We start from the raw sequence: 243,221 nt of genomic DNA on the forward strand, positions 1-243,221 counted from the left end.
TATCACTACTACAGTGTTCTAATAAAAAATCTTGTATCTATATATTTGTGCACCTGTTGAACTATTTTTATAATGTTAATACCTAGAAGTGAAATGACTGAGTTAAAAAGTATGCATATTTAAATTATCGATAGCTACTACCAAATTAGCCTTCAAAAAGTTGTACCAATTTATACACTCTGGAAAACTCTGAGAGTGCCTGTTGCCTCAAAACCTTGCTAGTGTTGGGTTTTAATGATCTTTGAAAGCTTTGCCTATGTGATGGTTGAAAATGATGTTATATTATTGCTTTAATTCATGACACTGATTGATCGTGGGGTTATGCATCTTTTCAACCTCTTGACTATTTGGTTTCGGTGAACTCCCTGTCCTTACCTTGTACTTCATGTGCTTTTGCCCACTTGTCTGTTATTTATCTTTTTCCATATTAATTTGTAGGTACTCTTTGTATTATGGATGTTAGTCCTTTGTCTGGAATATTTGCTGAAAATACCTATTCACAGGTCTATGGACTGATTTTTTAATTTGTATATGGTGACTTTTGTCCTACAAAAGGTTAATATTTTATAGTAATCAAATCTTCGAGTCTTTGCCTTCATAGATTCTGGGTTTCATGTCTTTCTATCCCACTGAACAATAATCAAGATAGTTTCTTTTTCACAGAATTTTTTTAATTCACAATTTTGTATTTATAAACAGCAAAATTCTGTTTGTGGTATAACACTCTGAGTTATAACAAAGTCATATAGCCATGTAACCACCACCTCAAACAAGATACAGAACAGTTCTATAATCCCCCAAATTCCCTCCTGCCCTTCCTCCCACACCCAGCCTGCAGCAACCACTGATCTGTTTTTAAGGGATAAAGTATGCAGCCTTTCATCTGACTTCTTTCACTTAGCATAATGCACATGAGATGCATCCGTGTTGTTGTGTGTGTGTAGTTTGCCCCTTTTGTTGCTGATTAGCATTCCATTGTATGGAAGTACCACAGTTTATTGATCTACTCACCAGCTGAGGGACATTTGGATTATTTCTGATTTGGGGTTATTGTAAATAAAAGCATCATGAACATTCACAGAAATGTTTTTGGGTGAATATACATTTTGATCTCTCTTGGCTAACTATCTAGGAGAGGGATTACTGGATCATATGATAAGTGTGTGTTTAACTTTATAAGCTGTCAAGCTGGCTTCCAAAGTAGCTATGCTATTTTATGTTCCCCCCCTGCAATGTTTGAGAGCTCCAGTTGCTCTTACTTAGTATTGTCAGGTTAAAAAAAAAACATTCTAATAGGTGCATAGTAATACCTCATTGTGGTTTTAATTTGCATTTTCCTAACTATTAATACTAACATTGACCATCTTTTTGTATACTTATGTGCCAGCTCCATATGTCTTCCTGAGTAAAATGTCTGATCAAATCTTTTGTCCATTTTAAAAATTGGGTTATTTATTTTTTAGTATTGAATTTTGAAAGTTCTTTATATATTTTCAATACAAGTCCTTGGTCAGATATGTAATTTGCAAATACTTTGTGGCTTGTCTTCTCAGTCTTCTAATATTGTCTTTTGCAGAGAAAATCTTTAATTTTGATAAAATCCAATTTGTTTTGTTTTCTGTTTTAGCTTATGTATTTGGCATCATATTTAAAAAATCTTTGCCTAACTCAAGAACACAAGTATTATTTCATTTTTTGCTGGAAGTTTTGTGGTTTTGGATTCTACATTTAGGTCTATGATCCATTTTGATCATGTTTTGTATAAGGTGCAAGGTATGAATTGAGATTCAGTTTTTTGCATGTGGACATCTAATTGTTTGAGAACCATTTATTGAAAAGACTACCCTTTTCCTGTTGAATTGTGTTTGCCCCTTTGTCAAAAATCAATTGGCCAGTTTTATCTATTTCTGGAATCTCTCTTTTCCATTAATGTGTCTACCTTTTGACCAGTACCATACTGACCCAACCACTGTACTTTTATAATAGCTCTTGAAATCAAATAGTCTAAGTCCTCTAACTCATACCATTTCCAATCCATACTATTTTCAAAAGTTCTTTCCCAAAATTATTTTGGTTATTATAGTTTCTTTGTCTTTCCATATCAATTTTAGATATGACATCTACAAAAGTCACAATCCTACTGGGATTTTGGTTAGGATTGCGTTGACTCTATATACCAATTTGGTGAGAATTGACATCCACACAGTATTGAGTCTTCCACATTGAAAACTCTCCATTTAGTTAGGTATATGCTGTCTTTCATCAATGTTTTATAGTTTCAAGTACACAGATAATGCAAATTTCATTAAATATATACTAAATATTTCTCTTTTGGTGCAAAGTGATACTAGTTTGGGTGGTAAATAATACTTTTTTAAATATTGATTTTTATTTGTTTATTGTTAGTATATAGAAATACTGTTGAATTGTTTATAGTGACCTTGTATTTTGAAACCTTACTAAGATTACTTCTTAGTTCTAGGATCTTTTTGGTACATTCCTTGGGATTTTCTAAATAGAATCATGTCTCAGAATACAACCAGTTTTATTTCTTCCTTTCCAATCTCTTGGTCTTTTCCTTAGTTTTCTTGCATTATTGCCCTGGCTAAACCCGCCTGGACAATGCTGAGTGGAAGTTGGAGGGTGCTCATCCTTGCCTTATTTCCAACCTTAAGGGAAAATCATTCAGTTTTTCACCAGTAAGTACAATGCAGGTTTTTTCATAGATGCCATTTGTAAAATTAATGATATTCCTTTCTACTCCTAGTTTTCTAAGAGTTTTTAATCATGAAAGGATCTCAAATATTGTCAAATACTTATTTTACATCTATTGAGATTATTATGCCAGTGCTTTAAATTTTATTTTTATGCTTAGATCTCAATCCACCTAGAATTTATTTTTTTATATTCGATGCAGAAATGATTGAAATTTATTTTTCCCCAAAATGATTAACTAACTGTTGAACACTCTTTAATAAGTTGTCTATCATTTTCCCAGTTATTTGAAATGTCACTTTTATCACATACTGAACTTTCACATATCAGAGGCTCTGTTTCTGGTCCCTCTCTTCCATTCCAGCAATTTATTGGTCTATTCCCATGCCAATTCCACACTTAATCAACTAGAAAAATGTTATTCCTGCCATTTTTCTCTTCCAGATGAACTTGAATCAGCTTGCCAAGTTACAAACAGAAACCTGCTGTTATATTGAATGGGATAGCATTAAAGTTATAATTTTTTGGAATATTTGTTATTTCATAGCACAGAATTTTTCTGCTAAGAAACACTTTGTATTTCTCCATTTATTCAGGCCTTTATTTGTGAACTTCAATTCAGTTTTGTATGCATTTCTTCATGAAGACCTTTATATAGTCGCCCTACCAATATCCTACTACTTCTCAAGTTTATCAGACATTATTCTTGATTTTTCTAGGTAGATGGAAATATCATCTGCAAAAAGTAACAGTTTTGTATCTTTCTTTTCAATAACTGTATATCTTATTTCTTTCCTTTCCCCCCCATTATAGTATTGCATGGGACACCTAGTTTTAATGCTAGATGGTAATAATACAGGCTGCCCCTGTATTCCTCCTAATTTTAATGGAAATGCTTCAAATATTTCAAGATTAGGTATTACGTTTGTTGTGGAATTTTGGTAGAAACCCCTTTTCAAATATAAGACATTTTCTTCTATGTCTTATTTACTAAGATTTTTTTTTAAACCAGGAATGTGTGTTGTTATTTTATCAATTCCTTTTTTGGGCACCTATTGAGATATTATATTTTTTCTCCTCAGAGAATACCATGAATTCTATTAATGTATTTTCATTGTCCAACTATCATTCTTCTCCTGGGAAAAACTCAACTTGGGCATGACACAGTATTCTTTTAATGCACGTCTAGGTTTAGGAATTTTGTATTTATGTTCATAAGTGAGTTTAATCTCTTTTTTTTTTGTCCTGTCTTTATCTTATTTCAGAACGAGGGTAACAGCTACTTCCTATGAATTGAAAAGTGTTCAATCTGTTTTATGCATGATGACCATTTGTATAACACGGGAAATATCTGTTCCTTAGTATTGGTAGCTCTAGTTTGCAAAACTACTTGGGTCTGGTGATTTTTTCTTTTCTTTTTTTAAAAGTAGATCTTTGATCACTTTTCCATTTATATTTAGGTAATGATCCATGGAGGTTTTTCTCCTTACTGAATCCAACTTTGCTGATTTGTGCTTTTACACATCAAATATTTTATCTTAATTTTAATTGAATTTATTTAAGGTTGTACATAGTAATCATTCAGCTTTTTCCACATTTCTTGTTCTTTATATTTATGTCTTCCTTTTTTCCTTAATCTGATTCACCAAGCATTCATCTATTTTATTGATCTTACCAAAAAAGTAGTAATTGGTTTTATTAATGAAGCCCAATTTTTTTGTTTTTATTTCATTAATTTCTACTTTTATTCTTATTCTCTTCTTCCTATTATTTCTGTGGGTTTGTTTTTACTGTTCATTTTCTAGCTCTTAAGTCAAATGCTTACTAGTTTGTTTAGTTTTACAATTTCTGTTTCCTACAGCACAGCTGTAAATCTTAACCATTTGTACCACTTTGGCAGCACTCACAGATCTTGAAATGTAGTAAGCTCATTTGTTCATTTCTAAGTGGTTTGTAATTTCAATTTTAATTCCCCTGTAATCCAAGTTAATTAGAAGTATGCTTTCTCGTTTTCAAGAGGATAGTGAGTTTTGTCTGTTTGGTATTTTTTTACTATCTTTTTGTTGTTAAATAGTAATTTTATGCATATGTGATCAGTGAATGTAATTATATAATTTATACTTTATAGAATCTATTGAAATTTTCTGTGTAAATATTTCACATAAGTTTAAACAGAATATTAATCCATGCTTTCTTGAGCATAAAGCTTCTTAATAATGTTATTAGACTCTTCCATAGCCTTATTTTTTCTACTTAAAATGTTATAATAATTTCACTTGCTTTGTTGACATTTTCAGAAGTATATTTGCTTTCATTACTTAATTTTAAATTCCTGAGTCATTTTGTTTCATTGTTTTAGGTAGACAGCATATAGCTTTTTAGGGCTTTTGGATTTCCTACCATCTTCCCCCACCTTCCCTTTTCTTAAAACTCCATATGAGGGGCTCTGTCTCGTCCTAGGGTTAGTAAATCCATTCACATTGTGATTATTGGCACTGCAGACTGATTCTTGCATCTTATTTTGTGTTTTCTGTTTGTCATACTCTGTAATTGTTTCTCCTTTCCTCTTCCTCTTTTTGTCAAACTGATGACTGCCTCATTACATTCTTTTTTCTTTTATTGTTTAGGAAGCTATATATCCTTTTCAATTTTTCCAGTGGTTACTATTTAGTTTTTAAGCACATACTTAAACGTATTGTATAAAATCAACATCTTCAATTATTCATTATAACTAGCTTCTCTCTGAACAAATCAAGAATCTTTCATGCCTCTACTATTTTGCTGTGCCCTCTGCTACCTCTCACGTAAAGATCATTAGGGAATTTCATTCCAGATTGTCCAATTGTTGTCACTGAGCTCTCTTTCCTTCCCTCCCTCCCGCGCTCCCTCTCCCCTCTCGCCTCCTCAGTAATTATTTTAAACTTCACTGTTTTGTCACCAGATTCCATGTCCCTCATGCCTTCCTCTTTGATTCATTTTTCATTTCCCCGGAATGTATTGTCTAGTTTTTCTTCCACTGAGGGTGCTTGAATGGTATATTTTCTGAACCCGTACATTTCTGAAAGTGTTTTTATTTTGCTCCCACACTAGAAGGATGAGTTCACCTGGGTATAGAATTCTAGGTTCAATATAATTTCCCCTCACAACCTTGAAAGCCTTGCTCCTTTGTCTCCCCGCATCCCTCCTAATAGCCCAGGTGCCCACTGCTGTCCCCAGCCACTGGAGAGCAGACTGAACGGGGAGTCCAGCCAGACGCTCCAGGGGCTGGGTCCCCAGTCCACGCCGCATCTGAATCACTCAATCATTTAGCAGATATGGTTTCTGCATCTAATGTTCTGGCTCTGTTCTGGGATTTTAAAAAATAAAACATTTCATGAACACAGAAAACTACAGAGAATAATATGGCAAACAGCATTGTACCTGCCATCCATATTGATGAATCTTATTTTGCCTAATTTGTTTCCAGTTTTTTAAAAAAATAAGTAAAACACTAAAGAAACAGTTGAAACTCCATTTCCTTTCCTCCCATACTGACAACTACTGCTCTAAATTTCGTGCTCATCACACCTATTAATGTCTTGTACTCTTACTATATGGATATATTATGGAAATTTATGGATGGATAATATATGGATAAACAACATATAATAAATAATATAGTGCTTACTACATGCCTATGCATGGTCTAATCAATCACATTACATTTATTAACTAATTAATACAACCCAAACGAAGTGCTTTCTCTCTACAACCCAAATGAAGTAAGTAGTGTTATTATCTCCTTTTTATGACTGAGGGAAAGTAACCAAGGTCACAAAGTTTGTAAGTGATGGGACCAGAGCTGGCAGTCTGGCTGCAGAGTCTGTATTATTAACAACTATAACGTGCTAATATAATTACCAAATATTTAAACTTTGTGTAAATGGTATCATACTAGATACATTCTTCTAAAATCATGTGATTTTCTTATTCTGCTCTATTTACTGAGCAGAAAACATTATCCATGATCTAGCCAGTTCTGGTTTATCACTTATTTTTACTGCTGTGTGGTATTGCCTTGCATTTTCATACATATTTAGGTTGTTTCAAAAATTTACAACAAATGGTGCATGGAACATATTTGTAGATGTCTCATAAGGCTGAATACAAGAGTTTCTCTAAGGCATATAACTAAGGCATGAAATTTCTAAGTCATAGGGAATACACAGCGTCATCTTGACAGATTATTGTCAAATTGCTGCACCAACTTATATTCCCTCCATGGGAAAGAGGAGGGTCCTACATCTCATGCTGAGATTTGAATCTGGCTTGTTAGACTCCAAAGTCACCACACACACTGCTGGACTATTGGGCTACTATACCGTAAAATCACATCACCCAATTTTTTTTTCTGTCTTAATATAGAGACCTCAGCTGGGTCTTTGCTCTCAGTCTCATTATTTAAAAATATTAACTAATTATTTACTATGTTCTCTCTCTGTCTATGGTTATTTTTTAAATCCCACAACACTACAGGCACTGAATAGTTTTTAAAATTACTCAAAGGCTCATCTGTTTTTCATAAGGTCACATATAGTTCAGTTAGACTTGTAAATTAACATGAGCCTGAATGTAACAGGAAAGTTCAGCTGGATCTAAAAGAAACCTGACAGCTAAGAACACAGCAGTTTTATCAAGAATGGAAACTGAACCTAAAACATTAGATTTAAAATGATCAGATCTTATAAAATAGAAAATTTTGATTGTTATAGTTTAACACTAAACTATTAGTTTTAATAATAGATAATTCTTATGATCATTATACTAAAAAATTATTAAACAAACAATTATACATGGCATTTTGAAAAACTCTACTAAGAGTTAGCATTTCTATTCTCCAGAAACACACATATAAAAATACATAGCTTTAAAAAAAATAAAAAATCCTTTCATCCTGTTGCTCAGCCAGGGATGCAGCTGGACTTCAAACTGCAAAAACATCAGACTCACAGATCCAACAGCCTCTCAGCATCTCCACTTAGATGTTCAAAAGCATCTCCAAGCCTCCAAAACCAAACTCCCAATTTCCACCTCCTATATCCTGCTTCTTCTAAAGTCCTCCCTATCTCAATAGAAAGTCTATTCTTCCAGTCACTGGGCCGAAATCCTTGCAGTCATTCCCAAGTCCTCTCGTTCTCTTTCAGGGGTGGGGAACCTATGGCTTTGGGGCCACATGTGGCCTTCTGGATCCTTGAGTGCAGCCTTTTGACTAAATCCAAATTTTACAGAACAAATCCTTTTAATAAAGGGCCATCAACACATCTGCAGACATCCTGAATCTGACCACATTTTACCACTTTCACTGCTGTCACTCTGGTCTAAGCCACTGTCACCTTTTGCTTGGATTTCTGCAGTGGCTTCCTAACTGGTCTCCTGCCTCCATTCTTGCCTGCATGTGAGTCTACTGGCCACAGGGCAACCAGGGTGAGCCAGTCCTCCTTAAGACTTCTCGTCTCACTCTCTACATTGGTTTACCAGGCCTTATGTGACCTGCTCCCCAACCAGTCCAAATCCTTGAACTCATTCATCTCTTACCACACTTCCCTCTGCTTAGTCTGCTTCATCCTTGTACTGGGCAGAACAATGGCTCCGCAAAATGTCCACATCCAAATACCCAGAACTCACGAAGATGTTACACATGTTCCATTACACAGCAATGTAGACCTAAGACAGCAGATGGAATGAAGGTTACTAATCAACTGATTTTGAGATAGGGAGATTTCTGGATTATTCATGTGGGCCCAATGCAATCAGAAGGATTTGGTCAGTTATACAAATCAGGCAAAAACTCGACCCATCATTACTGGCTTTATAGAGGGAGGAAGGGGTGCAAGAGAAGCTGCCTCTAGAAGCTAGAAAAAAGGGCAAGGAAAGGGATTCTCACCAAGGTCTGCAGAAAGGAATGCAGTCCTGCTGACACCCTGATTTTAGCCTGTGAGGCCCATTTGGGACTTCTGAACTACAGAACTGTGAGAAAGGAAATTTTTGTGTTTTAGGCTTCTATGTTTATGATAATTTGTTACTGTAGCCATAGAAAACCAGTGCAAGCCTCTAAGGGAGGCTTATGAAGCCTCAACATGCTCCTGCTTCAAAACTTCTGCACTTTATTTTCCTCTCTTAAATTTCTCCAAGATTTACTCCTTCCAGTTCACCTCATCAGGATGGCCTTGCCTGATCACCCCACAAAAAATACTCGCTTTCATAACTATCTTGCTTACCCTATTTCATTGTTCTCTGTGATAACTAATACATTATGAATTTGCTTACTTATTTTCTTGCTGACAGTCTCTCCCACTAGGATGTTAGCTACACGAGGGCAGAGACTGTTTTGTTCACTGCTCTCTAGCCAGTGCCTCAGACTATAGCAGGTGGAGAACAGGCACCCAATAAATACTTGTTAAATCAGTGAATGCCTGTATAACTAACTGAAGGGGCACGATTTAGACTGGGGGTGTCAGGCTTCTTGAAGGACGTGAGAATGGACAAATGATGCATAGGAATTATTCAGGCAAGGAATGAAGGAAAGAGCAGTCTGGGTTGAGGGAACAGCACGTACAAAGATTTTAAAGTTGGAGCATTCCAGGAACTGGTGTTTGCAAAGGCCAACATAAGCTGCAATATAGTGAGTGAGCAGGAGATAGGTAAGCTGGAGAGGCAAACAGGAGGCAGATCATTGCCATTTTGAATTTGTCCTAACTGTCATAGGAAGGCTTTGATGCCTTCGTCATATAGCAGCTATATGGGGAAGACAGTGGAATGTGGCAAGAGGGAAGCACAGGAAGTGGTGAAGGGAGCCCAGCATAATGGCAGATTTGGATTAGAGTATTGGCAGGAAAAATGAGGAAAGTAGATGGTCAGGATATATTTTGAAGATAGAATAACCAAACTTGAAGATGAATTAAATGTGGGAAGTGATGGAGAGAGATGTGTCAAGAATGACCGCAGTTTCCTGGCTTTAGGAATGGGATGGGTGGAAGTTCTGTGTGCTGAGACAGAATACAGGACGAGTAGATCTAGGAGTAATGACCAAGAATTCAGTTTTTAAATCTATTGTCTGTGATATCAATGAGACATCCCAGGAGGGCTGGGGAGTTATCAAGTAGTCGGATGGACAGAAGACTATCTGACATCTCTGGAAAAGATATCTGGGCCAAAGATTATAATTTTGTATGTCGTTGGCATACAGGTGTACTTAAATCATTGAAATGTTAAAAATTACCTAGAGAGAATGGTTAGAATTGAGAGAAGACAGCCTCAGGTAGAGTCCTGCAGAACTTTAAATTTCAGGGATTAGGTAAAAAAAGAGAAATGAGTAAGACTTAAGCTGTTAAGGAACAGTTAGGAAGATGAAGAAAGCCTGAAAAAATGTAGTTATCATAGAAGCCAAAAAAAGAATGTTTCAAGGATTGCTCAACTGCTCTGAGAGTTCTAGTGATTGGAGAATTGAATTTAGCAACAAGAGGGTCAATGCTGATTTGTTTTTCTCCTTTTGAGAAAAAAAAAGTGTTTTTAAATTATGGTAAAATATGCAAAACATAAAACTTACCATTTTAACCATTTTTAAGCATAGCGTTTAGTGGTCCATTCACACTGTTGTGCATCAATGTTAATCTTAAAAAAGGAGTTTCTTTAGCAAAGTGAGGGCTAAATATTGGAATGATTTTAATAACGTAAGGCAGTGGTGACAGAGAATCTATTCAGCACTTGAGAAATCTGGCTTTGAAGGGCATATAGCTAGAATATGTGGCAGAAGCTAGAAGAGAACAGAGAGTCAACAGAGAGAGTTTTTTTTTTAATTGAACATTTTAGTTCATTATTGAATGTTGATTCAAATTATTCTGTAAAGATGGAGAGACGGAAGTTGAAGAGAGAGGAAATATGTTATGGATTATAAACCCTGAGAATGGACTGGCTTTTGCCAAAAGGTGGGAAGGAGACTGGCAATAAATAGGTTTGCAGTATTTCTGGGAATGGTGAATGTCTGAGATTAGCAATCACGGATGAATAGTGATACTCATCTGTCAGCTTATATGTTCCTATGCATTTATTCTATATATGTTTATAGAGTACCTATTATGTGCCTGTTCTGAACTACCTGTGACCAAAGGAACGGACAGGTTAGCCCCTCAAGGCCTTCAGGAACATCTCTTTCATGCTGCTCTTGAAACCATCTGAGTGAGCTTGGAGAGAGATCATTCTGATAACATTTACTTCAAGGCCACGGTATATGCGATGTTGAGAAATTACCCTTATGCTACTTTCCATTTTAAATAATCCTCAATTATACTTCCAGAGCCAATTCCTGAGAGGTTACACAATGAGCACTGGTTAGAAAACAGTTCAAGTGATATAATACCAGGGAAATCCAGGTAAAGCACCCTTCTGAAAATTTAGTGTTGAAAAATTACGAAGTTATTTAGCACTGAATGGCAATGAAAGCACTATTTTGAAAACCTGTGGCATACAGATAAAGCAAAGGAAATTTCTATTCAAGGGACTTTTATAGCTCTAAATTATACACTAGAAACTAAGAAATACTGAAAATTAATGTGTTAGGTATTTAACTTGAAAGGCTTTTAAAGAAAAAGGAATAACATGTTAAACTCAACAAAAGTGCAAGTGAGGGATTAATAAAAAATAAATACACAAATTAAACAAATGCATATATATTTTAAAAGAAAAATATATGATCAACAAAAGCTGCCTATTTGAAAAGACTACAGATAAACCCTTAAGACAAAAAAAGAATTCACAAATATATAATAACAGAAATGAAAAACAGGGTATAACCACAAATACTGTAAATAATTTTTAAATAAGAGAATACTATGAACCAATATTTCAAAGGTTTAAATGTAGCATCTAATTTTTTAGAAAAAATGAATTATCAAAGGTGATTGAAGAAACAGAAAACCCAAATAAACCAATAATCATTAGAGAAACTGAGTTGAATTTTCAAAATATAATAGTTTCACAGATGAGATTTACCAAATATTCAAGGGACAAATAATACTCATCTCATACAAATGGTCACAGAAATTAGAAAAAGAGGGAAATTTCCAAATGCATTTCACAAAGGTCATATAACCCTGATACCCAATGTGGACAAAGATAGTGCAAGAAAGGAAAGTTTTAAGCCAATGTCACTTATGAACGTAGATGCTAAAATAAAAAAAAAAGCATTCTCAAATTGCATGAAGCATTGTATTAAAAAATAACAGTACATTATGACAAAGCAAGGTTTATCTCAGGAATGCAAGGGTAGGTCCACATTAGAAAAGTCTATCAATGTGACCTGTTATATTAACCTATCAAAGGACAAAACCTCAATATTTTTAGAAAAAGCATTTAATAAAACTTCAACATTCATTTCATAGTTTTAAAATATTCCTACTTTAAACACAACTGGGATAGAAGGGAACTACCTTAACCTGATAAACGGTTGCTACTGAAGACTTACAACAAATATCATAAATAATAATGACACATTAGAAACATTCTCAATGAGATAGAAACAGGAAAACAATGCTTGTGCTCACCTTACTATTTGATGTTGTATTGGGGGGCGTCCCAGCCCATCCAATGAGATAAAAAAGGGGAAAAGGTATCAGGAGTGTTATTTACAGATAATATGATTATCTACATGAAAATACAAGAGAATCTACAAATAAACTACTTAACTAATAAGGAAGTTCACCATGTTTGCCAAAATAAGATTATTCCAAAATCTATAGCATTTCTCAACAGCAGCAATAATCAATTAAAAAACTTAATAGCAAAGGGATCTTACTCCTAACAGCAGCAAAAGCTGTCAGGTAGCTAGAAATAAGCCTTAACAAAGAGGCACAAGAGTGTTATAAACAAATTACAAAATGTTATTGAAGGATATTTAAAAATCAGAGTATTAATATATCAGATGACTCAATTTTATAAAGTTGTCATAGGTCCCAAAATTTAACCTATACATTTAGATAAATATTAGTTAAATTTAGTTTAGTTAGTTAAATAGGCAAAATGCCAAAAAAGTTTTTCAATGGAACTTGACAAACTAGTGCTAAAGTTAGTATAGAAGAGTAGAAGCCCCAAAATAGCCAGTATAATTTTTAAAAATGAACAAAGATGGAACAAGAGGGGACACGGCTTCTACACATCAGGACTTATTATAAAGCCACAGTAATTAAGAGTGTGTTATTGACTCAGAACTGGTTTGATTAGTGGAAAAGGACAAACTAGAAACATATCCATGAACATATGGAAATTTAATTTACAATCATGGTGACATTACACATTAATGGGGACATGAAGGACTGTTCAGTAAATCAGGTCAGGACAGAATTTCCATGTTGGGGGAGGGGAGGAGTAAAATTAAATTCCTACTATGCACCATTCAAAAAGATAAGTCCCAGATAGATCAATTTCATGTGTGGAAAGCAAAACTTTAAAACATTAAGGAAAAAGACATAGGAGGTTATCTTCATAAATCAGGTGTGGAGAGATTTCTTTAATAATATAAAAATTACACAAACTATAAAGAAAAGGATCAATGAATATGACTACATTTTAAATTTTCTATAGTACAAAAGACATCAAAAGCAGTTAAAATACAAGCCACAGACTGAGACAATATATTTAATGTTTATATGCATGAACTCCTACAAATCAAGAGGAAAAAAGATAAAACATACACAGTGCCCACTGGAAAAATGAACGAGGACTGTGAAAAAACAAATCACAGACTCAGAAACCTCAATAGCCAATGAATACATAAAGAAATGCTTAACCTCACTAGCAGTGAGGGAAATTCAAATAAAACAACAAGACACTGGGTTTTTAAAAAACCAAATTGGCATGAATAATAAAAGTCTTAAGTGTTGAAGGTTACGTGCAGGAAACAAGAACTCTCATACACTGCTGATGGGTGTGCAAATTGGAGAAGCAATTTGGCAGTCTCTAGTGAAACTGAAAATGTGTGCAGCCTAGCAATTTCCCATGTAGGTAGATGCATAGAGAAATTCTCACATATGTGCAAGGGAAACATGTACAAGTAATACCAAAATATTGGCAGCAGTTTCATATTCTCAACAGGGGAATGAATAAACACGGCACATTCATATGCATGGATCTACAATATAATAGCAATTAAAATGAATGAACTGGATCTGTGTTTGTCAACATGAAGAGAAAAAACAAAAACATACTACGAAGGAAAAAAAACAAGTCACAGAATGATGTGTACAGTCTAACACCACGTGTGTACTTTTAAAAAATCATATAAAGCAATATTCAGTATTTTATGGGTTCATATGCAGTGAAAGTGTAAAACCTAGATTGAAAAGTTACATACCAAACTCACGATAGTGTTTGCTTTGGGGAAAAGGGTAGAGAATGGTATTGGAAGCAGTACAAAGGGGACTTCAACTTTATCAGAAATGTTGAATGCTTTGATTTTTAAACACAGATCTGAGGCAGATAGGACAAAATGTTAACATTTATTAATTATATGAGACAGGTACGTGGGTGCTTGTTAATATGCTCTCTGCATTTTTAAATACCTTTACGTTTTTCTAAATAATAAAATTCAAAGAAAAACAGCTATTAAACAATTCTATCTCTGATAGAATTTTAACATGTAGATTGAGAGTTAATTGTCTAAAATTCTGAGGCAAGCAACTTTAGAAAAAACGATCTGTTTTAGAAAGGAATCTTTTAAAAGCTGACAATATTATTTTAAAACTGCTAATAAAGTAGATACTATAAGTATCAACAAGGTAACAAAATCACATTGAGGGAGAAAAGCAAGTTGCACAATGATATGTGCACTGCTGTACTACTTATAAAAACCTTTAATACATAACATAGGTGTATACATATATTTACATATATAGATAATTAGGTAATAAAGGTATAATAACAAATGCTGCAAGAATAAATACTTTATAATGCTGATTACCTAGGGAAGTAAAGAGGGAGAAAGGTGAATGGGATTTGGGAGGGAATTAAAGTGACAAATCTATCTGTAATGCTTAATATAAATAAAAAATCTGAAGCAAAGATAACAAAAACTTCACACTTGATTATTCTAGGCAGTAAATACATGACCGTATGTTATTCTGGCTGCATATGTATTTTTAATTTTCCAAAGAAAAAGTACTGAAGAATTACAAATAAAATGCACATAATTCAGTAATATAAAAGTAAAGCTTGTGTACATCAAAAACTGTGATATGACTATTTGAATGATCCTGTTTGTTTTTGTATGTTTTTAAATTTTTAAAAATAAGAGGGGGAAAAATGAATGCAATGCAGACACGTAAAAGAAATTATACATATATTTGATTATAAAAAGAAACACCTCCACAATCACAAAACACCATATGAGCATTCTACATCCTTTGCTGTATTTTCTTATTTTTAATTTTTGTCCAAAGAAAAACAGCAAACGTTGCCTAATTGGAAACGTGACTTTCTATTATAAAATTGTGGGAGTCCATTTTAATGTGTTTATCTCCCCGCTACTCTATAATTTATATTTCAGCGTGAAAATTTGTTTGTATGCCTGTGACAGGTTAATGCAGTTTAAACATGCATTTTTCTTTCGTTGGCTGAATAGTTAAATCGTTGCTCAAAGGATTTTAAGTTTCAATTTCAACCAGAAGAGGATTCTTTGCTTTTTCAAGGTTAAAAACGTTTCTGGTTCGAAATGCTTTTAATTAATGGCTACGCAGTGGATCTATTTAGGGTATTGCTACCCGCCCTGGATGCACAGTGGAACTGCTAAATGGGAAAACTTTTTTGGATGCAGACTCGGAGATATTTTCAGTTTGGTCCGAGAGCGGAGAACGGGAGCAAGACGCAACGCCAGACCGCTCCGCTGACAATCGCAATTAGGAATCGAAAGACAGGTCAGGTATTAGCATTTTTTCCCCTTAAAAAAAAACTTTCACGGACTCTGCCGGACACCCCGCTGGCGGAGGACCAGCGGGCGGGGGGGCGAAGCCAGCAGGCTGCCCAGAAGTTACGATCGGGGAGTTTTCGCGTATTAAAATTACCTGGCTCACCGGCAGCAGCAAGAACGCGAAGACAAGATAATTTCTGAGGCTGTTAGAGAGGACTTAGCCCGGTGGGCCGCGCGCTCCGAGGGGGTGTCCTGAGGGCCGGGGCGGTCCCGCCGCCCCCGCGGGCTCCGGTGCGTCAGGGGCGCGTCAGGCGGGGCGGGCTCCGCGCGGGCTGCTGCTGCGGCGGCGGCGGCGGCGGCGGCGGCGGCGGCGGCAGAAGCGGCGGCGGCGGCGGCGGCGGCAGAAGCGGCGGCAGAAGCGGCGGCGGGCGGCGCGCACCCGGCCTCCTGCTTCTCGCTCCAGGCGGCGGGACGGACGCTCCCGGGAACTCTCTCGCTCGCGGCCGGCCGCGCTCGGACAGCGCTCGCCGGCGGCGCGGCAGTCCCAGCATGTCGGCTGCCGTGGCGTGCCTGGACTACTTCGCTGCCGAGTGCCTGGTGTCCATGTCCACGGGCGCCGTGGTCCACCGCCGCCCGCCCGGCCCCGAGGGCGCGGGCGCAGACGCCGGCGTGGAGGTGGGTGCGGCGCCACTGGAGTTCGCTCTGCAGGGTCCCGGGCCAGAGGGGCCCGGGGATGGCCCCCTGCTCCCCCAGGGCCCCGCCCCCGGCCCCGAAGCGGGCGGCGCCGCGCCCCACCTGCTGGCGGCAAGCGTGTTGGCTGACTTGAGCGGCAGCTCTGGCGAGGGCTTCGAGGAAAACTTCGGGGAAGCTCCGCACGCCTCGTCCGGCCCCGCCGACCCGACCCGGCGCTCCAGCCCGACCCCGGGCTCTGAGCTGGCTCCAGCCTCCAACGCAGCTGCGGTCTTCGGACCCGCGAGCACCTCCGGAGCGCCTGCCGCCCAGGGCGTGCCTGCAGCCTCTGGGGGTGTGTCTGGCGGGGCCCCAGGGGCCGGCCCCGCCCCTGCTGCGGGTCAAGTGCCTCGGCGGAGGCCAATTGCACCTGCGATCAAGCGGCACCTATGCCCCTACCCGGGTTGCACCAAAGCCTATTACAAGTCATCGCACCTCAAGTCCCACCTGCGTACCCACACGGGTGAGCGCCCTTTCTCCTGCGACTGGCTCGACTGCGACAAGAAGTTTACGCGTTCCGACGAGCTGGCGCGCCACTACAGGACGCACACCGGCGAGAAGCGCTTCTCCTGCCCCCTCTGCCCCAAGCAGTTCTCCCGGAGCGACCACCTGACCAAGCACGCCCGCCGCCACCCAAGCTATCATCCCGACATGATCGAGTACCGGGGGCGTCGGCGCACTCCCCGTGTCGACCCGCAACCCAACATTGTGGCGGAAAGCTCCGGCTCCGGCCCCAGCCTCGCTACCTGCCTGTAAGACAGTCACTGCTGTCAGTCGTCCCCTCAAGGATGATCCCCCAGCTGTTGTCCCTGCCTTCTCTCTGCCCATCCCTCTTTCCCAGAGTCATTAGACCAAGGCACAGACTGGTTTCTCCGCTCTGAGGGTGGGTCCAGAAAGACATGTTGGACTCTGGGAAGGGACTGGGGGCCAGAAAATAGCAGACATTCTTGCAACACGTATATCATCCTAAAAGGGGGGTTGTCTCAAAACAGCCCCAGGAACTGGTGAAAAGGGATGAACTCCGGTACTCTCCAGAGTACTGAAGATTCTTCCCTCCGTGGAACCAGGGATGTGAAACTGGAATTCTCAGATGCCTGAGGAGCTCCCAGTCTCAGAGGACTCTGCTGTCTCACCTACCCACCAGGGCGGACATTGGAGAGGGTGTCAGGGGTGGCAGTCTTGCAAATGTCCAGGACTGGGATGGTGAGAGGCCTTTGGAAACAGAAATGATTTCTATTTCTGTAAACAGCAATGTTTACTAATTTATTTTTAGTATCTTTTAAACAGGGATCCTAGGTTGGTGGGAGGCTGATGTACTCCACTCCCCCCAATTGCCACAGCTACCTCTACTAGGAGAGGCCATGTAAGCGTCCATGTGGATGTATGGCTGGGAGATGCATCTTGGTGTCTGGGGAGTGGTGTGAGTCTGTTTGCAGGCCCTATGGTGTGATTCTTAACCCTGCGCTTGCGTCGTAGCCCTTCTCCCCATTTGGATTCCTACTTGGGGATGGTAACTTTCTTGTCTTCTCACCATAAGATTGGTTAAACAATTTGGAAAACAACCATAAAAGCACCAGAAAGAAAGGGGTGGTCCAGACTAGTTCTCCCTTCACCCAGAGGGAAAATCCAAGCAACTTTGGGGTGGGACAGATCCAGAACAAGACCTTTTAGATAGCATTCAGGAAAATAGGGGCATGTGGTCCCAGCTGTCCCACCCCAAGTATTCTCAGGAGTTGTAGATTCTGTTCATTTCTTAGTGGCTAACTAGGGGCTTTTTTCCCTCAGGGTCTGTGAATTTTTGATTCTGCAACAGGTGAGTTGGTGAATGGGGGAGGGGAAGGTGAGAGACTGATTTCTTCCAAAGAGCTAGTTGCCTTGGATTTGGGGGAGGAGCAGCAAGTTGATAGTTATTATGAAATAGGAGGACCCTTCTCCTCTAACTGGGGAGTTTCCCCAAGGTACATCCTCAAGGCCCCTATCTCTCATGAAGGAATCAGACATCAACGGTATTTATTTTTTCTATATGTGTCTCTGCTGCTGTGGATGAAATAATCGACTACTTTGCTTGTGTATGTATGAATGTGTATACCTGTGACCCTTTCATTAGAGATAAAGCTGAAAGACGTTTCCTGCCTAGGTGAGGTCCCCCGTGGCCCCCTCCTGAATATCTTGCTTACGCTTGTGGAGGATGCCATAATCTCATAGGACCGTAACACGCATCTGGTTAAACAAGCTGCTTTTCCCTATTTTGCAGATGAAGATACTGAAGCTAGATAAGCTCAAAGTCATATGCTGAGTTGCTGTCAAGAGCCATGACTGGAACTTAGTCTGGCCTTCTAAGTGACTCTTTTTCTCAGCTTGGTTACCCTAGCTCCCCCTCCTTTGTGGGCCCTTAGTCAAAGGACACCTCTCTACTTTCCTGTCACTAGGCTCTCCTCCCCCGCTATTTCCTATAGCTTTTATGTATCTTCAAATGTTGGGGTCCCATTGAGCCCTTTGCCTGTGTGTTTGACCCAGAAGCCCTTTTCTTAACGTGTTGAGTGTATTGCCTCCCTTCATACTATGTGGACTGAAAGTGAGAAGGACTCTGGCATCCTGGGTGAGACTTTATCTTTGGACCTGCTAAATTAATTTTCAATGTTAATTCTCTTTTTCTGGTCCTGGGCATTCCAACTTCATTGAGAGAATGAGTGGTACAAATATGGCACTGGGATTCTACTAAGTGCTCCTACACTAAGTGAGGGGGGAGTCCTTAGAAAGAACCCAAAAAGTATGGCCTGTGACCTTAAGGAGGTTTGGTGTTTCCTGATGAGGGCTAAGCAGGGCAGGTGGTCCTGTCCTTGAGTTATATGTGGGAAGAGGAGGTTCCCAATTGTAGAGGTGATTTTCGGTAGTAGAAAATGGCCTCTCTATGCTGCGTTTCCTCAGCTGAGGATGGATAGGTAGGGCACTATGGGCCGCATGGAAGGCTACAATTTCCCCTTTGTCCTTTACAGTAGAAGATCTGTCATTGGGTAAGTAGACCAAAGAATCTAACAGGAAAGGAATTCCCACTAACTATTCTGGAATTGGGCTCAAGAAAGCTTGGCTTTTCCAGCCACCCATTGATAAATAACTTTTGATTCTCAAGCTCCCAAATAGTGTCATTATTTGGGTTCTTCTACCTTGGGGATTTTTGTCTGGGGATGGCCTCTGACAACTTAATGTGACATGTCTTTCATTGACAAGACTGACTCTTTCCAGGTCTTGGGGTGGTGGGGAAGGAGACACCCAGGACGCCAGAGTAGCCAGATAATGGAGGCAAGATTTTTAGCCTGGTCTTTCTTATTCTGGTTGTTGTTGTTACCCTTTTCACTCCAGTGGTCAGTTTTTGAGAAATACTTATTAGTAAACTTCCGTGGAATGATCTTCCTGGTTTTATTGGTGTTTTTTTTGCCTCTCTTTGTTAATCGGATGGAGCTCAGTGAGTGAATTTGTCGGGGGGTTGGTTGGTGTTAGCCTGAACCTCTGGGCCCTTGCCCCACCCATGCCATCCTGAGTTCTGATGTAGAAATGACTTAGTAACAGAATCTATTAATAGAACTCTTCCTCAAATCTGGGTTGGAAGCTGGGAATGAATTTCAGGTCAGACCTTGGGTGGGAGGGACTTGAATCCCCTGCTCCTACTGGGAAGATGTAAAGAGCACAGACCTTGCCCCTGGGGGGGGAGGAGGGTTGGGGGAGGCACAGGGTGGAGGCAAGAACATGTCATTTGTCCCTATTTCCCTGTTGTCCAAGAAGGGATCCATATTGGGATATCACTCTTGGCCCCTATTTCTACCTTTTACTCACTTCTCCCGAAAGGAAAAAAGATCCTGTTCTCTGATGGAGACATAGGAGGAGGAGGGTCACTGTACATGCACACTCCAACTTCTTTTATCTTTTTTGCACCTCCCTACCTGCAATATGCATGCACTCCACTCGATCCTGTTTTCATGTGGTAAGCACACCTGTCGAGGCCCAGGCCTGTCTTCCAGAGACGGTTTGAAGAGCACCTCTCTCTGTTCCTACTTTGGGGGCAGCCCTGCTCCTTGCTGCTGTCCAGGTATTTCCATTGTGTGTTTTCCTTTGGTTAGGTCATCCCAAGACCAGGAATTAGGAAGGGTGGAGAGGCAGTGTATTAGAAAGCCCAATTTTGACCATGACATAGCTTCATCAACAAAGTACTGATACTGTGATCCTCATTAGTCTGATTCCTGTATCTATTACTCATTTGGTTAAGAAGTTAGAGGGGAAAGAGATAAGATCAATTTTCTCCCATAAATCCCACCACATTCAAATGTGCATTGGCTGTTAAATCTTGAGGCACTTCAACTGGAATTAGGGGACCAAAATGAGATGTGTGGAGATGGAATGCCTAGTGTGCCAGGGCACTGGGCTTTAATGCTTTAATGATCTTGGGCCTTTTAGTTCTCTGGACTTTTTAAGTCTTAGCAACTTGTGGTAGGTGGCTAGTGTCCACACACAAGCCACTAGTTTTTTAGAGGCACTGGACATAGACCTTCACAAAAGTGAGCTGTATGGGCCGCTGTGGCTGATTTTGATTAACATGGATATAGCTAAGACAGGCTTGCTGTAGAAAGGGAAGGCACTATTTTTTTTTCTCTTTTTTTTTTTTTTTTTAAGACAAAGTCTCACTCTGTTGCCCAGGGTAGTAGAGTGCTGTGGCGTCAGCCTAGCTCACAGCAACCTCAAACTCCTGGGCTCAAGCAATCCTCCTGCCTCAGCCTCCCGAGGAACTGGAACTACAAGCATGCACCACCATGCCTGGTTAATTTTTTCTCTATATTTTTAGTTGTCCAGCCAATTTCTTTATATTTTTAGTAGAGATGGGGTCTCGCTGTTGCTCAGACTGGTTTCGAACTCCTGAGCTCAAACGATCCACCCACCTCGGCCTCCCAGAGTGCTGGGATTACAGGCGTGAGCCACTGCACCCCGCTGGAAGGCACTATTGAATGAATCAATTTGTGCTGCCTGTATTCTCAGCCAGAATTGCAGGTGAGATGAGGACCTTAAGGTGTGATGGTATAAATTCCATGTGTACTTAAGAATACAAACAAGCCTGGGAGATTCTAGCCCCTAAATTGTGCTGGAAATTATCAGGTAGTGTTAGATGAGTTTCCCCTTTATCTTGATTTGAACTGCACCCTTTAATAGAGCCAGGGAGAGACCAATGGGAGGGTCCAAGTTCTTTAATTCATATGGGGTATCCAGAGTCACCGTCTATTTATGTCCCAAGTTGGTGTCAGATGTGTTGACTATATCAACCCTGACAATGGAATTTCAAGAACTTGGCTGAAATTGCCTGTGTGTTCAACCACAGAGGAACGGTGGATTTTATCATAAATATATAAGGAAGAATGGAAGTGTTTGTTTTATAGGGGTTTGAGGAATAGAGAAGCAATGCTATTGTAATCTGTAAGGCAGGAAAGGTATTAAAAAAGGGTTGTGGGCCGGGCGCGGTGGCTCACGCCTGTAATCCTAGCACTCTGGGAGGCCGAGGTGGGTGGATTGCTTGAGGTCAGGAGTTCGAGCCCAGCCTGAGCAAGAGTGAGACCCCATCTCTACTAAAAATAGAAAGAAATTATCTGGCCAACTAAAAATATATATAGAAAAAATTAGCCGGGTATGGTGGCACATACCTGTAGTCCCAGCTACTCGGGAGGCTGAGGCAGTAGGATTGCTTAAACCCAGGAGTTTGAGATTGCTGTGAGCTAGGCTGATGCCACGGCACTCACTCTAGCCTGGGCAACAAAGTGAGACTTTGTCTCAAAAAAAAAAAAAAAAAGGGTTGTGCCTTTTTTCTTCTCTCCCTAGGAATTGGGTCTATTCAGGAAATCAAATAGGCACCATATCTGTTTCAAATATATATTTAAATCTTGAAGTCAAAATAGAAGCAGTGGAAGGGTGAAAAATGAATAAAGGAAGACAGATTAATAAAGCTAGAGGAAGGGAAGCATTTCTTTAGATGAAAGGTTGTGTTTTTAGAAGGCAGTATTGATGATATGAAAGGAAAAATAAGCAAGACCAGGAGCCAATGAATCTTAAAGATGGGATTTTATAAAAGTGGGTGGCATTTGAATCATTACTTGGTTAGAAGAGGTGATTGGAACCTTAAGAGATCCAACAGAAGAATGGAAGCAATGTTTCGGAGAGAAAACAGGACCATCAGAGATTTCACGTCCAAGAAATATTGTAAGTACCTACCTGAGTTTGCAGAGAAAGTGATGGGAAATCATCCCTGTCACAGGAATAGCTATAGTAGATGGTTACAGAAAATGTAGACAGTACTTCCAAACATTTTTAGCTTAGTTTCAGTGATACTGCCATTGTCAGTGGGAATATATATATGGCTTGGGGAATATACAGAATTAGATCTTTAAGGGAAAGTATAGGAAGGTGAGACACATGACTATATCAAAGTAATTGATCAAATTAATAGGAATTTGGAAGAAAAAAAGCATGATCATCTCAATTGTTTCCAACATAAGTATTTGTTAAAACTCAACACCAATTTATGATTTAATATAAAACACCTTAGTAAACTAGTAACAAATAAATAATTTCTTAAATTGATAAAGAGTATCTACCAAGGCCAGGCGCGGTGGCTCATGCCTGTAATCCTAGCACTCTGGGAGGCCGAGGTGGGTGGATCGCTTGAGGTCAGGAGTTCGAGCCCAGCCTGAGCAAGAGCGAGACCCCATCTCTACTAAAAATAGAAAGAAATTATCTGGCCAACTAAAATTATATATAGAAAAAAATTAGCCGGGCATGATGGTGCATGCCTGTAGTCCCAGCTACTCGGGAGGCTGAGGCAGAAGGATTGCTCAAGCCCAGGAGTTTGAGGTTGCTGTGAGCTAGGCTGGCGCCATGGCACTCATTCTAGCCTGGGCAACAAAGCGAAACTCTGTCTCAAAAAAAAAAAAAAAAAAAAGTATCTACCAAAAACCTACTGTAAACATCAAACTTAAATGTTGAAAGATTGCAAGCATTCTTGTTGTCCATACGGTAAGATAGAAAGAAATTCTTAACAAACTTCAGGCAGATAATCACATAAAAATACAACATCCATACACAGGAAATGTAAAAGCAAATTTCTGCATAACTCAGATAAAAGGGGAAAATACAAAAAATGTAGAACTGAATGAAAACAAAAAGCACTCAATAGCAAGCAGACAGCACTAGGAGAGGAAGTGTAGTTTATAGCCTTATACTTTTTATTTGAAAAAAGAAAGATTGAAAGTGAATGAACTAAGTTTTCAACTCCAGAAGAAAAGGAAAACAAATAAACTCAAAGAAGGTAGAAAGAGACGTTACCATGGACCATGCATTCTTAATTGGGAAGATATTGGCCCCAAGGAAGCAAAAATTGGTTCTTGAGGGGTAAAAAAAACATAAACAAAAGCAAATAAAACACAAACAAACTTATATATTACAATGATTGTGGCCTCCAAAAGAGAATATTACATAAATAGATATATACTGTATGTGTGGTTTAAGATGTTATAAGGTTAAGAAGTGATTGGGAAAAAAAAATCTAAAAATAATCTAGAGGGGTGATATAGAAAAAAAGGATAAATAATATGGCCATAGATAAAAGCAGAAATTAGTAAAACAAGAAAAAATGAGTAGAGTTGAGCAAAACTCTTTAAAAAGCCTGATAAAAATAGGTTTCTTTGGCAAATATGAATTTTTTTAAAAAGAAAGCACAAAAAATTATCAGGAATGAAAAAGGACATAAAATCATTGTAATACATGAACAGATTTTTTAAATTATAAGAGAATAGTACAAACAACTTTATATTCAATGGAGTTGAAAAATATGTGGATAATTTCACAAGAAAAATATAAAATTTCAAAACGGTCTAAAAAGAGAAAAAAAATCTGAAATTGGAATGGTAGTCAAAGATCTATCCCCCTAAAAGGCACTGAGTCTAAGCAGTTGTATTAGCAAGTTCTCCCAACCTTCAAGAAACAGATAACTTCTATCTTTTATAAATTATTCCAAAACATAGGAAAAAAATAGAAAATTATCCAATATATTTTATGTAGCTAAGCTAACCCTGATACCAAAATCAGGCAAGTAAAAGACAAAGAGAAAAACCTACCAATTTTATCTAAAAAGATGGGTACAAAAATCATAAATAAAATTCATCAGTGAATGAAAAGAATAATGTATCATAATCCTGTGAAGTTTGTCTCAGGAATGCAAGATTAATTAAATAATAGAGATCTCTCAATATAATTCACTCATTAATTGAATAAAAAAGAAAATCAAACACTTTCTAATGTGCCTGCAACCATCAATCAAAATGTAATAGACTAAGTGATTCCATACATGGTAGCAACAAATAACATAAAGAACCTTTATTAAGAGGACTATAAAACTTTTACTGAATGATATAAAAGAAAATATGACTAAGTGGATAAAAATAATGTGTCTGTGGATGGTAAAATTCAATTCTAGGAAGATGTCAGTTCTTTCCTTTAATTAATCTATATAGCTAATACAATTTCAATCAAAACCCCAAAATGACTTTTCATGGAGCTTTTTCAAGAAAATATTACAGAAGAACAGGGGGAAAGGAAGGGAAAATTGCTTTACCAAGTATCAAAATATTACAAAGCTATGGTAAGTAAAGCACTGCTGTAGAGTGCAGGAATAGACGGATAAGTGGAATTGAATAGAATTCAGAAATGAACCTGTGAATGCAGAGTGTGGTGCATGAGAGAGGGCACTTCATGTAAGTAGGGAAAAGACAGGCTAATTGATAAGTGCTATTGAAACCACTGGCTCTCCATGAGGAACACAAAACAAAATAGCACAGAACATTACTTTCTATCTCAAACCTTTCATAAAAATAAATTCTAGATGGTAAGGACTTAGATGTTTTTAAACTATAAAAAATATTAGTTGAAAATACTGGAAAACCTCTCTATCATTGTTGAATAAGGAAGGTCATCTTGTTGAGAACACAAAAATCTTAGAAATAACAATTTAAAGAAGGAAAAGAGATTTGACTACATCAAAACTCAAAAATGTTTTACATCTGAAAACCTGAACAAAATTTAATATCAAGCTATACACTGAAAAAAAATAGTTATGCACAGGATTAATGTCCAGAATATAGAAAGAACAAAATATTCAAGAGATAAGGACCAAAAAAAGTGGTCACAGGACAATAACAGGCTATTTAAAGAAAGGACGAGGATTGAGGGTGATGGTTAGGGGCTTTTTAGCCTTATATATAATGTTTTCACACTTTTAAAAGGAGAATATGTTCATGTATTATTTGCATATATTAAAAAGAATAACATTTTGGCCAGGAGAAGTGGCTCACACCAGTAATCCTAGCACTTTGGGAGCCCAACGTGGGAGGATTGCTTGAGGCCAGGAGTTTGAAACCAGCCTGAGCAACATAGCAAAACCCCATCTTTATGAAAAATTTTAAAAATTTGCTGGGCATCATGGTACACCTGTAGTCCCAGCTACTCAGAAGGCTGACCCAGGAACATTGCTTGAGCAAGTGTCTCAAAAAAAAAAAAAAGCAGGTCGTGGTGGCTCACACCATAATCCTAGCACCACTTTGGGAAGCCAAGGCAGGAGCTTCGCTTGAGGCTGGGAGTTTAAGGCCAACCCAGGCAAAATAGCAATACCATGTCTCTACCAAAAAAAAAAAAAATATATATATATATGTGTGTGTGTGTGTGTGTATATATATATTTTAAAGGAGGGAAAACAAAATAAAAGCAGATGGTAGGGTTGGAAGTGATATCCTAGGCATATGTTAATAAAAGCAAGACAATGTGACAAGATTATGATCAGAGTCAAAATACAATTCCAAGTATAAAACATTAGTGGGGCAAAGGTAGATTATTTTACATGGAGAAAAAGTATAGTACATTAGTAATTCCAAACAATCAAGAATCTTTTTGCCCATATGTGAGGGATGTCAGCCGAGGACCTATTCCTATTCTAGGACTTGGGCAGGGGGGTTCTTTTGTCCCCTGACTAGGAATTCAGAGACCCATTCCCATTTTCTTAAGCTCACTGCAGGGGCAGAGCGGGGTGCCGACCCAGATTCAATCACATAGAAACTGAGCCAAGTCTGAATTCTCTCAGGAAAACCTCACCCCCTCTCCAGAACACTCTTTGCCCCTGTTACTTTTCCACAATTTGCTCTTTATGATCAAGAGCCGACCCAGAACACTGGTTCTCCTTTCAGGATATTCTGGTTTAGTAAAGTGGAAGAAAAGCAAAACACACAAACATTTACAATTCAATGTGAAAGAAAAAAATGTAGCATTTTTTATTATCTGTAGCTACTTGCATCTTATTAACGAGCTCCCACTGCTGTTAATGACAGAGGAAAAATTTAAGCTTGTCGATGAAGGTAACTTCATTCAAAGTTCAGACTCTATCTCAGAGCTGCCTCCTCCCAAGAGTCTCCCCTTTCTCACCACCGTGGTTCCCAAATGCTGGGGAGTTTGCACGTCCTTTTAACAGCAGGAAGCGAAGCAGTCTCAGGGCTGTGTGCTGTGATGTTCTCTGGACGCTCACTAAGGCTCAAGGAATGAGGGGGGCTGATGGGTCCTTCTCAGGGATCTAAGCACCAATAAGTGTAGTCTCAACCCCTCTGACCTTCCCCGCTCCTGGGCCCCTCCAGTGGGAAGAGCACTTTACTTCTTCCCTCGGTAGTGGCAACTTCCCACCATCACGCCCCAAGTTTGCTCTACCTACTGATTATTGTAAAACTTTATGTCCAAACAACATGCTTTGCTCTTGCTATTTAAGATAGTTTGGAATTCGGAGCTTCCTTTCCTTTTCCACAAAGCTTTCAAGATTGTTTGTTATTTAGTTACAGGCTTCAAAAGCTGAACTTGTGTCCTTATATACATTTGCATTCCTCCTGCAACAACCATGACGCTCTCTGAGGCAAAAAGATGCCTCTGGTTGAGAACGGAATAGTTACAAGGAAGAAAATAAGAAAAAAAAAATCACATCAATATTTTTTCAAAACAGATTATCTACTTCATGTCTGTTTATTCTGGTTAAGGATGAAGTTCTTAGTTCTGAAAGTGGAACCAAGAGCAGGTGTTTTTTTATTTTATTTCATTTTTCCCTCTAATTGGGTCCTTACAAGAGAAGACTCTTACCAAATATAAATAAAGCAAAAGGAGGCTTTAATCTGTCTTCTGCAGACCCCTCGAATTACGAAAAGCCCCAGGAGAGGCAGGATTACAGCTATTACTGCTCAAAGCAGGATGTGACACAAGGAGATGGCAGAGAGGGTATCTGCAGCAGCCTGTCACCCTGCTGGTCCCCAAGGAGTTCCGGGTCCTCTCGTCCAGTTGCAGGATGGACAGCAACTTGGTCAGTGAGTTCCAGCAGAGGTCAGCGATGGATTGGACTGATATGCATCTAGCAGCCCAGAGGCAGTGCTAGAGCCTTTCCTTCTGGGGCTGTGTGGTCTTGGGTTTTTATCTAAACAAACAAACAAAAAACAACAGGCTTTCATGGGCTGGAACATAAAATTCAACAAATATTTATTGTGTACTTACAATATGCCAAGCACTGTTACAGGCACTTGCGATATCTTAGTGAATAAAACAAAGATTCCTGCCCTTATGATTTTATATTCCAGCAGAAGGGATATAGAAAATAAACAAAAAATAAATGATATATAATATGTTAGGAAATAGAAGCTATGGAATTAATAGAAGTAGAGCAGGCTGTGTGGTATCAAGAGTGCCAGGTGGGAGTAGGGTTAAGGTAAGGTAATAAATAGTGTGATCTAAACAGGCTTCATTGTGCAAGTAAGGCATGAGCAAAGTCTCAAGGTGAGGAAGTTCACCAGCACGGAAGGAAAAGCGTTCAGAAGGCACAGCCAAAGAAACAGGCATTAGGTGATGAGATCAAGAAGCAGTGAGGAGACCAGCATGGCTGGAGCAGGTATGGTCAGTAGGGAGAGAGGATGTCAGACCACGTGGGTCTTACAGGCCATTGTACCGACTTTGGTTTTGTCTCGGGTAAAGTGGAGAGCCACTGAGGATTCTGGCAGAAACACAATATGATCCGCCTTAGGTTTCAAAGGATTATTCCAGCTGCTATGTTTGAGGGGTTTCAGCAGGGAGATCAGTTAGAAGCTCATTTCGTTAATGTAGGTAAGAGATGATGGTGGCTTGGACAAGAGTGATGGTAGAGGGGGTGGTGAGATGCTGTCACATTCTGATATATTTTAAAGGAAAAGCCAATAGACTTTCCTAAAGGATTGACCATGGGGAGTGAGAGAAAGAGAAGGGTCAGGGTGACTCAAAGTTCTCTGGCCTGAGCAGCTGGGAGGGTGGAGTTGCCATTAGCTGAGATGAGGAAGGCTAGACGTGGGGCAGATTTGCAGGGGAAGGAAAACCATTCCGTTTTAGACATTTTGAGTTCAAGATGAATATTAGACATCCCAGTGGAAAATTTGAATAGGCAATGAAATAGGTAAGCTTGGAGTTTGGTGGGAAAGAAGTCTAGGCTAGAGAGAAAAACTGGGGAGTTCACAGCGTGTAGATGTAATTTAAAACTCTAAGTCTGAATCAGATCAACAAGAGAATGACTGTAGAGGGTGAAGGGAAGAAAGGCTAAGACCTACGCCTGGGGCTCTCCAACGTGAAGAACTGAGGGAAACAGGAGGCATCAGAAACGGAGACTAGGAAGGTGTGACCATTGAAGAAGGATACAGCCAAGAATGCGGTGTCCTGGAAGCCCAGTAAAGAAAGTGCATCCAAAAAACGAGTGATCTGCTTTGTCAAACACTCATGCTAAGTCAAGTAGGATGAAGGGCAGAGAGCTGACCACTGGCTCTAGCCACAAGGCAGTCATTGGCCACCTTGACAAGAGCAATGCTGGTAGAGTGGCAGGAAGAAACCCCCAACTGCAGTGGATTTAAGAAAGTACAGGAGGAAAGAAACTGCAGAATGCGAGTGTGGGGTACTGTCCTTAGACATCTCTTGCAAACAGGAAGCAAAGAAATGGAGTGGAAGTTGTCAGGGAAAAACAGGGTCAAGAGAAGCGATTGCTTTTTCTCTTTTTTCTTTTCTTTAAGATGGGAAAGAAACCAGGCTGTTTATATGCTAATGAAAATAATCCAAGAGGGAGTAGAAAGTTGTTAATGAGAGACAGAGGGAGGGAGAATAGCAGGAGCGATATCCTTAAGGAGGGATTGATTTTAGCTAGCCGTGTGGATATTTTATCTGTGAAGCAGTTGGAAAGGCGTAATATGTGGGCAAAGACACTGGTAGGTGGGGAGAAGTGGTGGGAGTCCGTGAAAGTTCTTTCTTGATTGCTTGAAATTTCTCAGTGCAAGAGAAAGTAAGGGCACCAACTGAGCTTGTGAATGGGGCATGAACTATTCAGGATTTGAGGAGAGGAAAGGTGTGAAATAGTCATTTAGCAGAGTGGGAAAGCAAGGAGCTAGGGTATGTGTGATTGCCAGGCAGCATTCAGAATTCACTTGAGGCTAATGATCGTGAATTTAAAGTGAGATCAGTCAGTCCATGTGTGCCTGTGCTTATCAGCCTCATTCAGCTGTGTGGGTTTCGACACAGGTTGGGCAGAGAAGTTTAGTTACCCAACATTTTAGCTTCAGCAAAAAGAAGTGAGGTGAGCAAGAGAATCAAAGTTCTGTGAATGGGAGTACTTACAATGATGGGCATGGCATTTAAGCTGGGTATGGAGAGGAGTGGAACATAAATGCAGAGAAGGACGGTGAAAAATAATTGGTTGGTGCCCATGCAATGGTATGTCTGTGTTATATAGAAGCCAGTTCATTGCTTAAAGAAATAATATGTCCCTAAATGTTCTTTTTTCTTTGGCACAATCCTTGTCCTTTACATTATCTGATGGGATTTTTGGTAAACAGATATTGTATATATTAATAGTTTGATTGCAGGATGCCAGAGGTTTGTTGGGGCTAGGGAGTACACTGGAAAGATTGGAGAGAGTGGTCAGGCAGTGAGAAACATGGAATGGAGATGATGCAAGGGTACATCTGTAGGTAATAATAACGTCTAAGCTATGACCCTGGAAGTGGGTGGTTGAGGTACAGTGGACAAGATCACTAGGGGAGAAGAGGTCTAGAATTGACCCTATAAGGATATACAACTAGTATGTACCCATAATAATTAAAAAAGAAGAAGAAGAATTGAGAGGCTAGGGTCATCTGTGTGCATAGGGCATTCACCAAGGTTAAGAAGAGGGCAGCAATGGCAAGAGTGATGGTCAGCCAGGAGATAAAACTGTTAAGAAATATTGGGGAATGACCCACTGATACTCTTACGGCAAATCATTCATTGAATCTTACAATTAAAATATACCATTTATACCTCATTTTAAACAATTACACTATAACTAAACAAAATATTATTACAAGGTAATGTTTGCCTAAAGGGGTCCAAGCCCAACAAAAAGAGATTTTCCTAGGGATCTGTCAATCGTTTCCATTTCTCAAGGGTTTCTTCCTAAGAGAGGCATACTTTTGAGAGTAGGATTACTGCTTTATACCAGTAATGTCAAGAAGGGAGACATTCTTCACCTAAATGGTATTGCTTCTTTTTAGTTTTGTTTTTCCTTCCACTAACACATAATAATTCATACATCACATGTATTATTCCTATAATTACAACCACATATTATATTTATTTGCAAAAAGTCATATCGTGTAATATGGAAGACAAGGATTGTGCCAAAAACAAAAGGTAACATTGTACTATTTCTTTGAGCAATAAATTGGCTCCCACCAACACAACAAACCATTTCATTTGCTCCAATGATTTATTTATGACTTCACTTTCTTGAGGGAGATTCTGATTTCTTCCCCCGTAAAAGCCTGCTGTGCATTACAAAAGCCCCTCAGTTAATTACTGGTCTAAAATCTATGGTGGGGCATTCATCTTCCTTGAGGAATTTCCAGGTTGGACAGTAAACAGAAAACATCCACTAAGAGTTCTGAAGTTACGTTCTTACTTCCAAATTAGATATACTTTTCCCCTTAGATTGCTAATAATTTCATGGTTTCTTTTCTCAGTGCCATTTTAAATCTGAGTGGGGTATGTTGATATTTATAACTTGAGTAACTGACACAGCCTGGGTCTTCTACTCCATTTTAGTCCTTGCAACAGGTAATCTTGCCTTGTTGCCCAGGAAGCCCTGGACATGTATTCAACCCTAGTCAGAGGGTCCCTGTGGTTGTGTTCATAGCCTGGCCTATCTCTATGTAGTTTCTATAGTATAGTAGTGTTTTTCATTTAGGAATCCTAGAAAATAAACCTACCTTCCCATCTTCCCAGGTCTTCATATAGATAAAGTAAAAACACTCTTCCCAGACTATAATTACCTTAATGGACTTGGGATCATTAACACATAGTGATATTCCCAAGGGATATTTATGAGATGCCTCTTGGCCCCTCACCGTGGGTTGCATAGGCCTAGGATTAAAGGGTCGTGGCATAAGGTACAAGACGCTTATTGACTAGGGAGAAGTAGGTCAACTTTCCTGATATGGCCCAGAACACTAAATTCATAGTCCTCAGGCGTCAAGATTCCCACCTCACAACTTAATTTTGTGCAAGTCCCTTTGAGTATACTTAGGAAAATATGCTCTAGGAGAGTAGAGGAAAGGCAGGCTATAGTTCCATTTAGTACCATTGGTTAGGCAGTTTGGCACCAGGAAGCCCAGGAAACATTCTTGAAGGCTTTCTCTGGCTACCTCCGTTTTGTTAATCAAGGAAACGTAGGCTGAGGTTGCAGTTGCTATGGCCACCCAGGGCAAAAGTCCTCATCTTTCTCCTGGACCACCAAGCTACTGAGTACTTGCCCAGACTATGCTGCTGTACTGACTGCCTCTCTGAGAGGCACCACCCTAAGCACTTGTCCCTGGGCAGTGTTAGCACAGATCACAGACCAAATTTGACTAGGACTGGTTGCTTGTGAGGGAAGGGAGAACCCAGCATCCTTAGTCCCACACTGACCTTCTGTGGTCCACAGCTGAAGCTCCAGGGAAATCTAAGTTGGGTACGAAGGGTAGAGGCCAGTGTTACTCTCTCCCAGTGTGATTACATTGTATGCCAGCATTTTATACTTGTAACTGACCTTCATAGAAGAGAATGCAGTCTCCCATCTAGGTCCCATTAGTATTTAGGGTGTATCCCTTAGGGGCCATCCCATAGAGCCAAATTTAGGATTTGGATCCTTGGAAGAGGGGCTGTTAGAAGCTTCTGTCTCTCTAGTGAAAAAGACACATAAGTTGAAATTCTCAATTTTGCTAAAGCACCTGTGTTAGGTATGATTGCTTTTGGCTGCAAGAAACAGAGAACCCTACCATAACTTAACCAATAGAGGTTTATTTCTCTTATAAAACAAGAAATCTGGAGGACAGTGCTGTTGTTATTTGCCTGGTGGCTCTGTATTGGCAGGGTTATCATCTCTTGCTTCACCATGCCATGATCCCAAGACAATAGAGCCAGCTCTAGGCATCTTAGTAATGTGTAACGTGGGAAGAGAGGAAAGGTAAAAGTACTGGCATCTCTCCCTTTTCCTGGAATGCAAAAGCTTTCCAGAATTGTTCCCACCACAAATTATGAGTAACATTTTCTTTCACCTTTCAAGGGCTGCAACTGAGTCACATTACTGTCTCTAGCTGCAAGAAAGTCTGGGAGTCTTTTTGCCAAAAGGACTGCTATAATTGAGTTAAGTCAATTGTGGTCCATATCCTGGTTCCTCCCCGCAGGGAATAAAGGGAAAATATATATTTTGGGTGAAAATTGACAAAATCTTCCATGGCATCCTATTGACATTTTGGTGGCATCATGACCTGATGATATGCCATCCTGAAGTAGTCCTTTATCTTCAAATAGACTGTTGTCTACCCCTGAAGCTTTAGGTTCCCATGTACCATAGTAAACTACTGACTCATTTAAAAAATATGAATATATTATAAATAGGTGGGGAGAGATTCAACCCTTTGATTCCCTAGAATGTTCAATGATCCTATTTTTACACATTTATGATCACTCATTACCCTTACAATTTGAAGCACAGAATCTGCTAAGATTGACAGACCAAACAGATAACATGCTTTCTATCTGATTATTACAGACATTAGCATCTGGGTGCTTGTTGAAATTGCACGTACCAATCTTTGCTACGAATATCAAACAACACTATCTCTCCTCTTCCCACGCTCTCTTAAACAAACAAAGAACAGGAGGATGGGAAGGAATAGAAAATACTTCTCTTATTTTCAAGGGATCTCTAAGTCCTAAATTATAGGTGGCTGTCTCTTCCTCTGACACCCAGTCAGTGCTGCATAGACCTTTAGTTATAACCTCTTGTCTTGGGGTGGCTTTGGGGACCATAATCTAGGCTCTTTGAGCTGAGATTTATTACTTTTTAATTGCTGATTATCACAGGTTTCTTTATGAAGAGAGAGATCATATTTCTTGATCTTTGACTCATTAAAGTTTGTGAGAAATATTTCTCCTGAAGAGAAATATTTTTTAAGAGTGCAACACTTAAACACTTTTTAAGAGTGCAAAAAAAAAAAAAAAAAGCAAAATTCTTTAGTCCAATCAGTGCACAGCAAAGGTGAATGGGAAAATAGGAACAATGCCAGCATCTCAAAAACAGAGAGCCCAAGTCCCCACTTTGACCTGGATTGATGTGCAGAGCACTAGGAAAAACCAAGCCAAAAAGCAGGCGGCCAGACAGGTCTCCACTGTGCAGGCAAGATGCCACGCCCACTGGGCCAGGGAGCTGGTGGTGACTGAACAAACTCTTTTACCATTACCAGTGCCAGGTGCCAGAGTGGTCAATGGGAAGTTCACTGGATACCCTTGCCTCATGGCCAAGGCTGACTAGAGGCAGCAGGGAAATGAAATGCTGGTTACTAGAGAGGAGGTACAGATGTGGCATGGGATGAAGTGAGACTGCACAGCTCTCTTGGTAGGAAGGGCACTAGCTGTTCTGCAGGGAAAATCAGTACTGAACCAAAAGAGCCCTCCAAGACCATTATATTAGTCAGGGTTCTCCAGAGAAACAGCAACCGATAGGGCGTGTGTGTGTGTGTGTGTGTGTGTGTGTGTGTGTGTGTGTGTGTGTAGAAAGGGATTTATTATAAGGAATTGGCCCATACCTTCATGGAGACTGACAAGTCCCAAGATCTGTACTCAGCAAGCTAGAGACCCAGGGGAGCCAATGGTGTAGTTCCAGTCCGAAGGCTCGCAGTCTTGAAAACCAGAGTCCAAAAACAGGAAAAACAGTGATGTCCCAGCTTGAAAATAGTCAGGCCGGGGGACTTCCTTTTTACTTGCAGGAAGGTCAGTTTTTTCATTCTGTTCAGGCCTTCAACTGATTGGGTGAGGCCCACCCACGTTGGTGAGGGCCATCTGTTTTACCTAATCTACAGATTCAAATGTTAATCTCATCCAGAAACAGCCTCACAGGCACACCCAGAATAATGCCAGTGTGTCTTATCCTGAGAGAGGGCCCCAAAATCCAGGGAGCCATATATATAGTTCATCTGTCAATGGAACCCCAAGCAAGTAACTCAAGGGTACAGTTCCATAATGTGGACTCATGGAAGGTCCACCTCCCTGGAAAATCTTAGCCTCAGCCTTCTTGAAATACAAGAGCCTTCCTTAGCCAGGAAAGTTTCCACGTCCAGAAAAACATTGTCCATGTCCCAAAAGGAGCAGAGATAGCTGAGCCATTAGTGTACCTAGCCCGTAGATCCTCCTCTCCCCTAGGCAGCTATGGAGCAAGGAAGGGCCAAACCAGCAATGCTTGAAGGCATGTGGGCGGCTGGCCAGTATGTCATGGAAGTGGGAGAATGATAAGGCCAGGCTTGGTCCTGTCCTACTTATACCATTTCCGGTTAATTATATGGAGGCCTCTATGGCGTGACCAATGTGACTTGTGTCTAAATGAGACCAACCCAAGACAGAATGAGAATTTGAGGTACTCCGATAGACATCGTGACCGTCGCAAAGACACTCAAATTCAGCAGAAGCTAAACGTTTCTTTTCTCCAGGACTGTCACTAGGAGCTGGCAGTGGCAGTATTCACCTCCAGAGATTCAGAGGTCATTTTTTTTAGGATTCTAGGTTCTGCCAGAGTTCTAGGAGGCACATCACCTAAGAAGGAGACATCAAGGGTCAGAAGCCTGTCAGAGTGCATGAGACCTCAAGGCCAGAGAGGCAGTTCTGCCTGTGTGCTGACTTGAGTCCTTTCTGCTCCTTGGGATCCTGACTCCAGGGAAGCCCAAGGTAGAAGGCTCATGGGTAACTAGGTAGGGAAACTATTAGTAGATGCTGGTAACTGAACAAGTTAACAGGGCACTGAGTCTCCCTGGAAAGTTATCTTTTGGGAAAATCCATGTCACATCAGACAGTTTAATGCTCAGATGTCAGAAAGGGCACTGAGATTCGGGAGCGGGGACATGTGCAAGTGTCTGAATGGGCTCCAGATAAGGACGTCACCAACATGAGCCCACAAAATGATCTGAGGAGGAAGAGAACACGAAGAGAAATGTCTTGGCATACCACAAAGTGGTGCAAGTGAGCAGAAGTCAAGAACCCCCGGTTAAGTACACTGAAAGCATGGGGCTGAGCGTCACAGGTGAAGGGGGTGCTTATGGTTGGAGTGGAGAGAGATCTAAAGCGAAGCGTCAGCCCCACCGACAGCCGCACACCATGGTGCTAGATGTTCTATCTGAGCCAAGTTAGAGACCTACGCAATCATGTCTATGAGTAGTTCGTCACTAAGCTTTTTAAGAGGCCATATGGGAGGATCAAAGGGATAAGGGGTAAGAAAATGACCCCTACTAAAGGCTGTCAGGCAGAGTTGCTGAATTTTCCTGTAGAACCACAAAGCACTAGACATTGTCACGCCATTTAGGGTCCCAGCAAGAAACACAGGGCACACTCAAATTGGGGCGATAGAGGAGAGTTTAAGAAAGGCACTATCTTCACAGATGTGCACAGAGTCTAAGCAAGGGATAGTTCAGTATCCTGCAGTTAGTAACTTCAGGTGTTATTACCATGCCTAGACTTGAAGGAGAGAGCCATGCTCTTCAGCCAAGGGATAAAGCCAACGTGTAGCCAGCCTGCAAGGGGAGTCAGAAAAAAGTTACCCGGATCTCACTCTCCTCCCTCCTGTGGACTCTTGTTACTTGCTCACCACTGACCAAACCTAATGGAAGCCAGAGAACAAGAGAGCAGGTGACTGGGGCAGACTTCTGAGCAAGAAGAGCAGAGAAAGGTGGAGAATGGATATGGAGGAGTATCAGAAGCTACCCAGCAAAATATCAATAACTTCGGAGGCCTGGAAGAACGCCAGTGCTCTTTTTCTTTTACTTGTTTGATCACAGAGCAAAACATCTTCAGTTCACTCAAACAGAAGATCTAGGCCACACGTTATGGAACTCTTTGTGTATATTACATTCCCCAAAAAGACCATGTCATGTGGTTAGCTTGCCAACAAAATCAACTTTAGAAAATACTGCCTTTTACCAAGTTGTAACTGTAACACTCCTTTATCCTTTTTACAGAGAAAAAGCAATACATTTCCATTGTAGAACATTTGGAAAGGTAGATAAACCCAAAGGAGAAAATAAAACGGTCTTGTAATCCCAAATGCTAGCAATAATCACTACTAATACTATGGAGTGTGTTTTTTAAGTCTCTTAATCATACCTTACATATGTATGTATACATTTTTGAAATTTTTTATTTTGACATAATTTTAGACTGACAGATAAATTGCAATAATAGTACACAAAATTCCTGTATACCCTTCACAATGCTTCTCCAAATGTTAAGCATTTACCATATTTGCTTTATTCATCTTTCTTTCTGTATGTATGCATGTGTGTGGGGGTGTGTATACACAGATAGACATACACAAATATAATTTATATATACACACATAGCATTTTTTCCTGAATCATTTGAGAGTGATCAATTTTTAAAAATTTTAACAGAGGCAAGTTATGTCTGTAAACCATCACCAACATCTGCAATTGTAGTAGGCAATCTTCAAAATCAAAAATAAGAGAACAGGCAGGGCACGGTGGCTCATGCCTGTAATCCTAGCATTTGGGAGGCAGAGGCAGGAGGATTGCTTGAGGCCAGGAATTCAAGACCAGACTGAGCAACATAGCAAGACCCTTGTTTCTACAAAAAATTTTTAAAAATTATCTGAGTGTGGTGGTGCATGCCTATAGTCCTAGCTACGTGGGAGGCTGAGGCAGGAGGATTGCTCAAGCCTCAGGAATTGGAGGTTGCAGTGAGCTATGTTGATGCCACTGCACTCTAGCCCAGGCAACAGAACAAGACTCTATCTCAAAAAAAAAAAAAAAAAAGAAAGAAAGAACGAAAGAAAAAAGAAAAAGAATAAAAAGAAAAAAAGAAAGAATAAGAGAATAATAGTGATAATAGAAGATTTATCAAGAAATTTCCATCAGAACAGACTTAGCTAGAAACTGAGCACCTATTCGCAGACTTTTGTGAACACCCAGAGTCTTACAGCACTCCTGAGGCAGACTGTGAGGGGGGCCTGATTGACAGATGTCCAGTCCACACTCCTGCTTATGGAAAGGGAGTATCGAAACTAGGCTAGCCTGAGAGCTATCGGGTAGCCATTAGAAGGCTCAGAGAGAGCCCTGAGAAAGTCACCTGTGAGGGAATGTCTGGAGGTATAGAGTCAGATCAGGAGAAAGTGATGCCCCATTTCAAAGATATTCTTGCATGGCCTCTCATCTAATTTAGAATGTAGTAGGTCATTTTGGAGAAGTTGGTTTCAGACATAGAGTTGTAAATGCTTGGTGTAGAAGACAGAGGGAACAGGTTTGAAATTAGCTATTATGGCCAGGGCATAAACAACCTCCCCCACAGTAAAATCACTGGGGAAAGAATAGAAATTAAGGCCTTCTGTTACCTGTCAGGGGCTGATTTAAGCAGAATAATGGTTGGGACTGGGTTAAATAATTTTTTCAGGCATCACACATCACCTTGAATCTTGGCATAAAATAGACCCAGATGCTAAGGTGCATTCCTGGATTGCCTTCCGGAGTTGGGCCTTTCCCCAGAGGTGTACAGCTCAGATTATCAGGTTGTCCATGTTTCTGAAAGCCAAACAGCAAAAGGCTTAGCAACAGGGCCAAAGCACTACAGAACGACATTGAGCTGCACATCTGCAGACGGTGAGGCCAGAGATTCCAACTCAGGCTTATCAAGGAGGAGGGCATGCCTAGCTGATCCCTGACTTGGACACCTGACCCTGCTTTTAAAGAGCAAATGTATTATTTTCCTTATAAACTGAGACTTACGGGTTTCAATTAATTTAGGACCCTGTCTCTTGACCAAAAAGAGAAGGACTCATTCTAACAATAAGTCATGACAAGAGTGGTTTTCCTGAAAACACCAGGAAGGTGGCAGTTGGCACTCCAAATGAATGTCTTCTTAGTCAAAGGACCACCAAGAACCTGTGCCTGTGCTTCAAGATCAGGAGAAAAATATGGAGGAGAGTTGTTATAGTGAGCTAACAAGGAAGAGAGAAAGCCAAGATTACTCCACACCTCATTCCTGGATTCTGGGAGGAACAGTGTGTGGATCCTCCAAATGCCTGTGTACCCAAGAGTTAGCTGCAGAGGGTGAATGGGCCTGGGGGCCACAGCCCTGCTGAGACTGCCACCGTGGGGCAGAGACACACTCAGAAGAGGAGGGCAACACGAGAGCCCTAGTTGGAAGCTGGCCAAGGGGGAGAATGGCTTGAGAGTGAGTCTACTGTGGAGCCTGTTGAAACTAGCACCTTGTCCACACCATGCCGATAGACTGAGAGCCAAAGAGAGGAATCTGATTTCTTCATGGCAAGATAGATAGATCCCAGAAGATAGATTTTAGCTTTGCTCACTCCCTTCCCCACTCTGTCATCAGAGGGGAACGAACGTGCCAGGAGAAGAAGGTGAGAGCAGACTGCCTCCCTCCACTCTAAGCCCCTAGAAACGAGGGTGACTAATGGACTTACAGGGGAAGACTTTAAAATTGTATGTAAGATTTAAGTTGTCAAATGAACAGCAAGAAGTTGAAAGAACTGAAAATGACTATTCTAATAGTTCAAAGTTGTTGAAAATTATTGAATGGATAGAAAAAGGAGTTTCAGGCTGGGCGGAGTGACTCACGCCTATTCACAATGATTCTCCAAATGTTAAGCATTTACCAAATTTGCTTTATTCATCTTTCTGTGTGTATGTTTGCATGTATGTGTGTATATGCAGATAGACATACACAAATATAACTTATATATACACACATACATATCATTTTTTTCCTGAATCATTTGAGAGTAATCAACTTTAAAAAATTTTAACAGAGGCAAGTTATGTCCGTAACTTGCTATAACCTCAGCACTTTGGGAGGCAAAGGTAGGAGGATCACTTGAGGGCAGGAGTTTGAGATCAGCCTGGCCAACATAGCAAGACCCTATCTCTAAAAAAATATTTAAAAATTAGCCGGGTGTAGTGGTGCACACCTGTTGTCCCAGCTACGCAGGATGATGAAGCAAGAAGATCACTTGAACCCAGGAGTTCGCGGTTACAATGAGCTATGATCTCACCACTGAACTTCAGTCTGGTCAACAGAGTGAGACCCTATCTCTTAAAAAAAAAAGAAAGAAAAGAGAATTTCAAAAGAGAACAGACAATAGCAGTCAATGGGGAAAAATTTTCATTTTATACCCAATAGTTGAAATTCTTCTCTAAGACAATGACATTAGACATTAAGACATTTATCTCCTCTCTCTCCTAAGACCCCTGGATTGCATCCATAGCTTTCCCTCCCTTCTTGCCCTCTTAGTACAGCAGCAACCTTACCAAAGATCAGATGCACATCAGCCAACATCATGACCTCTTTTTTAGGCTATTTTCCCAGTGCAAGCAGAGTAGTGCCCAAAATGGCCAGGAGGCAGGCTCTGCCTCCAGCTCACTGAGACAATTGTAGATCTTCTGGTAGAAGCACTCCTTCCTTTGGTATTAAGAGCTTTAAACAAGCAAAGCCCAAAGCAGTGGAGAAGAGAAATAAAAATATGAAAAGTAATATGAGAATACCACTCCAGCATTTACCCTGACTCATGTATTCTTTGGAAGAAACAGCATCATATATAAGTTCTGCTCCAGGGCACATACCATACTCAGCATCACAATCTTACAAGTGCGTGTCTCAGCTGGCACCAAAACTGAGTTTTCAGGAGGCCTTTCCACCCAGCTACTTCTGGATGCTGGAACAGATGGTAAAACCAGTAGATCCCACAGGCATAATCAACCTTTTGCTCTACTTTGTTTTTTTTATGGTAGAGTGAATTTCTTGTTCCAAAACAATGTTATATGAGATACTGTGTTAGTGAATCAACACTAAATCCAAAGATGTTGCAAATGAGAGATGCAGGGCAGACAGAGATAACAAATTCATATCCAGAGTAAGTGATTATTCTAGTGCGGAAAAAATGTAATCCTTTCTGTGATTGAAAGGATTCGGTGTAATTTACCTGCCACCATTTGCCTGCCTGTGAGGGCTCAGGGGTGGCTGCTGGTCACAGGTTGACAGCTTGAAAGGGAAAAAAAATCTGTTATTGAGCCTATTTATAAACTCCATATATGCCACTATTTCACTAAGTTCATGAACCCATGAAACAAGCTTTCAGTGCTGGGAAAAATACCACTTGATAAGTGCAGAACAGGTCATTTTTTTAATATCTACCTGATAATTCAGCCTCCTCTGCATTAGGAGCCTTTTGGTAAACACTCACATAAGACCGAGATATTCTTCCACTCTGTATTTGTTCGGAGCAGTTCATTTGTTCATTCTCTATCATCAGGGTCCCAGCACTACCAAGTGGCACACACAAATTAAGATATGTCAAGGAAGTAAAGAAGATTATTTACAAAGGGTCATGTGTGGGGAAACCACAAAGGAGAGTAGATGGTAAAAGTGACAGGATCTGCTGAAGAATTGAATATGAGTGTGACAGGAACAGAGAAGGCTGACTCCAAGGTTTTTTTTGGCTGTTGGAAAAATGTAACTGCTATTCACTGAGATGGGAAGGATCGCAAGAAGTCTGGGTTTGATGTACACGTGTGCTGGATGTATATCAGAAATTCAGTTTGGGATATGTTTAATATCCAAGTGGAGATGTGGAGGTGCTGTGTGGATATTTGAGTCTGGATTTTGGGAGAGAGGGGAAAGTTTAAGTATTCAGTTGACAGTGTGCTTCCCTGGAGACCAAGGACGGGTGATGAGCTAGGACAAGTATGGCTCAGAAGTCAAATAAGATTTGAGCCTACAATTATCATTGGAGGAAGCAATGTGGGTGACATTTGTAAGACCAGTTTTCACAAAGTGTCAAGGATGTCCTCAGGCTTGAAGTGGACTGAAAAATGGGAGGAGACATATTAAAGATAGTTAAGACAAACCTTTCAGGGAATTGTGCTATAAAGGGAAGGGGAGAAAGGGGGCTGTAGCTACAGGAGGAAGTAGGGCTAAGAGAAGGTTTAGAAGACAAAAGAAAAATTTTAAAACCTCCTTCCTAAATCTCATCATCATCAATCCTCTAATCTTATTTCTTCCAAGTCCCTGACTATGTGGCCAAACCAGCAGGCTCTACCTATAAATCACCATGAATCCCCTCCCCAAGTATCTGTTCATGATCGGTGGAGATTCTTATGCCAAATCATCTCCCCTTTGACACAAAGTAGACAATGAGACAGTGAGCTGTACTGTCCTACCCAGTAGTACTATTTCCCTACTCCATTTCCTCCATGGTTACCTCTGAGCGGGGCTACAATGCCACTACATTCCGTTTCTGCTTAGTACCACTGGCAAGAGCATAGACTAGGGTCAAATTTTTCCTTCTCAGTCAACTGTTCTTAGGGAATTCGCTGTGAGAAGAAGCAGATTTGAGTTGAAGCAGGTTTATCAGTGTGGCAGAAATTTGTAGGGCACAGCTAAAGGGTTCCTAGATGGACACTTGTAGTTATAAATGCATTTGTAGGAAATAAGAAAAGTCATTAATAAATAAGGAGGACATCCAAGTGGCCAAGAAACAAAAGAAAAGGTGCTCAACTTCATTAGTCATCAAGGAAATGCCAATAAAAACCCAATCACACACACACACACAAAACCCAATCACATGCCATTGCAAACTCACCGGGTTAACTATTAAGGGATGGAAAACAAGTGTCCATGAAGTGTAGAGGAACTGGAACTTGTAAATGTTGCAACCACCATGAAAAATTGTTTGGCAGTATCCACTAAAGCCAAACATATATGTTACCAGGAATTCTACTCTTTGATATATACCTAATAGAAATGGGTACATATATTCACCAAAAACTTGAATTAGAATGTTCATAGCAGCACACTCTAATTGTTCCAAACTGGAAACTACCTAAATGCCTACCAACAGCAGAATGCATAAATAAATTGTGCTATATTCTCACAATAGAATACTGTAAAGCAGTGTGAATTGAGGACATACAACTATATGCAAAATATGAATAAGTTTCACAAACATAAGGTTGAGCAAAACAAATTGGTAAAGAATACATACTTCATGATTCTTATATAAATACAAAACCAGACAAAACTAATCTATCCCATTAGAAGTCAGGAATAGTGGTTACCCTTAGTGGTGGCTAGTAGGGAAAAAAAAATATGTGAGCTGAGCAGAAAATTCAAGAAGTTGACAAAAGGGCAATAGAGTAAACTCAAAGAATAAGAAGGGAGAAAACAGTAAAGACAAGGACAGAAATCAACGTGTTAAAGAACAAAACCAAAAGCTGTTTATTTGAAAGCCATTAATTAAATAAATCTATGTATGGCAAGACCAATGCAGATAAAAAGAAGATGCAAAAAACACAGAACAAAAACTGAGGGAAGTAGCTACAGAAATAAAAGATTTTTAAAGTATTAGAAGTGGTTTATATATTTATTAATTCCTAGAAATATATAAAATATCAATATTAGCATAAGAAGAATTAGAAACCTTGAATAGATGAATAAATATTAAACATATTTAAATGACTAAGGCTTCCCTTCCTCCTCCCTAAACCCTCAAATCCATATGTTTCTCGTGGGGCATTTCTATCAAAATTTCAAAGAACAGTTAATTTCTATCTTGTGTATGAAATTGGTCCAGAAAACAGAAATCGAGCAACAGCTGCCTCATTTTATGAGGCTATGTGAAAAAAAAAAAAAGATGAATACAGCACAACTATAGGCCCATTTTGTTTATAAATGTAAATTTAAATAAAATTAAAGATTACTCATTGGATCTAACAGAGAATTTTAAAATAACACATCATGATCAATTAAAATTTATCTCAGAAATTCAGATACAACTCTGTGCAAGAAAATCTATCAACAAAATTCACCACGTGGCTAGACTAAAGAAAAAATGCAGAAAAAGAACTTGCACTGGTAGTAAGTAGTAGTAGGCAGCAGAAAACATTTTATAGGCTTCAGCACTTATTTATGACTAAAAAAATTTTTCAGAAAACTAGGAATAGAAGGAAATTCTTCAACTTGATAAAGTTTTATGTCAAAAACCAATGGCAAACACAATCAATGGAGAAACTTTAGATCAAGAGCAAGATAAAGTAGCCTCCATCTCTGGATTGTTTATACGTAAGGTCCTGGCCAACTGTATAAGGGAAAAAAAGAGGTATAAGTGGCTGAAGGAATGAGAGGGGACGAGATAAAACTGTCCTTATCTGCAGATAATATGACCATTGAGCTAGAAAAGCCAACAGACTCAACAAACTATTAGAACTAATTTCTCTAAATCAATAACAACCAACTAGAAAATGTAACAAAACTAAAACACTATTCATATTAGCAACAAAAACTATTAAATAGCTACGAATAAATGTAATCCCAAATACACAAGTCTTCTATGAAGAAAATTTTTTACAACTCCAGTAAAGGATATAAAACATAGCTAAGGCTGGGCGCAGTGGCTCACGCCTGTAATCCTAGCACTCTGGGAGGCCGAGGCGGTTGGATTGCTTGAGCTCAGGAGTTTGAGACCAGCCTGAGCAAGAGTGAGACCCTGTCTCTACTAAAAATAGAAAGAAATTATCTGGCCAACTAAAATATATATATAGAAAAAATTAGCCAGGCATGGTGGCGCATGCCTGTACTCCCAGCTACTTGGGAGGCTGAGGCAGTAGGATCGTTTAAGCCCAGGAGTCTGAGGTTGCTGTGAGCTAGGCTGATGCCACGGCACTCACTCTAGCCCAGGCAACAAAGCGAGACTCTGTCTCAAAAAAAAAAAAAAATAGCTAAATAAATTTTGTGCTCTTGAATAGTACAATTGGAAGGCATAATAACTTATTTTTGAAGGAAAAACTCTAATAAAGAATATAAAGAAGATATAAATAGAAAAAAATCATGCTTTTGCATGGTACAACTTTATAATAATGTTTTCTCTAAATTAACTTATAATTTTAATATAATCCAACTCAAATTAATTCCAGTTGGATATTTTCAAGAAGATGGTAAACTGACTCTTAAATATGAATAAAAGTCAACTTTAAAACAATTAGACCTCTAAAAAAAAGAAGAGTAGAGTGGAATTCACCCTACCTAATATTAACAGAATTAATATGTGATATTAACAGATTTTTGGCTCAAGAACAAGTAAATAGACCAGTGGAATAGAATAATTTAGGCCGGGCGCGGTGGCTCACGCCTGTAATCCTAGCATTCTGGGAGGCCGAGGCAGGTGGATCATTTGAGTTCAGGAGTTCGAGACCAGCCTGAGCAACAGCGAGACCCTGTCTCTACTAAAAATAGAAAGAAATTATATGGACAACTAAAAATATATATAGAAAAAATTAGCTGGGCATAGTGGCACGTGCCTGTAGTCCCAGCTACCCAGGAGGCTAAGGCAGGAGGATCGCTTGAGCCCAGGAGTTTGAGGTTGCTGTGAGCTAGGCTGATGCTACGGCACTCTAGCCCAGGCAACAGAGTGAGACTCTGTCTCAAAAAAAAAAAATCTTGGTGGTGGCACTAAAAAAAAAGTTTTCTACCCATGGAGAAAATTAATAGACAATAGAATTAAAGATTATTTGTACCTTTAAATAATGAACCAGCATCATTTTTTTTTGAGATGGTTAGAGGATCAAGGTCCTTGTATCAGTCAGGGTCTAGTCATAAGTGTGTAAACCACACTAGATATTTCAAACAAGTGGTATTTAATAAAGATAGTTGGCTACATAGTTGTTAGAACACTGAACAAGCAAAAAACAGAGGTCAAGGCAACCCAGAGATTAGTATCTTTAGAAGCTACCACCCTAGAGCTGGGGGAACAAAATGGAAGAAGTAATGATACAAGAAAATAGAGAACAGGATACTTCACTGCCGCTAGTGCTAAGACTGCTGAGGGAGTGTAGGCCAGACCACGTAAGGGGCTATGGCCAAATAGTAGCAAATGATGGGATTGGCCGCTACTAATATCCTGATGGTGCAGGTGAGACTATTGTTGAGAATACTCAGAGAAGCTGAAGGCTGGCATCATAGCTGTTTGCTGTAGCTGGAGGGTGTGCAGAGTCAAACTGGAAACTGGAAGAGACTCCTGACCTCCTCTACTTTCCAATTCCTGAGAGAACCTCCACTTGGCAGAAGCTAACCAACCGGAAGCTCCCTAGCAAGAAAATCTGGAAAATAAAGTTTGCAGAGTCTAGTCACAGTATCATAGCGTAGAGTACAGAAAAATAATAGGCAAATGTCTGATACACTTGCAGCAAGTTGGTGAAGGTGTGTTGTCCCTGCCAGATGAAAGCAAACAGTTTCTAGCATGTTTTTATCCTACCCAAGATTACCCAAAACCTGCCTAGATTTACCTGGGCATCACCAAGCTGCTATTATTGGCTCTATTTTTTTTGGTGGGACACTAATGAACATCACTTATAACACAGTGATATGATGGCAAGGAGGCAAAGTAGGTAGATATGGAGGAAATTTAAAAAGAGAGGAAAGAATGAGAAAACACTCTCTTGTTGGACTATATTTCTTTTTCAGCCATTCTGTGTTATATTTTAGATGTGTCTAGGCAAACACATGGCTAGATTTAAAAAATCCAACCTGAGCACGTCTTTGCTCATAGGTGAGCTTAATTCACTTATGTTTATTGTGATTATTGATTTATCTGAGCCTATTTTTTTACCATCTTATTTTTTGTTTTTAATTTACCATGATTTTGTCTTTGCGTTTATTCTTGTTCCTTTCTTGACTTATACTCCATTAATTTTTCTTTATTCACTTCTATTTATTTGAAAATTATAAATTTATTTTCAGGCATCTCCCATTTAAGTCAATAATCCTTCTCTGATAACCAGATGTTACATATAAAAATGCTAAGCAAGAGTATATTTTCGACTTCCTGGTGGCTCATGACTATAATCCTAACTCTTTGGGAGGCTGAGGCAGTAGGGTTGTTTGAGGCCAGGAGTTTGAGACCAGCCTGAGCAACATGGTGAGACTCCGTCTCTACAAAAATGTAGAAAAAATGAGCCTGGCTTGGTGGCATGGGCCTGTAGTCCCAACTACTTGGGAGGCTGAGGCAGGAAGATTGCTTGAGCTCAGGAATTTGAAGTTGCAGTGAGTTATGATGATGCCACTGCATTCTAGCCCAGGCAACAGAGCAAGACCATGTCTCAAAAAAAAAAAAAAAAAGAAAGAAAGAAAAGAAAAGAAAAAGGAAAAAGAGAGTATATTTTCTATAATTTTATTTATTTATTTCTAGAGACAGAGTCTCACTATGTTGCCCAGGCTGGACTCGAACTCCTGGGCTCAAATCATCCCTCTACCTCATCCTCCCAAACAGCTGAGACCATAGGCATGAGCCACCACGCCTGGCTTTCCTATAATTTTAAATGGAAAATATTATAGTGGGTTATATGTCAACAAAAAGTCCCCCAGTCTAGTTCCTAAACCATAACTAAAATACCCATATATCATTAACAAACTATCATGTTAGAAAGGAAAATGCCTTGAAGTTGCTTTCTGATCTGAAACAATGAACACAATTGTTAACAAACAAGTGACTTGATGCAATAATTTGACTGCTCAATACCAGCAACATCTGAAATACATTTCCTTTTGTCTCTACTTGTGCGTTGCAAAATGACTACACGTGATTTCCACACTCTGCTAATTGTATTTGGAATGTAAATCAAATGATTATTTACACATCTTTAAAATACAAGTTTTTAAAGTTGTATTGAGTTTGGGGGACATGAATATAAATTTTTCTTAGACGAATAATGGATGAAAAATATTGCATTGAAAGATACACTTCCATAAAATTAGTATTTAAAATCAAGGAAACATTCACAATATTTTTTTTTCCTTTTTTATTTTTTCACAGAGCTCTTCAAGTGTTTAGGAGACATTCACAATATTAACACGCAGGATATTCTGTGCAATATATTTACACAATTTTTTAGAAATTACCTTAAAATGTTCAACATGTAATTTTTACAAAGTTCATTTCAGGTGAAGAAGAGACAGAACTGGGTTGGAGTTTGCCTATAATGCCCTAGACTTATTCTACTGTGTCATTGTCTGGTCTCTTTTGGTGGATCTCATTTCCTTAGAGTCCTATCGCCATACATTGCCTGGATGTGCCTCATGACGTGTGCTAGTCATGCTTCCCCACCTACAAAAACCGTGTCACCTTGAAACCCACAGAAGAATGCCTAAAGTATCCTCTGATCATTTCTCTGATCTTCTTCTCTTAAACCTGCCTAAATTTTCTGTAATCATCTTGGGTAGTTGTCTCTATCATGAAAAGAATGTCCCCCAATTGTTCTTATTAAGGACTTTCTATCTGTCACCATCAGAGGGCGACTTTCAATAATTTCCTGGATCTAGGCTTCCTCGGGGTATAATTCCAAATTGCTCCCTAATATCATTTGTTTCCTCTTTCATTAAATCTCTTTGGGACCCGGGCATTTTCCCAGTCCCACTATCATTAAAAACATTCCCCCAACCCTTTCCTAGCCTAGTCCCCAAACATAAAAGCAGTTAGGTCCAGATAAAAAATCAGAGCTACATCCATCTTTTTCTCTTAAGTGACTAAAGTTTTAACCTTTCAGATCTCAAGTCTTCCCCGAGTATCAGTCTCTCTTCATTCACCTGCTGATATATCCATAGTTTGCTTTCTGTCCTTTCTAAAGCCAATGTTCTCAAGTCATAGTTTTTTATGTTCATTTGAAACACCCGGTAGGTTGGCCTTTCCTGCTGATCACAGCTCTCCCACTGTTTCTGGATCAACCTGACTTCATAAGTAAAGGCATAGCAGGTGTGGGCTCCCTATGGTGATTTTCCTGCTGTTGGCATGCTATTGTTTTATTTATTCTTCTGTAGCAGCAGAAAAATAAGTTTATTTATTTTCTGTCATCAGCAATGCCTAGCACTGATAAATCAAAACCAAAAATCTCACATAGTGTACGTGGAACTTTTCAGTTGAGTTTGCAGTCACTCATTCAATCAACAAATATTTGCTGAGTGTCTACCGTGTGCCACTACTGCTCCAGGCACTGAGGACATAGTAATTGTCCTTGCCACATTAGAGGGTACATTCTCATGAAGGAGATGGATAATAAATAAACAAATATGTAAGGGGTCAATATAAGGGCTTTGAAAAATAAAACATAATTGAACATGATTGGGAGAGAATATCTATTTAGGATGGCTAAGGAAGGCCTTTCTTATAAGGGGACATTTGAGCAGAAAAAATGAATGAAGTGAGGGAATAAGCCATAGAAAGTTCTTGAGAATAGAATGAATGAAAGCCCTGAGGGGGAATGACCTTAGCATGTCCAAGGAATAGCAAGTTCAAGATGGCAAGATTGCTGCCATGAAGGAAAGATGAGTAGGAGAGCAAGTGAGGGATAGGGCAGGGAGAATCACATGGGGTCTTATATAATATGGCAAGGAGTTTGATTTTATTCCAAATATCGTAGGAAAGTATTAGCATATTTTGAGCAAGAAAATTCTGTGATTTTTTTTTTTTTTACATTATGAAAGATTTGGTCAGGCATGGTAGCTCATTCCTATAATCCTATACCACTCTGGGAGTCCAAGGCGGCAGAATCGCTTGAGCTCAGGAGTTTAAGACCAGCCTAAGCAAGAGCAAGACCCCGTCTCTACTAAAAATAGAAAAAATTAGCCGAGTGTGGTTGTGTGCGCCTATAGTCCCAGCTACTTGGGAAGCTGGGGCAGGAGGATGGCTTGAGCCCAGGAATTTGAGGTAGCAGTGAGCTAGAATGACGCTGCTGCACTCTAGCCGGGGGAGAGAGCGAGACTCTGTCGCAAAAGAAAAAAAAAGATTTATCTACAGAAATAAATATATTTTCTTCTTTCTCTTCCCTTCTCCTGTGTGTCTTTTCCACTGTCTGGGCTTAACTATGTGTTCATGAGCATATAAGTGAAGCAGCCCCAGCTTGCAAAGCCAGGGAACTGGCATACTTAGGCCATAGTTCATGGACTCTTCTCAAGGGCCTGAGAAAGATCATTTAAATTTCTTTGTTATAGGCCGGGCGCGGTGGCTCACGCCTGTAATCCTAGCACTCTGGGAGGCCGAGGTGGGCGGATTGTTTGAGCTCAGGAGTTCGAGACCAGCCTGAGCAAGAGCGAGACCCCGTCTCTACTAAAAATAGAAAGAAATTATAAGGACAGCTAAAAATATATATAGAAAAATTAGCCGGGCATGGTGGCGCATGCCTGTAGTCCCAGCTACTTGGGAGGCTGAGGCAGGAGGATTGCCTGAGCCCAGGAGTTTGAGGTTGCTGTGAGCTAGACTGATGCCACGGCACTCACTCTAGCCCGGGCAACAGAGTGAGACTCTGTCTTAAAAAAAAAAAAAAAATTCTTTGTTATAAAATGCCTATGATTTCTTAAGGGAAACAGAACTAATAAGAACTTCCAGCATGCAGTCTAATTTCTGCCTGATACAGTGTTCACTCCCTAGCTTGACTTCCCCTTTGCCCCCTCTCCCACAAAGGAGATTCATCTTAAAGAAAGCTACGATTGTGTTTTAGGCAGCCCAAACTGAAAGGGTGGTTGAAAAGCAGAAACGTTTGGAAGATAAAAATCAGCAGGACTTGACAATGGATAGATTGGATGTGTAGTAAGAGGGAAGGAGAAAATCAAGAATAACTACAGAGGGCTGGGTGCGGTGGCTCACGCCTGTAATCCTAGCACTCTGGGAGGCCGAGGCAGGTGGATCGCTCAAGGTCAGGAGTTCGAGACCAGCCTGAGCAAGAGCAAGACCCCCGTCTCTACTAAAAAAAATAGAAAGAAATTATCTGGCCAAATAAAAAAAAAATATATATATATATATATAGAAAAAAAAAAGAAATATTTCTAAAAAAGTCACATTGGAGAGTGTTCAGTAAGAGGATTAAGTCACAGTATATGATCCTGTACCTTTATTTCTCTGGGTGAAATAAAATCACAAACTGTCATATTTATTAAGTAAATTGTTACAAATGAACTTGATAAATCTCTATATAAATTATAAAGACAGAAGACAATTATGTAACAGAAATAAAAAGTTGTTTTGAAATAAAAAAATAAAAAATATATATAGAAAAAAACAAATTAGCCGGGCATGGTGGCACATGCCTGTAGTCCCAGCTACTCGGGAGGCTGAGGCAGTAGGATCGCTTAAGCCCAGGAGTTTGAGGTTGCTGTGAGCTAGGCTGACGCCACGGCACTCACTCTAGCCCGGGCAACAGAGCGAGACTCTTTCTCAAAAAAAAAAAAAAAAAAAAGAATAACTACAAAGTATTTGCCTAAATAATAGAACGAATGGCAATGCCACTTACTGAGATAGGAAAGACTGAGGAAGGAATGGGTTTGAAGGGGAGGGAAAAATCAAGAATATTTTGAACCTGTGTCATATCTGCAACACCTAGTAGGCATCCAAGAGCAGATATAAACTACGCTTGTATTATTATCATATATGGCCCCCAACCATATATGGCTCCAAGAGGACAGGGGCTTTTGCCCATTTTGTTTTTTGCTGTATCCTTGGCACCTATAAGAGGCCTGGCACATAGTAGGTGTTCAATAAATATTTGTTGAATGAACGAACAGATAAATGAATAAACATGAGCCTGAGGTTTTGTGGTTTGAAGTCCTGGCCTGCAGCCCTTGCTGAGCAGAATGATAAAAAGCAAACTGGCAACAAAGATCATTTATCAATACCTAAAATACTGAGAAAAACTGCAGATGGGCCAACTGCTTTTGCCAGAGAGTTGCTGACAAGAACTGGAAAACCAGGAGGACTTTCTTCTTCCTTCTAAACTCACATCTCCCGCTAGTCTGTCCTTTTGGCAGAGCCTAAAAAGAATCGCATTGGCAAGGGAAGGCGGGAAGTGCAGTTTGCATCTCAGAGCGGAGATTGGAATGAGGGGCTTGAGGCTGAGAGACAATAGGTAAACAACTGGCACAGGAGGCTACTCACAAAAGCACGGAGTCCAAGGGGCCTGTTTCCGACAACTGAACTCAGACCCGGACATCTGGAGGGGCCTGACTCATGCGGGAAAGGAGAACAAAGAGAACAGAGGGCCAGAGCCTGAACACAGGAGTAAGCCCAACCCATCTACGTGAACTTTTAATGTATAGAGACCTCCCCAAAGCACAAAAGAAGCCCAGATGGTGATGCGAATTCCCTTCTTGAGAGACAGCAAAGTGGGAAAGTGAGAAAAAAAAGCTCTCCTCACCCCTAACCCCCACCACCCTAACGCTACTAATATTGATGTTTTTAAAGTTTTTGCAAGTATTATGATTCAATATATAGCTTTGTGTGAAAATTTGATGTACGGGAAGATACATAGTTTGGTATGATCATGTATTATTCTATATTACTATTGCTGGCTACCATACCCTGCAAAGTCTGGAGTTACCTGGAAAAACTAGAAGGACAAAGAAAATGTAAGAAGTAAGAGGGTGGGAGGAAGCTTCTTGGTTTCAGCATTAGTTGCTAATTATCCAGAGTCCACCTTTTGTGCATGGACTCAGTTATGTCACTCAATTGTGACATTATATCTCCCCTGTCTGGGTAGAACTGTATCATTAATAAATCGCTTCTTTTGTTAGACAGAGGCATATGAATTGATCATATCTATTTCCTAAATTAGTCTGTCTTACAATTGAGTCCTTAATGCTTTATCTTAAAAGGTAAGAATTTGTTACTTCTCTGGTTCCATTAAGCTAGATCAGGGGAAAAGCTCTAAGCAGACAAGAGAATGAAGTATTTTAGGGGGTTAGGCAAGTCCCTTGAATGGGAACGTATGTCCTCTGCTCTGTCATAGATCATCCTGCTATATTTGGAACATTCAGAAATTTGCCATACTGGACATCTCCAGTCCCAAAGTTTTTTCCTGAGACCACCTTCTATCCATCTTGTACATTTAAAACCTCTTTCATCCATCTTACTGTCCATCTTGTACATTTAAAACCTCTTTCCCCCTCCATTACCCCTTTTTATTTCTCCTTTAGTCCTCATATCTCTGACACTCCAGTGCTAAAGTAAATGAAAGTACTGTGTGGAGAGACAGCTTCCACTCTCTCGTAAGTAGATGTCCCCTCATTTCTAGCAGACAGATCTACAAAGAAATCTCATGTTCTTGATGCCAAGTTCCCAGACTCCCAATGCCCTGCTTTTCTCTGTATTTCTCCATTTCTGACAGTTTCTCAGCTCCCTATTTATGCCAGAGTGCATATCGTGCTGCTATATTCTCCTCCTCACAAAATTCATTAGCTCTGAAAATCCTTTTCCACTCATTCATCTCTGAATAATGCTAGTTTTGTTGAGACTTGGTGGTAGTCAATGCATGGGATGAATGAATGCATACACTCCAGTCCTACTCTCGACCCAGAGATGGAGGGCAGGTTGCTAGGCAAACCTCCCTGCCCTGGCCCCAGTTTCTAGCAGCCTTTCATTTGGGCTTTGCTAAGGGGTAACATTGTGACACCCTATTTCCTGGTTCTCTGGTATCTGAACCAATGTAGAATATTAAAACTACAGTTGTAGCATTCTCTGTAGTCAGAATGTTGACATATTTGAGGTGCCAGTTGCATCTCTTCACCATACACGTTCTAAAGCAGTTAATAAACACATACAAGAATCTGGTAAGTTCAAAATATTAGTTTTTTGATAGAAGCTGGTCTGGAGACTGTGGCTGGGGCCTGAACATAAATTGGGTTGCCTAATACAACCCCCTGCCTGGAAAGGTTTATCCAGTCAGTGATGAACAACAACATGCCTCTCCCCAAGAAAGGAATAGCTTCAAGTGTTGTTGGCAGGCTGTTTAAGAAAGCAAAAGCAAAAGCAAAAAAAAAAAAAAAGGATGCGCTGCCCTTGCTCAGCATTCTGTGCCAATACCTTTTCATCGCAGAAGAAAAGAAGGGTGAATTCTTCTTTCCACCCTTACTTACTTTCCATACCAATACTTCCAAAAGCGTAGAAGTGTCTATTTTATAAACAGTTAGAAATAGGAGAATAGGATGAAATGGTTCCACAAAGAGTTCTTCCAGCCTGTGCCCTCATGTCCTGCTCTTTATTCCTAGGTTACATCTCCCTGAATGCAATGTACAACCCCTGGGACCCCAACCTCCCTGTCCAGCTGATACTTGGGGTGTGAAGTCTCCATCTGGATGTGCAAAGTTACAGAGAAGGAATGGGGAGGAACTGTTCTTAGGTCCTGTCATAGATGAACACCCAGGGAGTAGTAGGAAGCGATGACCACCCTGAGGTTTGGTTGATGCAGCCCCTATGTCTCTGAGAAAGAAGACACTCAGTGGAGATTCCTAATATCTTTTATCAGATAATTCATATTATCTTTTACCAGACAGTCTCTGTTCCTTTGAGAAAATCCTGGCATTTCCATGAACTCAGGCCTAGTAGGTTTTTTCAGTCTAGATTTCTTTGCCTTATAATTGGCAGCATTGGATTATTTATTAAGCTTTTGGTCATTTTTATGAGTTTTAATCTGTTTCTTTATCTTCAAAAGTTGCAGTTCAGATGCTGCTTTCAGCTAGAAGTTTTGTTTCCTTTTTCATGACATCCTTTCTTCCTATGAGTTCTGTGGCTACTTTCTCCTGCTTCTCCTCCAACCTCTGGCCACTCCTTTTCAGTATTCTTTACACCATCCATGTGTGACGCTCTTCCTTCGCTGTCTGCACAGTCTGGGGCTCTGTCCTATGCCTTAGTCTCTTTTCAGCCCATTGTTCCTGCTTTATCTCATCTACTTCATTGGCTTCACTTAGCATATATACTTAGGCTGACTCCGAAGTACGTAATTCCATCTCAAATGTCGTCATCTGTTGAGGCTGCTGTAACAAAATACCATAAAATGGGTGGCTTAGAAACCACAGGAATTTATTTCTCACAGTTCTGGAGCTGGGAATTCCAAAATCGATGTGCCAGCAGATTCGGTGTCGGTGAGGGTTTCCCTCCTGGTTCAGTGGTGGCTATTTGCTGCGTCCTCACCTGGCAGAAGGAGCAGAGATGCTCTCTAAAGCCTCTTTCTTAAGGGCACTAATTACCTCCCAAAGACCCTACATCCTAATACCCTCACATTGGGGATGAGGTTTCAACATCTAATTTGGGAGGGGGACATAAATATTCAATCTATAGCACCAAACCCATCTCCCCTGAGCTACAGACCCATATATTAAACCATTTAATAGCCAATGTCCCCACCTGCACCTCATACTCAACTAACTGAAACCAAAATTTATCATTTATCTTTCAAACTCACTCCATCTCCTTTATTCTCTAATTTGATAGATTGCACCTCCATTGCCTCAGGTAACCATACTGAAACCATGATTATATCCCTGGTCCCATGTGTCCAATTAGTTAGCAAGTCCTATTAATTCTACCTTCCTAACATCTTTCAGATTTCCTTCTTTTATCCCTCTTCATTGCCACTACCTTGCTTTAGAGCCAGTATCATTTTAGAGGTTTTGTGGTTGCAAACCACAGAAATGAACTCTGACTAATTTAAGCAAAAAAGGAGGATTTACTTGGAAGAATATTGGGAAAGCTCAAAGCACACAGAACTGAAGGGCAAATGGAATAACCATGCTTTAGGGAGGGCTAGATCTGAGGCAGCTGTGAGGACTTCAGCAGGTAGAGCTGAGTCTTCCTGTCTGGGACATGGCACAATGTGACTCAGGTACAGTTGTCTTTCATCTCTGTGTGTCTTTATCGAACTTCCAAATTCCTAGTATCATCTGATTGGCTACCTTTGGAGAAGCCATCCAGGACTAGGAGACAGGAGTGAATGGCACGAATTTGTGACTACTACAGACCCTTAATCATTTCCCAACCCCTCCTCTGTGCTGCTGCAGCCTTCCCTGGGGCCTCCTTGCATCTTTCCAATCTATGGTCCACACTGCCACTGTTTCCTATTTCTAAGACTGTGTCTCCAATTCCCCTAAACAGGCCACGCCTTGTTGTATTCTCACGTTCTCGTCTGTGCTTCTCTCTCTTTCTCAAAAGTCCATTTTCACTTCTCATCATTTGGTTAACTCACACTTACCTTTCTGGGCTCAGTCTAGGTATTAGTTCCAGATCTCTCCCAGTCTCTTCTCAGTCTGGGCTAAGTGTGTTTCCTCTTTGCTCCCATAGCATGCTGAACTCATCTCTAATATAAGCATCACACTCTGTTGCAATCAACCCTTTCCTTGTCTCTCTTCCTAGCTAAACTGTGAGCTCCCCTTAAGGGCAAGGATTACATCTAATTTATATTTGGTTCCCATCACCTAAGATGGTGTCTGACATGTCATAAGTGTTCAGCAAAAATATTGAAACAAACAAATACTAAGTTTGAATGCCTAACACACAAAGCACTATGGGGGCATGAATTTGTATACAATTCACATTGCCACTCTTAAGGAGTTTACTGCCCAGGAGGCAGACTAGCTCTGCACATATGCAAAGTACAAGTAGAACTATAAGATATTACATAATTACATGCACAAAAATCAATACCTATAGGCACTACAGTTTGGGGGTGGATTAATTTGGAAAGTCTTATCCTTAGGGGAAACATAAGGCTGGTAGTAACAGAAAGAAAGAAGGTTCAAATGGTTGAAAAGGTTGGGGAGAGTGTTTTATATATGGGGAATAAAAAAATGCTCATTGTGTTTCAGGAATGAAGTGAAAACATTGGCTTAGGTAGAAGTTGATTAAGAGATAATTGAAAAGTCAGAGTGTGTGTGTGTAGGGAAGTCATAGGTTAGGAAAATAAATTAGAGATTATAGCAGATTTTAAGTATGTCTTTGTCCTTTTCATTCTGTCTCCAACATAGAACCCCTCTACATTCTAGATTGCCTGTTCATCACAAATTCCCAGTGTCTCCTCCAGAATCCAGCAAAGAATCATTAAGATATTTTCAAAATGGAAAGTTTCCATGCCAAGAAATTTCACTTTTCTCTCTGAAGTATGATTTCCTGATATCCTTAAAGGTATTGTATACCAAATCTTTACATTCTTATTTTAAATGCAGTTTTAGTGTTTGTGTGATTTTTTTCTAGCCTGGGCTGCAGACTACCAACACAAGCCTTGTACTTCCCAATTCGATGGCTCATTTTTATTTTAGTTTCAGTATATATATAAACTGGACTTATGATTCCAGAAAAGCTAAAGGTGAGAAACACATGGGACACATATTAGCGTGTTCCCCTGAAATTTCCCTTTCAGGGTTTAGTTCAGTCTCGTTATAAATGCTAGTCAATCATCTTTAGGGTTTCTGTCTAGACCATCAAACTAGGCGTAAACCCTAAACAATTACCTAGTACTACTATCAACATTAACACAGACCTTTCACCTAAAACTGCGGGCTTCACAGGAACTTGGGCTGATTCAGGGTCATATCCAAGTTCTACTTAATTGTCAAGGCCCCCATAGTGTGATCCCATCTACCTAGCTACTTTTATTTCTTACTACTTAACAGTAACAACAAATGACCTTCCAGTTAGGCGACTTCACACGCCATCCTGCAAGGCCCTGCTCAAGCTCCACATTCTTTAGGAAACATCTTCCCCAAGACTCACTGACCTCTCTTTTCTATGAATGGTGGTTTCTACACCATCAGCTGGTATCTTCCATTTCTAATTGTCCACATCAAAAAGTATTGCAGTCCCTCCCCCAACATATACACACGCTTTCCCCAGCCTCTCAGACCTAATCTATCGGTAAACATGGTTGTATTGAGAGGAGAAGTAAATCAAAAGATGGCTGCTCCTCCAACTTTCTCCCACTACTGACACGTGTGAATTAATTTTATTTCAGGTCTTCATGTAGGTAAATCTCATCATTATCATGGAAATAGGATGTCATTTTAAAATCATTGGGTTAATCCTTTCTATTTTGCAAATGAGGAAATTAAGACCCCCAAGAGATGAAGTGACTTACTTAATATAAAAACATGTATTTGTCATTACTGTTTCACATTTAATAATGACTTTCTCCCTCCTCCCCTCATTTGCCAAATAAACTTAATTTCTTGAGGGCAAGTATCATCATGTCTTATGCATTTTCTACATCTACAATAGCACCTATCAGTCTTCTCTTGTTTCCCATACAGGATCAAGAATGGGGCTGGGCACACAGTGTGAGCTAAGGAAAGAATGTTTGGATTGAATTGAACCCTGTAGAACGTGGACTCTTCAGAGACACAGAATTTGGCCTTGGGTGAATACCTGCCTCGAGCTGGCAATTAGCAGTGAACAGCAATGGGCCCAAAGAGACATCCCAAGTGTGTAGTCTTGTTTGCCCACCTAAGTTATAAATATCATGTTGTACTAACTTTTGTGTAGCCCACAGCACTTTGAACAGTGCTTGTTATAGCTTAGACCCTCAGTAAATCCATTTTAATTGATTGACTGTCCCCAGATCAAAAACCAGATGTTGGTCTGCATCTCATGCAGCAAAAAGAATGGCTTTGCCAAAAAGATGGACATTGTTGGACTGAAGAAGCACTTTTCATGTAGTTCTGTGCTTTAACTTGGCCTTGAAGAAGAGTATCTGGGATTCTGTGCTGCCTTTTAGAAACTGGACAATCATTTTGAAAAGTGCTACAATAAAGATTATACTGTATTATTAATTATTGGATACCTTAAGGCAATAGGACACATCAAAAGGGCACAAACTTTAAGATGTTCAGTTAGGATGAATTTTGGTCTAACCACAATGAGTCACCAGCTCCCCTTGGGACCATTTTTAAGATCTCTGGCCTTAGTTAATGGTGCAACTGGTGGCCAGCAACAGATGGAAGCTAGCCATCCTTGGATGGGATTCGATCCTGGATTTGAGATTATTTGCACCATGTTGTAGCCAGTTGACCCACTAACTTCATAGCTTGGCTATCTCTACTTTTCTTATTTTGGTCCTTATGCTGCTATCTTCATTTTTAAAGGAGAGATGTTTAGTTAAGTTGCATAATTTTTCTTAATTTAAGTTAATTTAACCACCAAATAGAACTATCTCCAAGGAAGAAGCAGGCTGTTTATTTTAATCATTAACCCAATTTTACTGATAAGCATCTTACACTATGTTCAGGCAGTAAATGGGTTTAAAAAGAATCATTCAGAGAATCCCAGATACTTTATTATTAAATATTGTCACTTCATCTTCTTCCCCGTTTTTCCCCAAAGACAACTGGTATTGGGGAGAGGGATGGAAAAGCAAGTGAAAGAGGAGAGTACAAAAGTATTTGCCATTGATTATTATTTTTAATACCCTAGTTCTAGGGGGAAAAAACCTTTATATGTGGTTAGGAAGAAGAGAAAGTCAGTAATCCAAGCAAGGTCAATAAGAATTGGAAATTTAGATGTGAAGTTCCATTAACTATATTCTTTCTCATAGATTCAATTGGCTAATCCTTGGCCAATCACTGGCAAAGGCCACGCAGAGGAAGAGTAGGCAGGTAGGCATTCAGAATAGGAGGCGGCAGTGTTTAAAGGCAATGAGGGTCTAGCTTAAGCATTCTACTAGAGCACTTCCTTGAGTGATCTAAAATCCCTATTTTAGAAGAAACGAACTAATCAGATGTCATTATATCTCCTAGAGGTCCTGCTTGTTTAACTCTTCAAATATAAGTTTTGGTTTCCCCCAGTGTGCAGGCGGGATAATGAGTCCTAGTTTTCACTATGTATTCAATTCATGATCACCTAAATTGGGCTCTTCTAAGTTAAGCTCCCAAACTTTGTTGAGGGAGATTGAGAGCATGCAGAAGGCCAGGCCTCCAAGTCAGAAAATGCAACCGGATGTTCTGCCTTTTTCAGGTTTCAAGATGGCAAATCAAAGACTTTAGAAAATAGTCCAGTTAAATCTGAGAAAGGAATAGCTGCTGATAGTGATGAGGTAAGAAAGAGCAGCTGCAAATGTTCCTGTGTAATCTTTCTTTGGAGTTTCCAGAGTACTTTATAAGTTGGGTTTCACAAACTTGCTATTGCAAGCAAAAAAGGGTAAAGATTTATATAGAGAACAGGTTAATTTGTGTCATTTTATGAAAGAGAAACAGAGGCATAGAAAAAAGAAGAGACAAGGACACGTTAGCAACAAATTAGGGCACAAAACCCAGGAACCAGAAGCCTATCTTGAGGAGTAGGAAAGTGTTAAAGCTTGACTTACCTAGACTTCACAGCTACATCTTGTAGCAAAACTCCATTGAGTATCTTGGTTGCTTTAACATGTTTATCACATTCAAGTGAATTTTCTAGGCCAACTTTTATTTACTGGAGATAGTGCAATTCAACATGACAAAACTAAAAACATATTCCAATTTGGACAATCTTGTGGATTTAGTCTACTGTTGAAGACTAATTTGGAACAGAGATGCAATACCTTAGAAAAATTCAGGAGTAAAAAAATTTTACCCAGGGACTTTCCTCTAAGATTAATATTTTTAAAAATCTATTTTTTTTAAAAAAAGTCTTCACACCTTTCCCCCAAATAAATTTTTCCTAGACTTCTATGATTCTAAATATGTCATACATTTCATGTTGGTGAAGCAGGGGTTTTGTCTAAATTTGTTTTGAACAAATGGATTTCAGTTTTCCAAATGTAATAAAAATTAAATGATTGCTTCTTGGGATGCACCCTGTATTTCATCCCACCCTCCCTAAAGGAATGTACGGAGCGCTCCACCATTTTTCTTTCCTCTCCTTCTCTAACCCCCAAGAATTGCCAACTTCTGGCATTTTCCTCCTGGAGCATGGCAATGCCTCCTCTCATCCTACAGTTCTGTCCCATTCTTACTGTTTCTCTCCTCTCCTTTGGCTTTCTTACTGTATTCACCTTTCAGTGCATGTTCCCTTTCTTCTGCACCCCATCTTACCATACCACCTCCTTGAGGGGTACGGCAATGTTTAGAAATGCTGATCCCAACACAGGATTACGCACCCTTCCTTTTGTTCTGATTTCTGATTATGCCATGCCAAAAGAAGGTAATTCAGAGTTTTGCCTCCTCCTCCTTATGTTCTTGTCCTTTTGATTCAGACTTAGATAAGGCTATGCCAGAGGGGAGGGAAGAACACTGGGGCCAGCAGCGGGGGAATGAAAGAGGCTCAGCTCCTTTACCACCAGACATGACACCCAATCCTCTAATATCCAAGACTACCACCAGCAGAAGAATGCAAAGTGGTAGACAGGAGTGTTACCAAAATTCAATTTTTTTTTGGCAACATTTCTGGAAGAACTGTATACTGCAGAGATGTTCAAAACTGGAAAATGCACTGCCACTTCTCCCTTCCTCTGTGAGTGTGTCTGCTCCCAGCTCAGCTGGCAGACTTGTCCCTAGGGCCCCCCTTGCACCCACAATGCTCAGGTTATCACCCTTTTGTAACTTGCTTTTTTCCTTAAAGATTGTTGATTTTCACCAGTTTCACTCCTATAGATCTGGAAAAGGCAGGAGTGGGGCAATTCCTTTGAGAGATTTGTCCCAGTCTGAACTTTGATGCTGACCTTGTCTGCTTCACCCCTCAATGGCTTTCCCTGACATTCTGTAAGGCTGGTCCACATCATTTCCCATTTACAAGCTTCCCTATCAAGATGTCTCAGAACCCAGCTCTCCTTGCTGGGACCCTTGTTCCAGAAACCCAGAGTACAAAACATGAAGCACAGTGTGCTCCTCACTGAGTGTAAATTAGACACCAGTTTTTAGTGAGACTAAGGTGAGGTAAGGAATGGAATAGTGGTGAGGACAGATGCAATCTGAAACCACTAATTTTGCTTATTATCTTTAGATTTTTGTTGCAGTCGGGCAATCAAAATTTGTTCTAGAGAACCTTCAGCATTACACGGTCCGTCCAAATTTGGTAGGTGGAAAGAGCATTCCCACAAGATCTCTAAGGGGCAGGTTTCAGCAGTGGGACAGATGCCCACTGTGGAGTTTCCTGAGTGCCTCCGGTGCCCCCAGATTCTGTGAGTGTGCCAACTCCTGGGACACAGAGGCAAAGCCACTTCCAGGACACCTTGCCAGAGTCGGGCGGTGAGGTAGGAGGTGGGAACTGTGAACAAAGCAGTCCCGGCAGCTGATGTTTTTCTTTAATTTGAGAAAACATATTTATGATCAGGAAAAAATATTTATAATCCATTTTCTCCCTTTTTCTTTCTCCTTCTCTGACCCTCTGCCTTCCTCCTATTAAGAGAAAAGCAAGTTTAGTGGGACAGCCCCTTCCCATCCATACCTAAAGTGATATGCTGTCTTTTGTGACTGCTTTTCTTTTTTCAGGATGTGCTTATGAATGCGTTGATGTGTTTGTGGCTGTGGAGATTCGGTGGTGGGCGGGAAAATGTGCATGATGGAGGGCGTTGCATCGGGCTGTGCGTGCTGCTGAAGAACTCTGGGAACAAGGAGATTTGGTGTCTTGCTGTTTCCCCTCTGCCTCTGAGAGAGCTGTAGAGGGAAGGCCAGTTAGGTTTAGCCACATGGAAACTTCTGTTTGCCCCACTGCATTGGGCCTTGTGTTACCTTTTCCGGAAGAATTAAGTCATCATGCTCCTTTCCTTGGGGAAACCTTTCCATTGCATTGCCCAGCCCCTTAGTCTATTCACAGGGAAATGCTCTGAAGACAGAAAGGAACAGAGAACTTCAGCCAGTTTCTGATGAACAAATTTTGGAGCGGGTTTGTCCAGCCCCTGTCCAGCCTCTGTCCTTACCCCACAGAGGCAAAAGATCAATCAACTGATTTGTTAATCTTCTCTTGACCTAATCTCTTTGTCTCTCTGGAAACCTTTCTGTCTGCTCAGGCCCAGTACTACAAACCTTTGAAGGCCACCGCGCTGCAGAAGTTCCTGGCTCAAAAAAGGAAAACCACAAGCTTCATGTTAAAAGTAGCAGAGTATAATCAGGATAAGACTTCACTGATAATGACCAACAACCCCCTTCCCCACCCAATCAACCACGAAGAAAAGGACAGTGCACCAAAATACTTTCCCAAGGAGTTACTGCTCAAGGTAATGGGACCTGGGGAAGTTTCCTGGGACCCCAAACATGGACCCTGAAGAATTAGGAGTTAGTTTGGAGAAGGGAGCTAACTTAACATGGAGAATGGTGCTTGGGAAACTCCATCTTCCTTCTTATTCCTGGCCATATGCTTCACAAAACAGAATCTAGAGAGCCTGGGACATACTCAGAATCAGAATTCTACAAGCTCGAGTCATGAAACTTACGTGCAGGGAGAAAATGGGGTCTTCACTGGAAAGTGCTCCTCTTTGGCTGAAGATTTTTAGTTTATAATTAACAAAGGGTAAACCGGCCACTGGCTTTCTTGTTGAGAAGAAAGTAGCAAACGATGAATCAGGAAATGAGGAATAAGGAACAAAAATGAATATCTAAATGGAAAAGGAGTAAAGGGTTGTGCTTTACATACATTGCTTTTGGGTGTCAGGAGAGGGGAAGAGGGAATTTACTATCACAGTAGCCAGACATTGGAAACTCTGTTATAGACGAAACAAGTTCAAACTCCATTCACTAAACAACTGCTGAACATACAGTAAGCTAAAAGCCAGAATATAAAGATGTCCTGTATGTAAGATACAGGATAGTTTCTATCTTGAAGGAACTTAGAGTCTACTAGGAGAGACAGATTAATTAATCAGATGTATAAAAGTAATTATAATATAGCAGGATATATGAATAACAGAATACACAAGATATAGAAGTAATATAATAGAGAATAGTACCTCTGTCGGGGAAAAGGGAATGATCAGAGAGGTGACCTGTGACAAAAGAATAGTAGAATATTCCAGTCAGAGGGAAGTGCAAAGGCATGAAGACATGAGAAAGTGCGGTGCATTCAGGAAGATGTAAGAGAATAAATGGCAGGAGATAAAAGGACATAATAAAATTTACATTTCAGGAAGACCATTTTGGAAATTGAAGAAATGTGCATTAGTAGTGAAAAAGGCAAAACCCAGAAAGATTAGTTATGATATTAGTACAATAGTCAAGGTGAGAGATACTAAGACTTGAACTAAATTATCAGCAGAGAAGTGAAGAAAATTGATTTAAGGGATATTTAAGGATCAAAATCTAAAAAAGATCTTGGCAGCCTTAAGAGATGGCCTAATCTTACAAGAACAAATTAAATGAGATAAATGAAAGTGCAGACAAAAGAATCTAATAGCAATTTGATGGTGGGTGTGAGATTACCCAAGACAGACCCTTATAATAATACAATATAATGAATTTGGAATTAGTGTTTCCTTAGTTGCTAGATGGATGGCAGTAAGAGATTCCTCTCCAAGTGGAATATAAAATGCTAATATCCAGTGGTATATACTGACAAGGAATTAATGAATAACTTGCCTGTGTCTTTTGGGTGTGAAAATTTGTGCTTTTTGAAGGTGATCATTCCTCATGGTAGTGGGTCAAATATACACTGAGAAAGGGACAAATTTCAGGTCAGGACTGCCCTGATGATGGTAGAGAAGGAAATACAAGGCTATTGTGTAACTTGGGTGCAAGAAGAACTTTCTTCCAACGGCTAGCACTTTGTGAACCCTTCAGATCAGGTGCAGAATCTAATCACGTTCATGAGCAAATTGTGGTACCAGTAAATTGTATCAATGGACAGAGTTAAAGCTCTGATTTTCAAAGACTGGCACTATGGTAATTTTATGGCACTATCAGAACAAGTTCAAGAAGATTGAAATGCGTAATATCTATAATGCCTCTTTAATATTCATGCTGCATCCCCTCCTTCCGTTGCTGGACAAATGTGACAATCTTTTGTAAACACAGGATCATATATAAGAAAAGTACTCTTAGCTATGCCCAGACACATATATAAGGTGAATGTGAGTTCCAGTAGGCAAATTGTAGAACATACCAGATGTGTCTATTTCAGTGATTGTCATACTCAGGCCCCCTTCTAAGTGAAACTGACCCTAACACAGTCTCCTGAAGATGGGAATGCCCTAAGAAATCCTATTTGTATAACATGATCTTGTCTCTATGCCTAGCTGGGACTAGAGGGGGATACCACACCTGGTGAAGCAAAATTCATAGGCTAGTTAGTGACCTCTGGTGTAGACCGGTATCCCCAAACCAAAACAAACAAAAACCAAATCAAAGAAAAAAAAAAAATCCTACCACAACCAAAATACCTGAGCTAATCAGATTATTGTTTCCAGACATCTGAACTGGGAAGTGAAAAGACTGAGGCAATGGGAATGAAAGCTGAAAGGACACATAGGGTGAGGCCTTGAAAGAATCAAATCATGAGGAGGAAGGGTGACACAAGGGCCATGAAAGTGGGTTGAAGGTATAGGGAAGTAGAAATAAAGAAGCAGAAATTATAGGTAGAAAAAATATATATGTATACATAGAGAGAGAGAGAGAGAGAAAAGGCAAGGAGTGAACAAGAGAAGCAGCAAGTAGACAGTAAGAAAGTAGGAGAAACATATTAGTGATATAGTAGAGTCAAGACAGTGGTCCTTAAATAATGCTATCCTGGATTCTGAATAAGTTTTCAGTTCCTGCTTTTCTGCTATGAGGTCCAGCTCTGCTAGATTTCTGCTCTTTTTATGGCTGAATAGTTAACTATGTCTTAGTTCCTAGGCACATGTGCTCTTATCATAAAACACCTACTACTCAAGTTAACTTGAATGGATTTCTGTTCCTTAAAACTAGAAGAGCTTAAAGAGAATGAGCTCAGAATTAAAAAGGCATGGTTCAGTAGGAACAACTATTAAAGACAAAAAGGCTTTAAAATTCTGATAGAAAAATCTCAATATGTCAATTAATTAGTTTGATCATTCCTTCATTCATTCAACAAATATTTATTGAGCACCTACTTACAGGCCAGCCACTGTTAGGGCTGTTAGGGATACACCAGTTACTAAGCCAAAGTCTTTGCTCTAGTGAAGTTTAATTCTAATGAGGTAGACAGACATTAAGCAAGGAAACAATCACACAAGATAATGTATAATGTGATAGGTTCCATGACAAAGCAGGATAAGGGGATGAAACGTGATGGGTGTGAGTGGCAATTTTAGATAGTGTAGTTACAGGAAGCTCTCACAAGTGGTGATAACTTTTGAATAGACACTTTAATAGGGTCGGGGGATGTATGCATTACTACATCTGGCATATTGTTTTCATTTCAGATTGCCACACATTAGGAAGAATATGAATTGTAACTTTCTCAAATGAGATAAATCAGGAAAATAAGGGAACCCAAAACCATGTTACATGGATAAAAGTTCAAGATATTGGCAATGTTTAGCCTGGAAGAGAAAGAGCTTAGGAGGAATGTGATGGATTTCTTCAAAATTTTTAAGGACTTTGTGGAAGAAGGACTAGATTTGTTCTGTTGGGCTGTAGGGTAAAAGTTACAAGGAGATAGCTATTGACTGATCAAAGATGAAATCGATTGGATTTTTTTTTTTTTTGGTATAGAAAGATTGACCATTTGATAGATTGTGGAGAAGATGTGGGTGTCAGAAGAATAGTCATTAATAGGTTGGATGACTTTTAAGATTCTTTCCAAAAGTCTTTGATCCTATGACCTTTAGTAATAATAGTTATTATCTCACAAAACATCCCATTCCATGACCTTTTTGTTGCAGACAGAGAACGGAATATGAATGAGGCAGGCTGCTCTAACAAAGGATTGTAGAATCTCATGAATCTATTTCCCAATTTGTTGCCAAATATTTGATTTCCCAAGAAAGCCACTAACTGAATCCTTCCCCAAAGTGGGTAATTTCTTCCATTCGCTTTTAAGGGCCAGGAGGCAAATTTAATCAATTACTTAGGAAACTGACTGATCTTTGGACAAGTTATCTGGCAATAAAACAAATTAAGTATTATCCTACTCCGGGAGCTGCTTCTCCTGATTCTAGTTTCTGAGTTCTCACTTCCCTCTCTGACAAGTTTTGTTGCCTCATTTTAGGGGGACTGAAACTTTGCCCAGGAACTTAAATTCAGGCTTTAAATCCCAAGGGACTCAGCTCTCTTCCTCACTCTTTTCCCCTCTGCTACAGGAAAGTTATCATCAGCACAAACCCACCGAGAACCTCTGCCTGCCCCTGATGTCTCAGAAAAAAAAGTTAAGATCTGGGCTTAAACCAATCTTCCTTCTGACACAGTTGGACGATTCTACAACCAAGCGGAAACAGTGGTTTAGGTGAAGTCCTGGCTCTTGTTCTCATTGTCTTTCCTATCTTTTCCTTATTCATGTTACTGTCTCTTTTCAGTGCAACTTAATGACATACTCTTTGGTTGTAGGAAACATGTACAACTGTATAATGATGAGACACATCTTCCCTACATGACCCTCAACCTCATTTACACTCTAATGAAAGAGAAACCGTAATGCAAAACTAAGGTTTTCCACTGACAAGGATTTTAAGAGTGAAGGGAAATATTGAAAGGTCTATGCTTCGAGAAAACGGAACAAATGTACGATCAGTGCAAGTTAAGGACTATAGCACTGGAACAATGTGCTATGAGAACACAAAGACAAAAGAAGTTTTATTTGAAACTAGTTATAGGAGCAGCCTATATCTGGTTTAGGAAGGAGATTCTGGAGTTCCTTCAGAGCTTTACAGTGCTAAGTTCAGAAGCATCTCTTCCCACTGAACAATACTCCCACTCTGTACCCATCAATAGCCTCTTGTCATTATTCCTTCTTCTCCTTTAAAATCTCTGAGGACATATAGCCAACATTAAAGTGACTGGTTCCATTAAACCCCCTGCCCTAAGATCTACTAACTGAATTTTATTTTTAAGGTTTTCCACTGACAATGATTTCAAGAGTGAAGGGAAATATTCGAAACAATGTGCTTTGAGGAAACAGAAAAAAATGTACCCTCAGCTCAACTTTGCTCTAGTCTGTGAAAGAGATTTGAGGAAAAATGGTAAGCTTCTCTCTTCCAAAGCAATGGCTTAATGAACTAAGATGTGGGCTGGAGGTAGAATCTATGGGGATTACAGATGTGGGCAAGTTGGCGTCTCCTGTGGTAGTTCTGGGGACTACTTTTCCTTGTTGCATGGAAGCTAATAATTCCTAGAGCCTCCCGTGGTACTAAGCTTTGGACTCTGTTTAAATCCTCAGATTTCAGGAAAACTCTAGCATAGTGTTTCCCAAACTACATCACCTAACACTTTAATAGTTTTTGCCACATTGATGGATTATTTGCTCTATTATTCATTTAGCATTTTTCTTTAAAACAATTTTAGAAATTCTTGTCCTAATGAATACTGTATCACTGACACCATGATTTTGATATATCATAATTATATATTTTTTCTGACACACATCAAATCAAATTTGTAATAATTAAATTTTAAAATGTTTATCTATGTACCACCTAGAACCACCCAGTGGTATGCATATTATACTTCAGGAAAACTGCTCTAGAAGGGCCAAAGGATAAGTCTGTGAGTCTCAGAGGTCCACAAGTCTTTTTGGGTAGGGCATGGGGTGGAAGGAATTTGGAATAAGTTTGTATGGAAAAGGGTGCAGTGAAAATCCTCCTAACATATTGTTATTCATTTAGCAGCATTTATGGGGTACCTACTAAGTGTTAGACACTTATCAAGCATCAATAATAGCACTTTCAATATGTGTGAAAGAGGTAGACCAGATCATAAAGGACCTTGTATATTATATAAATACACATTTGGGTTTTATCCAGTAGGAAGCTGAGATCCACTGAAGGATTTCAGAGCACTGAATACACATTTGTGTATTAGATGTATAATTGATGGATCCTTAGACTTCACCACCTCATGGCTTCAAGATAAGGTCCATTTCTCCTGCCAGGTTTCTCTCCTCAAGCAATTTCTGAGTTTCTCTAAGGTATCCTCACCTGTTCCACAAAGCCATCCTAGTGATCACTTACCACCTTTGCCAGCCTTCCTCAGCCCAAACAGCCACGATTCCAGAGTCGTGAGGTCATATTGTGCCATCCCTTAACTGGCTTCTTCAGGACTCTGCTTCTGCTTTACCTATTTGCCATCCCACCCCACCCTACCTCTACTACTGCTCCCCTTATACTCCCTGTATACTGGACGGCTAAAACTAACCTGTGGTATTAAACAAAACTTCACAGATACAGAGGAAAGCTTAAAAGCAGGGCGTGATTTATCTTGCTTTAAAAGGGGCTACACTTCGGCTCAGCCTCAAGCCCAACTCGGGTTCCCTCATACTTCCCAGCAGGCCTCCAGCACATTACTCATTCTTGGGAATCTCTAGACTTACGAACCTTGTCGCTGCCTAGCCTCCCAATGCCCCAGAGCCAAGGAAGAGGAAGAGGGTCTCTCCTTTCCCAAAGTCTGCCTATTTTCAGCCTCAGAATAAACAAGTGCAAACATCTATTTCCTTCAAGGGAAGCTCCACCTATAAAGTCTGGTTTGAACTTTATAAGCCAGATAAGGCAAACATAATAGTTAATAGTACATTTAGTCAAGTTGGAGTTAAATCTTAAATGATACCATCTGTAGGATATCAACAGTTCATCTTGAATCCATGTTTAGGGGAAAGAATTTCTCTAGAATCTAATCTAGGTTAGAATTTCTCTAATTTTGCAAGGGCATAATTCTGTTAAGGATACATTCAATTTATTTTTCTAAACAGAACACTTAATATCTCAGTCCACAGCATCTATTAGATTCATGGTGACTTTACAGTTTCTCTCAAGTGAAATGAGTGGATACTTATGTATCTAAAGAGCCCATTATGGTACATTTCCTAAACAAAGGCAATCTGCTGGGGAGTTGTACCAATGTCTCCATGTCAAGCAAAAGAAAGAGCTAGCAACTCCCTCCTCCCCCAATAATGTTTCATGTTTACCAGGCATCCAAATAAAGATTACACAGAGAGCAGTTTGGATGGGGGCCATAAAGGCTAGTTAAGAGGCTGTCCATGAGGCAGATAATAGGACTTGAACTAAGGTGACAGCAGTAGGGCTAAGGGAATAGATTCAGGGGATATTTACAAGGCATACATAACGTATCCAAAACATGGGGAAGGATGGGAGCAAGAAGGTCCCACAATGGAAGATTCTAAAGAGCAGGCAGAGGTTGACACAGAATCTGGATAAAGTGATGTCACTGAAGCCAAAGGTAGAAAAAGTTTCTTAGTCACATTCTCAGACAAGAGAACAGAAAATCAGCATACACTTTGAAAAAAGGCTAAGAGGAACATGAATATACGAGTGAATGCACATTAAGTGTTTATATGGTTTCAGAAGGGATCATTTGAAAGGGGTGGGATTATACAAGCAAGCTCTAAACTGGCATTGTGTTTTAAACTGGGTTTTGATGAAGGGAGTCCAAAATTATAAAGAAGGTGGGGAAAGGTAGTCTGCGGTTCAGTCTGCACTCTTGCAACAGTAAAGACTAGCTTTCTGGTCTCTCCAAGTGGGTTTTCTTCATGCCTCCCATTAAGTATCGCTAGCACTTCTGAAAAGCCACATTCACCCAGGTGTCCTGTGTTTTGTCCTAGTCTCCAAGAAGTCAGAGAGTGAAATGCCGATTTCCAAAAAGGCTTGGGAACCACTAACCCTCTCGACGCTCCTGGAAGAGAAGCCCACCAGAACCGTGCCCGGGGAAAGCGCCTTCCGCAACGGAAGGGCCCCGCAGTGGATTATCAAAAATGCCACTGTCATTCAGTGACCACAATCCTTCAGGCCTCCCGCCTCGCTCTCCAGAGACCGAGGGGCCTGCAGAAGTCGCCGCCCAAATAAAACCACATTCCTGCCGCAGCACGGATGGTTGCAGGGTCGCGAGCAAGGTGGGCCTTGTGAGCCCGTGGGGACAGCACCTGGCCCCGCCCCTGCCCGGCTGGGGAGGGCGTGGCTGCGCCCCCAGGGGGCCGGGGCGGCCGTGTGGGCCGGGGAGGGCGGGCCTTGGCCTCGAGTGACGGCGCTGCGGCCCAACCGGCACGAGGGCACCGGGCCGGCCTTCCTGCAACCTCTTCCGCTCGCCGGCTGCGGCGCCTGGGACGGTTGCGCTGGGTCTGGGCTCTGGGAAGTCGTCCAAGATGATTAAAAAATTCGACAAGAAGGACGAGGAGTCTGGTACGCGCGGGGCTTCTGGGGCCCACCCTCAGCCGCCGGGGCCCTTTTTCCACGCCCGCCGCCACCTGCTTTCCGGGACGGCGGGGCTGGGGGCGTGGGCGCTGCGGTGCCGGGGGGGCCGGAGTTGCAGCCGGTCCCTGCCCTCCCCTCGGCGCCTGCCGGGGGCCCGTCCGCAGCCCCTCCTCCGGGCGTCGCAGCCTCCCCTAGGGCCGCGCGCCCCGGTCCCGGCGTCCGCGCGCAGCCTCGGGCAGTTCGGCGGCCCCGCCCCCGTCCCCCTCCCAGTCCCCGTCCCCGTCCCCGACCCTGTCCCCGTCCGCTCCCTGGCGCGTCTCGGCGGCGGGGGCTGTTGGTAGGGTCAGGCCCCGAGGGCGTCGGGGGTCGGCAGAACAGTGTGTGTGTCGTGAACTTTGAGGTGCCTTGGCTCTGTCCGGTTCCCCGGGGGCAAGTCTGTCCCGTGGGACAGCTGGTTGACTGCTCAGGCGTCCCGAAGTCACTTGCGTGTTGATACCTGTCTTTGGTCCAGAGCAAATGGGGAAGATGCCAAGCCTCCTCAAAAAGAAAAAATTCTCAGTGTTCGGTAGCTGCTCTCACACCGTGTGGTAGAGGGCTGGGTCTTCCAGCTCTCCGTCTGTGTGATTCTCTGTGAAACTCTTCGTGTCTGCCTCTCCGTAAATGTTAGAAACACGTAAAATAAAAGAGTGCTTATCTTTAGGGAAGTCAAAAGTGCCCTAATCACAATTTCATTAATCTCGGTTGTGGAAGTGACATATCTTTAACATTCATGGGGAAAGAGGACAGAGAAAGAAGACTCCTTTTGGACAGAGTTCCTGGAAAAGCGAAGTCCGAGTTCTTACAGTATGGCAATGACAAAGCTAGTACCAGAATCAAATTTTTTTTTCATTCAGTTTATATGCATGTTAGTAGTGACTGTCACTGTGGTATCCAAGTGGTCACCTCACTTAGGTGAGATTTCCTAAGCGTTCAGCACCCTCCTCTAGAAGGTATATAAGTTTGTGTAGGACAGCTATTAAAGACATTTGTTTGTATTATAATATAGGTAGTGGCTCCAGTCCTTTCCAGCATCTGGAGAAGAGTGCTGTCTTACAAGAGGTATGACTTGGAAGTATATGGTGCTCCTTCTTTTCTATTCTATTTTAGAATGGTGGGCAGAGAATCCTGGGATACTATGTTCAGGACATCCAAAACAAGGAATGTAACAAACTTCAGAGAATTTAGACTTGAGGGAAAAGGAAGAGGGGTTACTTGTCAGAGGAGAATCTAGAACTTAGAGAAATGCAAAGATATACAGGCTCTGCCACATGTTGGGAATTTTAAATATCAGAAGAGGTTTAGTGCAAGGTTATTGAAAGAAGTTATAGATATTAAGCTCATTGTATTCATGTCATATAGGTAAATATTGTGATTCTTATTTAACAGATAAAACCCATACAGTTGAAGTAGTTGACCTAAGAGAATGAGTTAGAAAATACAGAATGGAAAATCAAGGCCTCATCTAATCATTTATCATATACAATAGTAAATTGGGAACTGTAGACAACTAACATAATTTGGATATGGTGATTCAAAATGGTCTCTATTAAACTTGATTTGCTGTAATCTGTGATAGAAAAGGTAGAAAATACACTATATATAACAATGTTTTTATGTTTCTGTAGGCTCGTATATTCAATGAAACTCCTATCAATCCAAGAAGATGTTTGCATATTCTTACAAAGATTCTTTACTTACTGAACCAGGTAAATTATTTTGATTTTCCTCAGCTTTGTGTCCTGTAATAAAAATGTATAACATGCAATTATACTTTCTGGAAAGTGTAATTATTTGTTTATTTTAAATTCACTTAATTTTAACATTAGCAAAATAATATGTAAAATTTCTTGAGCACAAGGACTATGACATATACAGGTTGAGTATCCTTTATTTGAAATACTTGGGACCAGAAATGTTTCAGATTTTTTTTTTATTTTGGAATTTTTACATTATACTTAAGGTTTAGCATCCCTAATCTGAAACTCTGAAATGGTCCAATGAACGTTTCCTTTCAATGTCATGTTGGTGCTCAAAAAGTTTCTGATTTTGGATTTTTGGATTAGAGATGCCCAACCTGTACATTTTTATTCATGGTATGTACATAGTGATTCTCAATAAATTGTTTGGTTTTAATTTAATGAGTACTAGTTAGAACATATTGTTTACATGTGTTTAGAGGTCTTTATGTCCCTCTGAAAATAGAGTGCAAAATCAGATACATTCCAGATATTTTATCTTTTAATTTTTGTATAATAGTGGTATTTCAAAGCTTTGATTTTAATATTCAGATTTTATGTTTATTATCCCTTTTCCACCATTATAGCTTTATGATTCAGGGCAAGTAACTTTTCTGTGCCTTAATGGCCTTTTCTATAAATGGGGTTTAAGATAATATCTGTTATGTAAAGATGTAATGATTAAATGAGATAATAAACGTAAAGCACTGATAATCGTACTGAGCATGTAGTAAGCATTTAGGAATAATTTTCTTTCAGTCATTCAGCAAATACTTATTGCATACTTGCTGTGTCCTATGCACTGTTCTAGGCATTAGCATAGCATAACAACTATTATGCTATGTACAGACGAACCAGCAAAAATATTTGCACTCATGGAATGTAGGTTCGGCTTGCTATTATTGTTATTAATTTGATTTTTCCTTATGGTTTTTGCCTCAGACTTTTAAATCTCATGAAATGTTTAGGGCCTTAGAAAATATGATTTTGCTTTATAGATTCATATTCCCTAAGTATCTCTATGGGACTGGTTCCAGGACCTCCTGTAGATACCAAAATCCGAGGGTGCTTAAGTCCCTGATTTAAAATGGTGTAGTATTTGCATATAACCTGTGCACATTCTCCCGTATGCCTTGAATCATCTCTAGGTTACTTATAATACCTAGTACAATGTAAATGCTGTGTAAACAGTTGTTATGCTGTATTTTTTAGGGAATAATTATAAGGAAAAAGACTGTACATGTTCAGTACAAAATTTTTTTCCTCAAATATTTTCAATCTGAGATTGATTGAAACCATAGATTCATAACCCAGAGGTATGGAGAGCCAACTGTATATACGTATATATAGATACACACACTTAAATATGTACACAGACATGTATACCATACGTCTCTGGTGGTTTACATGTGGTGCTGACTGTGGTTTCCACTTTGAATTCCACGAGAACATTTTATCTTTACCATGTTTTGTGACTAAAGACCTTATCCAGAGATTTAATAAAGTTTTGCTGTTTGCAAATGAAGACTGAGTAACAAGCACATAGTTTTAGATAAAATATATCTGTTCACAAACAACATAATCCCTCTGTGGCAGCATATTAGAAACATTTAAGGCAAAGTCGGTTTGATAGCACACATATGTCCAAGTTGGCTAAATCCAATATATAAACAGAGTTTCAAGTAGTCAAAGTTGATTCAGAATAGCAAATATTTTTGTATTGGTCAATATCTCTTTGATGGGGCAACTCATGTTGAAACATTTAATTATGTTGATAAGGAGATTACTAAGCACGGCATAAACAAAATTAACTACATAAACAGCTTTGGGAACATTTGTTTTATCTCTTTCTCTAGTTCTTGGTAGAGCTTTATGGAAAAATAATTTTAAATTTCTACCAGAGTTGACATATCCATATGTTCTCTGAGTTTCAAGTAAGAAAGTAGGAACTTAATGTTTTCCAATATAACCAAAAAGCACATAGGCTTCTGGATATTCAGTAAATATTTATGAAAAAAAGAGACAGAAATCTCTTGCTTTGCTGATGAGCAAGCTGGATACTCTGAGTTAAGTAGTTGTAAACTTCTTACGCTTTGTCTTTCATACTAAACTTTCAATGTTTTCATCAAAATTTATTACACCCATGGCAAATAGATTGAAGACTAGTTATATTTTATGTGAAATTTGAAAACTGAAATCTGAAATTCTGAAAAGTGATTGAGATTGCTTTTAATGAAGAAATTAAATATTGAAATGATAATATTTTGGGTAATCTGTGATCTGAAATGTTTGGAGTATTAGTGAAATACATTACCTGACTGATACCTTGCTACTCAGAAAATGTGGTTCCCTGATCAGGATTTGCATCTCTGGGAGCTTGTTAGAAATGCAGAATCTCAGGCTTTACCCCAGAGCCACTGAATTTGAGTCTGCCTTTTGGCAAGATCCCTGGATGATTTGATATCCACATGAAGGTTTGAGATGCTCTGATCCAAAACATGTTTTTATGAGCTTGAGCCAATATTGAGATCCATAGTAGTCCCTTAAGCCTTATTTTTTATATGATGAACCTGATTCCTGCCCTTTTGATTGATCTTCTTTTTGCCATGTTTGCTGGGATTCCTAATAGATAGTTCTTTATATAATAGTGTAATATTTATTATGCTCTTGTGATATGTTAGGCGTTATGCTGGGCATTAGATTATAGAAATGTACAGTGTAAGGTATGATCTCTGCTCTTTGGTGCTATAATAATAGCAACATCCTATTCTGATTAGAAACTGATTACTCTCATTTTCTACCTCCTTTTAAATCACAATTCTTTAGGGAAATTTAAAATGTTTCTGTTAAAAGGTTAGAGACCACAATTCCAGAACTTTTAGGCATACTGTGTGATATTGACTTCTTTTAAATAAAGAGTAGGTAAATGGTCATGTGGGTTTATAAATTGAAAGTCAGAAAAATCACAGAGGCAGAACATTTTCAAAGATATTTTCCCCCAAGTTCTAAAAGATTTTTGCAGAAATAAAAGATCCTTATATATATAATTTAAGCTTAAAAATTTGTTTTTAATTGTACTTAGGGTGAATACTTTGGAACTACAGAAGCTACAGAAGCCTTCTTTGCAATGACTCGATTGTTTCAATCTAATGATGTAAGTTTTTTTTTATTCTTTTACAATGAAAAAGCTCCTTTTATTTATTTTCCTCAGAGAACTTAGAGTGTTCCAAATTAGAGGGCTTGAAATGCTTGAAATGTTTAAAATTACTTAAAAACTGTTTATCTTCATAAAATTTATAAATGCTCATTAAAGGTTATGTGAAAAAAGAATTAAAGTACGTGGTATAAAGCTGTTCCTGCACAGATCTACCTGCAGTCATAAAAACAGTTAATACCCAGCTTATGGTGTGACAGTGCAAAGTGGACTGGTATAGAAGTTAGTGCACATAGCTACCACGTCTGTTAGTTCTTAGTCAAATTTCTGGTGGGCCTGGGGCTGCTGTTGGTCTGGCTGTTGGGCAGGCAGTTGAGAAGAAGAGCTGGACATGAAGTGGGGAAGGGGACATGGAGTAGGGGAAAAGAAGAGTGAAGACAAACTAAACTTGCCAGCACCTCTGCCTCTGTCTCTCCTTACCTTAAACCACCATGACCTTCAGGCCGCTGTTTTTCTTCTAAATGTGTAACTTCTCCGTCTTCTAAATGTGACACATATTTTTCTTTTGCCTAGCTCTGACGGAGAACCATATGAGGAAGGAGATTCTGGGATATATATTTCCTAGCTTTCTGTTAACATAAAATGGCCAAATCTTGCAGTTCTTTTGGTATATATTACATATCATCAAAGGTCACATTTTGTGTCCAAGCCCCAGGACCTCCTGAGATTTAAGTCTGGTTATGGGTCTAGATAATGAGAGGCTTTAGGAGTAGATCTTCAGGAAGATTAGTAGTCCCTTGTAAGGCAACTCTTTCAGGGAAGCCGTTACACTCTCTTCAGGCAAAGGGAGTCTAATTTTCTCAGACATGAGATGAAGGACTGCTTCTACTAGCAAAGGATGCTTGACAGAATTTAGGGATTCATCAGATTCTGCCCATATGACCCCATCCTAATTTTCAGGGCCCTAATTTTAATATAAGATGTCCTTCAAGAGTTTGAATTGAATTTGCATTATAATTCAGCCACCTGCAGGATATGCTTTTCAGAAATTTCAGCCCTGTAGCCACATGACATAAGGCTTTCTATAAAGGCAATTACAGATTTCTAGTCCCTTACCCAGACCTTGAAGTTTGCATTTAAAGCTGAGCTCATCATTTTCTTTTCCCAAGAAAAGAATTCTTCAGTGTACCCAGAAGCAACTAATTAACCCATTGTGCAACTTATTTTTATAAAATCTTCTATGGCAGGAACTACTTAGTTACCCAAAGCTTTGTCTTCTGTAGGTCCTTGTCAGCAGATGATAATTTAAATATTTTGCTACTGCATGCTATGGACTACTAGTGTCCCTTTACCACTGGAAATAGGGTCATTAATGCCTTTAATCCAATCAGAGAAGCAATTTCACGTTAGTATCTTTAAGGTTTGTTTCCTTTTAACCATTTCCTGTTCCAAAAATTCAGGGTTCAATCAGGGAAACAGAACCACTACGAAGATTATGGAATTCGGTATTTATTAGAGGAATTAGACCAGAAAACTAGACATTTCAGGCTGCTGGAGTGGGGCTCAGAGGGGGGCTGTTTAAAGTCATGGAAAGCTAGGCCGGGCGCGGTGGCTCACGCCTGTAATCCTAGCACTCTGGGAGGCCGAGGCGGGTGGATTGCTCGAGGTCAGGAGTTCAAGACCAGCCTGAGCAAGAGCGAGACCCTGTCTCTACTAAAAATAGAAAGAAATTATCTGGCCAACTAAAAATCTATATAGAAAAAATTAGCCAGGCATGGTGGCGCATGCCTGTAGTCCCAGCTACTCGGGAGGCTGAGGCAGTAGGATCGCTTAAGCCGAGGAGTCTGAGGTTGCTGTGAGCTAGGCTGATGCCACGGCACTCATTCTAGCCTTGACAACAAAGTGAGACTCTGTCTCAAACAAAACAAAACAAAACAAAACAAAGTCATGGAAAGCTGTTGCCTCTTTGTGGCTCTGGTTTTGCAGCCAAGTGTCTGGTGGCAGGCTCAAGATTGCTGTTGCTCAGAGGGCTGGCAATTGGGAAGAAAAGCTGGACATGGAGGAGGGAAGTGGATGCAGAGTAGGGAAGAAACAGAATGAGGACAAGCTTGAAGCTTCTAGCATAGAGGTTTGTGTTAAGAAAAAATATGAAATAGTTTTCTAGGAAATGGATTAGGGAAAGTAGGACTGTTGGATAGGACTAATAGCCTCTTGAAGTTAGTGCTCATAAATTTGAAATATTACTAGGCAGCATGGTGAATGTGCTTCTCCAGCTATAGGCTGCAGGTTAAGGTTAAGGCATGGAGGTGTTAGAGATTGGATTTATCATGGTTGAAGTTTTGCCAGATTAGTAAACAAAGGGGAGAAGCAAAGAAGTCAAATGATTGAAATATTGAATATGGAATCAATCTGGTTAGGAGGGAAGTAAGAACAGGGGCTGACAGGGACAGCAAAATGTTGATAAGATCAATGGATTGTAGGTCATCATGGAGTGAAAGAATTGTTGGAGTCAGGAGTGATGGTTGGAGAGTGAGATACTTAGAAATGAAATTGGAAAGGGATACTGTTATTGATACAGGCTGTGCCAATGGAAGTGGGTAATTGCTGTAGGAGAGAGGACGGAATCATTGCAAAAGAGGAGGTTAAGGAATGAAGAGGTCAAAGTTTTGGAGATATCATCTGTGTGGGTATTCAAATCATCAATACTTACTACTGAGATAATATTGGTGAGAGTGACAGTGAACAAGGTACTAATATTTTTTTAAAATAAGAAGAGACCTGGGGTCTATATATGCAACCAGGAATGCTGGTGATACAGTCTCAGGGCATAAGCCAGAGATTTTTAGGGAAAGAGGTGCAGTGAAAGAAGGTGGTACAGCAATTTTGAATAAGCCAGAGAGGATCAACTTGGACAGCTTCCCTGTCCGTAGGCCTACAGATCACCGCCACCATTTGAAAGGGCTTCAGGAAAGTCCTTAGGGGAGAGTGAGGTTTCAGTTAGAGAAAAAAATGGGAACATTCAGAGAAGAGTTTGAGGATACAGGGGATTTTGCTGATGAAAGTGCCAGAGAACATGAAGGAGTTGTTTGGAATTTGTAGAAGGATGGAAAAGAGAGTCAGATAAGGTGCTATACCTAGCTGCAAGGCAGTAAGCATCCAGGTTATGAGTAATGACAAGGATATTTTAGGCTTTTTGTGGTGACTGAGGTAAGTAGCTATGTACGGCATGATATGATTAGTTTTCATGGGCCCTTAGGCAGAATATGGAATGGAGAGAGTGATTGTTTTGGAGGAAGGAGAGGTAGAGATATTGCCAGCAGCATGTGGAGCTCCTTCTTTTCCCAGCGTTACCTTATGTCTTCAAGTTGGTATTCTTCTGTCTTTGTTTATTTATGTGTATTACATGTTTGTGTCTATAATCAATACTTAGTATTTTTGTGTTTTAAAATATAGTATAAATGATATCATCTTCATATTATTTTGCAATTTTTTAAATTAATACATATTTGGGATTCACCCACTTGTTCTATGTACATCTGCTTCATTTGGTTTTGCTGCTGTATGGAATCCCAATGTGTGAATATGCAGTAGTCCTATTTATTTATCCATTCTCCCATTGGTGGATATTTAAGTTGTTCTCACATTTTAGCTATTACAAATGATATGACATATTTATGTACCCAGTGATAATTTTTCTGGGGTAGATATTACAAGATAATGCTTGTTATTTGACCTTGTCAAATTGGTCTTTACAGGGGTTGTACTTATTTACATAGATGTTGCTCCAAATCCTCACCATTTCTTATTATCAGGCTCAAATATTAGCCATTTGGAGGAATGTGAAATGGCATCTCTTTGTGGTTTTAATTTGCATTTTCATGATCACTGCTGAGGCTAAACTCTCTAAATGTTTTATAGCCATTTTGCTTCCATCCTCTGAATTGCGTGTTCATATGCTTTGCTCATTTATATTCTTCCTACTGATTTGTAGGTTAAATTTTTTTGAAGTATTAATCTTTTTAAAAATAGAATGAACTTTATTGAGTATAACTTACATACAATAAAATTCACCAATTTAAAGTGTGTAATTCTGTGAGTTTTGAACATGTATAGAGTTGCAGAACCACCACCACAGTCATGATATAGAAACTTTTTACCACCCCAGAATGTGCCTCATATCCCTTACTTATCTGTCCCCTGCCCCTATCTCTGCACCTAATCTGCTTTCTGACAACATAGTTTTTGCATTTTCTAGGATTTCATTTAAATTTAATCATGCAGTGTGCAGTCTTGTATGATTTTTATGTCTTGTTTCCTTCACTTAGCTATGCTTTTGAGATTGATCCAAGTTTTTATATATATATATTGGTAGTTAGTTCCTTTTTTATTATTGAGTAGTATTCCACTGTATGGAGGTAATCTGATTGATCCATTCACGGGTTAATCGATATTTGGGTTATTTCTGGTCTATGGATATTATGAATAAAGCTGATAAAAATATTTAAGTACATGTGTTTGCGTGGACATATGTTTTCGTTTCTCTTTGGTTAGTATCTAGAAGTGGCATTGTTGGGTTTATATTTCCCCAATAACGAACATATTTAAGCATCTTTTCATGTGCTTACTTGCCATCTGTATATCTGCTTTGGTGAAGTATCTGTTAAAATCTTTCACCAGTTTTTAAAAACCAAGTTACCTTCTTAATGAGTTATAAATTATTCTTCATATATTCTGGATATGAGTTCTTTATCAGATAGATGTTTTGTAAATATTTCCTCCCAGTGTGTGGCTTGCCTTTTCATTTACTTATCACTGATGTCTTTTTTTTTTTAAGTATAGTTTTAAGTATAGAATGTAGTCTATGAGTTTTGACAAATGCATACAATAATGTTATCACCACTGCAATCAAAATTTAGAACATTTCCATCACCCCAAAAAGTTCCCTCGGATCTCTTTGTATCATCTATTTCTCACATCTTCAGCCCCTGGCAACCAATAATTTTTTCTTTCCTTACAAATTTGCTTTTTCTAAAAAGTCATAGGAATGATTTCATACTTTATGAAGCCTTTTGAATCTTCTTTTCAGTTACTTAGCATAATGCGTTGAAATTCATCCATATTATTTTATCAAGTAGTTTATTCCTTTTTATTTCATTGTGTTTGATTATACGGATGTACCTCAGATTGTTTTATCTGTTCACCAGTTGAATGATACTTGGTTTCTTACCAGTTTTGGGGGATTGTAAATAAAATTGCTGGCCGGGCGTGGTAGCTCACGCCTGTAATACTAGCACTCTGGGAAGCCAAGGCAGGAAGATCACTTGAGGTCAGGAGTTCGAGACCAGCCTGAGCAAGAGCAAGACCCTATCTCTACTGAAAATAGAAAAAATTAGCCAGGCATGGTGGCACACACCTGTAATCCCAGCTACTCAGGAGGCTGAGGCAGGAAGATCACTTGAGCCCAAGAGTTTGAGTTTGCTGCGAGATAGGCTGACGATACGGCACTCTAGCCTGGGCGACAGAGCGAGACTCTGTCTCAAATAAATACATAGATAGATAGGTAGATAGATAGATAGATAAAATTGCTATAAGCATTCATGTTCAGATTTTTGTATGAACATAAATTTTTATTTCTTTTGGATAAATACCCAGGGGTGGGATCATTGGGCCATATGGTAGGTGTATGCATGTATAACTTAATAAGAAAATGCCAACTCATTTTCTTAAGTGTCTGTACTGTTCCTACCATTGCTGTATGAGAATTACATTTACTCTGCATCCTGTCCCAGCACTTGGTATTGTCGTTATTATTTTTGTTTTTAATTTTAGCCATTTTAATAGATGTATAATGGTATCTCTTTGTGGTTTAAATTTGCATTTTCCTAATTACTAATGATCTCAAACATCTTTTTATATGCATGGTTGCCTTCCATATATCTTCCATGGTGAAGGATCTTTTCATATCTTTTGCCCATTTAAAAAAATTGGATTATTTATTTTCTTATTATTGTATTTTAAGGGGTCTCTATGCATTATAGATACAAGTCCTTTATCAGATGTGTTTAGCAAATATTGTCTTTCAGTGTGTGGCTTATGTTTCCATTTTCTTAAAAGTTTTTCAAAGGGCAGAAGTTTTTAATTTCGATAAAGTCCAGTTTGCCAGTTTCTTTCTATTATGAATTGTGCTTTTGATGTCATATCATAGAAATATTTGCCTAACCCAAGGTCACAGCAGTTTTCACCTATGCTTTTTTCCTAGATGTTTTGTGGTTTTATGTCAATTACTTTATGATCCATTTCAAATTAATTTTTGTACATGATATAAAGATTGGATTTCTTTTTACCTCCTTCCCCTTCTTCCTTCCATTGCCTCCTCCTTTTCCTTTTTCTCTTTCTCAACAAATGGTTCTGAGTCAATTGACTATCCATATGGAAAAAGGAAGAGGAGGGGGAGTTGAGGAAGATTGAGTTACATAGGTACATTGGAACATTCTATTTGGTTTCATTCATCCATATGTATATTCATGTTTTAGTACCACACTATCTTGATTACTGTAGGTTTAGGACTTACTTTATAGTACATTTAAAATCAGGTAGCACAACTCTTCCTACTTTTATTTTTATTTTTATATTTTTATTTTTCAAAATTATTTTGGCTCTTCTGGACCCTTTACATTTCCATATAGATTTTAGAATCATCTTGTCCATTTCTATTTTTTTTTTAAAAAAAGCATGCTAAAACTTTTATGGGGATTGCATTGAATCTAAAAAGCAATTTGAGGTAAATTGCTGTTGTAACACCATTGAGTTTTCTGCACCACAAACGTGGTATATATCTCCCTTTATTCAAGTCTCTTTAATTTCTGTAGCAGTACTTTATAGTTTTCAGTGTACAAGTGTGGCACATATTTTGTGAAATTTGTCCCTAAAGTAGATAATACATTTTGATGCTCTTCTATGTGTATTGTTTGTTGATAGTCTCTAGAAATTAAATTGATTTTTATTTATTGACCTTTTTTTCCTGTGATCTTAAATTCATTTATTAGTTCTAAGGGTATTTGGGGGGATTCTCTAGGATTTTTTATGTAAATGATTTTGTCATCTTCAAAGACAGTTTTATGTTTTCCTTTCCAATCTGTGTGCCTTTTATTTGTTTATCTCATTATCATCTTCTTGCCTTGTGCAGTATTGAATAGAAGTGATGATAGGGGTGTCCTTGCTTTGTTCTTGATTTTAGGGAAAAGCCATTTAGGCTTCCACAGTTAAGTATGACATTAGCTGTAAGTTTTCCATATATGACTTTTTTTTTTTTTTTTTCTGGAGACAGAGTCTCGCTTTGTTGCCCAGGCTAGAGTGCTGTGGCATAAGCCTAGCTCACAGCAACCTTAAACTCCTGGGCTCAAGCAATCCTTCTGTCTCAGCCTCCCAAGTAACTGGGACTATAGGCATGCGCCACCATGCCCGGCTAATTTTTTCTATATATTTTTAGTTGTCCAGATAATTTCTTTCTATTTTTTAGTAGAGACGGGGGTCTGACTCTTGCTCGGGCTGGTCTCGAACTCCTGACCTCGAGCCATCCTCCCGCGTTGGCCTCCCAGAGTGGTAGAATTACAGGCATGAGCCACCATGCCCGGCCCGTATATGACTTTTATCAGGTTAAGTCCCTTTCTAGTCCTAGTTTGATGAAAGATTTTATTTGTGAAAGTGTATTGAATTTTGTCAGATACCCTTTCTATATCCATTATATTATCATATTCTTTTTTAGTATATTAATATGGTGAAATGCATTGATTCAATTTTTGTGGGGGGAAAAAAACCTGTATTGCCATATATACACACACATAGGCACCCACACTCACATAATATTCAGTTTAGAAACATATTTTTGTATAGGGTCATGAAACATGTTGATCTGTAGTCTTCTCTTCTTTAAATGTTTTTGTCTGGGTTTTATATTTGGGTAATGCTGGCCTCATAAAATGAGTTGGGAAGTGTTTCTGTTTTCTCTAAGAGTTTTTATACATTTTTAATTTTTCCTTAAATGTTTGTAAAGTTCACTATTGAAGCCATCTTCTTTATGGGAATGTTTTTTGAGGTTAAAATTAACAACATTGAAAGAATAAATATGGTGCTATTCAGGTTATTTGTCTTCTTGAATCCAGTCTGGTAATTTGTGTTTTTCAATGAATTTCATCTAAATTGTTGAACTTGGCATAAAGTTGTTCATAATATTCCCTTATTCTTTTAATGTCTGTAGACTCTCTAGCAATGACTCTTTTTTCATTCTGATACTAGTAAATTGTGTCTTCTCTCTTTTATTCCTAGGAAGTTAGTCTAGCGATCTATAAACTTTAGTGATATCTTCATAGAACTAGCTTTCTGATTTATTGATTGTTTTTCTATTAATTTTTTTTCTCTTCTAAACTAATTGTGTTAAACAAAAAAAAAAGGAATGCTACATCAAGCCACACAAAGGGAAAAGAAGAGAGGAGAAGACACATAGATCAAGCAGGACAAACATAGAATCATAGGATGGTAGATATAGACCCAAGTAAATCATTATCTACAGTAAATGTAAATGAACATTTACAAAAAGTCAACTATATACTAAACCATAAAGCAAGACACAACAAATTTCAAAGGAATGAAATCATATAGACTGTATTATTTAATTACAATGCAGTAGTGTTAGAAATTAATAATAAAAGAATAACTAGATAATTCACCATGTTTTGATATTAAGAATGTATTTCTCTTTTGTTTCCAGCCATGATAAAGTAAATGGGTTGGAATCACCCTGCTACCATAAATACCTAGGAAATCAAACAAAATATATGACACAATAGTTTTAAGACATTGGATAACAGACATCCCTGAACTGTGATCTGAAGAAGGGAAACAAACAAGGTGAACCCTGAGATTGCACTAGTTCGCTTCCCAGAGGCACATTACAGGCCTCAGTCCAGGAGGGTAGGCTGAAGAGGAGCCTAGCTATCTCTCTGAGTTAGAAAAACAGATAGAGGTTGGGGAATCCAAGAAAGCTTGAATTTCTAGGGTAGAGTACCAAAGAAGGAGCCAGAGAGAAAGGGGTGGAGGGAGAGGGAGGGATCCAGTGGTCTGCTGAGGACTATCCCTTGAGTCTTTGGATAAAAACTGATCTGTATATATATAAAAGGAAACTACTGAAGGCTAACAAAATAATCAGAAGAACACAGGATTGAGAATAGTTTATATTCCCTCCAGTGAGAATGGAAAGACCTTGTCATGCATAAGACATCTGGTGTAGTTCTCAGAAGGGTATCACCTAAGTAAGGGGACTATATTAGCCCTAGACTAAAGCTTTAAAAAAGTTAACAGTAAGCCTCAATAATAAAAAACTGAGAGCTGGGTGTAGTGGCTCATGCCTGTAATCCTAGCACTCTGGGAGGCTGAGGTGGGAGGATTGCTTGAGCTCAGGAGTTTGAGACCATCCTGAGCAAGAGCAAGACCCTGTCTCTACTAAAAATAGAAGAAATTAGCTGGGCATGGTGGCACGTGCCTGTTGTCCCAGCTATTTGGGAGGCTGAGGCAGGAAGATCGCTTGAGTCTAGGAGTTTGAGGTTGCAGTGAGCTATGATGATGCCACCACACTCTAGCATGGGCAATAGAGCGAGACTCAGTCTCAAGGGGAAAAAAAAAGGAAACTGATCCTAGTAACCTACCCTCATGACAAAATAAGGTTCAATACTATGTAGAAGAATACAACAAAATTCAGCCCTTAACAACATAAACTTCACAATGTACAGCATCTAATAAAAAATTACCAGGTGTGCAAATAAATGGGAAAATATTATCCATGACCAGGAGAAAAATGGATCAACAGATACAAACTCAGATATGATAAAGATGATGGAACAAGCAGATATTGGCAGTAAAACAAATATTGTAAACATAGTCTATATGCTTAAGACTGTATAGAAGACGCAGGTAGTATATGCCTCATTCGTGGAGAGGAATCAGAATAGTAGGTGTTTTCTCACATTTCAAACAGATCATCTAGGAGAGAATGCTGGGATTCACCAAGGAAGCCACAGTAAGGAGTGGATAATGAGAGGGTTTAGGGCAACTTGCCCGGGCAGGGGCTGGCTAACAGCCAGGAAAAACTCCTGGATGGAGTGAGAGTAAGAGAGAAGCCCTCAGGGCTCCACTCTCTGAGGCGAGCTTTTATAATCTTGACTGCAAGAGAACCCCCATGAAGGTCTTGGGCCTCACATAGGGAACTGCTTGAAGATTGCACAGAGACACTGAAGATTGCACGGAGACACTGCACAGAGACACTTGAAGATTGCACAGAGACAATCAGAAGGGGAACTCATGCGGAATCCCACAGGCATCTGATCCTAGAGCAGCTTGAGCCAGGTGCCATTCTGGGAGCCTAGATACGGGGGAACTGCGGGCATGCCTGCAGCCACTGTGTGGCTATGAGGAGGGATAGAGGAGCCCAGGTGCTCCCATGCACCCCTAGGAAGGTCTCCACTGCCCTGCTGTGGGTTGCCGACAGACTGAGACATGTGCAGACAGCATTTTCCACAGTTTCTCACCCATACTGCCTGACTGGGTGGGCCCCTAGCCTTTCTGGTCACAGGTCCAAGGTGTCATTTTGTGAATTTGACACTGGGTGATGCCCTGCCCTCAGGCTGAGTTTGGGCTTGAAATGGCTGTAGCCTCACCTCGCTAGGGAGGGACAGGGAAAACAGGCTTTCTAGCATGCATCTGGGACAGTGCCCACCATCCTGCAACCTGCTGCTGTGGGACTAAGTCTCAAGTGAACTGCACTCCCCACAGTTTCCTCTCAGAGGCCCAGAGTGCCATTGTGGGAGTTTAAAGCCAGGTAGCACTCCACCCTGGGGCTGAATTTGGGCTGACCCAGCCCTGTCCAGCTGAGGAAGGACTAGAGAGCCCAAGCTCTCCTACAAATATCTAGTACAATTCCCACCACCCTGCTATGAACTGCAGTGAGACTGAGATGCAAGTGGATGGTCCCCCTCACCCACAGCATCTTGCCACGCTGTTTGCCTGGAAGGTGCCCCACCCTCTCTCTGGTCACAGGCCCAGTGTGCCAGTTTGGGAATTTAAAGCTGGGCAGTGCCCTATCTTCAGGCTGAATTTGGGCTGATACAGCCTCACACAGCCGAGGAGGGGTAGGGGAGGCCAGGCTCTCCTACCTACTCCTGGAACAATTCCCACTACCCCACTATAAGCTACAGTGAGACTGGGTTGCGAGTGGACGGCACTCCACCCTGCATCTTGCTCTCACTGAAATAGGTCCCACCATCTCTGGTCACAGGCCCAAGGTGCTGTTTTGGGAGTTTAAAGCTGGGCAGCCTGGGATGGGATGTGGAGCTGAGAGTCCCCTCTGCCAACCACACAAAGCTGTGCCTCTGCTCCCAAGCACGAACTTTTGGTGTATGTGAGCTGTGGGACAACCAGCTCTAGGCTTACATCGAGGGATACACCCCTCTGCTTATTGCACGCCGGTTCTGCACAGAGGGTACGGCTCATTTCCCTCCCTTCATAGACAGGCAGAGTTTTTGCAGCTGTTTTGACCTGGGAATCTCAGCCCCAGGGTTTCTACATCACTGGATCCACAACCAGTGCTCCTTAGCACCCACTTGGACTGCAGCAGCCTAGGGGAACTGGTGGGTCCCAGAGGAACTGTGAGTCTCTTAGAGGTTGGGCATTCAGGGCGGGCCACTTCCAGCTAGAGGAGAGTGCAGCACGCTAGGGGGCCCATTAGGACAAAGGAGACCAGGGCACCAGCTCCCCACCATTCAAGGCCTTCTTCACCTCTCTTCCTCTGCCCACTGCTGCCAAGTCAGCCATGGCTGTTTCCACTTGGGAGTGGTGAGGGCTCAACAGGGGAAGATTAAGCCAGGATACTTGGGAGCAGGTACTCCACCTCTGACGGAACACCTATCACACCTAAGATTTCATGGAGCTTGGGGCGCCCTTCCTTCCCTCTAAAAAGCCACAGCAAGTGCTTTCATGTTCCCCGAGGATCAAAGCTACTGCTTGTGCTGAGGGAGGGTGGAGCTAGCAGTACTCTCCTCAAGCTGCCCATCTCTTCTGGGAGGAGCCCACCCTTCCTGGAGTCAAGTCCCTGCCACAACCATACTTCTCCTGCCGGAGCATTTCAGCCATAACCCACAGCCAGCCTGGTAGCCCTGTACACATCAGGTTGAGCTGCTTCTGCTGAGGTTGGGTTAGGGTAGGAGCTGGGAATCTGGGTACTTTTGTGCCCCCAAAAGACAAAGACCACTGTTACTTCTGAGAGAGGGAGGTGTGAGCATTGTGAGCATCCCACAGCTGCCTGCCTCTGCTAATCTCATTAAGAGGAGCCTACCACACTGCATCTGCTCTTCTGCCTGATCATTCTTCTGGAGCAGGAAATCACCCCACCCCTCACTATCGCAGCCAGCACCTTATCTTGGGAGGCTTAGGGCAAGTTTGCCAGCCCAGTCTTGGTCTGGTCCCCCCAGGACTCAAGCACACCATCCAGGGGCCTGAGATCTGGGGATTACCTAACCTAGTCCACCACTGCTGGCACGTGCACACTCTCCCAGGGATGTGAGGTACAAATGACCCAAATTGCCAGCAGCATGAGAGTCGGGACCTACCTGCATGAGCCAAAAGGCAGTGTACCTCTTCCTCTCTACTTGGAGCAGCAGAGTTCCTGGTGGAGAAGAACAAGTGAACTGCAAAGCTATCAGTTTTGAGCTGAGGGAAGAAGTTTCAGATGAAACCTCTTATGCCAGAGCGTAAAAACTCTGGCAGTATGAAAAAACAGGCTCTCTCAACATCCCCAAAAGATCACCCTAATTCTCCAGCAATGGACTTCAATCAAAAGGAAATTTTTGAAATGTCAGATATGAAATTCAAAATATGGATTGTAGTTAAACTCAGTGGGATCAATGAGAAACTTGAAAACCAACACAAAGAAACAAAAACAATAATTCAGGAGATGAATGAAAAATTAATTAAACAGACAGATAATTTAAAAAAAAACAGAATAGAACATTTGGAAATGAAAGAGTCATTTAGGGAATTTCAAAATACAATAGACGAAATCACGCAGAAGAATTTCAGAGGATGAAGACAAGTCTTTCAAATTAACCCAATCCAAAATAAAAAAGAACCAAGAGAAATGAACAAAATCTCTAAGGAATATGGGATTATGTAAAATGACCAAACATAAAAATCATAGGTATTCCTGGGAGAAGAAGAAAAAGCAAAAAGTATGGCAAACCTATTTGAGGGAATAATGAAGGAAGACTTCTCTGGTCTTACTAGAGATTTAGACATCCGGATACAAGATTCATTCCACATAGAACATCACCAGAGCACATAGTCATCAGTCTGGCCAAAGTCAAAGCAAAAGAGAAAAAATCCTACAAACTGTGAGATGAAAGCATCAAGTATCTTAGAAAGGAAACTGGACTAACAACAGACTTCTCAGCAGAAACCTTGCAAGCCAGAAGGGACTAGGGTCCCAGCTTAGTCTTCTTAAAGAGAATAAAAGTCAGCGAAGAATTTTGTATCCTGCAAAACTAAGTTTAACAAGTGAAGGAGAAATAAAATCTTTCCCAGACAAGCAAACACTAAGGGAATTTGTTACCACTAGACCTGCCCTACAGGAAATGCTCAAAAGTGTTCTAAATAGCAAAAAGAACAATCGATACCCCCCAGTGTTAAACACTAAAAAGTAAAAACTCACAGCTTTTATAAAATGGTAACACAAGGGAGAATATGAAGCAACTATGTAACAATTACCATGATGATTGGAACAGTATCTCACTTATCAATATTAACGTTGAATATAAGCAGTCTAAATGCCCCCGCTTGAAAGATATAGATTGATAGAATAGGTTTAAAAAAAACACAAATATCTGCTGTCTTCAAGAACCCCATTTAACTCGTAAAAAGTTGCATAGACTCAAGTTAAAGGGCTGGAAAAATATTCCATGAAAGTGGAAGCCAAAAGTGAGCAGGAGTAGCTATTCTCATATCAAACAAAACAGATTTTAAATAAACAACAGTTGAAAAAAAGACTACGATGATCATTATATAATGATAAAGGCATCAATTCAACAAAAAATACAATAATCCTAAATATATATGTACCTAACACCACAGCCCCCAGATTCATAAAACAAATACTACCAGATGTAAGAAATGAAACAAAGAGCAACATAATAATAGTGGGGGCTTTAACACTCCACTGACAGAACTAGAAAGATCATTGAGGCAGAAAGTCAATAAACACTAGACTTAAACCAGGACTGTAGAACAAATGTTCCTAATAGACATTTACAGAAGATTCTACCCTCAAAACTACAGAATATACATTCTTCTTATTGGTACATGAAACACTTTCCAAGGTAGACCATATGTTAGGCCACAAAACAAGTCTCAGAAAATTTAAAAAAACTGAAATCATACCATATATCTTCTCAGACCACAGTGGAATAAAATTAGAAATAAATTCCAAGAGGAACTCTTAAAACTGCACAAATATGTGGAAATTAAACAACCTGCTGTGAATGATCTTTGTGTCAATGACAAAATCAGATGGAAATTTAAAATTTTTTTTAATTAATTGACAGTGGTGACACAAACTACTAAAATCTCTGGGATACAGAAAAAGCAGTGCTAAGAAGGAAGTTCATAGCACTAAACGCCTGCATCAAAAAGACAGAAAGATTACAAATTAACAATCTTATGTCACACCTCAGGGAACTAGAAAAACAAGTACAAACCAAACCAAAATTAGCAAAAGACAAGAAATAACAAAAATCAGAGTAGAACTAATGAAATTGAAACCAGAAAAAAAAAGGATCAATGAAATAAAAAATTGGTTCTTTCAAAACATAATCAACACACCACTACCTAGATAAATTAAGAAAAAAGAGAGAGGATTCAAATAATCGCAATCAGAAAAGAAAAAGGCAACATTACAACTAATACTACAGAAATATAAAAGATCATCCAAGACTGCTATGAACACCTCTATGCACACAAACTAGAAAATCTAGAGGAAATGGATAAATTTTTGGAAACACACGACCTCCCAAGCTTCAATCAGGAAGAAATAGGAATCCTGAACAAACCAATAATGAGCAGCAAGATTGAATCAGTAATAAAAAAATCTCCCAGCAACAGCAGCAACAACAGAAAGCTCTGGACCAGACAAATTCACAGCCCAATTTTACCAGACCAACAAAGAACTGGTACTTACCCTACTGAAACTGTTCCATAACATCGAGAGGGAGGGAATTCTCCCTAACTCATTCTACAAAGCCACTATCACCCTGATACCAAAGTCAGGGAAGGACACGGCAACAAAGAAAAAACTCTATAGACCAATATCCTTCCCTTAACATAGATGCAAAAATTCTCAACAAAATACTAGCAAACTGAATCCAACAGCACATCAAAAAAGTAATTCACTGTGGTCAAGTGAGTTTCGTCCCAGGGATGCAAGAATGGTTCAACACATGCATATCATTAAATGTGATTCACCACATAAACAGAATTAAAGACAAAAACCATATGATCATCTCAATTGATGTAGAAAAAGCATTTGATAAAATCTAGCACAGCCCTTCATGATAAAAATCCTTAAACTAGGCAAAGAAGGAACATACCTAAAAATAATAAAAGCCATAAATGACACACCCACAGCCAACATCAGACTGAATGGGATAAAATTTTATAAAAGCATTCCCCCTAAGAACTGGAACAAGACAAGAGTGCCCATTTTCACCACTTCTGTTCAACAGAGTGTTGGAAGTCCTAGCCAGAGAATTCAGGCAAGAGACAGAAATAAATGGCATTCAAATTGGAAAAGAGGAAGTAAAACTATACCTGTTTGCCAGTGATATGATCTTATATCTAGAAAACCCTAAAGTCTCTTCCAAAGACTCCTAGAATTGATAAATGAATTCAGCAAAGTCTCGGGTTACAAAATCAACGTACACAAATCAGTGGCATTTCTATACACTAATAGCCAAGCTGAGAAATCAAGAACTCAATCCCTTTTACAATAGCTGCAAAAAATATATAAATAAATAAAATACCTAGAAAATACTTAACCAAGGAGATGAAAAACCTCTATGAGGAGAACTACAAAACAGTGATGAGAGAAATCGTAGATGACACAAGCAAGTGGAAAAGCATTCCATGCTCATGGATTGGAAGAACCAATATTGTTAAAATGTCCATACTGCCCAAAGTTATCTACAGATTGAATACAATTCCTATCAAAATACCAGTGTCATTTTTCATACAATTAGAAAAATAAATCTAAAATTCATATGGAACCAAAAATGAGCGTGAATAACTAAAGCAATTCTAAGCAAAAAGAACAAATCTGGAGGCATTACATTACTTGATTTCAAATTATACTACAAGGCAGTGGTAACCAAAACAGCATAGTACTGGTATAAAAGTTGATATATAGACTGATAGAACAGAATAGAGAACCCTGAAATAATGCCAAATATCTACAACTAACTGATCTTTGACAAAGCAGACAAAAACATACCCTAGGGAAAGGACACCCTATTCAGTAAATTTTGCTGGGAAAATGATAGCCTCACACAGAAGAATGAAACTGGATCCCTGTCTCTCACCATATATTAATACAAAAATTACCTCAATGCCAGGCGCGGTGGCTTGCGCCTGTAATCCTAGCACTCTGGGAGGCTGAGGCGGGTGGATCGTTTGAGCTCAGGAGTTCGAGACCAACCTGAGCAAGAGCGAGACCCCGTCTCTACTAAAAATAGAAAGAAATTATATGGACAACTAAAAATATATATACAAAAAATTAGCTGGGCATGGTGGTGCATGCCTGTAGTTCCAGCTACTCGGGAGGCTGAGGCAGGAGGATCGCTTGAGCCCAGGAGTTTGAGGTTGCTGTGAGCGAGGCTGATGCCACGGCACTCTAGCCTGGGCAACAGAGTGAGACTCTGTTTCAAAAAAAAAAAAAAATTACCTCAAGATGGATTAAACACTTATATGTAAGACCTGAAATTATAAAAATTAGAAGAAAACTTAGGAAAAATTATCCTCGACATTGGCCTAGGTAAAGTATTTATGACTAAGACACCAAAAGCAAACACAGCAAAAACAAAAGTAAATAAATGAGACTTAAACTAAAAATGTTCTGCACAACAAAAGATATTATCAACAGAATGAGTGGACAACCTGTGGAATGGGAGAAAATATTTGCAGGCTATACATCTGACAAGGGCCTAGTATCTGGAGTCTATAAGGAAGTCAGAAAAATCAACAAGAAAAAAAGATCCCATGAGGAGTAGGCAAAGGACATGAACAGACATTTTTAAAAGAAGAGAAACAAATGGCCAAGAAACATACCAGGTGGTACTTGACATCACTAATCATTGGAGAAATACAAATTGGAACCAGAGTGGGATATCACCTTACCCCTGTCAGAACAGCCATTATGAAAAAGTCAAAAAACAATAGATGCTGGCATGGTTGTGTGAACAGGGAGCACTTATGCACTGTTGGGGGGAATGAAGATTAGTGCAACCTCTATGGAAAACAGTATGGAGATTTCTTAAAGAAGTATAAGTAGATCTACCATTCGATCCAGCAGTCCCACTACTGAGATCTACCCAAAGGAAAATAAATCATTTTATAAAAAAGACACCTGCTCCTGTATGTTTATCACGGCACAATTCACAGTTGCAAAGATATGGGACCAACCTAGGTGCTCAGCAGCAGATGAATGGATGGAGAAAATATGGTATATGTATGCCATGGAATACTACTCAGCCATTAAAAGAATGAAATGTCTTTTGCAACAGCTTGGATGGAACTGGAGGCCATTATTCTGAATGAATTAACCCAGGAACAAAAACCAAATACCGCATGTTCTCACTTATAAATGGGAGCTAAGCCATAGGTATGTGTGGTCATACAGAGTGACTTAATGGACACTAGAGACTCAGAAGGTGGAGGGAGGAAAGGGATATGGGTTGAAAAGTTACCTATTGTGTCCATTACCTGTTCTGGTGATGGGTATATTAAAAGCCTAGACTTCTCCACTATGCAATTCAGCCATATAACGAAAAACCACTTGTACTGCCTAAATCTACTTAAATTAAAAAAAAAAAAAACAACCAGGGAATGTATATCACCAAGAGTCCACTCTAATATACACTATGGACTTTGGTTGATAATGATGTGTCAATGTAGGGTCATTGATTGTAACAGATGTACCACTCTGGTGAGGGATGTTGATAATGGGGGAGGCAGGGGAACTCTTTGTACCTTCTGCTCAATTTTCTGTGAACCTGAAACTGTTGTAAAAAATAAAGTTGATTTTAAAAACGAATGTCATATAAATGGATTAATATGGTACCTGACCTTTGGGGATTGACATTTTTTCACTCAGCATTATTCCCTTGAGATTTATCCAAGTTGTGTATATCAATAGTTGGTGCACCTGTGTTGCTGAGGGGTATTCCGTGGCACATATGGACCACAGTTTGTTTAACCATTCATCTGCAGAAGGCTGTGTGGATTGTTTCCAGTTTGGGGTTGTTATGAATAATGCTACTATCGTCATTAATGCACACACTTTATATGAACATAATTTCTCTGGGATTGATGTCCAAGAATATGATCACTTGGTCATATAGTAATTGCATATTTAGTTTTATTAGAAACTACCAAACTGTTTTCCAGAGAGACTGCACCATTCTGCATTCCTATCTGCAATGTATGAATGATCCAGCTTCTTTGCATCTTGCCCAGCATTTTGTGTTGTCACTGTTTTTTATTTTAGCCATTCTGATAGGTGTGTGGTGATATCTCCACTGGCCTTTCCCCAGTGGCTAGTGATATTGAACATCTTTTCATGCACTTATTTGTCATTCTTATGTCATCTTCAGTGAAATAGCCATTCACGTTTTCTGCCTATTTTCTAATTCAACTGTTTTTTGCTTTTTTTCCTGTAGGGTTTTGAGAGTTCTTTGTATAGTATGGATACTGATCTTTTGTCAGCCATGTCATTTGTGCATATTTTCTCTCAGTTTGCAGTTTGCTTTTTCATCTTCTTAGGGTCATTTGCAGAGCAAAAGTTTTTAATTTGGATGAAAATTTATCAATTTTCCTTTTATGGATAATGTTTTTGGTGTCAAGTCTAAGAACTTTTTGCTCAGCTTTAGATCTCAAAGATTTTCTTTTGTTTTTTTTCCTAAAAGTTTTATGCTATATATTTATGTCTGTGGTTCATTTTGTGTTAATCTTTATTATCTGACTTTTAAAACCAGGTATATGTATTACTTTGGTAAAACAAAAAATCTTGGAAAGAAACCTAAAAGGCTCAAGAAATAACACTGGCTCTTACTACTTGTAATATATTCTATGTACTTCCTATTCTGTCCTACCCCATCCCACCTTATACCAGACCTTCCCATCTCATCCCATAACTTCTCATCCCATCCTGTTTCATTTCTTTAAAAAAATGCTGGGCATACATAACCCATTCATTTGATTTCATGACGCTCTACCATAGCTTGAAAAACACAGTAGACACAGTGTCTCCTCCTTATTTTTACTTTTCAATATGTCTTTTTTTCTAACTTCATCACCAAATCTGTCTCAGATGTTTAAAAAAAAATCACCCACTTCTCTTTGACATGAAAAATAAATAACTATTTTGTCCAAAAAAAAAAAAGTGTGTAGAAAGACATAACAAGAATAATAGAAGACATACAAAGAGATACAAAGATATCTTCCAAAAATTAAGAAAAGCAATATTTAAAACAAAAAGTACATTGCATGGGGTTAATAGCAGATTAGAGATACAGGGGAAAAAATCAGTGTACTTGAAGACAGCAATAGAAACTGTCCAAAATAAAGCAAAGAGAGAAAAAAGACAGAATGGAAATGAAGAGCATCAGTGACATATGAGACAGTGGTTTGGAAGTTCTTTTAGTGGTTACCCTAAAAATTGCAACATGGATTTTTGACTTATAAAAATCTAATCTTCATCTTTGTTTTTTCCCTGCTCATGGGAAGTTTAAGCTTCTTAGGACACTCTTATTCCTTATATGTATATGAGTATATAAACATATATATGTGTATGGATACACATATACACATGCCATGCATATTTACCTACATCTATTTATATAACATCTTTTCTTGGTGCATCTTTTGTTGTTCACTGCAGTTTACTCATGTCTTTACCACTTATTTTAAAACTCTTCATTCCTTGCTGTATTTCTGAGTTATCTGGATAATTTATTTTGTGCCTAAAGAAAATACCTTTTAAAATCCCATTCTTGCCAGGCGCGGTGGCTCACGCCTGTAATCCTAGCACTCTGGGAGGCCGAGGCGGGCGGATTGTTTGAGCTCAGGAGTTCGAGACCAGCCTGAGCAAGAGCGAGACCCCGTCTCTACTAAAAATAGAAAGAAATTATATGGACAGCTAAAAATATATATAGAAAAAAAAATTAGCCAGGCATGGTGGCACATGCCTGTAGTCCCAGCTACTCAGGAGGCTGAGGCAGAAGGACCGCTTGAGTCCAGGAGTTTGAGGTTGCTGTGAGCTAGGATGATGCCACGGCACTCACTCTAGCCCGGGCAACAGAGCGAGACTCTGTGTCAAAAAAAAAAAAAAAAAAAAAATCCCATTCTTCCTAGACCTTAGAAACTGTATCCCATGCCAATAAGATCCTGGACTTGTAGTTCTGTGGTTACAAGTGTTTTTTGTTTGTTTTCATTTCTGGCACCTGTGAGTTTCCCTTTATTTTGCCCTTGGCTACATATTTAAATTTTTTGTTTATATTTCATTCAACATTTCTGTGTATTTGTTTATATAGTATGTTTTAGTGGTTAAGAGCACATCTTTGCCTACACTTTGTATTATTGTTAGTCTTTTGAATTTTCACCATTTTGGTGGATGTGAAGTGGTATCTGAAATGTGGTTTTAATTTCCATTTCCCTGATAACTAATAATGTTAAGCCCCTATTTTTTGTGCTTTTGCTTAATTTTTTGTATCTCCAGTTTTCTTCTACTTCTCATGGTGAGTTTTTTATTGAGGGATGGGAGTGGTTCTTCAGCCCTGAAGTTTTGATTCTTATTTTCTGTTTTCTTTTCAAAGCAACTTTTTATGGCTGTGATCTGCCCCATTCTGGCTTTCTCTTTGATTTTTTTCAATGTTTAATCACCATGAGAATCGTTGCTCCCCTCTTTTCTTTCCTAAATGGGCCCAATAGCCTCAAGAGTCTCTCTATAGCTTGGACTCTGGAGCTAGGTCTGATGTACTTGGGTTTCTCTTCTCATAAGATTTAGCAGGAAATAAGGCTGGACAGACTAGAGGAACCTGGTGTCTGACCACTGCCCATTTATCCTTAGTGAATAAATCAGAGATCCAGGTGAGTAGGGCAGGGTAGGTGACACTTTGTTATTGTTAGCTTAGTGCTTACTTTGGATCCAGATATTCATCTAGGAATCTTGATAATTGAAAATGGAAGTTAGTTATCCAACCACAAATCATTTAGGGTTCAGGAAAAACACTGGTATGCACTGACCTGAGAGGGCAGTGCAGAATCTGCACATCTCTTCATATATATATATATTTTTTAAGAATTTTAAAAGTATATTTTTCAGCACAAGCCTTTTAACACTTTGAAAACCTGTATCTTTGTACTCAAACTGTCAGAATCTAAGTTCAGATCTCTTTGTAGAAAGATGCATATAATTGAATTTTAAGTTTTTACCTGGATGTTTTCCAGTGTGTCAATGCATCAATTCTTTGTGTTTTGGAAATAGAAATATTCCAAATATTTTCTCACTCAGATATTTTTTAAAAGATTTTTTGGGTAGATGAGAATCTTTTTAAGAATATCTTTCTAAATATATCTATTAGGGGTCCTCACTTCAAGCAATTTTAAAAACCATTTCCTTTTGAATAATCTGTTGCCTTTTATAAATAATTTTTTCAGCAAACATTGAGGAGAATGTGCTACCTTACCATCAAAGAAATGGCTACCATCTCTGAGGATGTGATAATTGTCACAAGCAGGTATGTGAATGATCAAAGTCTAGGATGGGATACTTATATATTTAGTAGACTATTTGTTGTTCTCTGTAAGAAAGCCAATAGGAATTTAAAAGAATATAATATCTTAAAACATTCTTTTCTAAAATGCAGCTGTCACCATGTGAAAACCATCCCTATCTGATAAAGCAGAGAGAGGTCACAAAGGATAATACTAATAAATTTTATGCTATTAAAATATTCATAAAAATGTAGAAACAAAACTAAAAAGTAAATGATACACGTACACTAAAATAAAATATTCATAACAAATATATCAAAAGGCTAGCATCCGTAATGTATAAAAAACTCTTACATTAAAAAAAAGTGATAACTCATGAAATAACCAATATAGATTATCTAAATATCTTTATTCATTTTCACTAGTAGCTAAAAAAAAAGTAAATTAAAAATTCAAGAATGAGTTATAATATCTTTACTCATCAAACTGGCAAAAAAGTACAAGAAGCAGCATTTAGTACTTGTAAGGGAGACATATTCCTGTACACAGGAGATAGAGTAATAAATTGATTGAGTTTTTCTAGAAAGTGGTTTGACATCATTTGTTGAATGATTGAAAGGGTTTCTCTTTGACCTAGTAATACCACATCTATGGAACTATCCTCAGAAAATAATCGATAGAACAGAGAAAGACTTATATGTGATAATGTTTGTTGCAACACTGTTTACACTAACAAAAAGGACAAAACAACTTATATGTCTAGCATTGTTAAAATTATTTAGCCCATGTTATAATCATTATAAAGTATTTTAAATTTTTGGAAATATTATTGAAACATGTTTAATGATATGAATAAGTCCTCATTAAAATGCTAAATGGGAGTTGACTTCAGTCTATGTATTTCATATAGTCTCACATTTAAAAATATTTTATGTATGTATATAAAAAATGTAGATGGAAGTACACTGATATATTACCAGTAGGTTAACTCTGGGTGTTTGCGATGGTGGCTAATATTTATTTTCCTTAAACTTTTGATAATTTCCAAATGTCCTAGGATGAATTTGTATAATTTATAGTTCTAAAATATGTAACAAATGTTATTTTTAAAATAGTTGCCTTCTTAATTATTAGTTATAACTCATTTAAGTGAATCTGGTTATGTATTAAATTTGTGGAGGAGGGTGCTTGTGTTTAACCAGCAGTTGTGTTGCATATAGTTTCCATTAGGAAAGCTTTCAGCTGAAAATAACAGAAAAGCAGATGTAAACAGTGACTTAAACGAGATGGGAGTTTTATTTTCCTCATATAACCATAAGTCTAGAGGCATAGAGTGGTTGGTGTTGGTTCGGTAATTCAACAGTGTCAGGGCTAGTGTCTATTGAGTTCTTTTGGACATTCTCCATTATTGCAAAATAGATGCCTGTATTACTGGCAATGTAACACATTCACAGCAGGAGGGGTACTGGGAAGGGGGCCAGGGAGTACCGGCACCATCTGCCTCTTTTATCAGGAATGCAATATCTTTTCCCTAGGCAATTTTTAGATTCCATTTGGCAAAACTGTGTTCTATGACTATCCTTAGGAGGCCAGGAAAGTGAATATTTAGCTTTTATAGCCCAAGTATCAGGGGCAGACAAGGGAGAAGCGTTGAAAATGGGTGTTGGATTAGTCAGCTACCAGTGCCCGCCACAAGTAAGAAACAGAAAATCTAGTTAGGTTGCTAGATTCACTCAATATTTGAAAAATTTAAAATAAATTAGTATTGATTGAGAGTTTTTTTATTTATTTCTTTTAGCTGTTAATGTTTCCTTCTGAGTCTTGTCAGGGTACCTTTAATTGTGATTTACTTCTTGTTCATTTTAGGTGATAAATAGATGTGGTAGGCAGAATAATGGCCCCTCAAAGATGTCCACATCCCAATTCCCAGGACCTATGAATATGTTACATTACATGGCAAAGAGGAATTAAAGTTTCTAAACAGCAGATAGGGAGATCATCCCAGATTATTCAGGTGGGCCCTTTAGGGACAAGAGTTCTTAAAAATGGAAGTGGAGGCAGAAGAAGAGGGTCTGTAAAGAAATGTGATGGTGGAAGCAGGATCAGAGTGATGCAGTGTTGCTGGATTTGGAGGCAGAACAAGAGAGGGCCATGAGCCAAGGAATGTGGTAACCTCTAAAAGCTGGAAAAAGCAAGGAAACAGATCCACCCCTATAGCCTCCAGAAAGTAATGCAGCCCTGCTGATATCTTGATTTTAGCCCAGTGAGACCTGTGTTGGACTTCTAACTTCCATAACTGTAAGATAAAGAACTAAATGTTGTCTTAGCCTCTAAGTTTGTGGTATTTTGATACAGCAGCAATAGAGAAGTAGTACAGGTTTTGGTACCTGGAAGTAGGGTGCTGCTGTAACAAATACCTGAAAATGTAGAAGTAGCCTTGGAATTAGACAATGAGCACATGCTGGAAGAATTTTGAGGTATGTGTTAGAAAGAGCCTAGACTGTTGTGAACAGACCGTTAGAAATAGGGATGTTAACAATTCTGCTAGACTCGGAAAGATGTGCAGAGCAGGATAGAGAAAACATTTATCACCTTAGAGAATACTTAACATCATTGCAAACAGATGTTGGTGAAAATGTGGACATTTTCACCGGTATGACACAGTGATTTTAGCCCAGCGAGACTTATGTTGGACTTCTAATCTACAGAACTGAAAATAATAAATTGGTATTGTTTTAAGCCACTAATTGTGGTAATTTTTAAAAGCAGGAATATAAAACTATTATAATATTTTAGATGACCATTGTATATATGTAGACAATTTGTTAGCTTGGCAAGAAACCATGGAGATTAAGAAAATCTGAAGGCAGACCCTTCACAAAAGAATATATACAAATGGCCAATAAGCACAATTTTCTCAACATTATTAGTCATCAGGGAAATGCAAATTAAAACCTTAATGAGATATCATACCATACCCACTAAAATGGTTAAAGTAAGAAAGCCTGAGAATACCAAAATCACAAAGCCTACTCCAATACTGAGTATATAGAACAATTGAAACTCTCATACACTGTAAATATGAATGTAAAATGATACAACCACCTTAGAAAAGGTTTGGCAATTTCTTAATAAAGTTAAACATATACCTACCCTGTGACCAGTAGTAACACTTCTAGGTATTTTTCCAAGGAAAATGAAAACATATGGTCACAAAAAAGACCGTACAGGAATTTCATGGTAGCTTTATTTGTGATAACCCTAAACTGGAAACAACCCAAATGCCCCAAATAGGAGAATGGATAAACAAATTGTGATATATTCATGCAATTGACTATTTACTACTCAGCAATAAAAAGGGACAAATTGCTGATTCAGGCAACAACATGAATAAACTTCTAGAACATTATGTTGGGACAAAAGAAAATAGACATAAAAGAATATATGCTGGATGATTCTATTTATATAAACTCCAAGAACAGCCAAAACTCATCTCTGGTGATGAAACCAGAAGTCTGGTGAGTTGGAAATTGATCAAAATGGGCAAGAGGGAACTTTCTGAGGTGCTTGAAATGTTCAGTATTTTGTTTTGGATGGTTACAGGAGTGATCACAATTGCCAAAACTGATCTAACTGAACACTTAAGTTGTCCATTTTTTACTGTGTTTAAATTACAACTTAGTTTAAAAAAAAACATGGAGATTTAATGAGTGGCTTAAGGATAGTCAAGTATATTGACAATCTGATGATACTGTTCTACCCATTTATAGAAGGCGAACCCACTTAGTGAAACTCTACATCTGAAGATTGCTTAGAATTCTGGAATTAAGTCCTGAGGAATGATCCATCACTCACATTAGGGAGTAGTGTGGGGAATGGGTGTCAGTCTGTGGTCAGTTACATCTGTACTTTCAGAAAATCAAATGAACAGTTCATGGGACATGATTGAGGAAGAAATAAATGAGTTGTAGAAACCATTATCAGGCAGGCAGTTTTGAAATCAATTATGGGGGTAATGTGTGGATTTGGGTAGAGGGAGGAAAATACTTTGAGGTTCCTGAGGGGACTAAGTAGCTACATTCACTTACTTGGTAAGAAATATACAACCCTAAAACAGCTTTCCCATTTGTATGGTGCAGCTGTGCCTGAATGATTACTTCAGAGGGGTTACTTCCAGGACTTGGTTTAGCACAAGAAAGGAAATGAGATCCTGTTATGTATAATACTGTTATAATCTGACTTAGCCACCTCTGTTGTGAAACTCCTTTCTCAAAGATCTCCAGTAACCTCTTAATTACAAAATCCAAATTCTCAGTCTACATTTTATTTGACCTGTCTCCCAGTTTTGACATGGTTAAATACTTCCTGGAGTTCTACCATCTTTGGCTTTCAAAAACCTTAGTCCTGAATTTCTTCTCATCTCTGTTTACTCTATTTTATTCTTCTTCTGAAGTAGCTGCTTTTCTTTTGCCTGTCCTCTAAATACTGGTATTCCCTGGGGTTCATATCAATGTTATTGTTATTCCCCAAACTCATCATGCTATTTGATACCCTGTATCTTTGCACATGTAGACAGACCCTGTGCCTGGAATTATTCTATTTCCTTTTCTATATAGCTCAAATACATATCATTAAAGACACTGACTTCCCTGTTCTTGACAGATTAGTCATTGTCTCCTCTATTGTCCCTATAGCACTTTATTTTTACCTCTGTTTTAGTATTTAATACATTGTACTGTAATTATTTGTTTGTACATTTTTCTGCCCTCTGGACTATTAGCTCCTTGAGAACAAGAACCATGTCTTACATAACTTTGTATCATCAATACCTGGGGAAGTGCCTTGTGCGTATTAGTCGTGCAGTTAAAGTTTGTTGCATGAGTTAAACAAGGGATAATCCATTTTCTCTCTTAAAGAATCCCTATTCAATAAATGGTGCTGGGAAAACTGGATAGCCACATGTAGAAGACTGAAACCAGATCCACGCCTCTTACCAATCACAAAAATTAATTCATGATGGATAACAAACTTAAACCTAACACATGAAACTGTAAGAATTCTAGAAGAAAATATTGGGAAAACTCTTACGGATATCAACCTAGGCAAAGAATTTATGAAGAAGACCCCAAAAGCAATCACAGCAACAGCAAAAACAAATAAATGGGACCTGATCGAATTAAAAAGCTTCTGCACAGCCAAGGAAACCATCATGAGAGCAAACAGCCTACAAAATGTGAGAAAATATTCGCATGCTGCACATCTGATAACGGGTTAATAACTAGAATCTATATAGAACTCAAGAAAATCAGCAAGAAAAAGTCAAAAAACCCCATTAAAAAATGGGCAAAAGACATGAACAGAAACTTTTGAAAACAAGACAGACTAATGGCCAACAAACATGAAAAAATGCTCAACATCTCTAATCATCATGGAAATGTAAATCAAAACCACAATGAAATATCACTTAACTCCAGTGAGAATGGCTTTCATCAAAAAGTCCCAAAACAATAAATGTTGGCATGGATGTGGAGAGATAGGAACACTCATACACTGCTGGTGGGACTACGAACTAGTACAACCTCTGTGTAAAGTAATATGGAGGTATCTCAAAGAGCTAAAAGTAGAACTACCATTTGGTCCAGCAATCCCATTACTGGACATCTACCCAAAGGGAAAAAAGACATTCTATCAAAGGCATCTGCACTGGAACGTTTATAGCAGCACAATTCACAATTGCAAAGATGTGGAAACAATACAAGTGCCCACTAATCCATGAGTACATTAATAAAATGTGGTATATGTATACCATGGAGTACTACTCAGCCATAACAAAGTGGCAATCTAGTATCTTTTGTAACCACCTGGATGGACTGGAGACCATTCATCTAAGTGAAGTATAGTAAGAATAGAAAAACAGACACCACATGTACTCAGTGCTAAATTGGAGCTATCAGTCAACACTTATGTGCACATATGGAAGTAAAACTCAACGGAAATCAAGTAGGTAGGAGGGGGAGAAGGGGTGGATGAATTCACACCTAATGGGTACGACACACACTATCTGGGTGAAGAGCACACATGTAACTTTGACTCAAACTGTACTAAAGCAAATTATGTAACCAAAACGCGTGTACCCCTGTAATATTCTGAAATTAAAAAAAAAAAGCACAGGACACTAAGATCATCAAAATAGGTTTATTTACAAAGATATATTCTCTAGGAAAAAAATACAAATCTTCCTAAATACCAATAATTAAAATATAAGGGCAAAGAATGCACGTGTCTTAGAGACAGAAGCATAACAAGTATACAGAATACATATAATATAGATCTGTAGTCCCCAACCTCCAGGCTGCAAACTGGTACCGGTACACAGCCTGTTAGGGACCAGGCTGCAGAGATCTCCTGCCCAACTCCCGGTCCACGGAAAAGTTGAAAGTTGTCTTCCATGAACTTAGGAATGCACCTCCCCCACGCCCTGCACAGCAAGAAGTGAGTAGGGCAAGCAAGGGAAGCTTCATCTGTCTGTACAGCTGCTCCCCATTGCTCACATCACCTCCTGAGCTCTGCTCCCCCACTGCCCATGGAAAAATTGTCTTCCATGAAACTGGTTCCCTGGTGCCAAAAAAGTTGGGGACCGCTGATATAGATGATTATAGTACAGTTGAAATCAAATGTGTCAGTTATGATGGTAAATGTGAATGGGTTAAACTCATATATTATTATAAAAGAAAAAATTTCCATTTGGCTCACAAAACTCAGTAATACTTTATGCAAGAGAAACACTTATAGTGATTCGGAGAGGCAAAAAATGAAAGGATAAACAAAAATATAATAGGAAAGCAGAAAAAAAAGTAAAGCAGATGCCGCACAAAGCAGAACTCAAGGCTAAAAGCATTGAACATGACAAAGAAGGACACTTTGTAATGAATAAAGCCATAATCCAAAATAAAAATATAATACTTATAATTATGCAAGAAATAACACAACCTTTATGAAACAGAAACCATGGGAGATGCAAAGAGATACAGATACAAACACGTGAACAATAGATTATTGTTAATTAACTCACTTTATTAACTCACTTACAATACAAGAGAGATCAAGTAGACAAAAAGTAAGTAGGAGATACAGACAATCAAAACAAATGTATCAGTAGGGTAGACCTTTTGTACATATATATTAGATGCTTCACCCTGATAATCCAGAAGATACATTCTTCTGAAGTGCCCTGAGAACATTCAGAAAAATTTATTATTAGTTGACAAAACATCAATGATTTCCATAAAGTAGAAATATTGCAAACAACATTTTGGAGCACAATACAATAAAAGTGGAATTTATTAACAAAAACAAAAGGACCCTTCATCGGGAGACTTTAAAATCTCCTTTTAAATAATTCCTAAGTGAAAGAGGAAATGCAAACTAGTCTAAAATATTTAGTGCCTTTTTCAGAAAAAGTGTGTCAACCCTGTGTATTCGTTTTCTAATGCTGCTGTAATGAGTTACCACAAAGTTGGTAACTTAAACAACCAACCTGGTGGCTTAAAACAACACAAACTATTCTTTTATAGTTCTGGAGGCTAGTTCTAGAGGCTAGTTTTACTGGACTAAAGTCAGAGGTTTGGGCAGAGCTGATTCCTTCTTAGAAGCTCTGGGGGAGTATCTGTTTTCTTGCCTTTAGCTGCTGGAGACTGCCTGCATGTCTAGAATCCTAACTTCTTTCCATCATTACAGCCTCTTGCTTCATGTCACATCTCCTACTTCCTGTGTCAGATCATCCTCAGCTTTGCTCTTATAAAGACACTTGTGATTACATTTAGGGTCCACTCAAATAATCTAGTATAACCTCTCTGTCTCAGTCTTTAATTTAATCATATCTGCAAAGTACCTTTTGCCACATAAGGTAAATTTACAAGTTCCAGGGAATGGGACCTTGATGTCTTTGGGAGCTATTATTTAGCTTACTACAGTACTCCCTCTGGTCCCCAGAGGTTTACATCCATCCTATATGCAAAATACATTCATTGTATTATAATATCTTCCAAAGTCTAAACCTATTACATCTACTCAAGTCCAAAATCTCATTAAATGTCAGAGCTCAAAAGTCCCAAATCTCTTCTTCTAAATCATGATAGGTGAGTTTCTGGATATGATTCATCCTGGAGCAGAATTCCTCTTCATCTATGGACCTGTGAAATTAGAAAATGAGTTATATACTCCCAAAATACAGTGGAGATACAGGCATGGAATAACAATTATATACATTTCCATTCCAAAAGGGAGAAAAATTTGGAAAGAAAGAAAGGAATCACCAGTATCAAACAGTTTTAAAATCTAATCAGGCATACTCCTTTAGGTTTAAAGGTTTGGAAATAATCCTCAGTGACTATGAGCTCTACTCTGTGGTCCAGAGGCTTGTGCATGTATTGTGCATGGCTGCTTTTATGCTACAGCAGCAAAATTGAGTAGTTGTGAGGAGGTCATATAACCTATAAAGCCTAAAATATTTACTAGATTGTCCCCTATCAGAATATATGCTTGTTGAGGGCAAGAATCTTTGTCTCTTTTGCTTACTGAAGTATTCTAAGTGTCTGAAATAGTGCCTGACATATGATAGACTATTCATTGAAATGCAGAACAAAAAGAAAAAGATTAAAGCAATTTAATAATGGTGAGAGGGCAAACCTTTCAACATTGAAGTAGAAACCCAATTTATAGATAAATAAAACATTCAAAGGTGAAAAGAGAAGAAAATTTTTCTGACATATGAAGAAAGAAATCCACATGTTATAATAGCTTACTATATTACAACAAAAATTGTAACAGAATGACCAACACCAAGATGCATCTTGGTTAGTTTGTGTGTACTATGGAGAGAAACAAAGAATTCTTTTTTTTTTATTTCAGGATATTATGGGGGTATAAATGTTTTGGTTACATGTTATGACTTTGCCTCACCCAAGCCAGGATTAGAGGCATGCCCTTCCCCCATACAGTGCTCACTGCATCCATTAGTTGTGAGTTCACCCACCCCCATCCCCCAACCCCCAATGAATATTACTACCATGTGAGCACCTTAATGTTGATCAGTTAGTGCCAATTTGATGGTGAGTACATGTGGCATTCATTCTTCCATTCTTGTGATACCTCACTTCGGAGGATGGGCTCAAGCCCTATCTGGGATAATATAAGAGGTGCTAGATCACCATTGTTTTTTGTAATTAAGTAGTATTCCATAGTATACATATACCATATTTTAGTAATCCACTCATGCATTGAAGGGCACTTGCATTGTTTCCACATCCTTGCAATAGTGAATTGTGCTGCTATAAACATTCGAGTGCAGATGTCTTTATTATAGAATGCCTTTTGTTCCTTTGGGTAGATGCCTAGTAGTGCTATTGCTGGATCAAATGGTATTTCTATTTTTAATTCTTTGAGGTATCTCCAAATTATTTTCCACAGAGGTTGTATTAATTTGCAGTCCCACCAGCAGTGTAAGAGTGTTCCTATCTCTCTACATCCTCACCAGCAGAAAAAGCTAGTTATTTAAAAGTGAGAAAAATTGAGTCTGGCTTCAGCTATTCATGGCAATTTTCAGTGTCAGAAAAGAATGGGGGTAGTGTCTGCAAAGTTTTAAGAAAAAGAACATGAGATCCAAGAATAGTATAGCTAAGCAGGTGGTCGGTCATTCAAGTACAAGGACAATAAGCAGACTTTCAGACTTAAAAGAATTCAGGGACCATAACACCTATGAACTTTTCTTGAAAAATGAAATTAAAAATTCAAGTTATAGTAATCCAGAAGTTAATTCTGTGATAGAGAGGTTATGGGAAATGAGTTAGCAGTGAGCATTGAACTTATTTAATCATAGAAGTAAGGTTAAACCACTGTAGGAAGTATGATTAAAGATAGACTATAAATGTTATATGATAATGCAAACAGAATCATACTAATAAAAATAGAGAGAGAGATGGGGCAGATGAAAGAGGAGAAAGTTTATATGCATAAATTTTCTTAGCTTTCATAGCTCAACTATTTTATCTAAAGTTTTTATGGCAGCCACAAAAAGAACTAAATCTTCCATATTTCAGAAAGAAAATACATACACTTAGCAAAACAAAACACAGCTCCTATAGCTGTATTGTCCAATAAGATAGCTATTAGCTATATATGGCTACTTAAATTATAATGAACATTAATTAAAATTAAGTAGAATTATTAATAAAAATCAGTTCATTAGTGATGCTAGCTACAATTCAGGTGCTCAATTGCCACATGAAGCTTGTGGCTACTGGATTGAATGATGTAAAACATTTCCATCATTGCAGAAAACTTTATTGGACAGCACTGCCACATAAGAAACAAAGGAATAGAGATATAACACAAAACAAATTGACAGAATTAACACAAAACATTGCCTATTTAAAAGAAATACAGCCCGGATGTGGTGGCTCATGCCTGTGATCCTAGCACTCTTGGAGGCTGAGGCAGGAGGATTGCTTGAGGTCAGAAATTTGAGACCAGCCTGAGCAAGAGTGAGACCCCGTCTCTACAGAAAAGTACAAAAATTAGCCAAGCGTGGTGGCACATGCCTGTAATCTTAGCTAGTTGGAAGGCTGAGGCAGGAGGATCTTTTGAGCCCAGGTGTTTGAGGTTGCAGTGAACTATGATGATGCCACTGCACTCTAGCTGGGGTGACAGAACAAGACTCTATCTCAAATAAATATATAATAATAATGAAAATAAAGTATGAAATTATCCTTGTTTGCGAAGATGTGATCTTATATCTAGGGAAACCTAAAGACTCCACAAAAAAACTATTAAAGCTGATAAATTCAGTAAAGTTGCAGGATACAAAATCAACATACAAAAATCAATACCATTTCTATATGCCAACAGTAAACAATCTGAAAAAGAAATCAAGAAAGTAATCCCATTTATGAGAGCTACAAGTAAAGTGAAATACTTAGGGATAAACTTAACCAAAGAAATTCAAGATCTCTATAATTAAAACTATAAAACATTGATGAAAGAAATAGAACAGGATATAAAAAATGGAAAGATATTTCATGCCCATGGATTGGAAGAATCAATATTGTTAAAATGTCCATGCTTCAAAGCAATCTACAGATCCCCATCAAAATACCAATGGCATTCTTCACAGAAATAGAAAAAAATAATCCTAAAATTTGTATGGAACCCCGAAAGACCCAGAATAGCCAAAGCCATCCTGAGCAAACGGAGCAAAGCTGGAGGAGTCACATTATCTGACTTCAGATTATACTACAGAGCTGTAGTAACTAAAACAGCATGGTACTGGCATAAAAACAGACATATAGAGCAATGGAATAGAATAGAGAACCCAGAAATAAATCCACACATCTGTAGTGAACTTATCTTTGACAAAGGTACCAAGAACATCCAGTGGGGAAAAAACAGTCTCTTCAATAAATGGTGCTGGGAAAACTGGACATCCATATGCAGAAGAATCAAACCAGATCCTTATCTCTTGCCATATACAAAAGTCAAATCAAAATGGATTAAAGACTTAAATCTAAGACCTGAAACTGCTAAAAGAAAACGTTGGGAAAATGCTTCAAGACACTGGTGTGGGCAAGGACTTCTTGAATAATACCCCCAAAGCATAGGCAACCAAAGCAAAATTGGACAAATAGGATGGTGTCAAGCTGAAAAGCTTCTACACAACAAAGGAAACAACCGAGTGAAGAGACAACCCACAAAATGGGAGAATGTATTTGTAAACTACCCATCTGACAAGGTATTAATAACAAGAATATGTAAGGAGCTCCAACAACTCAACAGGAAAAAAAATCAAATAATCCAATTACAATATGGTCAAAGGATCTGAATAGACATGTCTCAAGAGAAGACATACAAGTGGCCAAGAGGTGTGTGAAAAAGTGCTCAGCATCATTAGTCATCAGAGAAATGCAACTACAATGAGATATCATCTCATCCCAGTTAAAGAACAAATAATACCTAGATATATCAAATATAGTTTGATTGTATTTTTAATGAAAGAATATAGTCTCTACTATTATACATAATCTTTCTGGAATTAAGGGGTTTTCAGGGGCTGAATGTTGAATACTTTGTAAGTGTTCCATGAATGCTTGTAAAGGTGACTTTTCTATTATAAAGATGTAGTTTTCTTAAGTATTAATTAATCTTTGTAAAGTATATTACTCATATCCTTTATACTCAGGTTTTTCCTTCTTTTTATAACATGGGCTGATACTATGTTGTTTCTATTTGCATTTTTTGTGATATTTGGCTTATGTACTTTGACACTATATTAATAATTCAGGACAGTTAATCTTCATTTTGCATATTTATAAAGTACTTATATATGAATTTAGTATATAAAAGATGACATTTCCATTCAGTGTAAAAATCTGGGTATATAAAAAGGTGACATTTTTCAATCAATGCAAAAATTTAAAAAGAACCATTAACTTAGGATAATGGCTACCGTCTGGGAAAAAAACAATAATATGGATTCCTGCCAAACTAGTTTCACTAAAATTAACTGAATATTTTACTGGGAGACTGTTGGGGAATATCTGTTTCCCCAACATTCTTTTATGCAGCAGTTTTAGCACTCATTAATGATGCATGTCTGAATTTATTAGTATTTTGAAATGTATTGTTACATTTGAATGAATGAATTACTTTTATAATTGGAAAAAGAAAGCAGTTGAAGGGATATCATTTATTCACAACTTTTTCCTCTTGGTTTCCTAACGGAGTGAGTCAGAGTTTCTCAGACCATTTTGGATTATATGAGAGGAGATGAGGAAGGGGAGAGATTGATAGTCAGTTTGGGGGTAATATAAATGCACGGAGAACAAGAGAAGGGAGAGCAAAAGGCTAAAAACTTCTTTAAAGTATGAAATTTTGTAGCTCAGCCCACACTCCTCTAATTGTTTTTGAAGCTTAGCACAAAGGTGTGAAGCCGTTGATGACTGTCATTTTGGAAAGCTATGCCTGAAAGAGAGATACCTCATGAGTTAATCATTTTTGTTAATTTCCTTTAAAAGTTATGTCTAGTCTGATGGGTTTTTAGGATTTGGGGGGTTGTCAGCCTAGGGCTTTCTATACCATTGTCCCTGTTTTATTTTTATTTTTATTTTTTTTCAAGTTCCCAGATGCCATTAAGACCAATTATCAGTATCTAAAATTGTGGGGTTTTAAAAATGATTATTCTCTCTCTTCCTACTAAGATGTAAGTTCCATGAAGGCAAAGGACTTTGTTTTGCTCATCACTCTCTGTATTCTTAAGATTTAGGACAGTCTTCCCCCCAATAGTTTTAGCTTGTATACGAAGAATATGCTCTGTTAGTATTTGTTGAATTAGTAGCTGCATTAAGATAATTATGAGGACAACTGGAAATTAGCTTGGGGTGAACTCCACAGGAAAGAAAGTTCTAATTGCTCTCATGTTAACTAATTTGACTTTTCTTAGTCTGACAAAGGACATGACTGGAAAGGAAGATGTGTACCGAGGCCCGGCCATCAGGGCTCTCTGCAGAATAACTGATGTAAGTTCTTTGTTTTACTGAGTTATCAAAGGGAACACTATGTTTATCTCCAGGTGGCTGCGTAGATTTAGTAGGATTTCCTAGTCTGATTTCATGAATCTTCAGCGTAAGAGAAACTTGTCCACCAGAAAGGCTTTTGTGACTCCAGGTTTTTTTTTTCTTCAGATTTTTTTCCTTTCATTTATTTATATTAGTCCATTTTGTCTCTATATTTGTCCTCATGAACTGTTATTATAGTCAGGGCACATTAATTGCAGGAAACAAAAACCCATTCAAATTTATTTTAATAATAATGTTAAAAACTTTATTATAGGACACAGAGCTCTCAGAATTTGAGGTAAAGCTTACAACCATACATCAGAGCAAGAAATAGGGCAAGTCTAAGGAACTCAGCAGCAAGATTTCTAAGATATTTACTGTGATGATCCATTATGTACTAGATTCAGGCCCCCTCTTTCAAATATCTAAGAGGGAAAATCTGATTAGCCACCAGTAAGTCATTAGCTTATATCTATCTACCTGGGTCCAAGTCAGGTGTTTAACAGTGATCCAGTCCATTATATCTGGAGGGATGAGATCATATATATATACACTATGTTAGGCTGTCTCTTTCTGGGAACTTTGAGTAGAACAGGTTAAAATGAAGAGCAAGCCAGGTATTGCTAAGCAAATTGACTAACAGGCCAGGCAGGGTGGCACATGCCTGTAGTCCCAACTACTCAGGAGCCCAGCAGTTTAACTACAGCCTGGGCAACATAGCAAGACCCTGTCTCTAAAATAATAATATTAATATTAATAATAAATGGTAATTAATAGATATATATTCATGCTTAGATATATTTTATGTGTATATTTGCAACCTTCTCAAGTTTTAAAGGTTGAGCAGGATCAAATTGTAAATCTGGTAAATCTAGGTTCTAGAAGGAGTAATAGAAATGGTTTAATATTTTTTGCTGCCTTTCTGTTTTGTTGCGGTTGTTTTTGTTTTGAGTATTGAATTGGTAGCATAATTATGACTTAACTGTGCCAGTGCTAACAGTAAAACTCTCTTTTCATCTGACTATTGATCTCAGTCTGTTTAATCATATTTATCTGCCACAACCTTGCCAATGCGCTAAGCTTTTTTCCAGTTAAAATTGAAATGAGCTTTATTTCCAGAGGACTTCATGTCAAGGGCTCACTATAGTAGTATATTACACATTTAATTTCTTATGTACCAAAGATAATCAGTGATTACATTTGATTTATAGGATGCTTCAGGATCCATGTATAATGCATGCCCTTCACATAGAGGTATATCTTCAGGACTTTGCAAGCAGCCTCCATCCCATATAGAAATCTCTTTTTATTATAACATCCCTGATAGCTTCAGCCTCTTCTTATATATTTTTTTCAAACTGGGATTCTCCACTTGAGACATTTATTTCATTGTTGAACAGTCATCCTAACATACAATCTTAAATGTTCTTTCTTGAAGCTTCCACTCAGTTTCAGTTCTGCCCTGTGGGATATTATTACTGTATTATATGGTAATCCTTTCAGTGCATTCTGAAAGTTTGCATAGAAACAAATATATGACTGGTTTTTGTGAATTAATTTGAAGTAGTAGTTTTGCAAGAAAATATTTTGCTTCAACAGCTTTTTCTTTTTGAATGTTATTAGGGAACAATGTTGCAAGCCATTGAAAGATACATGAAGCAAGCCATTGTGGATAAAGTCTCCAGTGTATCCAGTTCTGCACTGGTATCTTCCTTAGTAAGTGAGCAAGCACCTGCCTAGTTCTTATGCTGGTACGGTTTCTAGTTGCAAAAACAAAGTATCACTATGATTCTCTTACAAATGAAACAGTTAAAAATATGTATACATCTCTATTACTTTATACAAATGTGTTTTATCTAGAGAAGCATTGAGCAATTAAAATGGGCAGTTAAAAACAAAATTTTCATATGTTTAAAAGGTTTGGGGAATCCAAAAGTTATATTGTACACATAATAAAGATGGGGGTAAGGTTAAGGTAAGGACAAGGACGAAACTGAGGGTTGTTCTCTTTAATTTAAAATCTTCCTTTATGACCTGCACTTCTACCTCTTGTCTCTTTGTCCTGTGCTTTCCTTGGTGCCCTGTGTCCCTATGTATCCTTTAATCCAGAGTCTCCTGTCCCGCATCTGAATTTTGTCCCAGCAAGTGGTCTTTGTTTTAGTAATGCTTTTCTTTGTTTTTCATCAAAACAAAATTTATTCACTAAAACCTTTATTCATTGCATTTGATTGGAATCAGTTACTAGTGTGTGCATGCATTAAGGAATCTGAATCACAAGAGTTTCTGATTCTTGAATATAATTGTTTACAGCAGGGGTTATACTAGTATTCTGCCTCTTTCTTCCAGGGGAGTTTCCTGGGAGTAAAACTTAATAATGTTAACATTTGAACACCATTCTATTGAATACCCATTCCCTCCCTCTTCTTCCCCTTTCCATTACTTCCTTTTATGTACCTCTCTGAGCTCACCTTTGCAAAGAGGTATTGGAAAAAATGCTTCTGGTTTATCAGTTGCCCCAGGAGTAGAGATGTGAAATAAACTACAAAGCTACAAAGTTTTCTTTCTTTGGAGAAATATCTGTTAGTGATTTTCCAGAAAACTAACTCATGTTTCTAAACTTCCAGTGACTATGCATTGTCTACTCTCATTTTTTTTTTCTCTATTTAGCACATGATGAAGATAAGCTATGATACGGTTAAGCGCTGGATTAATGAAGCCCAAGAAGCTGCATCAAGTGATAATATTATGGTCCAGGTACTGTCATTGAAACACATTAGTTTATGTCTTGGGATCAGCTTTCTTTAAGCCAGTATTTTAGGAGCAGTATATTGATTCCCCATATAAGCACTAACTAAGGGCAAATTCTTTGGCATATTAAGCAGCCTACTAGTGCATATGCTCAAGTAGAAATCTCACTAATCACGATTACTGCCATAGGCTCTTCAAGTGTTTGGTAGAAGCTAGATGACCTCCTGAAGAATATTCAGAAAAGATTCTTATATTCAGTAGTAGATTGAGATGCTCATTCTAAAGGTCCTTCACAGTGCATTGCAGTCTTTTATCTGAAAAATAATTTGTGCAAAAAGATGTTCAATTCCAAGTTTCACAAGCCTTGGTTCTAGATGTTATAAAAATAATAAGGAACAGTTTTTATTTGTGAAACTTTGAAACCATTTTGTCAAAAAAGCTTTCCTTTTGGTATTTATTAGGCTATTCTTCATAAAGAGGAACAGGATTAAATTCTTAACTGGCAATTTTATGTAAAGTACGCCATTGTATTTGAGAGGGTATTTATTTATGCCCTTTCATTGTTTACAACTCTCATGTTAGCACATTCAGTTACGAGGCAACTGAGTAGTAATTTTTTCCCTTAGGAAACACTCTTACTCTCCTAATTCTGATCAATGTGTTTTCATATGAGGTGTCATGATAAAGACATTCCTTTATCCTACTTTAGGAGATTAATGCTTTAACTACTAAGGTGGCCACAGATGATTTAAAGCCACCAAGAGAGACATGTAACACTGGTAAAGACTTGGAACTGAGAGCCTTTGTACTGAGGATGTGTGAGTCAATGTTGAATCTGCTGGAGCCATCTTCAGATTGTATGTTGCCTTCTTCATACTTGTCCAGTCTGAATTTGCAGCTTCTGGGGATATATTAGAAACCCCCATCCTTTTAATCTTTACTGTATTTAATTCAATGTGAAAAGGTATTCTATTTGTGTGCATTTGACTTGGATATCTTTTTATTAAAAATATTCAATTTAGTGTGATTCTATTTTTGTATGTTCTATCTTCTTTCTAATATGTGTGATCCATTCTTTTTCTTGTTCTTTAGTACCATGCATTGGGGGTCCTGTATCACCTTAGAAAGAATGATCGTCTTGCTGTTTCCAAGATGTTGAATAAGTTTGCTAAATCTGGTCTCAAATCACAGTTTGCTTACTGCATGCTAATCCGAATTGCTAGTCGCTTACTAAAAGAAACTGAAGATGGGTAAGTATTTTCACTTAAACTTGAGTCATTCTCCATTGCAAGTTAATATACCTCAGTGTTTATTTCCTTTATGAATATTTTCTGGGCAGTGCTGACTTTAAAGATGAGTCTGATGTTTTACAAATTTAAAAAAATCATGGATTCCAAGTAATACTCTTTTCTACCTTAATGTATGCTCTTACATATATACTTACTAGATTATGATTGTTAATTACACATTAAAAAACTGATATTGGACAAAAAGTATTTGTAGGTCATAGGATATACAGATAATATGAAAGCTGGAAGGGACATTAAGAATCTTTTCTATCCCTTTAATTTTTATAAAAGAGAATGTTGAAGTTCTGCATTTGATGATTTACCCAGGATCATTCCGAGAGTCTGAGGCATATATGACCTTACCAAGTATGCATTAGCAGTATTTTAAAGTATTTTGAAATTCCCACTAAAAATAACAATAGATTGTGGTGCTTGTACTATATGTAGGCATAAAGTATATGACAATAGTAGATAAAGGGCATGAGGGAGAAAAATAGAATTATATATTTGTAAGGTTTTTTATATTGCTTATGAAGTAATATATTATTTGATGGTATACTGTAATAAGGTTGAATATTGTAAGCTCTTTAGGATGCATATTATAACCACTAAAAAAAAAAAACCTAAGAGATATAGATCTTAAATGTCAACACTGGGGGATAGAATGGAATATTAAAAATATTTAATTATGCTTCCTGCTTCCAGTAATGGTAGTGCAGTACACAAATAATGATTATATCATTAATACAAAAATAAGCATCCCTAAAGAAAACCCACAACTATTTGAAAGTACTAGTGAGTGGTGAAAAGTAGGCAAAAACTGGAGGGAAGATGATACCTGAAAGACAAAAGCTGTGCTGGGTGAAATTTGAGTATTTCTGGTTATTCTCCTGTGGGCATTTCACAATTCCTAGGTGTGGCAGAAAGCCACAATATTTACTGGACAGAGGGATCGGAGCACAGTAAACTTAGGGTGAAAATCCTGGAAAGCAGGGAGCCACAAAAGAGGTAAGTCTTAAAATCAATTTTAAACTCTGCAAAAATCATTGACTTGCCACTGAAATATACATATACAGGAGAAGACTCTAGGAAACTGCCAAAAATCAGTAGTTGTAAGCTGAAGGAACTGAATGGAGAATTCACCTTTCACCTGTAAGTCACTGTGGGGGAGACAAAGTTTGCAGATTGATCCCAGCCAAGCTGCCTGCTGAAGATACAATCACCCTAAATTCCACAGTCTTTTAAATATATAGTTCACAATGTTTAGCATATAGTAAAAAAATCGCTAGAAGTACAAAGAATTTAGAAAGTGTGACCAGTAGTAAAGAGAAAAAGCAATCCATGATATGATCCAGGCATTGGAATTAGCAGTCTTTAAAGCATCTATTATAAATCTATCCAAGACTTTAATGGAAAATAGCTATGAATGAACAGGGGAAATGTTAACTATAAAAAAGAACTAAATAGAAATTCTATAGCTTAGCTTAAAAGTACAGTATCATTCAGGATTCAACCAGAGAAGCAGAAGCCAGAGGACATCAGTATGTAGAGATTCAAAGAATTGGTGTATGCAGTTTGGGGTCTAGCTAAGCAAGTCCAGCATCCATAGGGCAGGCTGTTGAGAAAGGAAGATCACAGGCAGGCTAGAACTCGTGCACAGGCCAAAGCTGCTGTCCATAGGTGTAATTTGTCATCTCACATTTAACTGTAAGCAGCATGATGAAACCAGGTCACAACTTCGTCTTTGGAAATGTCCTCAAATAAATATCCAACTTCATTGTTTACAAGTTCTGCTTTAGAAATAACTGCAGGACACAAAGTCACTAAGCTCTCTGCCAATACATAACAAAGATCCACTTTTCTCCAGTTTACAATAACATGTATCTCACTTCCCAGCCCTCTCTGCGGTATCTTCCAAGTCAAGATTTCTACAGGTAGTTTGTGAGCCCTGACCAGCAGTGTCCTGAAAGACCAGATTTCTAGTAATATTCTGTTCAAAGCAATTTAGGCTTTGTTCATCATGTTCCTCAGAATTCTTCCAGCTTCCACTCAATGCCTGATTACAAAGGCAATTCTACAATTTTAGGTATTTGTTACAGTAGCACTTCACTTAAAAGTACCAAAATCTGTGTGTGTTTTTATTGCTGCCATAAATGTAACAACTCATAATAATATCCATTTATTATCTCATAGATATGTAGGTTAGAAGTCCAACACAGGTCTCATGGGGCTAAAGTGAAAGTGTTTGCACTATAGTGGTGCTATTGCTTACTGAGGTTTTTGGAAAGAATTCACTTCCAATCTCATTTAAATTGTTGGCCAAACTCCTTTTTTTGTGGTTATAGGTTTTAGGCTCCTGCTGGCTTTTAGCCAGGGGTTTGCCTGTGCCTCTAGAGGCTGCTTGCATTCCTTCTCATACTTTCAATGAGCAGCTAAAGACCTCTCTTCCGTCCCTTGCGTGTCGACGCGTGCATTTCAGAGCCAGGAATGGTGTGTTGAGTTTGCATTTTGAATCTCTCTAGCTTGCCCTGCTGCCAAATTTCTTCTGCCTCCTCTTTCACTACATCTCTAAGTGCTCATGTGATTAGATTGTACCCACCTAGATAATCCAGGTGCATAACCTTAATTATATCTGCAAAGTTTCTTTGCCATGTTATAATGTAGCATATTCACCAGTTTCAGGGGTGAAGGCATGGACATCTTTGAGGGGGCCATTCTGCCTCTACAGGGACAATAACTGAAATGGATAATTTGGTGGATGAACTTAACAGTAGATTAGAGATGGCAATTGAAAGAGAGAAAGAGTTAGAATTAGTTAATCTGAAGATAGAGCGATAGAAAGTCACTAATTTGATGAACAGAGGGAAAACAAATTAAAGAACATAAAGAAAGCCTCAGAGAACTGTGGGATAATATCAAGTGGCCTAACATATATGTAATTTGAATCCAGAAGGAAAGGTGAGAGAATGGAGCAAAAAAAGTTATGTGAAGAAATAATGAACAAATATTTCCCAATAGTGGTTTATTCTATGAGTACAAGGTTGATCTAACAGTCAAAAATTAACATAATATACCTCATTTAAAAAATAAAGGGGAAGAATCATAATATCTTAATGGGTACCAAAAAAAGCAGTTGGTAGCATTTAATGGCAATTCATGATTAAAAATCTCTGCAAACCAGGACTAGAAGAGAACATCGTTATTCTGATGACAGTATAAAAAAATCTCCAGTAAGCTTTATGCTTATTGGTGAACTATTAAAGGCTTTCTCCTTGTGGTTGTAAATGAGAGAGACGTCTGCTATTTCTACTTTTTAAGGAGTATTTTGCTAGAAGTCCTTCTTAGTGTACTAAGTGAAGAGAAATTAAATATCTAAAGATTTCAAAGACAACACTGTCTTTATTTACAGACAATATGACTAAATATTTAGAAAATGCAAAATAATCTATTATCTATTAGAACTGATACATATATTTACCAAGGTTGCTGGATAGAGGGCAAATTTCCAAAATCAATTTTATTTATTATTCCAACAACCAATCAATAAGATAAAATTTTGAAAAGATGGTATCATTTATAGTTGTACTAAAATAAAATCCTTAGAAATAAATCTACCAAGAATTATATACATATCTACACAGAAAATGATAAAATATTAATTAAAGTATGACTTGAATAAATAAGGGTATATATATCACGTTCTTAAACTGGAATATTTAATACTGCATCACATCTTCTTAAGTTGACCTGTGGTTTACACGAACCCCTAGTCAGAATCCCAGTCAGCTTCTTACAAATACCAGACAGAAAGGCATACATTTGTATGTCAAAAGACACACACAGTTGACCCTTGAACAACACAGGTTCGAATGGCATGGGTCTACTTATATGTGGATTTTCTTCCACTTCTGCGAACCTCTGAGACAGCAAAACCAACCCTTCCTCTTCCTCCTCCTTAGTCTACTCAATGTGAAGATGATGAGGATGAAGACCTTTATGATGACCCACTTCCACTTAATGAATAGTAAATGTGTTTTCTCTTCCTTCCTTATGATTTTCTTAATAATATTTTCTTTTCTCTAGCTTACTTTACTGTAAGAATACAGCATATACATATAAAAATATATGGTAATCTACTGTTTGTGTTATTGATAAGGCTTCCGGTCAACAGTAAGCTATTAGTAGTTAAGTTTTTGGGGAGTCAAAAGTTACATACATGGATTTTCAGCTGCATGGGAAGTTGGTACCCCTAACCCCTGTGTTGTTTAAGGGTCAACCATAAAATGACACAGTACTATTATTCATAATGGCTCCAAAATGGAAGCAGTCCAAATGTTCATCAATGCTAAAATCAAAAATAAATCGTGGCATATTCATACAGTCAAATAGTATACAATGATGGAAATGAACAATTATTGTTAAATGCAACCACATGGATAAATCTTACCAAGAAGTCATACACAAAAGAATACATTTTGTGTAGTTCCGTTTATGTTAATTTCAGACTTAACAGGCACAACTGATCTATGGTATTTAGTATAGTGATTGTCTTTGAGGTAGGAGCATGGGCTTAGGAGGTGGCATGTTGGGAGCTTCTAGAGGACTTGAAATATTTATTTTCCTTGTCAAGTTAGGTTTATAATAATTCATTTATGATTTATACACTGTATTATCTATTTTTGCATAACAAATTAAAATTTACTAGATTAAAAGGACAATAAATACTTATTTTCCTACACAGTTTCTCTGGGTCAGGGGTTTGGGTATATCTTAGCTGGTTGGTTCTTGTTTGGGGTCTTTCATGAGGTTACAGTCAAGATGTTGGCCAGGATTGCAGTCATCTGAAGGCTGGATGGAGGCTGGAAAATCTGCTGACAAGGTAGTTCACTGCTGTCTTGATGCAGGCTATTGGCAAGATATCTCAGTTCCTTGCCATGTGAACTTCTCCATAGGATTGCTTGAATGTCCTTACAACACTGTGACTGGCTTTCCCCAGAGCAAGTGATAAAAAAGAGCACAAATTTTTTGTGACCTAGTCTTAGAGCTATATGCCAGGATTTCTGCAATATTCTGTTGGATAAAAGGCTATATTAGGCCGGGCGCAGTGGCTCACGCCTGTAATCCTAGCACTCTGGGAGGCCGAGGCAGGTGGATCGCTCAAGGTCAGGAGTTCGAGACCAGCCTGAGCAAGAGCGAGACCCCGTCTCTACTGAAAATAGAAAGAAATTAGCTGTACAACTAAAAATATATAGAAAAAATTACCTGGGCATGGTGGCGCATGCTTGTAGTCCCAGCTACTCGGGAGGCTGAGGCAGAAGGATTGCTTGAGTCCAGGAGTTTGAGTTTGCTGTGAGCTTGGCTGTCACCATGGCACTCTAGCCTGGGCAACAGAATGAGACTCTGTCTCGGGGAAAAAAAAAAAAAAAAAGCTATATTAGTGGGAACTAATAGCAGGAAGCAAGAATTATTGGAGGTCATTTTCAAGTTTGGCTACTGTGTTAGTATTGGGCTGCCATAACAAAATAATACAGACTGAGTGGCTTAAACAACAGTAATTTATTTTCTCACGGTTTTGCAGGCCGGAAAGGAAAAGATCAAAGTACCAGCAGGGTTGCTTTCTAGCGGTGAGGGCTCTCCCCTTTGGTTGCAGGTGGCTACCTTCTTGATGTATGTTCACATGCCTTCCTTCAGTGCATGTGTCTGGGGTGGGTGGGGGGAGAGAGAGAGAGAGAAAGAGAGAGAGAGAAGTGAACAAGCAAGCCAGCCAGCCCTCTCTGGTATCTCTTTTTATAAGGTCGCTAGTCTTATGTGATCAAGGCCCTACCTTTATGACCTCATTTAACCTTAATTAGTTTCTTAGAGGCCCCATCTCCACATACAGCCACAGAGGGGATTGGAGCTTCACATGAATTTTGGGGGGACACAAATATTCAGTCCATGATAGCTACCTCATGTACTTTTCTATATTCTTATTATAATTTAATACAAAATTAATTTTTTAAATGAGTGACAATTTCTCAGATCTTGGGAAAGGTATAATCTTCAGGTTAAAAAAAATAAACCAAATGCTGAGTAAAGCAAAGGACAAAGATAAGCAAGCACATTCACACAGTGAATTTTTTTTTTTTAATATCAAGGACAAAGGTCATTTGGAAATAAAGATATTTGATCCATAGTTTTACTTCAGATTTCTCTCAGCCACACTGGATACAAGAAGGCAATGAAGCAGGCCTTCATAGTGCTGTGGGAAAATAACTGGCCACTCAAAATTCTATGCCTCGCCAAACTATCGTGCAATAGTGAGGGTAAATGATATTTTGAACATAAGGGTTTACCATAGTTTACCAGTGACTTTGTAAGAATCATCCATATATTAGCTATAGCATGAAGAAATAGATAATCAGAAGGCAATAGTGAAATTTGAGATAACATTGAATAATGGAATTAGTATAAAAGCTGATAATTCTAAATCAATGATTTTTTTTTCTAAAGTGGATTAAAGATTTATTTTTTTATTTTATTTTATTATTATTTCAGCATATTGTGGGGGCACAAAAGTTAAGGTTACGTATATTGCCCTTTCCCGCCACCCCCCCCACCCCGAGTCAGAGCTTCAAACGTGTCCATCCTCTAGACAGTGCACATCGCACTCATTGTTTAACTTTTTTTTTTTTGAGACAGAGTCTCTGTTGTCCAGGGCTAGAGTGCCGTGGCGTCAGTGTAGCTCACAGCAACCTCAAACTCTTGGGCTCAAGTGAACCTCCTGCCTCAGCCTCGCGAGTAGCTGGGACTACAGGCATGCACCACCATGGCTGGCTAATTTTTTCTATATATTTTTAGTTGTCCAGTTAATTTCTTTCTATTTTTAGTAGAGACAGGGTCTTGCTGTTGCTCAGGCTGGTCTCAAACTTGAGCAGTCCTGCTCAAGTCCTCAAACTCTGACCTCAAGCAGTCCTCCCGCCTTGGCCTCCTAGAGTGCTAGGATTACAGGCGTGAGCCACTGCGCCCAGCCGATTTTTTAACTTTTTAAAATTAGTAACAAGCTCTAAAATTCCAGAGGATGGCAACGTGATAAATAATGGTATAGAAGGTGGTATTAGATGGAAGTAAAAGCATGGATGTGTGTGGGGGATCTTGTTCAGGAAGAAAATATGGTGTTGAGTAATATTAAACTTTGTCAGAAAAATATATGGGTTAGTAATTAAGAATGTAAATTGAATGTAATGCTTTCAAAATGTTGAGAAAGAATGGAACAAGGAAAATTTGAAAGTTGTTGAGGAGAAAAGTATTTAAGGTGAAACATATAAACAGAAACTAAAAAGTAAATTGGGTAGAAGTAAGTATAAATATATGAGTTATCTCTTGCTGTATGACAAATTGGCCCTAAACTTAGCAGCTTATAAGAAACATTTATTATCCCCCAGTTGCTGTAGTCAAGGTATCTGGGAGAGGCTTAATTGTCTGGTTCTGGTTCAGGGTCCATTTACAATCAAGTTGTTGACCAGGGCTGCAATCATGTGGGTCTGGAGAATCCATGTAGAATTTTACTTACATAGTTGTTGGCAAGCCTCAGTTCCCCCTTGGCTGTTGACCAGATGCTTCGGTCTCTCACTTTGAGATCCTTTCTTTAGGCCACCCGAATATCTAGCACGGCAGCTGGTTTCTCCCAAAGCAAGTGAATTGAGAGAGACAGAGAGAACCTGATGGAAGTTGCAGAGTTTTATAACCTAATCTTGAAAGTGACATGCCATCACTGCAGGTGTATTCTCTTGGTCACACAGACAAACCCTGGTATAATGTCCATACAGGATGTGGATTTTTTACAAGTGGAGATTTTGGGGGGCCATCTTGAAGGCTGACTAGCACACAAAACATAATGTTTACTATAATGAATATAAATGGATTTGCCTGTTATTAAAAGATTATGTAAACAAAATAAAACAAGAGACATGCCTTTACAAAAGGCACTTATAAACAAAATGACAGGGATAGTATATATCAAAAAATATATACTAGATACACACACACACACACACACACACACACACACACACAGACAAATGCTGTGTAACAGTATTAATATAAGCCAGAGGCCGGGCGTGGTTACTCATGCCTGTAATCCTAGCACTCTGGGAGGCCGAGGCGAGAGGATCGCTCAAGGCCAGAAGTTCGAGACCAGCCTGAGCAAGAGCGAGACCCTGTCTCTACTAAAAATAGAAAGAAATTATTTGGACAGCTAAAAACCTATATAAAAAAAATTAGCCAGGCATGGTGGCGCATGCCTGTAGTCCCAGCTACTCGGGAGGCTGAGGCAGAAGGATTGCTTGAGCCCAGGAATTTGAGGTTGCTGTGAGCTGAGCTGATGCCACGGCACTCTAGCCTGAGCAACAGAGTGAGACTCTGTCTAAAAAAAAAAAATATATATATGTGTGTGTGTGTGTGTGTGTGTGTGTGTGTATGTATGTGTATACCAGAATAGGAATCAGGGTGTATAGCATTAAAAATGACAAAGTGGGATTTTATATTTTGACAAAAGTAATTTTGTAAAAAATAATATAATAGGAATGAACTTGTATACACTTAACAATGTAGTTTCAAATATATAAAGAACAATCTTAAAAAGATACAGGAAATTAAGTCCTCTGTTCATGGGAGACTTTAACACAACTCTCTCAGAAACTATCAAGTATAAAAATGTAAGACTATAATTTATCTGTACATCACTGATAACAAAATTGTCCTCCTATTTAGAATCCTGCATCCAAGAAAGAATATACAATATTAATTCTTTAAAATTTTTCAATTGAGAAATATAATGTACATATAGAAAAGTCCATAAAGCTTGCAGTTATGTACATTATATGTAGTTGCTATGAAATACTCATATAATGACCACATCCACATTTCTGGTACCTCAGGAATGCTTTATGTATCCTACATGATCATAACTATTTACCCCCTGAGGAGACCACTACCTTGTTTTGATGGTAGTCATTTTTTTGCTTTTCTTTAGATTTTTACCCCCTGTGCATGCATCCCTAAACAGTAAAGTTTAGTTTTGCCCTGTTTTGAACATTCTGTCAATAGAATCATGCTGCATTTTGTGTCTCATTTTTTTCACTTGCTATTGTTATAAGATTCACCCTTGGTTTTGCTTATAGCTCTAGTTCATTTAAATTATATTTTATATTTCCTTGATAATTTCCCAGTTTATTTATTTATTCTTCTATTAGTGGACATTTGGTTTGTTTTCTGTTTTAGCAATTATGAATAAAACTTGCCATAAATGGCATACTTGTACCAATACCACACTGTTACCATAGCTTTACTGTATATATCAGTATACATTTCTCTAGAAATTGCTAGATTATTAGGTGTGTATCTCTTTATAGGTAATGTCAGACTTTTTTAAAAATGATTGTGCCAATTTATATTTTAACTAGCAGCATGAGATTTTCTGAGGCCAAGACATGGTACGGTCAAACTTTAAAATTTTTTTCTAATCTAGGAGGTATCTTGAAATTTTTAATTGAGATATAACTCATAAACCATGAAACTCACCTTTATAAAGTATGCAGTTCAGTAGTTTTTAGTATCTTCATGAAATTATGTAACCACCACCACTAATTCCAGAAGATTTTCATCACCCCAAAAAGAAATCCCTAAACCATTAATACTCTTTCTTTATTCTCCCCTTCTCTTTACCCCTGGAAAATACAAATCTATTTTTGTCTCCATAGATTGCCTATTCTGAACATTTCTTACAAATGGAGTCATACAATATGTGGTCTTTCTTTTCTGGCTTCTTTCACTTAGTGTAATGTTTTCAAGGTTCATCTGTATTGTAGAAGTATTGGTACTTCATTCTTTTTATAGCAGAATACTATTACATTGTGTAGATATACCACATTTTATTTATCCATTCATCTGTGGATGGACATTTGGATTGTATCTACTTTTGGCTCTTATGAATAATGCTGCTAAGTCATGTCTAATTTTTCAATGTGAACATAATGTTTCAGTTCTTTGGGTACATATATAGGAGTAGAATTGCTGGTCATAATGTAACTCTGTTTAACTCTTGGAGAAACTACCAAACTGTTTTCCAAAGGAGCCATACCATTTTACATTCCTTTCAGCAGTGTATAAGAGTTCCAATTTCTCCACATCCTCACCAACATTCATCATTGTCTGTCTTTTTTATTTTACCCACCCTAGTAAGTATGAGAAGGTGGTGTGAATCTAATTGTGGTTTTGATTTTCATTTCCCTAATGACTAATGATGTTGAGTACTTTTTCATGTGCGTATTGGCCATTTGTATATCTTCTTTGGAGAAATGTCTATTCAAAACCTTTGCCCATTTAAAAAATAAGGTTGTTTGTCTTTATTGATGAATTGTAATAGTTCTTTATGTATTTTGGATACTAGACCTTTATCAGATGTACAGTTTGCAAATATTTCTTCATATTCCTGGGCTTGTCTTTTCACTTTTTTGATAGTGTTCTTTGAAGCACAGAAGTTTTTAATTTTGATAAAGTCTAATTTATCTTTGTTTTCTTTGCTTGTGCTTTTGGTGTTATTCCTAAGAAAGAGGTTTATATTATAGTTTTGTCTTTTATATTTAGGTCTTTAATCCATTTTGAGATCATTTTTGTGTATGGTATGGGGTAGGGGTTCAACTTCACTCTTTTGCATGTAGATGTCCAGTTGTCTCAGCACTATTTCATGAAAGACTGTTTGTTCCCCGTTGAATTGTCTTGGTACCGTTGTCAGATTGTTGTGGTTTTAATTTGTAATTCTCTGATTACTAATGAGTTGGACAGCCTTTTCTATGTTTACCATTCATTTGGATATCTTTTCTATTGAAAAACCTATTTGAGTTTTGCCCAGATTTTTACTGGGTTATCTGCTTTATTCCCACTGATTTTAGGAATTTTATGTATTCTAAATGTATGTCCTTTGTTGGTCATGTGTGTTGCAAGTAGCTTTTTCCATACTCCATCTTGTCTGTTTCCTTTCTTGGTATCTTTTGATGAACAGAACTTCTTAAATGTAATGAGGTCAAATTTATCAATCTTTTACTCTAGAAATAATATTTTTGGTGTCTTGCTCAAGAAAAATTTTCTTACCCTAAGTTCATAAGTACATTCTCTATAATGTTTTCTAGAAGCATTTTAGTTTCAACTTTCATGTTTTAGGTCTATCATCTACCTACAATTGCTTTTTAGGATATGGTATAAGGTAGCAATTTCATTTTTTCCATATGAATACCCAATTGCCTCAGCACAATTGTTGAAATATATGTCTGTACCCACTGCTATGCAATATCAGCTTTGTTATAAGTCAGATGTCCTTATATGCATTGGTCTATTTCTGGGCTCCTACTCTCCACTGCTTCGCATTTCTGTGCATGTGCCAGCAACACACTGCCTTACTATAATAGCTTTATATCAGTGTAGTTATATGCTAGAGAAAATCTTCCTCCTTTATTCTTCTGTAAAAGTATTCCCTGTGTGTTTTTATATAATTTCATCAGGAATTGCTTAGCCTTCCCTTCAGTGAAGTTTGCCCCTTCCTGGGAGACTCCCACCAAGGCCATCAATAACCAAGAAGTTCTAACCTGGACACTCTTACCTGCCAGATTTTTCATTCATTGGAACTTTAGAGCTATTTCCCATAGGCAGTTTGTGATCAGACATCCCAGTGACTGAGCATGCTGACAGAATGCCAGAATGAGTCTTTTACTCCGATTCTTTGGTTTACTTCCAGAAACCCATAGTAGAAACCTGACTTGATGCCCAGTTTACTGTGACAACTTTTATGTAACTAAGCACAATGGCCAAGCAGAACTCATACAAAGCCTACTGAAGTAATATTCACTGGGGGAAACTCAGAGAGACTGGAGTAATACCATATGTACTGGTCCCCTGTTTATCATTCTTTACAGGTCAGTGTTGAGAAGTCTAGCAGGGCACTTCACATCCTAAGATAGGGTTTATGATCATTGGGTTTCTGGTTTTTAAACTGCATTAAGTACAAAAGCTCCAACTACTCACTGTTATGATCAGGGGTAGGATGCAAAAGCAATACAATGTGGCATAATTTGGGTTTCAGCCCAATTTTGACAGCCTAACATAAATGTTGAGGGTAAGTAGTTCCTCTCTGGAATAATCAGAGGCTGAGATCCAAATCTTGCAAGTGCATGACATAGTTTGCCAGTAGCAGGAATCTCTGTCAGCCTTCATGGTTGGGGAAGTACTAGCCTCTCCCTTGGCATGCTGGGAAGGAGCTGGAGTCCAGGCTTCGTGGATGACCAGAATTGACTGCCTTACACATTTGGCTGAGTCCAGTTGTTATGGAGATTAATAGGAAGCCAACTGCTTTTCTAAAGGGCCAACAGATCAGTTTGAGACAAAATGACCCTTAGCTCTCACTTGTTAAACTCACTTGCTAATTCTCATAATTTCTTTGTCAATTCTTTTTGATTTTCCATGTATATTATTATAGATGGCATTTAAAAATGACAGTGTTGATTTTTTTCACCCATACCTTTTTTCCCTCTATCGTACTGACTGGGAGTTCCAGCACCATGTTGTACAGCAGTGGCATCTTGATCTTATTTCTGACCTCAAAAGTAATAATTGTCAATGTTTCACCATTAAATATGATGTTTGCTCTATGAGATTTTTAAAAAATATCCTTCATCAAATTAAGGAAGTTTTTTTTATTCCTAGTTTACTGAATTTTTATGATGAATAGATTTTTAATTTTGTCAGATGCTTTTCCTGCATTTATGGAGATGATCATATGATTTTTTTCCTTTAATCTGTTAATGTTGCTTAATTTTAGTCTGTCCATACTAGTTTCCAATGTTGCAGCACCTTGAGAAATTATAGGTGCATTGAAGGCTTAAATAAACATAGAACCCCAAAATTTCAACCAATTAAAGCTAAACATAAGAAAAATATTTTATAATCTTTTGGTAGGCAAAAATAATGGAAAATATTGATAAATTTTACCACAATAAAAATTTAACATCTTTTGTAATAAAAAAAACACACATGAAGTTACACAGAAATGGACTGGGAGAAAATATTTGCTATACATAACATTTGCTGCTGATGGACGGCTAGTATCCAAATATATAAAGAACTTCTACAATGGGAAAAAAGATACCCTGATAGAAAAATTTGGCAAAGATTAATAACAGGAAGCTCCAGATGAGGAAATACATTTGTCAATAAACATATAAAAAGAAGCACCACCTCAGTATTGATTAGAGAAATGCAAATTAAAACAAGATACCATTTTTTCATCTATTAGATTGGCCCGATTTTAAATATTTCGTAGTATCAAATGTTGGCTAGAATGTGGGTATTCTCGTACCGTATTGCTGAGAGTATAAATTGGTACAGATACTTTGGAAGGTAATTTGGCAGTGTCTTTTAAAAAGTAAACACGTGCATTGCCTGTGATCCAGCAGTTTCTCTTCTAAGTATCTGCCCATAAAGAAACACTTGTATATGTTTACAAGGAAAAATATACAAAGATGTCAATTCCAGTATTATTTATAATATCAGATTATTGAGAGATATCCTCAACATCTATGCAATAAAAGATTGGACAAAAAACTTAGTCATATTATGGGATATTATAAAACATTTAATCAGGAATTAATTATATCTCATGTTAATTATATGGTTCTATCCTCAAAAAAATACTGCTTCATGAAAAAACAAGGTGAAATAAATGTACAGCCTAACACCATTTCTACAAAAGAAAAACAACTACACACTGAACATAGATTCTTCCTGTGTATATATGTGTGTGTATGAAGATTTTTTAAAAATATCTAGAAAGATAAATAAATTTTCATTACAGTAGTTGTCTTTGGGGAGAGCAAGGAAAAGGGGACTGCATTGGGATGACTGTCAAAAAGGACTGTCTCTATGTTCTGAATTTTAAAAGGTGAATTTAAGTTAAAAATATTTAAGGTAAATATTACTGTGTAATTAAAATTTTTATTTAAAAACAAGTATTATGTTTTCTTTTTCATTTAATGTTGGCAGAATGATTTTTATAGCAACAATATCCAACTGAATATTGAAAAGGATTTTAGGACTATTGAGGGTAGGGCCTTCTGTTTGTTAAATAGTATTTTTTAATATAGTAGAATTTGTGACAATAATATTAAAGTATAGGAATTATATTTAATGTATAAACTGCTATTAAAATGCAAGAATTTTGTGGTACTATTATGTGAGAGTGTATGGTTAATAACTGTGGTTAATAGCACAGTTGATTGATTGGAATCAATCATAGTTGGTTGATGGAATTGAAAAAAGTTACCTTTGGTGCCACTTATGGGAAGGAAGGAAAAGAACCGCACAGAGGATACTGTAAATACTTAAAATGACACATTATCTTAGTTTATCAACTTCAGATTATCAGTTTTTTATCAGTTTAAAGTAATTTGTTTCTATTAATTGTTGACAACTTTTAGCAAGTGGAAATGAGTATTTTTACTTAGATCTGGGCTTTCTGTTCAGCATTGTTAATACATAGCTGAAAAGACCACAGTATTTTAAATTTTAATCAACTAATATGATATTAGTGATACTCTATTAACAGCTTTATTGAGGTATAATTTACAGATGATAAAATCCACTTACTATAAGTGTACAATTATTTGACTTTTAGTAAGTTTATAAGGTGGTGCAGCCATTACTACAATCTAGTTTTAGCATATTCCATCACCCTCAAACAGTTCCTTATGCTCATTTGCCATTAATCCCACTGCTACCCACAACCCTATGCAACCACTGAGCTGCTTTTTGCCTCCATAAATTTGCCTATCTAGACATTTCATATATATAGAACCATATTTATGCATCTTTCACTTCTTTAATTTTATGCTCTTTCACTTAGCATAATGTCACAGCATGCATCAGTACTTCATTCCTTTTTATGACTGAATAATATTACATGGTAACAATATACCAAATTTTGTTTATCTGCTCCTCAATTGATTGGCACTTAGGCTATTTCCATTTCTGTCTATTATGAATAATGCTGCTATGAATGTTCATATAAATCTTTGTGTATACATATACTTTTCCATTCTATTGGGAAGATTCCTATAAATGGAATAACTGGGTCATAAGGTAAGTTTATATTTTACTTTTTAAGAAGTTGCCAAAGTAATTTTCCAAAGTAACCACACCACTTTACATTAGGTATGAGAATTTCAGTTTTCCATATCTTCACCAACATGTGGTATTGTTTGTTTGTTTATAGCCTTTCTAGTGGGTGTGTAATGGTATTTCATTCTGGTTCTGATTTCCATTTCCCTAATGACTAGTGGTTATTTTCTTTTCAAGTGCTTATTAGCTTGTTTTTTTTTTAATGAATGTCATTCAAATCTTTTGCCCATTTTTAAATTGGGTTGTCTGTTTTCTTATTAAATTAGAAGATATCCTTACACATTCTGGATACAAGTTCTTTATCAAATATGTGATTATTTGGATAACCCAGATAAGAAAGCCTGACAAAAATTTCACAAGACTACATATCTCTCCTGATATAGACACAGTAATCCTTAACAGAATAATTTTGATAAAATTCAACTTACTAACTTTTCTTTTGAGGAATTGTGCTTTTGATGTTGCATCTAAGAGCTCTTTGCCCAGCTCAGGGTCAAAAAGATCCCCAATATTTTCTTCTGGGAGTTTAATAGTTTTAACTTTCACATTTTATGTCTGTAGTCCAATTCAGGTTTAATTTTTGCATTTGGCAATATAATGGTCTAATTTCATTTCCCAATTTTCCCAGCACTATATGGTGAAAAATTGTTTTTTACCCTTTGAATTGTCTTTGTTGAAAAATCAGCTGACCGTGAATGTAATGGAACTCTCAGTTCTGTTTTTGATCCACTTATCTGTTAACATGCCAATACCAATTGAGTAATTCCAAAATAATTACCAAATGAATAACCAATATTGGTTACTGAAGCTTTACAGTAAGTTTTAAAATTGGGAAATACAAGTTTTTCAAAATTGTTTTCCCTACTCTATGTCCTTTGCATATCCATATAAATTTTAGGATCATCTTTGAATTTCTACAACAAAAAGCCTACTGGCATTTTGATAGGAATAGATCTATTTTAAACCAATTATTTTGAGAGAGTTGCCATCTGGATAATATCGAGTCTTCCAATCCATGACCAGGGACTATTTCCCCATTTACTTAGATTTTTCAGAAAGCTTTTATAGTTGCAGTATAAAAATCTGGCATTTCTTTTATTAAATTTCTAAATATTTTATTGTTATGTTATTATGAATGGAATTATTTTATTGATTTCATTTTGGAATTTTGGTTGCCAATATGTAGAAATACAGGTAATTTTTACATATTGATCTTCTATCCTGTAACCCTGCTATGCTCATTTATTAGTTCTTTGTGTGTGTATGTGGAGGTGTGGGGGAAGGTGTGTGTGTATGTATTGCCCAGGATTTCTATGTACAGGATCATATCATCTGAGAACAAGGCAGTTTTACTTCTTCCTTTTCAAAATGAATGCCTCTAATTTCTTTTTGTGCCTTATTGCACTGGCTTGAACTTTTCAGTACAATGGTTGAGTGAAAGTGGTGAAAGCAGACATCCTTGCCTTATCCCTGATCTTAGAGGAAAAGCATTGAGCATGATGTTAGCTCTGGAGTTTCTGAAGATACTCTTTATCTAGATGAGGACATACTCTTCTATCCCTAGTTTTTTGAGAGCTTTTTTTTTTTTTTAATCATAAGTGGGCGTTAGATTTTGTGAATTGTTTTTTCTGCATCCATTAAGATGATTATGCGGGTTTTGTCTTTATATTATTAACGTGGTATATAACATGAATTGATTTTTTGATGTTAAATCAACTTTGCATTCCTGTGATCAATGTCACTTAATTATGATGTGTAATTCTGTTTGTATATTACTGGATTCAATTTGCTGATACTCTGTTAAGGATTTTTATGTCTATTTTAGGAAAGATATTGTTCTGTAGTTTTCTGTTCTTGTGAAACTTTTGTCATGCTTTGTTATCTGAGTAATGCTGGCATCATAAAATTAATTGGGTAGTAAATGTTCTTTTTCCATTTATTTTCTGAAAGAGTTTGTGAAGGATTTGTATTATTCCTTTAAATATATGATAAAATTAACCAGTGAGGCCATCTAGATCTGTGCCTTTCTTTGAGGGATGATTTATAATAACTAACTCATTAGAAATCATTTAGATTTTCTGTGTCTTCTTGAGTCAGTTTTAATAGTTTGTTATTTCCAGGAATTTCTCCATTTCATATAAATTATCTAATTTGTTGACATATACTTGTTCATAGTATTTTCTCATAGTCCTTTTAATTTCTTTAGGGTCAGTAGTGATGTGTCCTCTTTTTCATTTCTGATTTTGGTAATTTATGTCTCTTTTCTTTGTTTGATTAGTCTAGCTAAAGGATTGTAAATTTTGTTGATCTTTTCAAAGAACCAACTTTGGGGCTGGGCACAGTGGCTCACGCCTGTAATCCTAGCCCTCTGGGAGGCCGAGACGGGTGGATCGCTCGAGGTCAGGAGTTCGAGACCAGCCCGAGCAAGAGTGAGACCCCATCTCTACTAAGAATAGAAACAAATTAGCTGGCCAACTAAAATATATATAGAAAAAATTACCCGGGCATGGTGGCGCATGCCTGTAGTCCCAGCTACTCGGGAGGCTGAGGCAGTAGGATCACTTAAGCCCCGGAGTTTGAGGTTGCTGTGAGCCAGGCTGACGCCATGGCACTCACTCTAGCCCGGGCAACATCTGTCTCAAAAAAAAAAAAAGAACCAACTTTGGGTTTCACTGATTTTTTTTCCCTATTATTTTATTTTTCTGTATTCCAGTCCATTAACTAATCAATCTAATCTTTACTAGATCTAATCGTTATTTCCTTTCTTCTTCTTCTTCTTCTTTTTTTTTTTTTTGAGACAGTCTCGCTCTATTGGCCGGGCTAGAGTGCCATGGCATCAGCCTAGCTCACAGCAACCTCAAAGTCCTGGGCTCAAGCAATCCTTCTGCCTCAGCCTCCCGAGTAGCTGAGACTACAGGCATGCGCCACCATGCCCAGCTAATTTTTTCTGTATATTTTTTTAGTTGGCCAGATAATTTCTTTCTATTTTTAGTAGAGATGGGGTCTCGCTCATGCTCAGGCTGGTCTTGAACTCCTGAGCTCAAACGATCCACCCGCCTCAGCCTCCCAAGTGCTAGGATTACAGGCATGAGCCACAGCGCCCGGCCTATTTCCTTTCTTCTGCTTGTTGTGGACTTAGTTTATTCTTCTTTTCCGAATTTCTTAACGTGGCAGCTTAGGTTATTGGAGACCTTTTTTGTTTACTGATAAAAGTTTTTAAAATTAGAAATTTCCCTCCAAGCACTGTTTTAGCCGAATGCCATAAATTTTAATTTGTTGTGTTTTCATTTTCATTCAGTTTCAAATATTTTCTTATTTCCCATTTGAGTTATTTAAGGATTTCTCTGATTTCTGCTGTTGATTTATAATTTAATTCATTTGTGGTTGGAGACCATGCTTTGTATGATTTCTATCATTTAAAATGTATTGAGACTTGTTTTATGATTTAGCATTTAGTCTGTCCTTGGAAATGGTTCATATGTACTGGAAAAGAATGTGTATTTCATAGTCATTGGGTTGAATGTTTTACATAATCACTTTGACTGAGTTGGTTGATCATGTTGTTCAAGTCTTCTATATCCTTGATTTTCGGTCTAGTTGTTGTATCAATTATTGGGTGGCTATAGACATCTCCAACTGTTATTGTTAAATGATCTATTTCTCCTTTCTTCTTTGTCAAGTTTTGTTTTATGTATTTTGTAATTCTATTGTTAAATGGGTATATGTTTATCATTGTTATATTTTTCTGAGGTTTTGACCTTTTTATCATTATGAAATATCTCTCTTATGTTGTATAATATTTTTATCTTAAATTCTATTTTGTCTGCTATTAATATAGCCATTCCTGATCTCTTATGGTTATTGCTTGCATGGCATATCTTTTCCCATCTTCCTTCCTTTTTTCTTTTCTTTTCTTTTCTTTTCTTTTCTTTTCTTTTCTCTTCTCTTCTCTTCTCTTCTCTTCTCTTCTCTTCTCTTCTCTCTTTTCTTTTCTTTTCTTTTCTTTTCTTTTCTTTTTTCTTCTTTCAACAGGGTCTTGCTCTGTCACCCAGAATCGAGTACAGTGCCACGATGATAGCTGTAACTTTGAACTCCTGGGTTCAAATAATCCTCCTGCCTCAGCCTCTCAAGTAGTTAGGACTGTAGGCATGTGCCAGCATGCCCGGCTAATATTTTTATATAATTTATTTTTTTTGTAGAGACAGGGTCTCACTGTGTTGCCCAGGCTGCCCTTGAACTCCTGGCCTCAAACAATCCTCCTGCCTCAGCCTCCCAAATGCTGGGATTACATGTGTGAGCCGTCATGCCCGGCCCATCTTGTCCTGCCTTTTAAATTTCATCCTATTTATGTCTTTGAATCTAAAGTGTGTCACTTTTAGACAGCATGTAGTTGGATCTTGCTTGTTTTTTAATCGTGTATAACAATTTCTGTCTTTTGGTTGGGATGTTTAGACCATTCACATTTAATGTAATTATTGATATTGTTGGATTTACTTTTTGCCATTTTGGTATTTATTCTGTGTAAGTCTCCTGTCTTTTTTATTCCTCTCTTCCCCTTTGATTTCCTTCTTTTGTGTTACATAAATATTTTTAATGTATCATTCTAATACCTCTGTCAGTATTTTAACTTTTTGATCCAGCAATCCCACTATTGGGTATCTATCCAAAGGAAGAGAAGTCATTATATCAAAAAGAACAAAAAGATACCTGTACCCAAATGTTTATCACAGTACAATTCACAGTTGCAAAGATACGGAATTACCTAAGTGCCCATCAGTTGATGAGTAGATAAAGAATATGTGGTGTATACTCAGCCATAAAAAGGAATGAAATAATGTCATTTGCAGCAACCTGGGTGGAACTGGAGAACCTTATCCTAAGTGAAGTATTTCAGGAATGGAAAAAACAAACACCACATATTCTCACCAATAAGTGGGAGCCAAATGATGGGTACACATGGTCATGAAGTGGTGTAAAGGACATTGGAAATTAAGAAGGGGGGAGGCTGGGAGGAGTGAGGGATAAAAATTTACATATCGGGTACAACATACACTGTTCTGGTGACAGGCACACTAAAAGCCCTGACTTTGGCATTCTATAGTTCATCCACAAAGCGCCCGGCTAGCTCAGTTGGTAGAGCATGAGACTCTTATAGTTCATCCATGTTACAAAAACACTTGTACCCCCTTAATATTTTGAGATAAAAATTATTTTTAAAAATATTTTAACTTTTTAAAAAAAGTTTTTCTTAATTGTTGCTCTAGGGATTATAATATACATTTTATCATAATCTACTTCAGATTAACACTAAATTTCAGTAACATAAAATCTTTGTTCAAATGTAACTCTATTTCCTCCTCCCTCCCATTTTGGCATGTGTATTACCTGTGTATATGTTATAAATTCAACAATAAAGTGTTATAATTATTGCTTTATACAGTTTTATTTTCTTTAAAGTAGTTAAGAAAGAGAAAAATGTATCTATAAAATCTTTTATATCAACTCACACATTTACCATTTCTGGTGCTGTTTATTTTCCCCTGATTATTCATGTCACTGCCTGGAGACCATCTTTCAGTATAAAGTATTCTTCTTTTAGTATTTTTGTGAAGGAAATCTGTTAGCAATGAATTCTCTCAGTTTTTGCTTATCTGAGAATGTCTGTTTTAGCCTTCATTTTTGGAGGACGGTTTTGCTAGATAGAAAAGTCTTGTCTTTTCATTTTAGTCCTTTTAATATGGTATTTTAGTCTCTCTGCCTTCTGTTGTTTCAGATGAGAAGTCAGCTATTAATTGTATTGATTTTTTTCCCTGTACAGTATAATGAGTAGTTTTTATCTTGCTGCTGTTAAGATTTTCTCATTATCTATGCTTTCAACAATTTGACTATGGTGTGTCTATGGTGGATCTTTTTGTATTTATTCTGCTTGAGATTTTCTGGGACTCATGGGTGCATAGATTAATGTTTTTCATCAAATATGGGTGATTTTCAGCCATTGTTTCTTCAGATATTTCTTTTGCACCCTTGTGTCTCTCTTTTCCTTCTGAAACTCCTATCATACAAATGTTGATAACTGTAGTCATATTACACAGGTCTCCACAGTATTGTTCATTTTTCTTCCTTCTTTTTTTTTTTCTTTATTTTCTTCAGTTGTTTTATCTCAGTTGACCTATCTTCAAGTTTTCTGGTTCTTTCAGCTACCACTAAAAATCTGCTATTGAACTTTTCTGGTGAATTTTTCATTCCAGTCATTGTACTTTCCAAATCTAAAATTTCTATATGGTTTCTTTTTTAAAAAGAAATCATATTTGTCTCTTTTTTGGTAGTCTCTCTTTGGGGAGGCATCATTGTTGTACTTCCCTTTAATTTTTTAGTTATGATTTCCTTTATTTCTTTGGACATATTAGCTGATTTAAACTTTTTGCCTAGTAAGTCCAACAGCTGGGCTTCCTCAGGGATAAGTTCTGTTGACCTTTTTTTTCCCTGTATGTGGGCCATACTTCACTATTTCTTTATGTGTCTCATAATTTTTTTGTCAAAAACATTGTATTTTAAATAATATAATGTGGCAACACTGGTAATCAGATTTCCCCCTCCCTCAACCCCAGAGTTTGTTGCTGTTGTTATTTGTTGTTGGTCATTTTTTAGTGACTTTCCTGGACTGTAGGCTTCATATCATGTTATAGCCACTGAAGGCTCTGTTTGATTAGCTGAGTCATCATATAATGATTTGACAGAAATTTTCTTAAACAGTTTAAGCTGACATGTCTCCCATCGTTTTCCAAGAGGCACACATGTGTTGGGGCATGCTTTCCATGCCCCAGCAGTTTACAGCTCTGCCTTAGCCTTCACTTCCTACTTGCACAGAGCCTTAGAGTCAAGCAAAGGTAAGACATCAGGGCTTTGTCAGGTCATTGCTCAACATTTGCTCAGCCCTCATATGCACGTGGCCTTCTAGATCCCCAGAAATATTTCAAAAATTTTCAAATCCCTCTAAGGACACCTCATTCCCCATATTTTGTGTTTTTTTAATTTTTTGGCCAGCCTCTTGTTTGTCCCCACTAGAATTTCTGCTTCTGGCAGATGAAGTATTAACTAATTACCACTGGTATTTTTGGACAAACTCCCTGGGAACAGGGCTTTCCTCACTGAATGAGCTCTGAGTCAGGTGAAATGAAAGATTAACTTGTGAATGGTCTTTTCTAGGGAGCACCAGGCAGGTCAAATAGCGATAGGTCTTTGGGGGTGAGGCTTTCACCTCTTCCAGTGGCTGCTAGGCTGCTGGCGTTCACAGTTGCTGTGGTTCTAAGGCTACTGGTTTCCAAGGCTGCTATGGAACTGGGAAGAGGAGGGTGGAAATTGGGAACAGTGCAAGTTAAAACACCAGGAAGCTCACTATTCTCACCAAAATTCAGCTATTTTTCTTGAAAAATGCTCACAGAATTCTTGCAAGTCTTTGATTAATTTTTAGGGTTCTGAAAAAGTGATTTTGAAAGTTTTTGCCAGTATTCTCATTGCTTTTTGGAGAAGTGAATTTTCAGATGCCTTTATCCACCACTCCAGAAATGCTTCTCAATCTGTTTGTGGCTTTAACCCCTATGCTTATTGCCTTTCTATTTGATATCTAAATAATGGCCTATGTATGTTTATCGGCAGCCATGGAAGTCCATTCTTTGATTTCATTGAGAGCTGCTTGCGAAATAAACATGAAATGGTTATTTATGAAGCTGCTTCAGCTATTATCCATCTTCCTAACTGTACTGCAAGAGAGTTGGCACCTGCTGTTTCAGGTTAGTTGTATATTGATGGCTGATTTTTATTTATGTTCTTAAATTTTTGTTTTAAGTTCCATAGGTCTGCAGAATAGGTATTAAGAATAATTTTTGAAACTTAGCTCTGTACTTACAGACTTTACATTCTGATAGCTTATATGAAGTTTTAGTTCTTCTTTACTGTATTACTTGCTTTTTTGAAGTTTCTATTTCCCCATATAAAACTTTTGAAAAAATTTAACATAGAAGACAAGTAACTTTAAGATCTTCAGTTTTCCTTAATGTTTAAAAAGCCCATTTGCTCTCACAACTGCCAATATTTCTACCATTTAAATTCAAATACTAATGAGTATACTAATTCTTTCAGAAAAAAGAGTAAACTTTGTTTCCTATTAATTTAGTTTTTATAGCTGAACAAAAAATGCTTTTTCTGTTTTTGATGATATATTTTTCATGTAAATTTTTGATGCTGTGATTGTATTTCCTTATGCATATTTTGAATATGATTCATTGTATACTATATTTTCAGCTATATGATGTATGAGGAAATGAGCAATATTTATAGTGGGTTTTTTAATTTTTTGTTTTTCAGTTCTTCAGCTTTTCTGTAGCTCTCCTAAGCCAGCCTTGAGATATGCAGCTGTGAGGACCTTGAACAAGGTAGATGTCCCTTTGCTAACTATTGACTTAAATCAATAGTTATATATATTGTGTATATATATTGTGTTTGGTTGGAAAACAAACGTGAAGCATTTGGTTTTCTCTCTAATGTTAGTATGTATGATTTATAGGCTTCACTTCTACAATACCTCACTTGTATTTGTGGCTTTAGGAATGACCATTTTTATTATTATTTAGCTGAAGATTACAGCCTTCATTTCTGACTTCTAAGCATTTTATATTCAAGAACTGCACTGTCCAATATGCTGGCCACTACCCACAAGTGGCTATTTCAATTTAAATTAATTGAAATTAGATTAAATTAAAAATTCAGTCCCCCGGTGACACTAGTCACACTTCTTGTGCTCATAGCCACATGTAGTTAGTAGCTATCATATTGGACAGTGCAGAGATTGAATGCTTCTATCATTGAAGAAAGTTCTCTCACACAGTGCTGTCTACAGCAGCATTGTCCAATAGTAACCCATATGAGTCACATATGTAATTTTTAATTTTATAGTAACCACATAAAAACTTTTTGAGGTAAAATTAATTTTAATAATACATTTTTACTGTAATATATTAAAAAATCTTCTCAACATGTAATCAGTATTAAGAGATACTGATATTTTGACATATCGCAAGTTTTTGACATCAAGTATGTATTTTATATTTACAGCATCTCTTAATGTGGATTAGGCACCTTTCAAATTTTGAGTAGTAACATGGGCTATTGGCTACCATGTTAGACAGTATATATTTTAGAAGATACAATACAGAAACACAGAATAATTAACCATAAAAATTATAAATAAAATGTTAATATAGTAGAAGACTTCTCATAAGGCAGTACATAATCAGTTACAAGTTAATTGTATGAACAACTGGAGAAGAGAGAGGTTTAGAGCTGCCATGGGAGAAGTCTATATAGAACAATAATTCAGACTGTATTTTAAAGAGTTGATAACAAACGTGTCTCAGAATTTACTTTTTTGTGAATTTTCGGAAGGTAATATGGTGTTATCTCTTATGTACTAACCCCAGTGGGCCTGGAGCAGCACCCCACCATTAAGATACATTATTATTTTTGCATAAAACATATGACTGTCCTCTCTGAAATGAATTAAGACTTAAATAGTTTTATTTATATTTGTTTGGGTCATATTTTGCTGTTAAATGAATTTTGATGCCAATAGTTTGACAGAGTGTTTTCAACTTTTCAGAATTGTAGGTAAGGGATTCTGTACCAATACTGGGATAGGCAGAGAGGTAGAACAACATCAACAAAAGCAAGGAAGCAGAATGACAGACCTGTTTTAGTGACCATGGGTAATCCAGTTTGGAGTTTGCATGTTTAAATGCAGAAGCATTTTCTAAATGATAAGATTTTAACAGTCTTTGCTGAGCACTGTTTACCATGTTAGATCCTCTTCTCAGAGATCCTAACATCTAGAAGAGTAAACATGCATGGACACATGCACTATAAGGAAATACAGGCCAACTATAATAAAAAACAGACTGTGATATTCTTATAAAGTTTATAGGACTCTAACAAAAGAGGATACTATGCTGTACTGTGGCAATTAATCATTTATCAAGAAATATACCTTATTATTTGGAAACATTGTCCTTGAAACAATACTTTTAATCTATACTGTGCCCTTTGGATTGCCACTTACCTTAATTAAAATTTAAGTTCTGGCCTTTATCAAAAGTCATTTGCTTAATTTTTTTTCTTGCCCTTCCACAAGGTGGCAATGAAGCACCCCTCTGCTGTTACTGCGTGCAATCTGGATTTAGAAAACTTGATCACAGACTCAAACAGAAGTATTGCCACCCTAGCCATTACTACGCTCCTCAAAACAGGAAGTGAGAGCAGTGTGGATAGGCTCATGAAGCAGATATCTTCTTTTGTGTCTGAAATCTCAGATGAGTTCAAGGTAAGAGTTTAAACATGATCAGGTTTTCTCCCGGTCTGTGGCCTGCCTGTTTCTTAACAGTATTTTTTGAGGAGCAGAAGTTTTTAATTTTTGTGAAGTCCAATTCATCAATTTTTTTTCTTTCACAGTTATTGCTGTGCCCTATCTAATCTTTATCTACCTCCAAGTAATGAAGATATTTTCTTCTGTTTTATTCTAAATGCTTTATGTTTTTAGCTTTTACATTTTGGTCTGTGATGCAACTTGAATTAATGTTTGCATGGGAAGTTCAGTGTTTTTCCATACTGCTATCCAGTTACTACAGCATAATTTGTTGGAAAGACTTCCCTTTTCCTGTTGGAATGCTTTGGCATCTTTGTCTGAAAAGCAAATAACCATGTAATTGTAGGTGTATTTCTGGCCTCCTTATCATGTTCCACTGATCCTTTTGTCAGTCCAATGCTAGTACCACACTATATTGATGAATGTAGGTTTATGGTACCTCTCGAATGTCAAATAAGGTGGTCTTCCAGCGTTTCCTTTTTTGATATTCTAGTTCCTATGCATTCCCAGATAAAATTTAGAACCACTTTATTAATTTCTATAAAACAAAGCCTGCTAGGATTATGACTGGGATGATGTTGAATCTATAAATCAAAGTGGGGAGAACTAACATGTTAACATTAATCTTCTAATTCATAAATATGCTATATCTCTCCCTTTATTTAGATCTTCTTTAATTTCCCTCAGCACTGTTTTATAGTGTTTACTCTAGAGGTCTTGCAAATACTTTTTAAAAATTATATCTAAGTATTTTGTGCCTTTTGATACCATTTTATTAAAATTTATATTTCATTGTTTACCGCCAGTATATGAAAAAAACTTTTCTATATTAACTCGGTATCCTGTGACCTTGCTGAATTCCCTTATTGGGTCTAATAGTTGTTAGATACATTCCTTGGAATTATCTATATAAATAATTACATCATCCGTGAATAGAGAGTTTTACTTCTTTATGTCCAATCCAAATGCCTTCCGTTCCTTTTCTTGCCTTTTAAAAATAATACTTCTAGTACAATATTGAATAGAACTGGTGAGAGTGTGTCAGAGATGATAAAAAGAACAATAAATTTCAGTTAGAAAAATAAAGATAGACAGATTTTATCGTTTCATTCTTTCTTAACACCCAGCCAGGTAGTATAACTGACCCTATTTATTCTGTACTTAGTATATATCTAGACTAAAAAACAAACTTAGCGTGTATATTTAAGCAGACATTTTGAATCGTTGGAGAACCTTGAGAGGTTGTGGAGTCATTTTTGCAAATATTTGTAAAATAAACTGGAATGATGGGGAGAGTGGTTTTGGTAAGGATGTTTCAGAGCAGGAATTGGCAAACTTTTTCTTTAAGGGGCCATTAAATAAATATTTAAGGCTTTCTGGGCCCCTCTTGTTTCTGTTGCATATTCTTCTTTGCCTTTTCTTTTTAACAACTCTTTAAAAATTTAAAAACCATCTTAGCTCTCAGGCTGCACAAAAACAAGACACAGATAAGATTGAGCTACAGTTTACTGACTTCAGTTTTAGAACATTAAAAAGTTTATAGCACAAAAAAAAATTGTTGGTGAGGATGTGAAGCAATGGAAACCTTATGTACCCCCATAAACAACTACTTCTGAAATCAATCCAACATTATCTAGTAAATTTGAAGATGTATGTATATTCTTTAAAAAAAAATCCTGGGATTTTACTTTTGAAACCAGGAGATCATTTCAATCACAGACATTAAATTTTGCAAATGTCATGTTGAACAAGTTGCAGAACACCATAGCATTCATGTAAATACTAAAGAACTAAACAATGTATATTGTATGGGGATATGTACATATGGTAAACCAAAGAAAAACAAGAAAATGGTGAAGATACTCAGGAGAGTGATCATCTCTGGGAACAAAGCAATGGAGCATACCGGAACAGATAATGGAAATGCTCTTTTTAAAAATCTGTTTGGTAATTGTACAGGCATTTGTTTTTATGATAATTTACTAAATATATATGTTATAAATAGCATGAAATATGTCATAAGAAAAAGAGTGAAAAGAAAAATAAAATCATTTTAAATGTTTAAGCTAAACTTTTCTACAATTGGCAGTATCTCTTCCTGTATCACTAATTTGCCTAGTTTTTTAACCCTATAAAATAAATCCTCACCAACTGTGAAAAGCTAAGTATAGTGTTGAGTATCATCTATGATTTTCTATAGTTTTTATAATTCTTATTTTCTATCTCTCACTGTATGGAATTTTGTAACACAAAGTGGTTGATCACAACCCAGTATCAATATCACTATATTTCACTGGATATGATGCTGCCTCTAGCCCTCCACAGTGTTTTTCAAAATGTTTTCCCATTCTTTAGGGTCTTCTAATGATAACTTATGTGTAAACATACATGGTCATTTAGGAAGGAAATAAAGAAATGAAATAGATATTGTTGGGAAGCAAGTTTGAGGAGTCAGGGAGGCATCCTAAAGTTGGAGTTACATCAAATATCTTATCACCAAAAACTTACCAGAATAAATCTATATAATCATTTGTAGATATTTACTGCTCTGCCTCTTAAATCCTTCAGTAAGAATGACTACTATGCAAGTTGCTCTTTTGTCTCTTTTTTGTCAATTGAGGAAACAACAGCATTGAAAGATGACTGACTTACCTAAGGTAACACAGTGAATTAGCAGCAGAGTTAAGACCAAAACCTAGGCTTTCTAATCTCAAATATATTTCCCCCTCAGCATAACATTCTGCTTCTTTCTCTGCTACCTAACATTTCTATGTTTATATTCTTTTTTACAGATGGTCTCTTCAAGACTATCCTCCCCTCTTTTTTTATTGTCTGCCTTTTGGGGACATCTTTGAGTTCAGGTATTGATTATGTTAGTTAAGATAAAAACGTTATTAAAGCATTATTGGAGTTCATCAATTGGATATCCACATGGAAAAAATGTGAATCTTAACCCCACCTCACACCATACACAGAAATCCATTTCAGATGGATTGCAGTTCTCAATATACAAAGCAAAACAATAAATGTTTTAGAAGAAAACATAGGAGACCATCATAACCCTGGAATAAGAAAAATATTTTAAAAATAAAACACAAAGGAATTTTGATAAATTGGAACTGATTAAGGAATTCCCACTTATCAAAAGACATGAAAAGGCAAGCCACAGAGTGGGAAATATTTGCAGTACATATGGGCTGAGCCTTAAAAGGCTTAATTTGAGAATTTATAAAGAAGTCTTACAAACCAAAAAGAAAAAGGCAGATAATAAAAAGAGTCCAAAGTTTTAAAAAAGACCTTCTCTAGAAAAGGATATACAAATGGCCATGAACATATTAAAAATTTGTAATCATCAAGGAAATACAGTCAAAACCATAATGGCAGTTACTCACCAGAAAGGCTGAAATGAGAAAGTTGGAAATACCAAGTGTTGGTGAAGATGTGGAAAACCAAAACTTTTAAACACTGTCAGTGGGAACAGTACAGACACTTTGGAAAACTGTTTGGCAGTATCTACTAAAGCTGAACATGGGCATATCCCAATGACCCAACAATTTCATTCCTTCAGTGTATTCCCAACAGAAATGCATATATAAGACCAATTTAAAATGTCAGGCTAAAGAGTTAGGAGTTTGGAGGCAGTTTTTGTGATGGTTAATGGAATGACCTTTAGAATCAAAGCCCCAGGGTTTAAATCCTGATTCTACCACTTATATTAGATGTTTGCTTCAAGTGATTCACATAAACTCTTACTGCCTCAGGTGACTTAGCTGTACTATGGGAGATAATAGTACTTACCTCATAAGAGTTATTGTGAAGTCTAAATGAAATAATAAAGATCTAAGTATAATATTCCAGTGTCACTATTATTGTTATTTTATGTGCATGTAGTATGGAAAGAACTACTAGTCCAAAATTAGTTTTTTAAAATCTACACACACAGAATAGTTGAATATTGACTAAGTTATTTGGATTCTTTTTCTTCTTTTCAGTGTAGTTATATAAGTCTTTTGAAATACAGATGGATTTGTTTCAGGTTGCTTTCAATTTTAATATTTTTCCCCTTCTCATCTTAATGATTTATTTTTTAATGTGTAGAACATTATGCTTACAAAAGTCAAAACTATACAAAGAAGTATATTCAGAAAAATGTCACTTTCTCTCTTATGTCTTCCACCCCCCATGAGTAACCAACTTTATTGTTTTTAGGTTTATCTTTTTTGCATATCTTTTTATAAAGATAAGAGATACATGTATGTTTCTTATTTTCTCTTTTATCATAAATGAAAGATAGCATATTATATATGCTCTCTTGTACTTTCTCTCTTTTTTTTAACCTAAAAATATATACTGGAAATCACTCTAAAACAGTGCTTGGAGACATTCCCCATTTTTTTTATAGCTACATAGTACCCCAGCAGGTGTATATAGTAGTTTATTGAACCAGTCCCCCATGCTTGGACATTTACGTAGTTTGTGGTATTTTGCAATAACAAGTAATGGTGCGGTGGATACCTCGTGCATATTTTTTCAAAACGTTGGAGGTGTATCCTTAGGGTAAATTCCTTCAAGTCCATATGCTAGGTCGAAGGTAAATAAATAGGTAATTTACAGAGAATGCTAAATTCTACCAGCAATGTATGAGTCTGCCAGTTTCTCCGTAGTTGCACCAATAATGTTTATTATTAAGCTTTTGAAGTTTTACCAGCCTTTTGGTTAAGAAATGCTATCTCAATGTAGTTTTAATTTGAATATCTCTTATTATGAGAGAACTTAAACATCTTTTCATATTTTTAAGGGACATTTAATATCTTTTTGTGAATTGTCTGCTCATATCTTTCCCCCATTTTCTCCAGGATTTTGGTCTTTTGTTTCCTCAATTAAAGTTTTTTTGTATATTAAAGATATCAAGTCTTTATATATGAAACATGTTATGAATATTTTCTCCCAGTTTGTCATTTGTCTTTTGACTTATGGTGTCTTTTGTCATGCAAAGGCCTTTTTTATTTTTATGTAGTCACATTTGTCAGTTTTTTATCTCATTTGACTTTTTTTTTTTTTTTTTTTTTGAGACAGAGTCTCACTTTGTTGCCCGGGCTACAGTGAGTGCCGTGGCGTCAGCCTAGCTCGCAGCAACCTCAAACTCCTGGGCTTAAGCGATCCTACTGCCTCAGCCTCCCGAGTAGCTGGGACTACAGGCATGCGCCACCATGCCCGGCTGATTTTTTCTATATATATTTTTAGTTGTCCAGATAATTTCTTTCTATTTTTAGTAGAGACGGGGTCTCGCTCAGGCTGGTCTCGAACTCCTGACCTCGAGCAATCCACCCGCCTCAGCCTCCCAGAGTGCTAGGATTACAGGCGTGAGCCACCACGCCCGGCCTCATTTGACTTTTGAGTCATAGGTAGAAAAGCCTTTTCCTTCAGATTATAGAGGGATTCACCCATGTTCTCTTCTAGTACATTTATACTTTTGTGTTTTACATTTAGATCTCTGATCCATTGGATTTTATTATTGTATATAGTGTGAGAAACAGATTCAATCTTATCCTTTTCCAGTGACTATCCAGTTGCCCCCTAAAATGTTATTTACAGACCATTTTTGCCCTGGTGATTTGAGATATCATCTTTATGATACACTAAAGTTCCATATGTATTTGGGTCTGTTTCTGGGCTTTCTATTCTATTTATTATGTTGGTCTATGTATTCATACACCACTGCCACACACTATGTTAAATAAAGAAGCTTTGTAGGATATATTAATATCTGTTAGCCATCCATCATAGCTCTTTATTTTCATTGTTTTCCTGGCTATTCTTGCATGTTTGTTTTTCTAATAAACTTTAGTATCAACTTGTCTAGCTTCATAAAAAATCCCATTGGCATTTTTATTGGGATCACATTAAATATTCATAAGTTAACATCGGGGAGAATAAATATCTTGACAATGTTTAGATATCCTAACAAAGACAAGGATGTCTTTTAATTTGTTCAAATCTGCCTTTCAAGAATGTTTTATAATATTTTTATGTTAGTTTTGAAAATTTTTTAAATGCTTATTTCTAAATAATTTATATTTTTGTTGCTATTATGATTTTTTTTTTTTTTTAGACAGGGTCTTACTTTGTTGCCCGAGCTAGAGTGCAGTGGCATTGTCATAGCTCACTGCAACCTCAAACTTCTGGGTTCAAGCAATCTTTCTGCCTCAGCCTCCCCAGTAGCTGGGACTCAAGTGTGCACCACCATCCCCAGCTAATTTTTGTATTTTTTGTAGTCTCGCTATATTGCTCAGGCTGGCATAAATGTTTTTTAATCCATTGTATCTTCTAACTAGTTATTATTCACCTATATGAATATTATTGGTTTTATATGTTAATTTTATATGCTCTTACCTTGCTGAATTACTGAGTTTTATTATTGATTATCTGGATTTTCAGGTATACTATCTTATATCATTTGAAAGTAAAGATAGTTTTGTGTTTTGTCTTTTCCAATTCCTATTCCTCTAATTATTTTCTCTTACCTAATTGCATTGGCTAATATCTCCAGACCAATGTTAAATAAAAGTAGAGATACTAGCATCCTGGCATTATTTCTGATCTTAATGGTAATGCTGCTCGGGGTTCCCTGTTAAGTAATACACTGGCATTAGAATTGAGGTATTTATGTTTATATTATGGAAGTATCCATCTATTCATATTTTTTCAAGAATTTTTATTAGAAATGGGTATTGGATTTTTATCAAAGGCTTTTCAGCATTTTGGATATAATCATAAAATTTTTCTCCCTTGACTCATTAATATGATGAATTATATTAATTAATTTTCTAATATTGAACCATGCTTGTATTTCATCATGGTATATTAATTATTTCCTTAATGTAGTATTAGTATTAGACTCTGTTAGCTAACATACTACTTAGAATTTTTATATCAATATTCATAAATTATTTCAATCATTAATTTTCCTTTCTGTGCATATATACCATCTTTATTAGGTTTAAGTATCATTATGTCACAGAAAGATTACAGACATTTTCTTTCATTTTCTATGCTCCAAAACAGCATATACAGATTTGGGTTTATTTGATTTTTGGTAGACAATTCTCAATTCTCCATGGGTCTCTTTGCATTTCTACATATCTTGCAAGTTAGACACTCACTGCACTTTGTTTCCTACCATCCCAACTTTGTTTCCTTTGTATAGTGCAAGATATCTTTCAGCCGTAGAAGACAGAGACAATACAATGTCTTCCTCTAAAGTAAAGGGCAGATTTCCTTACAGCCCTTGAAAATGCAAATAGTACTCCCACTGGAGCACAAAGCAAACATGCTTACTGTCCAGTATAATAATGTTTTCCTTCAGAACAAAGGACAGGCATGCTTACTGCCCATTGTAAAATATTCAATTTCCATACCTTGGGGTTCTTATCCTATAATGTAACCCACTGTGGGGCACAGTATTATCTGTCTCTCTTTGCATTGCTCTCTGGGAATTGGGGTTCAAGGAAGCCCACCCCAAAATGCTGATACTCTAGCTACTACTATTGGTGTAATTACAGCAGTAACTGTCTTTCATTGCTGAGCCAGAAGTCTAGTGTTTTCTGCCAGCATCCATGAAATTGTAGCAGGTTAATTTGCAAGTAGGGTAAAATCTCACACCCTTCACACTCCTTGACACTGGTCTTTAATGTTGTGGTAAAATTCCCCTAGAAACCATTTTGTGAAGTAGTTCCTTGATAACTTTCTCTGTTTCTCCTGTGGAAATGAGTCTGTTCAAACTTTTTATCTTTACTGCTCACTTTAAAATTTTTATGTGCTTATTTGTTTAAGGTGGAGAGAGACAATCTCTTGAATGAACTCCATTTTTACATTGCTTTTTATTTTCCTTTGAGGTCTCCTTTCTTATCTTTCATGAAGAACAATTATTATCATTTTAGATAACTATAATGCCTTCTTAGCTTATAGTAAATAAGAGGGAAATTATACTTTACAGCTAAAGTTATAAAGATGAATATCCTGTGTTTGTTTCCTATAAGTGGTGGTTGTACAGTCATTTTAAAGGTGACTCTTCTGTTTGTTTTTCTACAGGTGGTGGTTGTACAGGCAATTAGTGCCCTCTGTCAGAAATACCCTCGAAAGCATAGCGTCATGATGACTTTCCTCTCTAACATGCTCCGCGATGATGTAGGTGGACTACGTTTTAATCATAGGAAGTAGCTTTCTTAAATTCTTTTGATTGCCATTAAATACCATAGTGTTTTAAGCTTTGATTTCTTTATCATCTCAGTATGCCTCTCAAGTAGTATACCTAAGTCTGGTTCCTGTCCTATTGCGAAACATGCCATTGCTTTGCTTTCCCACTTGGAGGAAAAAACACTTTTGTTTCTTTCGTAAAGGGCAGGAAATGAAATTTGAATATTATAAGCCTGAGACTTGGAGTATAAGCGTTTTTCCAAAAAGTGTCCTTAGAATGAATGGCAGTTTTATCTTCTCTTGTCAGGGTGGCTTTGAATATAAGCGGGCCATTGTGGACTGCATAATCAGCATCGTGGAAGATAACTCTGAGAGTAAAGAAGCAGGTCTAGCCCACCTTTGTGAATTCATTGAGGACTGTGAACACACTGTTCTGGCTACTAAGATTCTACACTTGTTGGGCAAAGAGGGCCCCAGAACGCCTGTCCCTTCCAAGTATATCCGCTTTATTTTTAATAGAGTCGTCCTGGAGAATGAGGCTATCAGAGCAGGTGAGTCATTGGAACACTGATAATGATGTGATCTGCTGATCTTTTGAAATACTTAACTCAAGAGTGTGGTAATGGAAAATGAAGCTGCAAGATTTGTTTTATGGTAGGATCTTAGAGCATACATAGAGCTCAGATGTACAGCTCTTTCTTTGTACTCCAATTTCTATTCTCATTTTTGACTTAGATTAGAGAGAACCCTTGCATTTCAGTGTGATAGGAATACTGTGATGGCTCATCCTTTTTTTCAGAGTTATAGCCATATGTATGATTGTATGTGAAATTTGTATATGTGTGTGCCTATATATTTTTAAGTGACTTCCTGTCTAATCTTTCCTTCCTTTTAGCATATGAACAGGTCCAAAATTTCTCCTGTAATGTAAACCCTCCTGTTAGCCTTCATCTCACACTAGCTGCTGACACTATACTTTTCTTCCCTTTTGAGATAAACCTCAAGTAACCATTATTAGCTGCCAGCATGAATTCATTTTCCATTTTCACTTCAACTCAATATAATCTATCTCTCTTAAAAATCCTCTGAAGCTATTTTTTTAAAAAATTACTTATAAACTGCTTGGGAAATAAGTCAGACACTAATGTTCTTATCTTTGTTCACCTCTGTCAATTTGATGTACTATTGACTAAACACTTGATGAAACCCTCTACCCTTGATTTCCACAATAGCCTACATTTTTCTGTCACTCCTAAGTCTTATTTATAGTTTCTCTTCCTAGGCTCATTCCTTAAAATATTACTTCTCCTTAGGGTTTTATCTTGTCAACATACACATTCTTCCTGGTTATCAGAGCTCTACTGATATACTGTGACATTCCAGTCATGTCTCTTTCCCGAACCTGTGTGTCTGTGAACCTGTGCCTAAGGCACTTTAAATTCAACCTTAAATTCAAACTAACCCAAACTGAAATTTTCACCTTTATCATCCACTCAGTTGTGAAGATAGAAACTTATTCTACTGTATTACAACTCCCATCTATTCTTTAGCAAAGTGCTGTCAATTCTGTCTCCTTAATATTTCTTCATTCTCTTTTCTATTTTCAGGGGTACTGATTTAGGCTGTCAACCATTGCAGATTCCTAACTAGTCTGAATGTTTATTAGACTCAATGCATAGCCAGTCTATATTCCACACTAAGTTCAAAATGATCTTTCAAATATGTAAATTTATCCCATGTTTAATAGCCTTTAATAATAATTTTGAGGTTAAAAAACACCCCATTTTTGTTTTCTTTCTAGTCTCTTCTTGCTCTCCAACACAGGTCATATGTTCAGCCTTGCTCAGCTGTGTCCAGTACTATACCATGTTTTCTTCTCTGGGCAGAGGGCATTTGTACTTGTTACTCTTTTTGCCTCTAATACTCTTTTCCTGACTTTTCCCTGTGGCTTATTCTACTTGTTCTTCAAAATTTAGTTCAAGTAATAAGTGTCAACTCCTTGTCTTACTTCTCTACCACCACTTCTGACTTAAGTTCCTTTCTCTGTACTCACATAGCATCCTGGATAATAGTTCTACCATAGACTTACTCTATTATATTATAATTATCTCTTTACTTACCTGTCTTTCCCACTACAGTATAACTCTTGAGGTCAAGGACTATGTCTTTTATCTACCCCCAGCACCTAGCATACTTCCTGACTAAAGTTTGGTGAATAGTGAGTCTCTATTGAATGTAAGGAATTTTAATAACAGAATTTCTTTTTATGCTTGGGGCTGGTTGTTTGAGATTAGAACTTAATCACATCAGTGTGATATATAAGGTGTTGTAGTGGGGTAGAGATACGGCTTATACAGAAAACCTGTATTATTCTTTTCCTTCAATGCATGGAGGATTTTCCTATTCAGAGCTTTCTTGGGCCTACAGAATTCTATTTATGCTTAATTGTATCAAAGACATAAGATCAAGAAACCCTCAGTAAAACAAGTGAGTTTGTCTCCACTGAACATGGGGAAACTTCTTTAGTTTTTTAAAAAATGATTGTTGCTTAGGTCTGAGTAACCAATATTTATAGTGTTTTATTTTATGCTTCATTAATTATAGCTGCTGTGAGTGCTTTGGCTAAATTTGGGGCTCAGAATGAAAGTCTTCTCCCAAGCATCCTTGTACTTTTACAAAGGTAAGTGAAAGAATCCTTTTTTTTTTTTTTTTGTAAAATAAGAATTCCACATGGCTGAATAGCAAAATCCTTATTGTACTATATTAGATGCACTACAGGGCCAAAGACTGAGCTGATGGAATAAGTCGGGGGCAAATGGCATTTTCTTTCTCTTTCTAATAATTACATATGTGCCAGGTACATGTAACATTTGACTTTGGATTTCTCTTATATAATTTTGAGAAAGTGACTTAAATATATGTACTTCAATTTGTACAAGAAGGGCTAACTTAAAAAAGATCTTAGGCAAATCACTATGTACAGTTGAAAATAGTAGCTTTTCATGGTCTCCATGACTCCCTATTTGATGAGGAAAAGATTTTGTGATTGCATCTTGTAATTGAAGCAGGTAAATTACAGGCCAGTGGCTGGCTGGTTTAAATAAAAAAATAAATTGCCATTTGAGTAGTAACAATGCTTAGATTCTGAATACTGTTTATTTTTTAGTATCCTTAGAAAGTATAATCTTCTCATTTCTTAATTGTAGAAAAGTCTTAAGTCTTTTTTTTTTTTTTTTTTTTTTGAGACAGAGTCTCATTCTCTTGCCCGGGCTAGAGTGCCATGGCGTCAGCCTAGCTCACAGCATCCTCAAACTCCTGGGCTCAAGCGATCCTCCTGTCTCAGCCTCCTGGGTAGCTGGGACTACAGGCACTCGCCACCATGCCTGGCTAATTTCTTCTATTTTTAGTTGTTTGGCTAATTTCTTTCTATTTTTAGTAGAGACGGGGTCTCACTCTTGCTCAGGCTGGTCTTGAACTCCTGAGCTCAAGCAATCCTCCTGCCTCAGCTTCCCAGAATGCTAGGATTACAGAAGTCTTAAGTCTTTATCGGGCTCATGCAGTTACAGATCCAAGAACAGACCCTGCGATTTCATGTTATTGTGTTCTTTCTAGTTATTTTTATTGCCTACTTATATAGTGCTTCTGATTAATAATAACAGTTATTTCTTTAGTAATTCAGAACAATACCTAACATTTGCAGAAACTTTAGGAGCCACTATTGACTATGGTTGAGCTCTTTTACAAAGGTGGTACCAGATGACCTGAACTGTGTCCTTTAGGTTTGATGGTAAAGCTATAGGAAATCTTTGGGGTAGTGTGACATGCCTATTCTGTTTCTTCTGGACAGGTGTATGATGGATACTGATGATGAGGTACGGGACAGAGCTACTTTCTATCTGAATGTGCTCCAGCAGAGGCAGATGGCACTGAATGCCACATATATCTTCAATGGTCAGTGAGAGCCAAGAACATAGACAAACACACTTTTGTTCCCCAAATGGTGTCTTGGAAGCTTATTTCATGATGATTTGTATATGAGCTAACTTCACTAGGCAAATGCTTGCTTTTTGTCTTTGAATGCACTTGCATTTCTAGGGAAACCTGTGTTCATAGGATATTCTCTAATTTGGTAGTAGCAATTCCTATAAAACCATCTATAAAAATACATTTCTTAAAGCATGTAAGAGCCCAAAGAGTATTGCTTATTTCTGGTTCTCCTTGAACTCCCTCTTGGATGGGTTTACCTTTTTTCCCTTTTCTTATGCTGTCATTGTTCCCACATGGCTAAGTTGCTTTCTTTTCTTGGAAGTACTTATATTTTATTGAAAATTTTTATGCTCTGCTCCCATGTTTTCTTGAATGAGATAAGGCAGTTTATAAGTTTATAAGGCAGTTTTATATAATAGCTTTTATTTTTAATTACTTGAGCTATGAAGTCTGTGGCTGTATTTTTTTCTTCCTTCAGAAAACTTCCTTCAGATAAATGTTACAAATCTGGGCCTATCTGGAGCATAGGATTGGCAAGAGGTTATAATGCTGAGATTTGTCATGTTTCACAGGTCTAATGGTCTCTGTACCAGGGATGGAAAAAGCCTTACACCAGTACACACTGGAGCCTTCAGAAAAACCCTTTGACATGAAATCGATTCCTCTTGCAATGGCTCCTGTCTTTGAACAGAAAGCAGGTAATGGGAACAGTTAACTCTACTTTCCTGTGCACAAATAATAAATATTAAATTTTCTAAAATAGAAAATATAGAAATCTAGAAAAAATTACAAAATATTAGCATATTTTCTCTAATATTTGTTTTGTTTTGTTTGTCACTCCTTCTAAATCTTTTAGATATAAGACACATGGTATTTTTCTAGGAGTTTTTTTTAAATATCCTAGTTTTTACATAAAAGCAAGAATATAAAATGTGTCCCAAGATGAACATCTTTTCTTTTTTTTAAAATGCATAGTGTTGTAGCATTTGAAGGTACACAGTGCCACTGTGTATCTCAGAGCAATAACAGGGCTATCACCTCCTATTTTTACTTTCTGAAGTTGGTAATTTCTAAGTTAATTAATTTTGCTATTGGAGGTATGTCTTGAAAAAAATGTATGGGACAAGATGATAAAAATATTCCCAACAAATATCTATCTTTAAAACTTAAAAAAGAGGAAAAAAGTATTTAGTGGTTAGAATACAGAACTGAGAATAAAAGAACTTATGCTTAATTTTCCACATTTCCAGTTTTTCTGTTGATACCATACAAGTGATTTTTCCTATTTTTATCATGAGATTTGTTTTATAAATTATTCCTCCTTTTCTGAGTAATTTTTTGTATATCCTAGTTTATTTAAAGCAAATTCTATATTTTTAGGGCTTATTATTTCACCATATATGTTCACTAAATTTTAATTTGAGTGCCCCCCGCAAAGTGACAGAGAACCCATTGGTATGGTTTAGCAATAGCACATTATATATCTAACTAGAAGTTTCTGCCTTCATCTTTTTCTGTCTGTATTGTTAGCTTGATGGTGGGAAGGAAGCTCACTTAATTGCTCTTGTCTGTCTTTATAGAAATTACACTTGTGGCTACTAAGCCAGAGAAGTTGGCTCCTTCCAGGCATGACATTTTCCAAGGTATGATGATTTGATGGGTAGAAGGAATAATCTTGCCCCCAGGCATTGTAAATATGATAAAATCTACTACTTTTATCAGTTTGATTAATTCTCAGTACAGGAAATATTTGTGTGGCTGAAGATCGTAGGTTATAGTTGCTAAGTGTATGCAAGTCCATGGAACTTTTCAAATTCCATTTGCTAACTGGGAATGTTATTCTTATCTGTATCTTGTTGGTTAACAGGAAACTTAAATTCTAAAGGATTAGGAATTTAGTTTCTTTTTTTGCTTTTAGTAATTCAGTATATGAACTCGCTTATTTAAAAGATTATTTCACTAAAGCTTGGGGACATATTAGTTAAGTGTTTGGCTATTAGAAATTAAAACATTTTAGGAATCCAGAGTAAAGTTTTTCCCTGTCTTTTTCATATCTTCTTTCCTTTTTTTCTTGATAGAGCAATTGGCTGCCATTCCTGAGTTTATGACTCTAGGACCCTTGTTCAAGTCTTCTGAGCCTATTCAACTTACAGAAGCAGAGACAGAATATTTTGTTCGCTGTATCAAGCACATGTTTACCAATCACATTGTGTTCCAGGTGAGATAAGTGTCCTTGGCTCCTGAAGGGACTTAGTATAAACTGGTATGCTTTGAGACAAATATCAATTCCCCTTTAGCTTATAATTCTAGTTATTTTTATAGAAAATTAATTTGGCAGAATTTCTGGTTTTCTTTCCTAATACCAGAGCTATAGAGATCCCTTCATATGATGGGTAACTTTTGAGGGTTAAAATCTAAAAAGACATAAAACTGAAATGTCTGAAGAAGTTGGACAACATAAAGTATAACCTATTTTTAAAAATCATCTTTTAGCATCAGGGTAAATTAAGTGGATTGTTCAAAGAACTTAAATTTGACAGCCATCAGACTTCTACCATCTTGTTTGATAGAGCAATCTCAGGAAAGAGAAAAAACTGATCAATAATATGAACAAAAAGTCCTCAAGAATAAGACTATCCTTGTCGCCTAAAGAAAAATCTTAGGAGATCTACAGTTCTGTTTAGAGAGGGAAGGTATAGTGGGTTCCAGAGCTGAGTCATGGATTATGAGTGGGAAGGAACAATTTACTTGAAAACACTTTTTATCCTTCACAACTTTTTTGTTTGCTGACTTTTCAGTTTGACTGTACCAATACTCTCAATGACCAGCTACTGGAGAAAGTGACAGTGCAGATGGAGCCATCAGATTCCTTTGAAGTGCTGTGTTGTATCCCAGCCCCCAGCCTCCCTTATAATCAACCAGGAATATGTTACACTCTTGTTCGTTTGCCTGATGATGGCCCTACAGCAGGTACTGACCCTCAGAAGGGAAGGGATACTTACATGATTAAGAATGCATTATCTCCTGAGCTCTTCAAATGTCTGTACAAATGTTCAGTGTTCAAGAATGTGGTTCTTTTCTAGAATTTAATGTAATGATAATGGGGGTATATTTTTAAAATTGGTTTCAAAATTGGTTACTGCTATAGAAATATTAATTTCAAAACTAGGTCTCTGAGTAAAATTTGCTGGATATTCAATTCTAAAGGAGAAATTGAGTGTATACCATGGTAGACTGAAAAGGAACTCAGGCTTTTTGTTGGAACAATGTAACCACTAGTGAGGGCTCATATATGTGATGTCTCCCATAAAGACATTTTAAAATACATCGTTTTAAAATATATCATGTAGCATAAGGCTGGTGTCTGAGAGTATTATCTCTCAGCCTGAGTGGCTTAGCCAACCATGTGTGTCCACATTTGAAAAAGGTTCTGTAATTCTCTATTTGACCCATAAGTAGTCTTTGATGGGGGGAAAATAGCCCCTAAAAGAGAACCAACTGCTTATGTCAATAGTAGTATTTACAGATTTGGGGATTTGGGAAGGTCTTATGACCTATTGTTTGTGAATGTCAAGTATTGTTGTACTTGATTTCTTTTCCCCATTTTCCTGAGTTCTTCTTTTCTCATATTCACTGTAGAAAACCCCATTTCCATAGAAATAAGCACACACATCACATTTATGTTTTGCACAACTTTTACTACTAGTAAGTACAGGAAAACAGGTTTACAAATTAACAAATATTGGCAAAGTTACAGAAGTACAAGAAGTCATAAAAGTACTAGTAAATAGTTATCCCTGGTCATCATTCATTTACATTTGGGGCTTAACCTGCTTTCTTTTAGCCCCTCTCCTAACTCCCTTCTGAGACCTTGGTTCCTGGGAGCTCCTGCCCAATCTTATCTGTGTTGGGTGATAGACCAGGCTACTCAGACTCTAGCACGAGGTAGATTCGCTTTGGCACCACTGCTGGATCTGAATCCCAGGTTGTTCCCTCTGGCCCTGGGTGGAACTCTGCTTCTGTTCTCTAGCCACCCTAGATCCATAAACCCTTGAGTAGGTTGGCACTTCCCTATCTGGCCTCCAGTATTTCTGCTTTGAGCTCTAACCCATCTGTCTTTAACCTTTAATTACCTCCTTTATCCCTTTGTGAGGTTTCTCTAGTTCCATTTCCCCGTAGCTTCACTGTCTTTCCTGGTCTATTTTTCTCTCTAGTTAGATTTGTCTGAATTATGTCCACCAGCCAATAATTAAGCTGACTGTACTCTTAAGTAAAGCTAGTTTTATATGCTCTTGTTCTAAACTAGTATCTGGGCCCAGTCTTTATGTAGCCCTGTAGCTTCTGCCATTGTCCTGGGAGATTCCACACTTCATCAGTTTTTCCTGGTAGCCATCTTGCCTTCTTTCAAAATTCTTCCCCCTATTGTACTTCTCACCAACTTTACTTTTTAAGGTATGCAGGATACCATTACTTTATCACTTAATTTCAGAGGAAAGTGAAATGCTGAATCCTTGGAATAATCAAGCTCTTCTCAATTAAGAATACTAGCTCCTCCCACTTCCCAGGTTAATTTTTGATAACTGATAACTCAGGTGCCTCACATTCCAGGGAGTGGTCTTAACAGACTTTAATAAGTATAATTTTACAATACCAAAATACACAAAACATCAATATTGAAATTACATATAGTATAGGAAAAAAACAACACCAGAAAACATTTCCACCAAGAGAGGAAGGAAGGGGAAAGGTTTTCTCAACCCTCTTCACTGAGGAGTTCATTTCTTTTTAAAACATAGATCTTACAAACTAGCCCAGGGATTTCAACCTTTGGTCTGCTGGCTATAGACTCTTTTGCTTGATGGTTTGTTTCGTTTTTGTTTATAAAAATTTAACATTTAGAGAATTCTTTCTTTTGTGTTAAACTCAGAGGGTTTCCTATCAGAGCTAGAATGTAGTTATAAAGGACATTAAAAATTTTGTTAGTAGTCAATTTATATCTAAATCATCACATACTTAAAAACAAACTCCTTTCTATTTAGTTTTTGTAAGAAACTCAAGTTTTTAATCCATGGCTAATCCAAACCCTTTGCTATATAATGCAAAAAGTGAAATACCAGGACATAGATGGTAATAAGAGTCTTTTACCCATTCTTTCCTTTTTGCATTTCCCATAGCAGATAGTCCACATTTTACAGATCTATGTATCACGTCTATGTGTATCATCTCAGAAAAACATTTTTTCCTTATAATCACAGGGAAAAAAAATAGAAATTGCTGGTTTTGATTTCCTTCAACTTGAAAACAGTATAACATAATAGAAAGGAATATAGGTCTATATACAGATGGGGATTTGAATTCTTCCCCTGCTACATATTAACTGGGTAATTTTGTACAAGTTATTTGATCTCTTAAGATTGTTATAAGGGTGAAATGAGATGAAATAATTATAAGTAATGTGTTTACCATGGTGCCAGACACATAGTAAATAATAAATAGAAGATATTATTTAATTCTGGAACTCACAACCTTCTCTCTTCATCCTCTTTAAAATCAAGTCTTCCACACTTCAAAAGACATACACTCTCAAATCTCGTAAGTCTCAATTTAATTAGTCCTACTTATCTCTCATCCTCCAATAATTTATCTTTTACCCCCAAAATTTTAGAAAATCCTTCAAGGTAACATTCCTCCTTAGTATCCATTCTCATTCTTTCCTCTGAATATTTATTGCACCAGCAACAATATATATTATGTATAAAACATTCTACCAGTTGCTCCCCACTTTGGACCTCTTTAATGCCCCTACCTATTTAATTTTTGATTCCAGTACCTATTCAGAACCATCCTAATCCCTATATTTTATTATTAGACTATCAAGCTTATTGCATTATATTTCTCATCATCTAGAACCATGTCAACAAATATAAATAACTTATTTTAAAACAGTCTTCACTAGAAAACATCCATACCAAGAAATACTTTAACAGTACATGTATGGGAGTTTCTTTCCTGTGATTTTGATTAGGAATATTGCCTGCTATATAACCACTTACAATTCTTTCATAAATAATTCAGCTCTCGACTTCCTGCCTACACTTCCTTCAAGTTCCATCTTAAGCAATCTGATGGACTCAGAACTCTTCTCTGAATCTGTATCTCCCATCCATTATTTTTTTGTTCAGTATTAACCATATCAACTCTTGGCATTCTGTACTAAATCCACAACTTCAATTTAATAAGATTTACCTCAGAGTTGTTACTTTGACTCACCTCCACTCACTCACTGGGATCCTTGATGAGACTTTGCATTCTTCCAAGCCAAGCATTGAAGCTCAGTTTTCACTCAAGTACTTAAGTAGCGGATTGATAGAACATTACTATGCTGCCACCATTTTAATTTCTGCCTTTATCACCAGAATTTGCTTTAATCTGGCCTTAAAATCAATATTCCCACAATTTGCCCCATTATAGGGTCTGCCAGGATTCCCAGTCTGAGAACTCCTTATACACCTCATTCTCTTATACCCAGTCTGCCTTTCCTGAAACTCACTGAGACTTCTATCATTCCTTTTCAAGCCATCTTCCTAACCTGTATGATGTTCCTTTTTCACCCCAGCATCATCAATATCCCTCCATCTTTACTGTTGACTTTACTTAACTGACACCATCTCTCCAGAATGCAACTTAAACAAGGCATACCCACTCATTTCTGCCTTTTGCTGTAAGAAAAGCACTCCTGCTCTATCGGTACTGCCCAATCATTGTTCACTGTCACTGAAATGGATTCACAACGTGAGTATGTATATGAGCTCCTCCTTGAATACTCACTTGCACCCTTGGCTATCAGAAGTAGCTACCTGCTACTCACCTGTATCCTTGGCTCTCAGAAGCACTGACTTTAAGAGTTGCTGACCAAGCTCTCTCTTCAGATTCCAAAACTTTATACCTATATTACCATTTATTCTCCTGACTCTACCCATTCCTCAAGTGATTATCTGATGGGGCTTTAAGGCAGCCACTGAATTCCCTAATAACCATTTCTTTTTAGACACTTTTCCTGTTTTCCCTTATTCTGTATTTTGGATCAAGTTTAAATGGGCAACAAAATACCCATTTTGCCAACTATAACTTTACTAAATAATGTTGATTTAAAATGTATATTGTCCCGCTAAACCAAATTTCATTAAAGAGAACACTCTCGTTCCATTTTTGCTCTGCTGATTTTGCTGGAGACCACATTAAACATAATCCAACCTATGTCCAACCCTTACATTTGTGAATTTTACACTGTTAAGCATATGCTTTCAAAATCCTGACCTCCAGTGATTCAGGACACTACATTCCATATGGGTTGGCTTTACTTTATCATAACTATAAACATTCTTCTTTTTCTATTTTCCCATTCAATGAACTAGTTGCACAAGACGTTACATGTTGTTACCCCAATTACAGCTCTTCTAGGCTATATCTTCTGCTTCCTATACTCCTCCTATAGTCTGCCCTTGATACTGTATGTGCCAGCAACTGGACCCCTGAGATACACCAACACCCTGGGCAGGGAACTCTACATTCTGATTCCGCTTTTCTATGTTGGCCACTTTATGGATGCTTAGCCCTCCACAAATTCAGGACAACTCTCTCCCCTCCTACATATCTCCTGTCCCCTTCTTTTCCCGTTTACTTCTGAGGCCCAACTTACATTCCAGCTGCTGCCCTGACATGGATGCCTGGCTGAAATGTCTCTGTTTCCACACTAAATCTGGGCTTAAACCACGCAAGACCTATCTACTGCATTTTCCCCACATGGTTATCTTCCTAAGACCCTCTTCTTCATCTTCCACACCTAGTCTGACTTCCCTACCACGAATAAATCAGTGAGTGGTCTCAAGAACTCTTTATTGAGGTCTGCTCTGTTCCCAAACTCCTCAAACTGCTGCCAAAAATGCCAGACGCTTCCTTTGTCCTTAATGTGCTGAACTGAGTCATCTCTTGTCTGATTTCAAACACTAACCATCCTACATTCTTGGTTCTGCTATTTTGTAGACCGTCCTTTCCTCTGACGGTGCAGACCCCTCGCCTCTGATCTTTCGTCCTCTCACCATGCCTTTCATTGACAGGTTAGTCCTCAGCATTTCCCAGGTGCCCCCACCTCTACACCCTCCTTCTCCTTGGCCTCCTCCCTCCTCTCTTCCCTTCCGAGCTTGTCTTACCCACCCCATACTTTCTCCTCCATGGGCTTCCTCATGCACTGTTCCCCTTTCAGGGCAAAGTCCCTAGATTCTGCACATTCACTCCTCCTCTTTGGGGTTGCCGTACCTCCCTTGGAGCAGCGCATTCCCTGGTGCTAACCAGCCTCTGCTGTCTTCGCTGCTGGCTCCATCACCTGCTCCTTCTCACGCCTCTTGCCCACCGGACCACCTCTCCTCCGTGCTGCTCCCCCACATGCTGCACACTCCTCACCTGCTCTCAGCTCCTGGCCATGGCTGGGCATTTCTCCTGTTTCCTCCTCTACTGCACAGCAGGTTACTATCTGACCCTAACCACCTGCATTCTTTCAGCTACCATCCGTGAATCGGCTGCCTGCAGTAGTCTTCTCAGGGGTCCTCCTTTCTTGACCTGCACCCCCACCCACTGCTGCACCACAGGTAGTCGTCCTTGTGGCAGACATACTGTACCGAATCCACAGGCTCTACCCAGCAGTCCACGCCCACGTCCCTGTGGCCCAGGCTGCAGGTCACTTCCAGTGCCACACAACCATGGCTCCCTCTCGCCCTCTTCTTTCCTTCCACAGACTTTCTGCTGCAGTCTTGGGAGAACGCTCTGAGGAGTATGTGCCTCTGATGCTCCTCCCTTCTTCCTCCACCACAGCCCTTTTGCCTTCAGCTGTCCCTCTCGCCCCGCACCTGCCCGCCCTCACCCCTGCCACGCAAATGCACCCAATCTCAACCTGACTCCCCTGCTCTGCCTGAGAGCTCATCTCCCTGGGTGCTCCCACCCTTCCCCCCTTTCCGCTTCTGCTCACTGGCACCCAGCTCTTCTCAAGATGCTCTCTTTCCCTGCTGTCTCCATTGCCCTTTGGCCTTTCCTTCCCAGTAGACAACAGAGCCACTGCTGTCTGCTCCCACACACGCATCCCGGCCTCCTCAGTGTCGCTGCACCCACCTCTATCAGCCTCTCTGTCAACCTCAGTCCTCAGCTCCGGGACCTTGGCCTTGGCACCACACTTCCTACCTTTGACAGGAAATCCCAACCCCACCATCATCACCCCAGGTGCCTTCTCGGCTACATCCATTTGCTCGCTGTCAACCTCATCCTGTCTGATGGGACCTTTGCTCCCATTTCTGACAGTCTTGACTGTGATGCCTCCATCAGCCCGAATGCTGCACATCTCCGCCCAGCTCTCCGTTCTCCCCGCCCACCGGTGATTCTCACCCGAGGATGCACGACCCCCAAGCCGGCCTATCAGAATCATCATTTGGGGCAGTTTGTACTTATTCTTTATGTTTGCTTTTAGGATTAAGTTTTGATTTTGTTTTTCGGTTTGTTTTTTTTTTTTTTTTTTCTTTTTCCATTTTTTTGAGCAGAACCCTCCTCATCCCTCTGATGTTTTGATAGGCCAACCTGGGGATCTGTGCCCGCAGCCGCCCTCGGGTGAAATCCACCCCCCCCATCCTCGTTGAGAATCACGGCTGTGGACGGCCACCTGGACTCCCTGGGCTCCACTCTCCCATTTCACGTCTCTAGCACTCCAGTCATTGCCATTTACACTTCTCTCTCAAAGGTCTCAACATTTACACTCCCACCCCCCATATATGCCCGGCACTCTCCCCTTGGAACCACCTCATGCCCTGCCCTATTACTCTTTGACAGTGCGTGCTACAGTTCTGTTAACACCCCTACTGACACCCCTCAAGTCTCCCCATATGACTCTCAGACATTTTATCAGTATCTTTGGCCTCCATATGTTCTTTCTAGGCACGTAATGCTGTCCCTTTTCCTTAGTCATCCCTCCTCTTTGAGATGCCTCACATGGTGCCCTGGAGAGACGTCCGTCCACGTTTGATCCTTTGATCCTCCTTGTTTCCCAGAAACCACCCCTCTCCTTGACCTCCCACCCTACCTGAAGCTACTCTCCTTTTCTTCAGGGTGGATTCAGAAGTCTCCCCAGCCTGTATTCACCACCCTCAACCTTCAACACATAAATAAGATGATTTTCTCAATGCCTGGAACTTGGCTCATGTCCCCTCCCACCCACACCCCCACCCCAACCCCCCTACCCACCCCCCATTCCCGATCGCCCTGCTCCCAACCCTGCCCTCCCATCCAACCCAGTCCACCCCAACCCAACCCAAACCCCGGCCTGGTCCCCAGCCCCCTACCCACCCGTCCCACCCCTCCCACCCCTCCCACCCCTCACCCTTCCCCACCCTCCCCGTTCCCCGCCGGATCCGTAAGTATAGGAAAGAGCCTGGCCTGAGATTTGCACCTTTGCAGCAATATTCAAGGCTGTAAGAGCAGCCATTATTCCCTCCAACTGCTGTCCACCCCTTTGCCACTTTCCCATCCCCATGCCGGGACTTCCTGGCTACCCTGAGTACTCTAAGTTCCTTCATTCCTACTCTGGGACTTGCCCTTTAACTTCCCTCCCCCTGTTGCTACCCAGCCTGTGTCCCTTCTACCACTCTCTGCCCTCCCTCCTTCCCTGGGTGCCCCTGAATTCTGTGTGTCTTTCATAGGCTACTTCCCGTTGTGCTGCATCAGCGTCCCATTTTTCACACTCTTTTTGGAGTCTTTCGCTCTGTGATGACATATTTCTTCTCCTTGTCTCCTTGGTTCCCTATGGCCTATAGTCTCTCAATACCCAGTGGCTATCCCTTCCTCGGATTCTGTTATTTTTTCTACATGCACGTGTGCTCACTTCTTTGACTTGCTCTCCTGCTCAAATTCCTTTCATCCTCTCCCTTCCCAGCCTTCTCTCCTGGAACCATTTTCTTCCACTCATCCACATCTGCCTTTGATTCTGCTCACTGCCTTCCCTTCGGCTTTCTTTTCCTTCCCTTCTCACTCCCAACCTTTCATTGTCTTTTCTCTTCCCTTTCCATCAAGGAGATTCCTGGAAAGCTCTATAGCCAGACACACTAATTCCTCCTCTTCCCCCTTCCCTCCCTTCTTACTATCATATGCCCACTATGGGGCCCAGCCAGTAGTGCCCATCCCACTTGACCTTCCAGTACTCTTTGACGCCCTCTAGATCAGCAGTTTCCTCTGTGCGTCTTGGCCACGCTACCTTCACAGTGCCTGTGTTCAGAATTTGGACCCTTTCTTATATAGGTACCGCTCTCCATCTTGTTCTGCCTTTCCTAGTCCCTCCCCTCTGGATGAAGCCTTCCTAAAATGAAGCCGTTACCCAAGCACCAACACACCCACCTTCTCCAACCTGTAGCCATAATCTCTCCTCCTTCACCTATTTACTACTGAATTATTAAACTTCTCCCACTAAATCTACGCAGTTGTCCTGAATTGAAATTGCCCCCGCCCCGGACCCTGACAGGTTCCCTACACCCCTCTGCAGATATTCTCCCTTGCAAGTCACACCTGAATCCTTCCTGCTACCCTTGTACAGTGCAAGCTTGAATTCATTGATCATTGCAAATTATCTCCTCCTCATTGGGTCCCACTTGCTCCTCTGCCTTTTTCAGACTTCTTTGTACCTACATACGGGACTCAAACCACAAGAGTCTATCCCCAAATTCCTGCGTTTACCTGCCTGTAGTTCTGTGCAGGTACCATGTGAACATGTAATGACTGCCCAGTCTCCTCTGTTTAACCTGAGTCATTTTAGCCCTTTCTCCTACTTTCTCCCAAGGACCTAGTTCTGCAAATGCCTGGGCTTTTGCTTTGCTCCTGTGTTCTGCTCCTGCATTCTGTCCTTCACACCAGCCATGACACTGACTTGTCCACGGAGATCTGCAAATGCCCCAGCCTGGGACTCTGTGTTCACCTTCCCTGCTTCCGTGATGGCTCCTTTACTAGCCCTCCAGTTCATGAGGTTCTCTCCCTTTTCACTTACGTCCTATCCTTGTCGTCCCACCAACTTCCCAGACCCATGCTTGCATATAGCATGCCTTCCAATGACTGTCTCCCTCCAAATTTCTCTGCTTTTCTATGCTGGATGGGGATTTAAACCTTACACCTCAAATCTGTTGTGTTTCCTTCCACCATTATCTTCCACACACCCTCTCCTTCATCTGCGCCATCCAGTCCAACATCCCCCGCCACCTGCCAGTTAGCCAACGGACTCATGGGTCATGTCCTTGAAGTCAACTCCATTCTTCACCAATCCTCACTGCTGCCACCATTGCTGGACATTTGCCCCCAACATGCTGAACTGAGTCATCTCCTGTCTCATTTCAAACAGTAACCATCCTACATTCTTGGTTCTGCTATTTTGCAGACCGTCCTTTCCTCTCATGGTGCAGACCCCTCACCTCTGATCTTTCATCCTCTCACCATGCCTTTCATTGACAGGTTAGTCCTCAGCATTTCCCAGGTGCTCCCACCTCTACACCCTCCTCCTCTTGGCCTCCTCTCTCTTCCTCTCTTCCCTTGCGAGCTTATCTTTCCCACCCCATACTTTCTCCTCCATGGGCTTCCTCATGCACTGTTCCCACTTGGGGGCAAAGTCCCTGGATTCTGCACATTCATTCCTACTCCTTGGGGTTGCCATAACTCCCTTGGAGCAGCACATTCCCTGGTCCTAACCAGCCTCTGCTGTCTTCGCTGCTGGCTCCATCACCTGCTCCTTCTCACGCCCCTTGCCCACCGGACCACCTCTCCTCCGTGATGCTCCCCCACATGCTGCACACTCCTCACCTGCTCTCAGCTCCTGGCCATGGCTGGGCATTTCTCCTGTTTCCTCCTCTACTGCACAGCAGGTTACTATCTGACCCTAACCACCTGCATTCTTTCAGCTACCATCCGTGAATCGGCTGCCTGCAGTAGTCTTCTCAGGGGTCCTCCTTTCTTGACCTGCACCCCCACCCACTGCTGCACCACAGGTAGTCGTCCTTGTGGCAGACATACTGTACCGAATCCACAGGCTCTACCCAGCTGTCCACGCCCACGTCCCTGTGGCCCAGGCTGCAGGTCACTTCCAGTGCCACACAACCATGGCTCCCTCTCGCCCCCTTCTTTCCTTCCACAGATTTTCTGCTGCAGTCTTGGGAGAACGCTCTGAGGAGTATGTGCCTCTGATGCTCCTCCCTTCTTCCTCCACCACAGCCCTTTTGCCTTCAGCTGTCCCTCTCGCCCCGCACCTGCCCGCCCTCACCCCTGCCACGCAAATGCACCCAATCTCAACCTGACTCCCCTGCTCTGCCTGAGAGCTCATCTCCCTGGGTGCTCCCACCCTTCCCCCCTTTCTGCTTCTGCTCACTGGCACCCAGCTCTGCTCAAGATGCTCTCTTTCCCTGCTGTCTCCATTGCCCTTTGGCCTTTCCTTCCCAGTAGACAACAGAGCCACTGCTGTCTGCTCCCACACACGCATCCCGGCCTCCTCAGTGTCGCTGCACCCACCTCTATCAGCCTCACTCTCAACCTCACTCCTCAGCTCCGGGACCTTGGCCTTGGCACCACACTTCCTACCTTTGACAGGAAATCCCAACCCCACCATCATCACCCCAGGTGCCTTCTCGGCTACATCCATTTGCTCGCTGTCAACCTCATCCTGTCTGATGGGACCTTTGCTGCCATTTCTGACAGTCTTGACTCTGATGCCTCCATCAGCCCGAGCGCATGTGCGGCATCTACGCGTGCTGCACATCTCCGCCGAGCTTCCGTTCTCCCTGCCCACTGGTGATTCTCACCCGAGGATGCAGGACCCCCAAGCCAGCCTATCAGAATCATCATTTGGGGCAGTTTGTTGTTATTCTTTATGTTTGCTTTTAGGATTAAGTTTTGATTTTGTTTTTTGGTTTGTTTTTTTGTTTTGTGTTTTTGTTTCCATTTTTTTGAGCAGAACCCTCCTCATCCCACTGATGTTCTGATAGGCCAACCTGGGGATCTGTGCCCGCAGCCGCCCTCGGGTGAAATCCACCCCCCCCCATCCCCGTTGAGAATCACCGCTGTGGACGGCCACCTGGACTCCCTGGGCTCCACTCTCCCATTTCACGTCTCTAGCACTCCAGTCATTGCCATTTACACTTCTCTCTCAAAGGTCTCAACATTTACACTCCCACCCCCCACATATGCCCGGCACTCTCCCCTTGGAACCACCTCATGCCCTGCCCTATTACTCTTTGACAGTGCGTGCTACAGTTCTGTTAACACCCCTACTGACACCCCTCAAGTCTCCCCATATGACTCTCAGACATTTTATCAGTATCTTTGGCCTCCATATGTTCTTTCTAGGCACTTAGTGCTGTCCCTTTTCCTTAGTCATCCCTCCTCTTTGAGATGCCTCACATGGTGCCCTGGAGAGACCTCCGTCCACGTTTGATCCTTTGATCCTCCTTGTTTCCCAGAAACCACCCCTCTCCTTGACCTCCCACCCTACCTGAAGCTACTCTCCTTTTCTTCAGGGTGGATTCAGAAGTCTCCCCAGCCTGTATTCACCACCCTCAACCTTCAACACATAAATAAGATGATTTTCTCAATGCCTGGAACTTGGCTCATGTCCCCTCCCACCCACACCCACACCCCAATCCCCGTACCCACCCCATTGCCGATCGCCCTGCTCCCAGCCCTGCCCTCCCATCCAACCCAGTCCACCCCAACCCAAACCCCATCCTGGTCCCCAGCCCCCCACCCACCCCTCCCACCCCTCCCACCCCTCACCCTTCCCCACCCTCCCCGTTCCCCGCCGGATCCGTAAGTATAGGAAAGAGCCTGGCCTGAGATTTGCACCTTTGCAGCAATATTCAAGGCTGTAAGAGCAGCCATTATTCCCTTCAACTGCTGTCCACCCCTTTGCCACTTTCCCATCCCCATGCCGGGACTTCCTGGCTACCCTGAGTACTCTAAGTTCCTATATTCCTACTCTAGTCCTGAATTGAAATTGCCCCCGCCCCGGACCCTGACAGGTTCACTACACCTCTCTGCAGATATTCTCCCTTGCAAGCCACACCTGAATCCTTACTGCTACCCTTGTACAGTGCAAGGTTGAATTCAGTTATCATTGCAAATTATCTCCTCCTCACTGGGTCCCACTTGCTCCTCTGCCTTTTTCAGACTTCTTTGTACCTACATACTGGACTCAAACCACAAGAGTCTATCCCCAAATTCCTGCGTTTACCTGCCTGTAGTTCTGTGCAGGTACCATGTGAACATGTAATGACTGCCCAGTCTCCTCTGTTTAACCTGAGTCATTTTAGCCCTTTCACCTACTTTCTCCCAAGGACCTAGTTCTGCAAATGCCTGGGCTTTTGCTTTGCTCCTGTGTTCTGCTCCTACATTCTGTCCTTCACACCAGCCATGACACTGACTTTTCCATGGAGATCTGCAAATGCCCCAGCTTGGGACTCTGTGTTCACCTTCTCTGCTTCCGTGATGGCTCCTTTACTAGCCCTCCAGTTCATGAGGTTCTCTCCCTTTTCACTTACGTCCTATCCTTGTCGTCCCACCAACTTCCCAGACCCACCCTTGCATATAGCATGCCTTCCAATGACTGTCTCCCTCCAAATTTCTCTGCTTTTCGATGCTGGATGGGGATTTAAACCTTACACCTCAAATCTGTTGTGTTTCCTTCCACGATTAGCTTCCACACACCCTCTCCTTCATCTGCGCCATCCAGTCCAACATCCCCCACCACCTGCCAGTTCGCCAACGGTCTCAGGGGTCATGTCCTTGAGGTCAACTCCATTCTTCACCAGTCCTCACTGCTGCCACCATTGCTGGACATTTGCCCCCAACATGCTGAACTGAGTCATCTCCTGTCTCATTTCAAGCACTAACCATCCTACCTTCTTGGTTCTGCTATTTTGCAGACCGTCCTTTCCTCTCACGGTGCAGACCCGTCACCTCTGATCTTTCGTCCTCTCACCATGCCTTTCATTGACAGGTTAGTCCTCAGCATTTCCCAGGTGCCCCCACCTCTACAATCTCCTTCACCTTGGCCTCCTCCCTCCTCTCTTCCCTTGCGAGTTTGTCTTACCCACCCCATACTTTCTCCTCCATGGGCTTCCTCATGCACTGTTCCCCTTTCGAGGCAAAGTCCCTGGATTCTGCACATTCACTCCCCTCCTTGGGGTTGCCGTACCTCCCTTGGAGCAGCGCATTCCCTGGTGCTAACCAGCCTCCGCTGTCTTCGCTGCTGGCTCCATCACCTGCTCCTTCTCACGCCCCTTGCCCACCAGACCACCTCTCCTCCGTGATGCTCCCCCACATGCTGCACACTCCTCACCTGCTCTCAGCTCCTGGCCATGGCTGGGCATTTCTCCTGTTTCCTCCTCTACTGCACAGCAGGTTACTATCTGACCCTAACCACCTGCATTCTTTCAGCTACCATCCGTGAATCGGCTGCCTGCAGTAGTCTTCTCAGGGGTCCTCCTTTCTTGACCTGCACCCCCACCCACTGCTGCACCACAGGTAGTCGTCCTTGTGGCAGACATACTGTACCGAATCCACAGGCTCTACCCAGCAGTCCACGCCCACGTCCCTGTGGCCCAGGCTGCAGGTCACTTCCAGTGCCACACAACCATGGCTCCCTCTCGCCCTCTTCTCTCCTTTCACAGACTTTCTGCTGCAGTCTTGGGAGAACGCTCTCAGGAGTATGTGCCTCTGATGCTCCTCCCTCTTCCTTCACCACAGCCCTTTTGCCTTCAGCTGTCCCTCTCGCCCCGCACCTGCCCACCCTCACCCCTGCCACGCAAATGCACCCAATCTCAACCTGACTCCCCTGCTCTGCCTGAGAGCTCATCTCCCTGGGTGCTCCCACCCCTCCGCCCTTTCCGCTTCTGCTCACTGGCACCCAGCTCTGCTCAAGATGCTCTCTTTCCCTGCTGTCTCCATTGCCCTTTGGCCTTTCCTTCCCAGTAGGCAACAGAGCCACTGCTGTCTGCTCCCACACACGCATCCCGGCCTCCTCAGTGTCGCTGCACCCACCTCTATCAGCTTCACTCTCAACCTTAGTCTCCAGCTCCGGGACCTTGGCCTTGGCACCACACTTCCTACCTTTGACAGGAAATCCCAACCCCACCATCATCACCCCAGGTGCCTTCTCGGCTACATCCATTTGCTCGCTGTCAACCTCATCCTGTCTGATGGGACCTTTGCTCCCATTTCTGACAGTCTTGACTCTGATGCCTCCATCAGCCCGAATGCTGCACATCTCCGCCCAGCTTTCCGTTCTCCCCGCCCACCGGTGATTCTCACCCGAGGATGCACGACCCCCAAGCCGGCCTATCAGAATCATCATTTGCGGCTTTTATTCTTATTCTTTATGTTTGCTTTTAGGATTAAGTTTTGATTTTGTTTTTTGGTTTCTTTTTGGTTTTTTGTTTTTGTTTCCATTTTTTTGAGCAGAACCCTCCTCATCCCTCTGATGTTCTGATAGGCCAACCTGGGAATCTGTGCCCGCAGCCGCCCTCGGGTGAAATCCACCCCCCCCATCCCCGTTGAGAATCACCGCTGTGGACGGCCACCTGGACTCCCTGGGCTCCACTCTCCCATTTCACGTCTCTAGCACTCAGTCGTTGCCATTTACACTTCTCTCTCAAAGGTCTCAACATTTACACTTCCTCCCCCCATATATGCCCGGCACTCTCCCCTTGGAACCACCTCATGCCCTGCCCTATTACTCTTTGACAGTGCGTGCTACAGTTCTGTTAACACCCCTACTGACACCCCTCAAGTCTCCCCATATGACTCTCAGACATTTTATCAGTATCTTTGGCCTCCATATGTTCTTTCTAGGCACTTAATGCTGTCCCTTTTCCTTAGTCATCCCTCCTCTTTGAGATGCCTCACATGGTGCCCTGGAGAGACGTCCGTCCACGTTTGATCCTTTGATCCTCCTTGTTTCCCAGAAACCACCCCTCTCCTTGACCTCCCACCCTACCTGAAGCTACTCTCCTTTCTTCAGGGTGGATTCAGAAGTCTCCCCAGCCTGTATTCACCACCCTCAACCTTCAACACATAAATAAGATGATTTTCTGAATGCCTGGAACTTGGCTCATGTCCCCTCCCACCCACACCCCCACCCCCAGCCCCCCCATCCTCCCCATTCCCGATCGCCCTGCTCCCAACCCTGCCCTCCCATCCAACCCAGTCCACCCCAACCCAAACCCCAGCCTGGTCCCCAGCCCCCCAACCACCCGTCCCACCCCTCCCACCCCTCACCCTTCCCCACCCTCCCCCTTCCCCGCCGGATCCGTAAGTATAGTAAAGAGCCTGGCCTGAGATTTGCACCTTTGCAGCAATATTCAAGGCTGTAAGAGCAGCCATTATTCCCTCCAACTGCTGTCCACCCCTTTGCCACTTTCCCATCCCCATGCCAGGACTTCCTGGCTACCCTGAGTACTCTAAGTTCCTTCATTCCTACTCTGGGACTTGCCCTTTACCTTCCCTCCCCCTGTTGCTACCCAGCCTGTGTCCCTTCTACCACTCTCTGCCCTCCCTCCTTCCCTGGGTGCCCCTGAATTCTGTGTGTCTTTCATAGGCTACTTCCCGTTGTGCTGCATCAGCGTCCCATTTTTCACACTCTTTTTGGAGTCTTTCGCTCTGTGATGACATATTTCTTCTCCTTGCCTCCTTGGTTCCCGATGGCCTATAGTCTCTCAATACCTAGCGGCTATCCCTTCCTCGGATTCTGTTATTTTTTCTACATGCACGTGTGCTCACTTCTTTGACTTGCTCTCCTGCTCAAATTCCTTTCATACTCTCCCAACCCAGCCTTCTCTCCTGGAACCATTTTCTTCCACTCATCTACATCTGCCTTTGATTCTGCTCACTGCCTTCCCTTCGGCTTTGTTTTCCTTCCCCTCTCACTCCCAACCTTTCATTGTCTTTTCTCTTCCCTTTCCATCAGGGAGATTCCTGGAAAACTCTATAGCCAGACACACTAATTCCTCCTCTTCCTCCTTCCCTCCCTTCTTACTATCATATGTCCACTCTGGGGCCCAGCCAGTAGTGCCCATCCCACTTGACCTTCCAGTGCTCTTTGACGCCCTCTAGATCAGCAGTTTCCTCTGTACGTCTTGGCCACGCTACCTTCACAGTGCCTGTGTTCAGAATTTGGACCCTTTCTTATATAGGTACCGCTCTCCATCTTGTTCTGCCTTTCCTAGTCCCTCCCCTCTGGATGAAGCCTTCCTAAAATGCAGCAGTTACCCAAGCACCAACACACCCACCTTCTCCAACCTGTAGCCATAATCTCTCCTCCTTCACCTATTTACTACTGAATTATTAAACTTCTCCCACTAAATCTACGGAGTAGTCCTGAATTGAAATTGCCCCCGCCCCGGACCCTGACAGGTTCACTACACCCCTCTGCAGATATTCTCCCTTGCAAGCCACACCTGAATCCTTACTGCTACCCTTGTACAGTGCAAGGTTGAATTCAGTGATCATTGCAAATTATCTCCTCCTCATTGGGTCCCACTTGCTCCTCTGCCTTTTTCAGACTTCTTTGTACCTACATACTGGACTCAAACCACAAGAGTCTATCCCCAAATTCCTGCGTTTACCTGCCTGTAGTTCTGTGCAGGTACCATGTGAACATGTAATGACTGCCCAGTCTCCTCTGTTTAACCTGAGTCATTTTAGCCCTTTCACCTACTTTCTCCCAAGGACCTAGTTCTGCAAATGCCTGGGCTTTTGCTTTGCTCCTGTGTTCTGCTCCTACATTCTGTCCTTCACACCAGCCATGACACTGACTTTTCCATGGAGATCTGCAAATGCCCCAGCTTGGGACTCTGTGTTCACCTTCCCTGCTTCCGTGATGGCTCCTTTACTAGCCCTCCAGTTCATGAGGTTCTCTCCCTTTTCACTTACGTCCTATCCTTGTCGTCCCACCAACTTCCCAGACCCACCCTTGCATATAGCATGCCTTCCAATGACTGTCTCCCTCCAAATTTCTCTGCTTTTCAATGCTGGATGGGGATTTAAACCTTACACCTCAAATCTGTTGTGTTTCCTTCCACCATTATCTTCCACACACCCTCTACTTCATCTGCGCCATCCAGTCCAACATCTCCCGCCACCTGCCAGTTCGCCAACGGACTCATGGGTCATGTCTTTGAGGTCAACTCCATTCTTCACCAATCCTCACTGCTGCCACCATTGCTGGACATTTGCCTCCAACATGCTGAACTGAGTCATCTCCTGTCTCATTTCAAGCACTAACCATCCTACCTTCTTGGTTCTGCTATTTTGCAGACTGTCCTTTCCTCTCACGGTGCAGACCCCTCACCTCTGATCTTTCGTCCTCTCACCATGCCTTTCATTGACAGGTTAGTCCTCAGCATTTCCCAGGTGCCCCCACCTCTACAATCTCCTTCCCCTTGGCCTCCTCCCTCCTCTCTTCCCTTGCGAGTTTGTCTTACCCACCCCATACTTTCTCCTCCATGGGCTTCCTCATGCACTGTTCCCCTTTCGAGGCAAAGTCCCTGGATTCTGCACATTCACTCCTCCTCCTTGGGGTTGCCGTACCTCCCTTGGAGCAGCGCATTCCCTGGTGCTAACCAGCCTCTGCTGTCTTCGCGGCTGGTTCCATCACCTGCTCCTTCTCACGCCCCTTGCCCACCGGACCACCTCTCCTCCGTGCTGCTCCCCCACATGCTGCACACTCCTCACCTGCTCTCAGCTCCTGGCCATGGCTGGGCATTTCTCCTGTTTCCTCCTCTACTGCACAGCAGGTTACTATCTGACCCTAACCACCTGCATTCTTTCAGCTACCATCCGTGAATCGGCTGCCTGCAGTAGGCTTCTCAGGGGTCCTCCTTTCTTGACCTGCACCCCCACCCACTGCTGCACCACAGGTAGTCGTCCTTGTGGCAGACATACTGTACCGAATCCACAGGCTCTACCCAGCAGTCCACGCCCACGTCCCTGTGGCCCAGGCTGCAGGTCACTTCCAGTGCCACACAACCATGGCTCCCTCTCGCCCTCTTCTCTCCTTCCACAGACTTTCTGCTGCAGTCTTGGGAGAACGCTCTCAGGAGTATGTGCCTCTGATGCTCCTCCCTCTTCCTCCACCACAGCCCTTTTGCCTTCAGCTGTCCCTCTCGCCCTGCACCTGCCCACCCTCACCCCTGCCACGCAAATGCACCCAATCTCAACCTGACTCCCCTGCTCTGCCTGAGAGCTCATCTCTCTGGGTGCTCCCACCCTTCCCCACTTTCCGCTTCTGCTCACTGGCACCCAGCTCTGCTCAAGATGCTCTCTTTCCCTGCTCTCTCCATTGCCCTTTGGCCTTTCCTTCCCAGTAGACAACAGAGCCACTGCTGTCTGCTCCCACACACGCATCCCGGCCTCCTCAGTGTCGCTGCACCCACCTCTATCAGCTTCACTCTCAACCTTAGTCTCCAGCTCCGGGACCTTGGCCTTGGCACCACACTTCCTACCTTTGACAGGAAATCCCAACCCCACCATCATCACCCCAGGTGCCTTCTCGGCTACATCCATTTGCTCGCTGTCAACCTCATCCTGTCTGATGGGACCTTTGCTCCCATTTCTGACAGTCTTGACTCTGATGCCTCCATCAGCCCGAATGCTGCACATCTCCGCCCAGCTTTCCGTTCTCCCCGCCCACCGGTGATTCTCACCCAAGGATGCACGACCCCCAAGCCGGCCTATCAGAATCATCATTTGCGGCTTTTATTCTTATTCTTTATGTTTGCTTTTAGGATTAAGTTTTGATTTTGTTTTTTGGTTTCTTTTTGGTTTTTTGTTTTTGTTTCCATTTTTTTGAGCAAGACCCTCCTCATCCCTCTGATGTGCTGGTAGGCCAACCTGGGGATCTGTGCCCGCAGCCGCCCTCGGGTGAAATCCACCCCCCCCCCATCCCCGTTGAGAATCACCGCTGTGGACGGCCACCTGGACTCCCTGGGCTCCACTCTCCCATTTCACATCTCTAGCACTCAGTCGTTGCCATTTACACTTCTCTCTCAAAGGTCTCAACATTTACACTCCCTCCCCCATATATGCCCGGCACTCTCCCCTTGGAACCACCTCATGCCCTGCCCTATTACTCTTTGACAGTGCGTGCTACAGTTCTGTTAACACCCCTACTGACACCCCTCAAGTCTCCCCATATGACTCTCAGACATTTTATCAGTATCTTTGGCCTCCATATGTTCTTTCTAGGGACTTAATGCTGTCCCTTTTCCTTAGTCACCCCTCCTCTTTCAGATGCCTCACATGGTGCCCTGGAGAGACGTCCGTCCACGTTTGATCCTTTGATCCTCCTTGTTTCCCAGAAACCACCCCTCTCCTTGACCTCCCACCCTACCTGAAGCTACTCTCCTTTTCTTCAGGGTGGATTCGGAAGTCTCCCCAGCCTGTATTCACCACCCTCAACCTTCAACACATAAATAAGATGATTTTCTGAATGCCTGGAACTTGGCTCATGTCCCCTCCCTCCCACACTCCCACCCCCAGCCCCCAGATCCTCCCCATTCCCGATCGCCCTGCTCCCAACCCTGCCCTCCCATCCAACCCAGTCCACCCCAACCCAAACCCCAGCCTGGTCCCCAGCCCCCCAACCACCCGTCCCACCCCTCCCACCCCTCACCCTTCCCCACCCTCCCCCACCCTCCCCGTTCCCCGCCGGATCCGTAAGTATAGTAAAGAGCCTGGCCTGAGATTTGCACCTTTGCAGCAATATTCAAGGCTGTAAGAGCAGCCATTATTCCCTCCAACTGCTGTCCACCCCTTTGCCACTTTCCCATCCCCATGCCGGGACTTCCTGGCTACCCTGAGTACTCTAAGTTCCTTCATTCCTACTCTGGGACTTGCCCTTTAACTTCCCTCCCCGTTGCTACCCAGCCTGTGTCCCTTCTACCACTCTCTGCCCTCCCTCCTTCCCTGGGTGCCCCTGAATTCTGTCTGTCTTTCATAGGCTACTTCCCGTTGTGCTGCATCAGCATCCCATTTTTCAAACTCTTTTTGGAGTCTTTCGCTCTGTGATGACATATTTCTTCTCCTTGCCTCCTTGGTTCCCTATGGCCTATAGTCTCTCAATACCTAGTGGCTATCCCTTCCTTGGATTCTGTTATTTTTTCTACATGCACGTGTGCTCACTTCTTTGACTTGCTCTCCTGCTCAAATTCCTTTCATCCTCTCCCTTCCCAGCCTTCTCTCCTGGAACCATATTCTTCCACTCATCCACATCTGCCTTTGATTCTGGTCACTGCCTTCCCTTCGGCTTTGTTTTCCTTCCCCTCTCACTCCCAACCTTTCATTGTCTTTTCTCTTCCCTTTCCATCAGGGAGATTCCTGGAAAACTCTATAGCCAGACACACTAATTCCCCCTCTTCCTCCTTCCCTCCCTTCTTACTATCATATGCCCACTATGGGGCCCAGCCAGTAGTGCCCATCCCACTTGACCTTCCAGTGCTCTTTGACGCCCTCTAGATCAGCAGTTTCCTCTGTGCGTCTTGGCCACGCTACCTTCACAGTGCCTGTGTTCAGAATTTGGACCCTTTCTTATATAGGTACCGCTCTCCATCTTGTTCTGCCTTTCCTAGTCCCTCCCCTCTGGATGAAGCCTTCCTAAAATGCAGCAGTTACCCAAGCACCAACACACCCACCTTCTCCAACCTGTAGCCATAATCTCTCCTCCTTCACCTGTTTACTACTGAATTATTAAACTTCTCCCACTAAATCTACGCAGTTGTCCTGAATTGAAATTGCCCCCGCCCCGGACCCTGACAGGTTCACTACACCCCTCTGCAGATATTCTCCCTTGCAAGCCACACCTGAATCCTTCCTGCTACCCTTGTACAGTGCAAGGTTGAATTCATTGATCATTGCAAATTATCTCCTCCTCATTGGGTCCCACTTGCTCCTCTGCCTTTTTCAGACTTCTTTGTACCTACATACGGGACTCAAACCACAAGAGTCTATCCCCAAATTCCTGCGTTTACCTGCCTGTAGTTCTGTGCAGGTACCATGTGAACATGTAATGACTGCCCAGTCTCCTCTGTTTAACCTGAGTCATTTTAGCCCTTTCACCTACTTTCTCCCAAGGACCTAGTTCTGCAAATGCCTGGGCTTTTGCTTTGCTCCTGTGTTCTGCTCCTACATTCTGTCCTTCACACCAGCCATGACACTGACTTTTCCATGGAGATCTGCAAATGCCCCAGCTTGGGACTCTGTGTTCACCTTCCCTGCTTCCATGATGGCTCCTTTACTAGCCCTCCAGTTCATGAGGTTCTCTCCCTTTTCACTTACGTCCTATCCTTGTCGTCCCACCAACTTCCCAGACCCACCCTTGCATATAGCATGCCTTCCAATGACTGTCTCCCTCCAAATTTCTCTGCTTTTCGATGCTGGATGGGGATTTAAACCTTACACCTCAAATCTGTTGTGTTTCCTTCCACCATTAGCTTCCACACACCCTCTCCTTCATCTGCGCCATCCAGTCCAACATCCCCCACCACCTGCCAGTTCGCCAACGGTCTCAGGGGTCATGTCCTTGAGGTCAACTCCATTCTTCACCAGTCCTCACTGCTGCCACCATTGCTGGACATTTGCCCCCAACATGCTGAACTGAGTCATCTCCTGTCTCATTTCAAGCACTAACCATCCTACCTTCTTGGTTCTGCTATTTTGCAGACCGTCCTTTCCTCTCACGGTGCAGACCCGTCACCTCTGATCTTTCGTCCTCTCACCATGCCTTTCATTGACAGGTTAGTCCTCAGCATTTCCCAGGTGCCCCCACCTCTACACCCTCCTTCTCCTTGGCCTCCTCCCTCCTCTCTTCCCTTCCGAGCTTGTCTTACCCACCCCATACTTTCTCCTCCATGGGCTTCCTCATGCACTGTTCCCCTTTCGGGGCAAAGTCCCTGGATTCTGCACATTCACTCCTCCTCCTTGGGGTTGCCGTACCTCCCTTGGAGCAGCGCATTCCCTGGTCCTAACCAGCCTCTGCTGTCTTCGCTGCTGGCTCCATCACCTGCTCCTTCTCACTCCCCTTGCCCACCGGACCACCTCTCCTCCGTGCTGCTCCCCCACATGCTGCACACTCCTCACCTGCTCTCAGCTCCTGGCCATGGCTGGGCATTTCTCCTGTTTCCTCCTCTACTGCACAGCAGGTTACTATCTGACCCTAACCACCTGCATTCTTTCAGCTACCATCCGTGAATCGGCTGCCTGCAGTAGTCTTCTCAGGGGTCCTCCTTTCTTGACCTGCACCCCCACCCACTGCTGCACCACAGGTAGTCATCCTTGTGGCAGACATACTGTACCGAATCCACAGGCTCTACCCAGCAGTCCACGCTCACGTCCTTGTGGCCCAGGCTGCAGGTCACTTCCAGTGCCACACAACCATGGCTCCCTCTCGCCCTCTTCTTTCCTTTCACAGACTTTCTGCTGCAGTCTTGGGAGAACGCTCTCAGGAGTATGTGCCTCTGATGCTCCTCCCTTCTTCCTCCACCACAGCCCTTTTGCCTTCAGCTGTCCCTCTCACCCCGCACCTGCCCGCCCTCACCCCTGCCACGCAAATGCACCCAATCTCAACCTGACTCCCCTGCTCTGCCTGAGAGCTCATCTCCCTGGGTGCTCCCACCCTTCCCCACTTTCCGCTTCTGCTCACTGGCACCCAGCTCTGCTCAAGATGCTCTCTTTCCCTGCTGTCTCCATTGCCTTTTGGCCTTTCCTTCCCAGTAGACAACAGAGCCACTGCTGTCTGCTCCCACACACGCATCCCGGCCTCCTGAGTGTCGCTGCACCCACCTCTATCAGCCTCTCTGTCAACCTCAGTCCTCAGCTCCGGGACCTTGGCCTTGGCACCACACTTCCTACCTTTGACCGGAAGTCGCAACGCCACCATCATCACCCCAGGTGCCTTCTCGGCTACATCCATTTGCTCGCTGTCAACCTCATCCTGTCTGATGGGACCTTTGCTCCCATTTCTGACAGTCTTGACTCTGATGCCTCCATCAGCCCGAATGCTGCACATCTCCGCCCAGCTTTCCGTTCTCCCCGCCCACCGGTGATTCTCACCCGAGGATGCACGACCCCCAAGCCAGCCTATCAGAATCATCATTTGGGGTAGTTTGTTCTTATTTTTTATATTTGCTTTTAGGATTAAGTTTTCATTTTGTTTTTTGGTTTGTTTTTGTTTTTTTTTTTTTCTTTTTCCATTTTTTTGAGCAGAACCCTCCTCATCCCTCTGATGTTCTGATAGGCCAACCTGGGGATCTGTGCCCGCAGCCGCCCTCGGGTGAAATCCACCCCCCCCATCCCCGTTGAGAATCACCGCTGTGGACGGCCACCTGGACTGCCTGGGCTCCACTCTCCCATTTCACGTCTCTAGCACTCAGTCGTTGCCATTTACACTTCTGTCTCAAAGATTTTAGCGTTTCTACCCACTCCATTTATATAGGTCAGGCGCTGTCTCCTTAGAAACCACCTCATTGCCTTCTCTGTTTCCTCCTCGCCACACAAAATATCTCAGAACCCAGTCTGTCTTTGAGGATTGATGTTTTCATCCCCTCATTGGCATCCTCCCTATTCGTTTGAAAAATCATTGCTGTGGAGGATCTGAACAATGCCCCTTTTACATTTTTATTTTTTTACTTATTTATTTATTACTTATTTCAGGTGCTTTGACTCATCGTGCAGTTTATACATCTTACCTAACGTGTTTAATGTGTTTCCCAGTGCAAAACACACCCAAATTTTCCTCATGGAAGCTCTTCTTTTCTGTTTACTTTTTCTTTCCATGACATCCCTCCACCCAGTTCCTCCCATCCCTCATGTCTCTACTCCACACTGACCCTCAGAAACTTGTAAATGATCTTTCCTAAAGATCCATCAAGAACACTTGACCCTTCCATGAAGTCAGATATATGAAAATTACCCCCTTTTTTTTTGAGACAGAGTCTCACTTTGTTGCCCAGGCTAAAGTGAGTGCCGTGGCGTCAGCCTAGCTCACAGCAACCTCAAACTCCTGGGCTTAAGCGATCCTACTGCCTCAGCCTCCCGAGTAGCTGGGACTATAGGCATGCGCCACCATTCTCGGTTAATTTTTTCTGTATATATTTTTAGTTGTCCAGATAATTTCTTTCTATTTTTAGTAGAGACGGGGTCTCGCTGTTGCTCAGTCTGGTCTCGAACTCCTGACCTCGAGCGTGAAAGTTACCCCTTCTTATCAGCCATACAGTATTTTATTTTCTTGTTTTAACACTTTCTATCCTTAAAGTTTACATACTATGGCAAGTATGGCAAAAGTCCACCTTCAGGACCATCTTCGCTACTGCCCACTCCTCTTATCCCCATCATGCATTCTTCTTACTGCACTGTAATCTTTTCATTGTTGTCATTCTTACTTTCCTCTTTATTGTTCCTGTCTTGTCTTTCCAGTATCATTAAGGACATTTTCATCTGTACTGTAATTTTTCTCAGGGACTCCTTTAGTCCTACGTGGAACAGCACTGGCATATCCTTTCTGCACCTCTTTTTCTCTTGTTTGACATTTTGAATCCCTTGGTTCATCCCCCTGCCCTGACCCTGCCCCATCCCATAATTAGTTTATCACTATCTTTCTGATGCAGTTAGTTCTTTCTAGAAATGGATGTGTACCTTTCAATTCCATTCCATGGTCCCCTTTCCCCTGTCTCAGCTCAATTCCTCTTTACCCCTTTCTCAGCTTCTTTCTCCCCTCCTTTGTGTGGAATTGTATTTAAATATACAACTCAATCTATGATTTCCACTCTGCCTTTTTCTGATATTCCACTTTAATGTATACAGTTGTCTTCTGACTTGCTTATTTCCTACCTTCACCCTTTTTTCCTTCAGTATCTTTGGCCCATCTTTAATCCTATCTCTCTTTTCTTAACTTACGCTCTTCTTCTACTGACATCATTGTTTCTGGGTTTCCTTATTGTGAAGCTGATTTGCCCTATATTTACTTAAGTTACTCTGATATGTTGTCAGATTCATACAGTGCTATTGTTAGTAGTTTCCATCATCTGCATTCTTCCTTATTCCATTTGATACAATCAATCATAGGGGTAAATCTTACTTTTCATTATGTCTTCTTGCATGACCTTTCCCATCTAAAGGTTAACTTAAAATTGCTTTTCCTCTCATTTTCTTGTTTTCCATTCTGCCCTGGCAAAGCATATTTTTATTAATCATCCATATGCTATGTATCATTCCTAAGCACTCACTAATATATTCCTATCAGATACCTCTTTTTGTTCTACCTTCATTGCTCAATCCATTTCTGTATTTCTTCTTTCCTGCATACTATGCTGAAATTGCTTTGCTTCTCTATTTGTTCCCTCCTAGGACCCCTGCCACTTGCTTTATTTTATGTCCACTTCACTGAATATGTATCTAAACTTTCTGTCAACTGCACTTTTTTGTGCAAACATACCTTCCTAGACACTACCCCTCTATGTTCAATTTTTAGTTATCATTTCATCTTCTCCCTTCCTTTCTTCCTTTAAGAATTGCCTACACAGTCCTCTTCCTGATTCAACTGCTTTATAAATACAAGCAATTTTCATTATCCTTTGTGCCTGAATAATAATTTTTGGTAGTAAACATTTATATTATATTACCTTAAATTTGAAAAAGCCCTCATCCATCTTCGTTTAAAAAATCCAACATATTTTCTCCACCAACACTAAAACAGTATGGTGAAAAACTTGTAAGTATTTCTTATGATATAAACTATTTTAAATGAGAGCTACCTAATTATTTAACATAATTCATTCATTAGCAGACATGTTTGTGTATAGTACAAAATGATCCCATAATATTGCTTCTTGGCCTTTTGGCTAAGATCAAGTGCAATATGAGCCATACTACAGTACAGATTATAATTGAATTTGCCTTTTACACTGCAAGGAACAATAAAATGTTTTCAAGATAAATAACAAATATATATACATTTTTCAAATGAAATATATAAACAAGAAATTTTTTTGAATATTTACTTACCAAATGATGAGTTGCTTGAGTTGTCCCACTCATATGGTGAGGAAGATGACAGCAATTATGCACAATACTTTTAAAATCCTTAAGCACAGGAAGTAAGCCTATCTGTAGAAGAGCTATGACCACAGCAAAAATACATCATCCTGAGCCAACTTGTTGCAAGCTAAAAGGTTTTGTTAGCACAAGAATGCTAACTCACCATACCTGATTTTCCAAGCACATAGTGATATGTATATAAAATCTCTTCACATAACAAGTATTTAGACAGTATGACCACATAGCTGGTGATACCTGTATTCTTCATTCTGGTCCCAGTAACATATGCCATTTTGTACCTTGCTTATTACAAACACAGCCTAATTCATACATTTTCTCTCCAATCAAGCACCTTCTCCTCCCCTTTCTCCTTTCTTCTTTTTTTATATACACGTCTTCTCAGGTGTTTTTCTCACTTTCAGCCAATCTTAACATTCATTATCTTGGCCAATTTAACATCAGACTCTTGGTAGGTCATTTCATAACTCCCTTAGAATATCTGCCCTGCCATATCTTAAACATTCTACACATCATTCAACCACAAACTCTGTAATAAATCAATGAATGCTGGATTATTCCCTTGAGGTTTACCTTATCATGATCCCTAACCAGTCCTCAACCAGTTAATAGCATTCATTTGTTCTACAAAAAAAGTATCCAATCCATACCTTCAAAAAGATCAATCTGGATGTTTTTAAGGTTTCCACCAATGGCTTCCTATCAAGGTTTATCTTAGTTTATCTCCTTCTCACTTTCCTTTAAGGAATCACTTAAGTCATAAATTTCCCACTAAGACCTTGAGCACCAGCCTATCCAACTCCTATTCTTTTTCAGGCCCCAGATTTTCTCCCATTCTATATACAGTTCTGAGATTGGACAGTTCTGTTTCTTTAATTTACACCTGATCTTCTTATCATTCTACCTACTCAAAATCGCTCTCTAATTCATAGTGCCCCCCTTATTTACTTGCTATCTTTTATTTTCTTTTTCTTCTGTCATTACCTTTGGCCTAAGTATGGAGCAATAGCCATTTCTCCCATCAATATCTGTGATTATTATTTGAATAATGTCTTCCCACCTACAAACAACTTGAACATTGCTCTTCTACTCCTTTTCTCCAAAATTTTTTTCTCTTTTTGCTGCAAATTGTTCACCTTTCCTCCAACATTCCGTCTTCTTTCAGCTGTATCATTCTAATGGATACAATCATCTCATTTAGAGATGTACACTCTTGACATTCAGCACTCACTATTCAACCTTCTTCCATCTTCCTTATTTCCCACATTCTGTACTGAATCCGTTCCCATCCTCCATTCAGTCTGGACTTCCCTAGGATTCCTGCTCTGGCCCATTTTAAGTCCATTGCATTAATCTCCCCCTAATCTCTCATTCTACTGACTATACTGATTGCTTCATATCTTTTTCCAACAAAGCTTTATGGGCAGCAATATATCATACTCCAATTCTTATTTTATCATGTTCTTGCCTCCTCCTTTCCTACCTTCGTTGATATCGCTTAACATACAGCTCCACTGAACCTCCAATTCTGATGTCTCAGTGCTCCTCATCCTGGTCCTCCTACCCTTCCTTAACATTTTACAAAACTGCATGCTCTGTACCCCAACCTAAATCCTACATCCTCTCTTCTTACTTAAATTTCAGCTTCAATTTTTCTCTACTTTTTCCTTCTCTCTTTTTTATACATATCTCAATAGTTGCTGTCACTTATATTCTAACATGATACTTTCATTTCTGAGCAAACTTTAACATCACAGTTCAAAAAGGTCTTCCTCATTCCTTTTTATTATTTGCTCTGTTATATACATTAACATCTATATTATCAGCTTCCATCTGTAATCACAGTGACGGATATATTATTCTTCTCTTGAGGTATACTCCCTTAAGGATACCCACCCACTTCTCACCAAATACAGATCATCCTCTCACAGAATAAGATGAGGTTTCAGGTTGCTATCAATGGCTTTTTATCAAGATTCATCCTACCCATGGCATCAAGAGCTAATAATCTACTCTAATTCCTATTCCTGTCTAAGCCCCTGAAATTTATTAGATGCACCATTCATTACATTGGGCCTTCCCATCTAGTTTGACCAATTGGGCCCATTTTGAAATCAGTTTCTCCATTCCAATCTCCTTTTTTATACATCTGATTTGCCTCATTGCCACTCCATCTACCCTTATCTCTTCTCTGTTTCATACAATGGTTCTTCACTCAGCTAATAAACTCTTTCTTCCTTCTTATTCCATCAAAACCTTGGTACAGGTATGGTGATATGCCAGTCAATATCTGCCATTCCTCAAATGATCCCTTTGCATCAGCAGGAACCCTTTACTTTGTTCTTCCATTCCTTTCCTCCTTGTTCTTTATTTTTACCTAGAGAATCATGCTGCCTTATCTTCTGTGTCCCTGCGCCTTTCAGCTATTGCCGACATATCATTCTTACGGATTCAGATGTTTCTTCTGAGACTCCCGCCTTGTTGGACATCCACTGCTCAACCTCCTACCATCTCCCTTTTGTCTGGCATTCTTTACTTACTGCATTTGTTTGTACTCTTGGTTCGCCTACATTTTGATAGGATTCCTGTCACTAGCGTGCCATTTATGCCCATCCCACTTGGGCTCTCTCTCACTATATTGACCACACCCGTTGCTTCTAGTATTTTTCCAGCAAAACCTCATACCCCACTTCTTACTTTGCCACATTCTTACCTCATCTTGTTAATACACAACTCTGATCCCATTTATCCCTCTTTAATGCCCTTCCGTATTTGTTGTTTTTCTACACTGTATGTTCTGTACCCTCTCTTCATTCAGGCATTCCCTCTCCTTATTTAGCATCCAGCCCCCATTTTTTCTTTCTCCTTCTTTGCTATTTTTTTTGCCAAACCTCCTTAGTTACTTCTCTCACTTTTGGCAAATCCAAACATGTTTTCTTAATTTCTGAATACATCATTACTGTCGCTCTTATAGAACATTCTTCCCAATTTCCGTTTGGAGGATTCCTCTGCTCATGTCCCCACTCTCTCCCTCACTCAAAACCAGTTTCCACTCTTTAGATAAGCCTTCCCCTTAGCCTGGCTTTTCCTTCCATCATGACCCAAGTATGGTGCCATATACCTCTAGTTAGTATCAATAACAATTTTTTCATCAACATTAAATGATACCTTCTCATCTTGCAGCAATTTTAACTTCACTATTTTGCCCCTTTTTCCTTATTTTGCCTTATAAAAATTCTACCTTATATTCAGCATCCTTGTAGATGTCATTCTGTACTCTGTAGATGCCATTCTCTTTATCTAGAAGACAGCACTGAAAGGCCTGGATAAACAGGCTCCTCATAACAGCACTCAGTGTTCAGAATCTGCACACTGGATTTGCAGTCCAGCTCACGTGGCATCTTTCTCTCCTCACTCTTCCACAAAGTCTTCTGAACAGTTCCCCCTCATAACCTAAATTCTTATTTTAGCCACATTCTCTCCTTCCTCTCTCTTCTTGAGGGGTTGTGACCTGGATTAACATAAAATCACTCTACCAGAGTTGCTCCTCTCCCACACCCCAGTGTTCCTTATCCTATCCCTCTTTAATCCCATTGGCCATATTACTGTACTGCAAGTCCTGCCCAGCCTAATTCATTCATCCCTTTCCCTTTTTAGCCTTCATCTCCTCCATGCTCTCCTCCTCTCCTATCCTTTCATACAAGCCTTCCCAGTTGCTTCTCTAATTTTCAGCTAATCCTAACATGACAGTTGCTAGCGAAGGCTCTTTATCAAAATTTTTCTTAATCCGTCTTCATCTAAAGCAGTGGTTGTCAAACTGGATCTTGTTAAAACACAAACTCCTGGGCCCCACCCTGAGTCTCTGATTCAGTACGTCTGGGTTGGAGGAGAAGAATTTATATTTCCAACAAAATCTAGGTAATGCCATGTGTAACATATTTTAAGAAGCATTGCTCTTAACTTTCCCCTCAACCAAGCCCTTTAATTAAAAATTTCTCACCAAGGCATGTAGAGCGAGTCTGTTTCTGACTCTCCTTCCTGTTCAGCCCTTTGCTTCTCTCACAAATACTAGTCATTGCAATCTTGCCTTATACCCAGCATATTTGACCAATCGGGCCATGCTGAGATCTGACAGGATGCTCCATTCTGGAAATCTTTATGATGCTGTGGTCCTTCTTATTACTATGCTACCTACTCACAATCATTCTCTAGTGTAGACAATGCTCCTTTTAGCTTCAAGCCCTCTTCTTCCATGTTGTTTGGCCAAATATGGGGCCTTCTCCCTCCAGTCGGTCCTACCCTTCTTCAAACGACCTTTTCCTCTGGGGTTGATCTCATTCCTTTTCTTCTTGTTACCTATGTTGCCCTAAAGAAATATCCTACCTTATCTTCAACCTCCCTTCTTCTTTTAGCTGCCATCTGTGTTTCATTCAAATGGACTCAGTCTCCTCCTGACAGCACTTCCTAGCCAGGCTTTCTCCATTATCTATAGAAAATCTTCACATGAAGAGTAACTTCTACAAGTAACTTTAATGCAGCGCTTACATTATATTCATTTGTTTTAGGTGATTTATCCTCTCATATCTTTAACTATATACAGTATAATTTCATCTACCATCTGTACCTGGAAATAACAAATGAAGTTTTACTCTCCGGTTGGGTTCCTAACATGGTCTCTAGCCAGTCATCCCCCAATATTAGTCATCCATTCTACAAACTACTCAAAAATCTATCCTGGTGTTTTCAAGGTTGCTGGCCTCCCTGGCTTTGTATCAGGCTTCATCTTAATCCACCTCCTTCTGCTCTGCCTAGTTAAAACTTCTCACCAGAGCCTCCCATTACTTTTCAGGCCCCTGTTCTTCTCCCATTGTATACGCTGCTTTTCAAAGTCTAGCATTAAAACCCAACATTTGACCCAATAGACCCGCATTGTAAGATCTTAACAGGATTTCTGGGAAACATTTTCCTCATCTTCTCTGCCCACGCCACTCCAGCTGCTTCTAACTACTCTTCATGTGTGCTCCCTTTACATGGTTCCCAGTCTCCCTCCTCTTTCTTATTTCACCATGATTTTTGGTACAATTATGGTGCCTTATCCCTCCTGTCAATTTCTGCCAGTCTTTAAATGACCCATCTCTTCTGCAGGCTTTTCCACCCTGGAGAAATACCCATGTTATCTACACAGTCACTTGTTTTTTTCAACTGCTTTTTATTATTCTTATGGATTCAGTAGTCTTTTCTTCTGTCTTCCTTGTCACCTCTACACTGTTCTGAATACACCTGCACTCTCAAGTCCAGACCTTCATAGAGTTCTTGTCATTGGCCATGACTCAGATCTATCCCATTTCAACTCCTTGACTTTTTACTCTACTGGTTACACTTCTTGCTTCAATTATCATTCCAGCAGAGATTCCCAGATGGCACTCCCTCATGACACCGATTCTTATTTAGCCACTTTGTCTTCAAGTCTCTCTCCTTTGGTTGTAATCTAGCTTAACTCACATCTCTCTACTGCATGTGCCACTCTGCCATTTTCCAGTGTTCCTCATTCTGGCCCTCTTTAATGCCCTTCCCTGCCCACATTTTATATTCTGCACCCCAGCCTAAATCCTACATCTTTTTTTTTTTTTTTTTTTTTAGCTTCCAGCCTCTATGTTCTCTTTATCCTCCCCTGTGATATTTGCATGCAAGTCTCCCTAGGAAATGTCTGTCACTTTTAGCCAGTCCTCACATAGCAGGCTAACTTCTAAGAGCAACTTTAATGGCACACTGTACAATAATCTATGGTATCTTAACTGTCTGTCATCCTTTCACTTACCATCTCTCTACCAAAGAAACAGATGCAGAATTCTTCCCTTCAGAAGTAATTCCTCTTCATAATCTTTAGCCATTCCTCATCTAGTAACAGTAATCCATTCTCTGGACAAACTCCCTGTTAACCCTGTCTAATAAGTCAAACCTAATATCCCTAAGTTGCTGGCTATAGCTTTTTTTTTATCAGCATTAATCAGTCTATAAACTTTCCTATCAACCAAGTCCTTTAATTAGCAGTTTCCCTCCAAAGCTAGTCTACTGCTCACTCCTGCTGAAGTCCTTCCTTGCTCCTCATCCTGTGTGTTTCCCATGCAACATGGCCTTTTTACCCAAAATGTGACCAATTAGACCTCATTTGAGCTGACAGAATTCCCCATTCTAGATCTTTAGCCCATACCTGCTCTGCCTGTAGCCTCTCCACCACACAATATTCTTTCCTTTGCTTCCCTTCTCTCTTTTAGGAATGCTGTCTTATCCTTCCAGATTTCTGTCATTACTTAGTGACTAACTCCTTTTCATCTGAGGGCACCTTTAATGTTGCCTTTTTGTCCTAGGGAAAAACCTTACCTTCAACATCCCTCCTGCCATTTGTATAGCATTCCCATGAATTCAACACTGTTTTCTGGGTGGATGTATACTCATTGTTGGCACTCACTGCTCAACTCGCTTTCATCTTCCTTGATTTTCTACACACTATGCGGCATCCATTCCTTCTCAGTTCAGTCCAGAACTACACGGATTGCTGCAATTAGCCTGTGTACAGACCTATCCCTTTTACCCTCTTTTTAATCTTCTGCCCTATTGACAGACCCTTTTCTTTAATTATTACTCCAAAGCTCTCTGGAATCTCCTCATAACCCCATTTCTTCTTTAGTCACAGTTTCTCCCCAGTGGTTGAGACCTGGCAACCCCCGACCACATTTCCCACTCTACCCTTTGCCACACTGCATGTTCTGTACCCCTGCCCAGCTCTCATGCCCTTCCCCTGCCTTAGCTGCCAGAGTCCATCTTTTCTCTCTTTTTCTGGATTCTTTTCATACAAAGGATCTCCTGGGTGGCTGACTCATTTTCAGTCAATCCTGACAAGATAAGCCGTTTCTGAGAACAATTTTAATGTAAATCTTCAGGGCATTCTTCCCTTGTTCCCTTTGGCACTTGCCTTTGTTCATGTAGTTCTCTTATCTTATATTATGGCAATGGAGTCAGTATTGTTCTCTTGCCATGGAAAGGCCTCCTCTCACCTCCTCTCATCACCCATGTTAGTCATCCTGTCTAGCAACTTTGATAGGTATTACTACCTATGATTTTCATTGGAGTTCACCTGAGATCCCCTGTAAACTCTCATTGTCTCAACTAAACCATTTAATTAAAAACCTGCCACAAAGGTTTCAGGAACATTATCTCTACTAATACCATGCCCTATTTACTTCCTTAATCTGTTTCTCTGGATGAGGTACTTGTACATAAGTGTCTTTTGTCTACTTATGCCCCAGTCTGTGATCTGCCCTTATTCCTGACTCTGTCTCTCCTCATTCCTCTTCCTCATTTGCTGTAGCCTCCCTGCTTCATCTGAACCAAGCTGGGCTCATAATCTATGACTTAATGTCTGTCCTGACTCTTCATACTTGATCATGACCTTTTTCTCTATCACAATCCCATCTCTTTTCTTTTTAAATACCTCAGCTGACCTATTCTGGCTTTGTGTTAACTTCCACTTCTTTCTTTCTTCTGTCCCCTTCCCCCTAAAGAAAACTCCACCTCACTTTAACCACTCTTTCCTTAATCCCTTTAAAGCACTGAACTAGATTTTGCAGCCTTGATAGGTATCTTCTTTCAAACTATGTGGGTCAATCTACTACCATCATCTGTTTTCAACATATTCTATTCAATCCATCTGCTCTCTGAATTCAGACCCATTCTTCATAGGATTCCCACCAGTGGCTTAAATTATGCATGTCTTATCTAGCTTCTCTCTAACCTTTCAGTCTCGAATGCCTCAGAGCTGTTGGAAAATTATTTGAAATACGACATATTTCACAATTTGTTCCTAAACAAATTCTCTTCTCAGCACCTATGCATTAGCACATCTTTTATTATTTCCAACTACCCCCATGGACTTTCTGGCCTCTTTTCTTTCTTTTTTTTTTTTTTAATATATATATATATTTTTTTTTTTTTTTTTTGAGACAGAGTCTCGCTTTGTTGCCTAGGCTAGAGTGCCATGGCGTCAGCCTAGCTCACAGCAACCTCAAACTCCTGGGCTTAAGCAATCCTCCTGCTTCAGCCTCCCGAGTAGCTGGGACTATAGGCATGCGCCACCATGCCCGGCTAATTTTTTCTATATGTATTTTTAGTTGGCCAGATAATTTCTTTCTATTTTTAGTAGAGATGGGGTCTCTCTCTCTTGGTCAGGCTGGTCTCGAACTCCTGACCTTGAGCGATCCTCCCGCCTCGGCCTCCCATAGTGCTAGGATTACAGGCGTGAGCCACCGTGCCCAGCCTCTGGCCTCTTTCTTCTGCTGTGTACCTTCCTCTGCTTGCCAAAGCTCTTTTCCTTCTTTTGGGATCCAAGTAAACTGTTGTATTCTTTCACATTTTTTATGATTTTCCCAGGCTGTTAATCCTGCACCGTCACATAGCACTCTATTAAACATGCACTACATGTTTGGATGGATGGATGGATGGAAGGAATTTAAAGTTAAGACTGAGCAGATGAAGGTCTTACACTCAACCTGTAACATATGGTCTTTACATATGAGTCTATTCTTTCCTCTCCTTGCCTGTCCCCAAATAACTTTGTAACTCCCTAATTTCTAATATTTTTGTACCTACAAGCCTTTTCCAGACCATGGATTAGAGCCTAAATGCATTTTCTTCATTCATGCTTACCAAATCGCCTCTTTCAAACAGTTCAGAAAATCCTGTCTTCTTCATGAAGACTTCACTTTCCAACAAAATGTGCCCCCCACCTCAAATTTCTTATCATTTATACCACTCATCTCAAAACATACAACTACCCACTTGCTTTTCCATTTTAAGAAACTTGCTTTACCAATGCTAGAACCTCACTGTTGACCTACTACTTACTACAGGTTGGAGGTTGATATAAAGCAAGTTCATTCTGGTGATCTGTGGGCCCATTGTCAGTCCATAATCTAAAGATAGTATTGAGACTCTAATGTACTTGCTCAGTGTTAATTTGATGACCTGTATGCTTTTTACCATCAGTATTTTTTGCTTTGTCAGGTCCTAGAGCAGTTCTTTCTCAACATATTTCTTTTCCAACATATAGGCCCTTTTGACAGGTATGGCAAAAAGCCCCCAAAAGTACCTCCCCGGCTGCTTTCTTCATACTCACACAAAAACAGTTTGCCCATGTCATCTTTTCTGTGCTATTCTAACCCATGGTGCAGAATAGACTTTAAAATCATACTTTGTGAGACTGCCTTTTCGACTCACTTTCAGGCTGCTTTTGAGAACCACCCCCTAAAAAAACATGCATGTTTTAACTTGAATGTGTGGAACACAGTGCCAAGTGCAGATGGCCTGCGCTACTCACTGACGCAGGTTTGCCTGCTCTTTCTCCTCCAGTTGCAGGTACTTTCAGCTGCACCATGAAGTTTACAGTCCGGGACTGTGACCCTAACACTGGAGTTCCAGATGAGGATGGGTATGATGATGAGTATGTGGTGAGTCTTCCCAGCAGAGAGACTTTGACACTTATGCAACACTAAGTGACTTCTGCCTTGAGAGAACATTTTTCTAGAATCATCTGACATAAACTTAAGGGGTTTCTATTCTTCTCAAACAGATTACAACTGAGAAGGACCTGGAGCAATCCTCCTCTGTAATGGGATTACATCATGCCAAAGAGAATTCAGATTTATCAGCTTCATAATTAATTGAAACAAACTCACACTTTTTATTTTTCCTTATAATAGGGATAACTAAGAGCTGAAAATAATCGCATGATTTTCACTGAGGTCACTTTTATTTAAAGTGGTTTTTTGGTTTTGTTTGGGGGGTTTTTTTCTTCAGCAGAAAGTTTAGTTTGTTTTTAATAAAGCCGTATCACAGACTAAAAAGCCTTCACAGAATGGAGGGAAAACTTTTAAAAATGTCAGCTTCAGTGATGCAAAGTTCAGAGGGTACTGTACTGCCTGAACACAGTGATTAGGTCTGGCAACATGACTGCTTTGCACCTCAGGGCTACAGATGTTCATCTGAATTTGGCTCTTGCCAGATGTCCTATTTTCTTGCTTTCTTTTGCTAAGACCTACAGCATTAGATTTATCCAGACTACAGAACTTAAACTATTTTGGTGGTAGAGTTTTTCCTACACTCCTGTAGGAATGTAACACAGAATGATAAAACCATATTAATTAGTCCCTTTAGCTTTGTGCTATAACAGAAAGGACTTTTCTTTACTGACCCCTGCTTGTTACCTACTAGCTTGAAGATCTCGAAGTGACTGTGTCTGACCACATTCAGAAGGTACTGAAGCCTAACTTTGCTGCTGCCTGGGAAGAGGTAGGAGATACATTTGAGAAAGAGGAGACCTTTGCCCTCAGTTCTACCAAAACCCTTGAAGGTGAGAACAGTTTTGCTATCATTATATTGCCTGATAGTAGTATTAAACCTGATAAGCAATTTCTTACTCCAGAAGAACTTCCTTTTTAAAATAAATACTTCATAAGTCACTTACCTAAAAGGCCAGAACCCTGTCTTCATCATCTAATTAAATCAGCCATTTTCCAGTCCACTAGCCTCCCTCCCTGCACTACCGCCAACCCCTTCCACTCCCCAGTTACCAGCACATCCTGGTGCAGAGGCAGATCCCTATGCTTAACTTCCTTAATACTGTTGAATGAATCTTCTCAACACAGAAGCTGTCAACAACATCATCACATACCTGGGCATGCAGCCATGTGAAAGGTCCGATAAAGTACCCGAGAACAAGAATTCCCATTCGCTCTATCTAGCAGGTAAGAAACTTCCATTAGATTTCCCTTGTATTTTGTTGCAAAATTTAACATGAAGGGTTGTGGATGGCCATCTCATGGCTTGCTATTGTCCTATCGTCCCATTATGAGTAACAATTTGAAGCACAGTCAAAATGAATAATTTGTTTTGCATGCTATTCTTAGGTTATTCTTCTAAGATATATATTTGGCCTAAAACACTGAAGTCTCCCCCTCAGATACCAACCTCCTGTCTTAAGTACTTTTGAATACCTTCTGTGTACCTGGTATCTCATGGGAATGTAAAAAAAAATTTAGAATTTATTTGTAGGATTCAATTCTCACAAATCTCTAGAAAAGCTAAACTAACAGAAAGGAGATGCAGGGAAAGCATGATAAATCTCATTATTCAGAGCTGATTTTGAGTTCCTAATATGGTTTTCCTCACTTTTTTCTCAGGTATATACCGAGGTGGCTATGATTTATTGGTGAGGTCCAGGCTGGCCTTAGCAGATGGAGTGACCATGCAGGTGACCGTCAGAAGCACAGAAGGAACACCTGTAGATGTTATCTTGGCTTCTGTTGGATAAGCTCTTACTGGGCAATATGGAGTTGATGTACACACTTCACTTTCAGTGGACTTTTAGGTTAGTGGCATGAATTTCTTAGAATTACACTTTGACTTTGAAAAAGCATATTAAACATTTGGCCCTGAGCCAGCAGATCAATGTCTGTCCTTGCACTTGGGTTGGGTTTTTTTTTTTTTTTTTTAATTTTTATTTTACTGGGTCAGCTTTAGTACAATAGTGCAGCTTTGGGTGATCTTGAAAATCAAATATTATCCTATACTCCAGCTGCTTAACTTCATTGTATTTTTTTCTTTAATTTAATGTGTGTCTGAAAGCTCCTGGCAATGTTGGAAAATTTTATCCCAGAGGGGTAGTGGGGGAGGGGAAGCCAGAGTCCACTTTTGTCATAGTTCATTTTATTAATAGAAAATAAACACTTATTCCAGTTTAAAAGTTGTTATACTTGAAGATGCTAATAAAAAATGAATTTAAAATAATCACTTAATCCTGCTTTAAACTGAGACAATGAAATGTGGCTTAAAAAAAAAAAAGTATTCAGCACCACTGCTCATAGGTCTTTCAGAATTTGTTCTTAAAGCTTCCAGAACTTTCCTGTCTGTAAGGTACAGGAATTGCTGAGCTACGTGAAGAAGGCCTCTCTGGGACAGCCAACGGGGAGTTAAGCAATCATCATGAAAGGAATCGATGTACGTTCAGCATGTTAACTTAGACTACACAATGATTTCCTTCCCCTCAATTTAGCTCAGGAGAGACGACATGCTTCTAAAAACCGAGGTATGAGGAGTCAGAATGTTGTTTGCTTTTAGAATTGGTCTTTCCAACTGACAACAATCTCTGGCACAGATGCTATTGGTCCTTAATGTCCTGTGATTTTAGGAAATTGCGTAAGTAGTTTGGATTTAGTTCAATTCAAAAATTAAACATGTTTAATAAGGTTCACTACTTTGGCAGAATAAGGGTCTACTGGTTTAGTAGCCTTATAAAATCCAAAAATTAAACAAGTTTAATAAGGTTCACTACTTGGGCAGAATAAGGGTCTACTGGTTTAGTATCCTTATAAAATACATATGTGCAGGTAAATCATAGTCTTAAAGTATACTTAGAATACTGTATTATTTAAACCAATATCTATTTTAACAAATATCTATAATTAGAAGCAGCTGATGAAACTAAATCCAAAATTATGACAAAGGAGACTCACTCTCACTTGATGCTGTGTTGCTTAGAGAACTTTTTAAAAGTTTGTGCCTTTAAAGCCATTCAAGAAGAGGGGTAAGGAGGTCCCCTCTCATTTTTTACTTGAGGATTCCAATTGGGGCTGGGCCAGAAATTAGCACTTCTAAATGTTTGAGCAAAGTCCAAAGAAGTGTTAAAAAGTCTTTTATGCAAAAGAATGTCTTTCTGCATCAGTGAGTAGCAATGCTCATCAGAATTTCCTAATAACACAAAGACAAAAATCAAATCCATCCACTTCTGATCAGACGTCAAAGGAATGGGAGGCAGACTATTATGTCAACCCCTAGTCGGAGCTCCTGCTGGCCTTTTCCTATATACTGTTCACCAAGGTGAGTAAAGTGGACTTCTTTGAGAGAATAGTGTTTGATGGCCAGGACCTCTTTTGGGCATTTCTTCCTAAGTGGAATACACAACAGATAAGGGAGTAGGGGAGGGAATACAGGGCAGCTACTCTTTCCAGCTCAGAAGGAGTTGATGAAGCCCATATATGCATTCAAGAAGCCCATGGGATCCTCTAGCTGTGGATAGTGGCTAATGTGGTCATCCAGAATCGACACTGTGGACCGCGGCAGCGTTTTCCTAGTGGAAGAGAACAGTATGTAGGTGAACTTGAGGCTGTAGGGAGGGGGAGGGATGTAAGCCAGTGGGAAGCCCCAGTAAATGCCCCTGCAAACATACCACACTGGAAGGAACCAACAAAGCTTATTCACCTTCTACTTTGCAATTGTATCTTAGGCAGATAAACTTGCCACTTCAACTTATACAGACTAATTTTTAAATGTTCATTTTCCAACTGACAAAAATGTAACACTTGTGCAACAACTGTCAAAGCAGGATGACTTTTAGCTTCTTAGAGAAGCACCATTAAACAAGTGGATCACTTAGCAACTCACTGCCCAAGCAAAGATAACAAAGGATCTGCCTTAATCCCAGGAGATGAGAGAAAGTATTTTGTTTAAAATTATATGCAAGCTTTTTACTACTGGGTTGTGTCCACTAGGCCATAAGAAGGTATGGAACGTTCTTATGTGACATACTCAAAGTTTCTTATTCCAACACCTTCCAAGTAAAAATCTAGAGAGAATAACAACCCTATGAGAAGGTACTTTTTCCACAGTGAACACTTCTCAATCTCTCCTTGTAGTCTGCTCAGTTTTGGCCAATGAATTGGCTTTATAGTCAAACTAAAACAAACATTTCTTAAGAGATATCCAATTTCATTCTTTGACTCACATGATAGCTTTCTTACCTGTACAACTAGGAATATGTAGTAGCCATGACAGTGAAAACAGGCTGTATAAATCAAGAGCATGTATAACCGAATGTCTTGATGTTTAAGTTTGTATTAGAATAAGATTCCCCAACTCATCTTTTTATGATATGTTTCCTAGATGAACAGCCCGTGAGGTCAGAGACAGTGGTTAGAGCCAACAGCCCTACACAGGTAATTCTGTTTACCACTGTCAGGAGGAGATACTAACAAAACAAAGACCTCTGAGGGAGACTCACCTGTATAGCTCCAAAAACTCTGGATAGGGATTAACAGGATCCAATGGCCCATAGATAAAATGAACTAGGAAAGAGAAGGGGAATGATTACTAACAGCTCTCATATCTACTTTCCTATCCCCAACCCTAAAATTAACTCCTCTCTAAAAAAGATTTTCTGTACGTAAACTTTATGATAGAAAATCTAGCTTCTTTTATTACGTAGGCTGTAAAGAACTGTTGGGAACAAGCCAGTTAGTTCATTTGGCACATTTTCTCCTGTATGTAGCCATTTAGTCTTTCCTCTAGCTCTTCTGTGCCCTAGTCCAAAAGGAGTAAGCCCCACTTTCAACATTCTCTTTCTATAAATCCAGGATACTGTCATTCTGTAAGTCTCTCTCTTCAGTTATAATTGACCCTTAACATTTGAAATCAACCAATAATTTCTTGAGCACTAACTACTATGTATGAAACACTCTTTATTTTTTTTTCTTTTTAAATCTGTAAGAGAGAAGAGACAAATGAGCAGAAACCACCTATAGCCTCTTGATTAGTAATCTAAATGGCCTTCTGCCCCCAGCAATTCAGCATTTAACGTAGCAGACACTGGTAACGGACACCATAGAAACCAGTGATACCAACTACCTTTGCAACGTCTCATATAATGTTTTATGTATTAATGCTTCACTCTACATATATATCACTGGGGTTCCAGATATTGGGATCAGGGTTGCCAGTAAAATAAAAGATGCCCAGTTAAATTTGAATTTCAGATAAAAAATGAATTATTTTGGTATAAGTATGTCCCAGATATTTCACAGCACATGTTTAAATACTGAAAAAGTATTTGTTGTGTATCTAAAATTCAGATTTAATTGGGTGTCTTATATTTTTATTTGCTAAATCTGGTAACCCTAATTGGAAATAATAGGAGTTGCAGCTATTTTAACCCTACAGTCCTTTGGTTTTCCTACTGAGAAGTAATATGAAAATACTCACTGGGAATAGTTACAGAGGTAAGAGCTCCCACCCAGCGTCTTCTGAACTTCTTCCGCTGATTGATGTACTGTAAGAGACTGTAGGAAGAGATAAATCAGCAGGAGCAGGACAAGAAACCTTTATTATAAGGTGCCACCGCCAACACAATATATGATTTCTTAACCCAGAAGCAACTTGGCATTCCTGGGAATGGCCCACTTAATTTATCCATTTCTGTTAACCTCTAGTGTCAACAACCATGTGGCTATGGCAGTGATCATGCCTACTATCAATGTAAGATTAACAGTACTGTGTGTTTATTAAGCAGGAATGAGATCTATTAATAGGAAGGTAGAAAGTTGTTTTGGATCATGTGACTAAAGCCTGGGTCTGAGCTTCCAATTTTGGCTCTGCCACTAACTGGCTCTATGAGTCAAACATGTAACACACATCTTTTCCTCAGTTTCCTCATTTTTGGTTGTTTTTTTTTTTTTTTTTTTTTAAGAGATGGGTCTCACTGTGATGCCCAGGCAGAAATACAGTGGCTATTCACAGGCTGACTGTGATCACAGCTCACTGCAGGCTCAGACTCCTGCAATCCTCCCACCTCAGCCTTCTCCCCAGTAGCTGGGACTGCTAGGTGTGCACCACCAGATCCAGCTACTTTTCTTGTTTTTAAAATTAGAGGATTCAAGTATATGATCTCTATGTTGACATCTCTAAAATTCTAAGTGCAGAAGTTTACAAGCACAAAGCTTTATCCTCAGCACTTCATCTGACCACAGATAAAACAGGGAGAATTTCTCTTCCTACAGTGTAAAATGTCATAGCCACATTGTAGAACTCAAACTCTTGTATTCTAATTGTTCTGCCTGGCAAGTCCAGGACGGTTATTTTTGTGAACCTCAAAAAACTGTGGAATTACCTCTTAGAAACTGTATTTACTTTTTGAAAAGGAAAATGTGAGAATTTTTAAAGTCTTGTTTTTCAATTTTTTTAATATTAAAATGAATCTCTAGGGATCCCATGGGGGATAGAGGTGGGAAGGAGGAATGGCTCCCTCTAACACACAGTTCCCAGCAAAGCCATCAGTTAAAACACTGAAAGTTACACTGACCTAGCTGGCAAAAAGAGCCTTATTTCAAGTAGTTACAGGTATCACCATTTCTAGATCCCTCCTTGGAAAGCAACTACATTCTCATTTGAATCAAGGCACTGGAATTCTCTGTACAAGACAGAGAGGTCTGCCCTCTCAGTCCTGTTGCTACAGAAAAAATTTGCAAAAGGAAAAGCTTTGTACTTTGAGAGAGGCAGTAAGCTTCTTTCACAACTATGATTAAATATTTTGAAATATTTACTATTAACAAGAAGTCTAAAGAAGGATTTGCCAAAATCAATCTGTCAGTTGTAAACTCAATTAGCAATAGAATTTACAGCTGTTTGTCTAAACTTTTGTGCCACGTGGCTTAGGCTCAGGGCTTGCTCTATTCTTAATTTCTTTCTTCTTAGAAAGTACTGTTTTTGGTTTGCCTCATAGGTCATAACCAACCTTCCTGTGATAGGGAACAAGCCAGCAAGGAGCAGAACAAGCAATCCTGCGTCTTTCCCCACTCTCCAAAAAAAGCTTCTCTGGAAACCAAAGCAAGGATAATTTCTTACCTGTCGATGACTAAGTTCCCGTCATTGTTGCGGATCGCTGCCCACATGTCCCACAGTTCGCTCTCGGAGGGCCGAGTGTACGGCCCAAAGACTGGGGTGAGACTGAAAGAGTCCAAAATGCAGGAAGATAAGTGTAAGGAGAACTCATAATGTTAAATGTGACTGGAACCTCAGAGGCCACTGCAGTCTGACCCCTACCTGATTTATGAATTCCTTCTACTCCTTCCCTGGCAAGTGGCCAACACCTTAGCTTTAAAATACAAAGCCTAGGATGTGGCCCAGAATTGTAATGGCAGCAGCTTTTCACTACATTGTTCCAAGGCCATAGTCAATCTCTAACAATGACTTACCCTCTCGAGAATACAAAGAAGTTCATCAGCCGTGTGAGGATGGGCGACAGCACGCCTCCATCTTTGAGTAGCTGTGGGGGAGTAAGTGGAAGTAAGGATCAAGAATCCAGAGAAAGATGACAACTCACCAGGACAATAGGTTTTATAGTAGGAACTGAAAAGGGAATTTAGCCACATCTCCTACTACTCAAAGGTTTGGAAGTTTGGTTTTTGTTTTTTGTTTGGCCTACTCACATTCTTCTCTCCTGGAAGACAAATCTATTTCTAATCTCACTTAAGATTACATTTCTACACTTCACTAAATCCCAAAGATTTAATTTAACTTTGATATATTCAAGTTTAGATTAGGACCCAAATTTGTTCAAACATCACGCTTATGACACAATCTCTCCATAGCTGTATTTCTCTAAATATTTGTTGATCTCTTATTCTCAGAAATAATTTTAGGTTTTATGCAGGGGCCACTTCCTTTGCTTTATTTGCCTAAGAAGGGAAAAACTAACTTCATTAACATAAATTCACACGGAAGGCAATTTTAATTATGGCCCATTACAAGAAGTATGGCCCTTAGAAGGTCCCAGCATTATGTCAGCACAAATCTAAAACTAAACATCTATTCAATGGAGTAGCCAACCTTTTGGAGAAGGAGAGGATGGTGAGTCTCAGGAAAAATACCTGTAGAAGAAAAGACTTAGTCATTTACCTAAAACTTTAGGTCAAAGGCAAGCTCATTATCAGAGACCATCCACCCTATTCACTGTCACCTTTGGGGCTTTTACTTCCAAAACAGAATTACAAATAAAAACTTAGTACTGTTATCTAATTACTTCTCCAGGGAATTCTGTGTTTGACTGGTCAAATTATATACCACTGGAATTAGTTTTCCCATTTTAAAGGTAGAGAAATGGAAGAAGTAATTTATATGGTCATCCTTAATGTTGACGACTAGGCTGTGACTCCCCTTAGCATTTCCTCCCATTGCTCAGAACAAAATTGTTAATGATTTGGGCTGCAAGGGAAAAAAACAGGTTTTTCAGTAAGCATAGGTCCTAAAAAAAACCAAAAAAAAAAACCTAGTTTTTCCTTTTCCATTTTTCGTCAGAGTCAATGGGAAAGCTACGCGCATAGCTGTTAAAGGGACAGACAGACTCCTCTCCCCATCTGTTCTTAAGGCATTCAGGGACATTTGGGGACTTATGGATTTACAAGCTGGCTATCCAAAAGGTCTAATCAGGGATTCACTAATTTCTAACTGAAATTTGGCATGCCATCAATTAGGAGTTTAAGAATCTGATACGTTTAAGTCCTCACTTAATGTCGTCGATAGGTGCTTGGAAACTGTGACTTCAAGAGAAACCATGTACAGCAGGTCCTCAAATAACAGCATTTCATTATAACAATGAGAAGGGAAAAAACTGGTTTCGTTATGTTTCACTTGAAGTCATAGTTTCCAAGAACCTATCAAAAATGTTATGTGAGGACTTGCTGTGCTAACACTATATCTTCAAAATCCAATACTTTTAATAATCCATTGCAGTTATTACAGATATTGCAAAACAGCATTTACACTTCTCACTACTTCTAATCATAGTTGTTATTAGACCTTCCGTTAGATCTGATGCATTGAAAATGAAGCATATATTACTACATGCAGCTTTTTATTGACAATATGTCAATAAAATCACTTTCCTTTATAATCCTGTTTATTTTCTGTATTTAAAAATATTCTGAGAAAGGTCTACAATCTAATCAGACCACCAAAGCAGTCCACAGCACAAAAAAGGTAAAGATCCCTTAGTTTAATTGTGTCTACTTGCAATATCATCAGATTACCATTTAGATGGCACGTGATATCTAAAGGTGGCCCTTCTAGGCTACACCCACTTTCCACCTACCACCAAAGTAATTACCTCCATTTGACAGACACAGACTCCTTATGGTAAGCCGCCCAGATCGATTCTGCTTGTACCTAGAACAGGAAATGAGGAAACACACATGTGTCTGAGTGGACTTACACCAATGCAGCAGCTGAAGACAAACTCCTAAGGGGGAAAAGGGAAAGAAAGAGTCCAAGAACAACTTACTTTCCTAGCATGTTAAGCTAGTGCTTCACTGACCTATAGAGCAGCTCCTGAGCAACAATATCTCCATAATCGTGAGACAAAAGGTTGATCCTACGGTTCTGGAGACCCAGATGCCGCAAAAGCGCTTCCACGATGCTGGCTTGCTCAAATATGGAGTAGTGATGTGGTCTCTGAGGAAAAGAAAGCCCAGATATACAGGATAAAGTCATAAGTACAGATTTCTCTGCCAGCCTGACCCCTCTGTCCATATCCCTGCCGCCCGCCAGCACTGGTCCCAGAGAGGTGCTGCTTACCGGTTTGTCACTGAAGCCAAAGCCTAAGAAATCAAGGGCAATCACTCGATGAAACCTCAAGGTCAGACCTTCCCAAATCTACAAAAAGGAAAGGATAATTTGGACTTTCTGCTCCTGCCCCCCTCATCCCCCACTCCCCCGCCAACCTAGAGTAGCAGTGAAGCTTCATCCCTATCTCGGCTTAACAGACTTCGATAAAGAGAAAAAAACCTCATGAAACCACCGCAGGCCCCACAGATGATCCTATTAGAAAGTGCTTTATTTCTAGTATTTAATCTCTATTGAGGGAAGATATCTTGTTAATAATCCTTTTCCAGATTGCCAAAGATTTTTTTACTCCCTTACCGTAAATAAGAAACAGTTCCACATTAAATGCTACTTTATTAAGCAATTCAAATTTGCAAGAGCCTTCTAGCACTGATAACAAAATCCTTGATTTTGGGTTTTTTAAGACATAGTAGAACCTAGAAATCTGACTTCATTACCTTGTACCAATCATAGCTGGATGTTGGAAAGCCGTGTAAAAGCACAACTATCTCCGGGCTTCCAACCACACCTGCAGAGTCTGGGAAGAAGGAGAGAGATCAATTAGGCCAAATCCCTATAAAAATAACCTTGAAGATAGTAAAATCTAAGTAATTGGTACAAAGGACGACAAATTGTGACCAAATTAATAACATTAAAATGATACATTTTGGCCAGGTGCAGTGGCTCACACCTATAATCCCAGCACTTTGAGAGGCTGAGGCTGGAGGATTGCTTGAGGCTAGGAGTTCAAGATGAGCCTGAGCAAGAGCAGGACCCTGTCTCTATAAAAAATAGAAAAATTAGCCAGGCATGATGGCACGTGCCTGTAGTCCCAGCTATTTGGGAGGCTGAGGCAGGAGGATCACTCGACCCCAGGAGTTTGAGGTTGCAGTGAGCTATGATCTCACCACTGTACTCTAGCCCAGGAGAACAGAGCAAGACCCTGTCTCAAAAAAAAAAGGTAATTTTTTTTTTTAAATATGAGCTTAAGCTGGGCACAGTGGCACACGCCTATAGTCCCAGCTACTCAGGAGGCTGAGCAGGGAGGATCATTTGAGCCCAGGAGTTCAAGTCCAGCCTAGGCAACATAATAAACAAATAAATAATAAAATGCAAGCTTACTGCTTTAGGCAACAAGCATTTTCTCCTTTTAATCTGTATATTTTAAAAAATTATAAAAAGCACATTGTGAAAATACTTAAAGGCAGCTTGCTTACATTCACCTAGATGTTTTTTAAAAAGCGTATCCCCATTTCTCTGTTTATTATGTATTAACATCAATATGCAAGTTGTTTTTCACAGTAGAAAGTAAACTTTCACCATAAGAAATATACAATCCCAACATATAAGCTATACATTCTTCGTACCTTATCGTTAATGGCGTCACAAAAATTCTCTAAGATATGGCAACTCGTCCTGGCAAACACCTTGTTAACATGCTGTTTGTCTAGCACTTTTTATTTCAGCAGAGACCCAATGCAATATCAAAAGCATAATACTCAAAACTATTACAAAATTATATCAACTATAAAAGAGTTAATCAACATAGACATGAACATTTTTTAATGCATGACAATATGGAATCATTAAACATCTTTTAAATTAGGCAAACATTTAGACAGTATTAGCCTTAGTGTTGGATTAAAATGGACACATTTATCATTGCCAGTGGCATGCAAATTTGGTAATAAAGTTTTCAAAAATAATTTAGGAGCAATTAAAATGATATACTTTAGCTTAAGAGTCTTAGTCTTGAGAATCTATGCAAATAAAATCATTCCATTTAGTCAAGTAGTATAGTTTGAAAGTGTAAGGAAAAAATAAGCTGTATATACAAAGTTAATAATTTAAAACATTGAAAAAATGGAAACAACCCACACCAACATAAAGAAAATTATATACTTACTTAATGAATATAGCAAATGAGAGGAGGTCAGGAGCAATAATGAAAAACGGTTTATGACAAACATTTTTCGTTATTGCTCTTGACCCCCGCCCAAAAGAAATCTTTTCCGATCTGTTTCTCGGTTTCTTCACCTATAAAATGAGGTTAATGGCACACCACCTATCTCCAAGTGCTGTTGTAAAGACTAAACAATGAAAGCTGAAAACATAACTCAATGTCTGGTATATAGTAAGTAACTACTTGATAAGTAGCCATCATAATAATCATTAGCAAAGTAATTTATGCAATGCTATAAGACCTAAATCACATTTAAGTCTTTATAAACAAACAGTTTTATAAAATGAAATCAGAGATGGTAGGGGGACAGAACCAATGGTGGTTAGTTCTAGGAATACTGGATATTGCCTGAACCTCAAAAATACTAATATCTTAATACAAATTAGGCTACAAAGAAAAATTATACTAAAAAGTCAAGCCTATAAAGTAGAATCTCAATTCCACACCCCACCCTCCCAGCAGTTTTCTATGTTTCCCCGCTATCGGGTGAATGAGCGGAATTAGTCCATTCCTTCAAACACACTATGCAGAGATAGGGGTTACTCTCCTCTATCACAAAGGAGCAACAGATGGACACAAAATAAGTACCTCAGCTGGGACAGCTGGGACCGCTGGGACCTACACAGGCAGGTGTTCCAATAGTCCAGGTCTTACCTTGGTAGAAGATGCGCAGTCCCTTGTAGGTGAAAAATTTGCCTGAAGCCTTCCATGCGTGAAGGGCAGGGGAAAGCTGAGGGGGCGGGATGTGCAGGTACGCAGCGAGCAGGGGCACAGCCAAGAGCCCCACCTGAACCCACCACTCTCGCATCCTGGAGGAAAAGCAGAGACCCACCGTAAGCAGTCAGGGTGACACTGTATACTCTTTGACGAGCCCAAAACTGGTAAGATGGGGTGGGAAATTTCTATACCATGCAATGACTACCTTGCTGTCTGCATGGACCACGGCAGGGAGTTTACCAAGAATGTGATGGCACCTCTGCCTGCTGTGGCAATCACCACAATCGCTCACCATTCTAATTTTAAGGAAAATAAACTTACCTCAATATGTAATCTTCCACCTCTGCCCCCCCCATTTTAACCCTTAGCCCCCCTCCTTGTGCTCTTCCCACACCTGCTGAAGGGCTTTATGTAAATCAAAGGAAGGTGACTTCTGTACCCTTTCATTAGCTCTTACCAAGGTTTCCCAGGGGAGAAAAATATTTCATTCATATTTACTCTAAAAGCTCTACCACCTACCCACCAGCTCCCACCATGAAAATGTCTGAAGTATATATTCGTGCTACGTAATGTTAAAAAAAAAAAAAAAAAATACCTGTAGTAACTTATCACATGTTCTTAAGCAGAGAGCTGCTCCTGATTTTTAACAGTTCCTTATCAACCCTCCTGCTCAAGTGAACCCCAGTTTAGTATTACAGTATAGATTTGGGCTGAGAAACTGCTCAGGGTAAAGAGTCTGTGAAAGTAAAAAGATAACTGCACTGTATATTTCAACATAAGCAGCTTTGTCATGACCCTGACTATCTAATCTCTCAAGAGGTCAGGGCAACAGATTATATTTCTGCTTTTATTAGCAGACTCTCGAGGAAGTTCCCATTTATTTAATTCATAGTACCCTCCTCTGCCCCCTTTAATAAGGCAGACCTCATACGCAGCATGTGGGAATTGGTCTTTCTTTGGAAGGAAACCACTGATTTGTACACCAAACCTTCCCATGCCCAGGACTTCAAGGGTCCAGGTCAATTTATCCACACTGACAAGGAGTGCTAAACAGGAATTAGAAACAGTTCCCTGACTCCTGATGGTCACCAGGGAAAGAGTTGTCAGTAGAGTGAAAGTTCTCTCAAAACAGCCAGAAGGAGAATAATACCCTCCAAAACTAAAATGAGAGCTGTCAAGAAAATAGAGCTATCAAGAAAGGAAATTAATTGCTAAAGCCCTTATGGAAATGGCTTTCTGTATGGACACACACCCATGCCACAGTCCCCCACCCATCACTAACTAATCCAACTCACAAAATACTTCTTAAACTCTAAAAATAAATAAACCTGTGGTTCCACAGTGGTAAAATAGCCGTGTCCCTTAAAGAATCTCAACTCCCCAGACTATTTTTAAGGCACTTTAACGCCTTAAAGACTATTTTTTAAGGCATTTTAATCACTAGGGCAGTCATTTCTTTTTTCCTTCAATATATCTGTCCATAAAACAGAAGAAATTAGTCGGTTCTACCTTTCGAGGTAATACTAGAAATGATTTTACAAAGTGCCAGAACATGATGGTCATATCACAATTTTCACCCCACAACAGTAAGAAGGCTTCATCCCAATACCGCCTTGCAAGGTCAGATGACAAAAAGCATTGAGTTTTGACGATCATTTTCTCGGCGCTACCGGTCCTACACCTGTCCATACATTTCACGTGCGCACTTCATCACTCCTTTCACCCACGCTTCTCGCATCCGTCCACCATCTCCAGCGCTGAAGCTCTGCAGTGACTCAGCAAAGAGCTAGAGAGGGGCTGCCAGAGCCGCGAACAGGGGAGGCTTGGGGGGTGGCTCTGGTACACTCCACCCTTCACACCCTCCTTTTACTCCAAGAAAGCAAAGAGGCAACAGCCTCCTCAGGGAGCTGATTTCTGTCTTATTTATCTCAGTCACAATGCCCCAAAGACATTTTAGCATTTTTAGTAGTCGGGCAATCTGGTAATAAGCAAAATGGATTAAACAAATATTTTTTGTCCAAAATCCCCATTATTTGATGAGCCACGGGTTGGAATAAATTCAGCAAACTCCAGTAACAAACATTCTGGAAATTTCTGAGCCTTGATTTCTTCCTCTTGTAAACGCGAAAAAATACACTCATCTAATACCACCAAACCTGCCGCCCACCTGACTGCATCACTGCGATGTGAACTACTTTGTAAACCCGCCAAACCAATGCAAACGATTCTGGTGTTAACAGTGTGGCACTTTGGTCACATCACCTTTCTCAATTGCGCTTCTCCATACTGAAATCTGAAAAATACTTAACGCAGTGATCTGACACTGCAAGTTCTAGTCACATGCACGCCACCGCGATACCCGGGTCTCGAAATCTTAAATCGCGCTGCAGTAATCACGCCACTGAGTTACTAGGGTCTTATAATCCTAAATCGCGCGGCCACCGAGACATCCCGGGTCTCGAAATCCTAAATCGCGCTGCGGTAATCGCGCCATTGCGATACTGGGGTATTAAAATCCTAAATCGCGCCACCGCAATACCCGGGGTGGTGAAATCCTAAGTCGCGCTGCGGTAATCGCGCCACTGAGATACTGGGGTCTTATGATCATAAACTGCGCCACAGCGATACCCGGGTCTCAAAATCCTAAATCGTGCTGAGGTAATCACGCCACTACAATACTGGGGTCTTATAATCCTAAATCGCACCACTACGATACGCCCAGGGACTCAAAATCCTAAATCGCGCGGCGGTGATCACACCATTGCGATTCTTGGGTCTTAAAATCCTAAGTCGCGCCACCGCAATACCCGGGGTCTTGAAATCCTAAGTCGCGCTGCGGCAATCACGTCACTGAGATACTGGGGTCTTATGATCATAAACTGCGCCATAACAATACCCGGGTCTTGAAATCCTAAATCGTGCTGCGGTAATCACTCCACAGCCATACTGGAGTCTTAAATTCCTAAGTCGCACCACCGCCATACCCGGGGTCTTGAAATCCTAAGTCGCGCTGCGGCACGCTACCGCGATACCGGGGGTCTAAAAAATCCTAAGTCGCATCAGGGCGATGCTGGGATCTAGAAATCCCAAATTGCGCCAGGACAATGGCCAGGTCTAAAAAGCCTATATCGCACTAGGGCGATGCCAGTGTCTAGAAATCCTAAGTCATGCCACGGCAATGGCAGGGTCTAAAAATCCTAAATCATACCGGGGCGATGCCGAGGTCTAGAAATCCTAAATCGTGCCACAGTGATACCGGAGTCTAAAAATCGTAAATCGCGCTTGGGCAGTGCTGGGATCTAAAAATCATAAATCGCACGGGTGTGATACTTGGATCTAAAGATCCTAAATCGCGCCAGGGTAATCTGAGGTCTGAAAATCCTAAATCAAGGAGATTCCGAGTTCTAAATATTCTATTGACGTGGAGTGACACCCCGCTCCCCAAGTAGGCAAACTGGGCTCCGAAGACAGAAATGCGTACTGCCTGCTCGGTGGGGTTTCGCCGGTAGGCAGCCCCAGCTACTGCAAAAGATGTCCCCACCGCCAGCCCGCACCCTAGTCCTGGGACGGCCAGCCACACCCCCCGCGCGCCAGCCACTACCCGCGCACCCACCTGCGGAGTCGATCTCGGCGCACCATGGCCGGGTTACCCCATGCCGCCCGCCGCAGTGTTGCAGAGTACTGGGCGCCCGCAGCGCCCGCAGCAATGCAGTACAAAAGGCAGCTGGGGCACAGCCCACAGCCAACGCAGGATGGCCGCGGCCGGCAGCGAGCCGCCACTCGGGCGTGCGCTGCGGCACTCCGCTTGCCAGGCGAGGCTGCCGCAGAGGAGGCACTGTGCAGCCGCTGCCCGCCAGCTCGCGCAGGGATGTGCCGGTGGCTGCTGCAGCGCAGAGCGAGTGGGCATCGACTTTTAAAGCCCACCCGTGCCCCGCCTCTGGCCCGCCCACCGCACCGCAGCGCCCCTCCCGCCCGCTTGCCGCAGAGCCCCTCCCAGTTGCCTCGCCGCCGCCACCGCTGCAAAGATGGGACGCCCCTCTCGCAGCAGCTTTAGGGGGCCCCTTCAGGGGTGTCGACCCCTCCTCTCCCAGCTGGAACCCTGCTGCTCCCTCGCAAACCCCCAACCCCACTCAAGGTTCTACTGCAGAAACCCTTCCCTGGCGAGATACTGCCGCAGGCAAAACCGGCAACCCCCTGAGACCCCAACACTCCTCACAGACTGCCTCCAGCCCAGAGGGTGGCCGGGCTCAGGAGTGCCAGCTGTGGCGCCTGCTCCCATCGCATACCCGAAATGTGGGTGCTGAACCGTGAGAGTGCCCACATCTAAAGCGGCAAGCCACAAGTACCCGACACCCCCTAAGCGCCTAACTACCGGCAACGACCGAGGGCACAACCGAGTGGCTAGGTAACAGCGAGCTCCGCTCTACCCACCAAAGAGCTAGTGGGCCGATTCACGGGATGGCCGCTCCGGAGCAAAGCCGGGGAAAGTTGCCGACAGTGGTTTACCCGCGCGGCGCCCCGCGGCACGGGCATGTTTCCCTTGCAGCAGCGCGCCGTGGTCAGCATGCCGGACGCCGGGGCAGAACCCTCGCGCCCTCCGGCCAGGCGCCAGTCCCGTGCTGCGCAGAGCGGTCAGCATGGCCAGGGGAGCAAAGCTCCCCTTTATTTACGAACGATAGCATCACAATGCAAGGGCCCCAGAGGTACAGGAAGAAGGGAAAGAATTTTTTTAAGCCATGATCCTTTAAAAGGTATCTATTACGCCTTTGAAAAGAAAAGCATGGAGTATCACGGTGTCTGTGTTCATTTTCTGGCTGCGAACTGAAATTCTGATGCACGCGCGCCGGCTGCGAGCCACTAAGCGTGGAAGCTGGCCGGTGCCACTCGGTCCAGAGGGGGCGCTGCAGGCCTCTCTTCCACCGGCGCCCGGGCCACTCCGCCGCTCTGGCGCTGCGGGCTCTGCAGCCCAAACAGCCGGCCTCCGGGGCATCTAACGGGGATCTCGGGGCCACCCACCGGACACTGGAGAAATCCACGTATGCGCGTGTCATCAGAATATGTGGCACAATACAGGGTCTACTTCTACGGGTGTCTGCTTGCCCCGAGTCCAAGCATTCATGATACAAATGCTTATTTAGCACTACAGTACGCTAAGAGGTGGGGGTCCAGAAAGAATAAGAGATGGCCCCTGCCCTAGAACAAGGTGCTGGCCATCTGGAAGGGAAGACAGACAAGAAATGATGCTTTTTAAATTTTCTTTTTAATTTCCTAGCAACATTTTGTGACCGGTTGGCCCCCTCCTCCTCCCTAACGTGTAAGGCCCTCAAAGGCCGAGCCCAAGTATTATTCACCTTTTGTATCTCCAGAGCCCGCCACAGTACAGGCCACAAAGCAGGCCCCTAATAAATACTGCATGAATAAGTACAAGAATTTGAGGGCACACAGGGGAGGAAGTAATTAAGGGGGGGAGGGGTGGTCTTGAATGATGAATAGACATTTACCGGAGAGACAAAGAACATTCCAGCCAGAGGGGAGGGCATTTGCAAAGCACCAGGAGGCTCAGAACAGCACATCTGGGGAAAATGGCAAGTCCTTTCGGCCAGGGCACCAATAGGCAAAAAAATTAGGCTAGAAAGAGTATTTCATCCTAGGGAGTTTGGAATTTGTCCTGAAGAAAATAAGAAGCCACAAATGGATTTAAACCCTTTATGCCCTTAATTGGTTACTTAAAATTTAAATTAGTCCTTTTGCAAGTCAAGGATTACCGATTTTAACTAACCACCACCACCTTTTAAAGACAGAATTACTTCCCAAAATTTAAACTGGTCCTTCCAACAGAGTAAAAGCTTTCCTATTTGAATGACAAGAGTAACAACAGCCTTTGCATTATATATTTTTCATATTTATTGTCAATGGAGACTTTTGAGTCCTACAAACAACTCCACACTTTCATTCTCACCAGGCCAAAAGTACCAGCATCCAAGCTGAAGGCAAGTTTTTATTTAATGGACTGAGTGCCCACAAAGGATCTTATTCTGAAGGCCACAGAACATGCTCACACAGGGAGACTGGAGGAGAAACAGTTTAAGGCCCTGGGGAAGAGGGCCCGCCCGGGGAAGCTCCTGAAGACAACAGGAATTCTAAGTCTGGCGCTCAGGAGAAATCCTCCCTTCGGACGGAGTGGTTAGGAAAAACTTCCTTGAAGGAGGGATTGAGGTTAAGATGGGCATGGAACCCAGAACTCGGTTAGGCGAAGAAAGCATTCTTAGGCGAAGAAAGCATTCTTAGGCGAAGAAAGCATTCCTGTTTGAAGAATCTACAGCACAAAGACAGGGAGTTGGGAAAATGCAGAAGTCAGCTAAAAGAGATCAGCTCTGCTAAAGCGGGGAGGAAATTTACTGTTGTAAGTCGGGGGAGAAAATCCCGGCCATAATGCCCCAGCAGCCAAAGAGTTAACGAATCTTCTAAACGTATCTGATTTACTTCCACAGGGGAGCTTCCTCCTCGGGGAGAGAATCTGACCCTAGGTATAAAACACTTGGAGCCCTGAGAAAACATGCAACCACACATAAATCCAAAGCCCGCCTCCCGCTTGCTCTCGGCGCACCCTTTCAGTTCCCCCATACAGACGCTATCCCGGACCGATGCCACGTGCAGCATTTCCAGTAACTTACCGTACATTCCCGTCCCGTTCCTATTGCAACACAGTTCCACATCATAAGACCACAGATTTGTGCAAAAATTCATATAGAAAGCTCTGCATTTATTATCTCACTGATGCACAACAGCAGTATGGGATGGGAACGGCTGGTACCACCGGTTCACTAATCATATTTTTCTAACCCCAGTTTGAGACCCGTAATATGACAAATACAGGATATTTATGCAAACAACAGGACAGAACTGGGACTGCCACTTTCAAGAGCCATAATTACAGACTCAAATAAACTGAAAAGGTTCCTGATGGGAGAAACTTGGTTGAACCGCATCACCTGTTAAAGAGCCAAGGGGTTTTACTTGACAAACGCAGTGGGTCAGTGTGATAGGACTCCAAAAAAGCTCCTGGGATTGTAGGCTTTGGAGAAGTACCCAAAATAAGTTAACCCTACTCTATTCTGCTAGTTAGATTTCACAGCAAGTATTTCATTCTGTTCTACAGAGCAGATATTAAGAGACACATGGGCAAACAGGAATGTGTTCAGAGCAGATCAACTAAAATGAGTTGCAAACCATGTCACTGAAGGTGTAACAGTTCTCAAATGTTAAGCTCCTACTAGGAGCATGGATCTTACCCAATTTATCCCTAATCCTCACAGTAACCTGGCTAGATGAGTATTTTCACTCACAGATTTCAGAGAAAGATACAGCAGCTTGGAGCACTAAGCATTAGCATGTGAAGGGACTGGGAAGTGAACACAGATGTGTCTGGCTCTAACGCTGGCGTTCTTTCCACTACCCCACACTGCCTCCCTGTTTGAAATAACTGGGCATGTTTAGTTTGAAGAAAAGAAGCCTTGTGGAGTAAGTGGAAGAAGGAAATGTGTTAGCAGTCCTCAAATATTTGTGGAAGCAGCATTAGACATTTTATTCTGTGTGGCTCCAATGAGTGCAAATTGTAGAGAAACAGATGTCGATTCAACATAAAGAATTTTCCAACAGTCAGGGCTGTCTAGAGGGATCGGGTGGCTCAGCCATTTTGGGACGTCACAAGTTCCCTGTCACCAGGGGCTGGGTAACCCTGTGGCAGGTATGCAAGCTCTCCTTACATGAGTGAATGAATGACCTTCAAGATCTTTTCCTGTCTGATAGAAACTAAGGCTCAGAGATATACGGGAACTTGGCCAAGCTGATCCCTCTACCAAAGGGACAAATCCACAACTCAGTCTTCCCTAGGTGTGTCCCTCAACCCAGAACTCTTTGTAGACGTGCTGCTTTGTGCTGATGGCAAGACAAATTGAAGAAATTGTCAATAAAATGGAATCAACCTCCCTCTCAACCAACTTAACCAATATATCCCTGAAGTGACTGTTGTCTTCCTCCCTCCTTAGGCTCATTTTTGGGTAAAAGTCTTTGACTACAAAAAAAGATGAACGGTAAAAGACGGAAGCACCAGAGCTGAATAACCCCTTATCCAGATGCATCTAAATGACAGAGAGTTGTTTCTATAGGTTACAGCACTCGTGGGCACCCCTGAAGTATCTTCACACACCCTCTGCATCACTCCACACACTCCATTATCCTACACTGGGAACTCCTGCTCCGCTATCTCACATCTAGAGAACATCATATCCACTCAAACAGATAAACAGGTTGAAGGATTCTAATTAAACAATGAAATCTTGCATTTTTTGTAGCTCTTTACCCTTTCATATATATTATCTCATTTGTCCCTCACCAGTCGCCTAAGGAAAACAGCTACTTTCTTTCAGACAATTTTCTAGCTGCCTGGGGAAGAAAGGGCTTAAAGCACACTATTTCTCGCTTTTTTTTTTTTTTAAACTACTTTCCACATGAGATTAGTCCTCCAGCCTGGATGAGTCAACCCAGGAGCAGGTGTTTCAGTTTTCCTCCATCGCTCTCATTACCTCACACCTTCTTCAGCTGCCCACCCCCGCTCCCCGGGGCCCCCACTCCCGCCAGCACCGCAGCTCCCCGGCCTCGCGATTCCGGCTTGGGTTTCACTCCGGCCACCCCCGACAGCGCCCGCACCCGCGGCTCCCACCCCGGAAGGAAAGCAGCCCCCGGGCGCCGAGCGCCCGCGCCCCCCACCGGCCCGGGCTCCCCCCGCCTCCCCCCGCCTCTCCCTCCACTAATCGGTCACACCCGTGCGCCTGCGACATTCCCAGCCCCCCAGGCTGTGCCCCAGTGGGAAGGCGCAGCCTCCCGAGACATCGAGTCCCGAGTCCCGACGCCCAGGAGGGACGGTCGAGCCGGCTAACGGAATGACTCAACGTCGCAGGAGTCAAGCCTCGGGCGAGGGCTGGGTGGCTTTTGTGTCCTCGTGGACCCGGGAGAGGACAAGCGAGGCCCTCGCCCACGTGGCCCTCGTGCTGGCGCGGCGGTGGCACCTCGTGCGGGCGCCCACGCTCCCCGGGGCAGCCCTACACGCGCCAGCGCATCCTCGCGCCCCCCTGGGCCCCTCGCACTCATTTGGTCCCAGGATTGGCGCGGTCCACGCACACTATCCACACAGCCCAAGTGGGGCCAACGCCACTTTTGGAGTGGGCTGCGAGGGTGAGGGTGGAGGGGCCACTCCTTCCTCGCTTGTCTCTTACCTGATTCAGGTAAGACCTGGGCTACAAGCCTCCATGTTGGGGGGAACCGGCTGCGCATGCGCTTCCTGGGGCCAGAGGTTCTCGGCCTTAACCCAGTCCCCGGGGAAGACCCGGCCAAGCCACCGACTACCCGGCTCGGGGCTAGAGCGTCGCCATCTCCGCTAACAAGCCCTCGCCCCCGAGCCCAGCATGTGCTGCCGCCTTCTCCCTGCCAGGCGTCAGCGCCGCCTGTGGCGAAGGGTGTGAAACGGCAGGCTGTGCCTTTGACAGTAGCCCAAGCCATCGGATAAAGGAGAATAAAATAGGATACGGCCTGATCTGAGTACTTTTACTTAAGAAAAGTGAAAGCCAAAGAAGCAATATTTTGATAGTTATCAATTATGTACAGATCTTTGGTGAGCCTTCCATATTTCAGCCATCCCCCTAACCTCGTAATTACCCTCGAGACTCCCAAATCTACGTACTAGATCCGTGTATTTGCCTACCTTCTGTTCATCTTCACATGGATGGCACACAGACACCTCATACTCAACACGGGCTGGGTTTCATTCGCTACCCTGTCTCTACTCCTCTTCCCCACACTACAAACTGACCCCTATCCCCAGAACCTAAGCTTCCTTCTATATTCTCTGTCTTGACTCATGTATACCGTCTACCCCAGTCTACCACACCAATACCTGTGATAGCGAAATGAGGCCAAGGGGTCAAGCAGGCTTGAGCACAGATCCCAGCAAGTTCCCTCCTCCTCATCCTCTTCATCTTACCTCCCAAGTATCGGTTCAATTCATCTTGCTGTCCTCCATTCCTACCGCCCTTTGCCCTTGTTCAGGGCATTATCTGTCACCTGCACTACTGCCTCTTAATTGGCTTCCAGATCTCCACCATCACACCTTTCTAGTCACACACCTGCCAAAGTGATTTTTCTAAAATGAAAATCTAATCACATCTCTTTTCTTTTTAAGACTCTTTACTGACACCCTGTTGCTGGTGCTAAATTCAAGTTCTTTAGCTTGGCATGCAAAAATGCTTCAAAATCTGGTCCCTGCCTTCTTCTAGAATCTTCTATCTTACCACCCCCATATTGCCCACTCCCCAAAACTTCATAATCTGACCAAACATTGCTAATTGCAGTTCCTCCCAAAACACCCTGGAGCTTCCTTTCTCCACACTTTTATGCATGTTCTTATCAGTCACTAATATGTCCTTTCCCACTTTGGTTACCTAAAAAATTCTTATTCATTCTTCAAAAATCTACTTAGTCATCATATCCTCTTGCAACCCTTCCATGAAACTTTTCTGTCTTCTTCTCTGTGCTGTCTCTATCCCTTGTGCACACTTCACCAGTTATACTGATCACACTGTCTTGTAATGATATTTGCAGATCTATCTTGTCTCTTCTACTATATAGCTGAGCTCGTGAGGACAGGGACAGCATCTTATTCATTTCTATGTCCTGTTTGCCAACTCAACATTTTCTAATAATGATGATAAGAATGAATAAAAGCAAACATTTTTTGATCTCTTTGTGCCACGTGCTGTGTTAAACTCCTCATTGTACACTTTTTACTTCTGATCATAACCCTATGAAAGAACTATCATTAACCTAATTTTATCAGTGAGAAAACTAAGGCTTTGAAAGATTAAGGAGCTTGCTGAAGGTTGCAGAGTTAGTAAATTGCAGAATCAGAATTTGAATCCAGATCTATCTGCTTATGTATATTTAGCAAAATGTTTTATAGAATTAAAATGGTATTTGAAAAACCACAGATAATTTTATAAAGTATTAATGCTTACAGAGTTAATTTATCTTTTAAAGGGAAAATATATAGTTATTCTACTGTACTAAACAGAAATAGAGTGTTCTAATGTCACAGTATAAAAACCCAAATAAACACTCTTGATGTCAGGCTAAATGTGAAAAACATCCTGCTATTATTCTGCATAATCTGTTCTTATTATATGAATGTTATGAATATTTTTGCCAAGGGACTGATGTGTTCTAAACCAATAATTAGTATATTTTTTTCGAAACTCCTTCTAAGTAGAAGAGGAGAAATCTAAATTGAAAGTCACCATAGAATGTTTAAGCGTTGCCAGAGATGGAGATACCAAGACACTGTGAGAAATGTGTGAGGTCCAAATGAGTTAATATGTGGAAAGCACTTAGTAGACTGCCTGGCACACAGGAAGCATTACATTATCATGGTTGCTGCTGCTGCTGTTGCTGCTGTTGGTAAGAACTTCATGTAGCTCCCAATCCAGCCATAGAGATAAACAAGCTGATAACAAGCAATGTGATAAATGATGTAATTCAGCTATGATCAAAATTCTGCGGGAGTTTCAAGGGGCTGGGGATCTGCCAGGGAATAGGGAAAGTGGCAGAGAAACAAGATGGCACCCAGAGATCCCAAAGAACAAGCAATTTTCTAGAACCACAGCAACACCACTTAACTTTTGCAGAAACATTTTATTTCTTGGCAAATTAACCTCCACTGAAGGCTCTATTTCTTAGAACCCATGGTGTTTAAAGTTTCCATACTGTTTCAAGCATTCCTTTGCCTCTGGCACAGAGAGGCAGCCTTGGCCACTGGGCAAAAGAGCAAGGCTTTCACCAAAGTGATATGAGAGTAGGGAGTGAGGGAAGAAGTCTCTGAAGCTTAAGATGGTGTGGCCCAGTAGTCAAAGGAAGTTCCCCCACCCAGAAGCCCAACTGGGGTAATTAGACTCCAGGAGGGGAAAGCACACTCTCATCCTCCAGTCTCCAGTCCCTCCCTAGCCAAGGAGAAACAGTTGAGCACAGATGCTGTGATGTGTACATTGAGCAGGAGGGAAGGGGTAGGCGGTGGAGGCTGTGGTCCAACTTGGCGGGCACTGCCCAAGAAGGCCCACCTTTTTCCTCCAAACCCATGCCAGGTGTCTAGCACACTAACCCAGTGTTTCCCAAACCAAGCAACATGGAAGGCTGCTTAAAAGTCTACATTCTTTATCACAGGCCATTAACTTTATGTAGGCAAAACATATTTATGTTCCTCCAGTTCTTCAATAAACAAAGTAAAGAAACTTTCTGTGGGTAGTTCACTCTGGACCAGTGAAAAGAGGGCAGCTATTCTAATGGGAATGCCTAATGAGACATATACAGAGGGGAAAAGTTCAAAATTAAACAGAGAAACACTGTTGGTAAAATTAAATAGATATAACTCTTTTGGAGGGCATTTTGGCAATAGCTATCAACATTGACCCAGCAATTCCACTTTGTCAGATTTATTCTATGTGTATCCTACCTGACATTTGTCCAGGATGAACAATGCTGCATTATTTGGAAAAAATTTTTTTCAAACTGGAAACCACCTAAATGTTCATATATATAGGGTGCTTAGGTATGGGGTCATCTAACATGTAAAGCCTCTCTATGTTACATGAATAAGCACAGTTAAAACCAGTATGTATATTGTAATCCAACTTGTCTAAAAACATATAAGTACCATGTACCTAAATGTCTATATTTATAACATTGATATATTTGTGCATACAGTAGAAATGCCTGGAAAGACATAGGCATGGCAAACTTGCAGCCCAGGAACAAATTTGGTATGCAGGAAGATGTTTGTTGGGTTTTTTCAAATTTAAATTTGAATCCCTTTAAGAGAAACTCCCATACAGTTTCTATTTATTCCTTATTATTATACCCTCTGCTTTCCTCAGTGGTTATCTGGCCCCTAAATGCAAGTGAGGAGAGAAATGAAGGTGTGTGGGGGCAGCTGAAGGGATGCTTGAGTTTTCACTTTGCATTTCTACGCTATAAGTAAGTATCACTCTTATGACTTAAAAGGGGTCAGGTAGGGACTACCATCTTTTCACGTCAGCGAGAAAAAGGAATAAAGGAAAATAAGGATCCCGGAAGAAGAGGCAGTGATTTGGAAGCTATTGCTATAGTCTAGAGAAGGAAAGTCTGAACTAGCCAGTGACCACAGGGATAAATTGTGAAACCCAGGTTTAAAACTTCTTTTTAAATCCCTTCTTGGCCACTGCAGTTAAAAGAATGCACAGGCTCTCTGTCCCTTCTTCCTCCACTGTGGAAAATGGCAGCCTATGGTTTTTCACCTGGGTCGCTGGGCAGAGCTCTGCTGTACTCTGTGGGAGTCCGACTCTGCTCATGGCACTCCAAGAGAGTCTCATCATCCCATGCCTGAGAGTTAATTTCTCTCTCTTCACTGTGTTAGTGTCAGCTGTGTAGGAAGCAGCAGTTGTCAGCACCAAAGGTACTGTGGAAATTATACCCAAATGTCCCAGGGCCAAGGTCTACCAGAAAGTACTGTCCTGGCCCATGTTGTCTACCACATAGGATCAGTGATTTCCACAGTTAACTTCAAGATAATATTAAAAACCCTACAGTCTGCAAAGTAAAGATTTACCTTCAAATGAGAACAAGGAACATTTCCAAATGAAACATTCTCTTGTTTTTGGCAGCAGCTAAAAGTCAGATAAGTATGAGAGAGTCCTGGCAGCTGTACCATGCTGTTTCACCTACTGGCAATTCTTCAGTTGAATGAAATTATTTATTTGAAAAGGTTTCACTGAATTTAGGCTGATATTTCAGAGACTTTCTCTTCTGTGGTCTGAACAGCGGGGAATGCAACATGTTACTGAATTGGGGAGATAGGGCCATGAATAAAGTCCAATTCATTCCTTACTCATCTTGTTGGCAGTTCATTTCTCAAAAACAGGAAGAAAAAGAAGAAGAAGAAAAAAAGTTTCTGCAACCATAGAAGGGCTTACTGCCTATTCCCACTGTCTCCATCCCACAACACTATGCTTTTCGGAGATATGTGAGCCCTTCAAGGCAGATCCACTGAGTTCACACAAGTATTCCAAATGTCCATCAGCTGCGAAGTGGATAAATAAAATGTAGTACATCTATACACTGGGAAATTATTTGTCAATAAAAGGGAATGAAGGCCTGATTGATCCATGCTGCAACATGGATGAATCTTGACAGCATTATGCTAAATAAAAGAAGCCAGTCACACACACAAAAAAAGCACATATTGTATGTTTCCATTTCTATAAAATGTCCAGAAGAGGCAAATCTATAGAGACAGAAAGCAGATTAGTGGTTGCCTAGGGCTGGAAGAGGGAGCAGTAAAGAGGAATGTATAAGGTTTTCTCAGGAGGTGGTTAAAATATTATAAAATTGATAGTGGTGATGGTTACACAACTCTGTAAATAAACTAAAAACCACTGAATTGTACACTTTAAATAGGTGAATTATATGCTATGTAAATTATATCTCAATAAAGTTGCTATTAAAAAATAAAGAGAAGAAAGGATGTATACCAAGAAAACATTAAGTTAGAGAGAAGTTGCATAATAATGTAAAAAAATTTTCAAAACATGGAATATTACCATGAGTGAAGAAAAACTTTACAGTGAAAACAGGATCAATTTATCAAAAAAAACAAAAAAACAAAAAAACCCAAAAACAAAAACAGTTCTAAGAGTGTCTATATAGGATAATAGAGCTTCAAAATAACTAAAGCAAAAATTGATGGAAATTAGAAGAGAAATAGACAAATCCACAATTGTAACTGGGAATTTTAACTCTCCTTTATGGATAATTTGCAGAGAAAGTAGACAGAAAATCATGGCATAGAACACTTGAACAACACTGTCAATTAACTTGAACTAATTGCCATTAAGAGAAAACTTCACACAACAATAGCAGAACACATACTCTTTTAAACTATTAATACACATGAACTATTCACCAGGATAGATCATATTCTAGACCAAAAATAAAGTTCTCTCTTTTTTTTTTTTTTGAGACAGAGTCTCGCTTTGTTGCCCTGGCTAGAGTGAGTGCCATGGCGTCGCCTAGCTCACAGCAACCTCAAACTCCTGGGCTTCAGCGATCCTACTGCCTCAGCCTCCCGGGTAGCTGGGACTGCAGACATGCGCCACCATGCCCGGCTAATTTTTGCTATATATATTTTAGTTGGCCATATAATTTCTTTCTATTTTTTTAGTAGAGACTGGGTCTCACTCTTGCTCAGGCTGGTCTCAAACTCCTGACCTTGAGCGATCCACCCGCCTTGGCCTCCCAGAGTGCTAGGATTACAGGTGTGAGCCACCACGCCCGGCCCAAAAATAAAGTTCTAAGCAAATTTTGAATTCAATTCATATGATGTTATTCTCTAATCACAATTAAATTATAAATCAATAACAGAAAAAAATATGGAAATCCTGAAATATCTGAGAATTAAATGGACTTCTAAATAACCCATAGGTCAAATAATAAATCACAAGAGAAATTATTAAATATTTGTTACTGAGTGGAAATATACAACATATTAAAATTTGTGGGATGTGGTAAAGCTGTTCTAAGAAGGAAATTTAGCAATGAATGATCATATTCAACAAGAAGAAATGTCTCAAATCAATAATCTAATCTTCCACTTTAAGAAACTATAATAGGGGAAAAGTAAATCCTAAGTAAGTAGAAGGAAGGAAATAATAAAGAGCAGACTGGATGAAATAGAAAACAGAAAACCAATAAAAAAAGACAATTAAAATAAAAGCTAATTCTTAGAAAAGATCTATAGAATTAATAAAACTCTAGTCAGACTAATCAGGGAAAAGAAAAAGAAGATAAAAATTACCAATATCAAGACTAAAAGAGGAGAGAATACTGCAGATTCTCAGACATGAAAAGGGAATATTAAGGACAACTTCATGCCAATAAATTCAATAACTTCAATAACACTTCAATCACTTCAATAAAATAGACAAATTCCTTGAAAACGCATTCAAAAAAAAAGAGATAAAAGGAATATCCCTATATCTACCAAATAAATTAGACTCATAGTTTAAAACCTTCCCACAAAGAAAACTCCAAGCCTACGTGACTTCAAAGATGAGTTCTAGCAAACATTTCAGGAAGAAATAATCCCAATTTTACATAAAGTCTTCTAGAAATAGAAAAGTCGGAGACATTTCCCAACATTATTCAGTTGCCAAAACCAGACAAAGGCATTACAAGAGAGAAAACTACTCACCAATATCCTTGTGAACATAGATGCAGAAATCTTTAACAAATTTTTGGTGAACTGAATCTAGCAATATGCAAAATGCATAACCCATCATGACCAAATGGGGTTTGTCCCAGGGATGTCAAAATTGTTTTAACATTCAAAAACCAATTAATATAGTTTACCACATTAACAGACTTAGAAAGAAAAACCATCTCAATAGATTAAGAAGGCATTTGGCAAAATTCAAACTTCACTCTTGATAAAAACTCTCAGCAAACTAAGAATAGAAGGAATCTTCCCAAGCCCAATAAAGGACATATTTAAAAAAAAAAAAAAAAAAAAAACAAAACCAGGCCAGGTGCGGTGGCTCACACCTGTAATCCTAGCCCTCCGGGAGGCCGAGGCAGGTGGATCGCTCCAGGTCAGGAGTTCGAGACCAGCCTGAGCAAGAGCGAGACCCCATCTCTACTAAAAATAGAAAGAAATTATCTGGCCAACTAAAATATATACAGAAAAAATTAGCCGGGCATGGTGGCACATGCCTGTAGTCCCAGCTACTCGGGAGGCTGGGGCAGTAGGATCACTTAAGCCCAGGAGTTCGAGGTTGCTGTGAGCTAGGCTGACGCCACGGCACTCACTCTAGCCCGGGCAACAGAGTGAGACTCTGTCTCAAAAAGAGAAAAAAAAAAAAAAAAAAAAAACCAAAAACCTATAGCTAATATTATTCTTAATGCCTTCTTCCCTAATATAGTGAACAAGGCAAGAATATCATCTCTCCACACTTTTATTCACCATTGTACTGGAGGCCCTAGCCATTGGAATAATGCATAAAAAGGAAATAAAAGTCATACACATTGGAAAGGAAAAAGTAAAACTCCCTGTATTTATGTACAACATGATTGCATATGTTGAAAATCCTAAAGAACCTACAAAAAAGCTACCAAAATCAATAAGTGAGTTTGGTAAGATTATAGAACACAAGGTTAATATACAAAATCAATTGTATGTCTGTTTACTAACAATGAACAATTAGAAATTGAATTTTAAACAATACTATTTATAGTAACATCCAAAAATATGAAATACTTACAGATAAATTAATTAAAATATTATAAGATTTGTACACTGAGAACATTACTGAGAAAAATCAACGAATATCTAAACAAGTGAAAAGTTATACCACATTCATGGATTGGAACACTCAGTATTATTAAAATATCAATTCTCTCCAAATTTATAGATTCAACACAATCATAATAAAAATCAGACCTTTTTTTCTGGTAGAAAATAACAAGCTAATTCCAAAGTTTATGTGAAAAGGCAAATGATCTAGAATAGCTAAAATTATTTTTAAACTACAGAACAAACTTAGAGGACTTACATTATCTTATTTCAAGACATTCTATAAAGCTTAGTAATCATGAAAAAGTGATGTTGGTATAAAAATAGACATGTAGAGCAATGTAATGAAATAGAGTCTAGAAAAAGACCCACATATTAATGAGGATTTGACTTTCAACAAAGTTGCCAGAATAATTTAGTAGTAAAAGGCAAATATTTTCAAAAAATGGAACAATTGGATATCCATATAGAATACACACACACTCTCACATTCATGCACACAAATGAAAAATATGAAAACCCTGGGCTCTTACTACACATCATTTACAAAATTTAATTCAAGATGAATAATAGACCACATTAAAGATGTATTCAAAATGGATCACACATCTAACAATTATAAGAACTGTAGCTATAATATAAAAGTTCTGGAAGAAAACGCTTAGGGACTTCGGTTAGGCAAAGATTGCTTAAGTAGGACATAAAAATATAAAATATAACACTTTCAATTTCACTTTGTTATGTATCCTATAACATTCGTTTTATCTTTTTACAAAGGGATTTCTATATTAGTAAGGATTCTTTTGGGTGCTAATGTCAGAAACTCAACTGGAACTAACTTAAGAAAAGGAGAAATGTATGGGTTCATGCGCCTGAATAGTATAGGGGGAGATTCAGATATAGCTGAATCCAGATTCTCCAGTGAATTTGTTGTGAACAAAGCTTTCCCCGCCTATCGGCTCTTCCTTCCTCTGCACTGGCTTCATTCTCCGGCTTCCCCTGCCCCTGTGATGATACCATAGCAGCCTACGAGCTTGGCAACCCCAGAGAAGACACACCAGCAATAGTCCTGACCAACTCTTAGTGGCCCTGCTTAGACACATGCCCTTTCCTGAACATGAGGACTCTGATGGCCAGGCCTGGGTCACAGAACTGTGGAGCTGAGCAGGGCCCAGGTGGTATCAGCCCCATACTGAAGAGTGGTTCCCAAAAGGACAAAAAAACAAAAACAAACCCCCAAAAGAGGGTCTGATATCAGAATAAAGAGAGTTTGGAAAGCAGCAGACAACTATTACGAGGTACTACTTCTGGAATCAGAAAAAAAAATGTTATTTTGTTTTTAATCTTGAGAGTAACCAAGCCGACGGCAACATCCTTGAGTGCTCTTCTAACAGAGCATCACAAGAAGGAGGAGAGAGGCATTCCTTGGCCCACATATCAGCATCTTCTGAGATGGATTGGAGATGAGCTAGGAAGATGCCACCTAAAGGGAACTCTTTCCTTGCCAAAATAGAAGGTATTTTTGTAGAACAAGGTGGAGGTAAGATTGGGCTTGGAGGGATTGTTAAAGTCCCTTGAGGGAAATGGTGTAGGAAATTAGCTAGGGGTGAGGAAAGGATCTCAGGGGCAAGCTGAGAGTGTGTCAGACTGCACGATGGAACCATTTGGGTGTGGGGCTGGCTGAAATGTTGGTGAGGCCACTTTGTGTGCCATCTACACTCAAGTTCCCGGAGGAAGACATTGTACTTCTGAAATGGCAGACCCATTTTGTATGATGGTAAATAATTTTAAACATTTTTATATGAATGAAAATAGGAATATATTATGAAGTAGAATACAAACACTGCATGAATTTTGAAGATAAAATACAAATGTCTTGCTTGCAATAACCCCTTCGGACTGATTTCACTCACTCCTTCATATGGATTCAGTCCCCTCTGCTGCTAGGAATACTTTGATGGAAAAATTTTAAAAGTACCTCTTTTAAAAAATTAGGGGTGGGAATAAGGGATGTTCTTGGATTTTTTACAGTGTCCAGACTCTTTGCCAGAGGAGGAAACCAGGCGAGGATTCAGTATGGAAAGGTTTGGGGTTCTGAGGACAAAGCTAACATCTGGCGGGGTTGGCAGACCAACGTCGCCTACGCATTAGGGACCGAGGTTCAGGGCCTGCGTGTGCAAAGCCTAACAGCAGCTGCGTTCCTGGGTCACATCTCATGTGGAAAGTATGGGATCCTGCCCTGGCTTGGGGTCTGGATTAGCGTCTCTTGGTAGGGGAGTAGGAATCCAGTGTTCTTGGAGAGGCAGATTCATTTCTGGGGTCAAGGGAAGTTCATCTCGAAACGAGGAACTCTAGCAAGCCAGCTTTTCACTCCAGAATTGGAGGAAGAGAGAGAAACAGAGCCCAGAGTTTTTGAGTCCACAGGTCTAATAAAATACAGGAGCTCAACAAAGGGTCATAAAAGTAAATGAAAAGACATTTTAACACCAAAAAAGTAAGAGAGACAAAATGAAAGTGACAACCCTTTCCCAGAAACAGTCCATTAGCTGGCATCTAGCCTTTTTTCTTTTCCTTTCATCATAAACCAGAAAAAGCTTTGTCACAGACCACAGCATTCTGAGGGACGAGGTACCAATGAAGGACAGGATGGGTTCTTCTCTCTTGCATCTGGAATGACACGACAATCACAGGCTGAAAGGCCAGCTCACGGACATCAGCCTGAAACCTGCAGCCTGACCACAAGATGTCCAGACACGCTGCCATGTCTGACCCTCATGGTCGGGGGTCCTCTGGAGATTTTAATCAATAAGTCTTGACTATTGCAGTGGATTTTAAAGGACGGAGAACAGGGAGGGTTAGAGTAGAACAGGAGGATTAGATTGGCAATATAGCTTCTTCAACTGAATAGTTGAAAAAATTAAGTAATTAGAAATCCAAAGGTCAGAAAAAAAGGGGGGTGGGAGGCAATCACCCCGCACCTGGAGCACTGGGTTCTGAAAATCCAATTTGCACAGAGAGAGTGGAAGGGCCTTTGCAGAGGGGGTAGAGGCTAAGGACACTAGCGAGCAGGGGACCGTTGCCCTGGAGACGGTCTTAGCTTGGAAATGGCAAATAGGAAAATAACAAGGGCTTAAGGGAAAAAGAAGAAAAAAAAGGCACTACTTAGGATGGTTGAGATCTTAGAAACCAGACTAGACTGCATGAAAGCAATGTAGTTAAAAGGACAAATACAGATTTAACTGCTTTAAAAAATGAAGATCATAAGAAGGAGGCTATTTGAGTTGTTTCCATTTGGTGGTTAAGATGGATAATGAGACAGTCAAGGGTTTTAACAGAGGAGAAGAGGGAAATTTCCTAGGAGCAGAAATGGGGATGGCTTGCCTGTCTCCTCACCTCTGCTGCAGACGGTACTGTTGAAATGTGCTCTCACAGAGCCATTGATAGAGAAATAAGAATAAAAATTAATTCATGGAGCATCCTCTTTAGTGCCTGTGATAATAAACTGAGGCGACTGATGCAAGAAGGGAAAATTCCAGAGCTATCAGTGCAAAATATACTGATATTAACTGGCAAATTTCAAGGCAAGGCAATGATGGAGGGGAATGGCTTTGGGAAACTATGGCCAGGAGGTTTCCAGATTAGAACTTGGTAAGAATTGGTCTGGACACCCCCTGCAAGGTGGCTAAGGGTCTTGGTGTTGAATTTCAAACCCTGAGAACAGCAAGAAGAGCCAGGGAGATAGGTCAAAAGGCGTAGAGGTGAAGAGAAAATTGGGACAACAAAGCCTGAGGATCTGCACAAAGGACAGATGTGGAGCTACAAACAACAGCCTGCCGGGAGCAGTGGCTCATGCCTGTTATCCTAGCACTTTGGGAGGCCAAGGCGGGAAGATTGCTGGAGGCCAGGAAGTCAAACCTGAGCAACACAGCGAGACCCCATCTCTACAAAAAACTGAAAAATTAGCTAGGCACAGTGGTTTGCACCTGTAGTCCCAGCTATTCAGGAGGCTGAGGCAGGAGGATAGCTTGAGCCCAGGAGTTGGAGGTGCAGTGAGCTATGATGATGCCACTGCACTCCAGCCTGGGCAACAGAGCAAGACTCTGTCTCTAAATAAACAAATAAAATAAATAAAAACAGTAGCTAACAACAAAGGAAAGAGAAATTGGGCAGCTGTATAACATATCAAGGAGGGCCCAGGACAATTGCTCAGAATGGACTCACTTGGGGGTTCTTGAAGTGTAGTCCTCTGGCCAGCAGCACATCACCTAGGGATTTGGTAAAATGTAAATGCTCAGTCCCCCTAAATCAGCAACTCTGGGGATGGAGCCCAGCAATCTGTGTCTCAACAAGCCCTCAAAGTGATTCCAATGCACACTAACGTTTGAGAACCAGCCTACTAAAGCATCCCTGACTTGCTTTTGATGGCTGCTGAGTACAAACTTGCTGGGAGCAGGGCTCCCTTAAAACCTCTGGGTCAGCCTAGACAGGTAGGCAAATGGTGAGACTCACTCAAGGGGAGCCACTAGAAGCCAACTCTGGGTTTGACTGATGGTGGAGAGATTTTAAGCAAAATTACCCAGCTATCACAGAAGAGAGGTAGACAGGACTAGTTTAAGTAATAGGACTCTAGGAAGAATCAGAATTCACTGATAATGTCTTCCCTATAGGAAAACTAGCTCTGGAAAACTACAGGCTTATAATGGAAGAATTAGTGAACCCAGTAACAGAAAATAAACAAAGGTGACCCTGTGATCTAAATACCGAGCAGGTCTACAGATCAGAAGGCCCCCAACAAATGGAAAAGGAACATTTTCAGCTTGGAGAGATCAGGTGGTAAAGCAACTAGAAGCTTCAGACATCAGGAACCAAAAGCATGCAGACATAGCTGGATGGGGTCAGGGCACTAATGGAGAAGATTGCAAATGACTGTAATTTGCAGAACTGTGAAGCCATAAATTGCTGTGGGAGAGCTGCCTGCTATGAGTGCAGTACTCTCCGTTCTCAGGATGAAGCAGCTAAAGGCTGTGGAATTGGTTAAAATGACTCTTGGAAAAAAGAAAGAAAATTGAGCCTTCATTGTACATGAAGGCTAAGAGGTGGGGCTTACAGCCCTGAATATAGGGGGCACAAAGCCCTGAATGAAGGGACCTGGACCATCTTCACAGGTGAGACTATCTGCGTGTTTCTACAATCCAAGGATGGAGTTTTGCAGCTGAAAACCTAAAGGCATTAAAGAACAAAAACAAAAACAAATTGCCAGTTCTTGCTACCATTAAACTTTTGGTTTCATACAGGGCAACGGAAGGGCCTCTGCCTATGGGGGCAGGGACTATGCATGGGATGTATAAAGGGAACAAAAGCTGCTGCTCAGGAAATGGTCTTGGCTTCGGAAATGACAGAAGGCAAACTAGGGACATAATATGGGCTTAAAGAAAGAGTAAAGAGATCCGGGGCCCTTTCCAAGTTCCAACCCCATAAACTGCTGACACAGTAATAGAAAATAAAAGCTGATGTTCAGAGCCAACATGAGGGAGGATCGAGGTGCTAGGAAATGCAAAAATGAGAACTAGGTGAGTTGGGGAGCCAGAGATGGATGACTGCCAGGGACCAAGTCTATTTAAAGCTTTTCTCAGCCCCTGTCTTCATTTTTATTTGAGGGGAAGGGAGTTGTTAACAGCTTTATTGAGATACAACTGATACATGATAAACCCCAAATATTTAAAGTGTGTAATTTCATAAGTTTCAACATATGTATATACCCCTGAAGTCATCACCATAATCAAAATTATGAACATGTCTGGTACTCCCCAAATTTCCTCGTGTCCCTTTTGTAATCCATCCCTCTTCCTTCTCCCCCGTGTCCTATCTGCTACCCCCATCTCCAGGCAATCTCTGATCCAATTTCCATCACTATAGGTGAGTTTGTCTTTTCCAGAATTTTATACAAATGGAACCAAGCAGTACATACTCTTTTTTTGACTGGCTTCTTTTATTCAACATAATGATTTTGAGACCTATTCGTGTCATTGTGTATATAGATAGTTTATTCATTTTTATTGCTGAGTAGTGTTCTATTATATGGAATCAACTATGTAACCATCAACTATCTATTTAGTTATTCATTTCTGTAGTCATTTATAAACATTTGAGTTGTTTCCATTTTGGACTATAATAAATAAAACTATTATGAACATTCATCTGTAAGGCTTTGTGTGAACATATTTCTTTTGGGTAAATACTGATGATGTATTTTAAAATTTATTTTATTTTTTAATTGACATACAATGCTTATACATATTTATGGGGCACATGGTGATGTTTCAGTACAAATAATGTATAGTGATCAGATCAGGGTAATTAGCATTTCCATCACTTCAAACACTGATCATTTCTTAGGTTGGGAACATTCAAGATCCTCCTTCTGGCTATTTAAAACCATATGATATGTTGTTAAGTACAGGGTGTCCCAAAAGTCACCATACATAGAGAAAATGGGAAATTGTAGCTAAATGTGCCTTTATTTACAAAATATTCATTACAAAGTATTAAAAAAAATTTTAGACCAATGCGTTAGCTTACTGCAATACCATATGATTTTTCTAGGCTTGTTTGTACTCCCTGAATGTCCCCTTCTCTGTTAAAATCCAAAGGGTAGCATGACTAACCAAGAAAGAAGGGAGAAGACACAAATTACCAATATCAGAAATAAAAAAAGAAAGCTCCCACGGATTCTAAAACGATAATAAGGCAATGTTACAAATAACTCTATGCCCTGAAATTCAAAAGTTTGGATAAAATGGACCAATTCCTTAAAAGATACAAACTACCAAAACTTGCTACAGAAGGAATAGATAAGAATAGTTCTGATGACCCTATGTTTATTAAAGAAATTAAATTTGTAGTCAAAATTTTTCCTTCAAAAAACTTCATGGTTAGATGGTTTCAATATGAATTCTACTAAATGTTTAAGGGAGAACTAACACTAATTCTACACATTCTTTTCCACAAAATGAAAAAGGACAGAATCCTTCCCGACTTATTTTGAGATCAGCATTACCCTAAATACAAAAATCAAACAAAGGCAATACAAAAGAATACTACAGACTAATATAACTCATAGACACAAAAATCCTTAACAAAAACTTAGCAAAATGAATTTATCAATATATAAAAAGGATAATACATATGACTAAGTGGGGTTCATATTAGGAATGGAAGTCTAAGTCAACATTCAAAAAAAATCAATGTAATTCACCATATTAATAGACTAAATGAGAAAAATCATATGACCAAATCAGTAGATACAGAAAAAGCTTTTGTTAAAATTCTATATCAATTCATGATAAAAAAAAAAAAAAGCTCTCAGCAAACTAGGAATAGAAGGGAACTTCTTTAACCTAATAAATGGTATCTACAAAAATTTTTAAAAAAACCTACAGCTAACATCAAAATTAATGGTGAGAGATTGAATGCTTTCCCTCTAAGATCTGGAAAAAGGCAAGGATGTCCTCTTTACCACTTGTATTCAACATTGTACTCAAAGTCCTAACTAGTTCAATAAAGAAAAAAAAGTCATATGGATTATAAAGAAATAAATGTAACTGTCTTTAGTCACATGCAACATGATTGTACATGTAGAAAATCCCAAAGAATCTACATTTAAAAATATCCTGGAACTAATTAATGAGTTTAACAAGGTTGCAGGATACCAGGTTAACATACAAATGTCAATTGTGTTCCTATATACAAGCAATGAACAATTGGAACCTGAAACAAAGAAACAAAAACAACAAAAAAATACCATTTACAATGCATTCCTCCCACTGCAATATGCAAGATCTTTATGTGGAAAACTAAAAAACATTGATGAAAGAAATAAAAGAAGATCTAAATAAATGGAAAGATGTATCATGCTCATGGATTAGAAGACTCAGTATTAAAATGTCAATTATACCAACTATGGTCTATAGATTCAATGCAATCCCAATCAAAATCCCAGCCAAATTTTTTGTAGATTTTTACAAGTTTATTCTAAAATTCACATCAAAAGGCAAAAAAATTAGAATTACCAAACAATTCTGAAAAATAAGAACACATTACCTGATTTCAAGACTTACTGTTACTATAACACTATAGTAATCATGACAGCAATTATAGATATAGATCAACTAGGATGTTGGAGGAATTCCAGGATGGAATATAAACTATAACAAATAAATCTAACTTTATTTTGTAATAACATTTTAACAGTACTTAAGAATGTGGGGAGAAAAGGAACTGACCTAAGTAATTTTGGAAAGTACATTTTAACTGGGAGCTTTAAGGCTAAAGACAAAAGAAACTATACATAAACACTATATTCTAGTTGGTAAACTTGTTTCTTATTGGTGTATAGGTCAACAATTCTGCAATTGCTTTACATGTATATGGAGGATAAACAATTAAGAAAATGGATGGTGAATGGTGAGAGGCCAGTTTCTCACCGTTGGAGAGGAAAGTTACAGCAGAACAAGAAAGAAGATTAGAATGAACCCTGTGGTGCTGGATTGGACTCAGAGGCATCAATATGAACTCGTGTCTATGAGTTAAAATACACACACACACACATAGATGGAGAAACAATTAGGGATACATTTGTATTTATGAGTTAGTATATATACACATGTCACCTAGCTCTGTCCGTTGAGAGGTCCTAAAGCAATGGCATCCTAGTAGTAATTAACAAACCTAGTGCCCTGAGTTCTAGATTATATTAAATGAAACAATCATCTTGGAAAAAAGGGCTGATTCTAGGGATGGGGTAGGGAAGATCCGAGATAAGCCTGCAGCATCTTATAGTACCAGAAAGTAAGAAAATGCTCGAAAAACAAAAGGATGGGGGCATGTTAAATGTATGCAAAAACTGATCTGAAAGAGTTCCCAACTGCCAAAATCTGGAACAATTTGATCAACAAAATAAATAACAGTATTGAATTATAATACAAAGTACAGGGTAACTATACATGAATCTGTATTGATATAAATAAATGAATAAATTAATAAGTAAATAAAATGAAAGTAAGGAAACATATCTTCTTTGAATGGGAATCAAAATATATATATATTTTTTTCTCCATCTGGCAGTTAGAATTCCTTCTTCCCTTTACCTAGTGACTCACTTCTAAATAATAAAATACAGAAAGGGAGAAATATTAACTATACCATGAAGAAACCTGGCAAACACCTTAACCAAATGATCAAGGTTAACATCATCGGTGATGTTCTGTGGCTATGATATACCTCCTTATATCATGTGATGAGAAGAGCACTTTGTCTCTGGCCTTCCTTCCAAAAACTCATAACCCCAATCTAATTATGAGTAAAACATCAGAAAAACCCAAATTGAAGAAGATTCTATAGAACACCTGATTAATGCTCTTTAAAACTGTCAAGGCCAGGCACAGTGGTTCATGACTGTAATCCCAGCACTTTGGGAGGCTGAGGCAGGAGGATTGCTTGAGACCAGGAATTTGAGGTTACAGTGAGCTATGATTGCCCCACTGCACTCACACTCCAGCCTGGGCAAGGCCTTGTCTCAAAAAAAAAAAAAAAAGTCAAAGTCATGTATGAGAAACTACAAAACTATCACAGACCAGAGAAGACTTAGTCTTGTTTGCATTTTGTTATCATGTGGTACCCTGGATAGAATCTGGGAACAGAAAGAAGACATTCATGAAAAGCCTCCAGAAAAATAAAATCTAGAGTTTAGTTAATAGAAATGTACCAACACTGGAGTCTTAGTTTTGATGAATATGCCATGATAATGTAAGATGTTAGTAATAGGGGAAGTGGTGAAGGTTGAATGAGAACTCTCTCTTTGCAACTTTTCCATAAATGTAAATTTATTTCAAAATGAAATGTTTATTTTTTTAAATGAAGGCAAAATGAAGACATTTTCAGAAAAACATAAAGCTGAAATAATTTGTCTGCAGCACGACTATACTGCAAGAAATGTTAATGAAATTTTTTAGCCTGAAGGTAAATGATTCTTTCTTGAAGAAAGAAATCTCAGATCTCCACCAAAACAAAAAGGGGAGTGGGGTGGGCAGCATCTGGTAAGTATGTGGGTTTAAATAAGTAAATTTTTCTTCTCCTTTTTGTAATTTCTTTAAAGTATAATCTACTATTTCAACAAAATATTAACAATGCATTGTGGGATTTATATACATAGAAGTAAAATGTATGATAACAAAAACACAAACGACAGGAGTATGTGGGTATATACAGTTGCATACTTAATGTGATATATTGTCTTTTTTTTTTTTTTTGAGACAGAGTCTAACTCTGTTGCCTGGGCTAGAGTGCTGTGGTGTCAGCCTAGCTCACAGCAACCTCAAACTCCTGGGCTCAAGCAATCCTTCTGCCTCAGCCTCCCAAGTAGCCGGGACTACAGGCATGTGCCACCATGCCCAGCTAATTTTTTCCATATATATTTTTAGTTGTCCAGATAATTTCTTTCTATTTTTAGTAGAGACGGGGTCTCGCTCTTGCTCAGGCTGGCCTCAAACTCCTGAGCTCAAACTATCCGCCCGCCTTGGTCTCCCAGAGTGCTAGGATTACAGGCGTGAGCCACCGCGCCCGGCCAATGATATACTGTTTGAAGGTGCAATGTAATAAGCTAAAGATGAATATTATAATATGTAGAACCACAGAAAAATAAAACAAAGGTCCATAGCTAGTAATGCAATAAAGAAAATAAAATGAAACACTAAACAATATATACTTAAAGCAAAAGAAGGTGGAAAAGGATAAAAAGAGAACCAAAACCAGATGAACAAATAGAAAAGTAATAGAAAGATGGCAAACATAAGCCAGACCATATATGTAATGAAATGTAAATAAAAATATTCAATTATAAAGCAGAGATTATCAGACTGAATAACAAAACTAAACCCAATTATATGATAGCTATGAGAAACATCCTTGACATAGAAAAAGCAGACTAAAATAAAAAGATGGAAAGAAATATAACATGCAAACACTAATCATAAGAAATCTAGAGTGGCTGTATAAATATCAGAGAAAGTGCACAACAATGTGGATAAGTCTTAAGAAACAGTATGATGAACAACATCCATACTATATGATTCCATGTAAATTAAATCCTAGAAAATGCAAATTTAATCCATAGTGACAAAAGCAGATCAGTAGTAGTCTAGGACCAGGGTAAGGTAAACTGCCTGGACTGGGGCATAGGGAACTTTTAAGGATGATAGAATTGATTGCAGCTGTGGTTACATGGGTATATACATTTCTCAAAATTCATTGGATTGCACACTTACAATTGGTGCATTTTATTGCATGTAAATTGTAACTCAATAAAGTTCAGTGTAAACAATTTTCCTACAAGAAAAACACTATGCCCAGATGGTTTCACTGGTTCCTACTAAAATCTAAGGAAGAAATAACACCAATCTTACACAGATTCTTTCAGAAAATAGAGGTGAGAAAAAATTCATTTTATGAGACCAGCATTACCTGTATACCAAAACCAAACACATTACAAGAAAATAAAACTCCAGGCCAATGTCCCTCATGAACATATATACATAAACATAGATGAAATATTAGTAAAATGAATGCAGAAATATATATAAATGATAATACATCATGACCAAGTGGGGTTTATCCCAAGAATGGAAGATTGGCTTAACATTTGAAAATCAGTGGGTGCAATTTAATACATTAATGAAATAAAAGAGGAAAAAACACAAATGAGGCAATTTTGTAGGCATGCTAAGAATGACCTTTTAAACAAGTCTCCCTCCAGCTGAATCTAATCCAATACAGGCTACTATTATGTGGGCAGCTTGACCTCATCTGCTGATTTGCCCCACACCTAATCACCAGCTCTTTTTTTTTTTTTAATTTTTTTTTTTTTTTTTTGAGGCAGAGTCCCGCTCTGTCACCCTGGCTAGAGTGCCGTGGTATCAGCCTAGCTCACAGCAACCTCAAGCTCCTGGGCTCAAGCAATCCTTCTGCCTCAGCCTCCCGAGTAGCTAGGACTACAGTCATGCGCCACCATGCCCGGCTAATTTTTTCTATATATTTTTAGTTGTCCAGATCATTTCTTTTTATTTTTTAGTAGAGACGGGGTCTTGCTCTTGCTCAGGGTGGTCTAGAACTCCTGAACTCAAACTGTCCGCCTGCCTCTGCCTCCCAGAGTGCTAGGATTACAGGCCTGAGCCACCGCGCCCGGCCTCCAGCTCTTTTTTGAAAGAGCTTTGCATTATCCACACCCCAAACCCATGCCTGCAGGTGAGGGTGAGAACAGGCTTCAGGGGACAATGTCACCCTTGCTTCCCAACTACTTTGTTGAAAGATTCCTCCCAAAGAAAGGGTTTACGTTGCTGTGGTAATCACACTGGATTCTGGGATTTGTTGCATTTTATTTTCTTAATAAGCAACATCCAGATATTTGCCCCAGGCAAGGTGAATTCCTGTCTGGTACTCCTCTCCTCCAAAAACTTAAGAAGCTAGTGAAACATGTTACCTGCCCTCAGCCCAGAGGAATCCAAAAGCGGCTCTTGATGGTAGGCAGAGTTTGGGTTTAACAGCCATGCTGAATCCTGAGAACCTGCTCTCCTTAATCTCTAGGCAACAGGACTCAGCCTCTTTTTCTCCAACCCTGATCACTTACCTAAGTCCCTGCACCTCCAAAGAAGCTTCAGCCAAGTTGCAGACACCAGGAAGACCATAATAGTAGCATCTTCCTCAACCAGAGAACTTAATACTACAGATCCCAAGCCACATTACTGGCCCTTGGAGCCCAGAGAAAGACTGTCATGTGGCTGCTGGTACTAATGGCAAATGGAAAATGTCTGCAAGAGCCTGGAGGTGGGCCTGAATGCCCCTGCTCTCCAAAGCAGGTGAGAGGAGGATTTTGTGATTGCCTCGCAGTAACACGGGAGGAATCATCCTGAATCAAGAACTCTCCCCAGGTGGGGGTCCAAGAGATACCTGAGGAACTGTCGGAGGAAGCTCTATGCATTCGCTGGGGAGCTATCCTCAGGCCTTTCAACTCTTCAACCCCAGGTCCATTCTTGGCCCCAGACTGGCTCCCCAAGTTTCCATTCTTGCAGTAGTTTCTGAGTCATCTGCTGGCTTTCTCCTGTTGCTGCCAATAACTAAGGTGACCGTAAAACTTATCATCCAAACTGGTACCCTTTTGAGAGTGCAAAATGGATGCTATTAATTATTACATTGTGATAACAGGTACGAACTGGGATTGTCCCAGGAAAAACAGGCATATGGTCACCCTAACAATTACCCCTCCATCCCAAAGAGTTCTCTCTCTCAAAACTAACTATAAAGTCACAGTCACTACACTGTTCTCTTTGCTGTCCCCACAAAAATACACAGAGACTTCTCATTTTAAAGGCTTTATTTCTAGTTATTAGGGATAAATGAAATAACCAATATGGGAAAGTTAAAAAAAAAAAGTTTCTAGGGCAACAGTCCCCAACTTTTTGGCACCAGGGACCAGTTCCACAGAAGACAATTTTTCCATGGTGGGGAGGGGGCTGGAGAGTGGAGCTTGGGCAGTGATGCGAGTGATGGAGAACATATGTAAATACAGATGAAGCTTTGCTTGTTTGCCCACTGCTTACCTCCTGCTGTGTGGTTCCCCCCCCCCCCCCCACCTTTCCTAAGTTTCTTTTCCACTGGGAAGGGGCCATGGAGCTCTGCAGCCTAGTCCCTAACAGGCTGCAGACTCAGGGGTGGGGACCATCCAGTCCTAAGGTATAGTCTCTCATCTGAACAGCCAGATTCACTCTGAGATGGTAACTAAAGTTGCATGGACTTTAGTTTTAGATTTTCTTTTTCTTTAAAAGAAATGACCATGTATTATTGCAGATATATCACATGCATATGTGGAAAATTAGAAAATTTATACAAGGCAATACTACAAAATAAAATACTACCTGACCATCTCTAAGAGATTATTACTGCTGAGTGATGTTAGCAAAAATAGGGGACTAAGAACCTCAAAATCCTCTCCTCCATAAAAGCAATGGAAAAACTAGCAAAAAATGGTCAGAATCAACCTTTTCAGAACTCTGAAAATTAACCAAAGGCTTACCACAGTCCAGAGAGCATATATTCAAGGAAAAAAAGCTGAATCTCAGTAAAAACAGTGAGTTTTGTGATAATTTAACTTGCCCTATTCCCGTGCCCCTCTTTTTAGCTCCACAGTAGCCTTGAAACCAAAGAGCCCACAATTGTGGTGAAAACCAGCAGCCTGGCAGCCACCAGAAGAGACAGAATTCCCCAACCACACCCTCTTCAAGGTGTTGGAGCTCCTTCGAACCCTCATTCATAAGGAATTGTCATTATTTTACTTATCTGGTGTTTCCTTGGGAGACACCACTTGCAAGACTGGCTTTATTTGATCCAAGTTTATCAGTGAAAAAAAAACTTTTTCCCTAGGATGTTGGTCAAAAACAATTAGAGGTAATTGTTTAACTTCATGGCTGCTTGAGTCAGTGAATAATAGTTGGAACAAATAATAGACAAATCAAAAAGCTTAAAAGAAAAATCTGGGAATGAAATATTCCCAGGAGCTTTAAAAAGATCTGCATATTCTGAGACTCTAGAAACCTACATGCATACATAGGGCATGCTCATGCCCAGGGCTGTGCACATGATCAGCAAAGACCCTAAGAGCCTACTTCCATTAACACAAATGCAGGACTTGCATAGTGAAAACTACAAACCGTTGTTGAAATAATACCTAAATAATGCCTAAATAAATGGAAACACAGCCTGCTCATGGGTTGGAAGATTTAATATTGTTAAGATGGCAATACTCCCCAAACTGATCTACAGAATCAACACAATTTCTAGCAAAATCCCAAACATCTCTTTTTTCACAAATTGATAAACTGATCCTAAAATTCAAATGGAAATGCAAGGGATTTGGAAAAAGAACAAAGTTGGAGGACTCTCACTTCCAGTTTCAAAACTTACTAAAGCTACAGTACAGTAGTCCCCCATTATCCACAGGGGATATGTTTCAAGACCCCCAACGGATGCCTGAAACTGTGGATAGTACCAAACCCTATACATACACTATGTTTTTTCCTATACATACAGATCTATGATAAAGTTCAATTTATAAATTAGGCACAATAAGCCAGGCACGGTCACATGCACCTGTAATCATAGCTACTCAGGAGGCTGAGGCAAGAGCATCGCTTGAGCCAGGAGTTCAAGGCTCCAGTGAACTGTGATCATGCCACTGCATTCCAGCCTGGGCAACAAAGTGAGACCCCATCTCTAAAAAAACAAAACAAAAAAAAGCACAATAGGAGATTAATAACAACTAAAAAATAGAATAATTATACAAATATAGCTGTAATAAAGGTTTTGTGAATGTGGTCTCTTTCTCTCTCTCAAAATATCTTAATATTTTGGACGTTGGTTGATCACAGGTAACTGAACCACAGAAAGTGGAACTATGAGCGGGGGGGACTACTGTATTCAATACTGCATGATTCTGCCAGAAGACTTGACACATAGATAAACAGAATAGAATTGAAAGTTCAGAAATAAGCCCATAAATTTATGGTTGATTGATTTTTCACAAGGGTGTCAAGACAATTCAGTAGAGAAAAAATAGTCCTTTCAACAAATGGGGCAACTGGATACTCATATATAAAAGAATGAAGTTGGGCCCCTACATCATACAATATATGAAAATTAACTCAAAATGGATCAAAGACCTAATTGTAAGAGCTAAAACTATAAAACTGTTAAAAGAAAATATAGGAGTAAATTTTCATAAATTTAGATTAGGCATAGTTTCTTAGATATGACACCAAAGACATAAGAAACAAAAGAAAAAATAGATAAGTTGGACTTCATCAAAATTAAAAACTTTTGTGCTTCAAAGTGAAAAAATAACCCATAAAATGGGAGAAAATATTTGCAAATCATTATGTCTAATAAGGGTCTAGTACCCAGAATATATAAAAGAATTCTTTTAGCTCAACAATTTAAAAAAAGAATAACCTAATTTTAAAATTGGCAAAAGACTTGAATAAATACTTCTTCCAAGAAGATATAAAATGACCAATAAGAACATAAAAAGATGTTCAATATCTTTAGCCATCAGGGAAATGAAAATCAAAGCCACAGTGAAACAGCACTTCATACACAGTAGGATGGCTATTATTTAAAAAATGGACAGTAACAAGTGTTGGAGAGGATGTAGAGAAATTGGAACCCTCATACATTGCTGATGGGAATGCAAAAGGGTGCAGCTGCACAGTTTGGCATTTCCTCAAAAAGTTAAACATAAAGATATCATGTGACAAAATTTCACTTCCTAGGCATATACCCAAGAGAATTAAAAACATGTTCACACAAAAACCTGTACACGAATGTTCATAGTAACATTATTCATAACAGTCAAAAGGTCAAGCCAACCCAAGTGTTCATCAACTGAGGAATGGATAAACTAAATTTGATATATCCATACAATGCAATATTTATTCAGCCATAAAAAGAAATGAAGTGGATATACTAAAATCCTCTGAATTGTACACTCTAGAAGGGTAAATTCTATCTCAAAACAAAAAAGAATATACTATTGCTAAGACCCACATTAATATCATTTTGGATCTTTCTCTATGCTTATATGTAATATATAATGTTTTAACCAAATGATGTATGACTAAATATGCTCTTTGCAACCTTCTTTGTCAGTCACCTTTTCATTTCTGTAAATTTTCATTGCTAACACTCAATCCATATTTAAATCTCCCCATTTGTTTAAAAAATATTCTTAAGGCAGGGCATGGTGGCTCACGCCTGTAATCCTAGCACTCTGGGAGGCCAAGGCAGGAGGATTGCTTGAGCTCAGGAGTTTGAGACCAGCCTGAGCAAGAGGAGACCCCATCTCTACTAAAAATAGAAAAAATTAGCCAGGCGTGGTGGTGCACACCTGTAGTTCCAGATACTCAGGAGGCTGAGGCAGGAGGATTGCTTAAGCCCAGAAGTTTGAGGTTGCTGTGAGCTAGGCTGATGCCACACACTCTACTCAGGGCAACAGAGTGAGACTCTGTCTCAAAAAACAAACAAACAAAAAAATTAAAAATGTTCTTTACGGCTAGTTTGCTCTAATCGATATCCAATCCAGGACCACACATTACATCTTGTTTTGATGTCCCGTTAGTCTCTTTGAACATAGCACAGTCCCTTTTCCATGCATTTGACTTGCTGAAGAGGCCAGGTCAGTTACCTTGCAGAACATCCTACCCTGTGGATTTGCCTGGTTGCTTCCTCACAGTATGGGGCATCTCGTTCCTCCATTTCCTATTTTTCATAGGAGATACAAATAAAAGCTGTGTCTGAACTACATGTTCAAGTTAAATATATCTGGCTAGGACATACCATAAGCTATAGTGTATGCTCCATGGAGTTACATCAGAGGACGCAACATCTGGTTGACTGTCCATTTAGTAACACTAAGAATGACCCCCAGATATGAGGGTGCTGACAGCTCGATGCTTTCATTGCATGGTTCTCTTTCCTTGCCACTGGAAAGCTATCTGTGATGTGTTGCCTTAGCGCTATACAAATATCTAGCTCCCCGACAACCATGCACCAAACAGGTTTTTCTAACACCAATTGAAACCTTCTGCCTGACTCAACAATTTCATTAGGGCTTCAAAATATTGCTTTTCCTATTGTAGAATTCCTTCTGCAATATCTGCTGGCCTTCTTCTGGCAGAGCTTTCCCTCATCAACTGGGGCTATTTGCCCACCCTGAAATCAGTTCCTACTAGAAAGGAAGGATAAATGTGCAATTCCTTCCATTTAGTTACAGATTTGCAGGTTTTTTTTTTTTTTTTTTTTTTTAGGGTTCACCAACCCTGTCTTTCTTCTCTGTACTTTCTGTGGCTCTTCCTTTCAGCATGAAAATGTGTGCAAGGCCTCTCCCCAGCCCAGCATTGATCCTCTTGGCATTTCCTCTCAGGGACACTATTAACTTAGCTCCTAAACTTTCCCTAGACCTCAGAGCAGCCCATGGAGACAAAGCCGTAAGACTACCAAAACCCGTGGGGGAGGCCTTAGGGCCTACAGAAATTGCCCAGCTTCTCTTTCTCCTTCTTTCATTCCAATCGTGCCTGAGGCCTTGACAGGGTGAACCCAGACTCATCTCAGTTCTACTCATATTCTCTAGAAGTGTTTTTCCTAATCCTTGACCTTTGACCTTTGCAAAAAATTGCTAGGGTAAATGAATGTATTGTCAAGGAACCATGGAATGGGAAGATAAGAACTGTACCATGAACAGAGGACAGATATCTGAAGCCCGGGGGAGAGCCCTGCACAGCAGCACCAATTGTGGGTCAAAGCCCTTCTTTTCCTCCATGGGGAAGAGGTAAGCCCAAAGCAAGATGGGCTTGAACCTGGAGGAGCTGTGGCTGATTTGGGATCCTTTGTCCTCAGCCCATGCTGAGTGACTGGTGCAAACAAAGGGGAAGGGGACCTTGCTGGCAGTCTTAGCAAGAGCTGGGAGAATGAGCACCTCTGCGGCCCCTGGGGTGTATAAACTGACTGATGTAGAAACCAGAACACCAATGCATTCATATACAAAGAGAACACTCCTTGCCAAATGGACCAGATGTTCATGTTGACTGGTCAGAGCATTCTCTCCTGTTGGAAAATCTACACGGGAAGCCAAATTATAATCAGGAGGTTGTTTGTGAGCATGAAATCAGAACAAAGGGAGGGAATTGGATGAGCTCCGTGGCTTCCATAGGGATATAGGGTGGGCTGCATATTTGCGTCTAATGGTCAAAAAACAACTCTTTCCCTTGACAGGGCTGGAGACATAATGACAAATGTTTGTTCCTTGGCTCCACTTTTCAGCACTCCCTACAGACCACCCCCCCTCTTCTGCTCACATATTCTTTCTTCAGCTGTTAAGGCCATTGATTAGGTTACAGCTTTCCTTCACATTCCGTCATGCCTTGATTAGATTTCCAGGCACTGCTGCATCCTGTTTCTTAGGATGACATTTGCAGACATTTTTTCACATCCATTGTGTGTAGAGTTCACCAGTTGGACAATCAAAAGATAATATTCTGTATCAGTTTGGGAGATACTTCACCATGACGCCCTATGTACTGATACGCTAGACAGCAGAAAAAAGGCTGAAGATGACCAGTGTGATTGAGGGGCAAGACTTCCCATGTTTTGGTCTCCCATGTGCCTTCACGAGCGCTATCCCAGAATTTCATTCACTTGACAAATATTTACTGAGTGCCTACCATATGCCAGACACCATACCAGGCGCTAGGAATATAAAGAATGAGATATGATAGCCCTTCCTTCAAGGAGCAGATAGGGTGGTGAAGGAGACAGACACGAAAGTCACCTGTCACAGTGCAGCATGGTGGACACAGCGGGCCACAGAGGCATTTAAAAACAGCACCTCTCGAAGTCTGCGGTGAGGGTAGGGGGTAGCCCAAGAAGGCTCCCAGAGAGAGATGATTTCTATCTTTATCCAAAAGCACAAGTAGAAGGCAGCCAGATGAAGAATGGGAGGAGAGTGTACCAAACAGAAGGAATGGCAGGCACAAAAACTCAGAGACAAGGGACAACACAGCTCATTTGAAGAGCTGCGCTTCGGAATGGCCAGAGCACTTACTATGGTAAGAAACTGGGCGGAAATGGTGGGATGCACAGAGGACAGAATTTCAAAGGCCTTGTTATGCAGAATCACTGAAGGGTTCTAAAGCCTACTTTGTCTGAAATTCATATGGCCAGTACAGTTTTGTTTTGTTGTTTTGTTTAGATTGTGGCAAAATGTACATAACGTGAAGTTTACCACAGTAAACATTTCTAAGACTGCAATTCAGTGGCATTAAGTACATTCAGAATATTATGTCATCATCTGTTTCCAAAACTTTTTTATCACCCAAAACAGAAATTCTATAACTTCAAAGCAATAATTCCCCATTCCTCCCTTCCCTCAGGCTCTGGTAACCTCTATTTCTACTTTGTCTTTGAACGAATTTGCCTATTCTAGATACCTCATATAAGTTCTATATTCCTCATATAAGGAATATTTTTCCTTTTGGGTTTAGCTTACATCACATAGCATGTTTTTAAGGTTTATCCGTGTGGTAGCATGTTTCATAACTTCATTTCTTTCTATGTCTCAATAACATTCTAGTGTGTGTGTGTGTGTGTGTGTGTGTGTGTGTGTGTGTGTGAGTGTGTATATGCTATCATTTGTTCATTCCTCAGTTGATGGACACTTGGGTTGTTTCCACCTTTGGCTAGTGTAAATAATGCTATTGTGAACATCAGTGTACAAGTTCCTGTCTGAGTTCCTGTTTTCAAGTCTTTTGAGTATATACCTAGAGGCTGAATTGCTGGGTCATATGGTAATTCTATATTTAAGTTTTTGAGGAAGCACTAAACTGCTTTCCACAGCAGCTGCACCATTTAACATTCCCAACAGCAACGCACAAGGGTTCCAATTTCTCCACATTCTTACCAACGCTGATTTTTCGTTTTATTTTTTAAATAATTGCCATCCTACTGGGTATGATTTGCATTTCTCTAATGACTACAATGTTTAGCTTCTTTTCATGTGCTTATTGGCAATTTTTATATCTTCCGTGGAGAAATGCCTATTCAATCCTTTGCTAAATTTTGAATTGGGTTTTTGTTGTTGAGTTTTACGAGTTCCTTATATATTCTGGATATTGATCCCTTATCAGATAAAGGATTTGCAAATAACTTTTGCCCATTCTGTGGGTTATCTTTTAACTCTCTGGATGTTTTTCAAAGTACAAACATTTTTAATTTTCATAAAGTCCAATTTATCTATTTTTTCTTTTGTTTCCTCTGCTTTTCATGTCATAGTTAAGAG

General features: G+C 39.8%; 4 protein-coding genes across 7 annotated transcripts; 3 read left to right on the plus strand and 1 right to left on the minus strand.

The window, feature by feature from the left end:
- Positions 1-16,198: 16,198 nt before the first annotated feature.
- On the plus strand, positions 16,199-17,538 carry KLF14 (Kruppel like factor 14). The gene has a single exon (XM_045565480.1). It carries the CDS (start codon positions 16,199-16,201, stop codon positions 17,132-17,134), a length of 936 nt encoding a protein of 311 aa, XP_045421436.1. The 3' UTR covers positions 17,135-17,538.
- Positions 17,539-19,330: 1,792 nt separating this feature from the next.
- Positions 19,331-70,672, plus strand: TSGA13 (testis specific 13). Its single transcript, XM_045564139.1, has 7 exons — positions 19,331-19,392; positions 59,826-59,904; positions 61,788-61,859; positions 62,794-63,018; positions 67,036-67,178; positions 67,784-67,911; positions 70,503-70,672. Exons 1-7 carry the CDS (start codon positions 19,331-19,333, stop codon positions 70,670-70,672), a joined length of 879 nt encoding a protein of 292 aa, XP_045420095.1.
- A 285-nt stretch (positions 70,673-70,957) lies between these two features.
- Positions 70,958-200,603, plus strand: COPG2 (COPI coat complex subunit gamma 2). Of its 4 annotated transcripts, none has more exons than XM_045565481.1 (26): positions 70,958-71,076; positions 72,134-72,186; positions 72,753-72,833; positions 75,946-76,017; positions 98,041-98,120; positions 111,590-111,665; positions 113,328-113,420; positions 114,372-114,458; positions 115,545-115,702; positions 138,602-138,735; positions 139,310-139,377; positions 141,129-141,317; positions 149,451-149,546; positions 149,863-150,106; positions 152,160-152,235; positions 153,403-153,506; positions 154,115-154,240; positions 155,123-155,185; positions 155,621-155,760; positions 156,341-156,512; positions 192,111-192,208; positions 192,972-193,110; positions 193,406-193,504; positions 193,940-195,635; positions 196,698-196,750; positions 199,309-200,603. In XM_045565481.1, the coding sequence occupies exons 1-24, from the start codon at positions 71,040-71,042 to the stop codon at positions 194,068-194,070; spliced, it is 2,616 nt and encodes an 871-aa protein (XP_045421437.1). In that variant the 5' UTR covers positions 70,958-71,039; the 3' UTR covers positions 194,071-195,635; positions 196,698-196,750; positions 199,309-200,603. The 4 variants fall into 4 exon arrangements, with proteins under 4 accessions (XP_045421437.1, XP_045421439.1, XP_045421438.1 ...); XM_045565483.1 differs by having other exon boundaries at positions 70,989-71,076; positions 193,940-194,954; XM_045565482.1 differs by having other exon boundaries at positions 70,989-71,076; positions 193,940-194,844.
- Positions 195,442-204,955, minus strand: MEST. The gene is made up of 11 exons (XM_045565485.1): positions 204,802-204,955; positions 202,643-202,722; positions 202,158-202,235; positions 201,898-202,034; positions 201,691-201,749; positions 200,415-200,455; positions 199,781-199,851; positions 199,431-199,532; positions 197,793-197,869; positions 196,816-196,879; positions 195,442-195,885 (listed from the first exon to the last, which is right to left on the minus strand). Exons 1-11 carry the CDS (start codon positions 204,953-204,955, stop codon positions 195,768-195,770), a joined length of 981 nt encoding a protein of 326 aa, XP_045421441.1. The 3' UTR covers positions 195,442-195,767.
- Positions 204,956-243,221: the final 38,266 nt, after the last annotated feature.

The sequence above is a fragment of the Lemur catta genome, chromosome 11 (genome assembly GCF_020740605.2).
Source record: "Lemur catta isolate mLemCat1 chromosome 11, mLemCat1.pri, whole genome shotgun sequence".
NCBI classification, from domain to species: Eukaryota; Metazoa; Chordata; class Mammalia; order Primates; family Lemuridae; genus Lemur; species Lemur catta.

Coding starts and splice junctions, on each gene's coding strand:
- KLF14 (XM_045565480.1), top strand. CDS start 16,199: ATGTCGGCTGCCGTGGCGTGCCTGGACTACTTCGCTGCCGAGTGCCTG.
- MEST (XM_045565485.1), bottom strand. CDS start 204,955: ATGCGAGAGTGGTGGGTTCAGGTGGGGCTCTTGGCTGTGCCCCTGCTC. Junction 202,723..204,801: donor ACTGCGCATCTTCTACCAAG/GTAAGACCTGGA, acceptor CCTTCTTCCCAG/ACTCTGCAGGTGTGGTTGGA. Junction 197,870..199,430: donor GGGAACTTAGTCATCGACAG/GTAAGAAATTAT, acceptor CTCTTCCTACAG/TCTCTTACAGTACATCAATC.
- COPG2 (XM_045565481.1), top strand. CDS start 71,040: ATGATTAAAAAATTCGACAAGAAGGACGAGGAGTCTG. Junction 71,077..72,133: donor CAAGAAGGACGAGGAGTCTG/GTACGCGCGGGG, acceptor ATTATAATATAG/GTAGTGGCTCCAGTCCTTTC. Junction 141,318..149,450: donor AAATCTCAGATGAGTTCAAG/GTAAGAGTTTAA, acceptor GTTTTTCTACAG/GTGGTGGTTGTACAGGCAAT.
- TSGA13 (XM_045564139.1), top strand. CDS start 19,331: ATGGGCCGCATGGAAGGCTACAATTTCCCCTTTGTCCTTTACAGTAGA. Junction 59,905..61,787: donor TAGCTGCTGATAGTGATGAG/GTAAGAAAGAGC, acceptor TATTATCTTTAG/ATTTTTGTTGCAGTCGGGCA. Junction 61,860..62,793: donor ACACGGTCCGTCCAAATTTG/GTAGGTGGAAAG, acceptor CTGTCTGCTCAG/GCCCAGTACTACAAACCTTT.